General features: G+C 38.4%; 2 protein-coding genes across 8 annotated transcripts; both read right to left on the bottom strand.

Annotated features, from left to right (window-relative positions):
- Window positions 1–6,477: 6,477 nt before the first annotated feature.
- On the bottom strand, window positions 6,478–32,207 carry EIF1AX (eukaryotic translation initiation factor 1A X-linked). The gene is made up of 7 exons (XM_081793411.1): window positions 31,958–32,207; window positions 25,453–25,536; window positions 22,562–22,665; window positions 21,422–21,472; window positions 15,259–15,340; window positions 12,531–12,622; window positions 6,478–10,335 (listed from the first exon to the last, which is right to left on the bottom strand). Exons 1-7 carry the CDS (start codon window positions 31,971–31,973, stop codon window positions 10,330–10,332), a joined length of 435 nt encoding a protein of 144 aa, XP_081649537.1. The 5' UTR covers window positions 31,974–32,207; the 3' UTR covers window positions 6,478–10,329.
- Window positions 32,208–37,747: 5,540 nt separating this feature from the next.
- Window positions 37,748–162,740, bottom strand: RPS6KA3 (ribosomal protein S6 kinase A3). Of its 7 annotated transcripts, none has more exons than XM_081794328.1 (24): window positions 162,275–162,701; window positions 137,615–137,708; window positions 136,604–136,704; window positions 130,920–130,976; window positions 96,743–96,859; window positions 91,060–91,141; window positions 81,804–81,884; window positions 80,934–81,013; window positions 80,226–80,332; window positions 76,148–76,185; window positions 75,797–75,939; window positions 75,548–75,618; window positions 66,241–66,329; window positions 65,978–66,042; window positions 65,801–65,903; window positions 62,656–62,780; window positions 60,539–60,664; window positions 58,118–58,207; window positions 56,043–56,201; window positions 53,886–54,047; window positions 50,727–50,803; window positions 50,080–50,197; window positions 44,475–44,615; window positions 37,748–43,187 (listed from the first exon to the last, which is right to left on the bottom strand). In XM_081794328.1, exons 4-24 carry the CDS (start codon window positions 130,959–130,961, stop codon window positions 43,065–43,067), a joined length of 2,139 nt encoding a protein of 712 aa, XP_081650454.1. In that variant the 5' UTR covers window positions 130,962–130,976; window positions 136,604–136,704; window positions 137,615–137,708; window positions 162,275–162,701; the 3' UTR covers window positions 37,748–43,064. The 7 variants fall into 7 exon arrangements, with proteins under 7 accessions (XP_081650454.1, XP_081650453.1, XP_081650456.1 ...); XM_081794327.1 differs by having other exon boundaries at window positions 136,604–136,640; XM_081794330.1 differs by lacking the exon at window positions 136,604–136,704.
- Window positions 162,741–235,665: the final 72,925 nt, after the last annotated feature.

Here is a 235,665-nt window from a genome sequence, read left to right as displayed (position 1 = left end):
GCAGCTCTGGAAACAGTTCCTGATGAGGGCCTCAGGCAGATGCCACTTGTGCAGACGCCTGTGGACCCTCCCCTAAGCACAGTTAGGTTCCAGTTCTCCAGATGCCCCGGTGGTCGGTGCTAGACTCTCCCTCACCCCAGCCAAGGCGTGCGGCCACCCAAGGCAGGACTACAGGACCTTCAAGGCAGGGCAGGGGCATGTAGTCTTAGGGACCTCAGCCTTCCAGCCATGCCCTCACTCCCTGGCTCACTCCTTGGCGGATTCCACTTAGAGAGCTACTCTATGGTTCCTTTTTTCCTGGGGTGAAAATCTCTTCCAGAAGGACTTCTGTGGGAAGACGCATGGCAAACTGTTAAATGGTAGCCTCAGGAGTAGAGGTCCGGAAAGGGTGTGTGGTGGTGGTGATGGGGTTCTCCCGGACATCCTTTTAGCCTTGCCATGAGCATTTATCATTTTTCAAAAACATACATATTGAAAAATATATCTTTGCATAGCACCAGTTCAAGCTTCCAGGTTGTTTATCCAGGTATGGCCTGCCAAGTGATAACCGATCTCAGTGGGGCCCCAGGCTACACGTTTCTCTGGTGGACAGTGACCAGCCCTCTGAGCTTTTTACTCCCAACCCTGGCGGAGAGATAAATGTAATTAAAAAACCGAATGAAGTTGAGTAAGAGTACAGGGTTTCTATTGGGGATGATAAAAAGATTCAAGAATTAGATTATGTGATGGTTAGCTCCGTAATATTAAAAAAACATAAAATTGTACATTTTAAATGGGTGAACTTTATAGTATGTAAATTATACAATTTTTTTAGGGGCGCCTGGGTGGCTCAGCCAGTTGAGCCTCCAGCTCTTGATTTCCACTCAGGTCATGAACCCAGAGTTCTGGATTGAGACCCGCTCGACAGAGCGAGAGGATTCTCTGTCCCTCTCCCCTGCTCACTCCCTCTCTTTCTGTAAAATAAAAGTAAATTAACAAAAACAACAACAAAAAACCCACCCAGCTGAAACTCTCAGGAACCCGCACCTGGATTCGTAGTTCAAAGCTTGGAAGTCCCTTTGTGGCACAAAAATATGATGGACTTGTTGGTGACACTCCCAAAGGTGAGCTGGGAGTAGGGAGTGACTGTGATGAGAAAGGCAGAAGGGGACTTTAGACACAAATGAGCAGGAAAGCGGGCAGGTGGGGGCTTGTCCCCTGGCTGTAAAGAAAATAGTTTCTAACCCAAGTAAGATTAAGCCAAGTTAATTAGGTAGGGCATGGGAGCCATCTTCACTTTTCTCTTTATTTCTTACAGACCTTGGGTAGTTCATAATCAATCCAACTCTTGAGCTCTTGCCTGACATGTCAGAGTGGCACCTCATCCTAGTTTTATTCTATTTCTACTTTCTATTCCCACTTCCATTCTAGTCAGACACCTCCTGTTTATTTCTTCTGTAGCTCTATTCAAATATATAGTGTTGTAAAGATATGCATGGTTTTAATTTATATAAATGATATTGCACAACAGCTATCATTGTTTCTCCTTGCTTGGAATTATTGTCAACATCTATCCATTGCAGCTGCATACAAACCAGAAATAGAGCATTCATTCATTCTGGCTCACTTTTTTTTTTTAAATGTTTATTTATTTTTGAGAGACAGAGTGTGAATGGGGGAGGGCCAGAGAGAGAGGGAGACACGGAATTCGAAGCAGGCTCCAGGCTCTGAGCTGTCAGCACAGACCCGACGCCGGGCTTGAACTCACAAACCTGAGATCATGACCTGAGCCGAAGTCTGCGGCATAACCGACTGAACCACCCAGGCACCCCCTGGCTCACTCTTCTTAAAAAATTTTTCTTAATGTTTTTATTTTTGAGAGAGCGAGAGAGCACCAAAGTTAGTAAGCAGGGGAGGGGCAGAGAGAGAGGGAGACACAGAATTCAAGGCAGGCTCCAGGCTCTGAGCTGTCAGCACACAGCCCAACGCAGGGCTCAAACCCAGGAACCGTGAGATCATGACCTGAGCCAAAGTCGGACACTTAACCAACTGAGCCACCCAGGTGCCCCTGGCTCACTCTTCCTAACTCTTAACTTGCATATTCAATGCTTGTCCATCTTTTTATTGGGTTGCTTGTCTTTTTCCTGTTGATTTTCAGGAGTTCTCATATTCTAGATAATTCCTTGTAGGTTTAAATGTTGCAAATTCACACTACTCAATTAACCTTTTCTGAGATTAGCAAAATTCCTTATGCCAAAATCCATCCATTTAAAAACCTTCTTATATGGAAATAATCTCAAACTTATTAAAGAAAAGTTGTGAGTTTACAAAGAACACTCATATACCCTTTACTCAGATTCACCTATGGTTAACATTTTACTCCATTTATCATTTGTGCTATTTATCTTTTTACCCTCAACTGTTTTTGAAAGTTGCATACATATGCATGGCCCTTTACAAACCCTTAATACTTCAATGTGTATTTCCTAGTAAGAATATTCTTACACAACATCAGTTATCAACTTCAGTAAATGTAACACAGATAACAATTATTTTACTTACTTGACTGCCAGTTTCTCCACTGAAGAAGTACTATTTTTCTCTTGAAACTAATAGGCAATCTGTGGGGGAGACACCATAAAGCCATGCAAATACGCTACTCCTTGTCAAAATTTCCCAAGATTTAGCATCTATCAGTAGTTCTTGATCTAACCTTTCCCATGTCTAAAAAAATAAAACCTATCAATTTTTCACCTTAAGGTCTGTACTTTGAGGTATTTTTTTTTAACTGCAGCTATAAAAGGCCAAATTGTGGGATGTTTGTTGCAGCCCTTCAACCCCAGTGGAGATAGATGGGAGTCAAGGAGTAAAGGGATTAACTCAAAACACAGCCATCCGTAGTTAGCAGAAGGAAATAACAAAGATCAAAGAGGCGTTGTTTTGTATTTCCCTTGCCCCAAGATAGTCTATACTTTCCATTACTTTATAGATTAACCTCTAAAGCAATTTATTTTGTCTATGGTGTAAGATGAATCCTTATTTAGTTTTCTCTGTAAAGCGTAGCTTCTCAGCACATCCATTAATCTATCCTTTCCCCAGATTTCAAAACCACTTTTATCATATATCAAATTCTCACATATACACGGACTTGGTTCTGAGCTCTCTGTTCTCATATTTTTGTTACTGTATGTTACGATGGCGTGACTTTGTATTTGACAAAGGGGTTCTCTTTCTGGTTTTTAGAATTGTCTTAGAAATTCACGATTTCCATATGAAATTATCTTAGAATTAGTTTTTCCACACTCCCCCATCATGATGGAATATTAATTGGAATTATATTGAAATCAGACAAATTTGGGGGAGAATTGGCATTTTTATAGCATGTCATATCTACAAAGTCTCTAAGCCATGTGTTAAAAAAAAAGTTTGCTGGGCTTTTTACATTAGACTAACTTCCTAAAAACCTAGTTATACTTGAACGGTATCTTAAAACCTACTATACCATCTAGTTGCTAGTCTAGTGCGGTTCTCAAATTTTTTGTCTGAAACCCTTACATCAGAGGTTGGCAAACTACAGTCCATTCATATGGGTCAAACGTAGCCTGCCACGTATTTCTGTTGAAGTTTTATTGGACTATAGACACACTCATTTATGTGTTGTCTACAGCTGCTTTTCCGCTACAATGGCAGAAGTGAGTAGTTGTAACAGAGGCCCTATGAACCCTAAATTATTTACTATCTGGTCCTCTAGAGAAAGTTCACCAACCCTTATCCTTACACTTAAAACAGAGACTCCAAAAAACCTTTTCTATCTGCTAACAGTGCTGGATGTTATATTTTCCAAAACTTAAAGCTCTACACCCAACCTGGGGCTTGAACTCACAACCCTTAGATCAAGAGTGGCATACTCTACAGACTGAGACAGCCAGGCGCCCAAGTTTTCCAACTCTTTTTACTTGATAGCAGAAATGTAATACTGGCAATAAACACTTGTCAGTTTTCCTTGAAATGACAGGTTCACTTGTAGGTTATACCCATGAATATAAATTCTAGAAAATTATTAACAATTTTTTAATGTTTATTTTTTGAGACAGATCATGAATGGGGGAGAGGCAGAGAGAGACAGACAGACAGACAGACAGACAAAATCCGAAGCAGGCTCCAGGCTCTGAGCTGTCAGCAGAGAGCCTGATGTGGGGCTTGAACTCACGAACTGTGAGATCATGACCCAAGCTGAAGTTGGACGCTTAACCAACTGAGCAACCCAGGCGCCCCAAAAGGAAAGAAAAAAAAAAAAGTATTAATTCAATACTAAACTCATTGAAAACTAAAACAAAAAATTTATTGACTAGAGTGGCACTGTTTCACATTTTTGCAATTCTATCACTGTTTTGCTTGATAGTCTCAGATCTGCTTCTGTATTCAACGTGTTGTAGGATGTGGTTTTCGTTAAAGCATATAAAGAAAATCTGCTTCAGAGGTATGCAGATGGAAAGGGGAGAAACATTCCAATAGCCTCATCAGATAACTGTGTATGTTCTTCTTTGTTACCACCCAATCTTGGCAAATGGTAATTTCTACAAGGTTAGCTGCAATGTGGAATCTAACACTGAATCAATGATCTATTACATTAAAATCCACCCATCATTTAGAAAATATTGGTTGATTCAGCTGTGAAGATCTTTCAAACGTCAACACATTTCATTCTACAATATTAAAAAGCCATTCATTAATACCATTCACTAATCTCTTAAGAAATCTCTACTGTGAGTTGCCAAGCTACTGATAACTAGTTTTTCCAAACTCTTTAATTTTTTGCTTGAAAGCTTAAATCTTATCAACACCAACAAATGCTGCCAGTTGTTTTCCTGGAGGCAATAGCCTCATCTCATTCATCTGAGGAAATGTTAACCACAAACACAAGCTGCAATAACCAGTTTGTCACTTGTTCAAGTAAAAATAGTGTTCCATGAAAAACAGTGGACAATTTAGCTTACAACTCAATCACCCAAGTATTTTTCCTTGAGACAATGGTTACACTTCATTCACAGTATGCAGAAGTGCTTTATGTAGCATTTCCTACTTTGTCACATGCAATATTAAAAACGCATGTACTCTGGGGCACCTGGGTGGTTCAGTTGGTTAAGCACCCTACTTCAGCTCAGGTCATGATCTCCCAGTTTGTGAGTTCAAGTCCCGCGTCGGGCTCTGTGCTGACAGCTCAGAGCCTGGAGCCTGCTTCAGATTCTGTGTCTCCCTGTCTCTCTCTGCCCCTCCCCTACTCACATTCTGTCTCTCTCAAAAATAAACAAACATTAAAAAAAAATAAAGACATGTACTCTAGGGCTGGATTCAATGAAATTAATACTTTTTACTGCTTCTCAGGGGCACTCTTAAGTAAAATTGGCTTTTTAAAAAGACTGGGTTTCTATACTTTTTTGAGTTAACAAAATTCCAATTATTCTTAGATTTCTAAAGTATTTTAAGTCATAAATATGCATGGATTTTTATTAAATTTGCAAAAACTCAACTATATTTCAATACCTGACTCTCCAGGGGATCAGCAATGGGACTTTACTCAGATTTTGTCCCCACTTTTTGATCTGCCGTTATCAAGTTGTGAATCAGACAAAGCCTGGATTGGAACAGAAGTGACCAGTTTTTAAAAAGTGAGCAGGTGGGGGGGGGGGGGGTGTGTGTGTGAGCAAGTTCACCAGAGGATATCTGTTTCACCCAAGTGTCTGCAGAGTACAAAATAAGGTCCAATCTGTTGAATGTGATTTTGGCAATTTGAGGTGATTCTGGATGACTGATCTACCTTTTGAAAACATCTTCTGCACAGGTTAACAAACTCACACAAAATGCAACCCCATTGTTAGTCTGAATGTCTTAAATCAAACAGCCAAAAACACAAAAATAAAATACAAAGTATACATTATTCTCATATCACAGTTGGTTTTTCAGAAAAGAATCTTCATGAATGTAACTGTAAATAGTTTAGAGAAAGTCATAGGGGCACCTGGGTGGCTCAGTTGGTTAAGCCTTCGACTTCACTCAGGTCATGATCTCACCATTTGTGGCTTCGAGCCCCATGTCAGGCTCAGTGCTGACAGCTCAGAGCCTGGAGCTTGCTTCAAACTCTGTGTCTCCCTCTCTCTTTGCCCCTCCCCTACTCATGCACTCACTCACTCCCAAAAAATAAACACATAAAAAATTTTAAAAATTGAATTTCCTTAAAAAAAAAAAAAGTCATAAACAGGGGCGCTTGGGGGGCTCAGTGGGTTAAGCATCCTGCTCTTGATTTCCTCTCAGGTCATGACCTCATGGTTCATGAGATAGAGCCCCCAAGTTCAGCTCTGCAAAGACAATGTGGAATCTGCTTGGATTTCTTTCTGCCCCTCCGCCGCTCACATTCTCTACTCTCTCAAAAGAAATACATAAACTTAAAAACAAAAAAAAAAAGTCATAAACCGTTCAAAAAGAAGCAATTGCATACTATTGAAAGTTATTTCATATTTTATTTTCTAATTGCATTAGTTTGCGTCCAACTGTTTTTACATAATTCCAAATGACCGGAAAGTAAACCTTTTAATCAGTCAGTACTAATTAGCTGTCATGAATCTACATAGTAAAAGAATTCATTAGACTTAAGAATAAAATATGACCAGAGCTATCAATAGCTATAAACTTTCAATGAAGAAATACAGAATAGTTGGTATTTTGCAAAAACATCTTTAAGCAATTTAGAGACTTCCTATCTGTTAGCCTTATGCTGAATGATGGTAACAATTATTTTAAATATTGTATTGACATGAATATATATATATATATATATATATATATATATATATTACAAGTTTTTTTTTTTTTATTATAGTAACCAAAGACTGCAAGTGAAAGAAATGACAAATAGAAAATATAAAGACGTGAATGTTCGATTTTATACGGTCCTGGATACCAAGTGAAAAGCGGCAGACACTGCTCTAGGTGCATTACACATATGGACACATAATCAACCCTTCCACCAATTCTGTCGGTACTCTTATCATCCCAATCTTACAGGTGAGGAGCCTGAAACTCCTACAGGTGAGAGAAGGTGCCCATGGTCACTTGCAGGTAAAGGGCAACGTGAAGGGTCGGGGAAAAGGCCTCCTGACCCCAAGGCCCAAGCTCTTCACTCTCCATCACACTGCCTAAATACCTGGCAGCTGGGGGGAAGAGAGGACCCAATCCAATACTCTCCAAATTCCTTGGTTCTCTCTGTACCTAAGAAGCTTGTATCTTAATGCATCTGTAGTGAGACTTAAGATTTTGTCCTTTTCTGAGTAGGAAGAAATAAGCAAGGATAAAAAAAAAAAAAATGACAGTTTAAGGTAAATCAACAACACAACATGGTGTGTAAAAGTTCATGGGAGTCCAAACAGTATAAATGAAACTTCTTCTTGCTAAGCAGGATAAAGATCTAAGCATTTCCTACCAACACAAATCTTTTTAATCGTTATGACAGGTAAACATAAAGAACTTTCATTCTGATACTTTAACTGTAAAGTTATAGTTAATATTGTATATTTTAAAATCTGTAAACAACAGAAATAAAGTATAAATCCACCTAGGTATTTTTATTTCAAACATGCTTTTACCTATTTGATTACTCAGTTGCTCTGAAGTCAATACTGACAGCAGTTTCTATCTACTAAAGATGTTATTCACCATCCTATAATTTAATATTTACACAAGATACATGAGATTAAGTTAAACTACAAGTCACAAGTTTTGTAACCAACTATATTCACAGCCATGATTATTCTGTAGATGTGGTGAGTAAACCAATGGCCAATCCTTAATAAAATACAAGAGTTTTCATCATGCATAGTTCACAGGCACCTTAAAAGGTGGCCTCTTAAGAGGCTGGATGTTCAAAAAAGATTCAACAGTCAAGCAATTAAATCCTGTCAAATCTTTTTTCACACAAATGCTTGTTTTGGTTATTGAGCCATTTTAGTAATACAACTTATTTTTGCTCTAACTGGAAGTAGAATAAACACTGCATGAAAAATGCAAGCCCATAAAATTCATTAGTAATACCTAATACCCTCTTAGCAGGAAGAATCATTATTCTTGGATTTCAAACATTTTATTTTCTTTCAGGGCATACCCTATAGCATTGTGTTATGGGAATCAAGGAGTATAACCAAAAAACACAAAACACAAACCAAAAACCAACCAAACAAAAAACTCAACAACACACATACAGATGCTAAAAAACTAAGGACCACTCCCATTCCTCATTTGAAATAAATCAGTAAATCTATACAAATATCACATTAAAGACAAGTTAGTAAAACACTTCTTCCAAGCAGTGTTGCATATGACCTACAACTTTACCAACCACTTAATAATCATTAGGGTATGAGATTTTCCAGGATGCAATGGCACTAGATTGAGCCATTATTACCTAGGCAAGGAAAAAAAAAATCACTAAAAAAACACATGAATGGGGGCCATAGTTGTAATTCAAGAAACTTGAGACAAATCATATTTGCTAGAGGAGGTAAGCAGAAAAAAATAATGCGTGAGTTGTACAATCCCTACCATGAACTACCACAGAGGCAGAGTTACTACATTCTTGGTAAAATAACACAGAAGGATCTATATATACCACAAATTTAGCAAAACACTTTTTTGTACAGAGGCCTAAATATCTTTGGAAGTTTAGGTTTTGATAAAGACAATCGCTAAGTCAATTCTTCAATGCTAGTTTCTTTAAGTATTAAAAACCAGCCCATGGTCTCAGATGCATTCCATCTGGGTAAGTGTTCAGAACTCCAAAGAATAAGAAACATGAATCGCAACTATACACTCATTTCTATTCTTTGATTTAATGTTTTATAGTACCTCAGATTTTGATTCCAGTGCTTGCACACTTAGGAATAAGCATGAGATTGGAGAAGATACTCTTATTTTTTTGAAGCCACATGAAGGTTTCTCTCCCTTGGTAGAACTTTTCATCATTGAAAACATCTCTGGAGACCAGGAGAATAAACGTTTCACAGCCTAAATGATGGATCTCTTCTTGTGAAGTTGCAGAAGATTTCAATGTAGCTAGCCAATAAATAGCCCAGCCCTTAATTTCATCTTAGTCAAGTTGAGAACAAAAAACTAAATAAGAGAAAATCCAAATTCCCAATAATATACAAGCAAAACAAATCTTTACACACAATAAAATACATCCTAAACACAAAGTAAGGGTATAATATACTCTGCAGCATGATATTGTCTTTATTGTATTTCTCAGCTGTAGCTCTTCCATTCAGAAATGAGAAACCATCTTTTCAATAAGTTGTTATTTGCTCCTTTTTTTTTTTTTTTTTTTTTTACCAGCTTAGGGATGGTTTGAAAAAAGCTTAATTATACAGTTGTTAGGAAATTAAATTTTCATTTATACATACTTTAAGTGTTTACAAAGCACTCAAAATTGCAGCTTATGTATATGACTTCTGAAATAAAATGACACTTTTAACAATAGTTTTGTTCTTTAAAAATTTTCTACATACATGCACATGATCAAAACAATCTTTTCTTGTTTGGGAAATTTCCTAAGCATAGTAAGAAAAAAAAATGGACAACTATAGCAATATTTCAATGTTAAGATGACTGGGTGCCACCTACTGTTTGATTCCTGTAACTACTAACCTTACAAATTAAAAACTGCTATTAAAACCCAGGTCCTAAAACCTGCATTTTGTAAATGCTTTTTTGTTGATATGTTTATAGTGGCAAAATAAGGTTATGAAAGAACATAAGTGATATCAAAATTAGTACAAAAATAGCCACATGCTACTTAAATATGAAAAACTGACCTAATCATTTTTTAATTCAAATGCAGATTTCTGCCTCTTTTAAATTGTATCAAAATCTCAAGGGAACATCTAAGTAACTGGAATATACAGAAAGTCAATGTACGGTCAACAGGCTAGTCAAAGTTAGGGCTTAATCAGGATCCATAATGAATGTACGGTAAATGGTTTATTTGGAACATTCATTTACTAACTGGAAGTGGTCAAAGTAGGAAAGGCAGTAATGCATTTTTCTCCTCTTTTTAAAAAATAGTAGATGTGGTCTTTTACCTATAAGCTCGAATACATCAAAAGAACAAAGGGGGCTTAACATTTCATGTAAGAGAATTCGGCATTACCAGTTTTTCAAGAAATACCTTAGAAACAAATCAGTCTGCTTTAACAAATTGCACTCATGCTAATAAATTTTAATCTTCTTTAACAGGTCACAGCCAAAATCCAAATTGTTGGAACAATCCTCAGAGAAATTGGAATGTAAAATGTTGAATTCAATTTAGATCTGGAAGGGAAAAGAACATCAGATCAAATGAAAGAATTCTTATATTCCAGAAGTCTACCACATAAGGGAGACCTGCACCCCCTAAGGCTATCTTTGAAGAGGAAATTCTCTACACCAGGTTTTTCTCAATTACAGTTTGCTGCCAGTAAATCTTTACAACTTCCTTCAGAATGTTATGCTATACAAGATGTTTTTAAAAAAATTTTTTTTAAATGTGTATTTATTTTTGCTAGAGACAGAGTGTGAGCAGGGGAGGGACAGAGAGAGAGAGAGAATGTGAAGCAGGCTCCAGGTTCTGAGCTGTCAGCACCGAGCCTGACGTGGGGCTCGAACCCACAAACTGCAAGATCATGACCTGAGTTGAAGTCGGATGCTTAACCAACTGAGCCACCCAGGCACCCCGTATACAAAATATTTTTAATAATATTCTTAATAAAGTTTAGTGTCTCTCTTTTGTGTTGGTGATGAGAGATTTTTTTATTCTGGGGGGGAGCAGATATGCAGGAGTACTATTTCTTTCTTTTAATGTTTATTTATTTTTGAGAGACAGCGTGAGCGGGGGAGGGGCAGAGAGAGAGAGAGAGAGAGAGAGAGGGAAACCCAGAATCCGAAGCAGGCTCCAGGCTCTGAGCTGTCAGTGCAGAGCCTGATGCGGGGCTTGAACCTACAAACCATGGGATCATGACCTGAGATGAAGTCAGGAGCTTAACTGACTCAGCCACCCAGGCGCCCCTAGGAATGTTATTTCTTTAAGAAAGGTACAAGTGTGACAGTTAGCAAATTCTCTCAATCTGGTTATAGGAAAGAAGGCTAGCATACCTATATACCATCTGGAGAAATGTCTTGGAAAAATAGGGTTCTCAGGTGATTAAAAAAAAGGCAACCCTTGCCTTTGCAAATGGTTCAGGGAAACTCCCAATTCCTTTAGTATCCACTGTCTTTAGCATCTCTTTCCCTGCCGGACTACAGAGTCCAGTTCCAAGGAATCACTGGCATAGATTCAGAAATTTTTTCTTAGAAAGTCTTAACCTTGTTTACTAGATCCTCATCCTTACACCTCTGTGTATGTGGTTTCATGTTCAAATGTGTTCTCTGCTTAGGTTAATTTCCAAAAATGCCTTCTACCCCAGCTCTAAAAATGTTTATATCACCCCTTAATGTACAACACAATTCCATGTCAGGTTCTTGTATATAATCATTAAATAATATCAATAAATCAATAATAATCATTAAATAATAAATAATATAATAATTAAATCTACTATCAAAGTATCATTAATTTAGTCACAAGAATTTTCTGGCTCAGGGTCTCCAAAGGGAAGAACATTGAAAAAAAGTATGATGTATTTATATAAAAATTCATAAACACATATACACATTGAAGAGATGTACTCAAATTTTAATTCACCATGAGCATTCGTAATGGTCTGAAGATGCATCAAAATATAAGATAGATTGATGGACGAATAAAGATAAGAGATATGGGATAAATCAACTATAGGAAAATGTTAATTACAGAATCTTGCTAGTGGGTACCACTTGTGACGCCTAACTCAGACTTCCCCAAGACCAGCCTTTGTAGTTCTGAAAGGCTCTGGTAATTCTGTCGCAGTCTTAGTCAGCAACTAACTTTTACTGTTAGCAAAACAGTACATTCTCCTCAAATACACCAACTCCAAACCAAGAGTTTGCCAACAGTGCATATTCAACGGATAAAATAGTGTACTGACAAATGGTCTCAATTTTAACAAGACTTTTAATATATGTTGTAATTCCAATGCTTCATATCAAGCTGTTCAAACAAGATTCTTCTTTTAACATACTAGTATTTCAATTGAGTAGGCATGTTTCTTTGAGAAGATCTTGTATTTCTTTCAACTGTCTCCTAAATTTCATAATAGCTATCTGTTTAAACACTCAAACAAGTTATGACTGCAATGCCTAGCATTCAGGTTGCCAAAGAAGATATTGATCTTTTCTGGAAGAAATGGTGAAAAAGATTATAAGAATCCTCAAAGTATAAACAGTTTGACTAACTGTCTGATAAATAATGAGCATTTTAATTCATGGACAAATCTTGAAATATATCCTAAGTATTCAACATTCTTAGATTAAACAAAGATAGGACGAAGAGCTGGTTTCTCTGTAGATAACTCAGAAACAAAAGTTGAAAAATGTAAGGTGCATCTACTTACATCATCAATGTCTTCATCATCGTCTCCAATGTCATCGAATTGAATTTCGTCATCATCTCCAGGACCAAATGTATCAGTTTCATTGATTTTAGCTAAAGAAACAATAACAAATACACTCATATAATCAAGCTGATATTAAAATGAGTAACTGTCCACTAAAAGAAGTGGTCTGTTGGGGCGCCTAGGTGGCTCAGTCAGTTGAGTGTCCAACTTCGGTTCAGGTCATGATCTCACAGCTTGTGGGTTCGAGTCCCACATCGGGCTCTGGGCTGACAGCTCAGAGCCTGGAGCCTGCTTTGGATTCTGTGTCTCCCTCTCTCTCTCTGCCCCTCCCCCGCTCATGCTCTGTCTCTCTCTCCCAAAAATAAACAAACACTAAAAAAAATTCAAAAAAAAAAAAAAAAAAGGAAAAAGAAGTGGTCTGTTGAATTATGAAAAGAGACTCTTAGGAGTCAAACTTAAATTTTAAGTTTTGTTATAAGAAAGATCCTCCTAACTTCTACCTAACAGCCCTACTATATAGAATTTTATACAACAAAATCTCAAGGTCGCTGCTAAGCCAAGATGGAAAGTATGAGTTCTAATTTTGTTTGCAGAGATTTTTTTTTAAGTCAGCTTTATGCCCAGTGCAGGGCTCGAACTCATGCCTGTGAGATCAAGACCTAAGCCAAGATTAAGAATTGGACACTCAACCAACTGAGCCACCTAGGCACCCCTAACAAAGGTATTTTTAATTCAGGGGGCACCTGTGTGGCGCAGTCAGTTAAGCATCCGGCTCTTGATTTCAGCTCAAGTCATACTGTCACAGTTTATGAGAACGAGCCCACAGAGGGCTCCATGCTGACAGTGCGGAGCCTGCTTGGGTTTCTCTCTTCCCCTCCCCTGCTTGCTCATCCTCTCTCTCAAAAATAAACAAATGTTAAAAAAAAAAAAAAATCCAATTCAGGGGCACCTGGGTGGCTCAGTCAGTAAGCGTCTGACTCAATTTCAGCTCAGCTCATGATCTCATGGTTTGTGAACTCAAGTCCCATGTCAGATTCTCTCTCTCCTCCTCTCTGCCCCTCCTCTGCTTTCATTCTCAAAATAAATGTTAAAATTTCTTTTCTAATTTAATACTTGACAAATATATTAGTTTCAAGTGCACAACATAGTTGATTTGACAATTATATACACTATGGTATGCTCACCACGACAAGTATAGTTATGTTCTGTCACCAAAGTTATTACATAATTGACTATATTCCCTATGCTACTTTTCATGTACTTATTTTAGATCTAGAAGTTTGTACTTCTTAATCCTTTTCACCTATTTCGCCTATTCCCCCAAACCCCCAGCAACCACTAGTTTGTTCTCTATATTTAGGAGTCTGTTTCTCTTGTTTGTTCATTTAATTTTCACATTCCAACGCTGCACGAAAGTTCCTTTTTCTCCCCATCTTCGCCAACACTTGTTATTTTGTCTTTTTGATACTAGCCACCCTGACTGGTATGAGGGGATATCTCACTGTGGTTTTGATTTGCATTTCCCTGATAAGTGATGCTGAGCATCCTTTCATGTCTATTGGCCATTTGTATGTCTTCTGTGTAAAGTGTTTGTTCAGAAAAAAAAAGTTATTGAAGAAAGAAAGTGTTTACTCAGTTCCTCTGCCCATTTTTAATGGGTTATTTGGGGGGGTGTTTGGGGTGTTAAATGGTAGAAGTTCTTTATGTATTTTGGATATTAACCCTTTATCAGACGTATCATTTGCAAGTATCTTCTCTCATTCAATAGGTTGTCTCTTTGTTTTGTTGGTTTCCATTGCTGTGCAAAGCTTTTTAGTTTGATGTAGTCCCGACTATTTATTTTACAAAGGTATTTTTAGTAAGGCAGGCTTCAGTCACACAAATTCTAAAGCCATTACAACTTACAACTATGCTTCAAAAAAAAGGTCAGAGCACAGGCTAACAACTAACCAATCACCAAACAGATTCACCAATCAGAAAATTTAGTCAAATCATGATTACCCCTAAGCAAGAAAATGAACCAGGACGTGCTAGTCCTATTCCCAGACATACTAGATTGAAAATGTCAAGTATAGAATTTCAGCAGAATTTTCATGCTTAAGTAAAATCATACTGTTTTTCTAATAATCTCCAACAGAGATAAAACAAACACAAAAAACAACACACAACGAAACAAAAACACCAAGTGAAAAATGTAGCCTTACAATATAGTATGTAAAGTACACTGCCCCTTTGGTGGGGTTATGAGGGACTTATTTTTGTTCAAGTTTTCCACATGAGAACGCGTAACTTTTTATTGGTGACAATGTTGGTTTTAAAAAATCCAATGGAATCCTATGATACCTAGGATAAGAACTGAAAACTGACTTTGTAAAAGTCAACAGTAGCTAATTACGATCACTGCTTCGTATTTAAAGTAGATGAATACTAACAATCTCTTGAGAAGGTTATTGTGAAATAAATACTGTAACAGTATTATTCTTTGGAATGGTATTATGCAAACGTTCAGAGTTTATAAAGTCTACACCAGGAGTGTAGTTATTAGGGATATAAGTTACTTTTTTTCTTAATGTATCCAGCATTATGAAGTATAAGCATGCATACTTAAATCATGCAAGCACTGAAGTAATATGCAAAATCCACAAAATTCTAACAAAATTTCTTCACCTAGTAACACCAAATACTAACACCATATGACAGGTTAATAAAACAACTCAGACGTTACCATGCTCTGGAAGCTCGCCATACGCCTTTAGACTTCTAGCTTCATCTGCATTGTATTTTAAGATTACATCAGCTTTATTATCCTGAAAGAGACAAGTAACTTTTAGAACTGATTATGCCAAAATATTATTTCATAAATTACTTTCAAACTGGAAAAAAAATTTAATCTCACATCTTTAACTTTTTTCACATTTCAGTTTCCTCCTCCCCAGTGTACTTGTTGTGAAGAGCACAGGATCATGTATGGAATTGCTGAATGACTATATTATTAATTATACTGGAATTAAAATTTTAATTAAGTATTAAAACAAAACTATAAAATAATACTTTTCTCCTACCCTCTAAAAAACATGCAGAACTGTGCCAACCCAATCTTTTTACAGGATGATTAAACAGTCTAATTAAAAAACAGACTGTTGTAATGACCTAAGGAAATTAATATATCTTTCCTTGAATCAATGGTTCTTAGAATATGAACTGATTACAATCTCCAGTGGAGCTTTTACATCTCCAGAAAACAGATTAATAGATGTGGAATGAAGCTCAAGAATTTGTATTTTCTAAAGCTCTTCAAGTGTTTCTGATGCAAATATACCAACACCTGCGGGGGACAAACTTAGGAATCCCCCGGGCTTACACCAATGGGTTAATAAGGCACAAAGAAATACAAAGTCAATAAAATGCTCACACCCGAGTTTGGGTAAACCAGATAGGCACTCCAAGAATAGGGGGGGTGCAAAGGTCCACAAAACAGGGAGGGGGTGCTGAGCCCCCCAAAATAGAAAGAGGCAAAGGTCTGAAATAGAAACGGTGCAAAGGTGCCCAATACATAGGAATAACAAGATATTTAGGGTGAAAGCACCCCAAATTTAGTACTATAGCAGAAAACTGCTTTCATAGGAGAATAGGGCCAGGTTAGGTAAATTGGTGAATTGAACTGTGGACAGCTGCATCTCAGGCAAAGCAGCCCAGAGCTGAGATGGTTAACAGAAGAAAAGGTATCTTGTTAACCCTGAGGTTATTCCCCTTCTGTATCATCCCCTAGGCCAGCAAAGATAAACAGGTGCGGAGGCGCCTCCTGTCTGCTGTTAACAACCATCTACCCATCTGCCCGGTGCCTGGATTTTGTTTTGTATTGACCCAAACCCCAAACATCGTATATCTTCAAAATCCTAAACACCCACACGCTTCCAAAACTCAATCAGGAGGAAATAGAAAGCTTGAACAGACCCATAACCAGCGAAGAAATTGAATTGGTTATCAAAAATCTCCCAACAAATAAGAGTCCAGGACCAGATGACTTCCCAGGGGAGTTCTACCAGACGTTTAAAGCAGAGATAATACCTATCCTTCTCAAGCTATTCCAAGAAATAGAAAGGGAAGGAAAACTTCCAGACTCATTCTATGAAGCCAGTATTACTTTGATTCCTAAACCAGACAGAGACCCAGTGAAAAAAGAGAACTACAGGCCAATATCCCTGATGAATATGGATGCAAAAATTCTCAATAAGATACTAGCAAATCGAATTCAACAGCATATAAAAAGAATTATTCACCATGATCAAGTGGGATTCATTCCTGGGATGCAGGGCTGGTTCAACATTCGGAAATCAATCAATGTGATACATCACATTAATAAAAGAAAAGAGAAGAACCATATGATCCTGTCAATCGATGCAGAAAAGGCCTCTGACAAAATTCAGCAACTTTCTTAATAAAAACCCTCGAGGAAGTCGGGATAGAAGGAACATACTTAAAGATCATAAAAGCCATTTATGAAAAGCCCACAGCTAACATCATCCTCAATGGGGGAAAACTGAGAGCCTTTTCCCTGAGATCAGGAACACGACAGGGATGTCCACTTTCACCGCTGTTGTTTAACACAGCGTTGGAAGTTCTAGCATCAGCAATCAGACAACAAAAGGAAATCAAAGGCATCAAAATTGGCAAAGATGAAGTTAAGCTTTCACTTTTTGCAGATGACATGATATTATACATGGAAAATCCGATAGACTCCACCAGAAGTCTGCTAGAACTGATACATGAATTTAGCCAAGTTGCACGATACAAAATCAATGTACAGAAATCAGTTGCATTCTTATACACTAATAATGAAGCAACAGAAAGACAAATAAAGAAACGGATCCCATTCACAATTGCACCAAGAAGCATAAAATACCTAGGAATAAATCTAACCAAAGATGTACAAGATCTGTATGCTGAAAACTATAGAAAGCTCATGAAGGAAATTGAAGAAGATATAAAGAAACAGAAAAACATTCCGTGCTCATGGATTGGAATAAATATTGTCAAAATGTCAATACTACCCAAAGCTATCTACACATTCAATGCAATCCCAATCAAAATTGCACCAGCATTCTTCTCGAAACTAGAACAAGCAATCCTAAAATTCATATGGAACCACAAAAGGTCCCGAATAGCCGAAGTAATTTTGAAGAAGAAGACCAAAGCAGGAGGCATCACAATCCCAGACTTTAGCCTCTACTACAAAGCTGTAATCATCAAGACAGCATGGTATTGGCACAAAAACAGACACATAGACCAATGGAATAGAATAGAAACCCCAGAACTAGACCCATAAACATATGGCCAACTAATCTTTGACAAAGCAGTAAAGAATATCCAATGGAAAAAAGAAGAAGAAAAAAAAGTCTCTTTAACAAATGGTGCTGGGAGAACTGGACAGCAACATGCAGAAGATTGAAACTAGACCACTTTCTCACACCATTCACAAAAATAAACTCAAAATGGATAAAGGACCTGAAGGTGAGACAGGAAACCATCAAAACCCTAGAGGAGAAAGCAGGAAAAGACCTCTCTGACCTCAGCCGTAGCAATTTCTTACTGAAGATAAAAAGCTTCTGCACAGCAAAGGAAACAACCAACAAAACTAAAAGGCAACCAACGGAATGGGAAAAGATATTTGCAAATGACATATCGGACAAAGGGCTAATATCCAAAATCTATAAAGAGCTCACCAAACTCCACACCCGAAAAACAAATAACCCAGTGAAGAAATAGGCAGAAAACATGAATAGACACTTTTCTAAAGAAGACATCTAGATGGCCAACAGGCACATGAAAAGATGCTCAACGTCGCTCCTCATCAGGGAAATACAAATCAAAACCACACTCAGATATCACCCCACGCCAGTCAGAGTGGCCAAAATGAACAAATCAGGAGACTACAGATGCTGGCGAGGATGTGGAGAAACGGGAACCCTCTTGCACTGTTGGTGGGAATGCAAATTGGTGCAGCCACTCTGGAAAACAGTGTGGAGGTTCCTCAAAAAATTAAAAACAGACCTACCCTATGACCCAGCAATAGCACTGCTAGGAATTTACCCAAGGGATACAGGAGTACTGATGCATAGGGGGCACTTGTACCCCAATGTTTATAGCAGCACTCTCAACAATAGCCAAATTATGGAAAGAGCAGAAATGTCCATCAACTGATGAATGGATAAAGAAATTGTGGTTTATATACACAACGGAGTACTATGTGGCAATGAGAAAGAATGAAATATGGCCCTTTGTAGCAACATGGATGGAACTGGAGAGTGTGATGCTAAGTGAAATAAGCCATACAGAGAAAGACAGATACCATATGGTTTCACTCTCATGTGGATCCTGAGAAACTTAACAGAAACCCATGGGGGAGGGGAAGGAAAAAAAAAAAAAGAGGTTAGAGTGGGAGAGAGCCAAAGCATAAGAGACTGTTAAAAACTGAGAACAAACTGAGGGTTGATGGGGGGTGGGAGGGAGGGGAGGGTGGGTGATGGGTATTGAGGAGGGCACCTTTTGGGATGAGCACTGGGTGTTGTATGGAAACCAATTTGACAATAAACTTCATATATTGAAAAAAACAAACAAAAATAAAACCAAAATCCCCTTTCCCCCTCACGTCAAGTTAATGTTCCTAGTTTCTTTGTCTCCTTGTACATGCCCATCACGTTTACAAGCCTTATGATCTAAATAAATACGGGGCAAGGACCCTTATTTGTCTTTTTCGCGGACATTAGCCATCTCTTGTTTTAATCCTGCGTTTGTTCTTTTGCTAGTCTAAAAGAGAACTTTAGACCTAGAGTCTACGACAAACACCTACTGCCTTAGAATGTTCACACTTCTCCATTTGAAAAGAATCTTAGTTAAGGAAAAAGTGTTCAAGTTTATTATTTCAACTTCTAAAAGTTCTTTGAACCTAAATGTAGGTCCAAATGGCTACAAAAATGATCAGTGATGCAAGGGCAGTGTGATTCAAACCAGCACTTCTTCAGCTGTGTATGAAGCTCAGAGGGAAATTGTCAAAAGGCATATTCTGATTTAGGAGGACTGGGGTGGGGTCCAAAACCCTGCATCTCTAACAAGTTCCCAAAAGCCACTGATGCTACTGGTTCCCCGACCACCCTTTTAAGTGGCAGGGGCAGACAGGTGGCTTGTGGGAGATTAAGAATCAGAAAAGTTGGTCTTGACTGCCATTTTATAGTCAGAATGTTACATCTTTCTGAACCTTGGTTTCCTCATCTGTCAAAGAAAGAATTATTCTTCCTACTTCTGGGGTTATTTTAAAATCAAAAGAAGAAAATGGACATTAAAATGGTATTAACTGGGGTGCTTGGGTGGCTCAGTTGGATAAGTGTCTCTTGATTTCGGCTCAGGTTGAGATCTCACAGTTTGTGGGATTGAGCCCTGCAGTAGGTTCCGTGCTAATAGCGCACAGCCTACTTGGGATTCTCTTTCTGCCCCTTCCCTGCTAGCATGCACATGTGCTCTCTCGCTCTCAAAACAAATAAACATTAAAAAAATTTTTTTAAATATGTAAAAAAAAAAAATGGTATTAAAGCAGGATTTTCCAACCTCAGCACTATTGATATTTTAGGCTGGATAATTCTTTGTTGTAGGGGCTGTTCTGTGCAATGGAGGATGTTTATTATCACCCCTGGTCTCTATCTACTATATGCTAAGAGTACTGTCTCCCTCCCCTCGGCCAGCAAGTTTTAACAAGAAATGTCTCCAGGCAGTGCCAAATGTTCCCTGGAGGAAACAAATTCACTCACGGTTGAGAACCACTGATTTATAATAAAGATTTTAATTCTTTATTCTGGAATATATATTTTAAAAAATTAAAGTATGATCAAGGTTATAAGAATAGAAACATCACTCACAACACGATTAAATACATGGTGATGAGTTCTAACAGGTGGAAACCAAATGGATTGCACAGACCCACAATGAGCAGTCTCCAGGTTGAGATCATGAAGGGCAACTATCATTTTCTCTCCTAAGTGCTCATTCAAATTTAGAGCACACACTTCTATCATGGTTTGTACTGTAATTACTTGTGTGCCTTATTCTCTTCACTACCAAGCCATAAGTATTTTTTGGGATGGGAGTTTGACTCATTCAGCTGTATACACCACAGCAGCAGTTTCCATATTTTGATTTCAGTACGTACACATTAAAAAAAAAAAAAAAAAAAAAAAGAGGGGCGCCTGGGTGGCTTGGTCGGTTGAGCATCCGACTTCGGCTCAGGTCATGATCTCACGGTCTGTGAGTTCGAGCCCCGCGTCGGGCTCTGTGCTGACAGCTCAGAGCCTGGAGCCTGTTTTAGATTCTGTGTCTCCCTCTCTCTCTGCCCCTCCCCTGTTCATGCTCTGTCTCTCTCTGTCTCAAAAATAAATCAACGTTAAAAAAAAAAAAAAAAAAAAAAAAAAAGAAAGAAAGAAAGAAAAGAAAAACTGACATGTGAAGCCCACCCTAAGATTACATTTTTACTTTAACAAGTAAGAACACAAACAACACCACAACTATATAACATCATTCATTCCAATAAAGGGAACTTTTTAAATATCAAAAAGGGAAAAAGGACCATTTATAGCTTGATGGAAAATTCACACTGCCTATTATTTTTTCCACAGTGAAAATGTGGACTCCAGAGACTGGCCATTTGGGAACCATGATGACTAGTGTACTAGGCACAATATTGAAAACATAACTAGCCCTTAAGAAATGTTTGTCAACACAACAATCAAGAGCATGAAGAGGTGGAATTGGGCAAAAACAGTCATGACTTAAGTTCTAAGAATTAATGGCTCATAAATACAATCAAGTGAACAATGAAAAAAATTATTATTATTTTTTACCTGGTAGTCTCGGAGACCAACCAATATAATGTCTGAGGTATTTATCCAAACCTAAGAAAGAAAAGTCACTGCATGTTACATTTAAAAATACAGAATCAAAGCCACACTTGGTCAGTCTTTCCATAAAATACTATTCACTCAACTGTGGGTGAAGTACCTAGATTCAGAATTAGGAAAAAAAACAACCCAAAAAACTTTATTAAGCAGGTGAGCACGTTTCAAATCTGTAATTTGGAATGTTAAAACACACACACACACACACACACACACACACACACACACACACACAGAACGATCTTATTTAACTAAACGAGTTCATTAATTCCAGAAGAATTATGATTAGAAATTTAGTAATTTGTAATAGTGAATTACTCCAGGTGGTTAGTTATCTATCCATTATATGTGAGAATATAAAGTTAGAAATGTGTTTTCTCCTTCCCTCCCTTCCTTCAACCAGCCCACATACACAAAGCTGGCAAACCTCCTTAAAATAACCCATAAAATCAGTCAGAGGGACTTTTACCCAACTTGACTAATAAATTGGCCTTAACACCCACTATGATGGGAAATTAATCATTACTTTCCAAGGAAGCCCATCCAGCATCACAATTCCAGAAATTTAGTATCACCATAACACTTAATGTAATTCATATTGAAATTTTCTTAACATGTTTTACAAGGATTTCCCCCACCCTCAAATCAGAATCCATACACGGGCCACCTACCCCATTTAACCATTAGGTCTCTTTAATCTCCATTCAACTGGAATAGTTCTCACCCTCAGCCCTCTTGCTGCTGCTGCCCATTTCCCCCAACTTTAAGGTCACTAACCTTGTAGTAAGGGTCTGGACATTTGTTTTACAGTCTCCCTTAATTTGGATTTGTTGATTGATTCTTCATGACTAGGTTCAGGTTAAACATTTTGGGCCTAACAACATAGGTGACGTAAATGAGTCTTTAAATGGAATCCGTATAAAGTTATCATCATGGAATTAGCTGTTTCGATTTATCATAGTATATCACTGTTCTACTGAAATCTTTGAGTAATTTACAAAAATGAGGTCCTTGACTCATAAAAACTATAGAGCCATTTCCCCCCATTAATCATAATTTTAAAGTAAAACAAATCTCCACACCTACCTTTTTCCTCAATTTCCCTCTGATGTGACATAACCTCTTTACACCATCAAAACACATCGCTTCTAATCGTCCATTTCCCAACATTTTGATTACTTGAGCATATTCTTGGGGGAGAGAAAAGAAAAGTGTATGGGATACTGTTCAACTTTTCATACAACAGCAACTTAAAAATTCACATAAAATGCACGAGAACACAGGGGCACCTGGGTGGCTCAGTCAGTTGAGCATCCGACTTTGGCTTAGGTCATGATCTCACAGTCCGTGGGTTCAAGCCCCGTGTTGGGCACTGTGCTAACAGAGCCTGGAGCCTGCTTTGGATTCTGGGTTTCCTCCCTCTCTGTCCCTCCCCTGCTCCCGTTCTGTCTCTCTCTCAAAAATAAATAAAACATTAAAAAATTTAAAAAAAAATTGACTAGAACACATAGGTATATTGGTTAGGAATAAATGTGTAGTAAAATAAATACAAGGGAGTGAAAAACCAACCCAATGGCAGAACCAGAATCTAGATTCCATAATGCCATTTCTATGGCAAACTGTCTTTACTATCAGAAATGCTTTAATTATCTACTGATTTTGAGTAAGTAGAATGACTATGGTCTTCTTAACTGTATGCTTTAAAGTTTTATTTATTTAAGTAATCTCTACATCCCACATGGGCCTCAAACTCATGACCAAAGTCAAGAGTCACAGGTTCTTTGGACTGAGCCAGCCAAGCACCCCTTAACTGTATGCTTTACTTTTGGAGATCAAGGTGGCATGTCCCAAAATGTACATCACACCCCATCAATCTCTCACACTGGGATCCTCTCCCAATTTTGGATCTCCTTTCCCTCAAAACCTTCAGAAGCTAATTCCAACATAATTTTTGGTATATGTGACACATAAAAAGTAGCTTTAACGTTAGTAATGTCTTTGTGAAATTAGATTTCATTATTAGGGATTATTCTAAAGTTTTTGTGAAGCCAGAAAGATACTTAGGCAAAATGCCAAACTTTTAATCAAAACCTTCCCAAAAGGAAACCCAGGAAGTCACGCAGTTTTATTGCCACTTGGAAAACTGAGAGGATGATGAGCATTCATTAGCTTGCAAAGGGGCCGTCACTAGGGGGCAAGGGAGGGTATTGCTTCAGAACTTTGAGCTTACTCAAGTTGTGCGTTAAGACTGACTCTCACAGAGAATATCCACTGATTTGTAAATACACTGAGACTTAACTTTGAAAGGCTCAACTGTGGGGCTGACACGCTGAAGTGAGTTGCTCAGACTACAGTGAACCTAGAGCCTCAACATGGTAGGCCAACTCAAAGGCAGTCTGTCTTCCAAAGTGGGGAAAATGAAAAAGCGATGGTCACAGTAAAATCAACTATTAACGGAGGGAAGAATGAGAAAGGCTAAGAAACTGAAAGGTCTTTTAGCCATAATATGTGTTTCATTTTTAGTGGCTTATATATACACAGCCATGAACAAATTCATCAAAGTTCTATAAAAGGATAATCGAATAAAGTTCTTTGTTAAAATATGCTGGAAATTATTGCAATAACTGGACAACTTCAAAAATAGATTATATACTACGTATATAATGTATTCATGCTAAATTGTCTGAGCGTGATAATTCTATTGTGATTATGTAAGAGAATATACTTAAGAAACACAATAAGGTAAAAGTATCATGAAGCCTGCAACTAACTTTAAAATGGTTCAGGAAATACACACACACGAAGGGTTTAAGGGAATTCATTGCATTAATACTGCAATTTTTCCGAAGCAGCTTTTGAAGTTGCTCAAGGGTTGTGGGGCACCTGGGTGGCTCAGTTGGTTAAGCGTCTGACTCTTGATTTTGGCTCAGGTAATGATCTCATGGTTTGTGATACTGAGCCCTGCATGGGGCTCTGAACTGACAACACGGAGCCTACTTGGGATTCTCTCTTTTCCCTCTCTCTGCCCCTCCCCTGGCTCGTGCTTTCTCCTCTCTCTCAAAATAAATAAACATTAAAAAAAAAAAAAAGAAAGAAAGAAATTGCTCAAAAATATGGGAAACTAGTGTTATGTATCTTAGTTTGGAAAGGTCAATTGTTTGGTTTTATTGTATTCTGTTTTCTGAAATTATATACTAATAGTACTGGAGAAATGAGGCCAAGGCCTCTAACTCATCCCTTAAAAATCCACTGTCTAATGAAAATACTATGTAGCACCATTTACTGGGTGGCTCAGTCAGTTAAGTGTCTGACTCTTGATCTCAGGGTTGTGAATTTAAGCTCCGCGTTGGGACTCCATGCTGGGAATGGAGCCTACTTAAGAAAAAAAAAATCTACGAAATCATGGAATTGTTAACTATAGCTTTTGAGGCTTAGTTCTTTTTTAACTGTACAATTCTTTCTTAGTTATGAATATCCATGCAAAACAATGAAACCTAGAGGTTTATAAAAATGCTACCAATAGGGGCGCCTGGGTGGCTCAGTCTGTTGAGTGTCCGACTTCGGCTCAGGTCATGATCTCACAGCTTGTGAGTTCAAGTTCCACGTCGGGCTCTGTGCTGACAGCTTGGAGCCTGGAGCCTCCTTTGGATTCTGTGTCTCCCTCTCTCTCTGCCCCTAACCCACTCGCATTCTGTCTCTGTCTCTCTCAAAAATAAATAAACATTAAAAAAAAAATTTTTTTTTTTTTCAAAATGCCACCAATCAACACACACAGAGCATACCAAGAATTGATTACTAAAAGAAAGGCTCTAGAGAGGTGGGGGGGGGGGGGTGAGAAATGGAGGACAAAGAGGAACACATGATTTCATTGCTCAGGATTACAAAGTTATATCTTTTATGTTTAGAAACTGAAAAGTCCCTATTTTAAAAAAGAAAACTACTACTAAAAAAACCCCCTCACTTACAGAAACGCTTACCCTGTCCATCTTCTTTAAACACCAGCTCTCTCTTTTCAGATTCATTCTCATTCTTACCTCTGCGTCTATTTTTACCTCCTTTACCTAATGGTTTTAAAGAAAAAGACATTAATTATTTGCAAAATAGTAAAGAAACTAAATGACTCACAACACGCTTTTAAAAAATCACTTACATTTAAAAATTCACTTAATGTGGTCACACAATCATATTACATTTACAATCTCCAATCATACTAAACACACACATAGCATTACTCCCCTACCCTTCTTGGAAATTCCTTTTGGGTTATTTCTGTCATAAAATACAAACTGCAAGCAGATATTATATAAAAGTACATAAATCCCTAAGGACATCTGCATTCAATGACCAAAATTCCTAGATCATAATGACCACTGGTTGAGCACACTGCTCAATGAACCCCTCCCACAGGTGCCCACAAAGGCCAGGGTGGGAGATATTATAATTATAATGAGTTACTGATAGATTTCTAAATAAATAAATAAATAGTCCCCCACCCCTTTTACCAGACTTCCCCACGAAAGGTCTGAGTTCAATTAGGATGACTGAAGGTGAGGGGGTCAAGTTACAGCTCCTGGAATGGGATATACTGATTTTGTTGTGGAGGGAGAACAACTCTGGCTACTTTCAGAATTTGAATTCTACCTTATAGCTGTAGCAAAGATTCAATGAGCCAAGTATTTGAAGTTAAAAAAGCAAGTTATTACTGCCTGAACTTGGAAGCAAACAAGATGTCCTTCAGTAGGCAAATGGATAAACTGTGGTACATCTACACAATGGAATGTTTTCAGGGCAGTGAAATTATTATTCTGTATGATAGTGTAATGGTGGATACATGTCACTATACATATGCCAAAACTCATGCAATATACAGCATAAGGAATGAACCTTAATGTTAATGTAATCTATGGACTTGGCTAGGCTGGTTGGGAGAAATCAAAGGCCAGATCCTACTAATATATATACTGGCTCATGTTAACAACATGCTGGGGGGGAATATGAGAATTCTACTTTCTGTTCATTTCTCTACAAATGTAAAACTGCTCTAAAAACAAAGTCCATTAAAAAACAGGGGCATCTGGGTGGCTCAGTCAGTTGAGCATCAACTCGATTTTGGCTCAGGTCATGATACCAGTGATGAGGGAAACAAAGGCAAGAAAAATGTAGTTTAAATTAAATCCCCTTACAGCTTACAGCCCACTCTGATAGATACCAGAGACCTGCAGCATGTAACATTCCACAAGGAGTTTATGGCTGCCTTAATGTCGATAAATGTTTACATGATATGAAACACCCAAAGCAACTGGAGCGCCTGAATGGCTCAGTTGAGCGTCTGATTAGCGTCCAACTTAGGCTCAGATCATGATCTCCAGGTTCATAGGTTAAAGCCCCACATAGGGCTCTGTGCAAACAGCTCAGAGACTGAGCCTGCTTTGAATTCTGTGTCTCCCTCTCTCTCTGCCCCTTCCCAAGTCACACTCTTTCTCTCTCAAAAATAAACATTAAAAAAAAAACAAAAAAAAACCCCAAAACTAAATGCAACCTTATCTTGACAATAGCTAAATCTTCAGGGTTCTATAAGACTCTGCTTTCAGCATACAGAAATTCCTTAGAAACTATCTCTATCCCCCCGCCCACTGCCTCCACAAACTTAAAAGTGTATCATCAGTCTCTCCTCACAATCCCAGCGCACAGCTCTTTCTACCCACGGATCCTGTCCCCCGTGTTATAATAAAATCACCTTTTTGCACAAAGACATCTGAAGAATTCTTTCTTAGCCGTTTGCTCATGAACCCCACTTCAAATTTCATCACTAAGGTTGTGGGATCATGCTGAGCATGAAGCCTGCTTAAGATTCTCTCTTCTCTGCCCCTCTCCCTTGCTTTCAAGCAAGCGCACTCTCTAAAACAGGGATGAAATCAGCAAAATCCAGACAGTGGGGGCAAAGGAAGACAATTTGTTTTCCTCACTAGATACCTTATTGGGGGGGAAGGGGGAAGAATCAGATAGATGGGGAACTTAAAGATTTTTTAACAGACTTAAAAGACATTATCTACCAATAGCAAGGTGTAGACCAAATCTGGATCCTGATTTGGTGTGGATGGTGCTGGTGCAAGTTTAGTTGTGAATTGTGTCTGGGGCCAGGAGGTAACTACCTAAATGTATATTATACTAGTATACTTTTGTACATATGTATATATTCAAAATTCTTCAAAATGTAAATTTAAAAATGAATACAAGGTGAAGAAGAGTAGAAGGCTACCATTGGTGTAAAAAAAGAAAAATGCATATTCATATTTGCTTGTATATACATAAAATACTTCTGGAAAGGCATATGCAAAAAACAATGACCACCTGTGAGAAGAACTGTTTGGCAACAGGACATGTTCTAGAAAGAGACTGCACTTTTCACATTTTGAAATTTGAACTGCGAATGTATTTACTATTCAAAAATTTAAAAAAAAATACTTCAACCAAAAGCAGAGGTATATGATCCTTTAGGTGGGAAAACTGGTAAAAGGTTATTGTCCTTATTACAGGTACCAAGAAGCAGGCCTAACCTAGCCATAAAGAAAAGACAAACAGGAACAATATTTCTGAGATGGAAACAAGAGAATTATGACCAGATGTAGAGGGAGGGAAAAGCAAAGGATGAATGGAGCTTTCACAAAAAACTTCTCAGGATCTCAGACTACGTAAAATGAGGGAGTTAGAACAGAAGATGTAAACACCTCCACCTTGCTTCTACCATTTAGAATTCTAGATTCTTCTAACTCCTGATATCCTTAAAAAAAACCCGTAATTCTCCCTCTCCCTTTGTTTTTCATACTTTCAATGATGACAATACCCATCACTTCCCGACTCTCTTTTTTTCTTACAGGGCCACTTGCACTATTTTTTTTTTTTTTAAAAGTTTATATATTTTGAGAGAGAGAGAAAGAGACAATCCCAAGCAGGCTCCATGGGGCTCACCTGGGGCTCAAACCCATGAACTGTGAGATCATGACCTGAGCCGAAATCAGGAGTCAGATGCTAAACCAACTGAGCCACCCAGGTGCGCCACCACTTGCACTATTCTGGATCTTTACCAGCCCCCACCCCACATTATGCCTATTCCTCTGGAGCTTCATTAATTCCAAAGTCCCACCATCTGCTAACCCACTTTCTAAGGAAATTAAATTTTCTCTTACCTATCACTTCTATGCTAATTTTGTATCTCAGCCCCTCTACTTCAACTAAGCATTGGTTTCATATTTACAATGGGTCCAGTGAATGGGCTACTGTCATCTCAAGCTCAAGATTTTATTCAAAACTCATTTTTTCTTTACAAAACTGGTCCTTAATCAATACTCCCGTTTCTGTTAGTGGTAACATGATCACCTTACGGAACATAAATCTCTCAACCTATAAACAAGCCAGCCTACCTCTCAATACTTCCCTTCCACTATCTTATACTTCAATCCAAGCAGATTTCTCACTGTCCCAGTAACTTACCCTTAAGTTACTATGCCCAAACTATGCCTATGAGACAGGTACTATTTTGTCTTTATTTCACAAGAGATGATAGTCTTTGAAAGGTTAAGTGACTTATCCAAGGCGATATCACATGAAGTGAGATCTGGGATTTGAAGTGAGCAGTATGTCCCCACTTAACTATACTCTTAATCACTATATGATAAAGTCACCCATTTACTTGTCATAATCACCCTATGAAGTAATAACATTTATCCCCAGTTTACCAGGGAGTTCACTGAAGATCAGACAATTAACTCATTTATTATTTCAGGGTGTGTGGGTGAAGAGTCTCAAACCTGATCTTTTTGTTCCTGACCCTCATATTAGAGTCTCTCTCCACAGCACTTTGTTCCCATTCCAGAACCCACTAAACCACATTGATGGCCATTTTCAAAAGGTAGGAGAAAGACTGTAAGTGGTAGTGATACTAAAGAACTCATGGAAAGAACCTGGAAGCAGCAAAAGGTTCATAGTCCAAACAAAATAATGAATGTGCACCTGGCCACTGCAAAGACAGACACATTAACTTCTAGAATCCAGTGAACTTAATGAGTCCTAGGGGCAGTCTCGTAATGCTTTGTGCTATTGTCAGGTGGACCTCTATATCCGGACCCACCCAGAGTCCTTAGAGTTCAGTATGTGAGGCATTCTTCAGGGAAACCCAAACTGCTTTCCTAGGAAGAGTAAAGTTATCTCTGGCTTCAAGCCATTAATCATTCAAGCCAGATCTTCAAACTAGAGTGAAAGCTCCTTTAGGGCAAGGATCTTACTGGCTTTGTTTACTGAATTATTATATACAGAGCTGGGCAATTCTTTGAATGAATCCGTCAAGGGTAGTCTATACATTCCTAAAGGAGGGGCAATTTTAAAATCAAAGGCAGTAACTTCCTCAAAGTGTGGGAACACCTTACCCCAAATGGTTGTCATGAGTGGACCAAAGGATACCCTTTTTTTCTGAGGTAATAAGCTAAAAAGAATCTAGAGGATTCTAGAGGAAATAAGCTGGTGACAATCAGTCCAAAGCAAAACTCATTCAACACACAGTTCATGGCAATTTATATCCTTGTGAAATCACCACCAAGATTATATTCAGAAGACTTCTGGCTCTTCCAATAAAGAAAAACAAAGAAAACCCCATGAATTTATTTCTACATTAGTAAACCTCATCTTATAAAATCCAGGGGTCTTGAAAAGCACTGTTCCTCTAAGGTAACAGATTGGTTTTACATGTAATGGAATGATAAACACCAAATTCAGAATGGTGGTTACTTCCAGAAACAGGAAGACAGGGGAAGAGACCAAGGGTTTTAACTGATCCTGTGTTTTAATTTCTCAAGTTCAGAATAATGGATTCCCAGGTGTTCACTATATTGTTATATTTTTCGTACGCGTCAAATATTATTTATAAAGAATGATCTATTGCTTGCCAATTCATCAGAACTAACCATACCCTGATCACTCCCCTATTTTACTGCCATGTAATGGAATACAACTTTAAAGGAGGCTAGTGAACTAGATGTGATTTAATGTATAAGTTTAATGCAGAAGTCCTGTTCCCATAGAACCTATTATTATTCATCCGAGAGTGAAGTCAACAAAAGGAAGGTGACTTAATCCAACAAGTATTTATTGAGCATCTACTAAGTGTCAAGTGCTAGCAATTCAATGTGATTAAGACAGATACCATTACTGTCTATTATAGCTTACAATCTAGTGAGGGAATTGGAAGCCTCCTCACTAGAAATAAAAGGGAGAATGAGATACTTACTGAGGTGATCCAATTACCATCTAAGAGGAAATAAGACATTAGACAGGTTACCCCAGAAAAATTAACAGTAAAATGCTACAAAAAGGGTCTGCAAGCTACATTTTGAGATAACTGCACCAAATCTTGCACAGAACTGCAAGCAAGTACCCCAAGGGATAAAATGAGTAGCCACAGAGGCAAAGAGGAAATCAGGTAAAATCCCTGGAGCCGTCTGTGAAGTAGAAAAGAGAACAGAAGTAGGCCTGGGTCCAGGCAAGGGTCTGAAGGATTAATAACCAAAGGAAACTTCCCGTGGGTTGTGTAATACGCTCCTCTTCTGAGGGAAACACAATGATTTCCCTGTTTCTACTGGCACAATTTCCTTGGAGAAATTATAAAGATACTTAAAAAGACAGAAGTCTCCTGAAGTCTAAAAAAGGGGATAATTTCTTTAAGACTCTTCCGCTTTTAGGTAGATTAGGCCTTCCATTTTGGAAGTTCCAAATAAACATCTTCAAGACTGATAATTTGTGGACGTTTAGCCTCAGAATGGAGAAAACTTAAAGGTCTTTACTCCTAATACAATATATACAAGATCTGAAGCAAAAATAAGAAAACCTGGTTAAATATGAAAGTGTTCCAAAAAAAAAAAAAAAAGGTAAACGCCGTAAAGGGATGGGGAAGAGTAAATCTCTAGACATGAACCCTAAATATGTAAATACGCATTAAGGTTTCAGTCACTGTGTAAAAGGGAGAGGGAGTAGTCTCAACAACACTCAACTATTTATAAAGAAACCCATGCAGGAGTACCTGATCACTAAAGCAGGCATTACTCTTTCAAAGTTAAGAACTGCTTCCAGGGCTTAACTCTCGTTGCCCAGGAAGGCCAAAGGCTCCCATTTGTGAAACCCTGGCCGCCCGGGAGAGGTCTCCCCACAGGTCCATAAAGCGCCGCGGTCAGTCTGGCGCGAATCGGGAGCAAAAGCCCACATTCTCCCGCAGGAGGCCCTACAAAAATGGCGTCGGCTCCACCCCAATGTGACCAAACTGGTACACAAGAGTAACTTCTCAGCTCCTTTCCCAAGCCCCAAACCGCGTGTGGATCGTCCAGCCGCCTGCAGGCAGAGAGGAGTGTAAGATCACTGCGGCCTGGGCAATACGGAGGGCCGCGGACAGGACCGGGCCGAGCGGAGTCGTGGTCCCGGGGTCCAAGGCAGCATTACCTTTATTCTTGGGCATGGCGGTGACGGCGGCCTCCCGGCGTTTCCGACTCCTATCCGAGTGGTGGTGGTGGCGGCGGCAGCAGCGACTCTTCCGAGGGGCCCCAAGGGCGACGCGTGGGACCGCACGGTACCAAACAGCCAAGCGAGGCCGGGTCGCGTGCGCGGGAGAGTCTCGCAACCGACTTCTTCCGAGATCCGCCTGCGCCCACGCTCAGCCGCAGCAAATGGCGTCGCGACTGCTTGCGTCACTTTTCCCCGCCTCCCAACGCCGGCTGACCCGCCCCCACCTCTCCGGCCCTATGGCGCAGGCGTGGCCGACTGACCCCCCCCCATTGTTAGGGCGGAGGGTGACGCGCTTTTGAAGCGTTCGCGGTAGTTCGCAGAAACACGCAGGGGGCGGGGCCGTGAGCGGGGAGGAGAAGGAGTCACGGAGGGAGTGGGCGGGGCCCAGGCGTCATAGTAAAGGACGGATTCAGTTAGCGCCCGCTGCTGGCTGACATCAGACCTCTCTGCTGCTTTGTGACAAACCCCTGTCTCTGGGTTTGAGCTGCTGACTCATTAACTAATCTCACAGCTAGTTTTAACTTGGCCCTTTCACCCGCCCGACCAGGTCTGGGGCCCTGAGGGGAAGGGCAAGGCTTTCCTGTCATTCCCATTACCCAGGCATAATATCTGCATGACACTTCTTATTACTTTATAAATATGTCTTCCCTACCTCACTGTAGGCAGAGATTACATCTGTTGCTTACTATTCCCACCAGTTAGCACAATGTCTGCCACACAGTGGGTGCTCAATATACACAAGAAGGGAGGGAGGGGAGAAGACAAACTCAGTGTTATGGGCTGAAATGTGCCCTCCCAAATTTCATATGTTGAATTCTTAGCCCCTAACACCTCAGAATGTGACTGTATTTGGAAGTAGGGTCTTTAAAGAGGTAATTAAGTTGAAATGAATTCATTAAGGTGGGCCCGAATGCAATATTGACTGGTGTCTGTATAAGAAAAGGAAATTAGGGGCACCTGGGTGGTCTGGCCGTTCATAGGTTCAAGCTCTGAGCTGACACTGTGGAGCCTGCTTGGGATTCTCTCTCTCTCTCTCTCTCTCTCTCTCTCTCTCTCTCTCTCTCAAAATAAATAAATAAACTTAAAAAAAAAGAAGAGGAGGAGATTAGGACACAGGCACAGAGGGGAACACCATGTGAACGAGAAGGTCAACAAGCCAAGGAGAGGAGCCTCAGAAGAAACCAAAAGTGCAGACCTCTTCATCTCAGACATCTAGCCTCTAACACTGTGAGAAAATAAATTTTTGCTGTTTAAGGCATATTCAGTTTGTGGTATTTTGTTATAGTAATCCCAGCCAACTAATACAGCTGACTATGCAGGACATATAGCTTCACTATAAAGTAAACTTATTTTAGGGGCACCTGGGTGGCTCAGTCAGTTAAGTATCTGACTCTTGATTCTGGCCCAGGTCATGAGCTTGAGCCCCACATCGGGCTCTGTGTGCTGACTGTGGAAAGCCTGCTTAGGATTCTCTCTCTCTCCTTCTCTCTGGCTGCCCCCCCCCCCTCCTGCTTATGTGTGTGTGCTCTCTCAAAATAAATAACTTTAAAAAATAAAGTAAATTTATTTCAAATAAATCACCTTTATTTCAAAAAAATTTCTAACGTTTATTTATTTTTATGAGAGAGAGAGAGAGAGAGTGAGAAAGAGAACAAGCAGGGGAGGGGCAGAGAGAGAGGAGACACAGAATCTGAAGCAGGCTCCAGGCACCGAGCTGTCAGCACAGAGCCCGATAAAGGGCTCAAACTCACAACCCATGAGATCATGACCTGAGCCGAAGTCGGATGCCTGACCAACTGAACCACCCAGGCACCCCTAAATAAATCACCTTTCTGCAACCATTAGGGTTTCAGCATTATCTCTCTAGGGAAATGGACATACCTCAGTGACAGAGAAATGAAGTATAATTGTTGAAAACGGTGGTTCTATACTGGGGACATTTGACAATGTCTAAAGTATTTCTAGTTGTCACAACTGGGGAATGCTGCTGCTGGCACCTAGTGGACAGAGGCCAGGAATGCTAGTAAACATCCTGCAGTGCACAGTACAGGCCCCCAAACACAGCATAGCCCAAAATACTAATAGAGCTGAGGATGAGAAACCAATGACATACATTTCTTAGAGGGAAACTAAAAGATGATGGGCACTTAAAGTTCTGGGTTTCTCTTTCCATTTGCAATATTTTGCAATATTCACAATTGAGGATGAAGGATATCTATGAAATTTATTTAAATTTTGCTTCAAGGCCAAATGATTATGGACTTGGGCTTTGAAGTCAGAGCTGGGTTCAAATGCAACTTTGCAGCAATTTATTACTCTATGACCATGGACAAATTACTTAACCAATTTGTAAGTCTCAGTGTCTCAGCTGTAAATTGGGTATAGGAATAGTACTTACCATATTGGGTTGCTGTGGGAATTAAATTGATATAATGTATCAATTTAGCAGTTGTGCCTAGCACATGGTAAGGAATCAGACTCCAAAGTATCTGAAAGTTCAAATATTTAAAAACCAAAAGTCCCTGCCAATTACTCAGTATAAAACCCCAAAGGAGAGAAAAAAATCAGGCTTCATTTTTCCATTATAGGATGGTTACCACATTTGACTAATCATCAGAATCACTTGAAAAGAGGTTAGACATAGGGACATCATAGGGGGAAACAGGTACTGAGCAGAGGACAAAGACCCTGAGTAGGAGCATGTTTGGCATATTCAAGAAGGCCAGTGTGGCTAGAACACAGTAAGTCAGGGGGAGTTGGGGCAGATGAAATCAGAGCGGGAAGGAGACCAGATCACTTGTTATAATCCTCGGTAGGTTTTGAACAGATCATTTCAGCTTCTTTATTAAGAATAGACTATAGGGGTGCCTGGGTGGATCAGTCAGTTAGACTTCAGCTCAGGTCATGATCTCATGGCTTGTGGGTTCAAGCCCCTCGTTGGGCTCTGTGCTGACAGGTCAGAGCCTGGAGCCTGCTTCAGATTCTGTGTCTCCTTCTCTCTCTGCCCCTCCCCCACCTGTGCTCTGTCTCTCTCTGTCTCTCAAAAATAAATAAATGTAAAAAAAAAATTAAAAAACAAAAGAACTTGGAAAATGGATCTGACCAAGGAGAAATGAAAGAATTGACAAATGGTACTGAGAGCTTAGTTGAGATCAGAAAACATAAACTTGCAGTGGTAGCAATTTGCAAAATTGTATGTTTTTTCCCAACAATACCAGTTACTGCTCAAGTGCAGTATAAAAGCAAAGATGTAAGGAAGTTCAGGATGCTTCTGAGGTAGAAATTCACGTGACCAACTATAGGGCAATGAGGTTCAGCCTGGTAGTAGAGGAAAAAAAGAATTAGGATTCAGGGTAAGGTCGTGGGGAGAAGCCAAAGGTATAAAATTCAAATTCCTTAATATGACTTATTATTTCTTTTTTTAAAATTTATTTCTATTTTTTTAATGTTTATTTTTGAGAGAGAGACATATTGTGAGTGGGTGAGGGGCAGAGAGAGAGGGAGACAGAATCTGAAGCAGGCTCCAGGCTCTGAGCTGTCAGCACAGAGCCTGATGTGGGGCTCAGACTCACAAATCATGAGATCATAATCTGAGCCAAAATCAAGAGTCTTAACATTTAACCTACTAAGCCATCCAGGCACCCCTGTAACATACTATTTCTAACGATTTGGCTCCTATCTCTTGAACCTTATATCTTCCTTATGTTTTAAATTCCATTCATACAGAACTTTTTATTTTCTTGACTGTCTCTTACTCTCTCTGTACATTCCATTCTACCCTTCCTTCCCCTTTTACGTTGCAGCATAAATCATTGTTCTCTTAGAAGGTCTGCCCTGATCCTTAGGCAACTCTGCTATATAACCCTATAGCACCCTGCACTTCCTTCACCTAATTTTGCTAGTGTCAGTCAATTCTATTATTTTAGGGTGGAGTAACAAAATTTCCAGATCTACAAAGCTGAAGAGTGACCATGGCAAAAACTGCTGCTCCATGCTGGCTTTTCTGAGGAGCCACATGTTTCTCTAGATAACCTTGGTAGGCTGGCTAATGGACCCCAAAGATCTCCATGTCCTGATCCCTGGAAACTGAATATGTTTATCCTACAATGGTAAAAGGAATTAAGGTTGCAGATGCAATTAATGTTGCTAGTCAGTTGACCTTGAGATGGGGAGATTATTCTGGATTAACTGAGGGGTTCAATCACATGAGTCCTTAAAAGTGAAGAAAAGGCAGAAGAGAGGAGTCAGAGAGATTCATGTGAAGATGACTCCACCCACTGTTGCTAGTTTTGAAGATGGAGGAAGGGGGCTACAAGGCAAGGAAGGCAGGTGGCCTTAAAAAACTGGAAAAGGCAAGGAAACAATTCTCCCCTGGAGCCTCCAGAAAGGAATTTGGCCTGTCCAACACCTTGGTGTTAGCCCAGTGAGACCCATATTTGACTTCTGACCTATAGAACTGGAAGATAATAAATTTGCATTGCTTTAAGCCACTATGTTTGTGGTGATTTGTTACAACAGCAGAAAACAAATACAGTAACATTCCCATGTTGCCTCTGTATAATGCCAAGTAGACCTTGAAGCTCTCCATCTTAACCTAACTCCCTAAATTAACCCAAGTGGATAGTCCCTAAACTGTCTGTTTGGGGCTCTACTATGTCTTCCTCCAAATGCATATGTTGAAGCCCTTACCCCCTGTACCTTGGAGTTAAGCTCTTTAAAGAGGTAACTGAGTTAAAATGAGGCTGTTAGGGTGAGGCCTTGATGCAATATGACTGGTGTGCCTATAAAAGGAAGAGACACCAGGAGTGGGATGACCACGTGAAGAGGCAGCAAGGGGATGGCCATCTGCAAGCCAAGAAGAGGCCTCAGGAGAACCCAACACTGTTGGCACCTTGATCTTCGACTTCCAGACTCCAGAACTGTGAGAAAATAAATTTCTGTTGTTGAAGCCACCCAGTCTGTGGTATTTTGTTATGGGAACCTGAGCTACTAATAAATACACCATCATAATATTAAAAAAAATACTAAAAATGTCAACTGGGAAGGAAAGGGCTGACTGTAGGCCTATAACCTATTCCCTCTCTACCAGGATTCAATGGCCTCAATCAAATTTCCTTTTATATGTGCCAATGATATTTACTAGCAGAAAGAAAACGAAAAGTCCTTATCTCTAAAATGCCTTTAGTAAGATACATTTGGTCTATAGAGATGGCTCATTGTAAAACTTGGAATTTATGGATTTATGAAGCATGGTTGGCTGGAGAATGGGGGCTCATCATTTGTGCAATTAGGAATTAAAAAAAAGATGTTGCAAAACCAAATGATTTAAGCAATGTCTCCACATACATTGCTCAGAAGGAAACTTGTCCTTTAACTCTGAATCCAAAATGCACCATAATGAGAAAGAAAAAGGGTATTTTGGAGCTCAGTCTGATAATCTTGGACTTCTCCAAGAAAAGCTTGTTTCATCTGTGCCTGGTGATCACTCTGTATGCTTTGAATCATTACTCAAGTTTGGTATTGGGTAAGGTCTATGACTTAGGAGTCTGATGTGATACTCTTTGGGCTAACCAAGACTTTGCATACAAAAATTATTTTGCACTTAACTCAGAAACATTCCTATTTTAAGTTCTATCAGTCCAATATGGACTGATACTATACTTTGGATAGAATTTGGCAATATGAAGGATTATCATATAATTGAAATGACCTGATAAATGACATACATGCATTTATTTGAAACTTTATTATATAAATTTTCATTTCTTTTAAAGATTACAAAACCTGTTCTGTGACAGGAATACAAGCAATATTGTTCCAGGATTATTCATGGATACATCTGAAAGAGCTTAGATTACACATTAATAGTATGATTTGAAAACTTCCCAGATTAAACTCTTAAGTAAAACAATTTAAAGTATTCAGTGATATTTAATCCTTTACAAGCATTTCATAATTATGGCAGCAGGTGCCAAGCATCTGATGTGATTTGACCACCGATAAAAGGTACAACACATAGGAACTCATGATAAGGTACCTTGGGCTTCTGGCATGCCTCACTAGAGAGAAACTAGTATAAAGTAAGATCATGTATAATAGTAGAAAAATACTTGTGATTTTTTTTCTTTTTTAAAAACTGTTTAAGTAGATGCCCACCCCATTCCCACCCAAGGCCAGAAATGCAAAATAATTACAACCCTTAGGCGTATACCTTCCCTTTTGCTCAGGGTAAGAGTTAAGATAAACCTAATACATGTACATAATTTTAAGAATTAAAACCTCATCACCCACAATTAATAAGGATGCTAAGGAATGGCAATTATATATATATATATATATATATATATATATATATATATATATATCTTTAGATGGTAAACTACACTTAGAGAAACATAAACCAAAACCTTTATCCTTATGCCCTTGCTTTGTATTTAAAAGTTCTACTTTAAATACTTGTTTGAAAAACTCAGTATACAGTTCATTCAGTACTATAGTGATAATAGGAGTAAAGATTTTCACTTCCATTAGATAATGAACTAATCTACTTAGACTATTACAGAGACTTCTCCTCTCACATACGTTTACATATTTTGTATTCAAATGGTACATGCTCTCAAGAGGTTTTCTTGAGGTCTGCATCTCTGAATTTAGTCTCTAAATTTTCCTTTCCACTAATCTCTATTCAATGTCATATACTTTGCTAGTTGCTCTGAGAGAAGTCATGGACATTTAAACAGCTTATCATGCACTTCAAGGTTATATGGCAAAATAATGAGGAAAGTGCCTTAAGAGGTAGGAAGTAGACTCTCATCCCAACCCTTGGTATGCCCTGTTATGAACAGTTAAAAGACTAGAATCAAAGTGGTAAATATGAGACTGATAGTAATACAAGGCTTAAGAAAATTAAGTCGACTTAATTACCAGAATTCTTTGAGAACACTCAGTCACATTGGAACCAGTTACAAGTCACCTGACCACACAAAATACAGCAGTGTCAGAAGTACATAAAGCACACTGTAGATACAAATTTTTCTTGGCCATCCATATTTAGGTACTATAATTCTGTAGATTCTTCACTAGAAAAAGTGGTTAAACGTGGCTCTGCAGAATACCATAGTCGCAAGAAAGCAAATCTCATTCCTTCATTAATTGGTCTCCACCAATGGTCACTTGGGGAAACCAGCAAAATGTAAGCAATCTGGAGGTGAAGAGAGGACTATTTTCACTAATTGAAATATAAGTACTGAGTGAAGTCAACTTATCTGTGAATTAACTAAAACTCAAAGTATACATCTAGTTTGTGAGTCACAAGGAGTTGAAGCTTCTGGAGGGACAGAACTCTAGGACTAGAATTGGAACCTCTTGGTTTAAGCACCACGGGTCAACCATGGAACCCGTCGCATTTGTTCATCACTGAAAACAGACCTTTTCTAACCCTTCACATTCCTGAGATATCTGTCCTAATGCCTTCATAAATCTCACAAACGCTTGATACTACCATGAGAATTTTCTCTATAAAATACGGTAAAGCGAGCTGAAAAGTGTTCATTTATAAAGGCCAGCAAGTAGAGAATATCAAAGCCATGTTGAGATATATATTGCTGACTCCCATAGTGATTAAGTACATCTGTACCAAGGCTCCCAAATCTTGAATGCTTTTCTGCTCTCATCCCAGGCTGGACCCCTCAGCCCCTTTCCAACCCAACCCATTCTGCCTACTCATGAAGCCGTTGCACCCCACTCCCCTTATAAGTCTTTCCTGTACTGAGGGTGCAGGGCACAGCAAACAGGCTAGCCCCACCTCCCATAATGTGTCCTGGCCCCAACAGCAACGACTTCTTAAAATTAGGTGAGAAACGGTTGATTCAAACCCATACTTGGCAGCCCTGGGCATGTGAAATGTGAATCTCTACTGCATACACACCACACCACTCACTAAATGGCTTTTCCCACACATTAACCTTGAAGCATCTTGATTCTGTGCCCTGGCAAAATCACTACATTTTTGGATTTCTGGGGTTGCATGTGAATGAACAAATCCGCATCAAAACTGTTAAAGTTAAGGAAGGGTCTATTATTGTACTTAGAAAGAGGCATCTCTATAAATTAGAAGGAGCTGAAATGAGTTACATAAAAAATTAAAAGGACAAAACTTACCTTAATTTAACATCATCACTTGAAAGAGAAGATATAAAACACATGGTAGTGTAATCCATATTTTTCAGCGTGTGCTTGGCAAAGTTAAATGCAATCTTCAATTCTAGGTATTATTTTGGATTATAAGCTAAGAGGGGGGTTGTAAAAGTGGCCTGATAGTTTCGTTCCTTCTTTCACACTGAAATATCTTTAAGACTGAACTTAAACCTTTCTGGGAGAAGCCCTGGTAACCAGCAGAACTAACTGGTGAAGGGCCCAGAAGAAGTGGACTCAGAAATTAATGAAAAGGTAAACCCGGTGCAAGCACTACATTTAGAGCACAATTGTTGGCCAACTTGCCTAAGTCAAAGGCAATAGGAAACCCAGGACCACAGATGAAATAAATTAAGGTTATGAACTGCATTTTAGGCAAAAACCTTCACTTGTGTGAACATATGACTTGATATTCTCCAATAAAACTGGCAGCTGGAGTAGGCAAAGAAGGCAATATCTTTGAGAGCAATCAATTTGGCATTCATATACCAGTAGAGTAAATGTCCTAAGAACTATATATATATATATATATATATATATATATATATATATGATTTGAACAAGTCTGCTCCTGGTTGGGTGATAATATGAAGGGAAGGCAGCATGGTGTTATGAGGGTAAAAAACCAAATGAGAAGTCTTTGCTTTGGGTCTTAGGTTCTTTACATGCAACATGTGAAAGCTGGACTAGATAATTTATAAGGGTTTACACATTTACTTCTGGTTCTAAGATTATGATGGACAAAACACCTAAGCAATTATGGAATTGCAACAGTGTCCAAAATTTGCAAATGTATCTTTTTTCTGTCTAGAGTTACATTAACATTTTAAAAGTGACAAGAATTTGGGATGGTCATAGTTTGAAATACTGAATAGAGAGAGAAAGGAAAAAAAAAGGTTTCTTTCCAGGCAATGGGAAGCAGTTTTTGATAGTTAGCATTTGTAAAAAAAAAAAAAAAAACACTTTCTTCTACTAGATCTTCTGAAATCCTTCCTCCTATATGTTTTTTATTTAGAAGATAAACTTACATTTGATTTCGATGTGATAATCATTTTGTGTCACTTAAGCAAAATTAATGTTACAGACTCTCCCTTTCTCTTTAGTTGCACAGAGGAGAAATTAAGAAATGATAAGTGGCTTCCAAGACATTTAACTAAAGTATGCTTTCTTGGCTTTGTACTTTCAAGAGAAGATTTAAAGCTTCAGGCAGGAGAAAAAGACTTCTGATGTAAATGGCTTAGTACATGACTAAGATCCGTTGGGTACATTTCTGATAAGGCTAAGCTAAATCACTTTCTCTTTGTTCATGTTTTTCATATTATAAATTGATGTATGGTAGATAGCTTGACCAAAATACAGGTAATAATGGATACAAAAGTTTCCTTAATTAAATGAAACTGTGAAAACTACCCAGATTAGATGTAGATAATGAATACTGTAATCGAAGCAGACCCAGTGACCACTATGAAAGCTGATCAGTTCTGAAGTTAAAGGAAAAATTATAAGGCTGTAAATCATCAGAAGGAATTCAGAAAACACTCAATGGTGAACATTCACTTAGCCTACCTTAGCTATGATTTCAGGTGAGAACAGATATTGTTTGATCAAGAATGTTTTATTCCCTCGAATAAAAAAGTTTAAATCCAATTTCATATAGAGGCTGGTGGCCTTTATTACATTCAAATTAGTGTTTAATATAGAGCATTGTAATGGGACAGAACTCATTATGATTTACCTTTTTTCCAAAAAAAGCATACTTTTCTTGCAGGTATACAAGAACATGTATCCTGTTATTCATAAGCGAAATTCTGCAACTTGATCTATTTAAATATGAAAGATCCAATGGGACTTGAATGACCTGTTGCTAAATTTTCCTTTGCCAATCTCTTCACCATAACTCTTAAAGGCCTGATGTATACTGGCAAAATCCCAAATTATATGCCAAATACTAAATATGGATACTATTCAAGATTAAAAGTGCAAGAACTACTTCCTCAACTAAGGAAAAAAGAACCCTAAGGAGTTGCAACGTATATGGACTAACTTCATAGTTGTACTCTTGATGTCATGCCACACACATGTGATAACTTTCTCTACCGTAACAGCTCTCTAGGTTAGTCTGACAAAGCACCTGACTTTAAGAAACAAACAAATGAACGAACCAGTGAAACAGACATGGGGAAAGATATGTACATTTTGGAAGTATTACATTCAACAGCTGTTCCACAATCTGGCCATTTTTAGGGCTGTCCAACAATACTGTTAATCCAGGTGAACTATTTAACCAGATTTAATAGTCAATTGATTAATAATAATAGATTCCAAGTTAAACAAAGCATGTATACATTAAAGAAAGCAGTACAGAAATGTACTGTATATGAACTGTTTACAAAAACATACAAAATGTTGGATGGCACAAGGGATACAGTGCTAATAGAAACGGATTGTTTAAGCTAAGTGCTTAACATAAACTGTCCATCCCTATAACTAACAAAGAATATTTCAGGGACATGAAATATTTCCTATAAAAATAATGCTATATGGTGTAGAGTACTTTATTCAGTGTATTTTTAGGTGGTATTCATATGTTCATTATTCTCGTTGATTCAGTGAATATGTCTTCATCATGTTTCCATTTTCATTTCATCCGAAGCTCCAGGAAAATCTAACTTGCTAACAATCATTTAAAGCGAGAAGAGACGGAAGCAGGAGCAGCAGCAGGAGCAGCAGCATTATGGGTACCAGCTGGGACAGTGTGTGCTTGCAGGTGTCTCTCAGATATGTGCTACCTGTCGCCAGAACTTGTGCTATCAGCTTACACCATGGTACCAAATATCTCAGTGAGGTCACTTCACAGGGCTGTGGAGGTGATTTTTTTAATACCTCTCCGCTGAGCAAGAGTAGAACGGCCTACTGGTTCCAAAACCGGCGACTGATTACGGTTTAAAGCAGAATACGTAGCTGCCATGGCACCCTGAAAACAGGAAAGAAAGGTCATAACACAAACGACAATGGGTAGTCATATGTACACAGAATATGAAATTGAGATTCCCCCCCCCCTATTTTCTTCATATGAAAATGTATACAGATTTAATAGGGCTCATAATGAAAACAACCACCCTGGTCAAACCCTCTGATTTACCTAAAGTTGAAGATGCAAATGTGGGTGGCTGAAATTATGGATGAGAAAGGACAGGGATGGTCTTATAACAAGCAGTCCTCACTTTTCTCAGGACTATTCAACTTGTTGTTTCTTTGCAATCCTTTAATGTGAGAGGTAGCAAAGCATGCTCTTTGGAACCTGTATTTTGCCACCACTGGTGACCTCAAAGTTTGTTTTGGGTTTTGCATAAGAAAGTAAAGTATAGAAAAAAATTAGGAAATGCTTAAGCTTATCTGAATGATAAATTCAGAAGTCATTCTTTTTTAAAAATTTTTTTAACATTTCTTTTATTTTTGAGAGACAGAGACAGAGCACAAGCAGGAGAGGGGCAGAGGGAGAGGGAGACACAGAATCTGAAGCAGGCTCCAGGCTCCGAGCTGTCTGTCAGCACAGAGCCTGATGCGGGGCTTGAACTCATGAACCGTGAGATCATGACCTGAGCCAAAGTCAGACGCTTAACTGACTGAGCCACCCAGGTGACCCAGAAGTCATTCTTAAACTAGTTTTTTTTTTTAACTTTTAAAAAATGTTTTTGTTTATTTTTGAGACAGAGAGAGACAGAGCACGAGCAGGGGAGGGGCAGAGAGAGGGGGGGACACAGAATCCAAAGCAGGCTCCAAGCTCTGAGCTGTCAGCACAGAGCCTGATGTGGGGCTCGAACTCACCGACTGTGCCACCCAGGCGCCCCTTAAACCAGTTTTATTGTGATATTTTGGTGTGCCTTGACTTTTCCTTTTCTTTTTTAACGTTTACTTATTATTGAGAGACAGACAGAGCATGAGCAGGGGAGGGGCAGAGAGAGGAGGAGACACAGAATCCAAAACAGGCTTCAGGCTCTGAGCTGTCAGCACAGAGCCCAACGCGGGGCTCGAATTCACAAACCATGAGATTGTGACCTGAGCTGAAGTCGGATGCTCAACCGACTGAGCCACCCAGGCACCGCGACTTTTTCTTTTCTAAAGTACTCACTATAAGGGAATCCCATTCGAGAAATGGAAACAGGATGAGGGAAAGGGAAAGGTGGTGTGGGCATGGAGAGGGCGGCTCAAAGTCTTCTGCAGAACATGTGGAAAAGAGTGCCTGAATAGGGACACTCACCTTGACTAGATGGGGCGCGTCCTGTCTGTTTAGTTGGTATTGCGGCAGTTGGTCCCAGTGGACAATCCAAGGATGCCTGAGCACGAGGGCAGCCGTCAGTCTCTGATGAGGGTCCACATGAAGCATCTTTGACACCAGGTCCTGGGATGGGAAGAATAATAATAAAACAAATTTAAATCTTTCTGTTTGTTTTTCTATAGCCCTTGACACTGGTCAGCATTCTTCCTTAGCTTCTATGACACTATTTTTTCCTGGTACCAAACCTTTGGGCTCAAAGCAATTTGGTCAACATGATAATTTCTTAAAAAAAAAAAAAAAACAAACAAAACAAACAAACAAACAAAAGCAAAAACCTAAGTCTGTTTTCTCTTCCCTTAGTTAACAGTAATTTTGGTGCATTACAAAGAGTAAATTTACCACATTTATGTATCTTAAAGTACTTTGGCTCTTTTTTTCATCTAGATATTCTGATTTTTCTATACCTTTGTAAGTTTATTTCTAAGTAATTTTTAGCTACAGACTTTTTTTGTGCTGCTTGTAATAATGAAAAACAGAATGTAACTGCCCAATAATATAAATTTAATTGGAGGGCTCCAAATGCCCCCTACAAAAGATTAGAGTTTTTTTTTTTTTTTTTTTTTTTAAATAGGCTCCATGTCCAATGCAGGGCTTGAACTCACGACCCTGAGATCAAGAATTGCATACCATACCAACTGAGCCAGCCAGGGGCCCCAGATTGGAATTATTTTTATTTTTTCCCACTTCATAAGCAACTTATAGGCATTATAAAAAAAAATTAAGGGGGCGCCTGGGTGGCGCAGTCGGTTAGGCGTCCGACTTCAGCCAGGTCACGATCTCGCAGTCCGTGAGTTCGAGCCCCGCGTCAGGCTCTGGGCTGATGGCTCGGAGCCTGGAGCCTGTTTCCGATTCTGTGTCTCCCTCTCTCTCTGCCCCTCCCCCATTCATGCTCTGTCTCTCTCTGTCCCAAAAATAAAAAAAATAAAAAAACGTTGAAAAAAAAAATTTATAAAAAAAAAAAAAAAATTAAGAACTACAGAGAAGCAAAAGAACATGAAGAACTCCCAGAATCCCATTCTTCAACAAGAGACAAATGCTTTCTATCTATCCAAATGCTTTCCTATGCTGAGGTATAGATCCATATAATTGCTAGTTTTATACTTTCAAAAATAACACAGTTACGATTTATAAAAGCCTTCTCTAACTTGATTTTTCATTCAGAATGTATCTACTAAGTATCCACTGAAGGCCAGGTATCCTGCTAGGCATTGGGTATTTAGAAATGAATAAGATAAAATGAACTCTAACCTCATGAAGCTTTCAGCCCAGTGAGGGAGAGACAAAGAATCAATTACAAAGCAAACAGTAAGTTCTTGGATGGGATGAATAAAGAGGTACAGTTGAACACAAAGAGACGCTTAACCTGAACAGGGTGCTGTGGCTTAGGAGTGACTTCCTTAGAGGAATGTGAGACCTGAAGGATGAGCAGGAGATAGATTAGAGAAGAGGGCGGGGGGGGGGGGGGGGGGGGACAGAGTAATTCAAGGAGGCAGAGCCGAGTGTATTTAGAGGAGAGCCCTCAGGGATAGGAGAACATGCCACAGTTAAGGAACTGAAAGGAACGGCAATGTGGCTGTAACAAAACCTGCAAAGGAGACAGTGGCAGCAGATAAAGTGAGAAAGGTGAGAAGGGACCAGACCCTGAAGGCCCTTGTAAGCTACATTAGCAAAGGTGCACTTTTTCCGGAGGTAAGAAATCATTTAAAGCAAAGGAGTAATACAGTCACGTTTGTACTTTAGAGAGATTATGCTCACTAAGTGTGAACGAAAACGGATTGCAGGGTACAAGCCTGGAGACTCCAATGTGAGACCGGTGAGAGTTGATGGCTTCAGGGCAGTATAAAAAATGGAGAAATATGGATGGAACTGAGGTACTTAGAAGAAACAACAGAACCCGGTGGCTGACTGGATATTGGGAATCGAGATGTTATTCTAAGGATTCCTCTGCTATTAGATACTACCAGTTTCTTATTTTTAGTTTTCATTAACAGCTAAGAGCGGGAATAACTTACTGAACAGAATTAGAAATAAAAAGTGAAACAACCAGTAACTCCCCTTCAAAATTCTTAAAGTGCGAAAATGTTCTTCAAGTACATAAAAGGTTGCAAAACTGCTGAGGGACACAACAAAACTCTACTATAACTTTAATCAAATCTGTGCATTAAGCAGTGCACTTGGGCCAAGTCACTGAGAACCACTTCTCTTCCTCCTGTTCTGTTACCCTTCAATGGCTATTCCTCCTAAGCTTTCTCATTAAATGGTGGTGGCTCCCTTGAATTCCTTCCATAGCTCTCATCACTCTGCTCAGAAAAGCTCCTTTGTGCTCATGGCTGTAGCTACTCCAGATGATGACAACTTCCAACTCCACAGTCCACCCAAGACTTCTACTTCTTCCTAAAATCTACATCCATATAGCCAGGTGCTTGATGAACACACATCTCTTAATTATATATCATAGTCACATTTCAAATTCTTAATTTCCAAATCTGTAGTCATCACTCCTCTCAAAACTACTTTTGCATTCCACATCTTGGTGAAGGACACTACTACCCTGCTCGTTTGCCTGACGTGGAAATAAGGACTACATGCTTGCTATCTGCTTCTCCCTTGCTTCTTATGTCCAATTAACCACCGAATCTATTCTGCCTGCCAAATTTCTCTTCCATTTGGCTCAAATCCTGCTACAACTGCTCTAGTGTAGATCTTCATCATTCATGACCTGAACTACTGCAAAACCTTACAAGTAAAGTCCCTAATATTAGGTCAGTGAGGAATGAATGAAATAATGTAGGTAAAAGTACTAGCATAGTTCTTGGCACATAAATGCCCAGTAAATGGTCCTGTTCTTCTCAAAGCCACATATGAAACATATGGCCCATATGACTGATGACATTCACATGTGCAATGTACTCTTGAGGTGACATATCAGATTGATAGAACCCCCCTTCTTCCGAATATTGTGGGTATTCAATTATCACATTATACTTGCAAACTCAAGTCTTTTTAAAAAATTTTTTTTAATGTTTATTTATTTTTGATAGAGAGAGGGAGAGTGCGAGCGGGGGAGGGGCAGAGAGAGGGAGTCATGGAATCTGAAGCAGGCCCCAGGCTCTGAGCTGTCAGCACAGAGCCCAACACAGGGCTCAAACTCACCAATCATGAGATCATGACATGAGTGAAGTCGGACGCTTAAGTGACTGAGCCGCTTAGGCACCCCAACAATCTCAAGTCTTAACTGGACAAATTAGCAAAAGTTGTTAGTAATGATGTAACATTTATAAGAAAGGCTGTGACTTAGATCCCATTTTTATCTCATCCTCACTTTTCTTTCGCCCAAAACAGCATACTGGCATGCAAGTCAATGAGAACGAAATTATCAAAATTAGAGCAAGGTGAGGTTATCTCTATAATTTATTTAAAAAGCAGGCAGTGGGTAAGCTCTGATACTTCATATGGTGACATTACTTGACATGCCTCACAACTGATCATGACAATGTGTGGTAGACTCCATGGATAAGAATTACCCCACCACAGAATAAACTTAAACAAGGAAAATTTTCAGGGCGCCTGGGTGGCTCAGTTGGTTGAGTCGGTTGAATCAAGACTCAGTCTTGATTTCGTTTCAGGTCATGATCTCATGGTTTGTGAGATCGAGCCCTGTGCTGGGCTCTGTTCTGACAGCACAGCCTGCTTGGGATTCTCTCTCTCTCTTTCCCCCTGCCCCTCCCCTGCTCTCTCTCTCTCGATAATTAACATTTTAAAAAAAGAAAATGTGATCATGAAAATGCTTAAGATTTTTCAACACTTCTCCAATACCTAGAATAGACCCCAAATCCTGAGCATAATCTACAAAGCCTTTCATAATCTGGGCTCATCAGCTACCTTCTCACGTGTACCCTGTACTAGTCCCATCAAACCGTGTGCAGCAACCTGGAGGCGTTCTGCCATGCTCAGGCTGTCGTGACCACAAATAGCATGTGTTGCTCTCTCAGCCTGGGATGGAATACATCCTTCTGCTCCCTAAAGCTGCCAAGAAAGTCCCTTCACTGCTTCTGGAAAGCTTTCCTGGAAATCTTTCTGACTGAGCACCATCTGTGAACTTCTTCAACATAAAAAAATGTACCACTGTAACAGCACACGTGACACTGTACTGTATACTTGGGGCCATCTCCCAACTAGACTGTGAGATTCCTGAGATCAGGAATTCTATCTCAGTCACATCTTTTATCCCTGGACTTTCACTTATTAAGCAGGTTGTAGGTGCTCAATACATGGAAGAAAAAGAAATCCCCAGAAAAATGAATCATCTGGTTTAAGAAATGTTACGGCTAAAAAAAGGGAAAGGATACCAGGTCATTTTAAATCAGTTATAAAGCCAAATGTTATCTATATAGACATTAAATTGGCTAACATAGGCTTCATCTCTAGGCCAAAAGTATCAATCGACATTTGTTACATGCCCTATTTACTTACACAATCATCTCACCTCAGGCTTCCACCTCTAAGAGAAACCAGCAAGCACTTTTACCAGTAATTATCTTCTTTATCTCCTCTATGTTTTTCTTCCTTGGAAGTGGAAAACTCTGCTCTTCTTTTTTTTTAGGTTTTTAAAGATGTTTATTTATTTTTGAGAGAGAGAGACAGAGCACAGGTTGGGGAGGGGCAGAGAGAGGGAAGGAGACACAAAATCCGAGGCAGGCTCCAGGCTCTGAGTTGTCAGCACAGAGCCCGACGTAGGGCTCCAACTCACGGACCTTGCGATCATGACCTGAGCTGATGTTGGAAGCCTAACTGACTGAGCCACTCAGGAGCCCCTCTTTTTCTTTTTAGTTTTTAAATTTTTTGCTCTTCTTTTTAAAAGAGCATTTTCTACGAGTAAAGTGGAAGCAGAGCAGAATTGGAAAGCAAGTCAGCCAGAGGATGGCAGATCTTTCAGGGACAAAGGCTTTTCAAGTGGATTTCAAACAGACACTATAAAACTATACTACTGTTTACTGTGAAGAAGAGGAGACCCCTTTCTACATAATATGGACCAAAAAGAGAACATAGTATAGTCTATTCTAGGGAACAAGGGCTTTGGAATCAACTGTTTAATTTGAAGCACCCACATGTAGCTGGTGGGTAACCAAAAACAAATTCACACCAAAATTCTGGGCCTTGGTTTCCTTCTGTGAAATGGAGATACTAACGCCTATTTTACAGGGTTTGTTAAGAAGATTAAATGGGATAATTTAGGAGAAGTGCAGTGTGAGGCACAGAATAGACACACGAATCATGAAGACTACCACCATTATTATTCATTATGTTTGTAAGTAAGAAGTAGTTTTAGATATATAGATAATAACAAAGCCAAACCAATACCTCTGGGAAACAAATTAATTGGTCCATTTGTGAGTTCAAGTTATTTGGTAACATCACTTCAAAATACTACTTCATAAACAAAAGTTTTTAACTGGCATGATTTTTTCTCACTAGGGATTATGAAAAATTATTTTCTCAAAAGTTTATTATAGGAAGCTATACTTGCCTTTGCTGTGTCTGAAACAGAATTCCAGTAACCACCACTGAGTGAGAATTTCCCGCTGCCTATCCGTGCCAGTATTTCCTCTGGTGTATCATCAGGGCCATTTGCAAATGGAGTGTAACTATTTTATAATAAAATTAAAATGTTAATGAATAAAATTTCTTTTTGGTTGGTAATCTTCACATTTCTTTGCAGTATCCAAGAGTACTCTGAGTAATTTAATGTAATACTTCATTGAAATCTCCGAAAGTGAAAAACATCAACATCATGAAGCTTCATAAAGCGCCAGTTCAAGGTATAAGCTATGAACTATTAATTAGACTTAATATATTATAAAATAAATATTTTAAGATATGACACATAAGAATAAAATATTTAAAGTAGTGTATATTTATGACGTAAGAATACAAAAAAGGCATGGAAAAAAGTCAAGCTAAGACCTTAAGACATTAGTAAATGGTACATTATAGAAAATCATCAATGATACAGTTATAAATATGTATTTACAAATCCACACACACATACAGGATTGTATTAGGTAATAAGAGAAAACATGAAAAGAAGGATATTATAACGCAGAAATGAAATAAAACTAAATAATTTGAAGAAAATATTGATGAATAAATGCTTGCAAAATATGGTCCACTCACCCAGTAAGCATTGTATAGAGGAGGACACCAAGACTCCATATATCACAAGCAGCATCATAGCCTTGTCGTTTTAAAACCTAGAAAAAATAACAATTAGTATTAATACACCACTGTTTACTTTAGAGATGTGAATAGGCCATGAACTACACTGTATCTTCTAAATCAGTGTATTTAAGAAAAACCTCAACAGAACATGATTAGCAAACAAGGCAATAATATATTAACCCTATTCCAGAACATTCTATGACTAATATTTCATATATATGTAAAATTTCATTTTGGTATTTGAATTAGCATTTATTGAGTGCTGCTGTAGCATAGAGAGAACTATAAAATAAATTGAAGCTAAGTTTCTTTCCTTCCCATCCCTACTCCCCTCTAAGTTTCTTATTTAAATGAATATATATTTAGTTTGTATAAGGCTGCAAAACTGGTTACATAAAACCATACTTTTAAGAACACATATGAAAGTACAAATGATAGAGTGCAAAATTATACTTCTACATATATAAAATGATTCACTTGAGCATTTAGTAATCGCCAACTATTCCTAGGAATGAACAGTGATAAACACAAAACACTCTGGTTTCCTTAAGAAAATCAGAATATGGCAGGGGAAATAAATAAATAAATAAATAAATAAATAAAGTTAATAATCCAATGTGGTAAAGTATTTTTTTGGCTGATTTTTTTAAATGTTTATTTATTTTGAGAGAGAGAGAGCAAGCAGAGGAGGGGCAGAGAGAGAGAGGAATAGAGAATCCCAAGAGGCTCCATGCTCAGCATTGGGCCCAATGCGGGGCTTGATCTCATGACTGAAAAATCACCACCTGAGCTGGTATCAAGAGTTGCACTTTGACAACGTGGTAAGTATTATAACAAAACTATATTTAAAGTGGTCTGAGTATAAAGATGAGGAAACAATTCATTCTTGAAATGTGGAGAGAAGGAAGGCTAGGGGGCAGCCTGCTTGTACTGGGCCTATAAGTAAGAATTCAGGAGGCAAAGGGAGGAGGTTGGGGAGGGCAGAGACACTCAAAGGGCAGAGGCAAGCGAGCAGAGCATGCTTAAGGAGAGGCAAGGATTCAGTGTGGCCAGATCTCTAGGTAGGGTACACTGGAGAGAATGAAAGGCTTTTACATGTATCTTGTTAAGGAATTAAAATATTTTTCCTGTAGGCAATCAGTTGTCACTGAAGCATTAAACAGGGAAATAAAATAAGTAGATGTGTACACCAAAAGGCTAACTCAAGGTATAGAGGAAATGCTGGTAAGAAGACAGACTGGAAAAAAGGCCAAATGACAGAAAACAATTTGTATCAAACCAAGTGAAAGGCTGTGAGGAACCACACCAAGGCAGGACATGGAGAGAAAGAGATGTAAAGATAAAAGGAACAACTTAGTTCAGATGAGATGTAGAGGGTAAAGGATAAGAGGTCTAAAATATTTAGGAATCAGAATGGAAAGGGTTTGGTGACCCACTGGATGTAGAGAAATGATGGGGAAGGAGGATTTTAGGAGGGCTTCCAAGTTTTAACCTGGATGACTAAGTGGTGAGTAGGAGACAACGAGTTAAAAGCTCAAGTCTAAAGAGAGTTTAATTATGGAAGATTTCCTGAAAAAGATGAATTCAGAGGCTTTGAAACAAAAAAACATCCAACGTGCCAAGGCAAAACAGCTACATGGTGATTTCAAGAAGCAGATTGATTGTCTGAAGCAGAAAACACTGATGGGGAAAAATGAAATGGCTAGATGAAGTGACTATGCTTGGATATGTGTCAGATGCTGTGGGTATGTGGACAAACAAGCAGAGAGTCTGTCCCTCATTAGCTCTAGTACCACCAGAACAGGTGCAAGGAGTCTTTTTAAAAGTATTATTTTATAACTCAAAGTAAGAAAATTACAAAAAGTTTGGTAAATATAATGCAACCATTCTAACACTACCAACTATTATCATTTTTTGTGAAATATATAATGGTAAATGCACAGACTTTGCAGCCATATTGCTGGGGCTCAAATCTCGACCTGACCTCAAATAAATTATGTAACCTTTCACTGTGCACCTGGTTTCCTATAAAAATTGAGTGAAAGTACTTACTTCACAAAGTTATAATTAGAAGGAATTATTACCTGTAAACCCTATGTTGTGAGGATGAAATCAGTTAATACATGTGATTGGCACATAACCCCTATCTTAGGGTTGACTATCTTTTTTTAAGTTTATTTATTTGTTTTGAGAGAGACAGAGAGAGCATGAGTGGGGGAGGGGCATAGAGAGCAGGAGAGAGAGAATCTCAAGCAGACTCCACGCTATCAGCATGGAGGCCAATGCGGGGCTCGAACCCAAGAACCGTGAGACCTGAGCTGAAACCAAGAGTCAGATGCTTAACCAAGTGGGCTACCCAGGTGCCTCGGTAAACTATTACTTTTTCTTATCTAGTTCATAGTTATGTGTTTTTACACAATGATAATAAAAAGACAAGAAATCTTGAGGGCAAAGCAGTGGATTTTAGATTTGCTACAATGGGGAACAGAAATTTCTTAGGAAAAGAAGCAACTTGATCAAAGTAGGGCTTGAAAAAGACTTCAGTAATGCTGCAGCTCTTCTGTGGAATGATCAGAGATCAAGAAAGGGAGCAAGGTGAAATTAGGCCATGGCAGTCATTTGGGGTGTGGTGAAGGAAGCAGGGCCTAGGATGGCAGTTTTGTGAACAGAAGAACCTCAAACTGGTTTTTGAGGATAACAGAGATGATACCTAGTTATGTAGCTAAAGACAAGAAGAAACCATGATGTTTTAGCCTCAGAAACACAGGAAGATGGTGACAAAACCAGTAAATTAAAAAGGATATTAGGAAAGGATGAGAATAAGCTACTTTCCATTTAATTCCATGAGCTGACAAGCACAAAAGTGTTAGTGACAGTAGACCACTACAGATGAGTGATTATGTAGAAAGACAGAAGTTAGGGCAAGAAAAGGACTAAGTAGTAGGGGACTGAGGACAGGATGAACTACCATCAGAAGAAAAAGAGCTGACATTTTATTTTAATTATTTGTTCAGTAAGTCTTCAATTAAACAACTATTAACTACTCCATATTAAACACAGCAAATGAGTTTTTAAATATACTGAAACACTGGAAGCAAATAACTTCACAATTACCTCTGGTGCAACAAAATTTGCAGTATAACAAGGAGTCATAAGAAGACCGTTTTCTGCTCTTAGCTGTTTGGCAAAGCCAAAATCACAAATTCGAATAGATTCTGGATTGCCAGATTCATCCACGTAAAGAATGTTGCTAGGTTTCAAGTCTCTGTGAACCACCTAATTGAAATACAAATTAAAGAGGTACATTAACAATACAACAACACATTTCCATGATGGAAAATTCTTTATTCACAAACTGTCAAGCAATGTACTTAAGAGGATGTGAGTGCTGACCTTCAAATGATCTCAACATTATAAAAGGCTGATAATGTAAGCATAACTCTCTAATACAGAACCAGGGCAAGGAAAGAAGGAAGAAAAAATAGTATGTACTTCCCTCCTCTTTGTCCATTGAGTACGTAGGTTAGGTCAAGGTAAAATGCAAATAGCAGTAATATCTGCCTCTAGGTTATTCATTTATTCAACAAATATTTATTGAATGCCTATCATGTGCCAGGGTATTATATAAGAAGCTCCAGATACCATATTAAACAAGACCTGTAAGATCCTTGCCTTTCCATGCTAGGAGCTTGCACGGTAGTGAGGAAGGCAGAGAATAAACAGGTGATACGTCTCTAGAGGAGGTAACATCTGGTCCAAACAAGCTGGAACAGTGAGGGACAGTCATTCTAAGGAGAGGGAACAGCATGTATAATGGATGTATGCAACAAACAAGTGCTGACAGGCTCAATGGAACAGGCACTGGGTTTAGGGGTAAAAAGGAAAAAAAAATCCAGACTTTAAGTACTGCCTATTTAATATCCAAGTGACAATGTCACACATACTAAAAGATATTGTTCCTTTAGATTTTTGTAATATTTCTCCCCCTTTACTTACTTGAGTACTTCTTTCACATAAACCTTGACATTCCTTATTAGACTTCTATGTTCCTTCTACCACTAAATTCTGAGTCTAGATTTTAATCAATCACCTCAGTTTTAGTTTCTAACATTGAGAACATTACTTCTCCAGATCATCTGAGTAACTAATTACTGCTGAAGCAATGGGAAAAGAATATAGAAGACTTAGATGACTGCAAGGTCATCAATTCTCCAGCGACTATGGAGTCCCACTAATTCTTAGCTAGTATACTAGGCGAATCTTGACCATCTAGAAATCAAGAAGCTCTAGAATGAAAGTGACACTTCCCACTTGTTAGCTTCTAGGAGCAAAGACAAACAAAATGAGAATAACATATTGAAAATAAACTCCTTAAGAAGTAGTCTCTTAATTTCCTTTTATTTATTTAAAAAAAAAATTTTAAGTTTATTCATTTTTGAAAGACAGAGGCAGAGCACAAGCAGGGGTGGGGCAGAGAGAGAGGGGACACAGAATCTGAAGCAGGCTCCAGGCTCCAAGCTGTCAGCACAGAGCCCGACGCGTGGCTCGAACTCACGAACTGTGAGATCATGACCGGAGCCGAAGTCGGATGCTCAACCGACTGAGCCACCCAGGCGCCCCACGTATTTATTTATTTTTTAATGTTTATTTATTTTTGAGAGAAAGTGCGAGCAGGGCAGGGGCAGAGAGAGACATGTGGAGAGAGGATCCGAAGTGGGCCCTGCACTGATAGCCGCGAGCCCAATGTGGGGCTCAAACTCACAAACCAGGAGATCATGACATGAGCCAAAGTCGAACGCTCAAACAACTAAGTCACCAAGGTGCCCCTCTTAATTTCCTTTTATAAGTGAATACAACCCATGATTCTATGGTTCTGCTTCTAAACTTGCAATGGATCTAATTCTCAAGAGCACAGAGTGGCCTAGCAAAAATGGTGATGCGTCTTCCTGGTCAGAAGACCTCACTCACTTTTTGTTGGGAAGCATAAGAACTTAATATAAACAAGTCAGGATTTCAAAGTAGCACTTCAACCTTGGTGGGAGAAATTTTAGTAAATGAAGAACAGCAAAATAATTATTAAGCTAATAGTAGTTATTTTCCATTAATGTATAAAGTAACTTCTACCTTTATAATTTTAGTTCAAACATTCAGAAAGAATAGGTAAAAAAAAAAAAAAAGAAAAGGTGAAAGTGTGTGTGTGTGTATGTATATATATGTATGTATGTGTGTGCATGTGTGTATTTGTATATATAAAATGTTAAAAAGACTTACCCCTTGTGCGTGAAGATATTCAACAGTTTTGGTTATAGTAAAGAGGACAGCACTGGCCTCTCTTTCGGAGAAAAATTTCTGTCTAAGAATTTTATCCAGCAATTCACCCCCTTTCATAAGTTCTGTCACTACATACACGTATTTTCCATCATCATATACCTGTAAGATTTAACACCAAAATGTCAAAAATTATTTGAGGCTTTACATGTGCTCAGAACAAAGTCTATAGTCAAGGAAATTTTTATTTATCACAACTGATAGAGGATATAAAATTTACAAGCCATTTTATACATGCAAGAATATTAAAACAGGAATTGATTAGATTGAATGTCAGAAAAATAATCTGCAACTTCCTTCTGTGAAACCTAAGTCATGGCAATCAAAGTAACGATGGGCATCGTATATGAAGGGGTACTGAACTGTTGCTCTCAGGTTTGTTTCTCTTGATCTTTCTATCGATGACAGCGGGGACTGTGATTTTCCTGGAACTTCTGCAACTGCAGAACTTCCATATTTACATAAACAGTACAATGAATCAATTCTGGTTTTGATTAAACTGAAATACAAGCTGTGGCACAAATTCAGTAGGAAGATCAAGTAGCAGAAAGATATTCCATCTAACCACACAGAAGCATACAAGTTTCCTCCCAATGCAGAAATAGAAAGTTCATTGTAATTTTGGATTTGTACTTCAGGCAATCCCAAACTGAGATAGCCTCTTTATTAAGCTTCAGTTTCTTTTATTCCCCATCACCACCGGGTTACTGCACACCTTTATTTAGCTCCGTAAGAGGTAGTGGGTGCTGGGGCCCCAAATATGTAGAAAACAAGGTACCTGTCCTCAATGTTTTTATTCTAGTAGGGAGAAACAGACATAGAAATAAGTTAAAAAAATGTTGGAGATGCTATGATAAAAGCAGGAAAAATTTTAGAGACCTTGGAATTTGAAATCAAAGAAGGAGGAAAGATGTAAAAACCAGTAACAGCTTAGGGAGTTTCCAAGTCAAGGAAGAAAGAATTTTCTGTATTTCCTTTTTTATTTAGTTGGTCAGATTCTTGGGAGGTTATAGTAATTAAAGAGTCACTTAAGATATGCAGCTTCACATTTTAATGGGACTAAGTTAACATTCTTCTTCTAACAATGAGCAGTGATAAATTAATCTCAGGAAACTGGAGTTTTGGTTAGGAAAAAGGAAGAGTAAACTTTGGAATTCACAAAATCTCAGAGGTGAAAGGCAAAAGGTACCTTAGAAATTCTCTGGCTTAGTTGGCCATGTGACATATCAGGTCTATGACACCCAGATATGGCCTTTGAGCCTATGTGAGCACCATCAGCAAGAGAAGGTTTAATGCTGCCTGGGGAGTTCACACCCTTCGCCAACAGCTCTGGTATGATAAAACCACAGGCAGAAAGGAAAGGATACCTCACTCGTCTAGGGTGTGGCGATCCGAAGAACAGACCTCCTGGAGGAAGTAATGTTTTAGCAAAGTTTTAGAGGAACGGTGGTTAGCCAGGCAAAGAAGGGAAGTGGTACTGTTCATTGAGGAAACCATAAATTCAGACAGAGCAGCATGAGAAAAGGAGGAAAGCTGAAAGATGTGTACATACTAGAGCATGGTTAGAGCATGGGGTATGAGAGGAAGTGTGAAAACTACTGCAGACAGAGGAAGGCAAGAACTGGAGGTGAGTGGGGGTATGAGATGTAGGTAGGCAAGTAACATATCTGAGTGTTTGCTTTCTCAGGCAGTACTGTGGAAGAGAGTTTGGGGAATCCATGGAGTCTGAGACTAGTTAATCCCTAATACTAATTAATACCCACATGTTCCAGTAAATATAGGTATTAAAAGCAATAACGTCAGTAACATTTTTCTTCTTAAAGCAAAAATACAAAAATTAATTACATAAACATATTTTTCTTTATAGCTGAAATTATGCTACATATGTTGTACTCCAGTCAATTTTTTTAAAACTTACGATATTGAGTTCTTTGTCTACCACATGATATTTGAAAACATTCCCAGAGTGAGTTAGACAACTGATTCAAATGATCGGAGTTAAAGAATTTACTACTTACATCCTTTAGAGTAATGATGTTTGGATGCTGTCCATAACGAAGAAGAATTTCAATTTCTTCTGTTGGGTCTCTCTTGCTTTTATCAATAATCTAAAAGGCAGATATTTATCATAAAATCTCATGAACTATACAGTCACAAACCTTAAGTATTAAAGCTACAGATCTTAAGTATTATCTTATATAAATACTAGACATATGAGCCATTTATCAACCAGTCTTATTCAAGTCCCTGGCCACACTGTCTAATCAAAATTTGAAAGCCAGTCTAAGTTTAGAACTTATTAAACACTCAAAGGCCTCAAGAAAAGGTACCAAGAACATCTCTTTCTTCCATCCTTGAATGTCTTAAGCCCTTGTAAATGTAGTCAACTTCTAACCCCTATCAATACAGAAAATTAAGGAAAAGATGTATATATAATACCACCACTAGCCATCTGTTTACTAAATTACCTTTACTTCCTTTAATAAAATGCTTCAGTGGAAGAACCCATTAGTTGTAAGCTACTTATAAAGAATTAATTAAGAGTTAAGTGGAACAAGCTCAATTTTGAAGCTAGGCAGAAAGCTAAGCAGAAAACCACACCTAGAATTTTACTTGGCTAAAGTTAAGTTTAATTATTATAATAAAGCCCTTTAAAATACTAATATAGCTTTCCAATCCTTTTATGTCAGCTGTTTCTTAAAAATACATCTCTTAAAGTTTTAATCTGTTAAAGTAATATTATATTTTTAAAAGGATAACACGTTTTGGTTTCATTTTGTCCAGAGGGTAGTCTGAAACAAATTTTGTGACCTACATATTTTCGATTTAGGCTTAGTAATTAATGTACGCAATAAATAACTCCAACGCTCCAGCAATCCAGGAAAGAGTTTGCAACTCACAGTGTGAGCCAAATCTGCTATCAGAAGTGAATTTAGTTGTAAAACAGTTCCATATGTGAAGAACAAGGAATACAAACATAGGTGTACAATGTAATCAAATGCAAATGACAGTGTGGAATTAGGCAAATGGATGATTAAGAAGAAGGTATATTGAATAGACATGCAAATTCAAGGGAGATGAGTCTTCTGAAGACGAGAACACACTGGAAGGTGTTATTCCTAGCAACAATCTCTTTCATCTGTTAATCTGAGCAGAGCTTACATTTCATTCATACTTTTGCTTGCAGATCTTTGATTTGTAGTAATTTCAGTAAAATGAATTTATGCTGGAATTTGTTTTATGAATCTAATTTAAGTCACAAGACTCCACAAATAGCTTGGAGATATTCTCAAGGTTTTGGTATACTGCTCCTGGTTTCTGTAATTCATAGGGGGCCTCAGGGCATTTCTACTTTTTTCTGATGTGTTTATGGAGACAAGATACATCCTTAAACTGCCTACCATGTACATCACTCACCTTATCTCCTTTCATGTAAGCAATCAGAAAATTTCTATGTACTCTATATTTCACTATGAGCAAAAAGTAGAAGAGCAAATTAAAATGCCTTTTTATGGTTCATCCTTACACTTTACAGAAGGCCGGACACTGATGACTTTTAAAGCAATTATATCCAAGTTTAGAATAGTAGTAACAATTTTTTGTGTATGTGTGTCTTCCCAGCTATTTGCTATGCATATATAAAAGACATTTATTTTATTTTTACACAGTGAAATCACGGTAGATCTGTATGATAGATGGATGTACAGAAGTAATAACAATTAATGCCACTCCCCTACTAACTCAACATTTATAGATCACTAAACACTTATAGATCATTTCTAAGGTTCAAAGTAAGCTGAAAGCTTTAGACATTGAATTGTTTGCACTGGGAGAGCAGAGACTACCATCCCAAGAAGTGAAAAGGCAGAAACCTGAATACAGTATTTTTTCACTTTCAACTAAAGGTTTGTAATTCAAACTTTATCATACAGCCATGTGCTTTGGTTTTTGACTTAGAAAATTCTTACTGTCTTGACCCTTGATGAAATTAAAACAGCTAATGATAACAAATTTTATAACGGTGGTGCATATTCTTTTATTGGTGCACAGATTCTTTTAAATGTGAAGGACAGTATGAACACTTTTTGCCAGAAAAATGTAAACATAAAAAATTTGGCATACAATCTTGAGGAATTCCCTGACTCTTAAACCACAAAATTGGGGACTTTTTAGAGTAAAAGAGTGTTACTAAAAATCAGGTGTAAATGATACTGTCTTGAGCAAACTGTAGGTATGTACTTACCTTTAGTTTACAGGTGAATCCATGGTTCCAGATTAAGGGCCCTGAAGGTTGCAGATATTTCAGTTTACCATACCCCTCCCCGCCTTTTTTAAATAAGAAAAAGCACATTTACCAAAGAAGAGTGTAATTTTTAAGTGGTACGGACATGCATGAATAAGAACTGTTAGAGATGCATTTTAAACCTAAAAGTATTTACCTTTACTGCAAACTCCATGTTCGTAGCTTTATGTATGCATCTCTTGCAAACAGAGTAGGAGCCAACGCCAATATCTTCTTTTACTTCATATCCATCAGTAAACTGAATACTGTTTCTGTGCAACTGCTACAAACACAATTATAGGTTGACAAAGAGTTTTATAGTGACTATGGTATAATTCATAACAGTGGAATATGTTACTCGGTATGCATTGTTGATATTAACAATAAATATAAATGAGTATCGGCAAAAATAAAAATGAATCTTTACAGCATTTATTCTTCCACAACTGTGTATTTTAGCAGTGTCTACCATAAAATGTACAGCAAAAAATAGGGTAAAAAACTTGTGTTAAAAAGAAAAAATTGAGTACGTACAACAGAAAACACAGAGTTATTGATAAGGAGCTGAAAGCCTTGCCTGTGATTGAGCCCTATTCCACTCCCCAGCCAATGCTAGGTCCCTGAAGTACTTTTGCAAATAGGGAGCAGTGTGAAGCCTCCGGTACGGAAGAAAAGATTTAGGAGGATTCAGAATGAGAACATCTGGATGCTTGTCTCAGATGCACCTCTTGCAGGCTATGTAACCCTGAACGTGTGTTTTTTCAGAGAGCAATGGTGAGGATTAAATAAAATATTTGAAGGTGATACCTGTTATTGTCATTGTGGACTATTAGTAGCCATGCCCTCTGTTCTCTACCCTCAAGTCGGAGCTTCAATAGACCTTCTGCTAGAGAAGCTGTTAATGGGTTAAGGACTAAATAACATGGGGTAGGACGGTGGCTAGCAAATGAGCGCTTTCATAAGTACGCTGAGGGAAGTTGTGCTGCTCTTGGCTATACTGAAGGGAGAGCATCCCCTGCCACACCTGGTGTCTATGCGCTTTGTATAGGTTAAAATTTGAATTCTGTAGAATATATGTTTGTGACTTCTATGTTAGGTAGAGAAGTTATAACTTATAAACTTCCTATACATCACATGCTTGTTACAGTAAAAGGGACAGACTATTTCAACCATGAATTTTATTTAAAAACCAGTGCTTAAAATGGTTTTCTCGAAAGTGGAAAGATGACTAACCCAGGAAAGAAATGTTAGAGCAAAAGCAACTTCATCATGGAGCAAACTCAAGCACTAATTAGTACCCTAAAAAGCAATCAATGCTTCAAAAGACATATCTAGCTCCCTCTATGATTAGGAAGATGAATTACATTTATCTTTCCATGATACTAGGATGGGAAGGAATAAATCTAATGGTTTATACTATTTGTGTTCCTCGAATAACATTTAATTCACTAGTCCAGTCTCCTGTTACAAACACACAGACATCTAGAAACCTGCTTCTGTGGCTTTTACCTCCTTCTCCAACTCTGATACACAGATGGGATAATGAGGAAGGGCACACCCTAAGGTAGTACCTACAACCATTTCTTCCTAATAGCAATGGGGATTCCCAATGAACAAGGATACAAAACACGGAAAACATAAGACTGAAGTTCACGCTTATTTCTTATACATTTCTATGGCAGAAGTTGGCAAACTATAGTCTCTGGGCCAAATCTGCTTCACTGCCAGTTTTTTCTTCACTGCCATTTTTTATAAATAAAGTTTTATTGGCACACAGCCATGCTCATTCACTTAGCTACTGGTCTATAGCTACTTTTGTGTTACAATGGCAGATATGAGTGGTTGTGACAGAGATCATGTAGCCTACAAAGCCCCGAACATTTAACTGGCCCTTTAAAAAGCAAGTCTGCTGAACCCTGTTCTAAGCTATCAGGGAACCAGGAGACCTCAGTTCATCATAGCTGACCTGACAGAGAAGATGAAACAAACTAGGCCTGATAAACATTTTTTCCTGATAAACAGGAAAGGGTGGAGACAAGATGGTGATATATGTCTCAACTCTCTTAGAATTCCCCTTTTAAGTCAGACAGATATCCAGAATTTTAGTGCATGCCATCTTTTTAAAAGCAAATGAAAGGAATTTCTAAAAGCAATGTCAATGGTATAAAATTTATTTTAAGCTGCCCACTTAAAATCAGATCAAATATAATGATCCACACAGTGAACTCTATCTTACAACATTTCAAACTTTAAATTACTTATACATTCACTCACCTGAACAATTGAATGCACACCAACTGTCTGCATAGCTTGGCTTTCATCATCTGAGGTGATAGCAACAAAACTAAACCCCCGAAAAAGCTGATGTGCATTAGCACTGGGTGGAATGCCAGGTGAGTCTGAAAAGAGTAATACATTACTGAGAAGGTAATACTTGAAAGGTAATTAAGGGAATAACTGTTGACAGTATGGCCTTTCTCACTAATTCTGGAATTTTACTTCTTAGGCACCCAGTGCTTCCAGGATAAGTCAGTAAAATCAGCCCTGTCCTGATGGCTTATAGGTATCAGAGCTCTAACATCCTAGTTCTTCTGAGCCCAGAAAATAGCTAATTCGTTGAAGAATATAATAAATCGATGAATTACTGGGCTAATGTTATTGTAAATTAGCAATGATCCATAGAATTTTCTGTAGTGATGAAAATTTTCTTTATCTGTGCTGTCCAATATGGCAGCCCCCAGCCACATGCAGCTCCTGAGCATTTGAAATGTGGTTAGTGTGACTGAGAAACAAAATCTTAAATTCAGTGCTATGGCTCCTGGTCATGTGGAGATACATGTTCATCTACAGATAATTTAGGAGAAAGGAATTTAGGCCAGTAATCTTAATACACAATATCAGAATCTGGAAATCTCAACTATAAGTTAAAAATTACTGTATTTAGGGGCGCCTGGCTGGCTCAGTTGGTTGGGCCTCTGACTTCGGCCCAGGTCATGATCTCACAGTTCGTGGGTTCGGGCCCCGCGTCGGGCTCTGTGCTGACAGCTCGGAGTCTGGAGCCTGCTTTGAATTCTGTGTCCCCCTCTCTCTGTGCCCCTTCCCTACTCACGCTCTCTCAAAAATAAACATTGAAAAAAAATTACTATATTTATATATATATTTAAGGATCAAAAGTAATTTTGAGGACAATCATGGCATGTAGTCCTTAAACTGTATCTTGTGACATGACATATATTGTTATTCAAATTATTTATGTGGAATCTACTGGCATTAACAAAAACAGAAAACTACTTTTAAAATATAGTTAATATTTACTGTAAAAATAAAATAACAAATGTACTACTCATAAATGTAAAGACACAATTAAGCATACTAATATTTATAATCATATTATAAAGGCTAAGGGCAAAAACCAAATAGGCAAATCTACTTAAACATCAACTCTGCATAAAGTTCTTTTTTAACATCAGCTTCATAATATCAGCAATAAATACTGTTTAGTGAATTTTAAATCAAGGTGACAGTATTCTACTGAAGACTTTTGCTAACTATCTGGGCAGAATACAATATAGAATTGTGCTATTCTGAGGTCTTTCCTCTATCAGGACAAATTGTAATGAGAAAGCAAAGTAAAACATTACCATCTATCACCAATTCAATGCATATCACTGTTAATGTTTTTGATAAAATTGTGCTCATGTATTAATTCAAATTTCTAAGACTGTCTTATAAAAATAATAAACATCCATCAATGCTTAACACAAATTATGAGGATACTGACTGGAAAGTTTTTTTAAATTTATTTTTTTAATTTTATTTTTTAAAATTTACATCCAAATTAGCATATAGTGCAACAATGATTTCAGGAGTAGATTCCTTAATGCCCCTTACTCATTTAGCCCATCCCCACTCCCACAACCCCTCCAGTAACCCTCTGTTCTCCATATTTATGAGTCTCTTATGTTTTGTCTCCCTCCCTCCCTGTTTTTATATTATTCTTGCTTCCCTTATGTTCATTTGTTTTATATCTTAAAGTCCTCATATGAGTGAAGTCATATGGTATTTGTCTTTCTCTGACTAATTTCGCTTAGCATAATATCCTACAGTTCCATCCACGTAGTTGCAAACGGCAAGATTTCATTCCTTTTGATTGCTTAGTAATACTCCATCATATGTATATATACCACATCTTCTTTATCCATTCATCCATCGATGGCCATTTGGGCTCTTTCCATACTTTGGCTATTGTTGATGGTGCTGCTATAAACACGGGGGTGCATGTGTCCCTTCGAAACAGCACACCTGTATCCCTTGGATAAATGCCTATAGTGCAATTGCTGGGTCATAGGGCAGTTCTATTTTTAATTTTTTGAGGAAACTCCATACTGTTTTCCAGAGTGGCTGCACCAGCTTGGATTCCCACTGACTGGAAAGTTTTATAGCAAGGTTTGAATGATGTGCTCTATGGAAAATACATACAAGCACACTTTTTATTTATTTGCTTGTCAGTGATAAACCTGGGGTCTGGTACACCTAAATGAGGGAGTATTAGGGTGCAAAACATACCCTTATGTGTACACACACACTAATAAATATAGATTACCATTTCAAAGATAATTTCTCTGTAATAGTCACTGTTAATGCAATTTTAGGATAAGGCATGACACAGGATATGAAGCATTTTTAAAAATGTTTATTTTTGAGAGAGAGATAGAAAGAGAGCATGCACAAGCAGGGGATGGGCAGGGAGAGAGGGAGACAGAGAATCCCAAGCAGACTCCATGCTGTCAGCACACAGCCTGACGTAGGGCTGGAACTCACGAACCATGGGATCATGACCTGAGCCGAAATCAAGAGTCAGAAGCTCAACCAACTGAGCCACCAGGTGCTCCTGAATTACTTTGAAATGAAACTTTACAAGTACTTGCAGAATTGTACTTAATATTAGAGTTTTAAAGAGCACTATCTATACTGAATAGTGTTTTAAGTAGAAACAGCTACAGGTAAATAAACACACAACCAAATAATTTTTTCACATAAATAGTATCAAAGTTTAAGGCACAACATAATTTGCTAAAAGATTTTTTTTAACTTTGAGAGAGAGAGGGAGGGAGAGAATCTTACACAGGCTCCATGCTCAGTACAGAACTTGATGTGAGGCTCGATCCCACAACCCTGGGATCATGACTTGAGCCTAAATCAAGAGTTGGATGCTCAACTGATTGAGTCACTCAGGTGCCCCCATAGTTTGTTATAAGGTTCAATGTGGATCTTAACTGCTATAAAATGCTGTAAAGGATTTTCGAATTATCTAGTTACCTTAGCATGCATATGGTAGGAAGGGGAGGTATGAGGATAGCATAAAGACTTATATATCTATATATAGTCTTACATTTGGGTTTTCACATTTTCTCCTTACCTTTGGGAGTTTTTGCAGTAAACTCAGGATCAAAATAGAACGTATCTTCAGGTCTGCCAGTTGCAGGTTTAAAAGGTGGATGAATTTCTCTTCTGTACAGTTTCTAGAGGAAAAAGGAGAGACTTAGATATGCGTTAATTATAAAAAAATTCAAGCACATTTTCATTCTATACTTACATTCCAGTCTATTGTTGAGAAAAATGAGTGTCTTTTAATTTCCTCAACTCCATCTGGTCCTGCACCTATCAAAAATTAAATGGTTTAGAATTTTTGATTAAATATTTTTATTTCAAGGAGGAATATATAGTTTATTTAGACTTTGCTTTTAATATTTGCCCTAATATGTCATAATTACACATTAAAAACAAATATCCACCTCCCCCTGCCAAAAAACCCCAAATACCAACAAACACAAAAAAGAAACTAATTACAATTTTTACCTAATCTGTTTGCAGGGTTTCGTTTGAAAAGCATTCGCAAAAGACTCTGGGCTTCAGGACTCAAAAACTGTGGCATCCCAAGTTTGGCTCTAAATAATAAATCCACATAACAACATTTTATTTTCTGGAAGTATCTGTATTTCATTTTAAAAACTTTTAAACTAGTCTTTTCATTTTAAGATAATTGTGGGTTTATACTAAGTTGTAAGAAATAATACAGATAGATCCTGTGTACCCTTTCCCCAATGGTAATGTCTTACAAAACCAGAGTATACTATCACAACCAGAATACTGACACTAATGCAATCAACTTATCTCATTTAGATGTCTCCAGCTTTAATCGCTGGAGTTTGTTTGTGTGTGTACATGGAAGTTCAGTTCTTTGCCATTATGTTATAGGTATAGGTCCTTGTATCCACCACCACAGTAAAGATACTGAACAGTTCATCACTACCAGGATACCTCACACTGTCCCTTTATAACCATACTGGCCTCCCTCCCTCTCCAATTCCTAACCTCTGGCAATCATGAATCTATTCTAAATTTCTATAATTTTGTCATTTTAAGAATGTTACGTAAATGGAATCATAAAGCGTGTAATTTTTTCACTCAGCATAAATTTCCTGAGATTCATCCAAGTTGTTGCATGTATGAATAAATCATTCCTTTTAGTTGCTGAGTAGTATTCCATGGCATGGATGGACCACAGTTCGTTCATCCGTTTACCTGTTGAAGGGCACCTGGACTGTATCTAGTTTTGGATTACTACAAACAAAGATGCTAAGAACTTTTGTATATAGGCTTTTGTGTGAACACTTAATAGAATTTTAGTCCATAATCTTCTAATAAACTTTTCCATTTTTTCTGATTTTTGCAAAAAGCACTACTGTGAGAGTAAAATGATCTGAGTCTTAGTTCCTGCCCTGTTACTAAGAACTTTGTGACCTTGTGAAAAGACAATCCCTTTGGGTCTGTTACCACTCCCTCATAAGCAAAGGGTTGACCGTTACATCAATGGCTCTCAAACCGTAGCCTTGGAATTTTTTTTCAAAAGGAATTTAAGAAATCCACTATTTTAAAAATTTTTTACTTTTAATGTTCATTTATTTTTGAGAGAGAGAGAGAAAGAGACAGAGCATCAGCAGGGGAAGGTCACAGAGAGGGAGACAAAGAACCTGAAGCAGGCTCCAGGTTCTGAGCTGTCAGCACAGAGCCTGATGTGGGGCTCGAAACCACAAGACATGAGATCATGACCTGAGCCGAAGTTGGACACTTAACTGACTGAGCCACTCAGGCACCCCAAAAACCCACTATTCAAAACTGCTAAAAGAAATGTACTTCATATGCCTATTTTTTCCTCCCATTCCCTTTAATAGTCCCACAAGGAAGAGGAGCTGGTGGGAAAGGGGTCTGTGGAACACCTAAGAGTCTGTGGCACATAGTCTGAAAACCACCAGCCTGAATGAGCTTGAGGGTCAGTTTCAGCTCTAATATATAATTTTATTCTTTTTCCTAACCTACAAATTAAGGTAACTACTGATCCCATAAGTATGAAAATAATAACAGAGCTGGGGAAATGGCTAGCGGAGAAATTTCTACTTCAGAAATAGATCCATTTATTATTCAGTGAGTTGTTATTGTGCTACTATGTGCCAGATATTGCCCAGTGCTGAGGAAATAGAGATAAAGATAGGCCCCCACAGTCAGCAAGGAAGACGGAGACAGATAACCCTAGTACATTAAGAGAAAACTTCAGAAGGACATATGGAAAGACTGCTAAGGGAACAGCAGGGGATATCTAATTTAACATGAGAGACTATCAAAGGTCTTAAATGCAGTTTAAAAGTTGAGAATTTATTCATTTGGCAAGTGTCCCCCTAACATTTTACTAAATAACATTAATCTTTCTAGAGCTCAGCAACAACATTTAAAAATATTTCATGATCTAATGAATTTGTGGAATACTATCTATTTTACTCCCTGTTGGAGACACAGAATAAAATACATTGTATATAAAAGGCTGAAAAATCTAAAGTAAGGAAATCATTATTTTTCTAAGCATTTGTTTCCAGTATGTCTTTTTCAGAGAATACCTATTCACATCTTGTAGAATTAGGGCTCTACCAAACAAATCTGGAAAATACTGCCATATTAGGTAATAGGTATATAGCAGAGGTTTCTTTCTTTTAATTAAAAAAATTTTTTTTAAGTTTATTTATTTCTGAGAGAGAGAGAGAGAGAGAGAGAGCGAGTGAGCAAGTGAGCATGAGCTGGGGAGGGGCAGAGAGAGAGGGAGACACCAGAATCCGAAGCAGGATCCAGGCTCTGAGCTCTGAGCACAGAGCCTGACATGGGGCTCGAACTTGTGAACTGTGAGATCATGACCTGAGCCAAAGTCGGACACCCAACCGAATGAGTCACCCAGGCGCCCCGTAGAGGTTTTTTTTTTTTTTTTTTTAAGTTTATTTATTTTGAGAGAGATAGAGGGAACATGAGCCAGGGAGAGGAGCAGAGAGAAAGGGAAAGAATCCCAGGTAGGCTCTGCACTGGCAGCACAGAGCCTGATACAGGGCTTGAACCCAAGAACCATGAGATCACGACCTGAGCTGAGACCAAGAGCAGGACACTTAACCAACTGAGCCACCCAGGTGCCCTTAGCAGAGGTCTTTAAACAGTGCACTAACGTGACCAAATTTATTTCCAAGAAGGTAACTGCAAAGGTAGTAGTATAGAGTGATCTGGAGTAGAAAGCAGTGGTAGGTTGTAGGCATTCTATTTAGGAGCTTGACCCAAAGTGTAGGTAAGAGACCTCCATGGTCTGAGAACTGTAAGCAGTGCAATGCAAAGGAAAAGCTGGGACAGAAATATTTCTGAGAGCAAATTTGATGAATACAAGAGTACAAGAGAAGGGAAGAAATCAAGAATGATTCCAAGTTTCTGGCTCGGGGAGTGAAAACACAACAAGAAGAAAAGAACAGCAAACAGATAAATTTAGTCATGTGTTTTCATGTTTTGGGAGAGCCATGCAGGTGAGGACATGCAAATACAGGTCTGATGTCTGGTTAAGAAAGAATAATTTGAGAGTAATTAAAATGCTGAGAGTAGTTACAGAAAAGACTGAGGTCAGCCAGGAAAATGAGCACAGAAGGGAAGAAAAGCCTATCAAAGATGAAACCCTAGGAAACAAGAACATTTAAGCAGTGGTCAGAAAAAGAACAATTTGGGCATTAAAAATAATGAATGCAATTATTTGTAATTGCTGAATCACCCTGATTATTAAATCCCAGGGGTTCATTATAGTAAAATAAGAAAAAGTCAAAGCTAACATAAAAGTCAACTCACTGGACACCATCCCCACTGGAGGTAACCAGGGCTCTGATAACTGGAAATAATTAAGAAAACAATCACTTATTCTGCCTTTCTTGTTTGAGCCTTATTTCAAGGTATTTCAACAGCCCTAGTTGATGAGAGAAAGTTCACGGTTTTGGAAAATATCAGCTAATAAATGAAGAAGGAATAAAAGTAATAGAGGAGCACAATTTTGGAATCCCTACTAAAATTGTTATTTCAAGTAATGATTACCAACGTTTGAAACCACTAGATGAAAGCCTGCCAGGGAACGTTGCATAGAGGGATCAGGTGTAATCATGGGAACTCATCACTTAAAGTTGGGCAACCAGGTGTTATAACCCTTCTGATGTGATGCAACAGAATGCAGCATGAGCTATGAAATAATCTTGCCAAAAAAAAGTTTAACCAGAAATGGAATAAAGGAACAAGTTCAACAATATTATAGGGAGAATAAAACAATTTCAGTACTCCTAGGAAAAAACTAATTGTTGTGTAACCATGTTAACAAGAGAGCCACAAAAACTGGCTTTAAATTCATTCAATTGAGCAAAATCAACGTGCCCAGGTAAACATAGATTTTTTTTTTTTTTTTTTTTTTTTTGCAAATCAACCAATCAGTAACTGCTCTCCATCTGTGAAAATCAGACAAAAAAGAAGGGACTCCAACAACCACACCTGAGTGCAAACTGATCAACAGTCCCACCCAAGTAACCACTCTTACAGATGATGTCGACCCATTTATGGCCCTGAAAGTCTGCCAGTTCTTGAGCTCCACCCTTCCCCCAAATCCTCTGTAACAACAGTGGTCTGTGCTGCTTAGGCACTCTATCAGATCAGCATCACTCTTCCTTACTAGAGTAAGCAACAGTATCAGCTTTATGCTTTTTGTTTCATATACTGAGAGGTTGTCTTTTGACAAGATAAATACAGAAAGTGGAATTCTATAAAACTGTATTGGTTTCTTCTACAAGTAAACGGTAGGGGGAAAAAACAAGGGTAGACTGTTCTAGAAGAACGGAAGCTTAAGAAATACAACCAAATGAAGTGTTCAGATGTGATTTGGGGCTGTAAAGACAAAGTTCTGGAGAAAATCTGAAAAATCAGGTTATGAATTGGTATTAGTGGATACCTTACCAATGTTTTGTTAGGTGTGGTTATGAATGAAAGAAAACATCCTCACTTTTTAGCAATGCACACTTAAGTGGGTGACAAACGATATGTCTGGAATGCTTAAAATATTTCAGTGAAGAAGAAAAAGAAAAAAGCAATAGATGAAGCAAATGTGGCAAAATCTGATGACTGTTGAATGTAGGTGCCTGGTATTTGTGTGTTCACTGTATTAATTCTATTTTTGCAAATTACATTAGATAGTTTTCATAATTAAGCAGAGAAAAGCAGGCAGAGAGGAATGGTCAAGCAAGAGATCAAAAGAGGAACTGTTAAGGAAGTAGGAGAAGCAGGTGAGAAGAGGAAAACCTAAATGGGGAGAAAGGTGCCAACAGTGTCAAATTCTCCTCAGAGAGACTTTTTTTTTTAAATATGAAATTTATTGTCATATTGGTTTCCATACAACACCCAGTGCTCATCCCAACAGGTGCCCTCCTCAATGCTCATCACCCACTTTCCCCTCCCTCCAACCCCCCATCAATCCTCAGTTTATTCTGTTTTTAAGAGTCTCTTATGGTTTGGCTCCCTCCCTCTCTAACCTTTTTTTTTTCTTCCCCTCCCCCATGGTCTTCTGTTAAGTTTCTCAGGATCCACATTCAGAGAGACTTTTCTTAAGTGCCTCACCTAAATTGGCTCCTGCCCCTGCCCCTTCCCTCACACTTAAGGAATATTCTGGTTTATTATCCCTATTGCTATTACTTTCTGAAATATATTAATTCCTTGTCTCCCCAACTAGAATGCAAACTCTGTGAGACCAGAGATCTCCTCAGTCTTGTTAACACTGCATCCTAAGTATATGTAGCAAGACCTCAATCATCTGTTGAATGAATTGTGTGAACAAATGGTACAGAGAGTTGCCTTTCTAACAATCTGCCACTGATTTAAGCAACCAGATCACTGGTGACCATAACAAGAGGAGTTGCAATAGAATGGTGGAAATGAACGACAAACAGGCTGTGGAATAAAAGCAGCCAAAAAATGGTAACAGAAAGCACAGACTACTCTTTACAGAGGCTCTGTGTTGAAAGGATGCAGGAAGATGGTGCAAAAACATGAAAGGAAGGCCAGGTCAAGAAAAGGGTTGATTTTTCCCAACACTAGAGTCAGCTGAAAGGAAGGGGCCGAAATAGATGGAGTGATGAAGGTTTAGTGAACATTCATTTATATAGCAAACATTTTTTTTACCTTTTTTATTGTGAAAACTAACATAAAGTGTAAAACAAACAAACAAACCCTGAACAACCCCAACACCAAAGTATACAGTTCAATGATCTACCACAAAGTGAATAGTCAACTGGCCAAAAAATAGAACATTGCCAGAACTTCTCATCCAATGTAACCACTTTTCTTATTTTGCCTTCCCTGTTGCCATCTGAATACAGACCTTAAAAAACTGGTTTGTCTGCTTTTAAAACTTTATATACAGAATCATATAGTATTTATTTTTTGGTGTCTGAACCCTCCTTGCTCAAAATTCTTGCACAATTTACCCAAGTTGTTGCATATAACTATGATTTGTTCATTTTCTGCACCCCTGGACCAAAGGCCTCAGCCTGTTTTGGTATGGCTTTTGAGCTAAGAATGGTTTTTACATTTTTTAAAAATGTTTATTTATTTTTGAGAGAGACAGACACAGTGCGAGCAGGGGAGGGGCAGAGAGAGAGGGAGACACAGAATCCGAAGCAGGCTCCAGGCTCTGAACTATCAGCACAGAGCCTGATGTGGGGCTCGAACTCACGAAGTGTGAGATCATGACCTAAGCCGAAACTGGATGCTTAATCAACTGAGCCACCCAGGTACCCCTTTACATTTTTAAAGTGTTGGAAACAAACAACAAACAGTGAGAATATATGACACTGTGTGTGGCCTGTAAAGCTAAAACATTTACAGAGAGTTTAACAACCCCTGCTGTATTCCATTGTATGAATATGTCATAATTTATCAATCCATTCTACTGCTAATGTCCAGTTCCCACTTTTTAGCTATTACAAATAATGCTGCTATGAACATCTTTGTACTACTTTCTTGATGTGCAAGTACCTTGATGCATGTAAAATGAGTGCACCCTGAGGATTGGGATTATTGGATGAGGGTATATATACATTTGGCTTTAGAAAATAATGCCAAAAACTGCTTTCCAAAGTGGTTATAGGAGTATTTATATTCCTTCCAGCTATGGATCAAAGTTGCCACAGCTCCACATCCTGTCAGCACTTTATATTGTCAGTCTTTTTACTGTTCGTCATTCGGGTGGGTGTGCAGGTGTAGCTCGTTGTGGTTGTGATTTGCATTTTCTGATTAATGATGGTGAGCAACTTTTTATAAGTTTATTGGCCAGTGAATATCCTCTCTTGAAGTCCTTATATCTCCTACCCATGTTTCTACTGGGCTATCTTTTTCTTATTGATTAACTGGAGTTCTTCATATATTCTGGATACAAGCTCTCTGTTGGTTACGTGTCTCAAATGTCTTCTACTCTCTAGATGGAATCAATGTGAAGTTATCAGTTTTAATGTAATAATAATTTATCAATTTTTTCTTTTATGGCTAGGGGTTTTTGGGTCCGAAGACTATTTTTCCAACCCAAAAATCATGAAGATACCCTCCTATACTCTCTTCTAGAATCCTTTTTGCCTTTTTACACATATATGTAAAATATATGTATATTTGTGGCTCACTTTGGCAGCACATATACTAAAATAAATGTATATTTGTAATACTCTTGGAAAGGATTTTTGTGTGTGGTGTGAGGTAGGGATTTTGTTTTTATCTTTTTCTATATGAATACCAATTTTTCTTGCATAATTTATTTAAAAAGGCTGTTCTTGGAGCACCTGGGTGGCTCAGTCAGTTAAGCATCTGACTTCAGCTCAGGTCATGATCTCGCAGTTCATGAGTTTGAGCCCCACATTAGGCTCTGTGCTGACAGCTCAGAGCCTGAAGCCTGCTTTAGATTCTGTGTCTCCCTCTCTCTCTCTCTGCCACCCTCCCCCCACCCCCCACCACTTACACTCTCTCTCTCAAAAATAAATAAAAACATTAAAAAAAATAAAAAGGCTGTTCTTTTCCTATAATTTCCAATGGTCATAAATCGTGTCTATATATGTATAGGTCTGTCATCTGACTCTCATTTTATTGTGCAAGTCTATTTTTTATACTTCTTTCAGTGACATATTGTCCTAATTACATTTATAGTAAGATTGGATATGTGGTAAAGCAATTCTTCTTATCTTGATCTCTTTAGGAGTGTTTCAGCTTTTCTTGGTCCTTTGTATTATGTGTTATCATATTAGAATCAGTTTATCAAATTTCACACAAACTTCTTAAAATTTAAATTTGATTTGCACTGAGGCTATAGTTATGCTGTTCAATATGGTAGCCACTAGCAGCAACAAACAGCCACTTGAAATATGTCAGCCCAAATACCTAGATAAAGTCCAAACAGGACTTGAAATATGGTCAGCCCAAATTCTAAGTGTAAAATGCACACTGGAGAAAATAAAATGTACACTGAATTTCAAATAAGTATGAAAAAAATAATGTATTGCATTAATCATGTTTTTGTAGTTTTTTTGTTTATTTATTTTTGAGAGAGAGAGACAGGGTGAGCAGGGGAGGGGCAGAGAGAAAGGGAGACACAGAATCTGAAGCAGGTTCAAGGCTCTGAGCTGTCAGCATAGATCCCCACACAGGGCTCAAACCCACAAACCGTGGGATCATGACCTGAGCTGAATGCAGAAGCTCAACTGACTGAGTCACCCTGGTGCCCCCTATCATTTTTTTTTTAATGTTAATTACATGTTGAAATGATAATATCTTGGACATATTGGTTAAATAAAATATATTACAATTAATTTTACCTTTTTTTTTTTACTTTTTCAATGTTGCCACTAAAAAATTTACAATTATGTATGTAGCTCACATTACATTTCTATTGGATGATGCTGATCTATACAAACCCACATCTTTACAACACTAGGTCTGTCATAATGTGAATACAGTACAACTTTCCAAGTTATTTTGGTCTTTAAAATTTTCTTTAAAATACAATCTTCCAGTTTTCTGCATAGAGTTCTTGCATAACTTTTGCTAGATTTATCTAGGTATTTGAGATTTTTAAAATACCATTGTAAATACTATCTTTTTAAAAAAATTTATTTTCTGTTGCTAGTATACAGACTTGAAATAGATCTTATTTACTGACCTTTTATCCAACAACTTTGCTAAACTGTTATTAATTCCAAGAATGTATATGAAGATTTGGATTTTCTATGGACACAATCATGTTGCCTAAATAATGACAATTTTATCTCTTCTTTTTAAATCTTAAACCTTACTTCTTTTACTTGCCTTACTGTAGTTGCTAGTACCTCCAGGACAATGTGAATGGAAGTGGAATAATGGATGTCCTTGTCATATTCAAAATCTCAAAGGTAAAGCTTCCAATATTTTACCGTTAACATGAGGATTATATGAGTACTCGTTTGGAGGGTGTAACCCAGAGACCCGGGCCCCTGGAGTTTCTGCTTGGGGCAAGGATCTTGTCTCTGGCTATATTTGGTGGGGGGCATAAATAAAGGCCACAGGCTCCAAACATGTATGTGGCAAAAAAAATAAAAAGGTAAGTTGAGTACTCTAAATCTATGGGGCTTGTTCATATTTCAAACGTCGTATCGATGAATTTCTTAGGTATTTCTTATAGTATAGCCAACACTCTAAAATTTCATTTTTTAGTTTGAAGCATTTATTTTTAAATCTCACCAAAACATATCCACTAAGGAGTACTTACTTAAGAATCATAGTCATTGTTTCTTTTCGATCTTTTCCTTGGAAAGGTAGTGTACCAGTGAGCATTTCAAACTACAAAAAGGCAATATCATTAAAGGTATTAGTCAATAAGTATAAAATCTCAAGGCCAGAAAGTAAAAAAGCATCATCGTAATTACAACCAAATCTTGTAAAATTGCTATGTAATAAAACAAATGATTTATAGTTCTACTATATTTATTACTGACCTCAAAAACACCCCAAACCTTACCATTAACACACCAAAAGACCACCAGTCTGCACTCTGAGTATGACCTCGACGATTAACTACTTCTGGAGCCATATATTCCACAGTTCCACAAAAAGAGTATGCCTTCTTTTCATGGTCAATAGACTCTTTACTTAGGCCAAAATCTGCCAAAATAAATATTGAATTCATAAATATCCTACAATAACTTCCCCACTTAAAGTTTAAACTCTGAGTACCAATATTTACCTTAACTATTACAAAATTCTAATCCAACTTTTCAAACGACGTGCTACTCAATATTTGTACCATGATCTACTTAAAAGAAATTATATAAAGTAGAGGAGAATATTTTAATAAAATTAGGATTTTTACCTGTTAACTTGATGTGACCTTCTTCATCAAGAAGTATGCTGAAACAAAGTCAGAAAATCTTTTCAAACCACTAGATAGAGATTTATGGAAGCTAGAATGGAAAGTACTGTGTTAAGCACTAGATTACTATATTATTCTAAAATATTTAGACTGTGAATAAAGCAAATATAAAAAAGGAGAAATAGTTTTTAGATGCACATATGTAACAAATCCCAAAGGCAAAGTCTTATATATGTGTATTAAGGACACTTAAAAACTATTAGAAAAAGAATCAAAACCTATATATATTCTTTCCAATTTCTAGTTGCTTTCCTTTTTTTTTTAATGTTTATTTTTGAGAGAGAGAGAGAGAGAGCGAGAGAGACTGAGTGCAAGCAGGGGAGGGGCAGAGAGAGAGGGAGGAGACACAGAATCTGAAGCAGACTCCAGGCTCCAAGCTGTTACCACAGAGCCTGACATGGGGCTCGAACTCACGAACTGTGGGATCACAACCTGAGCAGAAGTTGGACACTTAACTGACTGAGCCACCCAGGTGCCCCTCTAGTTGCTCTTTCTAATGCCATTCTTCAGAAGTAGCCTAATGCTTGCACAATAGACAGAAAATCCACATATTTGAGTCAACTGCATTAAAGGTGTAATTTTGTTGGTCATATTTTAGGCATCTGACTCAATCATTCTTTCCTAGCTTTTCCATCCAATCCTCTTCTTTTTTTTAAATTAAATTTTATTTTTTAAAGTTTATTTATTTTGAGAGAGAGAAAAAAAGTACGAGTAGGAGGAGGGTCAGAGAGAGAATCCTAAGAAAACTCTGCAGCACAGAGCCCAATGTGTAGCTTGAAACCACAAACCGTGATATCATGACCTGAGCTGAAGTCAGACACTTAACGACTGAGCCACCCAGGTGTCCCCATCCAATCCTCTTCTTAATACACCTTCCTTACACTCCTGGTTTTTCACTGACCTATCCCTTCACTGTATACAGTCTCCAGTGTTTTCTCTCTTTCTCAGTAAACTGTGAGCTCCTAGAGGGTTTTACCTTATTCATCTTGTAGCGCAGTGCCTGGTAGAGCAGAGACAAATAAGAAATGTATGTTGAATGCATGGGGCCAGTCTACAATGGGTCAATAAGGCATGCCGAATAGTTTGGGCTTCTTCTCAAGTGCACTAACATAAAAGGTTTATATGCGTGGAGGGTAAGGATAATCAGATCTTCATTTTTATAAAACAATTTGGAGGGGAAAATAAAGGGTATTTGGTGATCTCTTAGATATGGACCATGATAAAGGGCATATAGAGAAGACATTCAGGTTTCTGGCTTTAACAGATACTTGAGTGGAGAGTAACATCATTAATTAAGGAGCTATAAGAAGGGGTAAGTACTAAGCTGTAAGCCAATAATTCTATTTCTGGATAGGTATTTTAGCATACTGACTTGAAAGGCCAAGTAATAAACTGTTTCACTTATATTCAAAGCTATTCCATAACATAGGCATTTCATTACTTTTAATTCTAACTAAAAATATGTGAAAGCCAAATTTTGCTGTAATATAATTTTACTGTGTCAAAAAACTACTAACCCTCCTATGTCATTAATTCAACTATGATTATAATAAACTTTACAACTGAGGATAATTCATTAGGGACATATTTTTCATGTCTCTTTCATAAGGGATTTAATATGAAAAAAATAAAAATCTTGATTATTCTTGATTACAAAGCAGACCAACCATTTAAAGAATATAAAGGGAATTATTAGGTATGGTGGAAACCATCCTTCCTTCTGTCCAATAAATACATAAAAGACAGTTGTAAAAACAAAACAAACTTCAAATCATTCTTAGTAATTTTGAGAAAAAAAGAAAACATGGCTAAAAGAACATTACTTATGCCTTCTATAGCAAATTCATTCTCTTAAGATAACCATGCCCACCCTTTATCTTTGAAAGAAAAATAAAGTTATATTACTTTTAATAGGGAAAGTTCCCTTTCAACTACTAATAATCATTTTTAGCCATATTTATTATAATAGAGTTTTGGTTTAAATAGAATCTGGAAAATCCTTTACAGTGCATAAAACAGTCTAAAAACTGAAATGTCTTCCAAGTTCTATATGATGGTATATATTTGGATTATTTAACAACTAAATGTTATTTCAATTAAAAGCGTCATCTAGACATCTATGTGAAAGATCTCACTTCTTACATACATTTGCTCTTATTCAACCCTTAAGAAGGGCTGATGTTCTATACATAATTTTATTACCAATGCTACTGCAATGGTCTACAGTAAATACATTCAATTAAAGGACATAAAACAAGCAGCACCTGGGTAGCTCAGTTAGTTAAGCATCTGACTTCAGGTCAAGTCATGATCTCACAGTTCGTGGGTTCAAGCCCGGTGTCAGGCTCTGTACTGATAGCTCAGAGCCTGGAGCCTGCTTCAAATTCTGTGTCTCCCTCTCTCTCTCTCTCTCTGCCCCTCCCCTGCTCTCACGCTGTCTCTGTCTCAAAAATAAGTAAAAAAATAAAAAATTAAAATTAAAATTAAAATTAAAAATTAAAAAAAATTAAAAAAGGATATAAAACACTAACACATATTTTTATTACAAATGTTTAATCATGTTTATAGTAATTTTTTTTCTTCTAAGGACTATATGCTTGAATATTTATTCTCACCAGAAATTATATTTTATGTAATGATAGTTAGAAATGGGTAAAATAATGTGAAAAGCTCAGTAATTATCTGGGGAGTAACAATGGAACCAATATGAAACTTATCCAAAACCAAAATATATGAAAAACAAAGGTAAAATGTGAAAGTGTAACAGTTTCTAAATGATCATGTAATAGGATTCCAAAGGAGCATTTCCTCTGTTTCCTGTTGTAATATATAATTTAAACATTGTATGTAATGTTTTAATGTAAGTAGTATCTAAATTCTTGATAAAGATGATGGTTGTACAATTCTGAATATACTAAAAACCACTGAACCATACATTTTAAATGGATGTCTTGTAAGTGAATTAAATCTCCTAAAAAATAAAGACTCTTATTTATATCTTTAAAAAGGAATAAAAACTTTTTTGCTCAAAGTAGTAGATAGTAAACACCAGCTAATTAAAACACAGAAGTGTGTGCAATTTAATATCAGCTTCTTGATAGCTGCTACTACAAAAACAATGGGAAATTTGCTCAACTCACACTTAAAATTTGAAATTATGTGGAAAAGGAATAAATGGTATTTGGAGGGAAGCATTAGCTCTATGCCATGCTTCATACCAAAAATTTCCAGATGCAGTTAAAAGTAAAAAAAAGAAACCATAAAATTAGAAGTATCAGATTATGGGATTGGAAAAAGCTTTATAAGAATAAAAGTCATGGAAGAGATCACAAAAGATTGATCTGAGGAAAAAAAATACTTGTGTAGGTAAAAATACAGAGTTAAAATTAAAAAACAAACTAGAAAAATCTATTTGCAATATATGTCAAATGGTTAAATTCTTAATTTGTAAAGCTCTCTTACAAATCAAAAGGAAAAAAAAACAATACTCCAAAAGATAAATGAACAAAGGCCATGAACAGAATAGTCACACAAAAATACAAACTGCCAGGGACACCTGGGTGGTTTAGTCGGTTAAGCATCCGACTCTTGGTTTTGGCTCAGGTCATGATCTCACAGTTTGTGAGTTCTGGCCCCATGTTGGGCTCTGTGCTGACAGCATGGAGCCTGCTTGGGACTTCTCTCTCCCTCTCTCTCTGCCTCTACCTGGCTTGCTGTCTCTTGCTCTCTCTCAATAAACAAACAAACAAACATAAAAAAATACAAATTGCCAACAAACATATGAACATGGATTTCAACTTCATTAGAAATAAAAAATGCGAATGAAAGCAAGATAACAATGACAGAGATAATGACTGACAGATTTTTAAAAGTATGAGAATATATAGTGTTAGCAGAAATGTGAAGCACAGGCGTTCTAGCACAATTCTTGTGGTAGTTCTATGAAGTAATTTTATTTTTTATTCCCTCCTAAATAATCACATTACATTGTATTCGACTTAGTAGCATAATTCCTTACTTTTCTGGTTTTAAGTCTCTATAGATTATTCCCAGGCTATGTAGATGGTCTAAAGCAAGTGCAAGTTCGGCCAAGTAGAATTTGACATCTTCTTCTGTGAACATCACCTAAAATAAAATAATAATTTTTCTGTCTTTATTTTCTTTCTGTGTCTGTAGTTTTTATTTAAAATTCCATCCTAGAGTTCAAATATTCAAAAATTATAAATATGCTAGCCACATGTAGTTTTATCCACAATTTACTTATGAAAGGAATTTGCAAAAATTATTGAATCAGTTAACTAATCACTTTCTAAATGCTAAATGTGCACTGTGGGAGAAATAATTTTACATTTTGTTAAGTAACAACTATATTCAGATTGTGACACTACTGCCCCACCACAGTAACATCTTAGAAATGAAAAATGATCTTTAAAATGTATGCTGAATTTCCACTACTAATCATTTAAGGATATCTTGATACATTATTGCTTCTGAAAAACTATAACTGAAAGAAGCAGGACAAAAGACAAAGAATTTATTAATTTAAAGTCCTACTTTCAGAACAACTTCAAAAAGGAGGAAAAGAACTCTTTTTGGCTCTAATTCCTTAATATAAGAATCTTGTGCCACTAGAGAAAATACAATAAACACAATATTGAAATATAACAAAGCTTTAGTTAAAACAGGATGCATATAGATAGCTTAAAAATAGAGATTAATTATATACCTCTTTGGATAAGCGTGTAAACAAATCTCCTCCCCTGAGAAAATCCAAAATAAGATACAACTTCCCTTCAGTTTGAAAAGCTGAATGAAGAAATGAAAATTTGTTTAATCTACCAGTTTTTTTTTTGGCTTATATTAGGTCAACTCATTCACAAATGAATATCATTTTTAAGCAAATTAATGATTATATCACAGATCTAAAGAGATTTTTATTTAGAAGATAACCAATGATTTTCCTAGTTTCCATGCGGAAATGTTAAACGTAGTGTTTCTTATTATGGAACCACTAGAACATTTGTTACATTTTCTTCAGGCAATAGTCTCTCAGGAATATAATAGTTTTAAAACATGTGATTAATAAGAAAAATTCCCAACATGGTCACTTTACCATGAAACAACAACAAAAAAACATGTCACTTAAGTGCAGAAAAAATGTGGGTTGGTTAGCTTTAATCACACATAATAAGAATCATCACAACTTTACCCACTGAGAAAAAGCACATATACCTTTGGGGAAAAGAAAGGTGATAAAAGCTTCAGGATGTGACATTAGGGATTTTTTCTTCCTTTTAAGAGAAGTTGGGCTGGGCTAACACATATGGACTATAAAATGCTGATACACTGTTATTAATTATTATAATAAAAAACAATGATTATTACCTATTCCTATGGCTACCACTCAGAAACATAAGTATAAATGCAATAAAAGCTTCTAAAGTTTAAGAAGTAATGGCTTAATTTCCATGACTTTATTTATCTATTAAACACATATAAATCTACACAAGCAAATATATACATTAATACATCTGAATGCACTCAGGGAGTGAGGCATTAGGTGGAGGAATGAGGCTGCAGGTGGTTCACAACTTACCATAATGCAACTTGACAATAAAAGGATGATTAACTTCTACCAAGATATCACGCTCCATTTTTGTCCGAACACGGTCTCGAACTACAAAATATTGCACATATGGCTATACTACAATAGCTTTCAGAGACAATCCTTAAGACAAAATCTCTTTGGGGCCTATTTTAAGTAAAATTTTGCTAAAATGTGAATCTACATTTTTATATATGCCAATAAAGCTATTTATACATACAAATAAAACTATGACTCTTTAAGTTTTAAAATTAATATATTGTTTACTAAATTACACAACCAGAAGAAATTGTTTGTATTTAAAAATCTGTGCTTTAACTTAAAAAAAATACAGATAACAACATATCAGATGTTGAGTCAGACGTTGGCTTTAAGATCAAATTTACAAACATTTTAATCAAAGTTATGAAAATGGCCAAAAAGGATTAACTTTTGAAAAACAAGGCATCCCAATGAAATACTAAAACATACACACAAAAACGGAATAGGTTTCACTACCCCTACACCAACCTTATCAACCAAATAAGCATTCATTAAGCATCTATAAAATGTGGCAGACATGGTGAAGGATGAATGAATATACTGAAAAAGGTCTATTTTTAGTTAAGGAAGAGAAGGAGAGGGAGAAGAAATAATGTAGTGCAGCTGAAAGGGCGAAGGCTTTCTGGAGTTACAAAAAATATCTCGATTTAGATCTGTGTAATACTGAGCAAGTTACCTACTTAAACTCTGAGTCTCAGTTATCTCTCATGGATAAAACAGGGATAACACCACTGTACCTTTGGGGGCTGTGTGACCATTTGAGATAAGGTTTGTACATCCCAGAGCCTGGTACATAGGAGGTACTAAATTAAATGGTAGCTATCGCACCATGAATACGGTAAAGGGATAAAATGACTTATTACCGGGAATAAGGAGTACAGGAATTCAGAGAAGGGAGAGATGAGTTTTACTTGCATGGGAAAGCTAGAAGGAAGAGGTGGATTTAGGAACTTTTAGAGTGGAACGTAGACGGGTGGGAAGGATCAGGCCTAAAGAAGAAAAGTCCAGGTATGGAGTACCAGTGCAAGTGAGAACATGGAGGCATGCATGAAGAAAAGAAAGCAACCCAATCAGTATGGAAATTGGGGAGGTGAAATTGGGAAGACCCAGATTCTTGATAATTCGGAATGGCACGATAAATTTATGTTTGATCCTGTAGGCAAAGCTCTCTTTTACCAACCAAACATTTCCTGAGTAAATTTTGTGTGTCAGGCACTGGGAGATACAAATACAAATAAAATCATCTTCAAGAAGCTCATAATCTGGTGGGAATGACAGATGAGCAAAAAAAAAAAAAAAATTGAATACATTCTGGTAAGTATTCTGTGTTGGCAGCTCAAGGGATTTGAGAGGTGAAAATAATCATTCATTAAAATTTTAATTTTTTTCTGTTGCATAAGAAGGATAAATCATAAATAACTTTTATTTTTCAGGCCAGAATGACTGAATGGTTGTGTCAGATATTAAGCAGAAAGAATGGGAAAGAGAATCTTTTGTGGGGGGAAAGAAGGGACAGAAAGATGAGTTGACTTTTTTTTTTTCAATTTAAAGTGACTGCAGATATTTAAAACACAGAAATAAGACCTCTGGAAAAAATAAACAAAGAAGCTAACACAAAATCCTATGTTTCCCATTCTACCAGTTTTCCACTTCTAACTGGGAGATTTTGGTGCCAGTGACTGGAAATGGGCAAACCAAGTATAGAAACTAATTACTCTTGATACCTATAAAGCTTTGTCTTTTAAATGACTTGTCCAGCTGGTGTATCAAATTCAGTATCAATCTCTTATTTCATTATCCTGTCCTATCACAACAACTCTGGTATCTTCTATTATTTATGTGAATGAGGTTCATCACCTAGGACTGCTAATAATTCTGCTCCAGTCTAGCCCACATCTGTGTTTTTTCTACTGCTACCCATATGATCTTGGATTCAGTTCCTATTACCTTAAAAGGTAGATTCCAAATTCCTACCTCTTTCAATAATTATACAAACATTACAAATCTTATCATTTAAAACTCACCTCTCTGTTCAGTAAGCAGCAAAAACATCCACCAACATACTTACTGTATATCTCTCTTCTATTATTCTACCACAATGAAAAGAACAATCATTTGGGAGTCAAGAGCTACAGTTTTTAGTGGCTCTGCTAACAAGTAACTGAATTACCTTAGTCAAATCCTTACACTGCTTGGGGACTTCCTGCTTCCTTCTCTATAAAATGAGAGGCTAGAGGGACCCCTGAGTGGCTCAGTTGGGTAAGCATCCAACTCTTGGTTTCGGCTCAGGTCATGATCTCACAGTTCATGAGTTTGAGCCCTGTGTTGGGGTCTGCACTGTCAGTGTGGAGCCTGCTTGGGACTCTCTCTCTCCCCCTCTCTCTCTGCTCCTCCTCTGTTCTCTCTTTCTCTCAAAATAAATAAACTTAAAAAAAAAAAAAATGAAATGCTAGAACAAGATGATTTTCAATTATGATTATCTTGTGAGGTGGTTTCCTTACATGTAACACTGATGAGACCTTGTTTAGTTGAAAATGAGCAGTGAGATATTGTCACTAAAGGATTCCTTCATTTTGTCTGAGGTAGGACTGTTTAATAATTCTAATCTGGTTTCTTTTACTTATGTAAAGACCTATTGACAAATATAAATCGTCCTACAATCAGGAGTTCTGAGGAGGATATACTGCTTTAGAAGAAGGCATGTTTTATATTGGTAAACTCTAAACCCTGAAATAGAATTTGTTAATAATGACTCATGCCGGCAAAGCAACTACATTCCTCTGAAATAATTTTTCTCATATAGTAGTTATTAGGTTTTAAATCCTCCTTGACTTGAACATGAGAGTGAACAAGAAGAAATGGTGTTTATGTTTCCAGGATTATATATTAAGAAACTGTTTAAGCAATGGTTTACAAAACTTTTAGGCCCACAGACTACTGTATTAGGACAGAAGTCCCCACAAACTCAACCTCACACTACTGACTTCTATTTGACTCCACTTATTGAATTAATAGGAACTCTGAAATGGAAACAAAGAGACTTCTGCTTAAATATAGATGTTTTACTTTCTACTTTCTTACAAACCCCCAGTGAAATTACATTAATGGAACAATTATGCATAAACTCGTAAGGACAAAGAACAGGAGAGGAAGCAAGAGCAGAAGATGACTAAGTGGTAACTTATACAGTAGGTAAGAGAAAGCTAAAAGCTAAGACTAAGGGAATGAAGCCAAGGAGAAATAAGCAAATTCTTGCCAAAGAACCCTTTCCAATTGGTTATTTGGTACTTCACTCTTAAATGAGAAAAAGTTAGCAAAGGACCCATAGGCATTTGAGGAAAGGCTCTAAAGATGAAAAACAGCTCTCAAAATAAATAGAAAGAAAAAGGAATATGGTGAAACAGAGACAATGTAAAGAACACAAGAAAACTTAAAAATCACCCTTGTCATTTATATCCACCAAGAGAGCAAAAACCATATGGCACCCATGAAAAAGAAGCTTTAAAAGGGAAAGGGGGAAAGGAACCATTATCTTCAATAAACTACAAAGAAAAAAAGTGTAGAAGAACTCACAGATTAAAAGACTTAAAAGAGATTATCGACCAACTACAAAATACAGATTTTATATAGATCCCGATTCAAATATACTGCAAAAAGAAAATGAATCATAACAATAGGCATAATTGGAAATGTGAATACTGACTGGATATCTGTATATTAGTTTTTTAGGTATAATGTTAGAGTTGTATCATTTCTTTTAAGAGTTTTTATCTTTTAGAGATACATACTAAAATATTTATGGAAAAAATTGTACAATGTCTGGGATGTGCTCCAAAGTATCAAAAGAGGGGGAAGGGGAAGAACACAGATGCAAAAAAAAAAAAAAAAAAAAAAAATTGACCGTGAACTGGGAAATGCTGAAGCAGCAAGGAGGGTATATGGGTGTTCTCTATATTCTTTGGTTTCTTTCTTCTTTTAAATTTTTTTAATGTTTATTTATTTTTGAGAGAGAGAGAGAGAGTGTGAGAGAGACAGAAAGAGAGAGAGAATGAGTAGGAGAAAGGCAGAGAGAAGGGGAGAGAGGATCTGAAGCAGGCTGTGTGCTGACAGACCAACACGGGGCTCGAACTCACGAACTGTGAGATCATGACCTGAGTTGAACTCGGATGCTTAACCAACGGAGCCACCCAAGGTGCCCAATTCTTTAGTTTCTTTCTCTAAATGTTTGACACTTTCTTTCTTTTAAAAAAATTTTTTAATGTTTATTTATTTTTGAGAGAGAGAGACAGAGACAGCGAGCGAGTGGGGGAGGAGCAGAGAGAGAGGGAGACACAGAATCTGAAGCAGGCTCCAGGCTCTGAGCTGTAAGCACAGAGGCCGACCTGGGGCTTGAAATCACAAACCGTGAGATCATGACCTGAGCCGAAGTCAGACGCTTAACCGACTGAGCCACCCAGGCGCCCTGACACTTTCTGTAAGAAAAAGTTTTAAAAAATGGAATAGAGAACAAGGAAAATCTAGGAAATTAAAAACGGTGGTAGAGGGGCACTTGGGTTGCTCGGTTGGTTAAGCATCCAACTCTTTATTTCAGCTCAGGCCATGATCTCATGGTTCGTGGAATCGAGCCCCACATCAGGCTCTGCACTGACAGTGTGTAGCCTGCTTGGAATTCTCTCTCTCCCTCTCCCCCATTCCCTCTCTCTCTCTCTCAAACAAACAAACAAAAATGATGGTAGAAACAAAAAGGTCAATAGAAAGGTTGAAAGACAGTTGATAATATTTCCTAGGATATAGGGGGAAAAGGACAAAACTGGAAAACAGGAGGGAAAAACAAAATTAAGAAATGATCCAGGAGGTCCAACATATTCAAAGAGAAGCTGTTACAAAATAGGGAAGTAATGACAAAACACTCTGCCAGAACTGAAGAAATGAGTTTCTAGAATGGAAGAGGCCACCCCATACCTGGTATGATGAATTTTAAAAGTCCACACTAAAGAAATACCACTGTACAAGTTCCAGAACACCAGGGATAAAGTATAGAGTGATTCTAAAGACTTCCAAAGAGGAAAAGCTGCTTACGCACAAAGGACTGAAGTCAGAATTGCAATAAACTTCATAACTGCAACACAGGAAACTGGAAGACAATGGAAACAATGCCTTCAAATATCGGAGGGAAAATTATTTCTCACCTAGAATTTTACACTCAGCCAAATTATAAATTAAGCGAGGGGCAGAATAAAGACATTTTAAGACATTCAAGGTCACAGAAAAATTAGAATCCATTCACCCTTTCTGAGGTAGCTACTAGAAGATATGTTGCACCCAGACTGGAAAGTAAACTGAGAAAAAGGTAGAAACAGAATTTAGAAAATGAGATCTAATACAGCAAAGATGTGAAGGAAAAGTGACTCCACTATACTATTTGGCTCTGAGGAACAGTATGTACGTACGTATGTACGTACGTATGTACGTACGTACATATGTATGTATGTATATATTTATGTAAATTTAGTTGTTTATTTTTGAGGGGGGGGGGCGGAGGGACAGAAAGAGAGGGAGAGAGAAGATCCCAAGCAGGCTCCCCGCAGTCAATGCAAAGCCTGACGTGGTGTTCAAACTCCCATGAGATCAAGACCAAAGCAGAAACCAAGAGTCATACACTTAATTGACTGAACCATGCAGGTACTCCAAGAAGTTTTTATAAACCTGCAATAATGAAAACATTACTGGGAAGACATGAAATGGGGAATTGTGTGTGGGTGATAGTATGAGAGAACTAAATCCTAATCTTCCATGTTACGAAGTCAATAAATTATAATATCACCAAATGAAAACAAAGAATTGCAATAAAGAATACTGAATGTGGAGGTAAATGGCAGAAGCAGCTGTTGAGTAGACAGACGAAAGTCACTGTCTCTGAGGGTCAACAACTGGATGGGAGGGGTTGGTAAAGCTCTGCTATTTTATAAGATTCTATATATAAATTACTTTGATAAAAATAAAAATGGAGTTTAAGAATACATTAAAAATTATCTGACAGTTTACAATTCCAATATTTTCAGATATTTTCACTTTTCTATGATTTCTTCTATAGCTCATATCCGTATAATTTTACATACTTGTGGTAGCCAAATTTGTTACAATTGTTTACTTTCATATTTTCGTTAAGTTCATTTTGGGGATTATATTTGAAATATTTCCTTTAAGTAATATTCTATTAAATTATATGCTATATTAAAATATTCCTCCATTTTTCAATGTTTGTGTGATTTCTAAATTATCAACATTATAAATTAATGTTGCTGTGAGAACTGTCAAGTACATGAATTCTTTCTTTGAGATTATTTCCTGAGGTTAATTTAGCAGCAATAATGGCTCTTTGTATTTACTGCAAAACCACTTTCCAATTTATGTTGCCATCATATAAAATAACTCATTAAAAAATTTTTTTTTAACATTTATTCATTTTTGAGAGACAGAGAGAAACAGAGGGTGAATGGGAGAGGGGCAGAGAGAGAGGAAGACACAGAATCCGAAGCAGGCTCCAGGCTCTGAGCTGTCAGCACTGAGACCGACTGGGGAGCCCAAACCTACGCACCGTGAGATCACGACCTGAACCGAAGTGAGACACTTAACCGACTGAGCCACCCAGGGAACCCAATATCCAATTTTTTACATGTATTTCTTTATTAGCAAAATGAACATTTTTCCAAAGATTATTTTATCCCCCTGCATAAAACTTATCCTGAAATCCTTTAGGTAGAGGTTGTAATGTTACCTTTTAGGAACTCCTATTAATTGTTACTTTTACATTTATTAGTTGGAATTCTACTATAAGGAAGAGCCTTCCCTTTCTCCATATTACTTAATATATGGATCAATTCATGGATTTTATACTATCACTATCATGAATTGTTGCAATGTTCAAATTGTCCTAGATTTGGCTGTAGGGGTCCTTTACTGATTCTTTATATTATTATTTTGTAATATTTGAAGTGAATAATTTCATGATTTCCTATTTATACTACTTTTCATTTTATGAAAAACTAAAATTTTTGAAGTGTCAATTTATTTGACATTTGTAATTTGCTCAATATCTCTTCACAAGTTTCTTAGATGTGTTAATTTGTAAAATCCACTTAGACTGTTCAGTTAGATTGTTATATTTCTTATGGCATAGAGTTTAAGAGAAGACTAATTTTTTTCCAGGTTGCTCAGGAATATTTCGAACAAAACTTATGAAATCATTATTTCTCAATGTTCTGTATACCTGGTTTGTCATACAGCACAGCAAGTATTCAATATTTTTATAAATACATTAAAATTTAATATGTAATACTTTTTTTCATTCCAATTCACATTCAATCAGTGTTTACTGAGGGCATAAAATATGCCACTTTCCTTTTTTTATTTTTTATTTTTTTTCCCTTTTTTAAAATATGTAATACCTTTGTGATGTTTTATTCTGATTTGTATGCCTATATTATTCCCCCCAATAACATAGTGAATTATTACTGTTTTAAATAAGCTTTAAACCTGAGAGAGCTTATTCCTTTCCCATTCTTCTTTTTTCAAATATTTTTTGAGGTGTATGCTTTGTTTCAAATGAAATTAAAACAAATTTTTTTTTAATGTTTATTTACTTTTGAGATAGAGAGAGACAAAGCATGGACGGGGGAGGGTCAGAGAGAGAGGGAGACACAGAATCCGAAGCAGGCTCCAGGCTCTGAGCTGTCAGCACAGCTCGACGCGGGGCTCGAACCCACGGACCGTGAGATCATGACCGTGATATCATGAGCCAAAGTCAGACGCTTAACTGACTGAGCCACCCAGGCGCCCCTCAAATGAAATTTTAAATATTTAAAAGAAAATTCAATTGGAATCTTGAGGATATGGAGCTAATTGGATGGATGGCTAGATGAATACTGGGATTCTTAACAACAGTTGGCCTTCTGTAAAAGGAATTGGGCATTTATTTTCCTTCCTGATATCTTTTAGATTTTTCAGTTTCATAGTTTATGTATGTTATGCACTACACAGATCCTGTTAAACATTTGAAACCTACTTTTGTTGTTTTTGTGAATGAACTCTCTTATGTAAGTTCCACCTATGGAGTTTTTTAAAAATTAATTTTGAGAAAGGGGGGGAATGAATGAGTGGGAAAGGGGCAGAGAGAGAATCCCACGCTGACAGCGTGGAGCCCAACACAGGGCTTGATCTCACAAACTGTGAGATCATGACCTCAGTTGAAATCAAGAGCCGGACACTTAACCAACTGAGCCACCCAGGCGCCCCTCCACCTATGCAGTTTTATAACATGGAATTCCTAAGCATAAAGTCATAGAAGTACTGATATAAAGGAGGGCACTGAGGATAAAATTTAATTTCCTGGTCCTAGCAAGAATCAATTATGTAGTGTTCCAGGAGTAGAGACTGGATAGGAAAGAAAATACATTCAGGAAGGGAGCAAGAGAAAGGAACCAAAGGATGTTTATAGAAAAATGTGGAATTTCTTAGAATAATGATATCCAGAGTGGGTGACTAGCTTGGAAGAATAACATCAGAAATAATAAATGATCATCACAGATATTCCTTTCAGAATATTCTAAAATCTTTAAAATTACATGTAAATTGAAGAAGAAAAAAATGATGTTGGGAATCAATACAAAAACAACTAGAGGTTATGTGGTAAAATAACCAATACTGCTACATAAAAGGAAGATGTAAATATTTTAAAAACTATGTATAATTTCCTCTAAATGACTATTTACCTGTAACAGTCAAATCCTACATTAGATTGTTCAAAATCTGAGGCTTAGTATAAAAATTTACTTGGAGACCAAGATGATAAAGTCCTTAAAATAAACAGTATTTTGCATCCAGTAAATCAGTACGTTTTCAAAACATTAAAATAATGACATTAATTTGAAGATGAATCAAACCCAGTTTGAATCTTCTCAACTTCTACTTGCATAAGCCCAAGACGAATTTACGATACTTCTTTTATAATATGGCAACTCCCATTCTCACTAGCCATGATTCCTAGCCCAGTAGAAAAAATTCACTAAAAGAAAGTCTAAATTTAAAGACAGTAATAGGAACAGATTCAGAATGTAAGTAACTGGCCTAGGAGTCACTGGAGATCTACTGAGACCTTTCAGTCTGTTTACACTACACAAACGTTATAAATAGTCGCAGCACTTACCTTTCAAGGTGGCCTTCTTCAATACTTTCATGGCATAAAGCTGTCTAGCATCAGAGCCTGAGATTTTTTTGACTAAGAAAACCTGTATTTAAATGAGAGAAAGAAAGTTTGACAAAGTATCACAAACGACACCACTGTTAAAAATGAGACCCTTTCTATAATACAGTTTATTATTAGAAAGATTCTAATACACTGTAGAGGCCAATTTCCCTTATGTATCAATTATAAGTACAATGAGTTGTAACAGCTGGCTATAACTTGAGGTGTCAACATAAGTGAACACAGTGTTTTCTTTCTTTTTGTTGTTTGCCAATTCTCGAAAAGCATGTCACATATAAGACACAAATAAAAATTTTTAAGCTATGTCATAATTAGATAAAAGTCTAACTTGTTTAAAGTATAACACAGGTGGTCATTGCTCTGCTTTTAACAAAACAAAAATTCTTCTGATTCCATAAAAATTGTCACACAGGAGTTCCCCTTGACCACAATTTTCTGTTGATACAATTATTCATTGATGATTGGTCTTTGTATGAAAACTACACATAAATTTCTCATTGCTGGGCAGAACAACTTAAAACAGTTACACTGAAGAAGGTTATTCACAAATATTTTTTTAAATTTTGATTATTTATCTTTATTTATTTTTGAGAGAGAGAGAGACAGAGTGTGAGCAGGGGAGGAGCAGAGAGAGAGAGGGAGACACAGAATCTGAAGAGGCTCCAGGCTCTGAGCTGTCAGCACAGAGCCTGATGCCGTGCTCGAACTCATGAAATGTGAGATCACGACCTGAGCCAAAGTCGGCGCTTAACCGACTGAGCCACCCATGCACCCCGTTGACTGTTATTTATTTAATATTCTAGTTTTAAATTCTTTTTTAAAAATAAAATTTATTGTCAAATTGGCTTACATACAACACCCAGTGCTCATCCTAACAAGTGCCCTCCTCAATGCTTATCACCCATTTTCCCTCCTCCCACCCCACCGTCCACCCTCAGTTTGTTCTCTATATTTGTTTCTTGTATTCACAAATATTTAATGTGACTTAAGCCAGAACCCCACCTTTCAAAAATCAAATTATCACATATATCTAAATATGCAAAACACAGTTCCTAGGTATGTTACTGAGCTTCTTGACTTTCCAAATATTTTTAGCTCCTTTCAAAATACAGTGTGAAATTTATGCAAAATGAATAAAGTCTGCTGTAAATAATTCATGGTCGTGCTATATAACATGGCTAATACAAGACTACCTATAAATCTCTTCTATTCATTTTGATCATTAGGCTTGTGATCTTTTTTTAAAAAGTTTTTATTTAAATTCCATTTAAATAAAATGGGCACCTGGGTGGCTCAGTCACTTGAGTGCCTGACACTGGCTCATGTCATGATTTCATGGTTCGTGGGTTCAAGCCCCATGTCAGGCTTTGAGCTGTTAGTGCAGAGCCTGGTTCAGATTCTCTGTCTCCCTCTCTCTCTGCCTCTCCCCCAGTCGCGAGCTCTCTCTCTCTCAAAAAAATTAAATAAACATTAAAAAATTCCAGTTAGTTAACATACAGGGTAATAATAATTTCAGGTGTACCACATAGTGATTGATAATCTTTTTCATGAAATCTTTACACATACTTGCTAAATGGACCTGAATTTCAACTCTTTTTTCTACCTGTTCTTTCCTAGCAGTGTTATTGAGCTGCCACAGATGGGAAAAGAAGCAATTATATTCAACAATTAACTTTAAGGTCAGCTCTCAATTATATGCACTAGCATGCCAGGTTATTAGCGCAAAATTAAAAAAAAAATACTACATTCAACTGATTCTAGGGCAAGGCAGAGTTCCTCACTTTGAGAAATTGTGCTAAAGGTGATTGGCAATGACCTCAAGCCTAGTAAAGAGCACTACAACTTGCACAGAAACCCTGATGCATTGGAGGTTCCTCTCCCCAAACCAAACCCCCCATCCTATCCCCCTCTGTGATGCTCCACTCTTTAGCTCCTTGTAGCCAGTTAGCACGGAGCCAAACTAGGGAGAAAAAAAGCATTCTTAATCAGGTTCCTAAGATGGAATGACATTCAAATGCTAAAGGTAAGCAAAGATTATTAGTATTTTTGAACAGAAATAAATTTTAATTAGGTGGAGATAATTAGGATTTTTCTAATATTTATTCTTAAGATTCCCTAACCAAGCTTCTTTGTGCCATTGTACAAGAAAAATTCTCCCTGTGGATTGCAAACTTTCTTCACCCTTCTTTGAAAGTACTTTACCACATCGGCTGCCTGGGTGGCTCAGTTGGATAGGCATCCGACTTCAGCTCAGGTCATGAGCTCATGGTTCATGAGTTTAAGAACCACATCACGTTCTCTGCTGTCAGAGCAGAGCCCACTTCAGATTATCTATGTCCCTCTCTCTCTGCCTCTCCCCTACGCTCTCTTTCTCTCAAAAATAAAATCATTTAAAAAAAAAGATTACCTTAATACTTTCAGCACATGTCAGTTTGCAAAGGACCTTCACAAGCATTTGTAATACATCATCATGATAATTTTGGGAGGCAGGAGGACTGAACAATGCCTATTTATAACTGTCCAAGCTAGGGCTTAGCGAGGTTAAATAATTTGACTAGTGTCACAGTGGATGTATTGGAACGAGAACCAGGCCAGCCACCCAGTTCTGTGCTCCTGCTTAGGGCACTATTAATGTTCCCTCTGGCAGGTTACCAGTCAATGTAGCAGAAGCAGCAGCGGTCCCAGATGCCATCGGATCTTCCCCCACCAGAGCATTTGTGACCTTTCGAACTCCCCCATGAAGCTATTCTAAGCTCTGACAGGTCATTCCTGTTTCCTTGGCTTACGCTGACTTTTTTGGATGAGTAAGAAAGGAGATGCTGTATTTTTAATGTTTGCTATTTATAGTAAGGTATTTAAATTACTTTTAAAGAAATAAAGGGAGATGCATGCTAACTTCTGGCAACTTAAATACTCTATTCCTTGAAAATCTAATATAGTATAGAAAGGAACCCATCTATTTGGGTTTATCTGTAATGCATTGCAGGATAATACAACTCCACAGCAGATATTATGTGCGTGGCCTTGTATCATTTAATTCTCACGACTAACCTATGAGGTCAGGACTATTATTTACTCATTGCTTCTTTCCAGAATTATATGATAGGTACTGTGTTGCCAGCTCAATGCTGAGACATGTTACAAAACATGTCCCCTGCACTCATGGAATGAATATATAAGAGACAGCCAATAAACAACTACACAAATGAAAAGCTGCAATTGTGGTGAGTGCTGTGAAGATGAGGTATAAAATGTTCTGACAGGGTAAAATAGAGGAATATGACCTAGTCAGAATGGCAGAGAAGACCTCTTTGAGATCATAAGCATGAGAGGAGTTAACAAGATGAGGAGGGGGTGGGAGTGGAGCGGAGTGTTGCATGCAGAGGGAAGTGCATGTGCAAAGGCTTTCTAGTGGGATGGAGCCTGGTGCATAAGGACTGAAAAAGGTGGACAGTGTGGCCAGAACACAGGTAGTGAAAAATACATAAAGTGATGCTGCTGAGGTAGCTAGGCGCCACAAAAAGGGCCTCTTCAGATTTCTTAAGAATATGTCTTTATCCTAAAGACAAAGGGAGGCTACTAAAGTATAAGATTAGCTCTTGTTGGCTGTTATGTAAATAGTGGCTTGAGAAAAGAATAAATTTGGGAAGCCCCAGTTAGGAGCCTCCTTCAATAGGCCAGGGAGAAATGGTGGTTCCATAGACTTGAGGAGTGGCAGTGGAGAAGAACAGGACAGACAAGATTTGAGAAATCATTACTAAATGAATAGGACTTACTGACAGATTAGATTGGTGGGGGGGGGGGGTGGCAAGAGGAAAGGGTAGGCAGTAGAAGGATATGTCAAAAATGACTCCCTAGTTTTTGGCTTAACTGGATACCATTCATAGCTACAGAGAAAAATGAAACAGGGCAGGTCTGGGGGGGGCAGGGGAAAAATCATGAGTTTTGTCTTAGACATGTTGAGTTTAAACTGCCATGGAGACACGTTAAGAGAAAAAAATATGCAGCTGTCCAGAGTTCAGAGCTTAGAGGCATGATCTAGATTGGAGATAGAAATCTGTTAAGACAGCTGTATATGGGTTATAATTAAGATAGTGGGTATAGAGAAAATAATTAGTAGGGAGTGTAGAGTGAGGAGAAGGAAGCTAGAATGGAACCTTGAGGAATTTCAATACTTAATGACTGACTGGGAGGAAAATGAGGCTCGAAGAGGTTAAATAACTTGCTCAAGAACATGAAGCAAGTTGAGCAGAAGGAAAAAAATTCAGATCCAAGTCTGACTGACCTATAGGGCCCAAACCTGCAACCATTACGTTATGCTGCCTACTTAACCTATATGTGAATTAAAAGCATCACTTTGGGGGGGGGGGGTTGAAAGAGGTTAAAAGCTGTAGTAAATTACCTATATTAACCAAGAATTGCTAAAGAGTCCCTCTAAAATACACAAGGAAGCTCAAGTATTGTTTTGAAGTTTGCAAAGCACATTATCTTCAAATGTCTCCTCACAGGGAGGTGGTAAGGAAGCACTGCAATGTGCAAGTTGAATGCAATCTCAGAATTTTCCTATCACTGAGAAACGGATTAGCAGAAAAATGAAGATATTGCATTTTGTGGAACAATTTTAGTTGGTGGGTTTGGGAAACATTTTTTGATAGTAAAGACAAACCTGGACATCACTGAATACAATGCAACCTTTGTATTCATTTTAAATTTATTTTATTTTTATATTTAAAATTTTTAAAAAATATTTATTTATTTTTGAGAGAGAGAGAGAGAGAGCGCGCGCGAGCACATGCAGTAGGCTCAAACTCAAGAACCGTGAGATCATGATCTGAGCCCAAGTCAGCGGCTTAACTGACTGAGCCACCCAGGTGCCCCAATATTCCTTTTAAAGACAAGATGTAAGTCCCCAAAATTTCATGACTCATATTGGCAATCCACACCCTAATTCCTTAGAAGTATTCATCTACTTTCTACTGGTATTAGGGATAGTCTGGAGGGAAAACTGAGACATATTGTGATAATGTATCTGCAAGAGCACCTTCCAATTCTACATGAGGACTCAAAAAGAGTATCATAAAGTGTACAAAGGGAATATTTTTTGATTTTTAATCATTTGCAAAGTGCAATTAAGAGAGGTCACATGTTCTTTTTAAAAAAATTTTTTTATGTTTATTTACATTTGAGAGAGAGAGAGAGAGAAAGAGATAGTGCACGAGAAGGGGAGGGGCACAAAGAGAGGAGACACAATCTGAAGCAGGCTCCAGGCTCTGAGCTGTGAGCACAGATGTGGGGCTCCAACTCATGAGCCATGAGATCATGATCTGAACCAAAGTCAGCTGCCCAATCAACTGAGCCACCCAGGCGCCCCTTAGAGAGGTCACATGTTCTTGAAGATAAAATGAATATGAAGTGAATACTGCCAATTTACAAACATTTCCAGTGTACTTTTCAATGACTTTATTCACTTTCCAACACTTACTGATAGTGAGAAATGTAAGAACACAGAAACACTGCTTGTAGGGAGATCAGTATTTCATAAAATAGTTCCATTCCCCATCTGTACAAAATACACATGAATTCCCCCCAAAAAACTTTTTAAAAACACACACTCATGACTTACCTTTCCAAATGATCCCTGCCCCAATACTTTTAAAAGTTCAAATTGGGAAGGATCTGCCTTTTCATGTCCTTCCTTTACATGATGTGTGATTGCAATTTCTTTGATACTGCCTTCTTCCTGTTGATGCAAATATAAAGAAAGAAAAGAGAGTCAGAGATACTTTCTCCGGCTAAAAGTTAAGAAATATAAATTTAACATATCATATTAGAAATCCTCAAATTATTATTTTTTTAAGGAAGCTTTATGCCCAACATGGAGCTTGAACTCATGACCCTGAGATCAAGAATCACATGCTCTACCCACAACATACTTTCAACTTAAATGTAAGAGAGAATAATAGCAGCCCACTACATAAACCAATTTAACTTCTACTTGACATTAGCACTGAGTATTTCCAACTCTTCATTCTTCCTACTGGAGATAATTAGAACTAATAGTTTCATGGGGTGAGTGCAGAGGGTGTAAAGAAGTCTGGAAACAGATTGGAGTAATCTGCTGTGCTTTGACATGTGCTTGTATTTGGTAGAACCAATGTTACACACACACACACACACACACACACACACACACTTTTTGGGAGATGAGTTGAAAAATATTCCAAGGCAAACATAGAGATTTCTACCCTCAGCAGGGCCATTTGAATCAGTATGCTGAAGTTTATTCTGTTGGAAATATGTTAAGATACTTTCTGTTTCTAGGACTACTTGAGATCTGACAGTGGAGAAAGGAATAGCTCTAAAACACAAAACCCAAAAAGATTTACCATTTGGACAGAGGATTAGACACAGGAAAAAAAAAAGTACTATTTAGCATAATGAACAGTGGAAGGTCTTGGGGTTAAGAAGATTTTTAATTTTTTTTAATGTTTATTTATTTTTGAGAGAGACAGAGACAGAATGCAAGTGGGTTAGGGGCAGAGAAAGAGGGAGACACAGAATCTGAAGCGGGCTCCAGGCTCTGAGCTGTCAGCACAGAGCCCGACACGGGGCCCGAACTCACGAGCTGTGAGATCATGACCTGAGCCGAAGAAGTCGGATGCTCAACCGAGCCATCCAGGCGCCCCTGGGTTAAGAAGATTTTTAAAGACAGTGGATGCTTCAGTGTATCTGAGCGAAAGTATCAGAAAGGAGAGAAAGGTTGAAAATACATCCAAGTATACACAGAATTTTAGTTACTTATTCACTCCGGGATTAGCAGATTAAGTATACCTTATTTAATCAAGACATGTACTATATGTTACAGCCAAAAACTACAATAAAACAAAACTCAGACTGTCAAAGACTCTTTTTACTTCTTTTTTTTGGGCCCATGGTGTTATTTTTCTGATTGCCTAAGTATTATTAGTAGAATCTAAATGTGCTGTACACAAATAATTCATTATTTTTATTATTCTTGTTTCATATAAATGTTTGAACTCAACACTGAGACAGAATGTTGGCTATATATGGAATTCAAAGATTTCTGAAAAAGAATATTAGGTATCCTAATGTGGCAGGTTTTGAAAATGAATAGTAAAAGGAAGAAAAGCTCCTATAACAGGTCAAAAAATATATCCAGGCCCAGCATTTTACTCTGTAAGACACAAGTTTGTAGGCTGTGCTACAGTGAGGCAGCTTAATCATGCTGGACTCTCTCAGAACTTTGGCAACAATAAAACAATCTCCTAATATGGTTTAGTCCTTTATTTTGTAATTTCACATGCACTACCCCCTTTACTTCTCACAAACATCTTGTGCAGTAGGTATTAGGGTAGGATCAAGCATTACCTGACTCTGAGACTCTGCCCCATTCCTGGGCACCCCTTCTCTGCAAATGACACCGGTGTACAAGGGCTCAAGAACGATAGCTATTTGTAGCTATATTAGCAAAGGCAGGAAGCAAATTACTAAATTCTTTTAAGAAAACTTTCAAAGAACAGTGCATTCGTGGAATTAAGTAAGATTTAGATTAAAATCCAGCAAATATTTATTAAGCACTTACCATGTACCAACTCTGGGTTAGGTACTTTTTCACATTTTTATCTTATACTTAGGCTTCATGACAAATCTCTAACTACATATCAATGTTAGAGTTGATAATAACAGGGTGGAGTATACCCCAGAACAAGCAAAAACATCTCAGAATTCTCTACAGACTCCCCCATTCCCCACTAGAAATTTGACAGACCTTTTAAAGGTCAAATGGTTTGAATATAGTCTGAAGTTTAAAGAGATTAAGTAAAAATCATAAGCCAGTAACTGGTAGACTTATGGCTCAATTCCAGGTTCTGACTTCTAGTGACTTCTAAAACAAGGTTTTTAGCATTATTCCACACTGAGAATGTCATAGGCTTCTGGTGGTTCCCCATCCAAGATCAATGGCAGGAACATACAGACTTATTCCCTTGATCTTTGTAACTGGTCTGTATCTCTTGGGTCAGTTAGCTAAAGTGATTAGAGAAATGTCTCAGAATCTTTGGTAGCATATCCTTACCAGCAAAAAATAAATTTTTTAAATTAAATTAGCATATACCCAATATTTGTACACTTATTGGCTTATAAATTATATATACTTTTGTATTGCTAAATTATATACCTTATGCATGGAATGAAACTATAAACAAGTTCTCCTTTTCTGTAACTCAAAGTGCTGTCACATCATATTTTAAAGACTAGTGGATTACAGACTTAAGAGGCCAAGTTCATGGGTTGGATTCCAGCAATGTGCCAGTTAGCCTCCTATGGAAAAAATCATCTGTTCAAGAGCCCAATGGGAATCTAACAGCCATTTATGCCCTTAAATCACGAGGCTGTGAAGAACTATACTCTACAAGGTTCTATATGTCTTACCAGTTTTCTTTCTTGGGTAAGTGGGATTTAATTTTAGGTTGCAATATTGTTTCATCTTTTATTTCATAACAAATACTATAGTTGTGTGTCACAATGATGCAACACAGGGAAGGCATCACTTAGTTAAAATGTTTTGCATTTTGTAGCAGGCATATAGAATCAAGCCTTACTTTCATAGTGAGAGCTACAATCAGGTCATGGATATCAAAATAAACAGCAGTAACTATTTAAGAAAGATTTCATCTTTGATGACTACCCTTCCTTTCCTCTCTTGTCAAACAAGTTACCAAAAACCATGGAATCTTCCTTTGATCCTTTCATTCAACAAACATATACTAAAATATCTACCATGAATCAAACATGGTAATGGAAATATCCTTTCTTTTCTTTTTCGTTCCTTTTCTTTCTTTCTTTCTTTCTTTCTTGCTTTCTTTCTTTCTTTTCTTTCCCTCTCCCTCTTCCTTCCTTCCTCTTTCTTTCTTTCTTTCTTTCTTTCTTTCTTTCTTTCTTTCTTTCTTTCTTTCTTTCTTTCATCCATTTCCAACAGCATCACTCAGGTACAATCCTTCATTACCTTTCCTGTGGAAAATTGAAACTAGCTTGGTTACTCAGAATGCTCCTTTGTGCCACTGCCAGTCCAATTTATCCTCCTGACAAATTCGTTTTCTAAAAGGAGACAGCTCCAGTCATATGACCAGATGGCTCAAACACTCTTCCGAGTTTTCCCAAATTAAATGCACTGCTTCACCTTGGAATTTGAGGCCCTCTACAATACGGCTGCAACTTAGTTTTCTGGTATTTTCTCCCAACATTGCCTTACATGTAACCTTTCATCAACCTGGGTTACTTCCTGTTCCTTAAACGTGTTTTTAAAATTAAAGTAATATGTGCACACAAATGACAAATCAAATAGTGACAGAATACCTTATGATGAAAAGCAAGTCTCCTTTCACCCTCATACCTAGGCCTTTAAACAAAAGTTAGTTCTTTCTGCACCTTACTTTGATAATTCCTTGTTTGATTAACTTTAAGACAATGCCTGCTGATTTAAAAAAAAATTTAATGTTTACTTATTTTTGAGACAGAGAGATACAGAGCGTTAGTGGGAAAGGGACAGAAAAGAGGGAAACACAGAATCTGAAACAGGCTCCAGGCTCCAAGCTGTCAATACAGAGCCCGACACGGGGCTCAAACCACGAACCTGAGCCAAAGTTGCACACTTAACCGACTGAGCCACCCAGGTGCCCCAAGACAATGACTGCTGATTTAAAAATTAGATGATTCACTTATATCCTTTTATCATCTTTCTCTCCACTGTTTGATAATTATATTACTTCTACATAAACTTTTCTTTTTTTTTTTTATGTTTATTTATTTTGAGAGAGAGTGCCTGAGCAGGGGAGGGGCAGAGAGAGAGAGAGAGGGAGAGAAAGAATCCCAAGCAGTCTCCAAGCTGTCAGTGCAGAGCCCGACACAGGGGCTCCATCTCACAAACCCTGAGATTATGACCTGAGCCAAAATCAAGAGTTGGACTGAGCCACCCAGGTGCCCCAAACTTATGTTTTCTCTTAGTTTTGGATAGAATCCTAACTCCTCACTTTGTAAAACGAGGCTAATTAGTGCCTATACATTTTTTTCTCTCAAGCTTCCCCAATCTGCTGCTGATCGTATTTTTATTTTTATTAATATTAAGAAAATTAACATTCTCTGCTATAACCACAGCCAAATCCTTCACGTTGTCTCCACAGCCTGATTTTAAAAGCAGAAGGCTTATAAGCCAGCATCCACATATATTTTCATGACAATATATTGTTTAAATGTAGGCTAGAAAGTACATTTAAATTTCCTTTTATATGGGCCTGTAACAGTGACTTCCAAAACAATCTGAGGGGACTTAAAAAACCACCATTTCATCAAATGCTTAAATTCATGATACATTTTACTTTGAGTTCTATTGGGACCATGAATTTTTTGCATGTTTTTTTTTCCTGTTTGTAACAGCAGCACCCCCCACCCCCACCCCATCATTCTGGGGGGAGGAAAAGGTTAATCTGACCATTAGTCTTAATTTCTCCTTAACCCTTTACCATACTTCCCATTCTTCTGAGAGCACTCTCTTACTCTCCCATCAGGAATGGTTGTTCTCTAGGCCTTGCTGCGCAGCTATTACCTCCGGATACCTCTTCAGTGCTTTTCTGGTCGAATCCACTATTCTCAGTTTCCCATGTCTTTCTCTTTCTTAGATTACTCCCTTGTAACTTCCTAAGAAAGGTGATGTAGAAAAAAAACTTTCTGAAGCTTGCACATCTGAAGATATCTTTATTTTGTCTTCACATTTGTATAATTTGGCTTTGTACCAAATTCTAGAATAAAAACAATCTGGCCCCAGAACATTGACACCAATGATCCAATGCCCTCTAACAGCCAGGACTGCTACTGAAATGGGTGATGTTAGCCTGATACACATTTTTGGGAAGGTGAACTGGTTTTCTTTCCAGAAGCTTTTTTTTTTTAATTTCTTTTTTACATTTATTTATTTTTGAAAGACAGAGAGAGACAGAGCACAAGCAGGGGAGGGGCAGAGAGAGAAGGAGACACAGAATCCAAAGCAGGTTCCAGGCTCTTACCTGTCAGCACAGAGCCTGATGTGGGGCTCGAACTCACGAACAGCGAGATCATGACCTGAGCCAAAGTCAGACGCTTAACTGAGTGAGCCACCCAGGCACCCCTCTTTCCAGAAGCTTTAAGAATTTTCTCTGTCCTTGGACTTCTGAAATTACTCATTAGTGAGATAAATATGGGTCTTCTTTCCTTCTGAATGTTAGATGGTTAGTGAGACTTTATAATCTAAAGACCTGAATTCTTTGCCTCTGGGGGAAATCTAACATTTCTTTTATAATTTCCTTCCATCCATTTTTCAGGGTTTGTCTTTTTGCAACTCCTCTATTTAGTTGGGTATTGTATGTCTGGGATTGAATCCTGTATGCCACTTATCTTTTCTCTCCTATTTTCTGAGACACTTCCTTGATTTTATTTTCCCACCCTCATACTGAATTTCTTATTCTGGCAAATCTTATTTTATTTTATTTTGTTTTTAAAGAGAGAGGGAGCATGAGTGGGGGACAGGGAGAGAGAGAGAGAATCTTAAGTAGGGTCTGCACTCAGTGCAGAGCACCACGTGGGGCTTGATCCCACAACCCTGGGTTCATGACGAGCCCAAACCAAGAGTCTGAGGCTCAACCAACTGAGCCACTCGGGTGCCCTCAGCAAATCTTGTTTTAAAATAAATTTGCAAGTGCTCCTTTTCTCAATGTTTCTTTAAAAAAAAAATAGCAACTTTGGGCGCCTATGTGGCTCAGTCCGTTAAGCATCTGACTTCAGCTCAGGTCATGATCTCGCGGTTTGTGAATTGGAGCCATGCGCGCATTCTGTGCTGCCAGCTCAGAGCCTGGAGCCTGCTTCCGATTCTGTTTCCCTCTCTCTCTGCCCCTCCCCCACTCACTCTCTCTCTTAAAAATAAATAAAAAGTTAAAAAATTTAAAAAAAAATAGCAACTTCCTCCACTCCCTATCCTCTTCCCCCAAAATGGATGCAATCATTCCAAACCTCTTTGAGGATATAAACTAGAATTTCAAAAGTCTTTTTCTAAATTGGTGCTAGGGAAGTACAAAAAAGTGTTCTTGGGTGTGGAGACAAAAGATCAAGGCCTATGGCCCAAGTTCTGAAAATCTGTCACTGTTTTATCTTCAACACATGTTTTTGTTCCTTCCATGTTTAAATTTTTACTAGTTACATTAGTAAGCTATTTTCTACCTACTTTTATGTATATGTAGTCATAGTAGTATAAGAGGTAAAACATCCTTGGTTGGTATCTCAATGTCTAGCCTGTGCTTAATGTCACCCATGTTTCCAAGTTATGGGACCATGAGTATTTTAGAAATGAATTTGAGGTTCACCTAGGATGTAATATTGATAATGTTTGGGCAATCTCAGACAACAGGTAAAAAAGCAAACATGTGCTCTTCTAGCTCACACCTAGAATCCAATGAGATGGATGCAGAGAGGAATATCAAATTTGTGAAGTCAGGACTGACATTTGCATGTGAAAAACATATCTTGTCAATAAATCACCTGTTACTGAAATAAATCTGTCACATGAAAACATAGAACTAAAGTTTGACAGTTTATAAAATTGTGTTTTTGCCTGTAAGTACACAGAAAGCAACTATAATTTTAAGAAAAAAGAATGTTGCCAATGAAGTGGAGCACATATTTAACTTATATCCATTATTACTCTGTGAGGTTCACATATTTATACATTTTCTAGTACAAGTGTATTTTCTGCCCATTCATCATCACAAAAAAACTTACTTTGTGTATTTTCAAAAGTTATAGTAAATTCTGTATTTTTATTTTTACAAAGTCTATGTTTATTTTGTAAGTAAAGTTCTAGTTGTAGGCAAAACTGTGAGGCTGGCAGCTGTTCTATACCACAGCCCTGTATCATTTGTCTATACTATCACTTTTGGATATTTGCCGCCCCCAGCCTAGGTGTTCAATACCTTCAAGCTATGTATGGGAACTCATTTGTCCATTTAAACATTTCTTTCCTGAGTACCTAATACATGCCAAGCACTCTTCTAGGTCTCCAAGATATACAATAAATGAAACAGACCAAAATCTCTGGTGTTTTGGGGAGAAACCAAACAATAATAATAGGTATATTCATGTTAGAACATGATAAATATCATAGACAAAAGATATTAAGTTGGGTAAGAGGGATCAGAAGTGCAGAGATGAAAAGGACAGCTTCCAATTTTAAATAAAATCATCAGTGTAGGTTTTATTGAAAAGGTGCTATGTTAGTAAAGACCAAAAGGATGTGATGGAGTCAACCATTTGGGGAAAGAGCATTTCAGGCAACAGACAAGCCAGTGTAGAGGTCAGTGTGGGAGCATACATGGAAACCAGTGTTTGCGTAAGAGAATGCAAACGAGAAGAAGAAAATAGGTCGAAGAGGGAACTAAAATTCAGGAGGCTCTGTTGTTTCTGCTTCTTTCTGATTGGTTCAAATACAAATGTTTCTGATCTATGACAGACTCTCTTAGAAGGCAACTCAGATCATGAGCCAGGTAGTGTGCTAGCTGTTACAGATACTAAGATGAAGAATAGTGGGGCGCCTGGGTGGCTCAGTCGGTTAGGCATCTGACTTCGGCTCAGGTCATGATCTCGGTGTTCGTGAGTTTGAGCCCCGTGTCAGGCTCTGTGCTGACAGCTCAGAGCCTGGAACCTGCTTCGGATTCTGGGTCTTCCTCTCTCTCTGCCCCTCCCCTACTCATGCTCTGTCTCCCTCTGTCTCAGAAATAAACATTAAAAAAATAAAAAAAAGTTTTAATATCATCACTGATGACCGGAACTATGATACATCAAGAAATTAACAAAATCACTGTTCTATTTATACTGTGATTAATACCCACATCCAATAGTGAAATAAACAGAAACGGTTTCTCAGGTGTGACAGACTTTGGTTAACAAAAATTCACTCTTTGTGTAGCAAAGAAAGACAGTAATTTGATCAAGAAAATGTGCCTATAGGGGCACCTTGGTGGCTCAGTCAGTTGAGCGGCTGACTTCGGCTCAGGTCATAATCTCACAGTTCACGGGTTCCAGCCCTGGGTCAGGTTCTGTGCTGACAGCTCAGAGTCTGGAGCCTGCTTCCGATTCTGTGTCTCCCTCTCTCTCTGCCCCTCCCCCACTCTCACTTTGTCTCACTCTGTCTCTCAAAAATAAATAAAATGTAATAAAAAAAATTTAACAAGAATAGTATCTTCCCTCTAGGAATTGACCTAGGGATTCCAAGATTTATTATTGGATAAATACTTGTTGAGATATGACCCCTGATAGAAAAAACAAGGCCAGTTCAGCTAAAAAATATATAATTTTAGGAATTCTGCAAAGAATGTCATTTTAGACATCACAGAAAAATGGCAGAAGAAAATTTATGGACAGGTAGATCTTATGGTGTTTCTCCAATCACACAGAAGGCCACCCTGTTTGTTTCCCAGGACTACCAAGAGGTCCACAGGTTCCTTCCTAAATGACCCTTAAAGTTCACCCTTTAATGGGGAAAAAAATTAACTTAGCGTTTCCTTTTTAAGTTGAGAAGGAAAAGATACAAGTTTGTTCTTAAAATGTAAAAGGATTAAAGAAAAGGAACAGAAAGTGATGTTATTTGAGTTATAGAAAACGTAATATTGTAACATACTGCCATTAAGTAAACAAACTGGGTGATATTAATTGATTTTAAAGAATGATTCAACATTTGGCATTATGCCCTGACTTGTATACATAATTTCCTTTTTCCTGCCCTCCCTTGAGTCAGGAAGTGTGTTCTTAAGGCATTTGTATTTTCTAAATTGTTTTGAATGTCAGAAAATATGGTTGAAACTTGAAGTAAACTATTTAAATGTTTCTTGGTAAAAACTAATGAATAAATCTTTTCTAACCACGAATAGTAACCAGTTTTTGGCCTAACATAAAGAAGAGCTTACAAATGAAAAATGTATACTTTATTTGCCTCTTAAATGTAACTCAAAATCAAAGTATTAATCTCTATATAGATACAAGGTTCTATAACGTACCGTATTTTTTAATTTAAAAAATGTATGTTAATTTTTAGATGATCAAGATACATAAAAACTATTTGGCTGTGACATAATTAGGCTGGTTATTGAAGCCATGGTGAAAGCCATATTTTAATATATTCTAGATTACAATTTGACCAAATCCAATTTACCTTTTTTCTAATGGATTATAAATATGCTCAGCATTTTTCAGCTAACCACAGTTTCTAAGAGAGTATTCCAAGCCAGCTTCTTATATTTGTTTGAGAAAACAGTATTGCTGTTTTCCAGACTAACTCTCCTAATCACTGCTGGAGAGAGCACAGTTTTCTCCTAATCGGGAATCCCAATCAACAAATTTAATTCTCTTTAAAGAGCAGCAGGATAGCACAATTCTCATGGCAAAATATCAAGTTAATTTGGCAGAATTTTAGATGACATAAAATGCAAATTATCATTTGTTATAAGCACATTTCAACAAAGTAATGCTTTGAAAACTCTGCCTACTCTAAGTCAGATAAAATTACCCAAAGTCACTTAAATACAGTTGATAAAAAACTTCAAAACTTTAAAAGAACCAATTTCAACAAAAGTCTGAATTTAAGGTCTTAATTCTTTAAAATAAGACATTCTCCTACCCATTAAAATATTGCTTACATTATAGTAATCTCCTATTAGTAAGTTCACAATTTTTTTCATGTCTAGTTTAATACTGAAAGTTACCATCATCATACAAAATTATACCATATAAAATTACCATCACTAGCAAAGTAAATATTACTCTCCAGTAAAAGCTAATGCAAAAATAAGTTTACAAAATACACAGAGTTGAAATGTATAATACACATGACTGGCTTACTTTTGGCAAACAGCCTACAAAAACTGGTTTTGAATTTTGAAAAGCTTCTTAAAAGAACATATAAAATGAAATTATTGTTTAATTAGTATAACTATACTTAGCTCCAACTAAAACATTTTAGTCTTTAAAGAAGTTGAACAAAGCTTACCTGTATAGAGCGAACACGAAAAGACAAAAATTTAAACATGGCTACGAAACCATGATGGTGATACAAGAATTTCTGACCGTAAAACTTAGGTTAGAAAGGGAAGGCCAAGCCCCTGCAAAGTTTTCTCCTACCAGCTGTTCTGGCAATTAGAAAATTTCCTGTCAGGCGGGTCCTGAAATGCTAGAAAAAGAGGCCTGACAATTTTCCTGTGGTAAAAGAAAGGAGAAACGTAATGGCGAGGGCACTAATGTAGCTGATAGGTAGGGAGGCCAGAACAGGAAACCAAAAAAGATTTGCTGATAGCAAAATCCTGTTGAAATGTTCTTAACTCCTAATTCCCAGCAATCTAGACAATTTTCACAATCAGTGAGATGAACATTATTTTATTTCAAAATCCTGAGAAATTCTAGTATTTAACTACATGACTCTTCAAAAGCAAATGAAACTAGTCAGCACTATTAAAGTCATAAAAGTCATTGATGCACATGTGAAGTTTTACCCTTTGTAATGCTTACACACACACTCCAAAGGGTAGTCTCAAGACTATTTTAAGGTTATATATAGACAAGTCATGGGTATTCTCTGTCAGTGAGGAATTGTTTCATAACTATGGGAAGAAAATGACCACTTGTTGATTGCAAGCAACTTTTTGATTGTGATATAAGGACAAATTTTTTCAGTTTTAAATGAAAGTAAATTACATTTAAATTCACATTGGTTATAGACATCAATTATCAGCCAGGTTAAAGCCTTTTAGGTCCATGGCTAAAAATCCTAGTTGATAAAATCTAAATTAAAAAAAAAAGTCTAATCCCTGGGTTATTAGTGAGCAAAAAGAATACTTACTGAATGAGCCAAACTGGAAAAGGAGAGGTCAAGTTACCAGACAATCCTTTACTCCATTTCATCCTCTAATAGTCTCCAGAAGTTTTTCTAAGGTATTTTTATTTTGGAAAATATTTTGTAAGTATGCTAAGAGTCAGAATATGATCACTGACATAGTGGCATTTAAACAAAACTCAAGGACAGAAACATCGAGAGCTGTGGGAAAATGCTCTACCTGATGTACATTAACCTATGTGGAACCAACAAAAACATCACGACCTAGATGAACTGAATAAAATAGCTGCATTTTCAAAACCCAAAGAGTCTCTAGAAAACCCCCAAAATGATCAGCTAGTTTTCTGGATGAAGGAACCATGGTCAAGGCAGGCACATACTTGATGATGTATCTAAAATGGGAGCTCAGTTCAGTACTCCTTTACTGAGCAAACATTAGAGTGTCCATTGGGTGCTTACAGGTGCCATATGGCTCTTCCTGTCAGATCACAATTTTGCAGCTATGTTCTATAAATGTTGCTGCTAAATTTAATTTTTATGGCAATATTTTACAAATGACATAATCGAAGTTAAAGAATAAAAAAATTGCTCAATTTAAAAAATTATCCTATATAATACATTAGAATCAACTGGGAGGGGTGCCTGGGTGGCTCAGTCAGTTGAGTATCCGACTCTTGATTTCAGCTCAGGTCATGATCCCAGGGTTGTGGGATCAAGCCCCGTGTTGGGCTCCATGCTAAGCATGGAGCCTACTTGGGATTCTCTCTGTCTCCCTCTGCCTCTCTCTCCTGCTTGCATGCGCTCTCTAAACCCCCCCCCCCAAAAAAAAAACAAACCAAAAAACAAAGAAACAAAACCAGAAAAATCTTTAGAATCAACTGGGACCCAGATAAACGTCCAAGATAAAATTCTGAATTCTGCTAGGAGATTGTGCTGTCCTCTTGATTAAAAATGCATGCCTGAATTTTTCACCAATCTTAAGGAAAGCACTTAAGATTAATTTTCCATCAGAACATGAACCTACCCATCTCCAGAAGGAATTATTTAAGTCTCATTACAATGCTACATAAGGGCAGCAAGGTTAGGACAACCACCTAACATAAAACTGCAGTCTAAACATGAGGTGTCTCTTAAGACTGCCAAGGAGCAGCAAACAAACAGCATGGTTAATGCACAACTGATTAAGACGTACAAAACAAAATAGGAGTGTCTCTATACAGCAGTCATCAACTTTATTCAAGTAATACTTAAGGAACAACCAAATAACCTTTTCGGAATTTAAAGGATTAGTCTGAATTGGCTTTAATGACTACTGATGCTCAGGTTAACAGTCACATTTTGCTGTGTGCTGTGCTTTTTAATATTAGCACTAAGAAAATGAAGCAGTATTTCAAATACCGAAACCTAAAATAAGTTTTCCTGAGTTGAAATAATACCTTAATTAAAACAGTGTGGTACTGCTATGTAAAAGATAAACAGGGCGAGAAAAAGAGTAAAAGAATAAACTTGACACTTTACATCTGAGGGAGGGAGATATTAGGACAGTTGGTTATTTGGGAAATGGAGAAGCCATAGAGGAAAATATTGATACAGATTTGATTATAATATTCAGAAACTTCTCTACATCACAAGGTACCACAAATAAAGTTACAAGACTAGTTCAGGTGATTAGAATCCCTTATAATTATATTACAACTCATCACAGAGCAACTGCTTTATTTGGGTGTTAGCTATTTCCTAACCAAAAATGAAAGCTCTTAGGCCCTTTGGTATACTGCTTAGGGCACTGATTACTGTTTAAGTCCATGCCACTGCCCCTGCCAGATTGTTCTTCAGAACAGGCACCATACTTACTTTTGTATCTCCATAGCAAAGAGCATACAGTAGGAATTCAAATAAAGCCTGCCTGAGTAAGAAGCATATGCTGAAATCTGAAATGGACACTACTTGTGCGGTTGTGTGCATGAAACTAGATATTATTGTTTATGTTTATCCTGCCTCTTTTAACTTTACTTAAATTTGTTATTAAAATTTCAGCTAGTTTTTCTTTATTCTTTTATCTTACTGGTTTTAATGTTTTCCTTACTATTTTAAAAAGTAAATTTTATTATAAAAAGTATGCATGTCCATTACAGAAAACTTAAATAATGAACAAGAAGGAGAAAAACAAAAGAAAAAAAATCACAATTTTATTTAGTGCTTTTCTTTCCAGTTTTTTTTTCTGTATACACACACGCATACACTTGAATCCTACTATATGCATGTATCGCTTTTTTCTATAAAGGGCTGGACAGTAAATGCTTTTTGACTTTGTAGGCCATATGTTCTCTGTCAACTCTGCTACAGTATACTCTGTATACTGAGGCTTAGTATACAGCCAGAATAATCTTTTAAAATTTATTTATTTATTTATTTATTGAGGGGGGTGGGCAGGGCAGAGAGATAGAGAATCCCAAGTAGGCTCCACACTGTCAGTGCAAAGCCTGATGTGGGGCTTGAACTCACGAACTGCGAGATCATGACCTGGGCTGAAATCAAGAGTCACTGCTTAACTGACTGAGCCACTCAGGCGTCCCACAGCCAGAATAATCTTAAAACAGAAATCAGACTGGGTCATGCCCCTGCCTCAAATTCTTCAATGGCTTCCCATCACAGAACAAGACCCCAATTTCTCAGTCTATGGACTGTAAAGCAAGCACTAATAAACACTACTTCATCCTGACTTGGGAATATACTCCCTAAATCATTCAGATACGATGTCAATATTTGGTTTTAGACAGTGTTTTATTATGTTAAGGTCAGACTTTCTCTTTACTAAAACAGGCATGAATAGTCTATTTTATAAAATGTCTTCTTATCTATTAATATAATCACTTAGTGTATCTCCTTTGACCTAAAGATTTGATAATGCAGATCAACAAATGTCCTAAGGTTTGTATTTCTGGGAAAAATCCATTGTTTTAATATATGTATTTGATTTATAATTTATTTTATTTTATTTTTGATGTTTTATTTATTTTTGAGAGACAGAGAGGAGCAGAGAGTGAGGGGGACAGAGGATCCAAAGCAGGCTGTGTGCTGATAGCAGCAAGCCTGATGTGGGGCTTGAACTCACAAACCATGAGATCATGACCCGAGCCAAAGTCAGACGCTTAACTGACTGAGCCATACAGGAGCCCATGATTTGTAAATTTTTAAAAGGATTTTTGCATCTATACTCATAAGTTAAATTGGCACAATTTCCTTTTGTGTGTTAATTTTCATTTTTAGGGCCTTGTTAACTTTACAAAATAAACTAGAAGGCAATGCAAATTTTTCCTATGCTTTGGGACAATTTAAAAACCACAATTTAAATGATCTATTTCTTAAAAGTTTCAAAGATTTCTCCAGGAAATCATAGGCACCGTAGTTGGGAGGCACAGAGTTTAATAGCTTAAATTTCTCCCTTGCTATTGGTATATTAAGTTTTCTATACCTTCATAAATGATACCATCTAGATTTTCCTAGAAAAGCACATATTTCAGCAAGACTTTTGTATTAGTATATAGTTACACTTAGTATTCTGTTTTCAAAATTAAACTTATGGAAAATTTCAAGCATATCCAAAACTAGACAGAATAGCATAAGAAACCCTCATGTCCCCAGCACTCAGCTGTAACAATGACCAACTCACCGCCAATCTAGCTGCATACACTCACTTCACCCTACTCCCATAATTAATTATTTTGAAGCAAATCCCAGACATTATATCACTTCACCTATAAATATTTCTGTTGTTACGATGTTAGAAACTCTTTCCTATCTATGATTATATTGTGTTTTGCTTTCTGAAAGTTGTATATCTGCCTTTTATCTCACCTCCTGTTTTCTCCTTCACTGATTTTGGAATCTGTATTTAGTTCCTTCCTCTGACTTTCCGTAAGTTCACTTTGTAGTTATTTCTCTAGCTTCTTTCACTGAATCCTTAGATCCTTATTTGAATTCTCATTTATTAATAAATTTTTCTTTCAAATATATTTCTAACAATATCATTTAAGATACTGTATTCTAAGCACTGTGGTTACATGAAATTATTTGTTAATTCTTACCACACTGAGATAAGTACTATTATCCATACTAGAGATGAAATAACTGAGGCATAAAGAGAAGTTAAGGAAGCTGCTGCCCACGTTCACACTTTCCTGAAAGTGGGAAGGGCTGTGATGTTGGTGGGAGCATAACCAGGCAAGTCTATCTGGGGAAGGAGCACGTATTACGTACGGCCAGTGGCTGACTTAGGACACAAACCAGGAGGTACTAAAACTTGTGATAAGACCCAGAAGAAAGATAGCTCAGTAGAGGGTCCATAGCAGAGTTCCTGAATGCTTTTCTACACCATATATTATATTCATCTGCAAAAACACCAACCCTGGCCAAACCCAATTATCAATCATTTTCATAACTCCACGACAGCTGAACCATGCTGGGGAAAAATCAACCCCTACGACAGCAACTTAAAATGAACATATTTTTTAAAATGAGTTCTTTAAAAACAAAACAAAAAAGATAAAAATAAAAAATAAAAATAAAATGATTTATTTGGATACAATTTTTTGTATGGACAAATTTTTCAAACCCTGAAAGGTTTAATATCTAAGGTTTTCCATTTAAGTACAGAAGAGTTACTCTCTAGCACACATCCATCAGTAGATAATGTTACAAAGTGCTGAAGTTCTAAGGTTTTAAATCAGAGATAGGAAATATCACGAACCCGAACCAGATAGTAGTGACTTCCTAGAGCACTGAGAGGGGTTCCTTCTAAGATCCTGTCTCAATGGAAAGCATGCTGTGTTCCACTTGCAACATCTCCCATGAGTATGGAGAGAGCGCAAGGGGGCAGCTGCACCAACGCCCGAGGTAAGAATACTGCAGTAAGCAGGGATACATCCTAGGTGGTACTGCTCATCAACTAATCCACACGTGTTTTTGTGTTGTTTTCTTCATGTAGGCACAGAGGTTACAACTTTGAATATATGACAGTATTTCAGATTGACTTAATAAACCATTTATACTTAAGCAGAACTTAATCAAATCAGTTTTCTCTCTTTCCAATTGTGGATTAGATCACTCAAATTGAAAAAAAAATGTGTAGACTCCAGCAAAGGAGAAGCAATTTTGGATCAGAGGTCCCATATGAGGTAGGCAAACCATGAAAAAAAGGGGGGATATTTTATTTTTTTAAAAGCTCTTAGGGGTGGATGAAAGGGACACTAGGGAGTGAAAAAATAGCCCTGAAAGAAAGCCAAAAATGTATCAAAGGGAAACCTTACATGCTTGGAAATTTTGCCTATTGTACACATACTCCATTTAATGCCACCATGCAGGCTAATTATAATGCTATTTATCTCAGAAATATTTTCCTAACTGGTATATACTTACATGTTCTAGAGTATATTTTTCCCATGCTCTGAGTGCTAAAATATACTCTCAGCCAATGAGTTAGAACAACAGACAATACTCTACACAATTAGTAAGTGTCGTTAATATACCACTCCACAAACGTTCCCTGCCAATGAGCACTCTATTGTACTTGCCTGTGTTGAGTGGGTTCTTCACTGTCTATTGTCTACTCTGCTAGTTTCTCTTTCTATAGATTATTTTGTGTTTGACCCATGGTGACTGCAAGAGGTGTGCAAGTTATATGCTGGACTTGTGGCTATGAGTATCACTTTGGATGTTCAAATGCAAGTTTTAAGGCAGCATGAGGGAAACTTCAAGGAAATGGAGGAAATCAGCAGACAACTGGGAACTGGTAAAATTCCCTGGATACTATGAAGGCCATTATACACATTACTGCAGCCTCAGGGTTACTATATGAACAAAAGCTAGAGCATCGTGTGGAAGTTGGAAGAAACTACTGCTAAAGGTCTATCATGACTTCAGGGGATGTTAAAAGAATAGGGGGAATTTCAGGGTGCTGCCTGTGTCCTTCATAGGGGTACTACTCCTTAACCTGGCATTTAAGGTCATCTATGAACTATCTTCCCTGTATCTTTTTAAGGCATTTTTATCACTATTGCTTCTAACAAGCCTTCTCCAATTAAAAAAAAAAATTAATGTTTATTTTTGAGAGAGAGAGAGAGAGAGAGAGAGAGAGAGAGAGGGAAAGGGAGGGAGGGAGGGAGGGAGGGAGAAGAGAGGGCAAGCGAGCTTGAGTCAGGGAGGGGCAGAGAGAGAGAGGGAGACACAGAATTTGAAGCAGGCTCCAGGCTCTGAGCTGTCAGCACAGAGCCTGATGCGGGGCTCGAACTAGTGAACCATGAGATCATGACTTGAGCCAAAGTCGGATGCACGACCGACTGAGCCACCCAGGTACCCCCAAGCTTTCTCCAATTCTTGACAATCATGCAAGGGACTATGATACAAGAGCTACAAAGACTGAGTTGATAAATACAATGTTTAAGACTATAGTCATATAATATTATGAAGTTGATGTCATAAGTAATTAATGTATTCACAGTCACTGGAAATAAATAAGAGAAATGGAAGGGTCAAAGGACCAAGTTAAGAGAAAAGTAACCCATTTCATATTTTTTTTCTGAGGCCAGGCCTATTGTCAGCCACAAAATTACTGCATATCACCATAGTTCCTAAGAGGCATACTTTATCTCTGGTGAAGTCTAAAGACTAGGATCACACTCTGGAAGGAAGAAGACAGAAAAATGAACACTTACTGGGTTCCTACTTTGTGCTAGGCACTTAATTATCTCCTTTAATTCTGAAGCCTCAGAAGAACATTTGCCTGGTACTGCAAGAACCATTAAGATAATTATTTCCCTACTAAGCAAGAAACTGTTTTAATGATGGTTTCAGGATGACTGTAGAGACTTAAACAATCAAGACTCCCTATTTCTTCAGCATGGATCACGAAGAGCATAGACTCCTCTAGCCAGCTGAGAAAAGATGGAAAATTCTGGAGTCCAGGAAGATATCTTGGCTTGATATACTACATAGCACTCTACCTTCTGCTATGAAGGTAGTCTCTCCCCAGCTCCACCAGAATAAAGGCTAAAAATAATCAAGTGTCTAGCAGGGGGTGCGGAGAACAAAAGACACTGGCTAGAACAAGTTAACTGGTGAGAAATTCAACAAGTAATACGTAAATATGGATTAATATGCAAACATTCCTGTTATATTCCAGTATGAATCAATTTAATTGGATACATTTTCTTACACTTTATGATACATGGAGGATATAAAAGTTTTTACTTCAGGTGAGTAAAGACAGGAAAGGATTGAACCTTTTAAAAGTAAAAATAAAGGAAAAGAGTATTGAAATTCCAGAAGATGGAAGAGAAGTGGATCTACGATATGGGAAGAAGGCAGATTGCAGGACAAAGAACAAAGGGAAGAGAGAAGAGATGAGATGGGAAGAAGGGAAACAATCCAGCTAGAATGAAATGGCTCTACCACAAACAGAAACCAGTAGACATGTTCAAGAGACAACACAAGGGCAGCTCCATATATCAAGAGGGTCTGAGTGGAAGTATTTTGTTTAGGAGAAATTTGGCTTACTTTTATGATTATCATTTTAGTCAAACTGATGTAGCTACCTCTCACATTCCACTCCCCACTTTTGGCTTTTGTTTACTCCATTTTCCCATGAGAATGCCTTCACCCAAATATTGACATTTACTTCTAAAAACCTATATCAAAATTTTATGTCTTCTGTGAATTACCTAATTACATCAGTTATACTAATTTTATTTTAAATTCTAGTCAACTTAAATTTTTATCAATGGTTAAATGGTCAAATAGTGCTGCAAGGCTTATATGACAAACAGCAGTACCTAGTGCTTCTGGTACCCTTCCAGCTCTTTTCACTGCTCCCTCTGGTATTTATCTCTAATCAACAACATAAGAAACAACAGGCGTTGGCGAGGAGAAAGGGTAACCCTCTTGCACTATTGGTGGGAATGCAAACTGGTGCAACCACTCTAGGAAACAGTACAGGGGTTCCTCAAAAAGTTAAAAATGGAACTACCTTACTACCCAGCAATCACACTAGGTATTTACCTGAAGAATACAAAAGTACTGATTCAAAGGGTTTCATGCACCCTGATGTTTACAGCAGCATTATTTATAATAGTCAAATTATGGAAAGAGCCCAAGTGTCCATCAACTGATGAGTGGCTAAAGAAGATGTGGTGTGTACACACACACACACACACACACACACACACACACACACACACACACACAGACAGGAATATTACTCAGCCATAAAAAGGAATGAAATCTTGCTGTTTACAACAACATAGATGGAGCTAGAGAGTATTATGTTAAGTGAAATAAGTCCATCAGAGAAAAACAAATTATGATTTCACTCATAGTGGAATTTAAGAAAGAAAACAAATAAACGAAGGAGAAATAAATGAAAGGCAAACCAGGAAACAGACTCTTAACTATAGAGAACTGATGGTTACCAGAGGGGAGGTGGGCAGGTGGATGGGTGAGACAGGTGATGGGGATTAAGGAGTGCACTTGCTGTGATGAGCACCTGGTAATGTATGGAAGTGCTGAATCACTATATTGTACAGCTGAAACTAATATTATACTGTGTTAACTGGAATTTAAATAAAAACTTAAGAAAAAGAATAACCTTATATTTCTTCCTCTTGACTCATCAATGTCAGATATTATCTTCAGACGTTCTATTCTAAGATGACTTAACATTCACATTGCAAGGTATGGTTAAATCAATATTTAGCTTTTATAATTATTGTGACTATGCAAACATTGTTATCTGCTAAGAAATATACTCCAGTTATATTTCTTGTGTACAACTTCTGTTTTCTTCTTAAGTTTGAAGTTGGTTTGTTTTAGAATTTGCTTTCTTGGTGCCTATCTCAAATTCTTCTCACTTTGCCTCTTAAGTGAATTTTCAATACTCCAACCTATTGGATAATTCATCACTTCTATTTTTTTTCCCTAGGAGACAGCCTTCCTGGAATCATCTGTCTGCTTCAATCTGGACTGAGTACTCTCTAAGCCTACAGAATGAACCAGTCTTCTGAAGTACCCTTTATTCATCACAATGGGAAGGAACTGTCTTCATTGTGCTTATAAATGTTGGATCCTTTGTTGCCTGAATCACATGTCTTTTTCTTAGTTAACAACCATCTAGTGTTGGCAAAGCCCATTTTCCAGCAACTTCCTAAAAATAGGTATATGTCTGAAAATATCCTGGTTGAAAATCATTTTCACTAAGCATTTCAAAGGCATTATTCCTTGCCTTCTAACTCAATGTTGAAATGTTTCATATCATTCTTATATCCAGTCCTTTATACATGATATTTAAAAAATCTCTAAATGGGGCACCTGGGTGGCTCAGTCGGTTGAGCTTCTGACTTCGGCTCAGGTCATGATCTCACGGTCTGTGAGTTCGAGCCCCGCGTTGGGCTCTGTGCTGACAGCTTAGAGCCTGGAGCCTGCTTCGGATTCTGTGTCTCCCTCTCTCTCTGACCCTCCCCCATCCATGCTCTGTCTCCCTGTCTCAAAAATAAAATAAACATTAAAAAAAATTTTTTTAAATCTCTAAAAGCTTGTCTTAGTCCATTTGGGCTGCTGTAACAGAATACCATACACTGAGTCACTTATGCTAAACAACAGAGATTTATGTCAGAGTTTTGGAGGCTGGGAAGTCCATATCCAAACTGTCAGCAGAATCAGTGTCTGGTAAGAATCTGTTTCTTCATTCATAGACAGTCATTTTCTTGCTGTGTCTTCACATGGCAGAAGGGGCAGGCAAGTTCTCTGGTCTCTCTCTCTCGTTTTTTAATGTTTGTTTTTGAGAGAGAGGGAGAGGGAGAGGGAGAGGGAGAGGGAGAGGGAGAGGGAGAGGGAGAGGGAGAGAGAGAGAGAGAGAGAGAGAAAGGGAGGGGGGAGGGAGGGAAGGGGGAGAGAGAGGGAGAGAGAGAGTGAGAGAGAGAGAGAGAAAGATAGAGAGATACAGAATCCAAAGCAGGCTCCAGGCTCTATGCTGTCGACACAGAGCCTGACACAGGGCCCAAACTCACAAACTGTGAGATCATGACCTGAGCTGAAGGTGGAAGCTGAAGTCAGAAGCTTAATGGACTGAGCCACCCAGGAGCGACTGTGGGTCTCTTTTATAATGGCACTAATCCCATTCACGAGGCATTTGCCCTCATGACCTAACTGCCTCCTACAGGCCCCACCTCCAAAAACCATTACGTTGGGGATTAAGCTCCAACATATAAATTTTGGGGGGACACATTCAGTCCATAGCAAAACTTCCAGGGTTGTTGAGCACTGGTGTTTGAGAATTCACAATAATGATTCTTCTTGAGAGTAGGTATTCTTGTCTGTTTGTTTTTATTAATAGGCTTTCGGTATGCTGTTTAAATCCAGAGATTCACAGTCCTCATGTTGGGGGAATTTTTTTTTTTTTAATCTAAGAGAATGATTATCACTGTATCATCATGGAAGAAAAAAATGCTAATTTAAATGTGTCACACCATTGACTTTAACAAACATTTTAATTTTAGAGATTTTAAAATGTGGGGGACAAGTATCTTTATCTAATTTCTTCCTTTCCATTTCCCTGTTGTCTCTTTCCGGAATTCTTATTAGGCAGATGTTAGATTGCTTCTTTTTCTTTTTATCTCCTATTTTCTATCTCTTTCTCTTATTCTCTTTTTTGGGAGATTTCCTTAACATTAGCTTCTAAATATTCTACTAAAATGTAAGATATCCCTATCCCATTTTTTTTAAAGAGAGAGAAAGAGTGGGGAGAGGGAGAGAGAGTATCTTAAGCAGAACACAGAGCCCGACATGGGGCTCAGTGTTATGACCCTGAGATGGTGACCTGAGCCAAAATCAAGAGTTGAACGCTTAACCAAGTGAGCCACTCAGGCACCCCCCCACCCCATTTTTAATTCTAAGAATTTATTCTTTTTCTGATTATATAAAAATAGCACCCTACTCTTATTTTAGGATTATCAATTTTGTCTCTTAACACTCAAAAGATAGTAATTTGACTTTTCTTTTTCCTTTTTTCTACATTGTTCCTTCAAGAGCTTATTCTTTCATTTAGAAGCCTTCCTCAAATGTCTAGTGATACTGGGCTTTTTAGTCATACTTAAAAGTGAGGCACTAGGGAGTAGACCAGATGTCCTGGAGCTTGTCAACTGTCAGGCATTTTTGTAGGTTAGTTGGCCAAGTACGCAGCCTTTACGTTAAAGATCTCCTAAATGTCAGTATCTGAAGGACTTTTATGAAAGACCATTCAATTTCTTCAGGAAAGAAGACTTTACTTTTCTGCCTGAAGATACGGTCCTGGTTGGTGTAATGGGTAAGGGAAGGGGGGCATAACACCATTTAGTAGTAGGTTCTCACTTGATCTCCCTGTTTCTAGCCCAGTGCCTCACCCCACTTCCTACTATACTTTGGGTTCTATTAAGTCTGGAGCCACTGTGATTCATTTTTCTCTATAAAATATCTTCTATCTCTTCCAGGGGTAGGAGAGGGAAGAGAATGGAGGCTGTTTATATTGACACTCAACCAATCTCTGTTTTCAGCCTCATGGCATTCTTCCACTTTCCCTGGTACCTGGCAACCTCATTCTTGAGCTCTTCTGGGGCTGTGAGGGCAATAAATAAGGCATACTTCCTGCCCCTATAGCCCTCTAAAAGCACTTAGGTCCTTTAACTTAGGTCCTCTTGTTCTGACTCTTATCTGCTTCTCATATTTATATGTTGTGGTTCAAATTACAGAAGTCTTCTAACTTCAAAGACCATGTTTCTGTTTCTTATTCTCCTTGCTATTTTGTGTGATTATTTACCAGAAGAGAAGAGGACAAAAACAACTTTATTTTTCCATTTAAAGACTTAAAAGTTTCCCTTAAATGCTTGTATGCCTCCAACAGCCTAGCAGAGTTCTTGGTACCTAACAGAAACTCACTAAGTACTTGGCTAATGAACGATTAGAAGTAGTCAGAGTACAGACTAAACAGCTATAACAAAAAGACCCCAAAATACAATGGCTCAAACAAGGTAAGTGCCTATTTTTTTTCTCATGGAGCAGTCCACAGGTAAGAGGGTAAATTAGGGTGAAGAGGTGTCACAAGATCATTAGGTCAATAAAGGACCCAGGCTAATTCTCTCTTGTTACTCTCCATCTATCTTATGGTCTTATTGTGGTCAAAACTGGCTATTCATCATATTCTACATTCTACATTAAAAGGGGCCAATCAACCTACAAGAAAGCCCACCAGTTGAAAAGCTCCCATTGATATAATTATTAATCACAGTTTCTATGGGCCAAGAATCTGGGCTAATGAACATGTAAGCTTGGATGCAGAACCTTTTTCAAAGTTCAGATGAGAATCTAGCCCTGGCCAACTCCTTCACTGCAATCTGTGAGACTCTGAACCAAGGGTTCAGAGAACCAAGGACCCAGTTAAGCTGGGTCTCCCAGATTTATGACCCATAGAAACTGTGAGATAAGAAAATTATGTTGTTTTAAGATACTAAATCCAGGGTAATTTGTTATGCATCAAACACATAACTAATGCTTATGCATCAAACACATAACTAATGCAAGATCTCCATTTTTGCTATTTAAATTATCAGTAATTGACAAAATGAAAACTTTTAATTGTACACTAAAGGCAAATACAATTTAAAAGTATAAGGCTAATATATATTTTGACAATCTTTTGGATTTAATACCATTAAAGAACTAGTAAATATTAGGCTTTTGTCTTATACTCAATCCTAATTCCTATAATCTGGAATGCTCTGCTAAACAACTTGATCCACACTGCTAGTAATATTTTAGTCCTGCGTTTTTTCGACCCTATCTCTAAAATGCGATGTTCTTCCAGATGTAAATGTTACTAATGTTCTGAGGGAAAGTATAAGGCATACAATATCACAATGGAAAATGGTTTTAAACTAGAGAGAATAAAAAATTTGAAGGTTTTCCTTCCAAAGAAAGTGTTACATAAGGAAACATAGGTAACTGGTGGCAGAAAAATCAATATTAACACTTACTATTTGTTTTTATGTTTGCTTAAATGCTAATAAATATATACTACAGATGAATGAAGTAGAATGCCTCAAATAGCTTGGGAGGTGTAGAAATCTAGACTAACTGTGAAGGTACCCTCAGGCACAGGTCCCAGGCACAGGCCTGGGACCCTGTGTTAGCTAACGCTTAGTTTATGCATTCATTTAATTAACAAGCACTTATTGAACACCTACTGGGTACTGGATTTAAAACAAGGAATAAATCAGACACAGTCAATGCCTCATGCAGCTCACAGTTCACTAGGGAATAAGTAAATAAGTAATGGGATCTAATGTGGTATTGCCATTTAGGGTATACTCACAGGTTGCTATGGAAGCACAAAGGAAAAACACTTAGCTCAAGGCAGAAATGGAAATGGTAGTTCTGTCAGGAAGATACCTCAGTTGAAGGGATATCAAACTTGGACCTGAAGGATGACTGGGAATTAACTGGAGGGAGGTGCTAAGGGAAAAGAAATCTGGGAGAGGGACTATCACCCATGAAGGTCCATAAGCAAAAGAGAACCTGATACACTGGAGTGAGTACACTTTCAGGAGAGGGCAGAGGAATGTGGCTGACACGGAGAAGTACACAAAGGCCTTATTATACAGGGCCTCATAGGTCACACTGTAGTGTTCAGACTTTATTTAAAGGAAGCACAAAACCACTGATGATTTTAAGAGGAGTACAATGATCTTACTCTTTCATAAGTGACAAAATATTCATGACAATTTGCATGATTTCTGAAAACTTTCCCAAGATGTTAAAAAGCATAAAAAACATAAAACATTTTTATATACTAGCAATAACTGGATGGAAGACAGCAGAAAAGAAATCCCACTTATAATATAACAAAAACTATAAAATACCCATGAATTATCTTAATAGATTAATGTATAATACTATAAGAAACCATAAAATTTTGATAAAGGATATAAAAGAATATCAGAGTAAATGTTCTTGGGAAGTGAAGACTCAACATTAAAATAATTTTTAAATTATTTAATAATTATTTAATAATTATTAAAATAATTTTCTTCATGTTAATCAGAAAATTTAACGGAATTTTGATAAAAATCCCAATAACCTTTTCAGGAGTACTTGATAAACTGATTGCAAAGTTCATCTGGAAGATGTATAAGACCACAATTCTGAAAAGTAAAAAGGTGGGAGGGCTTGCCTTGCCACATAAAAAAAACATAGTAAAAGTACAGTAATTGAAAATGTATGTGAGACATTCAGGGATGCTATGAAGTGAACTGTGTCCTCCAAAAAGGTATATTCCATTTCTAATCCCCAGGATCTATGAATGTGATCTTATTTGAAAATAAGGTCTTTGTAGATTTAATAATGTTAAGATGAGGTCATAATGGAGTAAGATGGGCCCTAATCCAATGACTAGTATCCTTATGTGAAGAAGGCAATTTGGACATGGAGACTTATAGGGAAAACACCATGTGACAACAGAGGTAGAGATTGGAGTAATGTGTCCAAGGAGCACCAAGGACTGCTGACAGGCACCAGAAACTGGAAAAGTCAAGGAAAGATCCTCTCCCAAAGCCTTCAGAGAGCATTACTCTGTCAACACCTTGGTTTTGGACTTCTAGTCTTCTTGACTGTATGAGAAGAGAACAAATTTCTGTTATTTCAAGCCACCCAGTTTGTGGTACTTTGTCAGGGCAGCCCTAGGAAACTAATACATGGAGTACATGGCAATTTTATATATGATAAAAGAGGAATCTTGAATGAGTAAGCTGTACAGATTTTATTTGTTCAGTAAGTAGAGGTTAGGACAAAAGGCTATTTGGAAAGAAAAGTGAGATTTCTACATCATAATGGGAACTAAAATTCCAAGTAGACCACAGACCTAAATGTAAAACACAAAACCATAGGTGGCAGATGAAAATGTAAGAGGATATTTTTATCACCTTGGGGCTGGGAAGGATCTTCTAACTGAAATATAAAACCCAGAAGTCAGATCTGACCATTTAAAAATGAAAACTTCTGTACAAATACAATGAAAGACCACGTAATAAATGTTAAATAGGGAGAAAACATTTGCAAGAGACATTATAGACATGGAGCTAATATCCAGAATGTATTTGATCATATAGACCATGAGGAGATAATAAGCAACACAAAAGAAAGTTGGTGAAACACAAAAATACAAAGGCCAGTAATACATGGATACTCAACTTCACTAATAATCAAATGAGATGCCAACTGAAATGAGAAAGTATTATTTATTTAAAATGGCTTGAATGAAAAATAATGTCTAATAATATCCAGGGTTGAATAGGGTACGCTTGAACAGATACTCTCATACACTGACACTTTTACAACCTTTTTGGTTTGGACAGCAATTTGGCAATGTCTATTGAAATTTAGATGTTCATACCCATTGTTCTAGCACATCCTTCTCTAAAACTATATCCTACTGAAACACAAGTTCCCAAAAATAAATAGGAGGAAAATTATATTAAGTCTAGGACATGCATAAAATAGAATATCATGCAACAATTTAGAAAGAGGCAGATTGGAGGGCAGGAGCTCTGGGCGAGGGGTGTGTGTGTGTTTGTGTGGGTGTGGGTGTGTTTGTGTGTGTGTGGCTTTTCAGAGGGCGCAGTTTTTCTACGAGTTGAACTACTCTCTGACTGACTGCCCCGAGGGGCTGAAGATGCTGTCCCAGTCGGTGGCGAGGTTCGGCGCAACAGCTCGTTTGTAGCCAGAGTCTGGCGCTGGACGCGCGCCGTGACTGTGCAACTGTCTTCACGAGAATCACGTGTGCCCGCTAGGATTACCCTTCCTGTGTGTGTGCCCTGACCAGCCCGACACTGCCTCAGCCTGGAAGACTTTCAGGTCAGGTTCTGCTTCTCGACCGGTGTGTGCTGTGCCTGAATTTGTGCATCAGGCCAGCTAAAAAGCTAATACGCCAGATCCCCAGCAACACAAGCCTGGCAGTGTGCAAGTAGCCCAGACGGGACACGCCACCCCACAGTGAATCCCGCCCCTAGGAGAGGAGAAGAGAAGGCACACAACAGTCTGACTGTGGCCCCAGCAGTGGGCTGGGGGCAGACATCAGGTCGGACTGCGGCCCCGCCCACTAACTCCAGTTATACACCACAGCACAGGGGAAGTGCACTGCAGGTCCTCACCACGCCAGGGACTCTCCAAAATGACCAAACGGAAGAATTCCCCTCAGAAGAATCTCCAGGAAATAACAACAGCTAATGAACTGATCAAAAAGGATTTAAATAATATAACAGAAAGTGAATTTAGAATAATAGTCATAAAATTAATCGCTGGGCTTGAAAACAGTATACAGGACAGCAGAGAATCTCTTGCCACAAAGATCGAGGGACTAAGGAACAGTCACGAGGAGTTGAAAAACGCTTTAAACGAATTGCAAAACAAAATGGAATCCACGATGGCTCGGCTTGAAGAGGCAGAGGAGAGAATAGGTGAACTAGAAGATAAAGTTATGGAGAAAGAGGAAGCTGAAAGAAAGAGGGATAAAAAAATCCAGGAGTATGAGGGGAAAATTAGAGAACTAAGTGATACACTAAAAAAAAATAATATACGCATAATTGGTATCCCAGAGGAGGAAGAGAGAGGGAAGGGTGCTGAAGGGATACTTGAACAAATTATAGCTGAGAACTTCCCTGAACTGGGGAAGGAAAAAGGCATTGAAATCCAAGAGGCACAGAGAACTCCCTTCAGACGTAACTTGAATCGATCTTCTGCACGACATATCATAGTGAAACTGGCAAAATACAAGGATAAAGAGAAAATTCTGAAAGCAGCAAGGGATAAACGTGCCCTCACATATAAAGGGAGACCTATAAGACTCGTGACTGATCTCTCCTTTGAAACTTGGCAGGCCAGAAAGGCTTGGCACGATATCTACAGTGTGCTAAACAGAAAAAATATGCAGCCGAGAATCCTTTATCCAGCAAGTCTGTCATTTAGAATAGAAGGAGAGATAAAGGTCTTCCCAAACAAACAAAAACTGAAGGAATTTGTCACCACGAAACCAGCCCTACAAGAGATCCTAAGGGGGATCCTGTGAGACAAAGTACCAGAGACATCACTACAAGCATAAAACATACAGACATCACAATGACTCTAAACCCATATCTTTCTATAATAACACTGAATGTAAATGGATTAAATGCGCCAACTAAAAGACATAGGGTCTCAGAATGGATAAAAAAACAAGACCCATCTATTTGCTGTCTACAAGAGACTCATTTTAGATCTGAGGACACCTTTAGATTGAGAGTGAGGGGATGGAGAACTATTTATCATGCTACTGGAAGCCAAAAGAAAGCTGGAGTAGCCATACTTATATCAGACAAACTAGACTTTAAATTAAAGGCTGTAACAAGAGATGAAGAAGGGCATTATATAATAATCACAGGGTCTATCCACCAGGAAGAGCTAACTATTATAAATGTCTATGCGCCAAATACCCGAGCCCCCAGATATATAAAACAATTACTCATAAACATAAGCAACCTCATTGATAAGAATGTGGTCATTGCAGGGGACTTTAACACCCCACTTACAGAAATGGATAGATCATCTAGACACACAGTCAATAAAGAAACAAGGGCCCTGAATGATACATTGGATCAGATGGACTTGACAGATATATTTAGAACTCTGCATCCCAAAGCAACAGAATATACTTTCTTCTCGAGTGCACATGGAACATTCTCCAAGATAGATCATATACTGGGTCACAAAACAGCCCTTCATAAGTTTACAAGAATTGAAATTATACCATGCATACTTTCAGACCACAATGCTATGAAGCTTGAAATCAACCACAGGAAAAAGTCTGGAAAACCTCCAAAAGCATGGAGGTTAAAGAACACCCTACTAACGAATGAGTGGGTCAACCAGGCAATTAGAGAAGAAATTAAAACATATATGGAAACAAACGAAAATGAAAATACAACAATCCAAACGCTCTGGGATGCAGCGAAGGCAGTCCTGAGAGGAAAATACATTGCAATCCAGGCCTATCTCAAGAAACAAGAAAAATCCCAAATACAAAATCTAACAGCACACCTAAAGGAAATAGAAGCAGAACAGCAAAGGCAGCCTAAACCCAGCAGAAGAAGAGAAATAATAAAGATCAGAGCAGAAATAAACAATATAGAATCTAAAAAAACTGTAGAGCAGATCAACGAAACCAAGAGTTGGTTTTTTGAAAAAATAAACAAAATTGACAAACCTCTAGCCAGGCTTCTCAAAAAGAAAAGGGAGATGACCCAAATAGATAAAATCATGAATGAAAATGGAATGATTACAACCAATCCCTCAGAGATACAAACAATTTTCAGGGAATACTATGAAAAATTATATGCCAGCAAATTGGACAACCTGGAAGAAATGGACAAATTTCTAAACACCCACACTCTTCCAAAACTCAATCAGGAGGAAATAGAAAGCTTGAACAGACCCATAACCAGCGAAGAAATTGAATCGGTTATCAAAAATCTCCCAACAAATAAGAGTCCAGGACCAGATGGCTTCCCAGGGGAGTTCTACCAGACATTTAAAGCAGAGATAATACCTATCCTTCTCAAGCTATTCCAAGAAATAGAAAGGGAAGGAAAACTTCCAGACTCATTCTATGAAGCCAGTATTACTTTGATTCCTAAACCAGACAGAGACCCAGTAAAAAAAGAGAACTACAGGCCAATATCCCTGATGAATATGGATGCAAAAATTCTTAATAAGATACTAGCAAATCGAATTCAACAGCATATAAAAAGAATTATTCACCATGATCAAGTGGGATTCATTCCTGGGATGCAGGGCTGGTTCAACATTCGCAAATCGATCAACGTGATACATCACATTAACAAAAAAAAAGAGAAGAACCATATGATCCTGTCAATCGATGCAGAAAAGGCCTTTAACAAAATCCAGCACCCTTTCTTAATAAAAACCCTTGAGAAAGTCGGGATAGAAGGAACATACTTAAAGATCATAAAGGCCATTTATGAAAAGCCCACAGCTAACATCATCCTCAACGGGGAAAAACTGAGAGCTTTTTCCCTGAGATCAGGAACACGACAGGGATGCCCACTGTCACCGCTGCTGTTTAATATAGTGCTGGAAGTTCTAGCATCAGCAATCAGACAACAAAAGGAAATCAAAGGCATCAAAATTGGCAAAGATGAAGTCAAGCTTTCGCTTTTTGCAGATGACATGATATTATACATGGAAAATCCGATAGACTCCACCAAAAGTCTGCTAGAACTGATACATGAATTCAGCAAAGTTGCAGGATACAAAATCAATGTGCAGAAATCAGTTGCATTCTTATACACTAACAATGAAGCAACAGAAAGACAAATGAAGAAACTGATCCCATTCACAATTGCACCAAGAAGCATAAAATACCTAGGAATAAATCTAACCAAAGATGTAAAAGATCTGTATGCTGAAAACTATAGAAAGCTTATGCAGGTAATTGAAGAAGATATAAAGAAATGGAAAGACATTCCCTGCTCATGGATTGGAAGAATAAATATTGTCAAAATGTCAATACTACCCAAAGCTATCTACACATTCAATGCAATCCCTATCAAAATTGCACCAGCATTCTTCTCGAAACTAGAACAAGCAATCCTAAAATTCATATGGAACCACAAAAGGCCCCGAATAGCCAAAGTAATTTTGAAGAAGAAGACCAAAGCAGGAGGCATCACAATCCCAGACTTTAGCCTCTACTACAAAGCTGTCATCATCAAGACAGCATGGTATTGGCATAAAAACAGACACATAGACCAATGGAATAGAATAGAAACCCCAGAACTAGACCCACAAACGTATGGCCAACTCATCTTTGACAAAGCAGGAAAGAACATCCAATGGAAAAAAGACAGTCTCTTTAACAAATGGTGCTGGGAGAACTGGACAGCAACATGCAGAAGGTTGAAACTAGACCACTTTCTCACACCATTCACAAAAATAAACTCAAAATGGATAAAGGACCTGAATGTGAGACAGGAAACCATCAAAACCTTAGAGGAGAAAGCAGGAAAAGACCTCTCTGACCTCAGCCGTAGCAATCTCTTACTCGGCACATCCCCAAAGGCAAGGGAATTAAAAGCAAAAGTGAATTACTGGGACCTTATGAAGATAAAAAGCTTCTGCACAGCAAAGGAAACAACCAACAAAACTAAAAGGCAACCAACGGAATGGGAAAAGATATTTGCAAATGACACATCGGACAAAGGGCTAGTATCCAAAATCTATAAAGAGCTCATCAAACTCCACACCCGAAAAACAAATAACCCAGTGAAGAAATGGGCAGAAAACATGAATAGACACTTCTCTAAAGAAGACATCCGGATGGCCAACAGGCACATGAAAAGATGTTCAACGTCGCTCCTTATCAGGGAAATACAAATCAAAACCACACTCAGATACCACCTCACGCCAGTCAGAGTGGCCAAAATGAAGAAATCAGGAGACTATAGATGCTGGAGAGGATGTGGAGAAACAGGAACCCTCTTGCACTGTTGGTGGGAATGCAAATTGGTGCAGCCGCTCTGGAAAGCAGTGTGGAGGTTCCTCAGAAAATTAAAAATAGACCTACCCTATGACCCAGCAATAGCACTGCTAGGAATTTATCCAAGGGATACAGGAGTACTGATGCATAGGGGCACCTGTACCCCAATGTTTATAGCGGCACTCTCAACAATAGCCAAATTACGGAAAGAGCCTAAATGTCCATCAACTGATGAATGGATAAAGAAATTGTGGTTTATATACACAATGGAATACTACGTGGCAATGAGAAAAAATGAAATATGGCCTTTTGTAGCAACATGGATGGAACTGGAGAGTGTGATGCTAAGTGAAATAAGCCATACAGAGAAAGACAGATACCATATGGTTTCACTCTTATGTGGATCCTGAGAAACATAACAGAAACCCATGGGGGAGGGGAAGGAAAAAAAAAAAAAAAAAAAAGAGGTTAGAGTGGGAGAGAGCCAAAGCATAAGAGACTGTTAAAAACTGAGAACAAACTGAGGGTTGATGGGGGGTGGGAGGGAGGGCAGGTGGGAGGAAGGGCAGGGTGGGTGATGGGTATTGAGGAGGGCACCTTTTGGGATGAGCACTGGGTGTTGTATGGAAACCAATTTGACAGTAAATTTCATATATTAAAAAATAAAATAAAAAAAAAATAAAGTAAAAAAAAAAAAATAAATAAATAAAAACATTAAAAAAAAAAAAATAAAAAAAAAAAAAAAAAAGAAAGAGGCAGATTGGGGCGCCTGGGTGGCTCAATCAGTTTTAAGCATCCAACTCTTGGTTTTGGTTCAGGTCATGACCTCATGGTTTCCTGGGTTCAAGCCCTGTGTTGGGCTCTGCGCTGGCAACATGGAGCCTGCTTGGAATTCTCTGTCTCCCTCTCTCTCTGCCCCTCCCTACTCGTACTATCTCTGTCTCAAAATAAACAAACTTAAAAAATAAATAAATTAAAACAGGCAGATCTGCATGTATTGCCATAAAAAGATGTTCAAGACTTAGTAGGTGAAAAGAACAGTTGGAGAGTATATATATTTTGTAAGTATCAGTAATAATGATCTTATGTATGGAATAAAAAGATAATAACTGAACTTCTAACAATGAATCTCTCATAGGCGGAGAATTTATTAATTCATTCATGTAATATTTAATGAGTGTCTATTATGTCCCAGTCACTGGTCTAGGTGCTGGGGACTTAGGAGTAAATAAAAAAACAAGATGAGGAAGGGGTGAACGTTTATCTTCTACATTAAATATTTCTTTCTTAAAAAATGTTTACTTATTTTGAGAGAGAGAGAGAGAGCGAGAGAGCGAGAGAGCGAGAGCCAGTGAGCGAGTGTGGGAGGGAGGGAGGGAGGTAAGGGCAGAGAGAGAGAATCCCAAACAGGCTCCACACTGTCAGCGCTAAGGCTCATACGGGGCTCAAACTCAACGAAACCTGAGCCGAAATCAAGAGTCAGATGCTTAACCAACTGAAGCACTCAGGTGCCCATACATTAAATATTTCTATAAAGAATCACTTTATATTTTTGTCCTAATGTGTCTATGGTTAGTGTGATTTTTTTTTTAAAAATAAGCTGTAAGGTACTAATGAAAAACTTTCAACAACACAAAGCAAATTATTTTGTCTTTCTCGTAAGATCAGTCTTATCAAACAGTTCTTTTTTAATGTTTTATTTATTTTTGAGAGAGTGCGAATGGGGGAGGGGTAGAGAGAAAGGGGGACAGAGGATCTAAAGCAGGCTCTGTACTGACAGCAGTGAGCTGGATGTGGGGCTCAAACTCACAAACCGTGAGATCATGACCTGAGCCAAAGTCAGACACTTAACTGACCGAGCCACCAGGCATTCCATTAAACGGTTTTTAAAAATGGCACTGGCAGGGGCCCCGGGTGGCTTAGTAGGTTAAGTGGTTGACTCTTGATTTTGACTCAGGTCATGATCTAATGGTTCATGAGTTTGAGCCCCACATTGGGCTCTGTGCTGACAGTGCAGAGCCTGCTTGGGATTCTCTCTCTCTCCCCCTTTCTCTTTGCCCCTCCCTGCTCATGCTCTCTCTCTCTCTCAAACTAAATAAACTAAAAAAAAAAAGGCACTGGCATATTCAAGATTATATTTTGGTAAAATTAAGAAATCATAAACAAGTTTCTAATACCGTAGAATCATTATTTTGTCCAGTTAAAAAATAAGAATACTTAAATTTTATGGTATCTGATTTATCTATATCCCTTATGATACAATATTTTACTTACAGTTTGTGGATTAATCTCCTCCTCTCCCATAGGTTCATCCATAATTTGCTGTCCATTCTGTGAAAAGCACAGCAAGCAGAAAGTTACCAACAGAGATTTCACATCAGTTAACGTTAAATGAAGGCAGACAAAGAAAAATCATAATAGAATATTTTCACCCCTACAGGATTCTAATGAAGTACCAAACCACCAGATAAGTATGTAGTTGTCAATATGCAACCGGTTGTGCTTTAAAAGTTAACTATAAAAACATTTTTCCATGGAAATTATATAACAAATGATGATTACCTTTCCAGGTGAGTCCTTGAGTTTATTTTAATAGTTAAATGAATTACAAATAGTATTATTTAAATCTCACCAAACATCATTTATAATACTTTCTATGGCAAAACACATTCTAAAATCCAACTCCATTGACTGATTAATCAGGACAATGATTAGTTATTTCAGGATTTGAAAAGTAAGCTAGATCTCCATATCAAAATCGATTCCAGATGGATTAAACATTTAAATGTCAAAAATAAAATTATATAAGTATTATAAGAAAATATAGGTAAATAATACTTATGGGGTAAGGAGGGTGGAAATCATAAAGAAAAAATGACATTTGAATTGATAAAAGTTTAAAATGTCATCTACTAGACACAAAAAAGATAAAAAGACAAATTGATTACAAAAAAAGCAACATATGACAAAGGGCTGGTATCCTCAATGACATAAAGACCTTTGTTTTACCAACCTGTAAGAGAAAAATGATGAACCTCAACAGAAATGAGCAATAAGGGAAAAAAGAGTTTAGCCTTAGTACTAATCAAAGATACACATTTAACAGAAAGATACCTTTGCCTCTCAAACTGGTAATGATTTACAGAAAAAATAAAACCCAGCACTAATATGAGTATGGGGAAAAGAGCACTCAGGATATACTCTGCCAGGGAAAGTATAAATCAGCACAACCTTTTAGGAAGATAATCTAAGTCTGTATTAAAACAAGTGTGCAAAGATGTACATACAAGAATGCTCACCATAACTTTTTCCAAAAAGAACTCCAAATTGGAAACCTAAATTCTTAACAATAGAGAACTAGTTAAATATATGATGGTACATCCATATAATGGAATACTATACAGTCATTAAAAATGATAATAAAGATGTAAATTTATTGACATGGAAAGACAGTCACATGTAATAAGTGAAAAAGCAGTTTACAAAACAATATGGATTGTAATGATCCCATTTTAAATAAATATATACATGTTCCAATGTATATATTTCTATGGGAAAAACTCTGGAAGGGTATACACCAAAATGTTAACAGTGGCTATTTCTGGGTGGTAGAATTTTAGACAATTTAAAATGTTTGTTTTGCGTATTTGAATTTTCTGATGTGTCTACAATGAATATGTATTATTTGTGTAATTAATAACAAAACAAAACCAGAAGTCAGGAACACAACATCTTCTCTATTACTTCAATGAAAAAAGGAGTAAATGCCCCTGACCACTTGTCAATTCAACAAATGTACAAGGATCTAAGCTAACCATCTTTGGAGCATTATTAACTAGGATATGCAAGGTAGCCCACCCATTACCCTACCCACATGAGGCAGATGCTTTGAATTTGAACTCTGTCTACTCTCTAAATCCCTGTTTATCCATCCATTCATCCACCCGTTTCATTTCATTCACACTAAGATTTAGGTGCCAAGCTGGAGATGAAGGGTTAAGAAAACATGACCCCCAACCTAGAGATCCATCCTAGAGGGTCTCACAGGTATACTGACCCATAAAAAGAGCACCTTTTATTTTCAAACACTCATAGAGTATGCATCTAGGTTAGGGAATACATATACAATATTACAAAGCACAGAAACGGTGCTAAAATGCAGAAAAGGAGGAGGCAGGTATAAAATCTTTATTATCCTAAGACACTTTCAGAAGCTACAGTATTGCTCTCTGCTATGGTAAGGACTCAAATAACTCCAGGATACATCTTTCTACCAAAACCCACAACCATTTACTCAATTGAATACTGATCGTTTTTATCCAAACATCACAGATAAACTTTAAACTAGGTCATAAGAATGCTGGTTTTGGAGTCAGACACCTAGATTCAAATTTCTGCTCTTACACTTAGTATGAAGCCTTGGACAAATTATTTAAACTATGCTTTAGTTTCTTCATATGAAAAGTAGAGAGTAAAAAGTCTCATCTTCAGAGAGGTATTGTAAAGGCTAAATGAGATAAAGGATATAAAATCCTAAGCACAGGGTCTGGAACTTAATAAACAATCAATGGTAGCTATTTTAATTATATCCAACATTCAGTCACCCCCTTCATGGCCCACCAATCTGCTACTTCTCCCGTATTTGCTATCTTAGTGAATGGTACCATCATTCATCTAGTAGTGCAAACTAGGTTTTCTCATTAATTGTACACAGAGTTCTCTTTCTATAACACAGATCTGCTGAATGGATCCCCATTATTTGACTCTTAGAACCCTTGGTCTAACTGAGCTACAATTACACTTTCCATGGGAATATAATTTGAGAACCATCTGTTCCATGTAATTTTCAGTGCATACAAAGCAAGAATCACAACTTATAACTTACTTACTTTTTAAGGCAAACTGGTATAGTAGAAGCAGCACCAAACTTTGAATGGTAGACCAGAGATAGAGCGCTAGGTCTGCCACTTACAAGTTTTATGATTTTTGGCAATTCAGACAGTCTCTAGCCTACTACCTTATCTGTTTAAAATGGGGATACGTGCCCTGTCTACCCAAAGGGTTAGTGTTAGACTCAAAACTGAGATAACTCAAAAGAAAGTACTTTATAAATCATAAAGAACTGTACCAATGCAAATTACTATTATTAAGGTGAGGTAGCTTCATTGAGGATAAAATAATACTTCCACAAAGTCCTTTTAATCTTTGAATCAAAAAAAGTTTAGGATTGGTAAGCGATCTTGAAAGTCTTCTGTTCCAAATAAACATATGCTTCAATTCTTTTTTTGCCATTCTCACCTAGATTTGAAAACTATCAGAACAAGAATGTACTACTCATGTGGTAGCCTACTAAACTATCTCAGAAAAAGTACTGGCTGCTAGATAAGATTCTTCATCATATAGTAATTTTCCTCAGCTACAAATTCCCTTTAATAGGATTACTAACATACGATGACTAACTTGCCTGTAGTCTATCTGCAAAATCACAGAAGTAAATCTACACCTATGACTGTAAATCATCCTGAGTCTGTTTTTCACTAGATAACTCAAGTTCTTTCAAACATTCCTTTTAGACAGATGAGACTAATTTTCTGAGCATGCACTCAATTCATCTTAAAGGGTGGTATACAGAACTGCATTCAATTAACACTCCAACCTTGATACAACCAATGCAGAATAAGGAACATTATCACCTCCCCTGTCCTAGATAACAAACTTCTATTAATTCAGTTCACATATGCATTGTTTTTGAAATGTCTGAAACACATTGCTGAGTCATACTAAGTTTTCTGTCAATTAAATTCTTGTCTTCCTTCTACTGCAACTAAGTCCCATACTTGTTACGCTTCGTCTCATGAAGAAAACCTCAAATTTTTGATTCATCTTTTTCTAGTTGTGATCTTCTACAGTATTACTACAGCCTCTACAGAATGACTTCTGAATCTGCTAATCAGCCTCTTCACTATTTTCATCTTCATGTAATCCATAAATTTTACAATGTATTTTCTTTTCTAAGCTCCTCATTCAGCTAATTAACAGTAATATACTAACAAAGCAATCTGAAAAAAAAAATTAAGTGAAACATGATCTAAAGGCAGTTTATGCTCTACCTTTTGCAAAAATATCTACTTCCTTTGTGAGTTTAGCAAAGACTGAAAATTTTGAACAATTTAATTTTAAGGCAGGAAAATATAAAAGCCAATGTTGTCCTACATATTGGGGAAGCTTTACAAATATCTACTTTAAAAAGCACTTTTACTTCAACAAATCTTTTGTATCATTTCATCAAAATAAGGACTCAAATGTTATCTATTAGAAATGAGCATAATTACTCTTGCAGCTAAAAAGTTTCCTTTTTGAAAATGGCCTTTGGCTTCACTAAAGATTAGGCTACAATGGGCCATCAGTCTGACTTGATATTTCAACTTCTACAGTTTCAAAACACATGTGGTCGAACCTCACTACCAGGTTTAAACCCCAGCTGTTACCTGATGTTGGGTAAGTTACTCAACATTCTGAGCTTCAGTGTCTTTATTTGTAAGATGCATATAATATCTATCTCAAAAAGATGTTGCATTTAAATGAATACATCAAAGGACAGTAGACGCTCAGTAAATGCTACTTCCTGTCCCTTCTCTTTTGCCTGAACTGTGTAATACATACACTTCTACAGTTAACTTCTAAAGATGTAGAGCAACGAGGAAGTACTGGAGAGTGTTGAGATACTTATTTCACCACCTAATATAGTCAATTTCCCACCAAGCAGGGTGAAAGAGATCATTCATACATGTGGTATATTTTTATACGATGTGGCCAAAGAATGAGTACAGACAAAAAGGATAGTTTAAAAGTGAGGCAAATGTATTTATCCTCTCTCATCCCACCATTATGCCATCCAGCCAAAAAACTACAGAGCTTGGCAGATTGTACATATGCAAATATTATGTGAAATACTGGAAAAGGTTAGGAAATGCTAATCATGCTTTACTCCGTTAGTCTGAAATGTGTAAAAGTCAAAATTTAGAATAACGTACAATATGGGTCTCATCAGAACAAATCAGACAAAGGAGACTGTTAGCTTGCATTTCAGCAGGAATTCTTTTCAAAATAACTTCTAAGGTTGTGATATAAAATGATCACTTAAGATCATCTTTCTGGTTTCAAGAGGATGAACAATTCAAATCAGTAACTCTGAACCAAGGTTTCAGGACTTCTAGGGTATTCCCAAGTACTTTAAGAAAAAATCTGAAATGTTAAAAAATACGAATATTTTACTAAATAAAAGTTTCGTTTTAAGCAACTTTATTAAACAGATTGTTTTATTGTAATGGCATGTTACAACAATGCACATTTCTGAGTTGATGTTTGATACCTTTGAAGAAAATATAAAATACGTTAAAAATGCTTTGAGCCCAGTAGGAGATCATCATGTATGAGTATACTAGAACTAAAAAAAAAAAAAAGAAAAAAAAAAGATACATGATTAGTAAAATGCTACCTTGAGATTACTAGAAAGTATCTACTGACATCCTCCTATGTAAAAATGAAATATACATATGAACACTGGGAGAAAAGAATTCCTCACAGAGAATAAGAACCTGAAATAATAGGAAGGGAGGAGGAAAAGAAAGGCTCCAGAGCTCTACTGTGCTAATCTGGAGACCCAGGTTGTAGGAATAAACAAGGACAATATATAAATATTCTTTTACCACCCTCAAGTTCCCACAAGTATATTTGCCTTCCAAGCTCCCTGATAGGAGCAGTGGTCTTCTTGCCCAAAGCATATGGAATAGAAGTTGCATGAAGGTGCTGAGGATGAGGCATAAGAAACCTCTCTTGAATTTCAGTTCAGATACCATCAAATTATTCAGAATCCAAAGAATCTTCTATGCAATCACATTGAAACAATAAGAAACAAGCATTTTATATTCTTAATAAGGAATGTATATAATCCTTACCAATATGACAGGATTAAGAATCAGCTCCTCATTTATCCTAAGGAAATATCAGAGATGTGCATAAAGACTTATGTACAGTGATATTCATCATACTCATTATACTGAAAAATAGAAAACAATCTAGATGACCAACAGGGGACTGGTTAAATAAATCATAACACATCTATTCATATGTAGGAATACTATGCAATGCTTAAAATAAGGGCCTCAAAAAATTAATGATGCAAAAATATGCTTGTAATATATTAAATTAAAAAGGATACACAACTATATAGTATGACCCCAATTTTGCACCCCCCCCAAAATGTGTGCATGTAACTGGCAAAACATATATAAAATCTTAGCAGTAGTTACCTGGGTCCTAGGATTTTCTTCTTGTACTGTATTTTCAAAATTATATGCATTTATTATCTATTCTTTTTATAATGAGAAAAAAACAACCAATATATTAGAAAAATCCATTATTTCTAGTTAAGGTGCCCTTATGCTTGCTTTGCTATTCCTTGAGTAACTAAACACCTGCTATTACTCAGGACTGTTCTACTTTCTAGACTAGGGTAGAAATGACCTCTGGTTATATCTATGTTTTTAAGTTTTAGAGGACCCTTTCAGAAGCTTTTTTTTCTGTCTAGTCCTGTGGTTATGGCCTCAGAAAATAGATCAGTTTTAGGCCTGAACCCCATCTTATGTTTCTTAGAGTGTACCCCTAAGGGAAATTCTGCTTATGAAACAGGAGTATGTTGAAGTAAGAATTAAGAAATGAAAACACAGTAGCCAAAATTAAATCTGCATTGTGAACAGCAAATATCAGAATTGACACTGCAGAAAACAGAATCCATGCCACAGAGGACAAACTTGAATAAATGAAAAAAAATGAAAGAAAATATTAAAAAACTATGGAGGACAGACATAGAAATAATCTATGAATAACAGATGTTCCTAAAGAAAAAAAAAACAGCATTTTAATCAATCAAAAGTATAAGAAAACTTTCCAGTTCTGAAAAAAAATACCTGAGACTGGAGACTGAGAAGGTTCAACAGAGATCATCAACACCAAGACATGTCCTGGCAAATGTTTTTAAATTTCAAGGATAAAGATATAATCCTACAAGCATACAAGCAGAAAAAAACAGGTTATTTTCAAAGGAACTAAAATCAGATTGACCTCAGATTTTTCCTCTGCAACAATAAAATGCCAGAAGACAATGAAGTAATGACTTACAGAGAGCTGAAAGGGGAAAGTTATGAACTAAGAATTGTATACCTTGTCCTAGTTTTTCATGTACAAAGGTCACAGGAAATTATTCTTAGATCTGCAAAGTCTTATAAAAGTTCACCATCCTGTTAGTACCTTTTTTCATAATTTGTTCAAAGGTATGTCCTAGACCATTGAAAGAGAATCAAAGTAAGAACTTAAGAATATTGAGGTCGGAAAGAACTGGTGAAGTATACTGACACCAACTTAATATTTACAAACAAATGAATAAAATAATTAACCCCACTAAAGGAGAAAGGGTCAGTAATGAAGAGTAAATAGCTGATATAAGTATATAAACAATATAAAACCTTAGAAAGCTAAAGGTAGGATTTGTAATCTCAGGCTAAATTAATGTGGACACAAAAGAGGTAGTGGAAGAATGGAGAAAAAGATTCTCAATTCTCTCTTTCCTAAAAGAATTATTTAAAAATCACTATTTTTCGTAATTACCTAATAAATATACATTTTGCAACGTTCTGAGAAACCATACAATAACCAAAAATTGTATTTATTTATTGCAGCCCAAATCACTAGAGAAGATAATAACTGACAAAGACTATAAAAAGTACTTTACGAAAGCATCACATTCAACCCTAAGAACATGAGGTAGGTATAATTCAGTCCTATTTTACAGATGAGGAAACCAAGGCTCAGCAAAGTCAATTAGTGAACAGCAAGAGTAAGACTCAAACCCAGGTCTTTCCAGCTCTATAATTCTTTCTTCAATATTTCATAACCTCCTCAAACAAAAACAATCTGCATGTCAAAAGAAAAAAAAACAAACCACAAGAATAAAAAACTTACAATAGAAATTATTCCAAAAGTAATAATGTAAGAAATGTAAAGTTTAAAGTGTCTATTTAAAAGAAAAGTGTCTTACTAGAATTTGATGCTATTACAGAATTATTGACATTTTTATGAGTTTTGATGGTATGGTGGTTATGTATTTTAAAAGTCTATCTTTTAAGAAATACAAATGAAATATTTACATATAAATTGATGTATCTAGGATTACCTTCAAAATAATCCACTGGAGGCAGGGAAAAGAAGAGAGAGTATGTATGGGGGGTGAGGGGAGTATAGATGAAACATGAGTTGATAATCTTTGAGGGTGGCTTATGGGAATATGGTAGTTCATTATACTATTCTCTTGGGGTGCCTGGGTGGCTCAGTCAGTTAAGTGATTGACTCTTGATTTCAGCTCAGGTCATGATCTAATGGTTCATAGGATAGAGCCCTGCACTGGGCTCCATGCTGACAGTGTAGAGCCTGCTTGGGATTCTCTCTCTTTCCCCCTCTCTCAAAAATAAATAATTAAACCTTCAAAAAAATATATATATATATTTTATTTTATTACTATATATATTACTATATATACACAGCAATAAAATTACTACTGCCTTAAAATTTTTTTTTACCCTTTATTTTTGAGAGACAGACACAGCACAAGTGGGAGGGGCAGAGAGAGAGGGGGAAACACAGAATCTGAAGTAGGCCCCAGGGTTAGGGTTAGGGTTAGCTGTCAGCAGAGTCTGATGTGGGTCTCCAACCCATGAACTACAAGACCATGACCTGAGCCAAAGTTGGATGCTTAACCAACTGAGCCAGCCAGGTGCCCCTATTTACTGCCTTTTTAAAAAAAGTTTGTTTATTGAGAGAGAGAGACAGACAGACAGACAGACAGAGACAGGCAGAGAGCCAGGGAGGGGCAGAGAGAGGGAGAGAGAATCCCAGGCAGCCTCTGTGCTGTTAGTGTGGAGCCTGACATGGGGCTAGAACCCATGAACTGTGAGATCATGACCTGACCTGAAATTAAGAGTTGGATGCCTATTGGACTGAACCCCCCAAGCCCCCCCAAATACTTACTGCTTTAAAGAGAAATTCAAAGAAAACAGGTAAAAATAGCACAAGGGACAAATAAAAATAAAGTGTAATATTAAGGCCAAAAATAAAATGTAAGGCAAAAACCTTAATCCAATTAAAAAGGTCATCTGATTTGGACTAAAAATACAATTAGTGCTTAATACATATAGGGATAATAATTGCTATTGTTTACTGAGCAATTACCATACACCAGGCAAATGTTAAGTACCATAGATCACCTTTGATGCTTTTATCAACTCTATGAGGCATTATCACTAATTTACAAATGAAGAAATTAATTCAAGATGAGTATGTCCATCTATTTAAGCACTATATCCTCAGGCCCTAGCAAAATGCCTGGCACACAGTAGGTGTTCAATAAATATCTGTCAAAATAAATAAAGAAGTCTAATATCTTGCCTAAGGTTAATAAGCAGGGCCTAAATTCAATCCCAAATCTGAATCTAAAACCCCTACTCTTAATCACATTTAAATCTTTTAATAATGATATTTCACAGAAGAGTAAAATTGTTTATTTTCCTTCTGCATAGGTTTCACTATTTTTTTAGATCTTCTATAATTAGCATGTTATTTGTTCAAACAAGACATTAAAAATAATAAATGCAAAGTAGTATTCAACATTAAGTCACAGAATAACAACAAAACACAAAAGATGTTTTGGGGACTATAACATGAAATTAACACAAAATAGAAGGGGAAACTTCAGCACACTAGTATAAGCTAGCATAATGAACAATATAAGGACAAAGTATCTGAAGTAATTTACATTAGAATAGGTAGATATTGAATTTTATAATGTAAAAAGAATGTTCTTTTCAAGTATCTATGAAAAATTATAAAGATTGTATCTAGATCATAAAGTAAATACAAAATGTTTCAAATCAGGAATTGTACAGATATTTTCTGATTATGATAAAGAACCTGATAAAGAAGTAAAATAAAGCACTCATTCAGAAATTAACATTCTTATAAATAACTACTGGTTCAAGGAAATACTAATGGCAATCATCACTTACACAGTGGTTTTTTTGTTCGAAGTACAGTGTTAGCCATGTTACATATATTCTCTCATTTAATCCCAATCAACCATTAATAAACCATGAGGTATGTTATTATGTATAGCAGAGAAGAAAAACTTGAGTTACGAACTTGCTCAAGATCACAGAGCTATCAGGTTTGCAGATAAGATAACCAAACTCAAGTCTGAATTCAAAGCTCATACTCCTACACAGAAATGCTATCATATTAGTCAGAATTCATGTACAGACATCTACCTATGCTCATTTTTCTCTATTTATAAAATAAAAATTTATACTAAAAAGTAAAGAAAGCTTGAGTTCCTCCACAATTTACACATGTTCTGAAAGTGTCCATTTGTTAAATACACTATTCTAAGAAGGTAATGGTTCATTTTCTAACATATTGTTCAGACACAGTATTTCAAATTGCATAATCTCCTAAAAGCGATCCCTTTGAATGTATTTACACTCTCAGTAGGGCATTTAAAAGAAGAAACCATAAAATTAGATAAAGTAGGGAATCTATGGTAAACAGGATTTGCCACTAAACTAACTTCTAAAAAGCAGTATGATTGTGGAAAAGTCATTATTTTCTGGTACTTATCTGCAATCCATGAGTTTGATGGAACCTTGGTCAGCATGGATTTGAAAGTCTGCCACAGCACTGTGGGCAAGTCCTTAAGCCTCTCTGAGTTGTGGTTTCTTCATCCATAAAATATGTGGATATCTAAGAGCTCTTCCAGCTTGAGAATGTTATAATCTTGTGACTTTAAGGATTAAAGTTATTTAAAATTTGTAGAGCTTTTACACCTGAGAAAATTACAGATTCTGTATTTAAAGCTGTTTTTATGGTTTTTTTTTTGTTTTTTACATTTATTTATTTTTGAGAGACAGAGAGAGACAGAGTGTGAGCAGGGGAGGGGCAGAGAGAGAGGGAGACACAGAATCTGAAGCAGGCTCCAGGCTCCGAGCTGTCAGCACAGACCCTGACGCGGGGCTCAAACCCACGAACTGTGAGATCATGACCTGAGCCAAAGTCGGAAGCTTAACCGACTGAGCCACCCAGGCGCCCCTATTTTTTTTTAATTTTTTAAATGTTTATTCATTTTTTGAGAGACAAAGAGCGCGACAGGGGGAGGGGCAAAAAGAGAAAGACACAGAATCTGAAGCAGGCTCCAGGCTCTGAGCTGTCAGCACAGAGATGCACGCAGGGCTTGAACCCATGAACTGTGAGATCATGACCTGAGCTGAAGTTGGACGCTTAACCGACTGAGCCACACAGGCGCCCCTGTTTTGATGCTATTTCTAAGTCTAACTCCTATTTTCTCTTCTGCATCAAAACTACAGTTTCATCTATATCCTTCAGTGGTGCCTTTGTTCCCAAGTGTAAACAAGGAGAATATGAAAGAACAATCATTTAAATGTTGTCATCTGAAAGAGAAATACTAAGAAAATAAAACACCGTTTTTCTGCACAAAATAAGGAACCTAAACCAATTTTATGATTTCCAGAATCCAATTTTACTAATCTTTTTATTCTTTCTTTCTTTTTTTAAAGATTTTATGTTTGTTTTGAAGTAATCTCTACACCCAATATGGGGCTGGAACTTACAACCCGGAGATCAAGAGTTGCATGCTCCACTGACAGCCAGCAGGGTGCCCCCCAATTTTACTATTCTTATTTCATTTGTGTTGAAAACTAATTGTCAACTTGTTGTTTAAGGCCTTTTAAATTCCCAAACTTATTCCTGCTTTCCTAATACCTTCAAGTCCCACCTCTTAGTACTCTAATGGAGTTGGTAGTATTTTCCAAATCTGTCTGATGACCAGAATCACCTAAGACTCCTGGTAAGGATATATTACCTGGCCTTATCCCAAGCTGAGTCAGAAGTTCCAGAAGCCCCATGGCCTCATGGTATTTCACTTTTTAAACAGGTACTTGAGGTGACTCCTGTGATTAGACAAGTCTGGGAAATCACAGTGTAGAGAAAAGGTCATGGGCTTTGGAGTCTGACATATTAAGCTTCAAAACCTGACTTTGCCCTTTACTGTAGGTGTGACTTTGGGCAAGTTACCTAACATGAGCCTCAGTTTTCTAATCCGTAAGATCTGTATACTAGTTATGCTGCAGGTTTTGGTAAAGTTCAGGGTCTAGGGGGTTCAAGTGTTAGCTTCTCTTTCCTCCTGCTCATCTTGCCAGAGAAAATGACAAGTACAAATATTTGAGAGGATTCTGATGAGTCTCATATCCTAATGGATCCACTTCCATTTAGAGGGCTAAAAATCTGAGTACTAGATAACTCTTTAATGCATTACTTGCGTTGGCTAATTTAAGAGTCTCAGGAACAAGTCTAATGATTTCATCTAGTTTCCAGAGGCTTAATGAAGCCCTCCTATCTAAAACAGATACAGCGTGATGATGGGCTTCAAAGCCCAAACTTCTGGGGGGCGCCTGGGTGGCTTGGTCGGTTAAGTGTCCGACTTCGGCTCGGGTCATGATCTCATGGTCCGTGAGTTCGAGCCCCGCGTCGGGCTCTGTGCTGACAGCTCAGAGCCTGGAGCCTGTTTCGGATTCTGTGTCTCCCTCTCTCTCTGCACCTCCCCTGTTCATGCTCTGTCTCTCTCTGTCTCAAAAATAAATAAACGTTAAAAAAAAAATTAAAAAAAAAAAAGCCCAAACTTCTGTTATGTGACTGTGGCAAAAGGACCTGAACCTGTTTCCTCTGTCTCCACATAGGTAAAACAAGTGGTGCTTAAATGTTTGCTGAAGTGAACCCAACATACGTTAGTGATAATATAATGGTTAACAATCACTTAAAATAAAGATATACAGTCTTACAAACATCCTTATGAACAAAAAGAAGGCAGCAATAATAGCTTGCAAGTAAGTAAAACAAGACAGAATGGGATTTGCTCAAATACACAATAAATTAGAGCTTAACATTCAAGCAAAATTCCTATTTGTGTAGTAGAAGTTGGATCTTAACACAAAGTGCTTTAGACAAGTTGGGAGTTGAATTTACTTGGGAAAAAACAATCCAAACTACTCACTCATTAAAAAAAATATGTGTATACATATTTAAAAATTACCACAGGTATAAACACAACCTGGCAGGAAGGCTTATTTCTGAAAAAATAATCAAAGATATAGTTTCCAGTTATAACTCCATGACTAATTCTAGCTGCATATATTAAACATAAACACTATTAATAACAGCATTTTACTAAAAATTGTTACTATTAATTGCTCAGATAAACTATAAAGTAACTAAACACGTAAGAAATTTTTTAAAAACTAAAAATCTGGGTTCATTCAAGACAGAATAAAAAGTTACCCTCGATTCTTAAAAAATAAACAATAAGAAAAAACAAACTTTAAATCCTACTGAAAATAATTTAAAGAACCACGGCTTTCCTATCAATTTATTCAAATTATTCTTTAATGCAACTAATTTTTTCATTTAGTTCCTGCCCTTTGATTATTATGTTGATTTTCAAACATTTAATCTTTTTTACTGTTTTGGATGACTTTTTTTCCATTACCCATTTCTAACTAGGAAAGCTACTTATTGATTTCTTAATATATTTTGTATAATACCACCTTATTAGACTCTCACTGGTTTTAAAGAACTTTTTTAGTGATTTCCTTAGATTATCCAAGTAGATGATTATATCAACTATGAATAGTAATCCTTTATTATTCTTTTTAATACTCTGATTTTCTGGTCTAATTGCATTAGTAAACTCTCCCAGAATGTTAAATAGAGGCGAAAACAGCAGGCATAATCTTAATGAGATTGCCTTAAAATATGTCCCCATCAAGCATGATGCTGGCTATTGGTCTGAAACTGTTTTTTTTTTTTTAACGTTTATTTATTTTTGAGACAGAGAGAGACAGAGAATGAACGGGGGAGGGTCAGAGAGAGGGAGACACAGAATCCGAAACAGGATCCAGGCTCTGAGCTGTCAGCACAGAGCCGACGCGGGGCTCGAACCCACGGACCGAGAGATCATGACCTGAGCGGAAGTCGGCTGCTTAACCGACTGAGCCACCCAGGGGCCCAGTGAGACTGTTTTTTAATAACATTAAGGAAACACCCTTTTGTTCCTATTTTACTAAGTTTTTAATTGAGAATAGACATCGAATTTTATCTAGTGCTGTTTTTAACTTTTAAATTAGAAATGATTACAGATTCACAGGAAGTTGGAAAAATAAGAGAGGTCCCATATACCTTTAACCCAAGGGTTGCATCTTACATTAACTTCCTGTCAAAACCAGGAAATGTATACTGTACAAAGCCCAGACCTTATTTAGATTTCACTGGTTTTACAGGTTCTTGTGTGTGCATGTGTTCTACACAGTTTATCACACTATAGGTTCCTGTATCTACCACCACTATAAACATACTGACAGTTCATCACCACCAGGATCTTATGTGCTGCTCCTTTATAACCCACCTCCCTCCTGCCCTCTTTTTAACGCTGGCAACTACTAATGTAGTCTCCAGGTCTACAATTTTGGCATTTCAAGAATGTTATATAAATGGAATTATGCAGTATGTAACTTTATTCATGAAGTATGAATTCCCTTGAGATCCATCCAAACTGCTGCATGTATCAATAATCCATTCCTTTTAGTTGCTGAGTAGCGTTCCACAGCGTGGATGTACCACAGCTTGTTTAACCATTCACCTACTGAATGACATTTGGTTTCAATTTTTTGATATTACAAATAAGATGCTATGAAAATTTGTGTACAGACTTCTGTTTGGACATATGTTTTCACTTCTCTGGGATAGATGCCCAGGACTATCACTGCTGGGTTACAGAGTAAGTTTATGTTTAGTTTTTGAACAAACAGCCAAACTATTTTCCAGAAAGGCTGTATCCTTTTACATTCCCACTAGCAATGCATGAGGGATCCAGTCTGTCCATATCTTCACCAACATTTGGTATTGTCACTATTTTTTAATTTGGCTGTTCTAATAGGTGTGTAGTGATTATCTCATGATTTCAATTTTAATTTCCCTGATAGCTAACCATACTGACATCTTTTCATATGCTTATTTGCTATCCATATATCCTCTTTGGAGAAATATCTGTTCATTTCTTTGGTCAGAATTCTAAATGGATTGGTTGGCTTAAGTTAGTTAAGTTTTAAGAGTTCTTTATATATTCCAGATACAAGCCCTGTCTCAGATACAAGTTTGCAAATATTTTCACCCAATCTATGCCTTGTCTTTTTATCCCCTTAACAGGGTCTTTTTCATAGAGCAAATGTTTGAATTTTGATAAAGTCTACTTTTTTTTTTCTCTTATGGATTGTGTTTTTGGTGTCTGGTCTAAAAACTCTCGGTTTAGCCCAAAGTCCTGAAGGTTTCTTCTAGGTCTCAATTCTAAAAGTTTTATATTTTACATTTAAATCCATGATACATATTTTTTTCTGTTTGAGTTGATTTGTGTGTCTGTGTGTCTTTTTAGCAGAAAGTTTATTTTCTATTTTTTATTTTAAATGCTGTATAGTTACCAGTGTTACATTAGTTTCAGGTGTACAACATAGAGACTCAACAATTCTATACATTATTCAGTGCTCAAGATAAGTATACTCTTAATTTCACCATGATATATTTTGAATTAGTTTTCATATGAGTTTATTGTTTTACCCATGGATCTGTAATTGCTCCACATACCACTGTTGAAAAGGCCTATCCTTTTTCCATTAAATTACTTTTGCGTTGATAAAAATCAACTGGCTGTACTTGTATGCATCTATTTCTGGGTTCTATATTATATTCCATTCATCTATGTATTTATCCCTTCACCAGTACCATAGAATTTTGATTGCTAAAGCTATATGGCAAGTCTTAAAATTGGGTGGAGTGGATCCTCCCACTTTATTTTTATCTTGTAGTAGATATTTTAGTTCCTTTACCTTTCCATATAACTTTTATTTTTTTTTTTTAATTTTTTTTAACATTATTTTTGAGACAGAGAGAGACAGAGCATGAATGGGGGAGGGTCAGAGAGAGGGAGACACAGAATCTGAAACAGGCTCCAGGATCTGAGCCGTCAGCACAGAGTCCGACGCGGGGCTCGAACTCACAGCCCTCACGGACCGCAAGATCATGACCTGAGCGGAAGTCGGCCACTTAACCGACTGAGCCACCCAGGCGCCCCTCCATATAACTTTTAGAATAAGCTTGTGTTAAACCTATACAAGAATTTGGGGAGAACTGATATCCTTAGTATGCTGAGTCTTCCAACCTATGAACACAGCATGCCTTTCTCTATATTTAGATCTTTGAATTTTTTTTATTGGCACTTTTAGTTTTCAGTATTTAAGTCCTATACATGTTTTGTTAGATTTATACTTAAGTATTTTTTTGAGCAATTACAAATGGTACTGCTTTTCATTTTTGTTTCCACACATTCATTGTCAGTATATAGAAATATAATTTATTCTTGGATTCTCATCTTGTATCTTACAAATTTGCTGAACTTATTATTTTTAGTTTTATGTAGATTCCTTCGGATTTTCACTGGAGATAATCATTTCACTTGTAAATAGGGACAGTTTTATTTCTTCCTTTCCAATCTGTATGTATTTTATTATTTCCTTTTCTTGCCTATTACACTGTTAAGAACTTCCAGAACTATGTTGAATAGCAGTGGTGAGAAAGGAGATCCTTGTGGTGCCTGGGTGGCTCAATTGGTGAAGTGTCCAATTTCAGCTCAGGTCATGATCTCATGGCTCATGGGTTCAAGCCCCACGTCAGGCTCTTTGCTGACAGCTCAGAGCCTAGAGCCTGAAGCCTGATTTGGATTCTGTGTCTCCGTCTCTCTCTCTCTCTCTCTCTCTCTCTCTGCCATTCTCCTGCTTGTGCTCCGTCTCTCACTCAAAAATAAACAAACATTAAAAAAAGGACATCCTTCTCTTGTTCCTTCCTGATATTGAAAGCATTCCGTCTCTCACCATTGAGTATGATGTTATCTGTGGGTTGTTTTGTTTTTGGTATATGTTCTTTAAGAAACTGAGAAAGTTTCCTTTTATTCTTAGTTTGATCAGTTTTTGTTATGAATGTTTAATCCAGTTTAATGCATTTCTGCACAATTAACAATGTGATTTTTTTTCCTATTTAATATGGTGGACTATACCAAATGATTTTTGAATACTGAGCTAGTTTTACATCCTTGGAATAAAATCCATTTGATCACAGTGTACGTTTCTTTTCATATGTTACTTGATTTCTTTTGCTAATATTTGTTGAGGATACTGGTCTATACTGCTTTCTCTTCCGTACTGTCTTTAGGTCTTGGTTTCAGGCAATAATGTCCTCATAACATGAGTTGTGAAGTGTTTTCTTCTTTTTTTCTGGAAAAGACTGTATAATTCATGTTATTCCTTTATTCTTGATATTTCCAGATCCTTCTTTTAAAATTTCTTTTCTGCTTGAAGAACTACCTGTAGTCATTCTTCCAGGGTCTGCTATAGACAAATTCTCTTAGCTTTCCTTTATCTGAGACTGTTTTGAACATAACTTCATTCCTGAAGGATATTTTCACTGGGCATAGAATTCTGGGTTGGCAATTCGTTTCTTTCAGCACTTGAAAAATGGTGCCATTTTCTTCTGGCTTCCATGGTTTCTAATGTGGGATCTGTCATCATTTGAATCATTGTTTCCTTATATGTAATAGTTCATTTATCTTTAGCTGCTTTCAAGATTGCCTTTTAGTTTGATTAAATTTTTAAAAAAATTGTGGTAAAATACAACATAAAATGTGCCATCTTAAACACTTTTTAGTGTACAGTTCACTGGTGTGTTAAATATATTTACAGTGGCACCTGGGTGGCTCAGTCTGTTAAGTGTCCTACTCTTGATTTCGGTTCAATCATGATCTCACGATCTATGAGGTCCAGCCCCACAGTGGGCTCTGGGCTAACAGCATGGAGCCTGCTTGGGATTCTCTCTGTCTCTGCCCCTCCTCTGACCATGTTCTTGTTCCCTCTAAGTAAATAAACATATTCACATTGTTGTATGACCGATCTCCAAACATTTTCATCTTGTAAAACTGAAATTCTATACCCATTAAACAAGTTCTCATTTCCAAAGGTTTGATTTTGATGTGTCTGGGCATAGATTTTGGGTTTACCTTGTTTGGGTTTCAGTTTCTTGAATCTGTAAGATTTTGTCTTTTGCCAAATTGGGCAAGTTTTAGCCATTATTTCCTCAGGTCCACCATAAATCTTTTGTTAATGTTCCCCAGAATCCTAATGCTCTCTTCTTATTTTTTGTCAGTTCATTTTTTCCTCTGTTGTTCAAATCAGGCAATTTCTGTTGTTCTATCTTCAAATTTATTCTTTCCTGTTATCTCCATTTTTCTATTAAGCCCACGTAGCAAATTTCAGTTACTCTATGTTTCAGTTCTAAAGTTTCCATATTCTGCTTTATATCTTTTCTGAGACCAATTTTTCATTTGTTTCAAACGTGTTTGTGATTGCTCACTGGGGCATTTTTATGATTGCTGCTTTAAAATCCTTGTTAGATAATTCCAACATCTGAAGCATCCTGGTGTTGGTATCAATTGACTTTTTTCTCATTCATGTTGTGATTTTCCTGGTTCTTAGTATAGTGTTCTTCAAATGAAGAATGGACATTTGGAGATAAGACTCTGGATCCTACTTAATCTTTTTTAGCAGGCAGTCCACCAGTTGAGATGCAGTGTGAGGGCAAGGTGAATGTGTATGTTCAGCTTACCACTGGGCCCCACAGAAACTACCCTGGCAAAATAGGAGCAATGACTCTTGCTTTTTTGAACAGGGGTAGGATGGAAGTTCAGCTACATTCTTGGTCCCAGTGAAGGTTGGGCAACAACCTGCACCATCGCATTGCTTCTGAGTAGGGGTGCAAGCTCCCTGATGGATCACATTGACAAAAGGGAGACAGAAAGCAGAGGGATGACTCACACTGCTTTGTTGCTATAAGGTAGAGTGGAGAGCTCAGCTTCCAGAAGGGCCCATCTAACAGGATAAGTGGAAGGCCAACCAGCCCTGCCATCCACCATTTTGTTCTGCCTTATAGATGCCAGATGGGGGTGGAGGCTGAGTTGTCCACCAGGCCCCAATCACATCAGGAAGGAAGGGAAGCAGAGTTGACTAGTCCACCTCCAATCATCTTGTTCTGCCTTGCTGATTTTGAGTGATGGGGTAGGCTCAGCTCCTCAGTAACAAAGGGGAGGAGGAGGCTTACTGGGGACTAGCCTTGCCTCATATCACTTTGTTAAGTCTCGTTTCCAGATTGGGGTGGAGACTCAACTTGGCTCCTAGACCCCACTGACACTACCTTAGTGGCAGCATCACGTCCTTCTGCAGGTGGTGGGATGGGGGGGCAGTGAGGGAAGATCAGACTCCTACTCCACTTGTCAAAACCACTCAGCTGGGGGGAATCAAAGTGTTGTCTGCTTTTGCTAGTCAGGGAATGAGATATGAGGTCCTTGATGTGCATAGCTAACATCACCAGGTGGAGGAATTCAAGCACTGCCACTTGCTTCTTTGGAGTAAGATAGGGCTTTTCTGGGGTGTTTGGCTATAGTAGGGAAGGTCCTACCAAAAAATTAACTGTTGTTCGGCTACCCTTTCCCCAGTCACTTGGCTAAAGAGAACAGACTTTTCCTGATGCCCTTTTTGTCTGTGCCTGTTGGTGGTTCAGGTTGGAGGCTTTTACAGGACACTGTCCAAGATATATGGGAGGCAATAAAAAAAACCCAAGGAACTCACTATTAGCGTCATTCCTTGAGTACCAAAGTCTGTAGGAAGTCTGCCTTATTTCCACATTTCAGTGTTCCTGTGCTTGTTTGATGTGTTATGTCTAAGGTGTTTTAGCTGTAAAAGAGAACTTAGGAGGAATAGGGCTCCTCCAGCTGGGCAGAACCAGAAGTCTACCCCCAAGTAATTAATTTTATGTTGAAAATAACATTTATCTTCTTTGTATGTGTATGTGTATTTTAAAAGGAACTTTATTGGGTGTCAAGGGTAATAATATTTACTTTCTAGTCTTCTACATTATGGTTAAAAATGCACTATGGAAAATTGCTAGAGCATTATGGATCCTAATTTTCTCTTAAAGTTCCAATTATATCTGTTTATAACATTCCTGGCTAATTTAGCTTGCTTCATGTTATTTAACTACCTGTCCACTTCAGTACTTTTTAACTATAATATTTTAAAGGAAAAAATTCTGTTTCATTCGTCATCACCTAGTAATATACTTTACACACTCAGAACAGCCAGGGTGAAAAGTTCACTTTAAAATTCATTTATGAGCTCTTTTCGATAATCCAAAGGTAATCTTATTTTTAATTTGTCTGTTACATATCTCTCTTTAAGAAACACCAACTCTGCTACCAAAATCCATTGTGATAGTTATTCCTCTTGAATTATACCAATAGCCAGCAGAACTTGAAGGAAAGGAGGCAAACGGTTTTGTTTTGCATTTTCCTAATTCTTTAAATGAAACACCTGTATATCTCACCTAACCTAAGAAATGGATTCTTGAATTCATTTATCTACTGACTTATATTTAATTTTGGAGAGTCTAGACATTTGGTTTTGACTGACCTTCCATTACTTCCTGTACTCTTGCTTTAAATAAGAAACTATAGAACAGTATAACAAGACTGAAGAGACTGTAAGGAAAAAACCATTGCTTTGCTCTTTGCTTTCTTGCTATCATTTCCTATAATTAACATCCTTCATTGTGTTCTCTAGAAACTTTGCTCTGGCTGGGAAAAGGGGTAGTCCAGGTGATGAGGTAACATAAGGTGTCTCCATAGAATATAGGGCTCTACTGACCCAGTTGGAAAACCAGTATTCTAGGAAAAGCTTTGAATTTATCATATATAAAAATGAAAACAAATCTATTGAAAGCACAGATTGAAACTAAGTTTTCTGAAGAAATATGTACAAACAGTCCCTGGCTTATGATGGTTTGACTTCTGATTTTTCAACTTTACAATGGTGCAAAATGAGTATTTAATTTCATTCAGTAGAAACCACACTTTGAATTTTTATCTTTTCCTGGGCTAGCAATATGTGGTACAATACTCTCTCATGATGCTGGGAGTGGCAAGGAATGGCTCCCAGGTGGCTATGTGATCATGAGAATAAACAACCAGTACACTTAAAATAATTGTTTTTCACTTTCAGTTCAGTAATCAATAAATTAAATGAGATGTTCAACACTGTTATAAAATAGGCTTTGTGTTAGATGATTTTGACCAACTCTAGGTGAATGTAAGTGTTCTGAGCATGTTAAAGGTAAGCTAGGCTAAGCTATGACGTTTGGTATGTTACGTGTATTAAGTGCATTTCCAACTTATGATATTTTCAACTTATGATGCAACATAACCCAATTTAAATTGAGGAAGATCTGTGTACAACAAAGCATAGATAAGGATTAACAGCATTAGAGCAAACACTCCATTTAAGTCTCCAAATCAGTAAAAAATAAGCACAATTATGTACACAAGTAGATGATAAGCAGGTGAAAAGATCCTTAACATTCTTAGTTATTAGGAAAATGCAAATAAAAACCACAATGAGATCCCACTTATTGCATACTACAATGGTTATAATGAAAAAGAAAGTAACAAGTGTTGGTGAGAATGTGGAGAAACTGGAACTTTCACACACTGCTGTTGGCAATGTAAAATGGTTCAAGCAAGTTGGAAAACAATTTGTCAGTTATTTAAAACATTATAGACTTAACATATGACCAAGCAATTCCACTCCTAGATATATATCCAAGAAAATTGAAAAATGTATGTACAAAATGTTCACAGCAGCATTATTCACCATAGCCAACAAGTGGAAACAACCCCAGTGTCCCTGAACTGAGAAGTGGATAAACAAAATGTGGTATATCCACAGAGCAGAGCATTACTCAGCCCCCCAAAAATGAAGCATTGATACATGCTATAACATGGATGCATTTTGAAAATATTGCTAAATGATGTGAGACACAAAGGTACATATTATATGATTCCATTAATACGAAGTGTCCAGGAGAAGCAAATCTATAGAGAAAGTAGATTACTGGTTGCTAGGAATGGGGACAAGAAGGAATAGGGACTGACATCTAATGAGCATGGACTTATTTCTGGGGTGATGAAAATGTTCTGGAATTACTGGTTGCAGAACCTTGTGAGTACACTAAAATCCACTGAATTGTATACTTTACAAGAGTGAATTTTGTGGTATGTAAATCATATCACAATTTTTAAAAAATTTAATTAGGGCTATTTAACCTAACAGGTAAAAAAAAAAAAAAACCCACACAAAGGAAAAAACCTGCCAATGATTATGCAAAATTTCTTTAATTTCCTTTTCTTATACTGTAGCAAGATAGATGGTAACTTTTTCAGACTGAATCATATCCTATTTTCTGATACTTTGAGGGAGTGTCAAATACACTTTTCTGAAAAGATGCAAGTATAAGGAGACAATGATTTAATAAGTGGCAATTCAAAAACAGAGCACAGTTCCCTGAGCATACACCTAGGGACTTCTATGTGAAGAGCTGATAATTAACATCTGGGCAGCCCCTCCTTTTCCAAATACTGTAGTTTTTATTTCAAATGTTCATTTGTAAGACAGCTGTTTAGAAATACCAAAACATTTTCCTGTACAATGTCACACTGTTTCTCAGGCCAGCTCACAAAAGCCTATTTAACCCATAGTATATTTGGAGAGTAATACCCATTTCACTTTTCTAACTCTACCTATACTTTCCCATAGAAATATCTTCTCACGTAAACCACCTAGAACCTTTCTCCCTATAGGAGATTTCATCTTGAACAAGTCACTCACCTACATGCTGTTCTCAACTCAAGCAGGGTAGTCTAGTGGAAAGTCAATGGAATTTGCAACCTGTGATAATTGGGTTTGAATCCTGCCTTCTCTACTTACTAGTTGTGCAACCAAGAGCAGCTTAGTTAACCTTTCTAGGCTTCCTTTCCTCATCTGTAGGTTGAGAAGAATTAGATCTACCTCATTCAAGTTGATATAGACAGTGTCCATTCAGAGAGGGCATCCAGTAAACATTAATCTATGGGATGTATCAATCCACTTTTCTAGTATTAATTAGCACAGTATAGTGAACAAAATGCAACATTTTTTGATAGCTTAATTTCCCCAGTGCTTGGTGTTATCACTTCAATGATAAAGGTCACTGTAAAACTAGCTAAACTGTAGAAAGTGCAGAATGGTGATTTGAAGAGCATATACCACGTAGTAGAGTTTATAAAAAATCTTCAGGGTAGTCGAGGAACAAGACAAAGCTGATTAAACATAATTTGAAAAAGCATAGTAAATATGTTTTCATTTAGAAAAAGCTTTAGCCTATTAATTTCAAAATAACAAATAATAGAATGCAGGGCTGAAAAACATTGGTGTAGAAAAAAAGTTGGATTTGTACTAATCCCATAATCTAGAACTGTGCTGTTCAATGTGGTAGCCAATAGCCACATGCGACTATTTAAATTCAAATTAAATTTAAATTCAGTTCCTCAGCCACACTAACTACATTTCAAGGCTCAATAGCCACATGTGGCTAGTGACTACCGAACAATGCTGATCTAGAAGTTCTGTTTTGTTTTTAAGTGAATCTTTCAATTATTTTATATTGTTTTCAAGCTCCTAAAAGTGAAAAATTGAAATAACGTTTTGGGTAACAGAGGTGTTTAGCATAGGTCCTATGACATTTCTGGAGACAAGTTTTCTCCCAAAACACTGTATGTGAGATACACTGCAATCTATTATGTCAAAGTGATCTTTGGCTTCAGACTTATTCAGACTTGACATCTACTTCTAACACATATCAAATGACAGAACCAAGTTTCCTGTAACAAGCTTTGTGGACCACAGGATTAGAGGCAAGCTCACAGAGATCTAGATGACCAGGTCAGGTTTGAAGATGAGACCATCATTATCAAGATTATAAAAGTCAATTTACATGGTAGATTAAACATTAATTAGTTTTTAAGGTATGTAAGATACCATGGATATACTAGTTAAGATAGGGAAATCTGATTTAAGTTATGCTACTGCTGTAATTCTATTCATACTAATAGAAGAATGACAGGAAGTGTAACAACATTTTTGGTTTACACATAAATGTAGGGTAGCTAATAGTCAGGAAACTAGCACTATTTCATGAAAAAAAAAATCCCAACAAAAATCTCCAAAAGACAACATGGACACCTAAATCCAGGAGGGGCAGCAGGACTAGCTTTCCATCTTATAGCTGCCTGCTCTTTAGCTTATTCACAGTCCTTTCTAGCTGACACCTTCCAGAGAGGAAGGTAAATATGCAGAGCAGGCAATGCCAGGAAGTGAGCCATTCAGTCAGTGTACGCTGAAGCATAAAACACTGTTTATCAGTAGGTAATGTGTCCAAAATGCCCTCGATCCCAGAGGTATGTGTATACGACACACAGAGATCATGAAAAGGGTAAGGATGTTATTTTACATTATTTGGTAAGCTGCAAGTGTAACAAGGTTCCCAAGTTAAAAATGACTGCATCAAATTATCATTAACCTTAGCTGTTTTCTAGTAACTGCAAATTACAAGCAATTAATTTAAAAAGGAGAGTGGGGGAGGTAGGCAGGTTGATGGCAGCATAAAGTTGCCAAATGATAAAAAGAGTTTTTAAGAATTAAGAATTTGAGACATAAGTTACAGAGCAAGTCAATATAGAAACCACTTAATGAGGGCAATTAGCTTGATATTATGGTAGAATATGACCATTAATTTTCAGAACATGGAATAAAAAAGTTTAAGTTATCTTAAGCTTTTATTTAAATTATATTTAAATGTTTAGCCCACTATTAAGATGGAAAATTGTTCTACAATCTAATTTGCAAGATTTCAATCCAAAATCAAACAAAAACTCTTGACAGTTAAAGAAAAAAGCTTTGATAGAGTCAATTAAACATAACAGCTCATTTGCAGGCAATACTGGATCATGTTACTATAGTTATCAGACTGTCCAAAACTGTCCTTCAAAGCACTTGTGTCCTTTGAGACTTCAATATGGTTCATGAAAAAGGGGTTCTGACATCAAGTCTCAAATGCTGTAGGCTATATCCTTTTTGCAGATTCATCATAGATAACATCATCTTCAAGGTTCTATGAAGTTATGCAGTAAAGACATTGGTCAAACCCTGTTTAACTCTATAATTCCCAAATTCATTTGATTAGGTCTCACTCCTTTGGTTTGTATGTTTTCGGTTTTGGATGGCAGAGATGGTTGCTGGGGCACAGATACACCATTATTTCCAGAGACTTCCCAACTAAAAATGCTGTATACCCTACATAAAGTTCTTTAAGTACAAATACCGCATAACAGACCAAATCCAAAGTATTATATTTCTAGACAGAAAAAAACAGTTCCTCATGGCATATTCAAATAACCAAAACAAATGTATTTAGAGTAATGAGGAGGGAGGTGTGCCATATTAATTTCTGTCCCTAAAAAGTGAAATTAACAAAATCAATCCTAAAGTATAAAAAGTGTGTACATTTTGTTTTGATATGTTTTAGAAAGTAAGTTAAAATTCTACTTCTTGAGACTATATATTGACTTCATACATTTCTTCAGGGACATACTTCCTTCAAGAAGTTGACAACCAGGATACACCAGGTTTCATCGATTATAAGACACTATCATGTGTAAGATACACTGTTATCTTCTATATCACTACAGAAAAAAAAAAAAAACACTGCTAATTGAACAATGGTATGCCATGGACTATGAGATGCCTTCCAATTTGACCAATGTTGAAATGTGAACTTTTCTTTCTTCCTTCTTCCACACATATTCTTCAAATGTTCTTTATCTGTTTTCCCCTTTTAAAGAAGATATCAAAGAGGGGAACAATACAAAAAGGGACAAGATTCAAGAGATTTGCATTTACCGTACCCTTACAGTTATATTCGGATATTATAATGGATCTGTTTAAACAGATCAAACGAATCATTTTTAATTGCTCTACTTGATTCTGAAAAAATCACCCCAGAGGAAAAACAGAGAACTTCCTCAGACAATTCGGTTAGAGACAGGATTCATTATATTACTTATTAAACACTTAAACCATGCACTGAACCACCTACCTTACATATATTATCATTTCATTTAATTCTTACCACAACCCTATGAGGTAGGCATTATTTCATCCCTCTTTTTACACATTAGAATGTTGCAGCACAGAGACCTTAAACAACTTGCATAAGATTACTAAATTATTAAGTGGTAGAGCCAGGACTCAAAACCAGGTCTGTATGGCTCCACAGCTTAAGTTCTTTAACACTTTGCCATACATTCAAATTATCTCATAAAGTACCTTCTCAATTTCAAGGAGATAAATAAAATTGAAATATTTAATTGCTAGCAACTGATATATAAAATGTATGAAAAACTTGTGTCTTATATGGATACATTTTATCCTAAATCTGCTTCATAAAATGCATACATTTGTGTTTTTTAACTCTATATTTCATAACAATTAAAATTTATAGTTATTTTATCTTTGCTTTTATGTTATTTGGTATTAAACTGACAAACTGGAATATATGAGCTCTGCTAACTGTTCCAGATTAATGATATGGAAAACTGTATCAATTCTGAAGTGCAGGAGGGGAAGACATCTAATGCCAAGAATTAAAATACAGTTGTTTGTATTTTCTATTATGTGAATTGGGGAATCAGATATATAATATATATGTCTGCACAATTGTATCCCAAGGCTTTGAAAGTTGTTATCCACCAAAACACATAAACAACTGAGCTCTATCACACTCATGCATTACCAAGAGACCACCAAGATGTCACTGTTGTACACTGTAATCTGAATCACTGGGTCTAAAGCATCTGGTCTGCACTTGGCAAACTGGGGCCTTTCACGTCACCCAACATTCACAGCCTGGTATATCACATGTCCCTGAGCATGGAACTCTAGAGCAAATCTTGTTAATGATCACAATGGTATAAACTTCTTAGTACGTGACAAATTTTTAAAAAATCTTTGCAACAATTCTGCCATTCAGACTTCTGATAAATCATCTGCTACATTTTTGATCAATCTGTAATTCACTGATTATCATGTCCTAGGTCAAGAGTGAACATCCCAATTATGCCACTCTCCTTATATAAAAATAGGATATACTCATTGTGATTTCCTAAACATATTTAAAAAAAGGCAAAGTCGGGGCGCCTGGGTGGCTCAGTCGGTTAAGCGGCCGACTTCGGCTCAGGTCATGATCTCAGGGTCCGTGAGTTCGAGCCCCGCGTCGGGCTCTGTGCTGACAGCTCAGAGCCTGGAGCCTGTTTCGGATTCTGTGTCTCCCTCTCTCTGACCCTCCCCCGTTCATGCTCTGTCTCTCTCTGTCTCAAAAATAAATAAACGTTAAAAAAAATTTTAAAAAAAGGGCAAAGTCTGCCTATACTTGTTTCTTTAAGTTTATCTCTTTATGTTAAAACTTAAATGTACCAAATAAATTTCACATTTTGGGTCAACCTAATTAGTATAGGAAGAGCTGTCAAAATAAAACAAACTTTCCTAAGTTTAACAAAAACTGACATCCTATATCATAATCAGTGAAAACAATGAAGTGTTCAGTAATGTGTCACAGTTATTACTAACAGTTGGCATGTAACAATACCTGTCCTGTCCTCAGATCTTCACTTGGGGGAAAGAAAAAAACCCTGAAAGGTGGTACAAATGAAACAGGAAAAGGAAAAGAAACTTAATGAAACATTTTTTTTTTTCAAAATCAATGATCATACTTTAATAGAATGTTTTTCCCTACACATAAAATATAAGAAACCTAATATCAATATAGTAGAAATACTATAGAATCCAATATGATCTTTGAGGATAAAAATGGATGGACATCCACTGAAGATGGTTTCTAACACAAGGGTCTCAATTTTTTATAAAGAAAATATTTATGTAGTTAATATTTTAATTCATTATGGGTACTTGCTATTTAAAAGAATTCAAGGCGGCTATTTTTATACAGCACATTTCTATAAAGCAAACATAACCTTAGTTTTATTATTTTGGAAAACTGTTCTTATTTAAATTTACTATCATTTATCCTTTATTGAAAACTGAGAAAAAGTGTCACTTGAGGTCAGGCTTATGATCCAGTAAATGTTATCTCTGAGAGCAGTGGCAAGGAATTTACAGAAGAGTCACAGTCCTTGATACCCATCTCCTAAACAGTCAGATACTCAAAAACATACTAGCATCTTTCAATAACTCATTAAAGAGTTGTGAATTCACCTGGACTACTTAGGAAGCTATTTTGTTTTTAATCTTGTACCAACCTTGACTGCTTACATAGTACTTCCTTTATTATCCTAAATTTGCTTCTTTAAACATTTGGCCTAGTTCTAGCCTATCACGTTCTGACCCATGTTTGAGTTAACCACAGGGTTTTTTTTTGTTTTGTTTTGTTTTGAACATCATGAAACCCATGTGAGGTTTGAAAGCAGGAAGGCCATGTAAAGGAATGAAGAAACTGCCTGTACTGTCGGTGAGGTACTCAGGTCTTTTAAGATTGTTCATATTTCAATGTAAGATTAAAATAAGAACAGAAAGAAGATTGATAATCACCCTATTCCTGACCGTCATAATTCATTCAGTGGTCATCTACTGGGTCCATAATACATATGTGCCAGGCACTGTGTTAAGTGCTGAGGATACAGAGGAAAAAGTCTCTGCTTACAAGATTTCACAGTCTACTAGGAGATACGAGGCGACAAATGTAAATTCCTATAGAGACCAACCCTGAAACCTTTCAGCCTGGAGAGAAAAAATTTGATGTATTTACTCAAATAAATGACTTTCAAAAAACCGATTTTATTCTGGTAAAATAAAATTACTCTCTGGTAAGTACTCCTTACTGAGGAGGAGATAGCATAATAGTAGGCATAATAATAAATCCAATATTAGACTTCTGAATGAAAATTCTCAACCCTTTTCCTTACTGGCTCCAATTTCCAAAGTTGTAGCAGAAGTAATTTACTTGAAACAGCTGAACAACTAAAGGCAAAATATCTACAGTCAATTTTTAAAAATCTTTTTAAAATTAATCTAGGCAACACTAGCTCTGTGTGACATACCTTATGCCAAAATATCAAGAAGATTCTTTGAACATGGCAAATTATGGAATCCTATCTGCCAGGTTCTGGAGACCATGACAGTAACTGAAATAACTAGGCTTTAACAAGTGAGATTGCTTATAATATCATAACTGTTTCTGAAAAATACATGACCTCTAACTACTGGCTTATTTATTTATACCCTAAATTTTTCCACAAAGGATTGGAAGCAGCTAATATAAAGCGAAGCACATGAATTACATGCACCTGGCTTTGAATTATGGCTCTGCCGTTTACTATTTATAATCTTTGGGCCCTTAACTTCTGAGATTCAGTTTCTTAATCTGTAATAATGAGGACCACAATCGTACTATGTTGGGTCATAGCAAGGATAAGATGAAATAGCATGTAGTATCTGGCATATACTAAGTGTCAGTTTTGTGCCTTCCTTATCCAAAAGTATGCTATGTAGAAAAAGGATAAGGTGGAATTTTAAATGATTTTTTTAACACATTGATACGTGCCAAGCAGAAATGTGGACTGATTATGAGTTGCAAATGTTACCGTTTGCATGTAACAATCAGGCTCAAAGCAAATTCGATTTCTTTTCACAAGGTCAGCACTTTGAGAACATGTTATTAACCTTTTAGCTACACTGTTTAACGCAAAAAAAAAAAAAATATTAAGGAAAAAATGAATGAAAAGACCCTATTGGCATACTGATTTTCACACTATCCATTCAAAGAATGATTAAACGTTCTAAATTCAATTTTCTCATAAAACATCTATAGAATTAAACGGGCTAACATAATTTTAAATGTAATTCTGCTAGTCTTATAAACGTGATTTCCTTTAAAAAATATTCAGTAACTTATCTCAAGATCTTTTCCATTGAAGAGCAGGGTTTAGTTTAGATTTTAAAAATATGGTCCAAGTCACAAAATACTAAGTACCAGTCGTAAGCAGTATTACAACTCTGCTCACGTTAGGGAGAGCAAGTAAACATTTTAAGCAGCAGTGGAGGTGACTAGGAAAAAAACTGAAAAGCGATTTGAACTGATCCCCCTCCCCCTCCATTATACCCGAGAATGCAAGTGTCCCGCATCTCAGATCAAACTGAGCCTCGGTCTTACTGACGTAACCGGTAACCCTATCCACCTCTCACACTGCGGAGGCCGGCAGGGCAGCGGCTGCCGCCAAGTACACCACTCATCGGAGCCTGCCCCATTCCACCCCCGCGTTTCAGTCATGCTTTCCAGAAATGGGGTCACTCACTAACTATTACACACACGCAGCCTATCATCCTGTAATCCCCCAAAGTCCGCTGCGGGGACAGAAGACAGCAAAAAGTCAAGAAGGAAGAATCACAGACAAGCCACCATCAGGAATTAATTTTCCACTTCGGAGAGGAGCGCTGATGCCCAGGAGTGGGTCTCGTCTGGATTATTTTCGCAGACCCCGAGTTGGTTCTGGGACAGGGGCGGCTGCAAAAGCTCGATGCTGTGCTGTGTCCAGGGAAATTCTGTTTTGCCGTGTTTGGGTACACTGTTTGGGTTTTGGGCACTCGGTTGGGTGTCTCAGGGACGGTCACCCCGGGCGAAGAAAACCTGAAAGCCTTTTACGGCGGCTGCTGATCGCCTTGAATAACACCCTCTCACCTCCACGGACAGGAAATTCGAGTTAAAGCTCCTAGGGACGGGGTCCTTGAGCTCAGTGACCTCAGATATGGGGGAGGAGGAAGGACCTCAGGCTTCCACTTTCCCCTTTGCACCAGCAGAAACCGCTGCGGCAGACAGACTGGGGGAAGGCAAAAACCTTGGCTGTCTTGTACCCCTTAACCAAAACCCCCACAGGTCGCCAGCCCTGCCTTGGGCCCTTCCAGTCCCCGCGCGCCCGACTCAAAGCACCAACTCTCTCCCCTGGCCGGACTCGAGAGTCCCTGCTCCCCAATGAACCCAATCCATACCCCTCCCTTACACCCCAGAGTCACCAGGATCCAGGGGGGGCCCAACCAGGCAGGGCCAAACTTCCCAACTCCTCTCCGGCCCCCGCTCCGCTTCCCGCTCCCCCCACGCAAAGTTGATTAAAATCGGCTTCTTGCAAAGCCCCAGCGCCCACTCCAAACCCCACGCGCCACCACACCACAGCCCCCCGAGCGAGGGAGGGGAGGTGCGGGTGGAACAGAAGGGCAAACAGACCAACCCCAACTACCCAAACCGGAATCACGGACCAAGGGGAGACGCGAGCGGCAGAGGAAGGGGCCAAGTGGCCAGCTCCAGGGAGGGGAGCTGGCCGGCGGGGGCGAGGGGAGGGGCGCACCAGCCCCCGACCGCCGGGCTGCACTCACCTCAGCGCTGTCGGACGGGCTCTCCACAGCCATCTTCTGCCACGGGTCCGCCAGCTGCGCCAGCGGCATCTTCCCCCCCGGCCCGCCGCCTTCACCGCCTCCTCCCTCCCCGCCCGCCCCGCGGCCGGCCCCGCTCTGTCGCCACCCGAGCCCCACGACAGCAGCGGCGGCAGCAGCAGCAGCACCAGCGCCGGCTGCCCGGGAGAGGGCTCGGCGCCGACACCTAGCCTCGAACGCCGCGCGCCTGGCTGACGACGTCCGCGCGCCAAGCGAGAGCCTCGCGCCGCTGCCGGGCACCGGGTCTCGCCCCTTTCTTCCTCTCCTCCTTCCGCCGCCGGGACTACAGCTCCGCCCCCCCCGCCGGTTCCCGCGCCCGCTCCCAGCAGAACAGCGGCGGCCGCGCGCTCCCCACTTCCGCTCACAACATGGCGCCTAAGCGATACCTGTCTCTCAAAGCGAGGCTCTGCCGCCGCCGCCACCGCCGCGCGCACCCGGGGGCGGGGCTTGAGAAGACACGCCCCCTGCCGCCGCGCTTTGCCCCTCCCTCCTTCCTCGCCCTAGCCGGAGATTCTGGGCCTCGCCTACTTTCAGGAAGGGCGAGCCGGAGAGATCTGGAGGCGTCGGCGGGTGGTGGGGGAAAGAAGAGGGAAAGGGCAAGAGGAGCGAAAGGCTAGAAGCTTTTAACTGCCAAGGGTCCGAGCAGGTCGGAGGATACTTAGCGATGTAGAAAACAGCGGCCCCGCCTAGCTGGGGAGAGAGATGGGCGAGGTGCAGTGAGCGCAGTCCGGTGCCAAGGACCCGGGGAGGGAGCGTGGGGTGTCTTTTCGGTCTGACTCCTCGATGGGTATTTGTGGGCACGTCATGTCTATGGGCACATCCTTTAATGGGCCAGGACCCGCCCTATCCAGGCTCACACGCTGAGAATTCACCTGCCCCCCCCCTCCTTAACGCACCCCACGACGGGGACACGTAAGGCTTTGTGCCCTGGAGCCCCCTGGAGGTTTGGCTCTCGGTTTAAGGCTCTCCAAATCGAGGCTCTTGTTATATTTTTAATGTTTGGAATGTATTTGTCTTGCTTGAGTTGCCCCCCACCCAAAGTCTGCAGAGCCCTCAGGCATCATCAGCTTCAGCTCTGGAAGTCCCCCACTCCTTGATACCTAAATCTGCACGAAGAAAACAAGGATGTTTCTTGAGGCCGCTCCTCTCGGCAGAGGTTGGGGAATTATTTTAAAATATACTGTTGGCAGGAGCCTGGGGTTCCTGCTCCTCTTGTTGACTTTAAATAAAAGATTAGATTAAAAAACCAGGCTGGCCAAGGGTGGAGGAGGGAGAGTGAGGGAGGGGCTCTAACTCCTCCTCCGGCCCAAGATAGGGAAGCCCTGGGTTAAGGAAACCCAATCCCCAGACGGCAACGGAATCCAAGAGGACGGAGTGTTTGTGGGGAGAGGCCTGGGCTCCTGGACGGAGTCCCGCCGGGGGTGGGGGTGGGGGTTCTACCCCGTGTTCCCCGCGCCGGGTGCCTTGCGAACTCCGTACGCGTGGGCAAAATTGCGTAAAAGTCCCCGGGCTGAGTGGAAAGGTACTGCAGCCGCCGGTCATTGCCCGACCCCCCCACCCCCACAAGGAAAAGGAAAAAAAGTAAAGGGAAATCTCCAGGCCGGCCAGTGCCTTCACCCCCTCCGGCCTCAGCCCAGGCGCCCCAGTCCTCCCACGCCCGGCGGCCACAACGCGTCCCCCACTGAGCTTCCGGTGCACGCCTTTTAACAGCTCCCTTTCATCATCCCGGGACCCAGACACCTGGAGAGCCCTCGTCCTCCTCCCTAACGCAGGTGTGAGGTTGAGATTAGAGCCCCACACCTAGCTGGCCTGGTCTGCGCGGGCGGTGCAAGGTTTCTCGCTGGGCCCGAGGGAGGCAGGTGCTGGGATCTTTCTGCTGCCTTCGCCTGCGCGCCCTCTGGCACAAGCTCGAGGCCCGGGAGCCTCGTGGCCACCTGAAGGGGCTCCATCTGTTTAGGGAACCTGAGGCCGGAAGTCCTTGCTGCGCGCCCTGTCTTGCAGCCTTGGACTCAGGGGGACAACTCAGGGTTGAGCAACATCTGGGTAGGCTCAACGTGGTCTGGGGGGTGGGGAGGATTTAGCTCGTGATTTTCACCTCCCCTAACATGCTTGATTCAAGTGCTGCAAATCCAGTCTGAATCCAAACTTAACTAATTTTGGTAGCACCGACTCCGTAATTCCAGACGGTAAAAACAATTCACAGAAGTTTCAGGATAAGGAGTTGTGTATTGTTTTGCATTTACGTAGGAAGTGCCTAATTTGTCTTTCATTTACATTGCAAAGCCACATTACCATTACTTATAGCGAAAAGAAGTTGGTCAGTTTAGTTGTTTTAAGGTAAATTAGCTCGCTAAACAGTGATCAATTATTCCAACTAACATTCTTGCTTTGATAAAATCATACCTATTTAAGGAGACAATTATGTGTCCTAACACAGCCCCGTGTGAATAATTCACTGTAAGGGTGAACCAGCCTTTTTAAAATCAAATTGTTTACTGAAAAGTTGATTTCAGTATCAACTTTTATTCTTTTTACCTTGAGAACTAGAAGAATAACTTCTAAAACAAAGTTAATGTGAACAGTAGTCACATTGCAGGAATGAAGCATGAAATGGACTGTTAATAATGGGCTGTGTACCTGATAAGTATTTGTGAATTGATTTAGAAAAAGCACCAATCTCCTTCCTTTGGCCCGAAGAGAAAAGCGGTATTTTTTCTTTCAGTTAACAAACCGTTTTCGTTTATTTATTTTATAAATACAAGAGAAGTGCAAGAATTGGGGAATTGGGGTGGGAGAATTTGGGAAAATCAAATGAGGCTGGGGGCTTGTAGGTGGCTGCAAAAAGTTATTTGAACAGAGAAGCTGACATTACCCTGAGCAGGAGTACTTTTTTTTCTTTCCTGTTTAAGAGAGGAAAAGCCTTAAGTGTAGTTATTCAAAGAATAGATGCCTCTAGAGATCACCCTGTGCAGGCTAATATGGTAGCTACTAGCCACACAGGGCTCTTGAAATACTTAAAATAAGATTGGCTGGTCGCAAATGAGATGTGCTGTAAGTGTAAAGTTCACACCAGACTTCAAAGACTTAGTACAAACAAAATGTAAAGTAGCTCAGTAATAATTTTTATATTGACTACATGTTGAAACAATATTTTGAAAATATGGAGTTAAAATATTTCATTAAAATTCATTTAACCTGTTTCTTTTACTTTTTCACACGACTACTATAAAACGTACACTTATATATGGGGCTTACTTGTCAAGAATGGCGTTATAGTTCTAGAGGACAACACTACTTTAGAACTTTCACATTCAGCCTTTTATGTCCTAATATAATGTTAAGTGATATCCTCACATCCTACTGTCTTTTTGGGCTGCTTGGTGTACAACCAGCACAAAGGGCTGATTCTATGCACCCTCTCCCCCCGCATAAGTCTCTCAGTCAGAACCGAAATATTGGAAAGTTATTACTTGAAGCTACAGCAAAAGGAAACAGCAAACCTCGGTCGAAAATCTGGACTAGATTTCCAAGAAATCATTCCTGATGTATGACAAGACAACCAAATTTAACTTCCTCTGTCCCCAACAATTTCCTGCTATAATTACAACCTTTGTATACAAGTTTAAATGGGCATTTACTTAACAAAATAACATTTGTTCAAAAAATGGAGTTCCATCAGTCTGGAAAAGTTACAAGATGACTAACTCTGGCTCATGGCACAATCTCTACCTTATATACATCCAGAATTCACAGCTCTATTACATATAGTTTTGTTACTACTATAGAAAACCCATGAGGTGTAATCACTGTCAACTCTCTGAAAAGTCCTTTCCCTTTACATTATCTGAAGCATGTTTATTATTCACAAAAAAAGAAAAAGTAATTGCTAGAGACTATTTAACAATTTCTTTACAGAGAGAAAGAAAGAAAACTTAGGTTCAAATTATCTCATGTAAGATAATAATCAAACAAAATACATGGTGACATATCTTGCATGTGTGCAAATTTTGGGTTTTTTTTAAGTTCCCAAATAAATATCAAGAATATTTTCTTAATTGACCCACATCTTAAGTGACAACAGGAATTTCTACATCTATTTGAACATTTTAGTTGAGAGAATTCAAATTTTGGGAAATGTAAGGATTTTCTCTAGGTTCCCCTCAAGATACAAAGTTCAATGATTCTAGAGTTGCCTATGATGAAAGACGCAGATATGCTCTATAAAGAACTAAGGGGATTCTATGACACAAATACTTGAAATGCGTCTTTAACATTCTTCCCAGTAAGGCAATATGGGATCATGATAAAAGCTAAGACAGGCCTTGGCCCAAACTGCAGGTTCCTTTATGTCTCTAAGCTTCAACTTGTTGGCCTAGAAAAGGGTCTGGCACATAGTAGTTGCTCAATAAATATTTGCAGACCAAGCTTTGTTTTCCTCATTTGAAAATAAGGATGATAATGATACACACCTGGTAGGACTGATAGGAAGATTAAATGGAAACAACGTCTGTAAAGCATTCAGCACAAAGCCTGCCACATAGGAACCACTCAATAAGTGGAGGCATTGTTATCAGCTTCAGAAAGGGAGCATTCCTGCATATATAATGTAATTCAAATACTTCACTCAAAAGTTATGGTTGTGTGAGCATTTTATTACGGTATAATCTATTTAGTGCATTCTTGTATCACAAAAAATGATACGGTGAGTAGCTTCCTGTGGAATTCAAATAAAAGAGCATGTAGGGTAACTTACTGCTCTGTTTTTCAAGCCACATATGTTGAAATGCAAATGATTACAGGTCAGTTGCCTCATAGGCTATGATCAAAACTTTGTTTATGTAATGCTCAAAAGAAACTACCCAATGTCTGATTCAAAGTTAACATTACCTGACTCATGGAGGGAGGATAGGAGGAACAGGGAAGTATGGAGGAGAGGTCTGTGTCAGACATGCTTCAATGTTTTCTTTTATTGGTTTCCAAAATGCTTAATCCTTAGAGGTGTCATGTTGTTTCAGAGTTGTTTGAAGGGAAAGAATTATGGGACTTTGAGACATGACAAGGAACTGAGAAGCCATTCCTGGAGCTTTAATAAGCTACTGTTTGCCTTCAGTTTACATTTTACTAGAATAGAAAAGACCCACTAAATGTTCTTGTTTATGAACACTAATTCATAAGAGGGAGATAATACATTAAAATTTCATTTTCAAACTGATATTAAAAACGTCTGCTTTCACATTAACCAAAAATTGCAGTACAAAGTACTCCTTCAGAGGATAAACATTGCCGTTTTCTAGCTATCAATTTAGTTTGTTTGGTCAGAGCAGTGGTTCTCAAATTTTTTCACTCCACAAACCATTTTAAAGCAAAAACCAAAGGACCACCAGTTTCTACTGATCACTGTGAAAAAAAAAAACAAACCCCAAAACTTTATGGAACTGTTGTTTTAGACCATGGCTGTTATTGTGGTTACATTTTTTAAAAAGTTTATATTTGTGTTTTTGAATGCAGATTTGAGTCTGCAACTAGAAAAGATACTTTAAGAAAAGCCTGACTTTTTTTACTGAGTTGGATTTAAGACTAGCCCCACAACAGGACCTCCACTGAGGAAGTGACTTGGAGGAAAGCTATGGAATTAAATGGAACTCTATTCCTTGACCACCAACTGAACTCCAAGTCTATATGCTTGGAAATCTGCAGCTTTAATCACGATAATTATATGAATGAAGGAGTGTTGAATCAAATCTGTTGCAGGAAAAACTGGCTGTAGATTATTAATGCCTTACTTGTGGATGAAATATATTTTTTATCAAAACAACACACTGATTATGATTTCAGTAGCTTATTTTAAGGGCACGTTCCTGTAGACTAGTAAATAAAATGTATACTTTGGGGCACATAAATATTAAAGAATTCCTTTATTAAATAAGAAATTGGTACAACTTCAAGAAAAGAAAAAGAAATTGAATTTAAATAACTTACAATTGCCTACTAAATAAGGGATGAATTCTATCGACCAAATGAAATTTAAAGAAACCTTACCTAATGAAACTACATGAATATGTTGAGTTCAACTGGTGTTCATAGTTTCAAACACTTTACCATCTTATATAATGATGGTGATGTTGACAGTAAAGCTAGACATTTACTGAGTACATACTACGTTTCAGGCACTATTGTTAAGTGTTTCACAGGTATTAACCTATTTAATATTTATTGCAATCCTTTTTCTTAAAGAAGTTTATTTACATTGAGAGAGAGTGAGAGAGAGCATGTGTGCATGAGAACTGGGGTAGGAGCAGAGAAAGAGGGACAGAGAGAATCCCAAGCAGGATCCACGCTGTCAGCACAGAGCCCAACATGGGGCTGGATCCCACCAGCCATGAGATCATAACCTGAGCCAAGACCAAGAGTCGGACGCTTAACTGACTGAGCCACCCAGGCACCCCAATAATCATTGCAATTCTAAGACTACTAAATATATATTATTGGCAGCTAACACCTATTGAGTACTTGCAAACTGTTAAATGGTCTACATACATTATCTTGTTTCATTCTAACAATAGATACTGTTAGCAAAAATTAGTGTTTCATTCTGATAAAGAATAAATGTTTTTCACTATAATTTTTTCAAAAAATGTTCATGAGAATGCTTGGGGAAAATGTGCCATAAAATACAATTACAGAAGTGTGTAAAAGGATCTTTGTTAAATATGTTTGCATGTCATATCACTTTCTTATTCTTTCTTTTTTTTCACCTTGGTAGGGACAGCAAGATTCTGTGAATATCATTTTTCAAAAAAAAAAAAAAAAAGATGTTTCAGTTTCTCCAAACAGTAATCAATATAAAGCTTTTGAAATAATGCTAAAGGAGATAATTTTCAAATGGAAACTTTTCTTTCTGTAATTCATCAAGGGTCTTTAGACCACTCTAGTGGATTGAATTGTGTCCCCCCACGATGATATATATATATTGAAGTCCTAACACCAGTGCCTCAGTATGTGACCTTATTTGGAAACAGAGTTGTTGTAGATATAATTAGTTAAGATGAGGTCACACTTGAGTACAGTGGGCTGCTAATCCAATATGACTGGTGACTTTATAAGAAGATGGCCATGTGAAGACAGAGACGCAGAGACAATGTCATGTAAAGATAGAAGATTGCAATGATGCATCTACAAGCCAAGGGACGCCAAAGATTGCTGGCAAACCACCAGAAGCTAGGAAGAGACAAGAAGTTAGGAAGAGCCAAAGAAAGATTCCCTTACAGCGGTCAGAGGGAGCATGGCCCTGCTGCCACCTTGATTTTGGACATTTAGCCCCTAGAACTGTGGGCAATAAAGTTCTGTTGTTTTTAAGCCCCCGGTTTGTAGTACTTCATTACAGCAGTCCTAGAAAACTAACACAACCACTGAGAAGATTTTTGCTTATACACTTGTGTAGCGTTTTTCACTTCTGAAAACATTATACCTACTATTAAGGATTTCCTAAAATAGTGGGTACATCTCTGTAAGCAACAGAAAAAAACAATGATAGGTGGGAATTTGGAACGTGTTTAAAAATGGATTAGGAATAGAGCCTAAACTTTAATTTCTTCAGGTTAAACACTTAATGCTGACAAAAGAATCCCTGAGTTTTATTTATAGATCTCCGGAATCCAGATGATTCTATATCAGCATTCCACCCCCCCACCCACCCAGCATAGTATAATATGCACTGACTATTATTTGTTAGATTCAAGTGAAAAAAATTATGCTGCAGCTTCATAAATCGTTCCTGCTGTCTGGGAGGTCTGTGTTTGGGCTGATTTAGTTTTTCATTTGGAAAGTAACTTCTTTCTACTTCTACTTCTCTTCCTGTATTTCTCAAGGTGGTTTGTGACATTACCGGCTACTTAATTCACCAAATTAGAAATCTAGAGTTCATCCTGTCATCCTATTCTACTCCTTCTTGCCTTGCCCACCACGTTATTTGACAACTAAATTTTGTTGATTCGATTTTCTAGTCTGGATTCTGTCAAACTCTCCTACTTGACCACCCCCACTAGAGTTCAGTCCCTCACCATCTCTGGCCTGTATTATGATGGCTCCCTCTAGAATCTTCCTGACTTTAACCCATTTTCCACACATTGGCCAAAGGGTGCTTCCTAAAATGAAAAATTTCATTTTGTTCATCCTCTTCTTTAAAATTTTTTTCTAATGTTTATTTACTTTTGAGAGAGAGAGTGAGACAGACTGTGAGTGGGGGAGGGCCAGAGAGAGGGAGACACAGAATCGGAAGCAGGCTCCAGACTCTGTGGGGCTCAAACTCATGGACCGGAAGATCATGACCTGAGCTAAAGTCGGATGCCCAACCGACTGAGCCACCCAGGCGCCCCTTTGTTCATCCTCTTCTTAAAACCCACAATGGCTTGGGGCGCCTAGGTGGCTCAGTCAGTTGAACTTCTGACTCTTGACTTTGGCTCAGGTCACGATCTCTGGATCGTGGGATCTAGCTCTGTATTAGGCTCTGTTCTGAGCATGGGGCCTGCTTAAGATTCTCTCTCTCTTCCTTTGCCCCTCTCCTCCACCTCCACCTTCTCTAAAAAACAAACAAACAAACAAACAAACAAACAAAAACACCTCATAATGGCTTTCCATAGCTCAGGATAAAATCCCAGAAGCTTTGTATAGATGCAAGACACCTGCCTTTTTCTCCAGCCATTAATGGCAATTAAGAGAAATAATTAAGGATTTATCATGCCTTTTCTTGTATAAACTGTATTTCAGACCAACCATACAAATTAGTTGATGAAAGTTCTTTGTAGAAGAATTTTGGCTTATAAATGTAGAAGAAATGATAGACCTAGAAAGCACCATTTTGAAACCTGTAATGGAAGAACTGATTTAGGCAAAAACTGTAAATTAATGAAGTCATTAGATGAAAAGTGGATGGGGAACTTGAAATGGAAGGATCAGGCTATTACCACTTGAACTCACTGATCATTCTTAGCACTAGAAAAGGTGGGACAACTAAACACTATAAGCCTCTTATGTCATGCAATGGGAATCATATAGTACTACCTATGAAGTCTTCTTTCTAAGAAGCTGAAGGGATTCAATTAAGCCTCTAGAGCTGTGCTGTCCATTATGTTAGCCACTTGTCACACATGACTGTTTAAACTTAAAATAAAATAAAATAAAAATCTAAAATTCATGTCCTCAGTGCAATTAATCATATTTCAAATGCCAATTTTCATCTATGGCTAGTGGCTATGGTATCAGTGTACATTGTAAAACATTTCCACTCTGGCAGAGAGTTCTATTGGACAGTGCTGCTTTAGAGCTAAGTTCTGTTTTCAGGAAAAAGGAGGCTAGAGAAAGAAATTGAATGACACCAGAAGCAAGAAAGTAGACAAATAGATAAAGCAATACTGAGAGAGAAGAACAAAGCTGGAGGTATCACAATCCCAAATTTCAAGATATACTATAAAGCAGTAATAATCAAAACGCTATGGTACTGGCACAAAACTACACACATAGATCAAGAGAACAGAATAGAGAGCCCAGAAATACACCCACACTTATATGGTTAATTAATCTATGATAAATGAGGCAAGAATATACAATGGGGAAAAGGCAGTCACTTAAATGGTGCTGGGAAAAGTGGACAGCCATATACATGCAAAAGAATGAAACTGGACCACTTACTTACACCAGACACAAAAATAAACTCAGAATGGCTTAACAGCCTAACTGTGAGACCTAAAATAATAAAGCTCCTGGAAGAAAACTAGGTAGAAACTTCTTTGACATTGGCCTCAGCAACATTTTTCTAGAAACGTCTTCTGAGGCAAGAGAAAATAAATCAAAAATAAACCATTGGGACGACACCAAACTAAAAAGAAGCTTTTTCAGAATGGAAGAAACCATCAGCAAATGAAAAGGCAACCTACTGAATGGAAGAGGATAATTGCAAATGATATAACCAATAAAGGGTTGATATCCAAAATATATAAAGAACTTAGACAACTCAACACCAAAAATCCCTACAGATAACGTGCCTGATTAAAAAATGGACAGAGGATCTGAATAGAATTTTTCCAAAGAAGACTGCAGATGGCCAACAGACACATGAAAAAATGCTCAACATCACTATCAGGGAAATACAAATCAAAACCACAGTGAGATATCACCTTACACCTGTCAGAATGGCTAGTAGCAAAAGCACAGAAATAACAAGTGTTGGTGAGGAGGTAGAAGAAAGAGAACCCTCATGCAGTGTTGGTAGGAATGTATATTGGTGCAACCACTGTGGAAAGCAGTTGTGGATATTTCTCAAAAAGTTAAAAATAGATATACCATATGATCCAGTAATTCCACGACTGTGCATCTACCGGAAGAAAGAAAAGCACTGGCTCGAAAAGATACATGCACTCCTGTATTTATTGTAGCATTATTTACAATAGCCAAGTATGGAAGCAGCCTAAGTGTCCATGGATAGGTGAATAGATCAAGAAGATGTGGTATATATATAAAATGTAATATTACTCAGCCATAATAAAGAGTGAGATCTTGCTATTGGTGATAACATGGGTGAACCTAAAGGATATTATGCTAAGTGAAATAAGTCCGACAGATAAAGACAAATACCAAATGATTTCACTTACATGTGGAAACTAAAAAACAGAATCAAATAAACAAAAAAGCAGAAACACCCACGAATACAGAGGACTGGTGGTTGCCAGAGGGGAGGGAGTCAGGGGGATGGGCAAAATAGGTGAAGGAGAGTAGAAGGCACAGGCTTCCAGTTCTGGAATGAGTAAGTCCCAGGGATAAAAGGTACAGCATAGGGAATATAATCAATGGTATTGTAACAGCACTGCCTGGTGACAGTAGCTGCACTTGTGGTGAGCACAGTGTAATGTATAGAGCTGTTGAATCACTATGTTGTACACCTGAAAGTAATGAAACATTGTGTGTCAACTATACTTCAATTAAAAGATAAAATATCACTATCAAATCATGAATTCTAACAACACAAAAGAGAAAATAGGCAACTATAAAGAATGTGGGGGAGGCTGTGTGGCTCAGTCGGTTAACCAGCCGACTTCAGCTCAGGTCATGATATCATGGTTTGTGGGCTCCAGCCCCACGTCGGGCTCTGTGCTGACAGCTCAGAGCCTGGAGCCTGTTTCAGATTCTGTGTCTCCTTCTCTCTCTGCCCCTCCCCCGCTCACGCTCTGTGTGTCTTTAAAAGATAAATAAACATTACTCCCCCCCAAAAGAATGTGATTATATTCTTCAGGTTTAGTTGGTCCAATGTCTGCAACAAGTCAATGAAATGAATAAAAAGGGGGGGGGAGGAGGTAATTAATGCTCTATATTAAAAGAAACAACCAGATGTAATGCGTGGACCTTGTTAGGATCTTGACTTAAACATACGAATTGTAAATATGTTTTTGAGACAATCATGGAATTTTGATTATGGATAGAATTTTAGTGGTTTTAAAGTTTTTACTAAACTGTGGAATCCCATTTAGCTGTTAGGGCACCCATTTCCCTGACTTTAACATCTGTGGCAGCTTCAAGTGAAAAAGAGGACTCCAAGTCTGCCCACAGGACATCCTGAATGTAGTGAGTGAGCAAGCAGGGAACAAGGCAAAAGCAAGCAAATATGGACATTGGGGAGAGCAGAAGAGTTGTCCCTTCTGTTCGGCAAAAGGACGGCCCACGGCAAACAGTCCCCGAGTGCGGCAGAACTTTAGAACTAGTCTAAGGTGTGTATCACTCTCCCAGGTATGTCTGCTCTTTGGGAGCAAGATGGGGCTGTAGTTCTGAGAAGGATTAGAAGCCAACTGTATTGTTAGTAGAGAATAATCAGTTTGATGTGAAACCAAGAGACCAGAATTGAGGTCTAGGACTGGGAGATGGGGTTGGCAGGAATGAGAAAAGAAGGTGGATCTGGGGTTGGAATTTCCACCATGGTATTATAAGCCTGGATGATTGGAGAAATCAGGTGAACTCTAGAACCCTGGAGAGAAGACGGCCAGATGAGCAGATTGCTCTCCCCTTTCCTTTACGGAGGAAAGGCTCAACTCCAGAACCCTGTATCTTACAGTGGTCCTTAAAGACAGAAGGACCATTTTCAAATCCCATTTGCTGGATTGGATTCCACTAGTTTCAGACTGCACAAAATTTGTTTCCTTTGGTTCTCCTTTTCCTCTTCCCCCACCCCCCAAATATGGGTCATATCCAAAGTTCTACCTTTTAAAAGGTATTTGATTTTTAACTATGATAACAAACACATAATGTAAAATTTGCCATCTTATCCACTTAAGGGTATAGGTCAGTCAGTAGTGTTAAGTATATTTACACTATTGTGCAACTGATCTCCAGAACTTTTTCATCTTGCAAAACTGAAACTCTGTACTCATTAAACAACAACTTCCATTTCTCCCTCCCCTCTCTGGCCACCACCATTATACTTTCTGTTTTTATGAACTTCACTATTTTGTGTCATATAAGTGGAATCATACAGTTTTTGTCTTCTTGTGACTGGCTTATTTCACTTAGCATCACATCTTCAAGGTCCATCCATGTGTAGCATGTGTACATTTCTTTCCTTTTTAAGGCTGAATAATATTCCACTGTGTGTATATACCACGTTTTATTTATCCATTGTTCTGTCGAACACTTAGGGTTGCTTCCACCTCTTGGCTATTGTGAGTAATGCTACTATGAACATGGGTGTGCAAAGTCAAAGTCCTTTGACTACTTTGGTAGATTGCAAAATGGCCATAAATTATTCCCCTTTCTGTATCCATGCCCCTTTGTGATGTGACTTTGCAGTTCTCCCATCAAAGCGTGGAGTTTACTTCCTTACTACTTGAATCTGAGACAGCCTGATGACTAGCTTTGGCCAGCAGAATGAAATGGAAGCAGTGTGTTTCTGGTTCCAAGTCTGAGCCTTAAAAGGTTTTGCACACTTATGCTTGCTCTCTTGGAATTCATGTGTACAAGCCAAGGTTAGACTACAAGACAATGAGAGAGCATATGGAGCAGAGATGAACCATCTCTGATGAGGTCTGAAAGATGTGCATTCTACATAATAGATAGGTAGCAATTATGGAGTCATACTCATAAAGTTTGAGTGGTGAGTTTTATCAATATCCACTTCAACATAATTCCCACAACTATCAGCAAAGCTGATACATGAGTGAGCCTGCAAGAGACCAATATAAATGTCCAGCTGAACTCAACCCAAATTGCTAACCCACAGAATTATGAGCTAAATAATTGGGTGTTGTTTTAAGTATTTTTGATTTGCTATGCAACAATAGATAAATACTACATATTATTTATCTTTTAACTATATGACTTCCTTGGAAATTTCACCCAATTTCTCAGAGACTTCAATGATCACTTCTATATTAAATGACTCCAAATCACCCTCCCTAGCCTTGACTCTGATCTTTTGCACAGCCTTATCTTGAATTTGGAAGTTTATGTTGCATACTCCCTCTGGATATCTTATTAACACTTCAAACTCAATGTTTTGAAATCTGAATTTATTACATAATACCCAAGCTTTATATCCTCTACTGATGTTTCTATTTCTGTTGGTGGTACTATCATTCTTTTAGCCAACCATACTTGAAACTTCAGTGTCGTCTTTGATCCCTCTCACTTCTTCCCATAGTCAGATGACATTTTTCAAAGTAGTTTTTTTTTTTGCCATCTTTCCTATCTTTATGTCTATAGAACTACTCACTCATCAAAGTTTTATTACTGTTCTCCCATCTCTGGCCTCTGCATCCTCCAATTAATCTCATACACTGATTTCAGTTTCACTTTTCTGAGATTCAGAGTGATGAGTTCACTCCTCAGCTTTTCTCATTACAAGCATATTTTCCTTATGTCTGCCTATTTCAACATCTGGGTCATCTCCATTGATTTTCTCCGTTGTTATTTTTTCTCTTGAGTGTGGGTCATGTTTTTCTCTTTCTTCATATGTCTAATAATTTTGGATTGTATCCTGGATATTGTAAATGACATGTTTTTGAGATTCTGGATTCTGTTCTCTTCCTCCAAAGGAGCTTTTTGTTTGTTTTTGCAGGCAGTTAACTTGGGTGAGCTCACATTCCAAACTGTTTCCCCTATGGTGGGCAGCAGCTAAAAATCTCAGTTGTTGTTGTTGTTGTTTTTAACCTTACCTGGACTTTTTGGAGTCTGCTCTCTATATGTGTACTTCTAGGATCAGCCAGAGATTTAGGGGAAGTTTAAACATAGAACTTAAAGTATTTCCTTTCTGCCTCTCTGTTCAGGTTTCTATCCCCTCCCCCGCCTCAGTCCAAACTCTGCTCTTGGGTTTGTCAAACCAAGAAAACTGAGGGTTTAGCTGCCCTGCCAGGTGAAGACTGGAACTTGCCTTCAGGCAAGAAACTATAAAATAAATATGGGAAACTCACAAAGAGCTGATGCTGTCCTTCAAGTGTTGATGCTGCCCCTCCCGCCCGCCTCCTGCTACCCCAGCATCTGCCTGCTTTTGTTTTGCTCTCCAGCGACTTCAGGTAGGATTTAAAAGACAATCTTGTCAAGAGTTTAAACTTCTCATCTAGAGAAGAGTGGTCACAAAGGAGCTACTCCTACTTTATCAGGAGCAGAGTCACTCCACTGATTCCTACTCAACTTTGACCAAATCTAGGACTTGGTATCTATTACAGACTCCCTAAATGGATTACCCATGTTTCCCCACTTCTGCTCAACCCCTTGCTGTCCCTGAGCTTTTGGTTCACTTTGTGAACAAAATGCCTTTCTGATCTCTGCCTATCAAAATGCTATCCACCTCTCAAGTGCCCCAGGGCTTGGTCCTAGGTCTCTGTCCTACTCTATCGACACTTTCTCCCTACTGATCTTATCCAGGTCCATGGCTTTAAAGACCATCTATATGGTAATGATTCATAAATCTATGTCCTCAGCCCATTTGTCACCACTGATCTCCAGATTTGTATATGTAACTGTCTACCTGATATCTCCACTTGGATGTCTAAAGGTTATGTCAAACTTAACATGGTCAAATTAGAATTCTTGTTTATCTCTTCCCTCAGGCTTACTCCTGATGCAGGTCCTCTCAATTGCAGTAAATGTCACCACCGTATATAAAGCCAAAATCCTGGGAGTCATCTTTAATTCTTCTACTTCCTTTACACTCCACATGCTATCTATCAGGAAGTCTTTGGGCTCTAACTTCACAATGGATCTTGAATCTAGCCACTTCTCTCTCACCCCCTGGTCACCATTGGAATTTAAGTCACCATGATCTCTCACCTGCACTTTTTCAATTGCTGACTCCGAGGTATTACTGCTGCTATGCTTACTTCCCAACAACTCCTCCATCCTGCAACCACAGGGATCTTTTAAAAATGCAAACCAGATCATGTTACCTTCCTGCTCAACCCTTCAGTGCCTTCCCAAAGCACTTAGAGTAAAATCCAGACTCCCTCCTTTGGCCTACATGGTCTTACGTGATTTGAACCCCACCTACCGCTTTGACTTCATCTATCGCTCTCCCCTTTCCTCATTACGCTTTGCCCACACTGGCCCTATTTCTATTTCTTGATTTCACCAAACTCTTTCCCTTTCCCTGGAACACTCCACTCTCAAATCTTTATCTTCTTGTCATCTACATTCTCCATTGGATTGCACCTTCTGTGAGGGCTGGGACCTTTCCAGTAAATTTTTCTTGAAAGAAGGAATGAATTCAGCATCAATGTACTTTCTCCACAAAGCCTTTCCTGTACCTCTCTGATGGCAATATTCTCTCACTGTCCTTGAATTTTATATCCACATCTCATTTAACATTTACTGCTTCCTATCTCTTGTTGCAGTCATTTGTGTATGTGTTTTATCTTGTCAAATTAACTCTGATATCAGAATGGGCAGAATCCCTGTCTGATTCATCTAAATATTTCCCACCTGGCCTACTACAGGGCTTTGCACGGAGTGATGCTTAGAAATGTTGAGTGAGTGAATAAATAGCCGAGACACTCTTTATTTCTCCTGAAGGGGAGTATTATTAGCATTAAAAACAGCACCAACAACTGTCTTAGGCTATTGCTCAATTCCTTTGAAATTAATGAAACATAATTCACTAAAGCCTATTTTATGAAATGTTTTAAGTGGTTTGCAATGTTCTAGTGCTTAACTAGAAATGGCAGAAGCTACTGAAGTATTCTGATTGAGGTACATTTGAACAACACTGCCTGAAATGTTCATGCAACCAATATATCTAAATGTCCTAAAAACATACCAATGAGTCATGACTAATTCAGCCAACAGAATTCTGTGGGTACATTCTATATAATGGATAGGTAGCAATTTATGGAGTCGTACTCATAAAGTTTGAATGATGAGTGTTATCAAAACTCATTTCAACATAATTCCAGTCCCTGAAATAGAAAAATTTTCACTCTGATTATACAAATCTTAGAGCTGAACCTTAAATAGACTGCTTTTTATGATCTCATCTTCTTCCTTAGCTCCATTTTACTTATTCTCTCTAGTTTTCCAGCCCTTGCTTCTGAACTATGGTTTTCCCTCATACTATTTCAAGCCCCTACTCAGAATCTAAACTCATTCACCAAGCCCGGTAATATCATATCACCTTCATCTCAGAGAGAAATACTTTTAAATATATTTTTTCATCTCATAGAACTATTCAAAAGTTTTATTGTCATAGTTTGCTGGTCATCTTCAGCTCTTTTTACTTGCTTTATTAACTTTTTATATAGAAAAATCAATGCTTTAGATTGTGGATTATTTATTTGGGGGTGACTTTACTTTTCCATTTTCTCTATTTTTCTGTTTTGCATGTATTCTGCTGTATTTTTCTTAGGTTCAACACAGAGGAGTTTTAATAAATTGAAAAGAGAAATTAAAGCAGAGCCAACATGGAAAAATAGATAACTGAAAACTATGTGACTAAGGTAAATGAAATGCAAAGTTAAGATGCTTCTAATCTTGAACTGCAAAAGACATTGCTCATAAATGACACTGTGGAACAAAGTATTAAATAATTCAAGGCCATTGATGTCATTGTTATCTGCACAAAAACATTTAACTGGAGATAAATAATCTTTTCTCTCTTCAAGTTATTTTGTATAAGAGATTTCCCCTTCTTGTACAAATTTAAATTCTACTCATCTTTTTATCCCAGTGGTTAAGCTTCTAGAGTAAAGCACAAAAGTCTAGTTAACATGAAATGAAGCTAAAATATTGCCCTTTTGTATTTATACCAGAAGTGGCTTATCAGTTAGGTTGTTTTTGACTGCAAAGAGATGAAGACCCAACTCAAAGAAGCTTAAGGAAAAAGGAAATTGTTATCTTATTTAACAAGAAAACTAAGGATAGAGTGATTGCAAGGTTAATTAATTTAGAGGCTTGATAATGTTATTAAAAGCCCAGGCTCTTTTCATAGAATTCTCTGCCATTCTCAGAGAATTGGTTTGGTCCTCAGGCATGTCCCATCATATCTGCAAGATTTTTACAACAATTCCTGCTGTCATATGTAGACAACAGAAATTTATTCTCTTGTAGTTCTGTTGGCTAGAAAGAAGCCCAAAATCAGTTGTCAGCAGGATTATTTCCTTCTGGAGGCTCTGAGAGAGAATCCATTTCATGCTTCTCCCCTAGTTTTTGCTACTTACTAGCAATACTTGGCATTCCTTGGCTTGTAGATACATCCCTCCAACATATGTCTTTGTCCTAACATAGTGCTTTCCCCCATGGGTCTTTTTGTCCTCACATGGCTTTCTTATAAGAACACAAGTTATTGGTTTAGGGGCCTTCCTAATCCAGTATGAGCTCATCTTAACTAATTACATCTGCAAAGACCCTATTTCCAAGTAAGGCCACATTCAGAGGGTATGGGTGGACATGAATTTAGGGGGATACTATTCAACCCAGGACAGTGGTTAATTGCTTTCCAGATCCTTGTATAACTTAATGGGAAAGAAAGAATTTTTCCAAAGGCAAGTCAGTAGCCTGTCTGATGGTAAGTGACATGAAGAACACTGTAATGAACTTCTTTCACTATTAAAAAATTGTACTTCCATGCATAAGCGTTTAACACATTCAAATAGAATGTGTAAAAATGTATACATACAACGTTGTCAAAACTGCTATTTTATTTTTGAAGGGCTCCTTCTATATTCTCTGAATACATTATAGGTATTGAACAACTCTTTCTATAATGTTCATGCACAGATATGTATACATGTGTGAGACTACATGAATACTGTAGGTACCAGACAGCTTGCTTTGTAGTGGATGATTAATGGCAAATATACATTTGATGACGTTTTAGGAAAATTATATTAAAATACAGCAAAATCAGAAACAATAATCCTGACTGGATAGTATGTAACAAAGAAGGATTCTCAATATAATTTCCCCAAGTATGTCCAATAAGTTGTAAAGTTCTTGATGCAATCTTTCCCAAGGCTTCTTCCTACCATAAATAGAAGCTCCTTTTTAAATACCTCTGGCACTATTATTGCTTTACTCTTAGATATCAGGATGAACATAGATGTTAACATGCTGGCTTCTCAGGATAAAAACTGGCCAGCAATTTATCAGAATACCATGGAAAATTATTGAACTCAGACCACTTAAGTATTGCTAGAAAGAGCAGGAAAGAAGACAGGAACTGGTTAGTGTCTTAGAAAACTCCTTTTTGGCTTTTGTGATAAATATGGGTAATAGATATCATGTTCTTCCCTTGTCCAGAGAGTCTAGAGGCATTGGTGGATAAATTGTCACAAATATAAGAGCATCTTGTTATTTCTCTTATGTAACAATTATCACACTTATAATTACTTATTTGTGATCTTCTCTATTCTAATATAAGTCCCATGAGAAGAAGGACTAAGCCTGTTTTATTTTTGTGTCCCTAAGGCTTGGCACAGTGACTAGCAAAAGTGAGTCGAAATAGAAATGGGCTTAACTTCTTATGGATATGGATAACTCCACTGGTAAATATTGAATGAGATGCCATGGTACCCTATTAGAATTGATATTTTTTTAGTGTCACGTTGGCTGACACTGCAAGGTACTCCCCAGTAACCATTCTCTTCATCTTTAGTTGGGAACATGGCTACCTAAAACGAAGACTACATTTCCCAGTTTCCCTTGCAACTCAGTGTGGCCAATGGATATTAGCAAAAATGATGTGTGGTAGTTTCCAAGAATCCTCCTTAAAAGATGGCCAATGTGTGTTCTTTGTCTCTAATCTTATTTTCCCTTTCTTCATCTTGCTGCCCAAAGCACAGGTGTGATGACTGGAACTCTTAGCTACTATTTTAGGCCATAAGGATGAGGGCCACACCCTAGGGTTGTAAGGAACTTGGGTTCTTGAGGATTTGTGAAGCAGGGCTCTTATATCAGCCCTGGATTGCTTACTTTTTTAGAGTCCCCCTCCTCTCTGCAAGATTTTTATGTAAGAGAGAAATAAATTTTTACCTATTTAAGCCACCGTTATTTTGGGTCTTTGCTATTTGCTACCAAATCTAATCTAAGTGATAGATAGAAATAAGATTTTAGGATGCTACAGCTGGAAGATGGCTTGATTGGAGCTCACCACTCTCATTTGACAATTGATGACCAAAAATGTTAAATCATTGACCCAGGTCATGAAAATGGAAAAATCCAGTTCACTTCAGATCTCTTTTTCCTACTCCATTTTGCCTATTTAATGAAACAGATCTATCAAAAATAGTTGGTATCTTCATTCTTATTTTTCCATTGACTTTAATTACAATATTACAGGTATTACTAGTCATAGGTTAATAGTCCTTTAGTTAATTGACTTGAAAATTTGGTGGAAAAGGTGGTATTTATTCCATATCTACTGATCCTCGGCTATATGCTTGAAAATGTCAGAGTTTTGTATTTGTTTATGAAGATATTAAATTAGGCTAATACAACTGGATTATAAGATAACACCTCACCACTGGTGTATGTAACCACATCAACATGACCTACCGTAACTTGAATATTCTTTGGACATAATTTTAGCTTGATACAAAAAATGACTACTTATTTTACCAAGTCTTTGTGCCAAGTTTATCAATGAGACATACTTCTTGTGGACTATATAATAAAATCTGAAATAGCAGGTCATGAAAGTTAATGCTGTTTCCAGAAGTTATTACCTTACAAAGAAGCTTGGGTATTGGGAGAAATCTTAACTATAAAATATATTGAGTAACCAAGGACAGAGCCAGAGACTTCTCTAGCTGAGTTCTGGTTCTCAATCTTAAATATTTCATGCTCCATTTCTTTCTAGTATAAATCTTGAAACTATAATTGCCAGATATTAATCAAAGATCACACATATAATGATGATTTTTTTATCTAGCCAAAGATGTGACTGGTGCCCTCATTACAGTAAACTGAATAATAATGTATAACTTGAAAATCAAACATTGCCAAGAGACTGACTATGGAATCTTTCTGGCATGATAAAGTTGTTGGTTTGATTCCAATAATTTAGAATTTGTGGGAATTTTATTGTATTTATTTTGTAAAATCCTTAAACAGTTCAAGTAATAGCATAATACAGAAATGTTTAGGGGAGTATATGTTTATCTGCACTAGTGTGGGAGAATGTTAAAGGACATAAGTTAAGGCAGTAGTTCATAAATATTTTGAGGCCATAATCCCTTGAGAATTTGATGTAATTTATGGATCTACCCCAAGAAAATACTTATACCCAAGGTAGCAGACTTAATAGGGATTATCTCCCTAATACCTTTCTTCTGGAAACTGCTTTTCCATCTACTTGGTTATCACAGGAGCCCCAATGCTGGTGCAACAAGAGCTCACCCCTGGCTGCAACTTATTGGTCAGTAGATAAACCAAGTCAAGCCAATCAGAGTCAGCCCAAGACTTGCCAACAAAAAAGGAGAAAGATGGCCAATCTGTCACCAGATACTTTAAAAAGTGAGATTTAGGGGGGGTCCTGAGTGGCTCAGTCAGCTAAGTGTCTGACTCTTGATGTCAACTCAGGTCATGACCTCAGGGTTCGTGAGTTCAAGTCCCCATGTTGGGCTCTGCACTCATGGCACAGACTCTGCTTGGGATTCTGTCTCTCCCTCTCTCTCTGTCCCTCCCCTGTTCATGCATGCTCTCTTTCCCTCCCTTTTTCAAAATAAATAAACTTAAAAAAAGTAATGTCTTAGAGTTTGTATGCTATATAATATTATTTTAAAAAGTGAGATTTTAAAGGTCTTATGTATTGGTTAGTCATGTTTTCCATCACCTGGACAAAGTCAGTTTGCAGCAAGGAGAAGAATAAAGCCAATGAGCAGAGAGAAATGTGATAGAATTCATCAAGTGTGTGCCCTATTCTAGTAGTTTCTAAGGCCCAGCCAATCATATTTCTGACTTTGGATTTTGTGAGAAATCGTAATCCTAACTTCCTCTTCTGAAACAACTTTAGCTTGAGTATTTTTCACTTGCAAAAGATAGAGTACTACCTACAGCACACAGATACACATGAAACTGTCCCTCCAACATTAGGGGATTTGCCAAGGGCTAAGAACTCCATGTATTAGTGTGATTACTCACGATCAAATGGATTTTGCTAATTAAACATGAATCATCTATTAAATGAAGTAATTTCAACATGTCTCATATTTACAAAAGTCTGTAAACAGTTTAGATTATTGTATATATGTATGAAACAACTTTTGTTTCATTAGCAGTGTTCTACAATTTATACTTTCCCTATTTCAGACTTCTCCACCCATACTCTCAAGATTTTAAAAAAGTTTTAAGTGCTTTTAACATTATTGCATTGATTTTCCTTTTGAATATAAAATGAGAGAAAAGAAACAACAGCATGCCACTTTATTTTCTCCTGCTCTAGGAAGCAACTGGGTCCTAGTAAACCATAAAATAAAATTTATAGTAGTTCAGTTTGTGAACCAGAATGAAAATTTTATTAATTTATACAAGGGTGTAGACTTTACTAGTAATTTGAACCACAGAGTCTTTTCTCCAAGGTACTCCCTTCATGATACACAGAGAAACCATCTTATTTATTGGAAGGTCATGCTGATGAAGATGGAATTGCAGAGAGAAGAAATTGGATGATAAGAGATATAGTATCCAGGCTTTGCTAGATCCTAATGAACTACTCTTCTAAAAACAGAATTGTGGTCAATTGGAAAGTTATAGATAGCCTTCTCATTGCACTGACAATTATTTTTTGGCATCTGTTCTGCTGGATGGATTCTGGATATCTTCTTGAATTTTTAAAATTTTCATCAGAGACATTACCTTCTCTCTGTCTTTTGACTGGTTCGCTTATCATGTAGACCCTGGCTTTCACCTTTACTTCCTGGACCAGGAGCTCTTTATTACTTGCCAGATCCAGCAGGTTTGACCAGAAGGTCCACAGAAAGCTGACTATTGGAGGCTATTCCACTTCCAATCATGAGAATAAACTTAACAAAACTAAAAGAAAACATGGAACAGCAACTTGTTCAAATTATAGGGTCACAGCCTGAGAATAAACTTGTAACATAATTGTGAAAGGAGAGGCTAATCTTTTGGAGGATGGAATGATTCTCTTCAGCTAAGTCTGCTCCCATTTCATTTACATGAGGCCTTCCCTTTTATAAATAGGTAGATGTAAGAGAGTCTCCATGATAAGAGATATTGCTTTTTATTATATCTGTGATAGAGCTACACACAGTATTTCACCAAAGAGAGTGTCAAAATCTAGAGGCTCTCTGTATTTCCTGCTTTAAAATATTCATGCTTCCTTTCTTATGTCCTTTTGATCTTACAAATGCTATTGTATTTCCAAAAGAGAGAAGTTATAGGCTTTAGAAATATACATGGGTTGTGACATTTGAAGCCAGTCTCTGACATTTAGATGGACTCATATTCAAAACACATCTTTCAAAATTAGCATATGACACAGGGAAATACAGTCAGAGAAAAGTGACTATGCACACACTTCAAGGTTTTACTTCAGGTATTAAATAGGAATCGATTTGATTGAAATAAAAAATGTCTGCAGCAGGGTTCTTGTGAGTAAACCATCTTAGAAGTGGATCCTCCATGAGTGGGTCAACCAGGCAATTAGAGAAGAAATTAAAAAATATACGGAAACAAATGAAAATGAAAATACAACAATCCAAACGCTTTGGGACGCAGTGAAGGCAGTCCTGAGAGGAAAATACATTGCAATCCAGGCCTATCTCAAGAAACAAGAAGTGGATCCTCCAGCCCCATTCAAGCCTTCAGATGACTGTAGCCATGGTAGACAGCTTGACTGCAACCTCAAGAGAGACTAGGACCCTGGACCTCCCAGCTAAATGACTGACAAATTCCTGACCCACAGATATTGTAAGATAATAAATGTTTATTGTTTTAAGTTGCTAATTTTGAGGTCATTTGTTATGAAGCAATGATAACTGATAAAGCCTATAAGGTACTATGTAATCTTTCACAAGGCTACTGCTTTGTATCTTCTACCACTGTTCCTATTGTCCACTGCCTCCTGTGATTGTTTTAGTATTCATTGACTCATTAAGCATTTCTCGGCCTCAGAGTTTGTGTTCTTCCTGTTCCTCCTATTTGGAGTGCTATTTCTACTTCTCTGTATACAATTCACTCCTTCAAATCACTCATGTGGAAATAAGAAAAAAATATATTTTAAAAATCAATAGTTTTTCTCTTTTCCAGCAATAAGTGTCTAGAAAGGGAAATTGAAAACATCTATTGCATTTATAATATTGAAAAAAAAAACCCATGAGATTCTTAACAGAAAGCTAATAAGAAAGGTTCAGAAATGCCATAAAAAGGCTTATAAACTCAAACTGAAGGTTATAAAATAAAATCTTACCAGATGGAAAAACATTTCAAATCTTGGAGGAGGAGACAATATAAAAGACTTGACTCTCTCCAAATTAATATATTAATTCAATTAATTCTAGTTAGAATGCCAATAGATGAATTTTTTATTTAGAAAAAAAATTATTTCTTTTAACCAGGTGAAAAAATAAAGGTCTGAGTAGAGTCAGGCATTTTTTTCTTTTGAAATACCAGAATTGGGGTGCCTGGGTGGCTCAGTGGGTTAAGTATACGACTCTTGATTTTGGCTCAGGTCATGATCTCATGGTTTGTGAGATCGAGCCCCATGTTGGACCCTGCATTGGTTGTGGAGCCTGCTTAAGATTCTCTCTCTCCCTCTCCCTCTGTCCCTCTTCCACTTGCTTTCTCTCTCTCTCTCTCTAATAAAGAAAGAAAGAGAAGAAAGAAAGAAAGAAAGAAAGAAAAAAAGAAAGAAAGAAAATGGGGCACCTGTGTGGTTCAGCCAGTTAAGCATCTGAGTCTTGATTTCGGCTCAGGTCATGATCTCACAGTTTGTGGGATTGAGCCCCACGTCAGGTTTTGTGTTGACAGTGCAGAGCCTGCTTGGGATTCTCTCTCTCCCTCTCTCTTTGCCCCTCCCTGGCTCATGCTCTCTTTCTCAAAATAAATAAACATGAAATATCAGAATATCAGGAGTAATATTTTCCAAATGAGAGAACATATTATAAGTTCTGATCAATATGAACAAATAGTTCAATGGAAAAACACGGAGTCGAGAAAAAGATTCCAACATGTATAAGAATTTAGTAATGACAAACAACTGTGGGAGAGAGTGGAGAATTGTGTGAGAGAGCTGAGAAATGCAAGAGAAACAAAAATTATATGAGAAAGAATTTTTAGGACAGGGAATCATGCAAGAGACAGGGATTTGTGGGAGAGGACATAGAATTGTAGGAGAGACAAGGAATTGTGGGAGAATTGTGAATGCAACAAAAAACTGGGAGATAGAAGGAATTTTGGAAGAGACAAAGAATTGTGGGAGAAACTAGAGAATCATGAGAGCAAATGGAGAAATGTGGGAGAGATAGGGATTTGGGGGAGTGAATGGAGAATTGTAAGAGAGAATGGGGAATTGTAGGAATAAATAGGGAAGTGTGGAATAATTTTGGGAGAGACAGAATTGTGGGGGAAAATGGAGAAATGTGGGAGCACAGGGAACTGTGTGAGAGAAGGGGGAATTGTGGGAGAGAATGGAGAACTGTGGGAGAAATAAGGAATTGTGAGAGAATTGTGGAGAGAAGAATAATTGTGGGCCACACGGAGTTGTGCGAGAAACAAAGAATTGTGGGAGAGACCAGAGATTCATGTGAGAAAATGGAGAATTGTGGGAGAGACAGGGAATTGTCAGAAAGAATAGGGAATTGTGGGAGAGACAAAGAATTTTGGGAGACCTAAGGAATCGGAGCAACAAAGAACTGTGGGAGAAATCAGAAATTCATGAAGAAAACTGAGATATCTGGGAGAGAATTGGGAACTAATGGCAAGATAAAGAATTGTGTGACAAAGAGTTGTGGGAAATATAATGAACTATGGGAAAATTATGGAGAAATAGGAATTGTAGGAGAACTCTGTAGAGAGAGTTGTGGGAAACAGAAGGAACTGTGGAAGGGACAGGGATTGTGGGAGAAAGTGGAAAATTTTGGGAGAAACCAGATAATTGTGGGAGAGAATAGGAATTGTGGGAGAAAACAGAGAATTGTGGTAGCAACTAGAGATTTTTGGGAGAGACAGGAAAATGTGGGAAAGAAGGGAGAATTGTAAGAGAAGGGAAAAGTGTGGAATAAAGATGGACTTTTTAATACATAGGGCAGGCATAACTGACCTGTGCATCTGGAAGAAAACAAAATTGGACCTTATACATACAAATAAATTTGAGATGGATTAAACACTTAAATGTTAAGAAGAAAATAGTAAGTATCCTATTAGAAAAATCTAGGAAACTACATGTAGCAGGAGGGATAGGTTAGACTTAACCAACACTGAGCCCAGGTATATATTATTTTAGAAAATTATGAAAATATTCATAACTTTAATGGGCAAACAATATATTTAGAAAAACTTTAGCAACAGTAGGCAGACATAATTATATATTTAATAAAAAAGAACTTTTTAAAAATGTTTATTTCTGAGACAGAGAGAGACAGAGCATGAGTGGGGGAGGGGCAGAGAGAGAGGGAGACACAGAATCTGAAGCAGGCGCCAGGCTCCGAGTTGTCAGCACAGAGCCCGACGTGGGGCTCGAACCCACATCACAGACCATGAGATCATGACCTAAGCCGAAGCCAGATGCTCAACTGACTGAGCCACCCAGGTGCCCCTATAAAAAAGAACTTTTTAATTCAATGTAAAAATGGGCAAAAGATTTAAAGAGGTAATTATTTAAAAACTCTTGAAAATATTTATTAACCTACGTTGTTGAATGAGAACACATTTTATTGAACGATTGAAAACATTTAAAAATATAGATCAGTTTACATTTATTTATTTATTTATTATTATTATTATTTTAAAAAATAGTGATATAATTTCTTTTTTTAATTTTTAATGTTTATTTATTTTTGAGAGACAGAGAGAGACAGAGTGTGAGTGGGCAAGGGGCAGAGAGAGAGGGAGACACAGAATCCAAGGCAGGCTCCAGACTCCAATCTGTCAGCACAGAGCCTGATGCAGGGTTTGAACTCACACACTGTGAGATCATGACCTGAGCCGAAGTCAGTGGCTTAACTGATTGAACCACCCAGGCAACCCTATCAGTTTACAATTTAAATGTTTCAACAATGTTCTCTGTAAGATAGGCAATTTGAAGATAAGTATCCAAAAAAATTGTAGTTATATCTCCTAAGCTTTCTACATTTCTATTTTATACATCTAATTTCTCTGCCAATAGAAAAAAAAAAAAAACAGGCCAAAATGCAAATCCAGATGGTCAACAACACATGAAAAGATGCTCTTAGCAAAGGGAAATGCAAATTAAGGTAACCATAAGACATTGCCTAAGAAACAGGTACAAAATTTAAAAGGATCTGTAACTTATTACTGGTTGGATTCAGGGCAAAGGGTACTCTCATTCATTGCTGGACATATCTGACCTACTACAGTTTTTTGCAAGACAGTCTGGCAACATCTATTAAAACTAAAAATTTCCAGGCCATTTGAACTAGTCATCCCTTTTCAGGGTATCCAAGTCTTAGAAATGACCAACAGGGGCACCTGGGTGGCTCAGCTGGTTAGGCGTCCGACTTCGGCTCAGGTCTTGATCTCAAGGTTCACGGGTTCGAGCCCCACTTTGGGTTCTGTGCTAACAGCCTGGAGCCTGGACCCTGCTTCAGATTCTGTGTCTCCCTCTCTCTCTCTGCCCCTTCCCTGTTTGTACTCTGTCTCTCTGTCTCTCTCTCTCTCTCTCAAAATAAATAACCATTTTTTAAAAAAATATAAAGGAAAATAAATGAAGAACAACAATTATGAATGAATATACACACACATACACACACTGTAGTGGCAGAAGATGATTATCAAAGTAAATGCCCATCAACAAGGAATAGTTAATTAGATTAGATTATAGTATATCCACCGATTGGGATATTGTGCAATCAGCTAAAAAAAGTGATGGAGAGGTATACCAGTTTACCTGAAATTTCTAAATGCTATTTTTTATTGAGAAAAGCAAGGTGGAAAAAAGCATGTACAGTATAATCTTATCTTTATAAAACAATGACTAAAATGATACCTTAAATGTATATGTGCAGAGGTATATGTGTGTGTGTGTGTGTGTACAAAATATGGGCTTGGAGAAAACATGTATGAATAGATACGAAATTGATGTCATGGATTGTTTGGAAGGGGGATAGATGTCAGAGAGGGAGGAAAGAGAGGAGGAGAGGGAAGCCAAACTGAACAGGAAAAGAATTAAAAAAGACTGCACCAAAAATCCAAATATGTATGATATTATCACATTTATGCATTTTTGTTAAATTATACTTAGTAGAAATATAAAAAGGAAAAAATTTTGAATGTGAATACCAGATTTTTTTTTTAAGAAAAGTAAGTGCTCTGAGCTTAGGGCATAATTTGAAAACCTTTTTGTAAGGTGAATTCTTGCCATGAAATTCTTTTCATTTTTCTCCTTTCCTTTTTCTTTTTCACTCTGAGCCAAAGACCAGAAAAAAGTGGTAATGTCAAAGTTCTAATTGAGTTCTGGTTATCATAAATTTTCCCTAAGGAAAGAGAATTACATTTGCTACTGTGCCGCAAATTTCCCGCAGAGATCCCCTTTAGTAGAAAACAGTAAATTTATATTTTGCATTTTCTCTTTAATATATCCATGCTTGTGCTAATATAAAAAGATTTAAATATCTTAGTCAAAGTATTTAACATCTTGTTTGGCTATCAGGTATGGTCTTTCCTGGGAACAGAGGGCACATTTAAATTGGGTAACTGAAGAGGGTTTAATAGAGGGACTGTTTACAAAAGCACTTGCAGGGGGTAGGGGAACCAGGGAGGGAGAGTGCATTACCCAGGAAGTAGTAATATTGAAAAGTTGTTATCATCTCTGAGCCTGGAGAAGCAAGGGGAGCGAGTGGCTACTGAGACCCAGTTGTGTTGAGCGAGCTGACAGTAGTCATGGCCTTCAACAGAGGGATGCAGCCAGCTTATAGATCCTGTGGAAACAGATCTGAGGGAATAATACCCAAACCTGCTCTTCTCCCCACCGTCTGACCTACTGATGCTCCCCATTCTTCAAACTCAACTGGAAGCCAGAAGACAAGGGAGCCCTGATGCAGTCCAAATACGTCAGCCTCCAGGAGCACAGAATTGGGCAGAGGGTTTATACTAACAGGAATCCATATTTGAAAAGCTTAGCATGAAGCCATATGGCACTAGTTATCATGTGACCTAATTAAAGTAGTTAGATGCCACCCAAAACACAGAAGAGAAGCTCCTGGGTTTAAGACCCATAACAAGTAAACTCTGATAGGAGTTGGGAAGGAGAATAGAGAATGAAAAATTTAAGTTTTCTCAAGGAGGAAGGAAAAGTCTCAGGACACGGGGGATGAGGTTCAGAAAATAAATTTCACTAATGTAACACTTTTATCTAAAGTTGGTTATGTTCAGATGTACATACTCTACATGTAGACCAAAGATCATTTGTTCATGAGTTACAATATCTGGGTTTGGATCCGTGCTATTACTTAGCTCTGTCACTTTGGGTGAGTCATCTCTCCTCTTTGGGTAAGTCATTTCTCCTCTCTGAGTTTGTTTCGTTCTCCACATAAGAAGAGCGTAGGACTAAAGATCTAAGCTTTCATTCAGTTCTACACTGTATGATGCTACTATTTCACCCAAAAAGAAACTTTTAAAAAGGTTTTATTTTTAAGTAATCTCTACATCCAATGTGGGTCTCGAGCTCACAACCCCGAGATTAAGAGTCGAACACTCCACCAGCTGAGCTAGCCAGACGCCCCTCAAAGAGAAATCTTAAAAATAACTTGACTAAAAGCCTAAAGTTGAGTTAGAAAAATAGTTCAGAGCATTTAGAACAAGCGTGTAATTAAAATTATGATTTCAAGCAACTTCTAATTTTCCCCTTAGGATACCTCACCATAGAATTCAGCAGGCCACTAAGAGACAATAAACCTCCCTGTTTGATGGACACCAAGTTCAAATCATTATATCCATAGGGAACACTATCATTGGGTAATGACAATAGAGTACTTTAGGAAGAGGCAGTACAAAGTAGGAGATAATCTGGTTTCAGTGGATTGTATTATAGCTGAAAACCACTGAATAATCTACATCATTCTCCTTGTAGAAAATCTCAGAAATCTCAGAAGAACAACACTGGTAAGAATGTATAAGGAATGGAAAAATACAAAGATGGAACCATGGTACCCTATGGCCTATTGTACCCCTTTCTATTTAGCAAAGGGAGTACCTATCTCTAGGCTACCCCTGAATTATATGAATGGGTATGAAAACATTGCTGTGGTAAAACTAACATTGCTGTGGTATGCCAAGAAAGTGGCAATGAAAGTTGCTGTTTGACTCTTTTTTCTTTCTTTACTCCTTATTTTCATATGTATCAAATGTCCTTGGAGCATTTTTATAAATTGATTCTCTCTCACTGCCATGACTGGAGGACCAAAGCACTGATATCAATAATGATTTTTTTGATGATGGTACTTGTTACCAGAGTCTCTCCTAATTTCATTTTCTTTTCTTTTATTAAATTTTTTTAATGTTTATTTTCGAGAGAGAGAGAGAGAGAGAGAGAGCGAGAGAGAGCAGGAGAGAAGCAGAGAGAGAGGGAAACACAGAATCTGAAGCAGGGAGACTTCAGCACAGAGCCTGATGTGGGGCTCAAACCCATGAACTGTGAGATCATGACCTGAGCCGAAGTCAGGTGCTCAACGAACTGACCACCCACGAACTGGGCCACCCATGTGCCCCACAGAGTCTCTCCTAATTTTAGAGCAACATTGGTTTAGGTCTACTTGATTAACTCATATCCAACAATAAAAAAGGAGAGGGTCCCTCAACCAGGGGAGAGGTGAAAGCAACTTATAATTTGTCAATAGCTTAGTATGAAAAATTTTATTTTTAGAGATAATAAAGCCCTGGTAGTAGGCAATAATATCTAGAAGACTAGAAAGGCAATGTTCTATGATAATTAGTCAATGTTGAATAGAGGAAGATGTTCTATGATAGAATATGGCATAACTTGTTGGTCAATGTCAAGTGGGGAAAGATCAAGAAAGGTTAAGGCCTGGGATTTGTCCCATCTGCCAGGGTCAGGGCAGTGGGTACTGGGAAAAGAGGGATTGACTTTAGCAGATGAAGTACAGCATCCACAGGGCGTGGTAAAAAGCTGTTGTAATTTCAGGCAACTTGCGCTAGGAACCGAAGAGGTTCCGGGAGTTCTAATGAGCAGGTCGAATGCATTTAGAAGGAACTGGGGGAGAGAGAAATGGATGAATCCAGGTAGACGGGCAGGGAAAGCAGGTAGCACGCCAGCCTGATGGAGTTTAGAAGCCGAGGTAACAAAGCACCATAAACTGGGTGGCTTAAACAGCAAAGCCTTCTTGATTCATGATTCTGGAGGCTAGAAGTCTAAGATCAAGGTGTCGGCAGGGTTCATTCTGAGGGCTGTGAGGGAAAAATTTGTTCCGGGCTTCTCTCTGAGGCTTGTAAATGGTTGTCATCTCCCTGTGTCTTCATATAATCGTCCTTTATGGATGTCTCTGGGTCCAAATTCCCCCTTTTCATAAGGACACCACCAGTCAGATTGGATTAGGGCCCACTCTAATGACCTTATTAATCTTGGTTATCTCTGTAAAGACCTATGTCCCAAATAAAGGCACATTCTGAGGTACTGAGGGATTTTAACACAAAAATTTTTTAGGGGGTAGGGAGTACACAATTCAACCCATAACAAGGATTGATGACCACAAGATGAAGCCCTAGCACTAGAGGAGATCGGAAGATAAGACCCATTACCAAGACAGGAATTTAGACACAGGGACCAAGAAAGAACTGGACTATTCAAGCTGGGGTATATGGTGGGGAAAGCCTTGCAAATGAGACAATTGCCAGAACTGGAGTCTGGAGCCAAGACTTATGGATGCCCAGGTATCTGAATTGAGGTACAAGAACTATTGAAAGATGGGCTAGAATTAGCTGTCTAAGCCTGTGTGCACAGTCAAGAGGAGGTCTCAACTTCTGGGAGAGGGAGGCCAGCAAAGACAGAGACTCCATGGGACTTCATGACGCATTGGAAAATTCCACAGGAAATGGAAAATTGAAGCGGGAGGCATTGAATTGGTATACTCCTGAGTGAAGCCTGCATAGAGAAGTTTTGCCAAGATTGCCTGCTCCTGATCCCTGCCCAAACGGGTATAGCCAGAAACTGATTATCTTTGCTCCCGGTTCCCTCAAAACGGGAGTGTGACAACCCTAGGTTCTTAAAGGCATGTGAGAGACAGGTACTTAAGGCAACCAGATCAATATAGTCCATATTCCTAGAGCAGCACTTTCATCATATGGAGATTATAATGAAAATAGATGCAAAGTTTGTGAATTTTATGGTAAACAGAGACTTGAGAGAAGTCAAGCTTGCAGTCTCAAGCTTGTAGAGTGCAGCCGACTATTTGGGACCCACCCATGTCCCCTTGACACTCATCATTCATGTATAAGCCAATTGATGTCTTAACTGCAACCACGTGCAGCTATCTGCCTGAGCCCTTTCTATTGGTCTGAGTAGTAGTTCATCATCCAGGGATCTGTCCTTAGTCAATGATGAATGGGAGCTGGGATTTAAATACTCCAGCTTTCTTGACCTTGGGTAGGGGTGGGGGAGTGGGGAGGAAGCTTTGACTTACCTCTGTACTGTTTCCCAACAGCCCCCAGTGGGATTGAGCCCCATGGCCACAGAGATAACCTGTTCATTAAAGTACCACGGATTTAATTCCTTACCTTTTTGGCTCACTTCCTAACTCTCCCATCGGTGCTTCTTGGGATTGCCTCCCAAATAAACCACTCACATTCTAGTCTCCAGGTCTGCTTTTTGGGGGCAACTTGCCCAAGCCACTGAATCTGGTTTGAACCAAGCCCTCAGACCAGACTCTAGGGTAGGTGGGAAGATGGTGGAACTTCAAGAGTTTATATCCCTCTGCCTTAAAAGTAGCTTTGCAGGTAAATTAAGAAAAACTGGTTTAAGTGACTTAATCATCTTTCATTTGGAACCGTTAAACCAGTAGCCCTCAACCTTTATTCGTCCCCTCACTTATCTGTGAGGTACCACCTATTATCTTCAATGATTCAGGCAAACTCTGACAAAAGCACTTTATGACCCTCCAAATACGGAAACCTAAAAAGTAGCACCATAGAGTGTGGAGGAATCACTATGATTCCCCCAGAACTAGCTTCCTTCCCTCGAGTGCGATTTACCTTTTATTCAAAAGGTACGTATACTTGAAAAGTGCTAGTGGATTTCTCTGTTGTTAGAAATAAGACTTTTTCTTTGGCTCTTATTTAAAAATGAGAATTACAAGAGAATCTCCCAGGACTCTTTATTGTTGCTTAATAAAACACGTTTAGTAGCAGCGATGTCCCTTGACTTGAACTCAAACAACACAGAGCGGTAAGTGTGAAATATTCCATCAGCCTTCACCCTGCTCATGCTTTATTACTTAATAATGATGCTTTGCATGGAGTGTTAGCAGGCCGCCTAGGAAATGATTACAGCATCATGCTAAAGAGGTGGTACAATCAGTTGCTGCTGCTTCTACAGATATTGCTCCATGATCTATGCACTTAATTTTTATTTCCATCTTTTTTTCATTATTTTTGTAAACAAATTTTGGTAGCAAATAAAGGAATACAATAAATAAATGAAACAATAAACAACTTGCTCTTGGGGTAAATTGAATGCTACTAAAGGCATGTTATCATTGATAATTTAACTAAAATGTTTATAGTTTACCATCATTGTTTATTAAAAAGCACAGGGGTTATTAAACTGTACCAATTTAGTCTTCTTGCCCCTTGAAGGATTCCTTGAGATAAACAAGCAGGTATGTCTGAAAATTTTTTTTAAATAACAGGAACAGAATTGCTAAGAAAGATTGAATTTCAAAGTGAATCTACTGGGATGCTGGAATGTTCTCTATTTAAGTTTGTTTGTTTTTACTCACATTTATATGCAAGAGTGTGGAATAATAATTAAGGTATTTCTAAGGAAATGAACACAATTATTGAATTACGATGATATTTATGGAGAAGGCACTAGCAAGACATGTTTATGTCTACAGTTTACTTTTGTCCTGATTAGAAGATAACCTCATGAAATTTATGCTATTACAAATGGATTATTCACCTCACTTTGTTTACTGAAACACTGAGTTTTTTGTGGATCTGGACCTGAAGGGAATGGTAGGGCCCTCTCTTCATTTTCCTCCAAGTTTGGAGGCTTATTCCAGTTTTACAGATATTTTATTTTCCTGCAAGAATTGAATCTCTTGGGCCTGGGCTTCCATTTTTGTCATTGAAAAAGCAATATGTATACATTATGAGGTAATTTTTGTAATACATTTATTATTTATAATCTTTAAAATATTGTTGTCTTTTCATGAGGGTTTATAGTGATTTTCTCTTGCAACTTGATCCAGGCTCTGGGATCATGCAAAATATCTCAAATTCTCTGTATTTTGGGATTACAAAAGTGGCTGGTAAGACATTTGTAATAAGTAGGATGCATGTGACATTAAAACTACAGGATTATAAGTGTCCTACTATGACCACTTTGATTTTTTTTAGAACATTTATTAATGGTCACAGAGATGGCCACTTTTAGGTGTCAGCGGAACCAATGATGATTTGAAATTTAAAAGAAATTTGATTATTGCAATGATATGCTATCCTTTCTACAGTTAAATTGCCTTTCTCTCCTTCCTCCCTATCCTGTACTCACTTAAAAAAAAATTTTTTTTAATGTTTATTACTTTTGAGAGAGAGAGAGAGAGAGACAGAGACCAAGCAGGAAAGGGGCAGAGAGAGAGGGAGGCACAGAATCAGAAGCAGACTCCAGGCTCTGAGCTGTCAGCACAGAGCCCGATGCGGGACTTGAACTCACGGACCGCGAGATCATGACCTGAGCCGTAGTCGGCCACCCAACCGACTGAGCCACCCAGGCGCCCCCTGTCCTCACTTTTGATTGTAAAAACAATATTATGACATTTCTAAGAGTATGAAGAGAAAAGAAACAAAATTCCTGGCACAACTGCCATTTTTATTTGTTGCCTTCTATTCTTTGCCCATACACATTTATATTTTTAAACATAGTAGCAGTCATATACATGCACGATATTGTATTCTGCTTTTTTATTGTCAATTCTCTTTTGAAGAGAGATCTGGAATTTTATGAGGAGATCGCAAAACAGGACTAAAGAATCTATGTCACTCTAGCTGAAAAAAAAAAAAAAAAAAGAGGGGAACATGTTGATTGTATGAGTTTCAAGCTTTTTAAAAGTGGTGTAACATTTACCTTAGATTTTCTTAACCAGAGATTTGAACCCAACCATCTTGGGTTGGAAAAGGGTATGGAATGTAATCAAACTAAAATTTGTGAATGAAAGTAGAGCAGCATTTGCTTTCTGCCAGATTGCTAATTAAATGCCATGGAAGACTTTGCGTATTTAATTTTAGTCATGTAAAGAATGTGCAATAGTTGGTAGGCAAGAGTTTTGGCCGGGAAAGAAATGACTATATTTTTAGATCATTTTGCTACCTCTGTAAATTTATTATCCTTTAAAGTAGCTGAAGTGTAGAAATGGAAAATTTCCTTCATTTGATCCAGAATTAGGGTTTTGTTGGGTTAAAGGGCAAGGTCCTTGAGGGAATAGGCAAAAGAACGGTTGAAAATGATGTGCCATGAATTCTAGACAGAAGAGGCAAGGAGACAGATGAAGATATGGAGAGCTGAAGGGGCTGGAGATCTCTGTAATAAGAACAGACATAATGGTAAAAATAGAGCAAGAGAGCTGGAAGAACGGAGGGTTGTGTTCAGCAGGTTTATTAAAACTAAAATAAAACTGAAATAAAATTTGAAATGCAAGTGAGTTGGCCTATTTAAAAAGCTCTTTTTTGTTTTGGTTTGGTTTTTATGTTGTAAAACATTAAGCCCAGAATAGAGAACAATGCATGGGAATTGAAATCCATTCATTATCGGATTCACACATTAATTTGACAAATACATTGCTAAGCCCCTCCTATGTGTCAGGCACTATTTGAAGGGCTGGGAATACAGTAGTGAATGAGGCAGGAACATTTCTGATGGTTTGGAGTTTCGACTCTAATGGAGGAGTCAGACAAATAAATAAAATATCTAATTGTAGTAAGATATAAATGATAGCAAGGGCATAGAGGCATGAGGGGTGGGGAGCTAGTTTAAACACGATGGTCAGAGAAGTGAAGAGGGAAGATGGGAGGGGGAACAGCAAGTGTGAAGGTAGGCCTGTCCCTAACATTTGTGAAGCCCAGGGAAAAATATGAATGGGGTTCATGAACTTTATGTTTATTTATTTATTTATTATTTTTAGTTTTTAATCATTTTTTATTTTAGAGAGAGTGAGCATGCAAGTAGGGGAGAGGGGCAGAGGGAGAGAGAGAGAATCTTAAGCAGGCTCTATGCTCCGTGTGGAGCCCGATGTGGGGCTTGATCCCACGACCCTGCGATTGTGACCTGAGATGAAATCAAGAGTCAGACCTTCAATCAAATGAGCCACCTAGGGGCTCCGGACTTTATGTTTAAATGTTAAAAATTGTAAAACCTATTCTGCCATTCAAACTTGAGTATTGGCCTCGCAGGTCAGGTTTAGATTTAGTACTTTTGGATTTCTCAGGGTTTTGCAGCTGAACTTGGTGGTACAGGGTAAGCCAGCTTCTGGCTTCTGGTTCCAGCCAGAGGTCAATCCCTCTTTCTCTTCCCACGCCATGATCTTCCCATTACCATGCGGGATCTTGCACAATGCGAGTAGTCACCCCTGCCTGCATGTCTGAGTTCTGTCCACACTGCCCCCAAACAGCTACCCTCTGATGGCTCTGTGAATTAAGGATGTGCACACTTTTGATACAGTCAGCTCTTGGGAAGATGAACCAGGGAAGGGGCCCATGCTGGCCCTGGAAACCAGCTCTTGGCCCTTTGGGCAGTGTACTCTGGGGTTGTGTACCCAGAACGTGGACTAGATGGGGCAGGGGCTCTGGATGGGCACAACGTTTTAACATCACTGGCTGTGCTTTGCGGGGAAGGGTGTGTCTGGGGGAAGGTCAGAGCAAGACCCTGGAAATCAGGGGGCCCAGGGCAGTGGTCTCTTTTGCCAGCACCTAAGGATGGTACCTCGGCTTGTCACGCTTACAGAAGAACAAGGAGACTATTCCCTATAGCCTCAGGATTTTGTGCTGTGATGATGGAGGAGATATAAAACTTCTGTTCTGTGGCCAATTATAAAAAGTAAAGGAAGGAAGAAAAGGAATCCTTGGAGGGAACAGTAATGAAGTTCCTGGCAGTTACACTGGTGCGAACTGTAGAGCTAGCACAACCCTCCCATCTTACAGATAAGGAAAGTGAGTTGCACACCAGTTGTGACTTGGTAGGTTTTCACAGCTAAAGAATGTCAGATCAGTACCAAAACCAGGTTTTCTGAAATCCATTCTAGAATTCTCTTGACCACACCATGTAGTTTCCATGCCACTGAAGGTGATCAAAGATGAAGGAAGAAAGAAGAAAATGTGATGTGGAGGCAGGAGGAAGGAAACATTTCATAAACACAAGACAAAAATGTGGTATTTTAAGGAAGAGGTTTGCCCTTCATATGAATGATTCTTGGATTTTGGTGTATATTTTTGGTAGCAGTATGCGGTGAGTCACTAACAAAGAGCTTAAGACAGATGAGTTAACATAAATGGACCAAAATAAGCTGTGGTCTCTAGGCTGAGCAGCTGTTGGACAAACCTGCCAATATTTTATTTCCCAGAGACACTTGCAGCAGATGAAAGTGAGCAGGCGGTGAGTGCCACATTAGAAAATTCCACACCATTCAGTTTCCTGTGCCTGACATGTGACTATCCAGGGGAAGGGGAACCCTCCCCCCCCCACCGCCCCCGGCTCTTTAGTGAAGCTCCACTTTGTGGAAAAGGATAGGCAGGGTTGCACGTCACAACAGGGTGTGGTAGTGAAGGGACAATACAGAGGCATGGGAATCCGGACACCCTGGGTTTTCGGCCCTGATTGTGCCACTAGCTGTGTAACCAAGGGGGACTCCTTCAGCTTCTCTGTGGCTCTGTTTTCAAATTCTGAAAGAGGGGCCTGGATTGAATGACATCCTAAGTACATTCCAGCTTAAAAATGTATAGTCCACATTCATTGAGCACTTATCTTTTGGTAGTTACCTCCAGGTGTGCTTTACATATGGATTTTCCCCTTCATTAAATCTTCAAGGTTGTTTCAACAGTGGATCCATTTTGCAGATTAAGAAACTGAGGCTGAAAGAGGTTAAGAGACCTGCCTTAAGTCATACAGCGAGCAATTGCAGAGTCTGGACTCAAACCTGAGACTGTCTCAGAAACCTGGCTTCTTAACCACCATTCTGCGCTGTCTCTTCTCCCTAAGCAGGAAATTAGGAACACGTTGCCCTCATATCCTTTCCCTCTCCACAGCTATATATCTGTTTCAAATTGTTATGCTTCAATTGCACTGTACTGGATTTTCAGGACCTAATTGGAGCCCTTCATGGCATCTACCCACTGCCTTGTGAGTGAATGGCATTAAAGATAGTAAATCAAATTCAGAACACACACCTCACACGGAACAGAAATAGTGTTGAGCAGGGCACAGCAGGGCCATTTGATTCACAGGATCATCAGCGTCTTGAATATTTTGTATGTTCTCTCCAGTGAACACTGTGTACTTCATGTTCCTGCTGATGTCACTGGCAGAGATGTCTCTGGGGAGACACCCTGTTTGAAAAGCCAACTCAGTAACCTCTTCTATCCTGATTTAATATAATATGGCCATGGTAATGGTGGTAATAGTGGCAGTTTCTTTGTTCCTTCTCATAAATTACACACACTTTAAACACCTTCTTGTACTGCCTGTCTTCCGATGAAGATGGCAGACAGCAGAGGAACATCCCTCTCTCCAATACAAAATAGAGAAACTCTAAGATTGTGGGTGATTTGATCTAACTTTGGCTCCAGATTGATCTTTAGTTGGGGACTGACAATCCTGTTTTCAAAATCTGTAGGGATATTTTATGACTGAAATCACACTTTCCATAGTTCTTTCTTTGATGGTTACATATATAGAAATAGAGAACTGAGGCAATATCTAATAATTCAAATCAGTAAAGCACTGCTGCTTGTATTTATTTGGATATTTTAAGCCATAGAAGCTTTGAGCTGGAAAGGGAAAGAAACATATGCTCAACATTCTAAGTCAGACAACAAGTAGTAAAATATGGTGGAATAACTTAATGACCTTGATTCTCTACCTCTTCCTTTGGCCACATCTTTTACCACATGATCTTGGGATTTCGTTCACTAAAGAGGCAGAGTTTATTTTCCCTCCCTTGAATTTGAGTTGGCCTTGTAACTTTCAGCCAGCAGAATGTGGTGGAAGTGATGGTGGGTCAGTTCCAAGTCTAGGCTTCAAGGAACCTTGCGTGTTTTCATTTTCTTGCTCTTCTTCTGTGTTTGCCATGAGAAAATGCCATGGTTATCCTGCTGGAAAATGTGACATGAGGAACAGAGCTGAATTTCCCTAGTCATTGCTTCTGAGCTTACCTATCTGAGCTGCAGCTGACTGAAAGACCAGTTAGTGAGTCCAAGGGAGATTAGAAACACTATTGAGTCTAAACTGCCAACCCACAGTTTTATGAAGTAAATAAATGCTTATTGTTTAAGGACATTGAGTCTTGGGGTGTTTTGTTACACAGCATTATCTGGCAACTGACAGCTGATACAGAAAGTGAGTCTTTAGTTGTCAGGAAAACACAAGAATCAAACTGAGATATAACACAAATCTGAAGTATTTCCAAATCAGCATGGTTATGGATTATCCCTCAATAGTTATTCTGTACACATATACTGGGTCTATTATTGGTGAGGTCTATGCTAATTGGAATGCCCAGTGAATGGGAGCCTAAGAGAAGCAAAAGAAAATAATTAACATGATCCAGAGAAGCTGGCCATGGGAATGAAGTCAATCAAATGGCTGATGATATTTAGGGTGGTAGAAAAGGGTGAATTCAAGGAGTTGGCTGTGGGGCCAAGGGTCAAAGAGAAAAACATTGACAGTAGGATGAAGTTAAAAGCTAAGATCAAGAGGAAGGTATTGAATGTGTTAGGAAGGAAATACCTATATTAGAGGTGTCTATGTGTGATTGAGTATTTAAATAGAAAATAGGTCAAATTAACACAAGAAAGCATAGCAATGCCATCAGTATACCCCTGCTCTGCAACTATCCAGTTTAATGGGCTCTAGACAATTTCCAGCTGCCACTATCTACTTTCCTGTACCTGAAGGCTTTTTCCAGAGTTGTGGAAGGTCAATTTAAAGGCAAGATGTATTGGGAAACTAACATCTATGCTCCCCTTTCCCCAATATGTCAGCAATCCTCAGCCAATGACCATGGCGGTCAATACATAAATACCCCAGTGCTCTTGGCTCTCTTGGCTTGTGGGATAGTCTTGAAGCATGTATTTTATGCTTTTTAAATCATTTGCCCACAGAACTAAGCTCCAGTCACTTATTGTGGCAGCTGGCTTAACAATATGCCCTTTATTTGCTGCTTTCCCATCCCTTCCCTCTCTCACTTCCTTCACTCACTCCAAGGCCACTAGCCTCCCTCCTGCTCCTCTTCCCGCCCCAAAGCCCTTACAGCCGCTGCATTCCCTGCCTGAATTTCTCCTCTCCTGACATGTTTGCGACTGATTTCTTCTTGTTGTGCAGGCCTCAGGCTAAATCTCACCTTGTTAAGGAAGACTTGCCTGGCCATCAGACCCAATTGAGCTTCATCATCTGATGTTAATTCTTAATGTCACTTCTTCTTCTATCGGATGTTTTTCTTATTTCTTTCTTTGTTTTCATATGTTTTTGGCAAGGGTATAAGCTGGCAAAAGCCTTTTAGGAAGGTCATTCAGCAGTGTGTTACTAAAGCCACCTATGACTCAGCAGTTCCATTCGTAGACATACATCTCAGGAGAATGTATGCTTATGTCCAACAAAAGCCGTACGCAAGGATGTTTATCACAGCTTTATTCATGACAGCCCCAGACTGAAACCAAACCAAATATCCCTCAATAGGAGAATGGATACATTAATTGCGGAATAGTCAACGGAATGTTCTGCAGTGGAACACTACATAGCAATAAGAAGAATGAGGTGCTGCTATGCATGCCTCACAGATGAATTTCATAGAAATTTACAGTGAACAAAAGAGAACATATTATTTGATTCCATTTCTATGACATTCATGAACAGGGAAAAGTAATCTGTGGTGGTAGGAGCTGGAATAGTGGTTATCTCTGGGTGGGAGGATATTGACTGGGAGGGAGTCCAGGGTGCTGGAAATATTCTATATCTTGATGTAGGTGATAGCTACATGGATACATACATACGTGAAAGGCCAGTGAGGTACATACTTAAGATGTGTATACATTCTATATATGTCATACATGAATAAAGTGAAAAATAAAAAAGTAGTTTCCATGAGAGCAAGGACATTTTTTTGGCTTACACACTACTGCCTGGCACAGTGTGCCATCAATAAGTACTTCTGGACTGAGCAAATGAATAAATGTGGATTTGCATTTTTTTAAAAAACTTTAAACCAAAAATTAAGTAAGCTCTTACTGAATATCTATTCCACACGCTGTACATAGTAGGGGCATCAAAGATGAATCAGCCAAACGAGAAATATACAACTGATTGTATAAAATGGCAGCATATCATAAATGCTATAGAAACAGATGCCAAACAAAGTGTTAGCAGTGCTAGAAAGAGAGAAGCATTTCAATTGCAGCTTTGGGTAAACAAGATTTGATCTGGCCCTGGAAATATTTGGGCAGGTAGGGCTGAGTGGGAGAGGAAACAAAGAAGGGGGTGGGTGTGAATGGCAGGGAACAAAGACTCAGAGACAGGAAGCCCAGGGAAATGTTGAAACCTGAGGTGGCTGCAGTCAGGGCTGGGGAGTCATGGGGGAGGGAAAGATGAACATCTGTCAAAGCAGCTTGGGGCCCGCTCACAAAGGGCCTGGACTACTTTGCAAGGAGTTTGGCCTCCATACATTCATAGGGATAAAGTTTCAAAGGTTCTAAATCAAAAGAATGATTTTGAAGGGAGACTTGTTATCCTCCCTAAATTAATATTAAAAAATATGTTCACTTACAGAAGAATCTGAAAAGCCAGTTCAATGCAAAGGACACAAAGCTGATAGAATCACTGCTTTCACTCTCGCATGCCGACTCTGGGACACCTAAACCAAGTGACATGGAATTCACATACCATAAGATTTACTATTTTGAAGTATACAGTTCAGTGGGTTTTTAGTACGTTCACAAGCTTGTGTAACTATCACCACTAATTCCAGAACATTTTCATCACCCTGAAAAGAAACTCCCAAACTCATTGTACTCATGCTCCCTATTTCCCCCTTTCCCCAACCCTGGCAACCACTAATCTACTTTATGTCTCTGTAGATTTTCCCAGAGGTATTTTTCTTTTTATAGTGTTTACTCTGAGCTGTCAGCACAGAGCCTGACAGGGGGTTCAAACTCACAAACCATGAGATCATGACGTGAGCCGAAGTCTGAAACTTAACCAGCTGAGCCACCCAGGTGCCCCGCAGAGGTATTTTTCTATGTGTACATGGACAAATTTGCTTCTCCCCCCATTCACACAAATGAGTTTGTACATACTGTAAAGTAAGACTCTTGAACATACATCTTGACTCTTACTCTTGAACATATCAGATTAGTTTGTAAAAAATTCTGGGTGGCAGGGTAAGGATGGATTGGGAAAAAAGGTCAGGGGGCACTGAGACCATTTAGCAATGCCTACAGTACAGAGGAGCAAGAAGTCCTACAGGCAAGAAGCAGGATGCCAGCAATCTAGTTGATGCTGGGGTGTGCTACCAAGATCCACACTTCAGGACTGGCATGTGCTTCCAGGATCCCCACTCAGCCCAGCTAGAGGAAATGCTGGTGGCCAATGGACCTCAGCTGAGTCTCCCTCTGGGCCTTGCCTTCACCTAAAGAGAGCTTGCTAGCCCAAGATCACACTCTTTCTCTAGGGCAGCTTACATCCAAAGATTGGTCGATGCTGGGGTGGGGGTAATACACGGCTAGACACCTTCCCCAACTTGAAAAATCTCTGAAGGGCCATCCCAGCTCCAGAGCTCCCAAAAAGCTGAAGCTTTTATTGTGACTGTATTGCAGCCCATTTCTTCCCTCTGCCCAAACCTGCTTGCTTCAATTCTCCACAGGCATTGTCCCTAACAAACATCCTGCACTTATATCTCTGTCTTAGAATAGTGGCAAATAGTGGCAAATAGTGAGGATGGAAATGGAGCTCATGTGTGTCGAAGTCTTTGTGGAGCAACTGAGTGGACAGAGCTTAGTGATCACTTGGACGTGTGGTGTGGGAAGGGTGGGAGAGTTAAAGAGAAGGAGCAAAACAAACATATATATATATATATATATATATATATATATATACACACACACACACACATATATATATAATTTATACATTAGGTTTATATATACATACACATATATTACTTACATGTATGTAAATACATAATCCATCCTCAGACACTTACTCAGTGTCTACTTGTGTCTACTTTGTACCAAAAACAGTTCAGGAACAGAGAGGTTCAAGGTGAAGTAGATCTGGTTCTTCTGCTTAGTGAATCAACAGCGTTTTGGGTCAGACGGAGAGTCAACAATGAATTCGAATACAATTTGTTCCACACCATGGTAAATGATAAGGAAAAGTGATGAGGAAATATTAAGGGAGTGCAGATACTGCCAAGATTTGAAGCTGAGGTGTTTTGAAAGATGGTAAAGTCATCATGTGACATGGAGAATGGAGATGAAAGAGTGTGCAAGTAGAAAATAAATGTCAAGGTCATGTCCTTTAAAGAGTTAGAAATATGGGGCAACTGGGTGGCTCGGTTAAGCGTCTCACTCTTGGTTTCAGCTCAGGTCATAATCTTGCAATTTGTCAGGCTCTGTGCTGAGTATGGAGCCTGCTTGGATTCTCTCTCTCTCTCTCTCTCTCTCTCTCTCTCTTTTTCTCTCTGTCCTTCCCTTGCTTGTGCTCTCTCTCTCTCAAAATAAATAGATAAACATTAAAAAAAGAGTTAAAAATATGGGTTTGGAACTCCTGAGAGAGGTCATGGATAGAAATATAGATTTAAGCGGCATCTATATAGAAATGATTGTTAATGCTTTGGGAGTAAATGAGATTGTCAAGGGAGATCGTGTAAGATGGAAACTTGAGAAAGTTCTGCACCAGAGCTGACTAATTTCCGAACTCAGTCAGCTACTCCCTATGCCAACACCCATGGCAGACGTAGCTAACTGAACATATAGCCTCAGAATTCTTCTTAACTCACGGTTTCTGGCAGCCATTACCAATAAATCCCCTTACCATTCCTGGTTTCTTCTCAATGTCTAGGTGTGGTGACCAGGAACAATTGTGGGCCTCCGGGGAAGAGTGAGCTGCTCTGATTATAAGATGCAGAGAGAGTACCCAAACAGGCAGGAGAAATAGTAGGGGAGTGGCAGTGGTGCAGTCCCAGGAAGAAGAATAGTGTTTCAGAAAGGAAGTAAAAACATGGGTCAAACGATAGAGTAAGTTGAGAACTTGAGGAGACAGTGAGATTTGAGTGGGTGGCCAATGGTGACTTTACAGAGAATGCTTTCACTAGTGGTTTGCAAGAGAAGTAAGATGAAGGAGGTTTGAGTACAGAACGGGAGGCATTTCCAAATGCTTGTCTATAAATGGCCTGCCTTGGACCCTTCTGGGGAGCTTGTTGAAAATGCATTTCTAGAGAGCCATGACTCCGGCTGTAATCTGGCCTCCCGGGAGCACTTCTATTGGGGTTATCTGTATAGCAGAGAGAGGCTAGAAGCTACGGGCAGTTGCTCACTGTGGCAGATGCTATTGATGTTCCTTTCACATGAATTAGCCCTCACCACTCAATACACACTGTTGGTGTCATACACAAGCACATGTGACTCTCTGCCTGAGGACTTTCTTTGGCCACTGGAGCATGCTTGCCTGCTTTCCAGAAATGCCAAAAAGTTAATTTTTCAGGGAGCAGCCCTCAACCAATGAAGGAGAGAAGTTGGTTGATAAATATTTCAGCTTCCTCTCCTCTCAGGGGGAACAACTGGGGGCTTGTTTTATGCAGTCTCTCACTAGTCCCCTGTAGGATCGAGTCTGAGGTGTCCAGAACATGCTCATTAACATACCCTGCATTGACTTCCTTCCCTCTGTCTCACTTCCCTACTTTTCTATTGGTCCCAGATCACCTTTCACCTAAACTATTAGTACCCATTTCTTTGTCTCCTGGGGAACCCCAAAACTCACCATCTCATTTCCTCTTCGTGGGTACACATAACAACCACATATTCCAGGGGCCCTTCCAGTCTGGTTGAGCCCATGTGACTAGACTCTGACACATGGGCAGAAGTGGTATACATCACCTCCAGGCCTAGCCACAAAACTCCTGGTCTGATCATCCCTCTCAGTCTTTCCTTTCATGGTGACTTCAGAGGCCATGTGTTTAAGATGGCAGCATCACAAACTAGAATTGACTTGGATTCCTAAGTCATCATTTGGAAGGAATCTACTAGCAAGAGCTGTCTCACTTATATAAGACTGTGCAATGGTTGAATGAGACAAAGAAATTTACTATGTTAAGTCACTGAGATTTTTTTTTTGTTATAGCAGCTAGCATTAACGACCCTGACTCATGTACCTGCCCTCTCAGTCTTCCCTCATTCAATTCTCCAAAATGACTGTCCTCCATCCTCCTTCAAAAATTTCCATTGCTTCGTGTGGCTGACAACACAGCTGAAAACAGCCATGTGTTAAAGTCAAGGCATACAATTATCTGAATAAAGTACACTCAATTATGAATACTAAGAACCAAATTAGCTATCGAAAGATAGTTCTGTTTTCAAATGGATTCCTGCTTGGTAGGGTCTATGAGGGAAATTTTCCTACATATGCTTCTTGGGGTCTTTGCGTAATGATTGGCCCAGCCCACTTCCAACCCTACCTGTGTTGTATAGAAAAAAGAGGGGTCAGCCACTTCTAAGGTATTGCTGACCTCTAGCTCCTGGAATAAAGTCCAAACTTGTTAGCCTGACATTTTCCAGTGTCCCAGGTGGCCCCAACCTACATTCCTACCCTGATCTTTGCCCTCCTTCCCATGAGACCTCTCAAATCGTACTACTCATGACAGGTTATGCTTTCCCACCTCCACACCTTGGCTCCACTGTACCCTCAACTTGGAGCATCCTTTCCTCTCCTCTGCTCCTTTCCAGACCCAATCCCCACTCATGGGCCTGACTCAAATTTTGTCTCCTCTTTAAAGCCCTGAAATTCCATTTTGCCTTCCCTTGCCACTATTCATTTGGTCTTCAGCATTTGCTCTTATTACTATTTTTATCTTTTCATGTGTTTATGTCCTCTCTTCTGAACTACAAATGAACTATTTAAAGGAAAATTTATGCCTATTTCTCTTTTTAATCTCTATAGCTTTTAACATAGTTCCAGGGACATGATTACTAAAAATAGACAGATAGACAGCAAATTGAACTTTGTAAATATCACAAATGCAAAGTCTTGTTCACACATAATTTTTAAAAACTTATTCAGGAGTGCCTGGCTGGCTCAAGAGCATGAAACTCTTGATCTTGGGGTTGTAAGTTCAAACCCCACATTGGGTATACAGATTACTTAAAAATAAAATCTTAAAAAAACCCCAAAAACTTACTCAGAAATAATTTTGAACTTGCAGAAAAGTTGCAGGAATAAAAATAGTATAAATCACATCTGTAAATGCTTTGCCTAGATTTACTTGTTTACCTATTATAATTTACCTCATTTCCTTTATATATCCCTCTCTATCATCTATTATTTTCTCTTTCTTCATACACACACACACACACACACACACTCACACATTATGATTTTCTGAGCCATTTGAAGGTTACTTACATATATCATGAGCATTTACCCTTAAATACTTCAGTGTGCCTTTCCTAAGAATAGAAATAGTCTGTTACCTAATTACAGAGAAGTGATCAACTTCTGCCAACTTAATACTGATACAACACATTTGTGTCAATAATTTGTTCTAATTCCAATTTTGTCAATTGACCCAATAATGTCATTTATGGCATCTTTCCCCTCCAATACAGGATCCAATATAGGGTTAGATATTGCATTTAGTTGTCATGTCACCCTAACCTCCTTTAATCTGGAGAACATTTCTGTAGCCTTTCTTTGTCTTTTAGGAAAAAGTTACTTTTCAAGTTAACCCTTCTCCCCCTTTCTAAAGAATGTCAGAATTTGAAAACATCTTCTAGGTTTGGCTGGCTGTACTATATGTGCGCACATGGATGGGTGTGGGCGTTCTGAGAAGTGCCAGAATCACTCCCAGCAAGGCTGCACACTTGAGCCTTCTCATTTTGAAATTATAATCAATGGCAATATTTTTTACGCTTCTATACAGGAACCTTTGACTTATTTTATTTACAGTATCTTTCTCCTTGCTTAAGAGGAGTTGGAGTGGAAGAGGAAATCGCAAATCTCTCCTCCAGCTTCTGCTGGCCTGAAGGCTGCAGGGGAGGAAAAGTCAATAGAGGAAGTGAGAGAGTAAACTGAGAAGTTGAAATCAAAGCGGTGGGCTGCTGAGTCTTGCCTGTGGTGTATCTCTTCTCTGAAGTCAAAGCATTTTTACAGACAACATTCAACCATAGCTAAATAAAATCCCTATGCCATAGAAAGGGAAGGCATTAGTAATTTCCGTTGTCTCTGAGTGGAAACAGAGACACTGACAGGCGCAATGGCTTTTCTACTTTGAGTCTGAGAGGCGGTGAGGAATCATGGAAAGAGTTGATAAAGGATGAATCTGTTCAGGAGATATGAATCTATTTATTACCATTGCTGCCAAGTAGTTATGTAGCTCAGCAAGTCACATCCTCTCTGAGCTTTGATATCATTATCAAATGAGGGTTTGGAGTGGAGTAGACTGGTTCTAAGTTTCCTTCCATGCCTCTAACATTCCATGATGAGGAGTTCCAGCATACTTTACTACACATCTATGGCGTGTCTACTACATGTAGGGCATTGGCTAGGATGAATAGGGCCTTGTCTTTGTTCTCAAGCATCTCCCAGCATGGTGGTAGTGCTAGAGGGAAGAAGTGTAAGCAAAGAATTGTGAGAAGGGCCATGACAGGGGCAAGTTCAAGGTAGAAGTGTGTTACAAAGGACAGAGTAAGCAAATATCCCTGCGGAGAGGAATGTTTCACCAAAGAGGTGCCAGTGGTTGTTGAACAGAGTCTTGATAGTGGGGACAAGGCATTAGAGGCAGAAGGTGCATGGCTGTTGACTGGACATCCTTTGAATTTGCTGGAACACAATGTGCCCAAGGTAAAGTGAGGGTAGTGAAGTTGGAGTGGGGGCAATACAGGGCCCGATTTCAGAAGGCCACTTTGTCAGGCAGAGAGGAGTTTGAGGGGTGGGGTGAGACTCAAGGCCAGATCATTGGGGAACCTATTGCAGAAGATAAAGGATAAAGGACTTAGAGATTCAGGGGACACAAAGCAGCACAGTGGTTGGAGGCATGTTTAGAAAGATTGAGGAAGTTCACCAGCTGAATGTGGGGCCAAGGGAGAGAGAAGGCTGTCACAGGACTCTGGGGTTTCTGATCTGGGCAATGGACTGAACTGTGGTGCTAAGTGCAGTTGGAAGTCCCTAAGGAGGAGCAGGTTTGGAGATGTACAATGAGATCTGTTTAGGATATGTTGGTCTGGAGGTGTGTATTGGACGCTCAAGTGCTCATTTGTAGCAGACGGTTGTCTACATGGATATGAAGCTCAGGAAAAGTCTGAGCTGGAGGTAGATTTGATGGTTAACATGTTAGAGGTGTTAAGGATGTCACCCAGGGAGAGAGTAACTTTAGGGAAAGACCATAATTGACGGGGAAGAATAGGAGTTCTGTTGTCTCAGTAGGTGTACATTCTTTATCTGCTGAGATCCTCTTGGCTATATGATAGTGGGCAAGTAACTTTGAACCCGTTTCTTCATTTTTAAGAATGGCCTCAATTTGTAGACATATGAGAGTTTCATATAAAAAAAATCCAATCTATGAAACTTATAAGCGGAGCAGGAAGGACACCCTGGGAAACACTATTACGCTGCTTCCTACAGGTGTCAGGAGGAGCCATTTGGTAAGTTCCTCTCACCTGTACTGCCTTTCTTGCCACAGTTATCTCAGAGAGTTATTATGAAAATTAAGCGAGATTAGGTTTGTGTGAACACTTCAATATAAATGTTAGCTATTATTGGGGCACCCAGGTGGCTCAGTTGGTTGAGCGTCTGACTTTGGCTCAGGTCATGATCTCACAGTTCGTGAGTTCGAGCCCTGCATCAGGCTTGCTGGTGTCAGCGCCGAGCCCACTTCGGATCCTCTCTGTCCCTCTCTCTCTCTGCCCCTCCCTGCTCTCTCTCTCTCAAAAATAAAACATTTTTTAAAAAGTTTGGTCATTATCAAAATGAATGAAACAGAGACATGACCAATTTGTCAGCATTTTCCGTGGTGTTACCACCGCGGAGTGTCTGTCAGTATCAACACTGAGGAATGTTCCAACTAGCCAGTGGCAGAACTGCACTAAAACTGAGAGTCTCTGACTCTTGTCCATAGTTAAGCTAATCACTGTGTGAGGCTATTTTACAGACCTGGGATTTACCTGGTGTTGTGGGGCAGAAAGGAGTAGAACTGTAGATTGGAGCATTTGTGAGACCAACAGGGACTTGAGGTCTCTTGTGATCACTACTTGTCTACTCTGCTGTGCCCCCAGTGAGGAAGTGGAAAGATGAACTCTGCCCTTAACCATGTGATCACAACTCCTCCCAGAACTTTCAATTCTCGTCTCCAGGCAGGACGGATAACCCCGCTACACAAGCAGAGGCATTACTCCAACAACACGTAAAGCATGCCAGTGCCCAGAAGATTCTTGATGGATGAGTTCGCTGGACAGGCCAGATATTCGGCACGGAAGACAGTATTTACTGGGTGAGGCAGGCCCCGGTCCAAATTAGCCCATGATTATAGAGGACCTGGGCCATATTCTGGTGTGGGTGGCAGGGATGGGCAAGAGCGATAACCTGAGCTCACGGCAAGTTTGCTTTAACTGGTTTTCTTTTTTTCCTCAAAGCAGCTAATAAGCCAAGCAGATGATATATATGACATAATAGTGCAGGGATGTAGATGGAGCTCCCTGTCACTTGTTTTGCTTTTCTTAGTGAGCTTGGCAGCCTGAAAACAGTGAGATGGCCCTTAGGTCAGAAGAGCCCAGAGTTGTAAGCCCATTGCCGTTTAAACTTCAGCCATGGAAGCATCCAGAAACTTGTACAGCCATATAAGGCAGCAGTCTGGTACTCAGCACCCCCCTCACTCAAGCCAAAACCTAGGATTGGTCCCTGAAATTCTGGCTGGACCACCACAGGGGCAGCTGCCTCTTATGCATGCCTGCGCTGTAATCCCTAGGAGCTTTTCATCAATGGTTACTTCCAGGGTTTCTTCAGCAGGCATGCAGTGGCCTACAGTACTACGGTAATACCGAGTTAAACCCTGTATCCTCTCTTTCCTTTCCATGCCTTCTCTCTCTCCCACCCTCCCTTCCTTCTTTCCTGTTCTCTCTTTCTTTTTAATAGACTTTACTTTTTAGGACACTTTTATATTGCAGAAAAAGTGATCAGATAGTACAGATACACAGATAGTTCCCACATACCTCACTTCCTCCACTACCTTGCATAATTTCCCCTCTTATTAACATCTCACCTTAGCAAGATACATTTGTTATGATTCATGAACCAAAACTGATACATTATTATTAACTAAAGCCCATATTTTCTTAAGGTTTCTTTAGTTTTCCCCTAATGTCCCTTTTTCCAGGATCACATCCAGGATACTTGACATTTAGCATGTCATGTGACATCTAACATCTCTTTAGGCTCCTTTTGGGTGTGACATTTTCTCAGATTTTCCTTGTTTTTTGATGACCCTGACAAGCTTGAGAACTGATCAGGTATTTTGTAGGATGCCCCTCTATTGGGATTTGTCTGATGTTTTCCTCACAATTGAACTGGGGAGAAAGTTTGGGGAGAAAGACCACAGAAGTAAAGTGCCATTTTCATCACATTATATCAAGGGTATGTGCTATCAACATGACTTTTGACTTCTGATGGTAATCTCGTTCATCTGGCTAAAGCAGTGTTTGTCAGGTCTCTCCACTGCAAGGTTACTCTCCTCCTTTCCCACACCATTCTCCTTGGATGGAAGTCATTCTATACAGCTCATATTTAAAGAACGGGAAGCTATGGTCTATTTCCTTTAGGGTGGAGTATCTACAAAATTTATTTTCAATTCTTCTGCATGGAAGATTTCTTTCTTCTCCCCATTTATTAATTTATTCAATCATTCATTTGTGTCAGCATGGGCTCGTGGATATTTATTTTATATTTTGAGTTATAAAGCAATACTATTTTATTTATTGTGTTGTCCAAATTGTTCCAGCTTTGGCCATTGGGAGCTCTTTCAAGTTCCTACCTTCCTTCCTTCCTTCCTCTCTCTCTCCCTCTCTCAGCATTTCCTTCCTTTCTGGCATTACAAGTCTCTCTTGACAAATAATCTTGTTCAGTTATTCACCCAACCAAAATGCAGTGTGAGCTTACTGTATATCAGGCAGAGAGAATTCAAGGATGAGCAGATATTAGCCCTGCCTTCAGGGAAGTCTCAACATGGGGTGGGGAGGTGGGCAGAAGGAAGGAGAGACAGGCAAGAAAAAAGAGCCTGGTGAGTGCTTTGGCAGAGAGTGGAAGTCAGGATGCTTGCCTCAGTTATGTGTACTCACTTCTTTGCCTCTGCTGAGCGTTTCTGACTGATTCTCTTAGAAGAACCTTCAGCTCCACACCCTGGGCTAGTTTTTCTTTCTTCTCGTCTCTGCTCAACCTCTTCACTTTTCTAGGCAGGGGAATATTTTAGAAAGAGCATAGCAGCCACCACAGATAAGTGTTAAAGATTATCTACATTGATATTTATCATGCATAAAATGGCTCCTGACTATAGGAAAGAAGGGCTATGGCAGTCCTCTATTAGTGCTTTGCAACTCCTGTGGACATGGGGTGGCTTGTAATTATGGATAAAAGGGAAAGTAAGTGAGAACTTCAGTAGCAGGAATTTGATTTTCTTACCTCCCAACCTGCAGCCTTATCGAAGATCAGTGTCCCAGGAACCTGCTGTCTCAGTCCCAGCTTCACATTTCCAAAGTCCGGCTAATGGCCAACTCTTGGTTAATCGACATCTGAGCAGTAATTATTTTTAGATTGCCCACTATATGTTCTGCCACTCAGTGTTATGTGAGCATGTAATGAAATCCATGCCCTAGTGCATTAACTAACCTTTTGAAAAAACCTTTCAATAGCATCTCCCCCTGCTTCCCCTTTCACAAAGAGCTGGCAAAAAGCCCCTGGACTTGAGTGCTAAATGTTGAACCATTAAAAACTCTGGTGAAAGCTATGAAGTCATCAAGTATTGACCTGAGAGAACATTTAGCACCATCTGATTTCTCCATCCTGACATCAACATGAAACGGACCTTACATGCCAATGAATCACTTTCTCTATTTAAGTTCAGAGGGTTTGTCTAAAATAGCTCCCTTGGTACAAAATGGAAACTCAGCCCAGGGATTATAATGGTGAGTGGTATACTCAAGTTTTGTGCTTTCATCATAAGAAAAGGAAGGCTTACTAAAATTAGATTTTTTTTTTTTGGCCGGGGGAGGGATGATAGGGTAGAAGTGTCTTCTTATTCACTGAAGCCGTTAGGAAATAAGAAATCCAGTCCCACTTATACATTTTCTTAATATTCTATGTTTTCCAAATGTATTGTGAGGATCTTATTCAAAATGTAGATTCTAGCACCCCACACAGACATGCTGATTTAGTTGGTGTAGTAGATGACGTCGGGTCCCTGTTCATATTTCTTCAACCCTCACCATTTCAGTGCACCCCAACCTATACCCCAACTCCTGGCACCTTCACCTTTTTGCCAGAGGGCTCCTATTTTGCAGGCCAAAAGTGTCAGGGAATTAATGCCACCCAAGTGCAGCTTCAATGACTGAGAGAAGGTGGTATCCAAACACAACTCCCTCTCTTCCTCTGTGGCCTAATTGTGACATGCATGTACTATATTGTTTCCAAAGTTCCCCAGTGGGATTAAGCCCCAGTTGCCCACAGTGGTAATTGGCAAGAGAGTACATCTTTTATTGGCTGCCTTCCTTCCCTGTCTTACTTCCTCACTCTTCCCTACTTGCGTTTCCTGGAACCACCTCCCAAATCAACCTTCTGCAGTTGAATCCTTATCTCAGGGTCTGCCTCTGGGGGAACTCAAACTAAGACAGTTGGTCTGGAGTTGAGCCTAGTAACCTGCATTTTTAACAAGCACCCTAAGATGATTTAGTGCATATGGCCTAATACAACATTTGGAAAAGTTCTGTTCTGAGGCTTTTATGATAATTAAGTGTAACGTTATTAGCATCTTTTTTTTTATTGTTCTGCCATTTTCTAGAGCCTTTGCATTTCCCTCAAGTCTTATGACTCTTGCTTAGGGAGAGAGATAGACAGAGGGAAGTTTTGTCTGACCTCTTTCCTCCAGGGTCCAGGCAGAGGTGGGGGGTGAGAAGCCAGATGGTGCTCAGTTAGGTCTCTTTTGGAAGTCAGGGGGTATGAAGGGGACTTAGTAGTTTAAGGGGATGATTCCTGAAAGAGCTGTCTCAAGAGAGCACCACAAGTGGAAAAATAAAAGTCAAGGAATGAAATAGCATCAGTGAGTGTTGGAGCAGTAGAGTTGTTGGGTCACAAACTGGAAGTGTGGAACCAAAATAAAGTCAGAGAGGTGAAGGTATTGGCTGAGGGTATAATGGGAGGAGGTAATGAGACTGAAGGCCAGTTTAAGGTTAATCACATGAAAGCCAGTGGTTCATTCTGCAGTTTCTACCATATGTCTTTGACATTCTCTGTGGAGCTAGGGACAGACCAGTATAGACGACCCCTGAGACAGACTGAACATGAAATTATGGCACACGTGCACATGCACACACACACAAACCCGTTTGTAGGAATTGGACATTGAGACAACTTTGAAAAAGAAATCATGGGTAAAGCAGAACTTTGTTGGACTTCCTTATACTTACTTTTCACTTTACTATTGTTTTAGTAAAGTGTCTTTTCAGAGTGTAGAGTCTGTAATGGTTTTAAACTGGACCTGGAACACACCCTTCAAAAAGCTCAGCAGGTAGCAGCCACATGCCCATTGAACTGCCCTTTGTTCTGAATCTAATCCAGGGTGTCCATTCCAGCCTATGAGCTAGTTGTTATTCCTACTACTAAAATTGCCAAGTGAACACCAGCTCATTCATGTGACTAAGACCCTATGCTTGCCAAGCCCACACCAGGTCCCCTTCCTTGAAGGAGTTGTACTCTGTCTCTTGTGCCTCCAGTTCCTGGCTGAGATTGGGTTCCTTCTAGAACACACTGAAATCAAGATGCTGCCACTCTTAGTTATCTTGCCCAGAGCCTTCTGCTCTTGCGTCCATGCCCACTACATTATCAGATAACCTTGACTATTGGAGCCAACTGTACAAGCCCTGGGCTGCTGGTCATACTCCTTGAGATCAGCCTTATGGGCCACTTAGAATATTTAGCCAAACTCTACTGAACCCTGCTGTGTTGCTCCTAGATCCCAGCATGCTTTGCAGGTGAACCTGCATGGTTAATTAAAAAAAACTTTAAAAAGTAACAATTACAAATATGATCTCCACTAACAATATTCATCTGTGTTTTCATTGGTGTTTCTCAAGCCCTTTGAATAGCACCTGGCACAGTAGGCATTCAATTAAAGCTCGGTGAATAGACGAATGATATGATGTTGACAGGGAAGAAAAGGAATATGGCATGTCACATAGAGAGCTTTCCAATTAGCTCAAATATGTATGTGTTATAAGTGGAAAGGGGACTAGACATAACTGTTTCACGAAGAGTTTTAACTCGGTACGGGTAGAAACATGTAAGTGTTTTATTTAGCTGTAATCTGTGCTTCCAACTGTGCTCAGTCTTATTGCCCTGCCTGTTTTCTTAATAACATCTTGGGCAAATTCCATAACTTTCTGATCACTTCTGATTATTAGAAGTCCAGTCCAGTTTAAAATTTCAATCTCAACTTTGATCTCAATTTCATTTCCTCTCCATGCCCAAGCCTAAAGTAGAGCTGTGTTGGAGCGGCCTGGTCTAGCTCTAAAATACATCCTCCCCTCTTTCCAAGTCCTACCTCACCAAATATGTTGGCTGGAGGGTGATGGGAGAGGAAAAGAAACAAGGGTATCTTTACTAAATGGGCTGTTATTGTTGCTGTCTCTTGGTTGCTCTGACTTCTTTGGTGGCACACTGTTAGGTCTCCATACACTGTGGTGGCAGCCTTCCAAATGCTGACTTTTGATGGGGCACATGGTGAGTTCTTTAGGGTAGCAGTTCTCAGAGACCCTTTCTTTGGTCTGTAAGATCAAAACTGTTTGCATACTAATACTAAGACATTACTTGTCTTTTTCACTGTGTTGGTATTTGCAATGATAGTGCAAAAGCAGTAGTGGGTACTAAGCCTGTTGCTATCACTGCTACAAAAACAAAACAGAACAAAACAGAAAACAACTGATGGCAGTTATCAGTGATAGAATTTGAGGTTTCAAGTGAAAATTGAAATTTTGTAAAACTTGTACTCACCATTGTGAGCACCAAAGCTTCTGAGTTCTTAAAACCTTTTCTGGTGAGCTGACTAGTGAGATCAGCGGTGATATTAACAGATGTGACTTGTTGAAATTATACAACAAAATGTATGAATGTTTGAAACATCTGCATGACTCAGTGAACCAGTACCTTCATATTTCCAATGCGTGATTTGACAAAATTATGTACGGGTAAAAGATCCATTAAAAGTGTGAGATAGACCAATGGATTTTAATGTAACAGGATATGAAAATTTCATTGCTATGATTCCAGATTTCACGGTGCAACTAACCTTTAAGAAAATATATATCAAGTTTTAGTGTAGTATCAGAGTATTTATAATTACCTGAAAAGCTCATTTTAAAAAGTCATCTCTTTTCTAACTACATACCTGTATGAGGCAACAGTGTGAATGCAGAGGCAGATATGAGGATCCAGCTGTCTTCTGTTAAGTCAGATTTGCAAAAATGTAAACCAATGCCACTCGCTATTTTTTGAAAGTTATAACTATTTTTCATAAAAAATGTGTTATTTATGCTAACATGTAATGGGCTTTAAGTTGTTTTTAAATGAATCAATAAATATAAAAAATTATCAGTTTCAGATTTGAGCACAGTAAATATTAATAGTTGTAACTCATATAAACAGAAGCTCTTTGGGATCTCAACAATTTTTAAGTGTGCCAAAGGATCCTGAGACCAAAGAATTTGAGAGCCAATGATTTAGATCTTTGCCGCTCCAAGTTGGTCCACGACCCACATAATCTGGAGCACCAGGGATCTTGTTAGAAATGTAGAGCCCCATCCTAGACTCGCTGAATCAGAACCTGTATTCTAACAACATGCCTAGATAATCCGTGGGGGCACAGTAGGGGTTGAGAAGTATTGTTTAGAGGGCCCTGAAGGCCTCCCTACTATATAGGTCCCCAATGGAGGAGATCTGTCTCAGCTTCTTTTTCCTCCCTCTTTTTCTGCCACTACTTGGGTTCATGCCCCAGGCCTCCTGCTACTGGGGGTCCCTGTGTCTAGTGGGCAGCCCTCTTGAATGGGATGCTGGCATGGTTGCTTAAGCCTAGATACCTTCTGCCTCAATGTCTCCTCGGGCTGTAGGAAACACTTGCCTTGCCAAACTGTGGCATGCATGAATGTCCACCACAGCCCTCGTCACTGTCCTTTTAGCTGCACTGTTCATCATTCACCTTGCCCTACCCTTTCTATACTGCCAGGCTAGGGGTCCCTGGGTAGCTTAGTTGGTTAAGGGTCTGACTTCAGCTCAGGTCATGATCTCACTGTCTGTGAGTTCGAGCCCCCTGTTGGGCTCTGTGCCTGGAGCCTGCTTCTGATTCTGTGTCTCCCTCTCTATCTGCCCCTCCCCTGCTCCTGCTCTGTGTCTCTCTCTCTCACAAAAAAAAGTAAAAAAAAAAGTAAAAAAAAAACTACACTGCCAGGCTAGAAGCAGGCACCAATTTCCATGTTCACACAAGCCTCCAAAGTGCCAACTGTCCCTTACTGTGTTCTGATGTGTGCTCTAGGATGGGCCTGCAGATTCTGCCTTTCAGCAAGTAACCAGCTGGAAAAGGGGGATGGCGATCCATGCCTCCTCTTCCTCCTTTTCATCTTCTTTTTTGGTAACAGCTTTATTGAGATACCATACAGTTCACTCACAGAATTTACTGGCTTTTAAAACGTTCACAGAGTTGTGCGACTGTCTACACACACAATTTAAGGACATTTTCATCACCCTAAAAAGAAACCCTATACTGCTTAGCCATCATCCCTGCCATCCTCCCAACACCCCCTCCCCCTAGCCAGTGGCAACAGCTATTCTGTTTTTTGTATTTATGGAGTAGTCTTTTCTGGTCATTTCATACAATTGTAATCACACAATATGTGATCCTTTGTGCCTGGCTTCTTTCTTCCTTTTTTAAAAAATTTTTTAAATGTTTATTCATTTTTGAGAGAGAGATTGAATGGGGGAGGGACAGAGAGACGAAGACAGAGGATCAGAAGTGGGTTCTGTGCTGAGAGCAGAGAGCCTGATGCAGGGCTCGAACCCACGAACTATAAGATCACCACCTGAGCTAAAGTCAGACGCTTAACCCACTGAGCCACCCAGGTGCCCCACGTGCCTGACTTCATGTTTTCAAGGTTTATCCATGCTGTAGCATGTTTTAGTACTTCATTCCTTTTTATGGCTGAATAATATTCTGTTGCATGGGTGTGCCACATATTTATCCATTCATCCATTGATGGACATTCAGTTTGTTTCTACTTTTTGGCTGCTGTGAACATTCATATACAAGTTTTGTGTGAGCATATGTTTTTATTTCTCTTGGGTGTATACCCAGGAGTGGAATTGCTGAGTCACGTGGTAATTCTGTGTTTAACCCTTGAGGAGCTGCCAGACTGTTTTTCAAAGGGGCTGTACCATTTCACATTCCCACCAGCAGTGTATGAAGGCTCCAATTGCCTCACTTCCTTGTCAACACTTGTCATTGTCTTTTTGATTATAGCCATCCCATGCGATGTGGTATCTCATCAAGGTCTTACAGTCTGTGCTTCTTGTGGGGACTCCTTCATCTTTCCCAGGTGGAAGTGATGGAGTACCCATGTACCACTCTGTGTTCCCACACAGACTGATTACTCTGTGACTTCTGTGACTCATTCTCAGTACTCAACTTATAGAGGCTCAAGGGAATTGTGCTACTCCCTACTGTAGGGCATGATGTTTGACAGGATTGAGGGCCATCTGTCGGGTGACTGGTCCCAGTAGTTCGTGGCTATCTTCAGAATGTGCAGCTACTTACTACTTCTCTGTCCTCAGCTTTAGGCCCCAACTCCTGTCCAACATTCTCTAGTTTAGAAAAGAACAAATACAAACCTGTAAAATTATTATCAGAACTATTTCAACACCAGATGAATTGAGGTTTGGCCAAGAAAAGCTAACTCTTGTGGGGGTTGGTCTTTCAATTTATCCCTGGCTTACAAAGAATGCAAATGGGATTAGACTGGCTGCTTGGGTCTGATGGGGTCATGTCGGCGGGGCAGTGGGAGATAGAAAGAATGCAGAAAGGTCAGAACACATTTGGTTAAGAGGAATTGAAGGCAAAGATAAGTGAGGAGATCATCAGAGAGCCAGAAGCTGCTATAAATGTATTTGTGTCTTCTGACACAGAAAAATGACCATCAGAGAGGATTTAGACAAATGCATGTGAAATTGCTGAGCAACCGCTGGTATTTCTGAGGAATTGTGGGAAGAGGAGAGCTCAAAGACTGGAAAAGGGAAAATGTCCGAATTTCCCAAAAACTCTAACCTCAAGCTGGAAATTGAATTCATTCAAACATTCTAGAGTGACTTATTAAATTGAGTGGTTTCTGGGTACTTGGACACGGAAGAGGGGTTGGCTAGCAAACAGTGTGGTCACTAAGTCAAGCCCTGTGAGTGCCCTGGAAGATTAGGGGTGTGTTCCAGCATGGACACTCTACGATTGGGTTTTCGTCCTGTTTGTCACAGCACTTTACCTAAATCCATTTCTTGATAAGACGGAGAATTATGGACTAGATGAAAACCAGTTGGAGATGGTGTGCATACGGAACTGGTTGAACAGCTCTCCCCAGGGAGTGCTAATTAATGTTAAATCAAAAGCAGATCTCTAGTAATAATACTAGCAATTATAATAATGATGATAGAAATAGTAGCTGTTACTGAGTTCTTACTATATGCCAGGCACTGCTAGAAATGCTTTACTTGTATTAACCTATTAACTTTACAATCACTCTGCAAGATAGGAGCTGTTACTAGGGCTGGGTTTACAGATGTGGAAAGTGAGGCTTTGAGCAATTAAATTATTTGTCTAACGCCACACAATAAGTGATGGAGCTGGCACTTGAACCCAGAGTCTGCCCTCTCAGCAAACATGTTCAGTCCTGCTGAGGATGAGGGTATATGTTAGAAGACAGACTCAGGATTCTGCTATAGGAATCCTGTCCCAAGGAAGTAGTATTTTATTTTTTCCATACTAGGTCACTGTTTTTGGGTACATGATTCAAAAGGGATTGGAGTGTGGGTTAGTAGGTAGATGATATACCCACCTCAGGCCCAATGCCTGGTACCTAATGTTCAAGGCACTTCAGTTCACCCCTATTTTTCCAGCATGGGTCCTGCTAGCCACGTGGGAAGATAAGCTTAGGGAATGGAAACACCTGACCTATGGAATCAGAACAAGCAGGTTTGTGTGTGAATTTAGCTAGTGCCTTCCTTTTCCTAGGAGCTGTCTTTTCTTAAAACTTATCTCTGATTGTGGAGGGAAATGTTATGACTCGCATTTAAGGTATCTATCTCCAAATGGCTGTATTTTGGGGGGGTCACTCTCTGAGCCCCATGTATTCCCTCCAGAAAGTCCCCATCACTGGAAACCATTTTTCTTCAGCGTTTTATAGCATTGCTTCTCAGACTTTAATGTGCATGGGAATTCCCTGGGGATCTTCCTAAAATTCAGATTCTGATCCAGTAGGTCTGGGGAGGGGCCCAAGACTCTGCATTTCTAAGGAGCACCCGGTGGATGCTGATGCCTCTGGTCAGTGGACCTGCTTCAAGTAGCAGCATTCCACATCACTCTTCAGAGCTCTGAGCTTATTCAAAAATGCTTAGTAACTCATAAATTGATCTGCACATGTCTCTAATTTAAGAACACTAGTCTTGGGGTCCTGGGGTGGTTCAGTCAGCTGAGTATCCGACTCTTGATTTTGGCTCAGGTCATGATCCTAGGGTCGTGGAATCGAGCCCTGAATCAGGCTCTATGCTCAGCATGGAGCTTGCTTAAGATTCTCTCTCTCTCTCTCTCTCTCTCTCTCTCTCAGGAACAAGACAGGGATGTCCACTCTCGCCACTGTTATTCAACATAGTATTGGAAGTCTTAGCCTCTGCAATCAGACAACACTAAGAAATAAAAGGCATCCAAATCAGCCAGGAGGAGGTCAAACTTTCACTCTTCGCAGATGACATGATACTCTCTATGGAAAACACAAAAGATTCCACCAAAAAACTGCTAGAACTGGTTCATGAATTCAGCAAAGTTGCAGAATATAAAATCAATGCACAGAAATCGGCTGCATGCCTATACACCAACAATGAAACAACAGAAAGAGAAATCAAGGAATCGATCCCATTTACAGTTGCACCAAAACCCATAAAATACCTAGGAATAAATCTAACCAAAGAGGTGAAAAATCTATACACTGAAAACTGTAGAAAGCTGATGAAAGAAATTGAAGAAGACACACACACACACAAAAAAAAAAAAAAAAAAAAAAAAGGAAAAAGATTCCATGCTCCTGGATAGGAAGAACAAATATTGTTAAAATGTTGATACTACCCAAAGCAATCTACATATTCAACGCAATCCCTATCAAAGTAACACAAGCATTCTTCACAGAGCTAGAACAAATAATCCTAAAATTTGTATGGAACCAGAAAAGACCCCGAATAGCCAAAGCAATCTTGAAAAAGTAAACCAAAGCAGGAGGCATCACAATCCCAGAATTCAAGCTATACTAGAAAGCTGTAATCATCAAGACAGTATGGTACTGGCACAAGAACAGACACTCAGATCAATGGAACAGAATAGAGAACCCAGAAGTGGACTGACAAACGTATGGTCAACTAATCTTTGACAAAGAAGGAAAGAACATCCAATGGAATAAAGACAGTCTCTTCAGCAAGTGGTGCTGGGAAAACTGGACAGCGACATGCAGAAGAATGAACCTGGACCACTTTCTTACACCATACACAAAAATAAACTCGAAATGGATGAAAGACCTCAATGTAAGACAGGAAGCCATCAAAATCCTCGAGGAGAAAGCAGGCAAATACCTCTTTGATCTTGCCCACAGCAACTTCTTACTCAACACGTCTCTGGAGACAAGGGAAACAAAAGCAAAAATGAACTACTGGGACCTCATCAAAATAAAAAGCTTCTGCACAGTGAAGGAAACCATCAGCAAAACTAAAAGGCAACCGACAGAATGGGAGAAGATATTTGCAAATGACATATCAGATAAAGGGTTAGTATCCAAAGTCTACAAAGAACTTCTCAAACTCAACACCCAAAAAACAAATAATCCAGTGAAGAAATGGGCAAAAGACTTGAATAGACACTTCTCCAAAGAAGACATCCAGACAGCCAACCGACACAGGAAAAAATGCTCAACATCACTCATCATCAGTGAAATATAAATCAAAACCACAATGAGATACCACCTTATACCTGTCAGAATGGCTAACATGAACAACTCAGGCAACAACAGATGTTGGCGAGGATGTGGAGAAGGAGGATGTCTTTTACGTTGTTGGTGGGAATGCAAGCTGGTGCAGCCACTCTGGAAAACAGTGTGGAGGTTCCTCAAAAAACTAAAAATAGAACTAGCCTATGACCCAGCAATTACACTACCAGGCATTTATCCATGGGATACAGGTGTGATGTTTTGAAGGGACACATACACCCCCATGTTTATAGCAGAACTCTCCACAATAGCCAAAGTATGGAAAGAGCCCAGATGTCCATCGATGGATGAATGGATAAAGAAGATGTGGTATATATACACAATGGAGTATTACTCGGCAATCAAAAAGAATGAAATCTTGCCATTTGCAACTACGTGGATGGAACTGGAGGGTATTATGCTAAGGGAAATGAGTCAGAGAAAGACAAAAATCATATGACTTCACTCATATGAGGACTTTAAGAGACAAAACAGGTGAACATAAGGGAAGGGAAACAAAAATAATATAAAAACGGGGAGGGGGACAAAACAGAAGAGACTCATAAATATGGAGAACAAACTGAGGGTTGCTGGAGTGGTTGTGGGAGGGGGGATGGGCTAAATGGGTAAGGGGCATTAAGGAATCTACTCCTGAAATCATTGCTTCACTATATGCTAACTAATTTGGATGTAAATTTTAAAAAATAAAAAATAAAGTTAATTAAAAAAAGATTCCCCCCCCCCGCCCCTCTCCCCTGTTCATGTGCAGTCTCTGTAAAAAAAATACATGAAGTGTTTTTAAAAATTAGTCTTCAGTTACCAGGTTATGGAAGGCACCATGAAATATAAGGTGGACTTTGGAGGGAGGTTGGGGTAAAAGAATACTTTACTCGCAATTCAGAGAAAGATTTAACTGACCTTCTGACTTTAGTCATTTCAGGGTTCAAAGACGACTGGGCTCACTTGAAGAATCAAAACGTTATTACATAGATGGCCAACACAGGGCTTGATTCTCATGACAAAGATGGCAAAACAAGAATGGCAGAAATTTAGTACTCACATGATGAGTCAGTGGTGAGGGAAACCTACAGGGATGATGTCATCAACTCTTCTCAATTTATATTTACTACAGAATATATAGTTTTTTTTTTCTCCCCAATACTATCTTTAAAAAAATGAGCCTTTTTTTTTTAAACTCTCCTTCTCTCTTTGTCACTCTGGAGGTTATAAAAAATATTTTTGCTTTTTAGCTAAAAATCTTCATGAGATCTAAATTTGATTTTTCAGATTTTTTCCTTAGCAAAGTTATAAATATTCTCATTTTCTCCATTTTGCACAACATTCTTATCCCTTCTAAAATTAATCAGACTACCTCTTTACCCACCTTAGAGTAAGAAAAATGGAATGAGCCATGTCAACATTTGAAAGTCTGGGGAAACATCCTGGAAATGAAGGTCTGTGGAGATTGATGGAGGAGATAAATGCACAGAGAGACAACATCCAGTGCAAATCCATTCTCCATTTCTAGATTTTTTTTCCCCTAAAGCAAACCCACTTTAGGGTGAGGGTAGGAGATGGAATTAAGAATGGATAGCCAAAGATTAACTTTGAAGATCTCTCTTGTTGATTTTTTATTTTTATGTTTGGACACTATGTATAGTGTGCCAAGAGGGTCATTGATATATGTCCAGGTTTTCATTGACTTCACTGATTCGTGTTTCTTATCAGTGGCCTTATATCTGAACGTTAATTATAACTTTAGAAAAGCAGCAACATCCATAAGCAGCAAAATGCTAGACCTGGATGCAATAGTACATCCCCCAAAAGCTCTGTTATTTAATATCCCTTTGCCTTATGAGATCAATTTCTGCTCTGGCATAGAGATTTCTGGAAAAGGTCAGTTCTGATATTAGAAGGGAACATTTAATCAAAAATAGTATGTAAAAAGATAATGCAGAGATTATATCAAATAATAACCTTTATTCTCTCTGACATAAACCAACCATTACCAAGAATATTGAAACTCAAACCTGTTGTGTGTTGAGTCATATGTAGAGAATTAATATTAGCTATAAAGTAGCTATTATACAGAATATTATAATGAAAACCACTGTTATATTTATAGAATTAGTATCATCCATGGAAAAATAACTTTTTATATTATTAAAGTTAGCAAATGCTCTTGTTTCACTCAAGGCAAGGCATCATTTAGTTATTATTCATACTGTTGGTAAAACTGTCACTGAATTTTAAAATACATCTCATTTAGGTTCAGTTGAATTATGTTTTGTTTTAGAAGAAAAAAAGAAAAACAAGTGTAGTAAACATTTTGTTTTAAATGATAAAATCCTCAAATATTGTTAATGTAAAAACATGAAAAAATTAGTTATATATGTCTGCTTTTCACCAACTTGTTAGGAAATAGAGAATTGATGATATAGAATGTACAGCAAAATTAAAGGAATAATAATTATTTTAGTAAGAACTAATAGGCACCGGTGTTGTGTGTTATCTTAGGAATTTTGATATTTTGCAGTATGACAGTTGGGTAATTCATACCTGACTTTGTTGTCATCATGCACAAGATAGTCTATGGAAATTCATTCCCATCCCCACCCCATGCTTTCTCCCTGCAGTGAACTGCCCCAAGACCTCTCCTGCTTCAGCTCTTCCAATCAGCCCTCTTTGTACACTCCCATCTGGTTCTCTCCCATCCAGGTGCAAAGGCCTCCTTGACTCTCACATTAGCCATAGTGGTTACCAGCATGCGTTTTGGTGGTAGACTACTCTGGGTTCAAATCCCAGCTCTGCCATTTTCCAGATGTGTGCTCTATACCTGGGCTAACAGCACCTCATTGTCAGAGTGGTTGTGTGATTCAAATGAGATAAGGAATGGAGACTGTTTGTGGGTGTGTAGTATGACCACATTCAGCCATACCACTTCCTGTTTCTCTTCTCATCTCTTCTTACTTGCCATGGTCATGTATATTTTCCCCATCTGGTACTGGCCCCATCTTCTGCCCACTCTTGGTTTCACACCAATTTTCATCAGAGGGTGCAGTGTAATCAGGGCCTTGAAATGGTGTCTACGAAATCCTGCAATTAGGCCTGTGGTGGGACCACTGGGTGGTTCAAAGGGCTGCAAGCTCTAGAATCTTCAGAGTGAGTTCTACCAGGGAAGAAGCCATGTATTCTTTATTCCCAGCAAATCCCTATACCTGGAAAGTAGAAGGCACTGAATAAATGTTGATGGAATAAATCCAATGCTGCCTCCTGCCATCGGGGGTTCCAAACTGGGCTGGAAGAGGGACTAGAGGAGAGCATTCAATTGTGTAAATAGGGACTTCTAGAGTAATTTGCCTCAGGACTCAAAGCATTTCACTTGTTAATCATCTCCACAGTATACTTTGTGTTTTCACATTCATTGTTTAAGATAAGATTTTACTCCATTTTCCTCTCCACAGAGCCTTCAGAGCAATTTTTCTTTTTTTTTTTTTTTTTTTTTTTTTTTTTTATTTTATTTTTTTTTGCAATTTTTCTTAATATGAACCTAGACTTGTCATTTTCCTGCTTGATATTTTTTAGGGCTGACTGGCTGACTTCAGGATAGAATTTCAACTTCTTCACAGGAAGGCTAAGTCCTTCTACAGATAATTTCTGCTCCTCCTGTTGTCATCACTTGCCCACTCTTGTCCTTAGACATACAGAACTCCCTAGACATACAGACCGCCCCCCCCCCCCCCGGCTAGTCCCACTTCCACACAAGGATCTCTGACTTCTGTTTGTGCTGTTCCCTTTGTCTAGAATACACTTTAATTTATCTAGGCTACAACATCCACCTATCAGTCAAACTCAGAATAATTTACAGGGCTATGGTATTGGTGATGGAGGTGTGAGGTGCAATTGGCTGAGACTACAGGGACAGGAAATGTGTTTAGAGCATCTGTATCCAGGATAAGAGGAAGCCATGAAAAGGGTTGGAGGTAGGGTCAATCAGGAACTTGGTAGTCAAGGTGGAAGCAGTTTGTTTGAGGCCAAGGGAATGTTTTTGAATAGAACTGTTTCTTCATACCCAAGGTTGGCAATCTCAACCAGGGAGTCAAGTTGGGATGAAGGGAGAACCCATACATGTTGTCTTAATTTGGGTTCCCTCAGAAGCAGACTTCGAGACAAGGATTTGAGTGTAAGTAGTTTGTGTGGGAGTCAATCCCAGGAAGCACTGGGTAGGGAAGTCCTGAGTGAAGTACTAAGGAAGTACCAAATGAAGCAGTGAAGGAAAAGAATCCTGTGGAGAAGATGTTATTGAGCAGTATATTGCTGTGGGCAACTGGGGCTCAATCCACCTGGGAAACAATATGAGATAACATAGAATATGCTTCATATTCTACCAAAGAGTAAGGGAGCTGAGAAATTTATCCACCAGCTCCCATATGCCACTGGTTGAGGGCTGCTTCTGGGTATGCCGGGGGGAGGGGGAGACTTAGCCCTATCCATACAGGCTGAGAGGACTCCAGCAGTGTTTGTAGCTGGGAATCACTGGGTCAGCACATAGAGGAATGGTAAACTCCAAGGAGATATATGCAAGACTTGTGCATGGTGGTCAGAGATGAGACAGGTAGAACCAAGGGGACAGCAATCTCAAAGGCAGAAGGCCCAAGAAAGTTCAGGCAAACAATGAGGAGCCACTAGGGTGGTTCCTTATGGAAGATCATGGCTGAATAAGCAGGGGAATAATTGTCAGAGCACTGAGGTAACAAGGAGTTTTGAGTCTGACTCCCTTCTCTAGTGCCTTCTATCTGTGAGCTCCTGGCCAGATTATTAGACCCTTTTATATCTCAGTTTCCTCACAAGTAAAATCTGCCTTACCTGCTTACAGATTGTAGAGAGGAACAAGTGGAATAATTCATAGGAAGCTCTTAGAAACCTGTGCAGCATCATAGAAGTGTCAAAAGGAACAAGATGGTGAGGAACACATTAGGAAGAAGTTTAATTCTAAAACAATTTTTGTGTCTCCAGCTAAGGGGCTTCATGCCGCTTCCATGAAGGCAAAAGCCAATGTCAGGTGACCAACCAAGTTTAACACTGAGTTATAAACATCTGGCTGTGGTAGAAGGCCTATAGAAAGGACAGACAAGTTGCTTCTGGCAGCAAGGAATTGACTTTTAGTACTGCCATTGAGACCAGCAAAGGCCATGGCGAACAACACTGACAGGTAACACCAGTCCCCTGGAGAAGTGTGCTGGGATAAGTGGGAGATGAAGATTTCATATTTTTTTAGAAAAGGACTTGCATCTTGAAAGGAGTATAATCCAAACACTAGCACTTTTCTCTTATGTTCCACAAATCAATCATCCCGATTACCCTCTTAAAATTTTTATTTATATTTACTTTTTTAACTTAAAAAAAGTTTATTTTGAGAGAGAGAGAGAGAGAGAGCAAGAGCAAACAGGGGAGGGGCAGAGAGGGAGGGAGAGAGAGAGAGAATCCCAAGTAGGCTCTGCACTGCCAATGCCGAGCCTGACATGGGGCTCGAACCCACAAACCCCTGAGATCATGACTTGAGCTGAAATCAAGAGTCGGACGCTTAACCAACCAAGCCACCCAGGAACTGCCCAATTACACTTCTTAAACAAGGCATCAACTAGATATGAACTTTCCCCTGAAGTATAGGTCAGCCTTTCTGTTGCCAGAGGAGATATGTGGGTAGAACTAATCAGTCACGCTTATACATAAAATACAAGTCTGCTGAGATAATCCTGGCAGTGGCTCTTGTTACGTATAATTTCTCCTGGTGTAAGCGTGAGCTGTCACGAAGGGAAAACAAGAGGGTTGTTTCAGCAGCTCGAGAATGGCTGCCATTTTCACCAGGATGTCTAATATCATTGTCCTCAAGGGATCTTGATAATGGTGTAATTTTTGGTGAACATTGTTTAATGGAAGGCATTTTGTGAGAGTCTTGCAAAATATAAAGGCCTTACTTGATGGTTCAGGTCTCATACACTGGGATTTCCAAATGTGGTGCAATAGAACCATTAAAAAAAACAGTGAATGAACATGAGGGAGGATGTTGCCTGTGATAACAGAGAAAATGTAATAACACGGTTTTACTGGAATCAAGTAAGATAAAAATATTATAGTGGGTCTATCTGGGAAGCCCCTAATTCTGGGAAGAGGAAGGACACAGCTAGTATTTTACAATCTCTTTAAATAGAATTTCCTCCACTTCAGCAGATTTCTCCCCCACCTTATGCAAAAGTCTGTTACACTTCACTTTCTACTTGCTTGTTATTGTTTCATCATTTACTAGTTTTTCCCATTCCATTCCTAACTGGTAAATTACCACTGATGTGAATTATTTTCAGAAACAAGGAGAAGGTACTGGAGTTTGCCAAACAATGACGCAATCACTCATGGCAATCCAAAGTTGGAACTCTAGGTATCTATGCTGGACTTATAAGGAAGAGCTTCCAGACAACATGATTTTATTCGGCAAAAACTAGCCTTTTCTGTTCTTTAGCATTGCCTGTACATTGCCCAGAGTGCAAGGAAGTGTGTGTTGGTTTGCACAGATTTCCTAGGTTCCCGTCAAGGAATTCTAGCTTATTTTGAGGACTTTCCTCCTCTAATTTCACAGTTTGGGTATCTATAGGAATGCCTGGGTTTAGCAAATCCACTTGGAGCCTCTCCTCCCTATCTTTCCCTAAAAATGTGGAAGGGCTCCTATGGTATCCTTTTATATCATTAGCTTAGGCACACCCTCACAAGACCATAGAAGTTTCCTTGGAGGTTTCTTTTCTTCACATTGGGTAATGTAACCTCACTCCAAATATCTTAGTCACATACTCATTATTTGTTTCTGAGGCTTATCTCTGAAATGACATCAACTTTTCCAAGACCTTCTTATAGATTTATTTGGCCAAGAATCATAATCAGTAGTTTAGGAGGAATAGTCACTAGGGATACAATAGATGTATCACGTGCCTCTCCTGCTGCGCTTGCTGGAGGTTGGCATTGTTGGAATTTGCAGTTACTAAAGGAAACTCTACCAGGCTTTGTCCCTTCATCTGACCTCTGTCTCTCTCCCCAATCTCATCTGTTGCTCCTGTTCCCTTTGCTCTCTGTTCTCCAGCTTACTGAATTATCTTCAGTGTCCTGAAGTTGCCATGGCCTGTTTCAGTTATGTTGCCAACAAGAGAACTCAACTGTATCACTAAGGTAATGCTAGCTGCTGTCACAGATAAACTCCAACATCTCAGTGGATGAAAATAATAGAAACCTATATATCTCTTCCATGAATCCTGAAATGGGTGCTCTTGAGTGATTGGTGGTCTTCTAGGTTGTTATTCAGCACCCTGGTTCTTTTCCCCAGGTGAAAAAAGCTGCAGGATGATGCCTGGGAGATTTTTACGGGTGGGACCTGAAAGTGATACAGCACCTCTATTCATGTCCATTGCCAGAACTCAGATATTTGGCATATCCAACTGCAAAGGATGCTGGGAAATGTAGTATTCATTCTGCCAGAAGAAGTGGTTTGGTGAGTAACTAGCTAGCTTCTGCTTTGCCACTTGAGCTAGTTTAGGCCCATGGTAATTTGTTATAGAGCATCTGGTGGCTCAGAGAACATTGAGAGGATCAGCTTAGAGGTTTTATGTCTAAGGACAACACCCAGGTTACACCGCTGAATTGCTCCAGTAGAGATCTTGCTATGTTACTGCTGCCATCACAGGGGGGTACAGTCACCCTAGGCTTATATCATGGCTATGCTGTATGGGACTCTATGGCCTCCACTGCTCAAGGCTTTTCTGTCATCCTCTGCCATCACTGCCTGAACAATGATTTTGTGTAATGCCTGCTTTCTCACCCTGCTCTCTTCTGAATCAAAGTTTCATGTAGGTGCATCTGATTAGCAGAGCTCAGACAAACACCCATGCCCAAGCTGCAAGGGAGGCTGGGAAAGCGATGTGGGGCATAGGAACCTAACATGAGAATTCCTCAAATACAAGGAAGTTGTTCAAAAGATGCCAGGAAGAATGTATGTCCTCCACTGTTTTAGTTTGGGTTCCTTTAAAAGCAGACCCTGAAAAATGGACTTGGGAACAGGCAACTTATTTAGGAGATGGTCCTAGGAAGCAGGAAAAACCACTTACATGTGCCTTATTGAGCTGGTGGTTATCCCTGTGGGCAACTGGGGCCCAATGACTCTGAAGACCCTTTGAAGAACTGTGTAGAATGTATCTTGGAAATGTCTTCCCAGTGTCGGGGGATGCTGGAACATTTATCCACTCTCATTTCTCATTGGTTGAGGGTTTTCTTGAGAACAGTAATTGCATCCTCCCCACCTCAAATGTGCTTCTAGACTGCCCTTGGAGTCCTGGAAGAAGCTTTGGAAAAAGTCCTGAGACAAAAAAAACAGAGAGACATGGAAGGTCATGAGATGGCATGCTTGTAGCATGCATGGTAATAACCAACCACTTCACACAGCTGAAGTGAAAATTGGAGGTGCGCTGAGGAGACATGGTGCAGACCACAAAAAATGTCTGCCATAGTCACCTTTTCTTGGACTCTTGGTATTTGCATATTGCTGCCTGCTGTATATCAGACTCTGTGACAGGCCCTAGATACTTAATGAGGAACAAATGTGCGTAGTCCTACTTCTCATGAATCTTAGAGCCAGTGAAGGAGAGAGATGCTAAACAAATACATAACACATTTAGTCACAAATTACGTCATTGCCACAAGGAAACTGAACAATGTTCTGGACAGGGAGGGCAAGACAATAAGGATGGGCCAATCATGCAGGGCTTTGTAGAGAAAATTAAAAATTTTGCTTTTTGTGGGGGCGCCTGGGTGGCTCAGTCGGTTCAGCATCTGACTCTTGATTTCAGATCAGATCATGATCTCACGGTTCCTAAGTTTGAGTCCCACATTGGGCTCTGTGCTGACAGTGTGGAGCCTGCTTGGGATTCTCTCTCTCTCCCTCACTCTCTGACCCTCCCTTGCTCACAGTCATTCCTTCTCTCTCTCTCAAAATAAATAAACATTAAAAAAATTTTTTAAGTTATTTTTTTCCCCCTAAGCAGTGTTGGCAACCACTGGAAGAGTTTTAACCAGGGCAATGACATGCAGTCAATCCCCATTTTTCACAGGTGCCATGTTTTCTAATTCCAACACGGTCCAAAATGTATTTGTAACCCCCAAATCAATACTTTCAGCACTTGGTCCTTTGTGCATATGTGCAGACTGGCAGAGAATTTGAGTTGCCTGCCATGTTCCCAGCTGAGGTCAAATAAGGCAATACTCTGCCTTCTTGTTCTAGCTCTCATACTGCAAACAAGTGACCTTTTTGCAGTATATCTAGTGCTGTGTTTTTCACATTTTTGTGATTTTTTTTGGTCAGTGATTTTGTTGTTTAAATAGCTCCCAAGCCAGTGCTGAGGTATTTTCCAGTGTCCCTAAGTGCAAAAAGGTTGTAATATGCTTTATGGTGAAAATAAGCTATGTGCAAGCATGAGTTATAGTGCTGTTGGCTATGAGTTTAATGTTAATGAATCAACAATATATATAAGATGTCTTTCAACATAAATACACCTAAGACAAGGTTATACATTGATTGGTTAATGAAAATCTGAGCAGAGGCTCACAAGAACCTATGTCTGTATTTCCCCTAGGAACAATGCTTCACTATTTGCTAATGATGTGTCCACAGTAATTTTTAGAACATAACCACTTGAAGAAGAAGAATTGACTGTATCTGGTTATGCTTTAAAGGAGGTTCCTCTGGTTGGTCTGTGGAGAACTGATGGGAAATAAACAAGAGTATAAAAGTAGAGTTAAGTTATAAGTTTGTTGTAATCATCCAGATGAAGGTGATGTTCATGTGGGTCAAAATGGTGGCAGTGAAAATGGAGAAGAGTGAATTCTACCTTCAAGATGGTAGATGAAGCATGAATTGGAGATGGATTGGGTTGAGAGGGGGACAAGAAGTGGGTGGGGGTAAGGAGAGAGAGGTGTCGGTTATGAACGACTTCCAGGTTTTCAGCTTGAGCCAGGAACTCTTTGCTAAAATGGGAAAGTTTGGAGGGAAGATTTGGGTGTCCTTTTTGGCTATGACATGAACTTCTAGGCCCTCAGAATGCAAAGAGAAACTAAAGTTTATGGAGGAGACTATCAGATGAATTGATACTTTTAAGAGAATGTGTTACCAGCTCATGTAGAGAAACGCACTGGAACATCTGACAGCAGAGAAAACAGGCACTTGGCCCAGGCAGTGTTGAGAGATGGCTTCCTGGGTGATGTTGCATCTGAGCTGAGACTTGGAGGATGAATTCTAGTTGTTCAGTTGAGTGTGGAAGGACGTTCCAGAGGTAGCATGTTTATGTGCACTGCTGCGAAGGCTTCCCAACTGGTCTTTTGGGATTTCTCCTCTTAATGAATTCTACACCTCATTAGCTCATAAATGCATGGCTGTAGTCATACTACCTCTCTGCTGGGAAACTTTTGAAATCCATTCCTGACATTCACAGTCCTCTCAAGCCTGTTGTCACAGGCCTTTCTAGCCTTCTCTCCTGTAATCAGTATATAAAGGTGCAGTGTGGCGTTCCTAAAATTGGGTGATAATTGTAAAGCAAACCAGAAAGGTAGGGGTGTTGCTGAAATCTGATCAGAAGGCTGATGTCACAGAGGGGTACCTGCCATGGATGTATGAGGCTAGCACACCTTGATGAGGCCGCCTATAAAATCATCTCCCAGATTTCCTTTCTCTGGAAGAATAAACTAAAAACTCTGGATCATGTATGTGGGAAAAGGTTTAATAAAAAGATTTGGAGCAGCTCACAAACTGTCTCCAGGCTGGCTGGACCCTAGCTCAGTGAACACTGGATGCCACAGCTTGCACCACCACATCAGTGGCAGTGGACAGTGGCTGCTGCCTCCTCTGACATGGAATCTGGACACGGCTGCTGTTGTTGTCACTGCTACCAAAATGGATTCTCCATTGTCCCTGCTTCTTTGTTTTGCTATCTCTCAACTTCAAGTCTGGGAAGAGTGTGTGCAATTGTTAAAGTAGTCTCAGACTGGCAAGTAATCCGAAATAATAAGTGTAATAAGACATCATCCACCTTGAGGCATCTTTTCCCCATTGCAACTTCTTTCTTTCAAAAAATAAATTGCACAGCTTGGTCTACGTAATATCCCATGATCTTTAAGGTCCTTTTTGCCTCCGAGAGGCTATGATTTGCTCATGTTCTATAGCTAACTACTTTTTCAGTGGGGGATTTATTCTCCAGGGCAAGGCTATTACAAAAAATATGGACATCTTTCTTGGTTCATTTACTTCTCAATTTTATGCTACCAATTTTTGTTTCAAACTAGAATGGAAGGGCAGAATCCACATTTCTTCAGAGCAGCAGACTGCATTAACTTAATGTCTCTGTATTACAAGACAGCCAAAGGGCTGTGTCAAAGATATTTAGTTGTTTTTACTCTCATAATTACACTGGTTTTAGCAAGATGGG

The sequence above is a fragment of the Panthera onca genome, chromosome X (genome assembly GCF_046562875.1).
Source record: "Panthera onca isolate mPanOnc1 chromosome X, mPanOnc1 haplotype 2, whole genome shotgun sequence".
Taxonomy (NCBI): Eukaryota; Metazoa; Chordata; class Mammalia; order Carnivora; family Felidae; genus Panthera; species Panthera onca.
Note: the sequence above shows the minus strand (reverse complement) of the source record. Positions and strands in the feature narration are given on the sequence as shown.

Coding starts and splice junctions, on each gene's coding strand:
- RPS6KA3 (XM_081794332.1), bottom strand. CDS start 162,343: ATGCCGCTGGCGCAGCTGGCGGACCCGTGGCAGAAGATGGCTGTGGAG. Junction 81,014..81,803: donor TATTGTCAAGTTGCATTATG/GTAAGTTGTGAA, acceptor TTCTTCATTCAG/CTTTTCAAACTGAAGGGAAG. Junction 66,330..75,547: donor ACAATGACTATGATTCTTAA/GTAAGTACTCCT, acceptor TTTATTATTTAG/AGCCAAACTTGGGATGCCAC.
- EIF1AX (XM_081793411.1), bottom strand. Junction 22,666..25,452: donor GTTTAAAGAAGATGGACAGG/GTAAGCGTTTCT, acceptor CTCTCCCCCAAG/AATATGCTCAAGTAATCAAA. Junction 15,341..21,421: donor TTGGTCTCCGAGACTACCAG/GTAAAAAATAAT, acceptor TGTCTCTTTCAG/GATAATAAAGCTGATGTAAT.